The sequence below is a fragment of the Bos indicus x Bos taurus genome, chromosome 13 (genome assembly GCF_003369695.1).
Source record: "Bos indicus x Bos taurus breed Angus x Brahman F1 hybrid chromosome 13, Bos_hybrid_MaternalHap_v2.0, whole genome shotgun sequence".
NCBI lineage: Eukaryota > Metazoa > Chordata > Mammalia > Artiodactyla > Bovidae > Bos > Bos indicus x Bos taurus.
Genome location: NC_040088.1, coordinates 8,344,631 through 8,616,445, shown reverse-complemented (window position 1 = coordinate 8,616,445; position 271,815 = coordinate 8,344,631). Strand labels below are relative to the sequence as shown.

The following is a 271,815-nucleotide window of genomic DNA, read 5'->3' as shown; positions in this document are numbered from 1 at the left end:
ATACTAATTAAGCAGGAGGGCAGGATCAGATCAGGAACCGAGAGCCAGCCGCCTGGCCCGTCCCCCTCCCAGCTGGGAAACCGGGGGTCTAGAGGAGAAATGAATTGTTGTGTGAAGCTAGTTTCAGGCCCACCCCATCCTGGACCTGGGAAAGGTCACTAAGGGAGCGGGGGTTGGGGGACGTGAACTGTTGAGCCTTCCTTTGGCTCTAGGAAGACAGGATTCATGTTTCAGGTGGAGGTGGACGGCAAGAGACCTCAGTCCCACCAGGAGCCGCCGGGACCCAGCTGGCTCCAAGAAGGGTCCCCTTTGCTCCTGAGCTGTCAGGGGCAGAGCAAAAGACTGATGATGTCCACAGTCCTCATGGCAGCCCTCCGGGGTGGCAGGCTCCTTAGCGAAGCCAAGGAACACAGGTTGGGAGAAGGGATGTGGATGATTCATCCCAGATCAGAGCCAGCACGGGCCAGAGCCAGGGTTCAGCCCTCTTTAGCTACCAAGCTTGAGTTCCTAACTGCCAAGAAGGACCCAAACCTCAGACTCCTGACAAATCAAAATGTCCTCAGGGTAGGGTGGGTTGGTAGTAGTCCAGGCATCTTTTTTTTTTAAGAGCTTCCTGGTGATTCTCACATTCTGTTGTTGTTGGTTGTTCAGTCTCTAAGTCATGTCCCACTCTGCGATCCCATAGACTGTAACCCGCCAGGTCCCTCTGTCCACGGGATCTCCCAGGCAAGAATACTGGAGTGGGTTGCCATTGCCTGCTCCAGGGGATCTTCCTGACCCATGGGTCGAACCCACGTCTCTTGCATTCGCAGGCGGATTCTTTACCCTGAGCTACCAGGGAAGCCCTCTAACATTCTACCAGGTCTGAAAACCACTTGTTTGGACCTTAGTTCCCTATGAGTCTCTGTTCTGGGGCAGGGGCGGGGTGGCCTGGGTAGGGAAGTGAAGAAAGAAGACCTGAATGCAGCCCCAGGGAGCTCCATGCTGGGCAACTCCTGCAGGTCAGAGGTGAGGATATGGGGAGATGCAGAAAGGAGAGTGAAGGGGGGTGTGTGTGTGTGAGAGAGATAATGGTAATCCTGCTATCTTATACAGGCACTTCTCACACAGGATCTCATTTGATCCTGACAACAGACGACAGCTCTTTGAGAGGGTATAGTTATCCTTGCAGCTGAAAAAAGTGAGGATCAGAAAGGTTGAGTAAGTGGCCCAAGGAAACACAGCACGGCCAACATCCTGGCTCTCCTGGATTTCAAACCCCATGCTCCTTTCTCTGCTGTGGCTTTGATTCTGCTATTGTGTTTGCGATGTCTTCTCCAGCAGGTGTTAGTGTGGGCGTGCTACTCTTCCGTGTGTGTGCATGCTTGTTAGATGGGTCTATATGAGCATGCCTTTCCTTCCTGAAAGGGGCTGGCTGTTCACAAGCCTCCCAGTCCCGTCCAGCACAAAGCCTCCTGTTGACCAATGAGAAGAAGGGGGAGAGGGCAAAAGCCCCAGCTTCTTGCCCCCTTTTCCCGAAGCCAGCTCCAGTACCCACTCAAGAGGCAGCCTCCCCTCGATGCTGGGGGCTGGCGAGGGGCAGGGGAAGGCAGGTTACCCTTCCAGCCAAGTGCCCGTCAGCCTTGCTTGTAATGAATGTGGAGTGAGACCTCTCTGTAGTCCTAGGGCAGGGAAGTTTTCCCTGCCCCATGAACGCGCTGCCCCTGCTTCGGCCCCCAGCGAGGGTGGCAGGGAGAGATGGATCACCCCCCTCTCTCCACCCTCCCCAAGTGCAAGGGACTTCATGGGGGCTTCACAGCGGGGCAGTAAATTTATGAGCCCAACATAGATTCCCCAATCACCTCGTTGGCTGATCCATCTTCCTGGAGTCAGGGATGACATGAAATTATCGTGAAATACATCTCCAGATGATAGAGGCGCTGGTGGGTTGGGGGCCAGCAAAGGTGCCGGGGCAGAGGAAGTTGGGGCTCAGGTGGGAGGGCCGTTGCCACCCCCTCCTTGGCTGAGACCCAGAAAAGGGGACCCTGCTCACTTCCAGAGTCTTTGGCTGGGGTGGGGCAGCTGTGTTCCATCTCTGCCTCCAACTTCCTTGGAAGCCCCTGCTTAATGATACTCTTAAGCCACCAGGCTGCCTTAGGACCTCAGCTTTGATGGGGCCATGAGGCACTTGTGTTTTCAGACTCCCAGAGTCAGAGAGACGGGCAGGGTGAGCTGAACAGGGCAGCTGGATTGGAGGAAGGGCTGGGTTCTGCATGAGTGGGTAGGGGCAACAGAAACAGGGTCAGGACCACGGTCCTGGGTGATGCTCCACACCTTTGGCTGCCCACCTGTAATCATGGGCAGGGACCAATCAGAAGGTCTCTCAGAGGGATGGGGTCCTTGGAGGCTCGCCTGCTGTATCTGGGATTGAGGAGAGAGTCACGGAAGGGACCAGTGTTGAGGCGGTGCTACTTGGAGAGCTTGGGGTAGCACCTAGTTACTACTATGTTTGGAAGTACAGCTGGCCCTTGAACCACATGGGGGTTGGGAGTGCCCACCCTCTATGCAGTGGAAAATCCACGAGTAGCTACAGTTGGCCCTCCGTATTCACGATTCCTCATTCAAAGATTCAACCAGTTGTGGATTGTGTAGCACCATAGTATGCTTTTATTGAAAAATGCCTGCCCATAGATATTTCATATAAAATATCTGCATAGATATCTGTGCAGTTCAAACCTGTGTTTTTCAAGGGTCAAGTGTAGTTAGTATTTTCCCATGCCCTATAGCAGGATGGGGGGCTTCCCTGGTGCCTGCAATGCCGGAGACCTGGATTCAATCCTTGGGTTGGGAAGACCCCCTGGAGAAGGGCATGGCCACCCACTCCAATATTCTGGTCTGGAGAATCCCATGGACAGAGGAGCCTGGTGGGCTAAAGTCCACAGGGTCGCAAACAGTGGGAGACAGCTAAGTGACTTACACTCACTCACATAGCAGGATGGTGTGTTCCAGCTGAATGCCAGTCTTGGAGCTGGTCCCCAAAGTCCAGTGGTTCCTCCCTCTCCCTTCTGGCTGCAGTGTCTGGGTCCCCTCCCCAAAGACACTGGTCTTGAGGCCACTGAGTCAGAGGATGAGCCCAGGGATGAAGGGCATACAGGGATCTGCGAACCCAGGGCGCCAGAGCCTTCCTGCCTCTCCTCAGCCCCACTTCAGCCAGCTCTCAGGGGACCCCCCCACCCCGCACCCTGAGCACTGAGCTGGAAGTGGATGCAGCCAGCATCTGTGCAGCTGGGATGCGGTCATGTGGCCTCCTGAGCAAGGCCAGCTCTTGCTGTGGGAAACTGTGAGAGTTGAGGCTCTGTGGGGGCCTCCTGGGCAGGACTGGCTGACCCCGCCCACCCTGATCTAGCCCTGGGAGGCCCCCTGGGAAGGGACACAGCAACTCTGGGGGATGATAAAAGTCCAGACAGCCAGACCGGCCACACCTAGTGATGTTTCGGGCTGGGCGGGGGCCCTGGAGTGTGAGTGCAGCCCCGAGGCAGTGGGGTGGGGGGGAGCCAGACACAGCCGACTCTGGAAATGAGATTTGCGTTGTTATCTGTGCTCGCTCAGGCCGAGGGCCTTGGGCATTAGCTAACCTGACTGAGGAGTTAAGAAGCAGGGAGGGGCCCAGAAGCAGAGGGGTGGTGGGAGCTGAAACACAGGCTGGAGTGGAGGGAGCACCTGCTGGAGTGTGTGTGTGGGTCCCTTGGGGGGTTTGTATTTGTGCCTTTTGGTTTTCCCTAAGTGTGTGTGTGTTTCCCTGGTTGATGTGGACGTCTTTTAAAGGGATGCTGGGTGAGCACTTGGCTTCTTGCTCATGTGTTGAGATTTCTCGTGTGTGTGTGTGTGTGTCTGTGTGTACACAACCACACATTCCTGGCAGTTTGGTGTGTACACGCTCTATCATACCCCGCCCCCTCAGCAGCCTGCAGGTCCAAACACAGGTTAAGGAATAGAGCGGGGGTGAGGGGGCAGGGCACCCAGAGGGTGGTCCTGGGAGAGCTGGGCCCTGGAGGTGGCCCTGGCCTGGCAGGGAACAAAGGGCCAATCAGTGGAGAGGCCACGAGAGCGCTGGCTGATTGAGGAAGAGGAATTAGCTAGGAGCCTCTCGGGGCCCCGTGGGGGGCGGTGGCGGGGGGTCTGGTATCCTGATTAGGGAGCAGGTGCAGCTGGGTTCACCTGAGCTGCAGGCAGCCGGGCAGCCTGGGGCAGGGGAGTCTGGGCATGGGCCAGGGATGAGCCACAGCAGGGCCTGGACCAATGACCAGGGATGGCAGGGATGGCTATAAACAACAGATGTCACCATGACCCTAGCAGCTCCCTGATACCCAGGGATCTCAGGGTGCCTGGTGATGGAAGCGGCATCTGCCACTCAGTCCCCTCAATGCAGGTTCATCCATCATTCGGGCTCCTGCATGAGGACATAGAGGCTGATGTTGCTGTTCAGTCCCTCAGTCATGTCCGACTCTCTGCGACCCCAGGGACTCAGGCTTCCCCTGCCCATCACCATCTCCCAGAGCCTGCTCAAACGCATGTCCATTGAGTTGGTGATGCCATCCAACCATCTCATCCTCTGTCATCCCTGTCTCCTCCTGCCCTCAATCTTTCCCAGCATCAGGGTCTTTTCTAATGAGTCGGCTCTTCATATCAGTGAGGGGATGCATAGCTCCTAATCCAGGTTGACTCGACCTCGGAGTCCTCTTTTTACTTTTATGCCACCATCCACGACGGGTCCCAGCCCTCCGCTACGTCACCAGTGGGGAGAAGTTATAGGAGTACAGATTGCAGGGACAGGAAAAGAGGGATTTACCAATCAACCTGACCAGCAAGGGCTTCCCTTGTGGCTCAGCTGGTAAAGAACCTACCTGCAATGTGGGAGAGCTGGGTTCTATCCCTGGGTTGGGAAGATCCCCTGGAGAAGGGAAAGACTACTCACTCCAGTATTCTTGCCTGGAGAATTCCATGGACTAACTCCATGGGGTCACTGAGAGTTGGACATGACTGAGTGACTATCACTTTCTTGATCATCAAAGCAGACTGACTTGGTAGGTGATGAGGCACTCATCACTGGAGGTATGCAAGGAGTGGCCCACTGATGAAGGGCTTCCTTGAGGGATAGGAGGTTGGGTTCCATTTTCTTCCATCACTGTAATATGGTCTTGAATCACAGCCCCTGGGTTGGAATCCTCACTGTGTGACCTTGGGCAACTGGCTTGCCCTCTCTGTTTCAGTTTTCTCATCTGTGAAATAGAGGAGTTTGAGGATTGAATTCAGAGGATAGAATTTTTCCAGTAGTCATGTATGGATGTGAGAGTTTGACTACAAAGCTAAGTGCCGAAGAATTGATGCTTTCGAACTGTGGTGTTGGAGAAGACTCTTGAGAGTCCCTTGGACTGCAAGGAGGTCCAACCAGTCCATGCTAAAGGAGATCAGTCCTGAATATTCATTGGAAGGACTGATGCTGAAGCTCCAATACTTTGGCCACCTGATGCAAAGAACTGAATCCTTGGAAAAGATCCTGATGCTGGGAAAGATTGAAGGCAGGAGGAGAAGGGGTGAAGAGGATGAAATGGCTGGGTGGCATCACCGACTCAATGGACATGAGTTTGAGCAAGCTTCGGGAGTTGGTGATGGACACGGAAGCCTGGCGTGCTGCAGTCCATGGGGTCGCAGAGAGTCGGACACAACTAAGCGACTGAACTGAACTGAAAGCACTCAACATTCTAACACTGTGTGTTAGGTGGGGTCAGAGAGAGCTGGGGGAAGAGAAGGGACTTGGGATGAACAGAAAGTAAAGTGGAAGGAAACGCAGGTGTTGGTTCTGAGGCTTGAGGGGTTAGGCGGGTACTCAGGTCCCCTGAAAAATCCCCAGGCTGCTCTGCTTCAGTCTAGACCTCACCTCCCCTTTCAGGCTATTACTCCTCCTTCCCTCCCTGCATTCCCTGCCCAGTTTTTCCTCCTCTATTTCATTCTTTATCCGCATTAAATTGACCATGTCACCCTCTCATCCATAGGCTTGGGTGATTCCCCTTTGCCCATGGAAGTGATTCTCCAAGTGCGCCAGGAGAACCCAGGGAGGGGGGGATAACCTTAGGTTATCTGGAGTCCCTTACACGACCCTTACAGGATCTGGGGTCCCTTAGGAAATTTCCAGTTCTCTACTAATTCCAAGGAGGACATCTCCATTTAATGGTATTTTGTCCTCTACTTCTTTATCAAAAGGAGGTGAGGCTCAGATTCAGAGCTATCAGCAAGAACTTAATATCACTGATGAGTTCCAGCCATTTCCTTCTTCTCAAAGCACCAATCCTCTTGGCCCCCCAGCTACACGCTTTCTTCTTTGTATCCTCTTCCCTGGCTGCTCCTCCCCAGTCTCTGGGATTGTCCTCTGGGTCTGACCCTCTAAAGCTGGTGTGCCATCGGGCCCCCTCTTGTCTGGACTCTGTCCAGTCCCATGGATTTCAGCACTACCAGTGAGTCCCCAGCACATCTCTCCAGACTCATAGAGGAATGTCCAGCTGCCTTCGTGACATCACCACTTGATGTCCATCTCAACCTGAAAGTCCAAAATGGAGCTTGAGTTACCCCACACCTCTGCCTTCCTTCCCTCTTGCTCACCCTGTTGCGGGAGATGCTTAACCACATAGGGGTTTCCTTGGTTCCTCTCTCTCACCCGCCCCATCCAATCCATCAGCTGTACACGATCACTTTACCCGCAAAACATATCCTGCAGCTACAGACACTTCCCTCTAGTCACTTCGTGCTCTGGCCCAAGCCATCCTCACCCCTCACCTGCATGTTACAGTCCCCTCTGCCCTGGTCCTGTTGCTCCCACCCTGCACCCCTCAGTCCACCACGCAGCAGCTGGAAAGGCTTTTAAAAATGGTGATCAGATAATCTCCCTCCGCTGCTTAAAAGTTTCAAAGGGAATTCCCTTGTGCTTACAAAAATTCAAGCCCTTTGCGCTGGTTTACAAGGACCCGCTTTGGCCTGTTTCTCCCTCTTCATCCCCACGTGACTCACCCCCTTGTCCACTCTGTTCTGGCCCCAGGAAGCTCAGTACCACCTTATTCTGTCTGGGACACTCTCACGCTTGATCTTTGCATGGTCAGTATCTTCTCTTCCTTTTGCTGTCTGCATGAGGGTCACCTCCACAGAGAGGACTTCCCTGGCCATCCAATAACCAAGTCACTTCCAGACATGACCAAATCGGCCTCTTCAGGCACAGCAGAGCATGACACTTGTACTTGTTTCCTTTCTTTGCTTTTTTTCTTTTCCCCATATAGCTATAAATGTCTTCCCTGGTGGTGCAGTGGTAAAGAATCCACCTGGCAATGCAGGAGACGCAAGAGACGTGGGTTCAATCTCTAGGTCGGGAAGATCCCCTGGAGAAGGAAATGGCAACCCACTTTAGTATTCTTGCCTGGGGAATCTCATGGACAGAGGAGCTTGGTGGGCTACAGCCCATGGGGTTGGAAAGAGTCGGACACGACTGAGCACTCATGCATGCATGCACGCACGTGTATAATTATGAACCAAGAACTTGAGTTAGTAAAATGTCCAGGAGGATCATTGGTGCGAACCTGTCTGGTTCACTGCTGTATCCCCAAAGCCAAGAATGGTGCCTGTGTCATTGGAGACAATTATTAATTATTTGTTTCTTGAATTAATAATTATACATATATATATTACAATCACCTTCGATTTATGATGGCTATCACTGTGTTTTTCCACTGTAGATAGAGATTTAAACTTTCCTTTTAAGAATAAAGAGAAAAAAAAAAAGAATAAAGCAAAAGGAGATCTTATAAGAGAATTGTATCCAGAATATTAAAAAACTCTTACAACTCAACAATAAAAAGACAGCACGGTTAAAAATGGGCAAAGGATTTGAATAGACATTTCTCCAAAGCTGAAATGCAACTGGCCCATCAGCACATGAAAACATGCTCAGCATCAACAGTTACTGTGTGTGTTAGTTGCTCACGCGTGTCCGACTCTTAACGATCCCATGGACTGTAGTCCACCAGGCTCCTCTGACAACGGAATTCTCCAGGCAAGAATATTGCAGCGGGTTACTATTCCCTTTTCCAGGGGATCTTCCTAACCCAGGGATTGAACCCGAGTCGCCTACGTCACAGGCAGATTCCTTACTGTCGGGAGTTACCAGGGACGCCCCATTAGTCACTATGGAAATGCAAATCAAACCACAATCAGATGCCATTTTAAACCCATTGGAATTTAGCTACTAGGCTGATTAAAAATGAAAAAAGACAGACAATAGAAAGTGTTAGCAAATGTGGAGAAGTTGGAATGCTCATGTATTGCTGGGGGTATTGTGAAATGGCACAGCCATTTTGGAAACACTTCGGCAGTTCTTCTTCCTCAAAAGGTAAACATGGAGTCATCATATAATCCAGCAATCCCACTCCTAGGTGTATACCTAGGAGAACTGAAAACATACTCCACACAAAAACTTCTGTGTGAGTTGATAGCGACATTATTCAAAATAGCCCCTAAGTAGAAACAACTCAGATGTCCATCAACTGATGAATATGGTATAGCTATCCAATGGAATAGTATTCAGCAATAAAAAGGAATGGAGTGCTGCGATATGCTTCAACACATCTGAGTGGACCCTAACACCAGGTTTCTAATGGAAAAAAGCCAGTCACAGAAGGCCACATCACATACTGTTTGATTCTATTCATCTGAAGGCAATGGCAACCCACTCCAGTACTCTTGCCTGGAAAATCTCACAGATGGAGGAGCCTGGTAGGCTGCAGTCCATGGGGTCTCAAAGAGTCGGACACGACTGAGCGACTTCACTTTCACTTTTCATTTTCATGCACTGGAGAAGGAAATGGCAACCCACTCCAGTGTTCTTGCCTGGAGAATCCCAGGGACGGGGGAGCCTGGTGGGCTGCCGTCTGTAGGGTCGCACAGGGTCGGACATGACTGAAGCGACTTAGCAGCAGCAGCAGCAGCATTCATCTGAAGTGTCCAGAATAGGCAAATCCATAGAAACAGAAAATAGATTAGTGGTTCCCAGGACGTCTGGGATGGTGGTGGGGGGAGAGGGAGGGAAAATTGGAAATGACTGATAATAGTTGATGAAAATGTTCTGAAATTAGATAGTAATGATGATTGTGCAATTATGAATATGCTAAAAAACATGAATTGTACACATTAAAATGGTGGATTTTATATTATGTGAGTTACATCTCAATAAAGCCATTATTGAAAAATAAAGTTGAAAAATGATCACTGAAAGAAAAAAGCCAAGAAAGGCATGAGTCTCCGGCACAGTCATGGAAGAGGAATGTGAGCGATTTGGAGCTACCTTATGGGGACTTCCCAGGTGGTACAGCGGTTAGGACTCTTCACTTCTACTGCTGAGGCACAGGTTTGATTCCTGGTCGTGGAACTAAGATTCCACATGATGCATAGTGCAGCCAGAAAAAAAAAAAGATGTTGGCTTATAGACTTACAAGGATAAAGTCCAGACATCACAGTTTAACATTCAAAGCTTAACTCCAGTTTTGTATGCTGCTCTTCTCTTTAATCTGGTCACTTTGGGCTGCTCCCTGTCTCTGAAACAGGAATCTTTAGCACTGCCTTGTCCTTTTAAATCCTTGCCCCTGACTGGGGTGCTCACTCTCATTTTCTCTATCTGGTTTAATTTGGTCTGGTCAATATCTGCTGAGGCTTCTCAGGTGGCATTGTGGTAAAGAACCCGCCTACCGATGCAGGAGACTGGAGTTCGATCCCTGAGTTGGGAAGATTCCCCCAGAGGCGGGCATAGCAACCCAATCCAGTATTCTTGCCTGGAGAATCCCATGGACAGAGGAGCCTGGTGGGCTGCGGTCCACAGAGTCGCAAAGGGTCGGATGTGACTGAAGTGATTTAGCACGCATGCACACACGCGGTATATGCCAGGCTCTGTGCCAGGTGCTAGTGACACAGTGCAGAGAAGTGAGACGGACACGGTCTGGGCCCTGGGCTGGCTCCCAGGCAGGACGAGGGAGATGAAAGAGTACCCGGCAACAATCAAACTGGAAGGAGAATCTGGGATGCTGGGAGCACTGAGGCTGCAGAGACGCAGAGGAAGAAACTGACAGAGCCTGAGGGATCCGGAAGGGACAGAAGAGGGGCTGTTTCAGCTGCGGAGTTTAGTCAGGCAAGGAACAGAGGGAAGCATATGACAGGCTGAGGGAATGGAGTAGGCTAAAACCTCAGACAGAGCACAGCAGGTTGGAGGAGGCATCAGAAGGCAGACTGACTGGAATGTAGCCTGGGAGGTGCGGAGTGGCAAGAAACGGTCTTAGAGGGAGAGTGATCAGGCGATCGGCGCTCTGGGTCTTTGTTGGTCATGCCAAACATGCTGGATTTTTAATTCCAGAGCTCAGTTCAATTCCACAGAATATTATGCTTATTTTTCTTCAAATCACTGATCACCCCTGGCATTATACATCCATCTGTTTATTGCCTGCCCCCCTACTAGAAAGGACGTGAACTTTGTGTTGTTGACTGCTGTGTACTCAACAGCCAGAACGGCTCATGTAGGCACTCCATAAATACTTATCAAATGCATGGATTTACATGCCTGTCTCCTTTGCTTCACAGTTATTTAAGGTCAGGGAATGGCTGGATTCATCATTATGTCCCCAGGACCCAGCACAGAGCTTGGCACACACATGGTGCTTAATAAATATCCAGAGAATAAGTGAATGAATAATTGTCTCCTTCAATAGGCTACAAATTCCTAAAGGGCAGAGACTGCTTGATATATGTCGTCAGTGGCCCACACATTGTCTGGCAGACAGCAGACACTCAGTAAAGATTTGTTGCACTAGTCGAGAGTCCCCTCTGGATGGGGCCCCTGGCACGCTTGCGTTGGGAGCTAAACCTTGACACCTTCAAGGGTATTAGCTCCCAGGTAGTCAGGAAGAGGAGATCCCCAGTTGTCAAAGAGTCTCCGGACCTGGGGCCACAGGTCTTGCCGACAGGATTAGCCTAGATGTGCCAGGTAGCCAGGGAGACTGGGAGCATCAAGGAGGGTTTCCTGGGGGTCAGAGACCACACCACTGCCCATCAGGCCTCAGCCCTGCCCCTCTCTGGTGATTGGCAGGTGGCTCCACCAATGAGATGTGAGTGCAGCTGTGGGTGGAGGTGGTGGGATGGGACAGATGGTGGGTGGCAAGGAAACCCCCATGTTCTCCTCCATCTGTTACATTTAATTGACTTCCCGCAGAAAGAAAAAAAAAAAAGATAAACCAGTTGCAAGGATGAAATTGCTAATTAAAAGGCCCTCTGATTAGATAGACAAATATTTACCAATTACGCCTGACCCTGTCTCTCTCTCTTATGTCTGCAAACTCCCCCGTCAGCATCATGGCTGCATGACACCCAGCTGGTGGCTCTTCCACCAATGCCTCTCCTGGGGCTCAGACTGGCTCCGGGTGAAGCCGGGTAGGAGAGAGGCAAATACAGCAAATAGTCATTCAACAAACACCATGCCCAGGTCCAGGCTCAATGCTGGGCCCCAGAGAGCCGCATCAGGATTGCCAAGCTCAGTGCTGTGGGTTGTGTGCTGCACGAAGGTTCAGCCCAGGGAGAGTGGGGCTCCACTTGTCAGCCTGAGACTTCTGGTGGCAGAAGAAGATTTTTCTTTTTTTTTTTTGCACAATGGGCCATTAGCTTGCCAACCCATGTTCAGAGGATCATGGCTGTATTTTTTTAAATCCACACAGAATGGGCTAGTGACAGCTGAATAGAGATGACTATGATTCACTTCCTGAGCCATGGGCTCTTGGGAGTGTGGGGGAGAAAAATCTACCTGTGATGAATAAACTGTCATTTAACATTTACTGAGCTCCTGACGTTGTGCCAAGTGCTGGGCTTCCCAGGTGGCACTCATGGTGAAGAACGTGGCTGCCAGTGCAGGAGACATAAGAAACGGGGGTTGATCCCCGGGTGGGAAGATCCCCTGGAGGAGGGCATGGCACCCCACTCCAGTATTCTTGCCTGGAGAATCCCATGGACAGAGGAGCCTGGTAGGCTGTAGTCCATGGGGTTGCACAGTCGGACACGACTAAAGCGACTTCGCATGCATGTGCTAAATGCTGGGGGAGAGAGAGATGAGTAACACATATTTCCTGCCCTCCAGGAGTCCTGTCCACTTGGAAGAGATGGGCACCCATACCTGGGTCTGCCCTTCCTGTCTTCTTTTCCTTCCTGCATTCCAAATAATCTTCAGAAATACCTGTGAGATAAGAGTCATCGCTCTGGACTCATGGGGCCTGCACTCGAATTTTGGCTCTCCTCTGTTCTGGCTGCGTGACCTTGGGCAGCTTACCTCACCTCTCTGTGCCTCAGGTTTCCTAAGTTGGAAATAACAACGGTAGCAGCATCGTGGAGTTATTACAGATGAAATGAGTAAATGCATGTAACTCATGCCTGACACATAGTAAGTGCTCAATAAAAGGCAGCTATTGTTATTTTTTGGGTCTATTATGTGTCCCTTGGGAACACAGAGCTGCACCAGTGTGGTTTCCTCTCCCTTTAGAACCCACAGTGTGGTGCACACACAGAGAAACCCAGTAACATACCCAAGCTCACATACACTCAGGCTGTGCTGAAGAAGTTGTGGTGACAGGGTGCAGTTTTATTTTTTGTTTTCTAGTTTTGACTATACTGGGTCTTCACTGTGATGTGCAGGCTTATTTGTCCCATGGCATGTGGGATCTAGCTCCCTGACCGGGGATCAAACGCGCATCCCTTAACCACTGGACCACCAGGGAAGTCCCAGGGTGTGGCTCTAGAATGAATGAGTTTTAGCTTAGAAGTCAGATGAGTTGAGGTTGTCTTACACCCAGACTGGGGAAAATGGAACGATTGCCTGGTGAGGTCATGAGCTCTCCATCCCTGGAGGTATGCCAAAGAGTGAGGTTGCCACAGAAAGGATCCCAGCTGTGTGGGAGAAAAGCAGGTCAATTCCATCAGGCAGACACTGGTTTGGGGCGTGACAGCCCCCTCCTAGGACAGTGGGATAAGTTTTCCAGGACCAGAGAATTCCCTAGCAACCTGGTGGTTAGGACGCAGTGCTTTCACTGCCAGGACTGGATTTGATTTCTGCTTGGGAAACTAAGATCCTGCAAGCTGTGCGGTACAGCCAAATTAAAAAGAAGAAGAAGAAAAAATGGATGCTAAAGTTCTCCAGGAACAGCTGGGTAGGCGTGGAAGCCTGACATTGGGCGATGCACTGGGAGCCCATTCTACCAGCAAAGGGACAGCCAAGCCTCCCGCCATGTATGTTCATTTCCTGGGGTGAGGCCCTGAATGGCAGGAGTGTTACAGACAGAGACAGGAAGGTGTCAGACTTCAGCCCCGAAGGTGGCCCCAATTGGGGTGGGAGAGAGCTGGGATGATTCAGTCCTGAAGGGGTGACTTGGGAACCCCTCTGCTGTGTGACCACTGTCTACTTACTCCTCATCTCAGTTTCCCCACCTGTAAAATGGGAAGAGAGTGGACCAGATAAATGTCAGTGTTCAGCCCTTGTTTCCCTTCTCCCATTTCCAAATCACTGACAACACATATTAAGTACTCACCACATGCCCAAATCCGTCAGTCCTAAAGGAAATCAATCCCGAATATCCATTAGAAGGACTGATGCTGAAGCTGAAGCTCCAATAGTTTGGCCACCTGATGCAAAGAGCTGATTCATTAGAAAAGACCCTGATGCTGGGAAAGTTTGAAGGCAAGAGGAGAGGGGACGACAGAGGATGAGATGGTTGGATGGTATCACCTACCCAAAGGACATGAGATCGAGCAAACTCCAGGAGATGATAAAGGACAAGGAAGCCTGGTGTGCTGCAATCCATGGGGTCGCAAAGAGTCGAACACGACTGAGCGACTGAACAATAAGAACATGCCATGCACTGGATAAGAACAACTAAGCCTGTTGCATGTAGCATCTTGTTTATTAAAGTTTTATTTTATTTTTTGGCTGTGCTAGGTCTTCATTGTGTCGCGTGGGCTCTTTGTTGCAGCGCACGGGCTTCCTCGAGTTGCGCACAGGCTCAGCAGTTGCAGCATGGGAGCTTCTCTAGTTGTCCTGCAGGATGTGGGATGTTAATTCCCTAACTGGCAATCAAACCCACACCCTCTGCACTGAAAGACGAATTCTTAACCACTGGACCACCAGGGTTCACCCTTAGCATATCATTCAAATTTCACCTCAACCCAGAAGGTAGGTACTCTTACCGCCATGCCCGCTTTACAGATACAGAAGCTGAGAAGTAAAGGAAGCTAAGTTCAGCTAGCACAGAGGTAACAGAGCCAGGTCTCAAATTCAGGCCTGGCTGACACTGAGACGGGGGATGCCAGTACCTCTGTCCTCCTGCCTGCCAGTCCTGCTAGGCTCCCCCACACAGCCCCTGCCCTGCGCCCCGTCCTAGGAGCACGCGTCCCCCCACCGTCCCCTTCCTGGGCTCATACCATGAAAGCCCCATGCAGTGCCTTCGACTCTAGAGGGATATATATTATCTAAATTTGATAAGACAACTTAATTTCACTCCGTGTCTGTTACCGGCGATAAAACCAGGAGACTTTTATGACCCAGCGTCCTCGGCAAGATTGTCAGGAACTTATTATACAAGGTCTAACTGGATTTCTCCCTGCAGATGGCTGGGAGCCACGGGCTGGAACGCAGTTTGGCATCACATTTGGGGGAATAAATGCAAAATGCCTGTTCCAGAGGCTTAGATAAGGCAGCAGGCCTCTGAGCTCCCCAAGAATCGGATCTGCCTTTCCCAGGCCCTGAAGGGTGATTCGGATAGGATTTACTTAAACGCTGTTGGCGGAGGACAAGATGATGGGTTTTCTCTCCCCCTCACCCCTTGATCCTTCTCACCCAGGGAAGGAATGTGGAGGTGCCTGAGACTTGGGGTTCAGAAAAGAGGTTTCTGGAGAGTGAGAAGTTCAGGGCAAAGATGGGGTATGGAAGGAGGGGCATGAGTGGGTGATGGAGGATGAGACAGGAGATGTGAGGACTGTGTGCAGTAACAGAGGGTAAAGGAAGAGCCAAAGGAGGGGAACTAGGTGCGTCTTCACTTGCTGTCTTCACTTGCTGCCTGGGGATGCCCCCAAGACTTCTTCCTTACTGCCCTGAGACGCCTGTCTCCTTCCCCAGCCAAACCCCAGGGCTGGTGTGGACCCTCACACACAGGGCTCCTAAAACAGACGATGTCCCTCAGATGCGGGGTAAACATATTTGGGCTCACAGATGCCACAATATATTCTTTGCTTTCCTGGCATCAACTGAGCTGTTTGCATGATCGGCACTGCCCAGAATGGTATCCACAGACCATTGTGAGAAAAAGCCATCATCTACCGATACCCCAATATTTTTTAAGGTTCGCCATCAGCAAACACCACATTCGAAGCTCACCTCAAAATCTGATAGCTGCTAGGCTTGGGCTGACAGACAGACCTAGGATTCAGCTCAGTCTTAACACCCAGTGCAGATCTATAGCCTCCTAAACCTCACGCCTCCTAAACCAAGATCAGGCCCAAGCTGAGAGTTAGACTCTCCAGACTGACATCCCTCCAGGGGTGGGCTTCTACACATATTTGGCACAACTCCAGATTCAGACATCGTCTGGAACTAGACTCTAACCCTTAGCTTGAGCATCCCCAGCCTTGGGCTGCCCCCAGAATCCGAAGGGTCGCCCTCAGATTCAGGCATCCTCCCCCAAAGAAGCTCGGACCAAGCCTGAGGTCACTGCAGGCTCGGGCTCTCCCAGGACCCATCAGGGGCGATGAAACTGTTCACTGGCGATGACCAAGGAAGCAATGACCTGGGAAGCTTCGGGTCTGCCCTGGCCCTTTCTCCCAGGCCAGGAAGGCAGCGAGCTATTTTCATCTGTCACCCAGCTCCTGGTGCCTCATTTATCTCCCTTTCAATGGACTCGGGACTCACTTAAGGGAAGGCTTGTCTCATCTTTTCACCCCTTTGTTGCTTCCTCTTCCATCTAGAACCCTCCATCTTAGCTGGGCCTTTCCCCCTCCAGGTTTTAGAGAGGAGAGGGTAACATTTATTGCTCATCTTCTGTGTACCATGAGTGTGGTCTCATGGAACTCTCACCATAACTGTTCTTTTTAAAACAATTATTGGTTTTTATTTCTGGCTGTCCTGGGTCCTCGTTGCTGTGTGGGTTTTTCTCCAGTTGCAGCGCTCAGGCTTCTCACTGCGATGACTTCTCTTGTGGCAGAGCATGGGCTCTAGGGTGCTTGGGCTTCAGCAGTTGCAGCATGTGGGCTCAATATCGTGGCTCCCAGGCTCTGGAGCAGACTCAAAAGTTGGGGTGCATGGGCTTAGTTGCTCTGAGGCTTGTGGGACCTTCCCGGATTGGGGGTCAAAGTTGTGTCTCCCACCTTGGCAGGCAGATTTGTTACCACTGAGCCATCAGGGAAGGCCCTCACCATAATCTTTTGAACTAAATTTTTATTATATCCATTTTCTTGATAAAGAACCAGAGGGACAGAGAGGTTAAGTCACTTGTCCAAAGCCACACAGCCCTGAAGTGTGGGAATTTTGTCTCTGCCAAGGTCCTGGTCCTTGTATGGGCTTGGGCATGCCCTCGGGTGGTGCGGCTCCAGGGGGTGCTGTGGCCTTTGGAGAAGGCACAGTGGGAAGGCTGCTGTTGTTGCTGAGCCCAAGTTTGTATTGTTTCCACATCGGCAAAACTCATTATTTCCAGTAGACAGGAGGATGGGGGGAACAGGGGAGTGGAGGACACCGCAGGGAGATCTAGGACACTGGTTACCAGGGCCAGTAGCTGTGGGGGTGGCGGGGGCAGGAGCTGGCCTTTGCCAGAGACAGTGATGAATGGGTCGGGTCCCAACGGCAAGGTGCTGAAGGGCAGAGACCCAGTTCCTGCGTGTGTGTGTGTGTCGGGGGTCAGAAATCACTGCCCCCCTGGGACTACCCCATCTTGAGTGAAGACCAGAGAGTCTATGGGACCTCTGGAAGACTCATAACCCCTGGCAGGCCCGACAGGATGCAGAAGGCAGGCTGGATCCCCGTCTGTGCCCCTCAGCTCTGCAGTTTCCTGCGGGACCCAGTGGGGTTTGAGGCTTGAACCAGGATCTGGGGCTGAATGAGAGAGAGCCTGGCTGCAGCGGGGAGCATGTGACTGTTGGAACCAGGCTGTATCCCTTCCCAGCTGGGTGACCTGGAGCAAATCATTTCACCCCTCTGAGCCTCAGTTACAAGTAAACAGGTGCAGTGAGGCTCATCTGCGGGGCGGTGAGGGTTGGAAGGTACGTGCTAAGTGCTCGTTCAGGAAACGGTGCTTTATATTACAAAGGGGTTACCATGCCAGCACTCTAAATGGCTGGCCCTGAAAATTGCCTCTAAAGGGAATAGGGATGGAACCCAAATCCCTCAGCTGAGAGTGGCTTTTTTTTTTTTAAAGAGAAACAAGTAATATAATCCTCAAAGGATTTTCCCTTTTGGCTCTAAAAAATAAATAAATAAATAAAACAACTAATATCTTCATTTCCATCCTCCCTTTTAAGCTAATTTGTGGAAAATTAAAACAGGGAACTCACGGTGGCTGGCATTTTAATTGGATCTTGACTGGCGTCCTCACTAGGATTCCCTGATTAGTGTCTTCAGTTAAATCCTCTATGCTTCTTTTAGCTGATTTTCTACCCTGGGCAGGACCTGGGATAGGCAGGGCTGCCCAGGGCCCAGGTAACTTCCCATGCCAAGAAGAGGGCTTCAAGCTGGTACCCCAGATGCCCCAGGGGCTTCGGGGACGGAGTGACCCAGGTTGAAATTTTGGCTCTGTTACCTGATTGGGTGGGGTGGGGGGGAGCGGGAATCTGTGCAAAGGATTTGCAGGAGGCACCTGTGTCCTCAGCTGAGCCTGGGACACACCTGAATGAATTTACCTGGCACACGCAGACGAGCAGCACGTGGTGTCTCCTTCAGTCTACCTCCAAGAGAGTCTGGGAGGGGGGCTTTCACAGGGCGGGAAGAATGGCCAGCCCTACCCTGCCCGTATGGCCCAAGGGCAGAGCTCCTACCTGCATCCATCAGCCTCGCAGTTTCTGGTTAAAAAGGCAGTTCAGGGACTTCCCTGGCGGTCCAGGGGTTAAGAGTCTGCCTGCCAATGCAGGGGACACAGGTTCGATCCCCGATCCAGGAAGATCTCACATGCCTTGGAGCCTCCAAGCCACCACTACAGATCCCACGTGCAAATACTGAAGCCAGCACACGAAGCATCGAAAACCTAACGCAGCTGGAAAAAAAAGCTCACTGCTTTTCCCACTTCCAGGATTTCGGAAATGAGACTAAGACATACAAAGACATACTGTGTCTTTGTTTCTTGAGTGCTTACTTCCTTTCAGACCTTCTTTTGTCCTCATGAAACTCCTGGAGGAAGAGACAGTTGTCTTCCCATTTTATGAATGAAAAAACTCAGGCTCAGAGAGGTTGACTTGCCACACAGCTAGGGTAAGTGGCAGAGCCAGAAATAGAATTCAAGTGTTTTGCCCCTCCTCTCCCCATAGCTTCCTCAACCAGCCTCAGTTCCCCAGTTTTGGATTACAGTGTCTTTCCCCAGCCCTAGGTTTCCAGGGGTGTTCCTCCAGGGCCCAGATTTAGACCCCTGGGCTGGCGGGTGGGTGATGGGGTAAATGAGAGGAACCCCCAGCACCGCTGTGCCCCCACTCCCCCAGCCCACACGCCTGGCTGTAGGTGGGGCTCCCTCCTCTGCCCCGTGGGGGGACCTGCAATCAGTGCTAATCAGCCCCGGATAATTACTCAGCCCTGGGGAGGTGAGCACAGTGGCAGTGGGGGGTTCCAGCCCCGGCTTGCTCAGTGGGATGCTGGCACAACACTCTCCTTCCTGGATCTAGGTTTCCCTGGCTACACTTGGATATTGTTTAAGCCAGTAGGTCTTTAACTCTGAAATGCAAGACCTGCCCACTTTCAAGAAAACTAGGGTGGTCACAGAGCTCCTGACCAGCGGTGTGGGCTCAGCCCGGTTGCCAGGTTTATAACCTGGTCCTGTCCTGAGCAGCTGGGATAACTCATTGAACCTGGGCAGCTTTCACTTTCCCCATCCATTAAGTGGGGATAAAATTAAAGCACTGACCTCTGATTTAAGTGACTGTTAGGAGCATGCATGCCCAGTCGCTAAGTCACATCCGAATCTATGTGACCCCATGAACTTCAGCCTGCCAGGCTCCTCTGTCCATGGGATTCTCCAGGCAAGAATACTGGAGTGGGTTGCCATGCCTTCCTCCAAGGGATCTTCCTGACCCAGGGATCAAATCTGTGTCTCCTGCACTGACAGGCGAATTCTTTACCACTGATCCACCATGGAAGCCCAACTATTATGAGAGAGGGGCCCAAATCCAAACGACTAGACCACCAGGAGTAAATGATTGTTAGGATGGGCTGCTGTCTATGGGGTCGCACAGAGTTGGACACGACTGAAGCGACTTAGCAGCAGCAGCAGCAGTAGGATTCAATGTGGTACCTGGGATAGTCCCTGAAATATGAGCGCTCAATTAATGGCAGCTAGGGTTAGAGAGCATTTTGTTTGCATCATCTTTTTTTTGTTTGTTTGTTTGTATCATCTTATTGAATTCTTTGAGCAGCTTGGTGAGTGAGGCATTATTACAGATGAGGCTCAGAGATAAGGTAGCCCTATACTTGGGGGAGCTGACATTCACTCGCTCTGAGCATTCCCTGGGCACTTACCAGGCTCCACACTCACTGCTGAAACAGACCACTCCCACCCTCTTGGGGCTCATATTCCAGCAATTTGAACACCCCCGCCCCCATCCTCGGCTTCCCTGGGAGGGACACCTCCCCACCGTCTTGCAGTAGCTGCGGAGGAATTAAGCCGGAGGGTCCCAACCAATGGATATCCTTGGGGTTTGGGTGCTTAATGACCCCCCTCCTCCTCATAACTATCTCATGTAAATTTCTTTTATAATTACACTGAAAGCTATCAAACTATCTAATTTAATTTCTTTGCGAAAATAAATAGCTAAAGTGGCCCTAGGTGCTGGCATAAATACTTCAAGCAGAACCATCCGGGATAGCTACTTATGCAGGCCTGACTGGCCGCAATACACACTTCATAAGTACATATTTATTGGGCCTGCCCGCCCCCCCCGAAGCCCTCTCCCCTCGAAGAAGAGGCAAAGATTCTGCTGACTCAGCCGGAAGAAGAGGAAAGTGATTGGGGCCATGGTGGTAGCGAGGAAGAGAGGCGAGGGAACGGAGGAAAATATGCTGGGTAATTAATTATCCGTCTTTGTACATCCATAACTTTTTATTAAACAAATATGCAAATACTGCCTCTCCGCTGCCTTCGCCCAGGTCTGCCGTGGGGATGACTGTTAATTGGCGGCGGAGTCCGTGGGGAGGAAGCCTGTTTGAGAAGCAGGCCGGGGCTGGGCCAGCCTCCTTGCTCTCTCATTTGCCCCGTGGCTCCCCTGGTCCACTGGGCCAGCAGCATTACTCAGATATGCTTACACAAGGCCAGCGGATTGTGCCTTCTTATCACCTCTTGGCATTTCTGCCTTTCTTCCCGGCTGCCAAGGCTCAGGGTCAGGTGAAGACCAAGACTCCTCTCTTGTTCTGGCTTCTATCTACTTCCTCAGCCTCATTTCCGGTCCTTCTCGCTTTTGGCTTGTGTATCTCGGCCGCCCTGGCCTCCGACCTAACCTGCTCTCCCTCAGGACCTTTGCACTGGCTATTTCTCTGCCTGGAATGCTGGGTTCTCATGGCCAGCTGTTTCTTTTTTCTTTTTGGGCGGGGGGTGAGGGTTATACACCAAGGCATGTCCAATCTTAGTTCCCTGATTGGTGATAGAACCCACACCGCCTACCGTGGAAGCACAGGGTAGCCACTGTGCTACTGGACTGCCAGGGAAGTTCCTGGCCAGCTCTTTCTTGAATTTCAAGTTTAAGGTCAATGTGACTTATATGGCCACTTTTGTTTTTAAGCTACTTTGCTTTATGATTATTATTTTTCAGCACACCTATCACCTTGGTAATTTTCACTTTTATTTATTAGTTTTGTAAGTTTATTATTTCCTCCTGCCAGAATGTGACTTCCAGTAGAAAAGAGCCTTGTGTTATCGATGGCCAAATCTCCAGTGCCTAGAATGGTATACGTAGTTAGGCGGCCCTTGTTCAATATTCATGACCTGAATGGAAGGAAAAACCTCACTCCTCTCCTTGCCCCCAGGCCCCCTCTTCCGTTCTCCACATCATTCAGGAGAGTCTTTTTAAAACACAAATCTTACCGTGGACAACCTTCCATGGCTCCCTAGTTCTTCGGAATGATATCCCAGTTCCATTACCTGCCCCATTCCAACCTAGTCTCTTTACCTCTCCACGGAGAAGGCAATGGCACCCCACTCCAGTACTCTTGCTTGGAAAATCCCATGGACGGAGGAGCCTGTTAGGCTGCAATCCATGGGGTCGCTAAGAGTCGGATACGACTGAGCGACTTCACTTTCACTTTTCACTTTCATGCATTGGAGAAGGAAATGGCAACCCACTCCAGTGTTCTTGCCTGGAGAATCCCAGGGACGGGGGAGCCTGGTGGGCTGCCTTCTATGGGGTCGCACAGAGTCCGACACGACTGAAGTGACTTAGCATAGTATTACCTCTCCAACTCCTTCTTTATCCTCCAATACACTCACTGGCCTTCACACAAAGCATCATTCTTCCATGTGAGCCTTGGCACAAATGTTTCCAGCTGCCAAATTCTCTTCCATACCTCTGTTAGCTTGGCCAACTCCATCTTTTCTGCGTCTCAGATCAGGCATCACCTCCTCTAGGAAGGCTTTCTGCTTAATCTGCTATCCTCCCTGCCAATGTACCTTTCATCTTACTCTGGCTTTTCTGCTTCTCCCTGTCTAGATGGAGGTCTTTAGGAGGGTGGGGATGCTGTCTCCTTTCTCATCTTTCAGGCAAGGATCGTGAAGCTGGGCGGGGTATTAATCAGGTTTTGGTTTGAGAACATGGATTCTGGTCCAGCCTCCCTGGATTCATACTCCAGCGCCTCGATTTACTGGCTGTGCTGGATAGCCACCAAGATGGTGCCCAGTAGGGTGGTGGCATCTGGTATTTATACCTGTGTGGAGCCCCTTTCTCTTGAGTGTGGGCTGCGACCTAGGGACTTACTTCTAATAGATACGATACAGTAGAAGTGACAGAATGTCACCTCTGCGAGTAGCTTATAAAAGGGTGAGAGCTCACCTCTTGGACACTCTGTCTTGCTCCTTCACTATGAGGGACAGCAGACAGCTGCCCTGTTGCGGACGGCCCTGTGGTCTCTGGAAGGGCACACATGGAAAGAAGCTAATATCTCTAGTCAATAGCAGGGAGGGCCTGGGACGCCAGGGAAACTGTGCTGGAGTCCTGACCTACAGAAACTGTGAGGTAATCAATGTTTCTTGTTTACAGCTGTTACGTTTTCGGCTAATTTGCTACACAGTGATAGGGAACTAAATATTGACTAGGTGCTTGTGGGCAGGACCTTTCTGTGTCTCGGTTTCCATATCTGTAGAGTGGGGACAATAATTACCCCCATCTTGTGGGTTGTTGTGGGGATTAAATGAGTTCCTTAGAACAGTGACTGGCATATAGTGAGAGCTGCATGAGTTTAGCTAGTCTCACATTGTTAGCACTTTGGAGGTGCTTAACAAGCCCTGAGCAGGAACAAACATGGTAAGAATAATAGTCCTTGTCTCTTGCTCTCTGGGCATGAAGTTCTAGATGGCACTCAAGGCCTTTTACGATCCCTCAGACTCCTACCAGCTTCATCGCTGTGGGGCTGGCCACTGTGTTCAACTTACCACCTCTCATCTCATCCTTACAACATCCCTGTAAAGTAGGGACTGTCTTACAAATGTGGAGCTTGGGTTCAGAGAGGTTAAGTAACTTGCCCAAGGTCACACAGCCAGAACAAGATTAAACTAAGTTTTGAATTCAGGAATGTCTGCCTTCGGGTCTGGTTTCTTTGTGTAGTCTCAGTGCCTCCCATGGGCCTGGCATAAAGTAAGAAGCACGTCCATGGTCACTGAACTGCCTGCCTGCCTGCCTGGATGAAGATTACCCCTTCCTCCACCTCCCATTTGTCAGGTGAAAAAGCAACAAAAAGCTCATGCAGCCAAGAGACTTTGGAGAGCAATGCTTAACCCAGAGGACCGACTCACCAATGGGCCCCTGGGGCATCAGCCCAGTGACCCTGCCCAGTGGCTGGCTTTAATAGAGGAGGAGGAGGCAGCGGGAGCCAGCAGGGAGAGCTGCCCATTAGCCCTAATTAGCAGCCCGTCTGGAAAAGAGCTTGGGCTGAAATTAAGATGCTGTCAGTGGGTCCCAGCTGGGTCGTAGCAGAGTGGCAGCTGCAACATTTCCAGAGCCTGAGCTTGAAACACTCAGCTGGGAAGGCCTCTCTGCCTGACTCCACCTGGACCCAGGGCCCTCGGGAGGCAGCCAGACCTCCCCCGCAGCGAGACAGTGATAAACTGAGAACCCCTCGAGTGTCAGAGCTTGAGCCAAGCCCCCACCGCCCTGGTTATCTCCACGGGTCCTCCCATAGCGCCTCTACACCCATTTTTCAGGAGAAACAGAGGCTTAGAGAGCTTTCATGGTGTGCTCAAGGCCACACAGCTAGAAGTGGCAGAGTTCCGGGGGGGCTCCTGAGACAGTGCCCCAAACCCAAGGCTGCGTGGGTGGGTGGGAGGGGGAGATCCTGAGCAGGGCTTGAGTGGCGGGAATGACCGGGGTGCAGGGGGCAATCTCTGGGCTTCAAGTCACCTTCTTTCACTCCATACCTTCCTCCCATTCCCAGGTCAGGACAGAGGTCCCTGTGCTGCCCCCGTTGTAGGGAGAGACAAGTTATGTAGAAGAGGAGGGATGGGTTTGGGGTGAAGTAGGGTGAAATAGCAGAAAAACCAAGTGGCAGGAAGGATCCAGCCTGCCTCCAACTCTCCACTTCCTCTTTTAAGGTGCCAAGAATAAACCAGGATTTAAAATCAAACTTAAAAAAAAATCACAAAATCCCTAAAGCTGCTTTCCCAGAAATCAGTGGCAGTGGTTTGTGCAGCAGATGAGCTTTGGCCAAGCCCTGCTGGACAGTGGGTGGGGCTGCAAGGCAGGAGGTGGGCCAGGAGATGCCCAGGACCTAGGCTGTCCCCACCTTGGTTGTCGATGTTGTTATTCGTAATAATAATGAGCAGCCCGTTGAGGGCTTGGGATGAATGTGTGTGGAATAAATGGTAGGTGGACTGAGCGTTTCCTATCCCAGCATGGCCCTCTGGGAGGTGCGGGGCGGTCTGCCTTGCCAGAGGTCGTGGCTGAGTCTACACAAAGCTGGTGTCCTCAGAGAGGCTGAGCTGAGCCTACCGCAGCCTGCACACTCCTGAGCCTTCCTGCCCACCCTGCCGTCAGGCTGAGTAGATGGTCATTTGCTCCCCAGCCGGCGGGCAGCTATTGATGTTTTTATGGGCAGATTGCAGGTAATGAGCTCTCCCTCCAGGACCTGGGGACAGTCTAGAAAATTGTATTCAGGTTGGAGAGAGGAAGAGGGGAGACGAGGGGCAGGAGGTGAGAGATTCTTCCTGCCTTTGCCATCTGCATTCCCACAGCCAAGGAGGGAATCAGGTGAAGCCATCAGGGAGGGCCCAGACCCACCAGGGGTGGGGCAGCAGGCAGTAATTCCTTCTCTCTTGGGATGACTTTATGCTGAACTCTGATCTTGGTGGCTGTATGTCTGGAATTACAAATGGCAATGACTGTGCTCCCAGGGTCACCCTTTCTTTATTCCATCCATGCACCCATCATCCATCCACCCATATACTATCTACCCACCCACCCATTCATCCATCTATCCATTCATCAACCCCCTGAGTCATCTATCCAACAGGTAGTTACAGAGCTCTCTCCTTGGCTAGGCAGTGGGTAAGGTCCTAAGGATAGGGCAGTAAGGAGGTGAAGAGGAAAAAGACATTGCTCTCCTTCCTAAGAATAGTCACTCACTTATTCATCTATTCAGATGATGATATTGAGTTCCTATGATGTGCCAGGTTCTGTGGTTAGTGGAGATACGTGCATGCATGCCTGCTGAGTCGCTTCAGCCCTGTCCGACTCTTTGTGACCCTGTGGACAGCAGCCCACCAGGCTCCTCTGTCCATGGGATTCTCCAGGCAAGAATACTGGAGTGGGTTGCCATGCCCTCCTCCAGGGGAGCTTCTCCACCTAGGGATCAAACCCATATCTCTTATGCCTCCTGCACTGGCAGGCGGATTCTTTGCCACGAACGAGCACCACCTGGGAAGCCCAGTGGAGACAGAGTGATGAACAAAAACGACACATTCCTAATGCTCGAGGGCATCAACGAGGGTACCAAGCAAGGGCTTCGCGGATGGATACGGATGGGTACTCCTGAGAATACAGGTGATGGATCTGCAAGAGTGCTGCTGGCGAACGTTGATAACGCCACCAAGTCATCGCAGGTGAGCCCTGCTGGCGTCTGCAGGGTGTTGGTGATAAGCAATGCCACCAAGTCATCGCAGGCAAGCCCTGCTGGTGTCTGCAGGGTGTTGGTGATAAGCACTGATGACGTGCTCCCGAGGATATTGGTAACGGACACTGATGGTGCTCCTTTGGCATCCAGGGTGGGCACTGGCGCTGAGCAGTAGTCATGCTCTCAAAGACATCAGTGACGGGCTCTGGGAGGAGCCGATCTTTCCTTCTCCTGCAGATCTCACTCACCCTCCGCGTTCAGTCTCCTTTTCCCCAATCAATTAAAGCTCCTGCAGGCAGAAAGACCTCGGGATGACCCTGCGGCTCCCAGTGTGATGTGATGGTGGCCCTCTCCTGGCCTTTACTGAGCTGCAAAACCCGCCTCCCAACTGGTGGCCTATTGATCCCCTTGCTGGGAATTCTCTCTGTGGTTAGAATGTCATTTTCCACCCCAAACACCTCTTTCTTGCAATTACTGAGAATTACTTATGAGGAGAGAAAGAGAGAGAGGAGTGAATGTGTGTGTATTGATTACCACCCCTGAGAAGCTCACGGATCATTTAGAGTAGATTAACCTAACTTTCTTTTGCCTTTTGGGAAGTTGGACTGCAAGTTATTTAAGGAGATTAATCAGCTCATCAGAGGACCAGACAGTCTTCCTACTTCTTATTTCTCTTTTTAGGCTAGTTGGGACCATGTCATTTTTAACCCTCCTTCAAAATATCTTTTGCCCACCACTCTGCCTGTACGTTCACCATGACTGCCCAGGTCACTTCAGCAGGGGCTCCTGCTGGCTCCTCTTTAGGGGAGAAGTAGGCACATCTCTGGCTGCTGTTCGTTTACTCAGATGGCCTTGTTGCCTGGATCCCAGTCTGGGCACAACCTCAGAAAGGGCTGGACCACCCCAGGCCAGTCTCCCCCATCCAAGCCCTGGCTCAATGCAGCTGTCGCATAGGAAAGACCCAAATATTCCAGCCACCAAAAGGCAGTGACTTTCAGAGACTTTTCTGCGAGCAGGGCTTGCTCATCGGTTCTGCAGATGTCCGTCCCGCCCATCCACTCCCCTGCATCTCCAGGTGCAGCTCCGACCTCCTCTGCCCTGCCAGGAAGCCGTCCCAGACTGTGCCATCCTTCTGGGGACACTCGTTCTGCTTAGAGAGAGGGGATGCAAGAGCAGAGGAAGGAAACAGAGAGAGAGAGAGAGGAAGGGGAGGAGAAAGGAAAAAAGAGACAAGGAGAGGCAGCAAGAGGGCCTGGGGAGGATCCGCCGGCTTCCTGACTCGACGGCACATCTTGCAAGTTCACCACATGCAGTGGGGAAAGAGCAGACAGATTGGGGCTTGAGTCTCCGAACCAGCCTTCCCTGGAAGGCTGTGTGACCTTGGGCAAATCTCATCACTCCCTGAGCTTCGGGTCCTCATCATTCAAATGGGAAGATGACAGTTCGTACCTCACAAGGTTGGTACAGTTGCAAATGAGGTCATGTATGTAATGTGCTTAGAACATGGCCTGGGGCTTTAGTAGGTGCTCCACTGATGGCAGGTAGGTATCGCCAGGTCACTCTTGACGGCAGGACTCCCGGCAGAGCCTCTGTGAAGATGTGCTGGGTGATCCGGAACCTTGTCTCTGCCGTGGGGACCTCTGTTCCTTCTCTCCTTCCCCCTGTCCACAGGTGGGTGCAGAAGCAGCAGCCAGTGGCCTGGGTCTCTGGGAGGAGGGGGCTGTGAGTCAGCCCCAGCCCCTGGTCTGGGCTAGGAAGTAGCCCCTTTCAGAGCATGACAGGCCCTCGCTGCCCCCTTCTCTGCCATTTCTCTCCTCTTCCAGGAAAAAAGTTTGAAGTTGAATGGGTCCCGAGGTGGAATATTTTCCAAATGTCAGTGCAATCTGTGGTACATTACAGCTAAATGCGATCGTCGCCGCGCTGGGCTCTGAATGTCAGCGCACCGGCCGCGATGCAGTGACAGACCACAGGCTGACAGGTGGGGTCCCAGCCCCCCACCTCCTGGGAAGTCAGCCTGGCCGGGGAGGGAGGCAGGCCATCTCTGGGCTCAGCAGACGTGGACCGTGGGCCTCGGAGGGACATGCCATGGGCTCGTGAGGCCGTGTGTGTTGTGTGTGCGTGTGCATGAGTGGGTACACCTGTTCCTGAGTTTCTGTGCTACGTACCTCTCTCTTTTTTTGGCTGCACTGTGTAGCGTGTGGGATCTTAGTTCCCCACTCGGGGATTGAACCCGTGCCTCCTGCAGTGGAAGCGCAGAGTCTTAACCACTGGACCAGCAGGGAAGTCCCTGTGCTGTGCACCTTCTTATTGTCACTGTGTCGCTGTGCACATGCCCAGACCCCAGGAAGGTGTTCACTGAGCCCCATGGAGGTCTGTGTACAGCGCTGTCTACGAGTCCTCCATCTCAAGGTATCCCCGTAGATCAGTGTGTGCACACGCAGTAGTTTAGAGCTCCTGGAAGATGCACACACGTTCACACTGCCCACCAGACTGTGCGTCTGTCCATACAGACATCATCCTTCTCACGGTGCCTTAATACCCACTGCGTCATCTGTCTTCCTGTGGCTCTATCTGCCTCACCCGTGTGTGGTGTGTGCCTGCAACTGTGTATTTCTGTGTATCCACAACTGTGTGTATACAGTCTCAAGACTTCACCAGGTGTGTGCGCGTGCGCGCATGCACGTGTCTAGGTTAGTAAATCTCATCTCATCCACAAAGGAGGACGGGGAAACAGGAGTCAGGAGCCCCTCTCTGCCTCGCTGCCCCCGTGGTGGGGCATTCTGATGGCCATGTGCTCTGTGGAGCCTGTGATTGGCTGGGCAGGAGGGGGCTTCAATCGTCTCCAATTACCGGGGAGTGGATGCTGAGCTGTGAGGCCGGAGGGATGGCGTGTGCGTGCCAGGATTAAAGCGTCCTGTGTATGCAGATGGGCCCCGTGTGTGTGCGTGCCGTCCTGTGTTTTGTGATCTTTATGTGTGGCCACAAGGGCCCGTGAGAATGCCCAGGCAGACCCGCGTCGTGTGGGACTGGAGGCATCGACGTGCCCTGGGCGTCCATCAGCGTTGCCGTCACCGTCCCGGTGTGAGTCTGCTAGCACACGCCTGGGGGTGTGTATGAGTTGTGGTCTCTGTGCATCTGAGCATGTGTGTGTTCTTCTGTGACTCTTTGCGTGTGCAGGTTCTGCCCGACTGCCTTTGTATGTGCCTTCAGGTATACGGGAGGGTCTCTGGGGTTTTCTCTGGGTGGAGTTTGTGAGCGTGTGTTTTTGTTTTAGTCGCTAAGTCGTGTCTGACTGTGTGTGACCCCCTGGACCATAGCTTGCCAAGCTCCTCTGTCTATGGCTGTCTACGAGCCAAAGAGAACGGCCTGGCTCTCACAGAATCCTGGAGAGGGTTGCCGTCTCCTCCTCCAGGGGATCCTCCAGACCCAGGGGTCGAGCTTGTGTCTCCTGCATCGGCGGGTGGATTGTTTACCACTGAGACACCTGGGAAGCCCGAGTGGGTACATTTGTGTGTGCGTCTGTGTATGTTTAAGGTTAAATGTGACGTTCCAAGCGAACTGATCGGCAAGAAGGAAGAGGAAGAGAGAAGACCGTGCCCCATCCTCACCCCGTCCCAGCTGGTGGTCAGGACCCCAAGGTCTTCTCCCTCAGACTGTACAAGCATGCACCCAGGGCGGAGGCCCCGCACACCCCCAGTTAAAGAGCTCGGTGAGCCTGGTGTCTCTGGTGACAGCTGGTGCTGAGCCTGGCCTGGGGGATGAATCGTGTCTTCCTGGAATCCACGTTTTGAGGTCCTAACCCGCAGAACTTCAGCACGTCACCTTATTTGGAAAAAGAGTCATTGCAGATGTGATTTGCTAAGAGGGGGTTATCTTGGAGTCAGGTGGACCCCCTACTCCAGCATGACTGGTGTCCTTAGAGAAAAGGAAGACTTTGGACAGGGACAGACATACACTGCGGGGAGAAGACATCTGTCTACGAGCCAAGGAGAGCGGCCTGGCTGTCACAGACCCTCCTCTCCCAGAGCCTCACATATATAAGCCTTACCTAGGCCCACATACCACACACTAGGAACCAACTCCATGGACACCTGGATGTTTGACATCCGGCCTCTGGCACTGCGAGATAATAAATTTCTGTTGCTTAAACTGCTCAGCTTCTAGCGCTTTGTTACGGCAGCCCTAGCAAACTGTTCTGGGGATGTGAAGGCTTAAAAGTGCTTCTCCGAGCTCCTCTGCTTCCTGCAGACCCATCTCGCAGCCTCCTGTGCTGTGATCAGCAGGCTGCCCACATCTTCGCCCTGCCCTAGGCTCCCCCAGCGCTAAGCACAGTGCCCTCAAGGTCTCAGGCCAGCAGCCCCTCCCCTGGGCTAGACAACCCCACCTCTGCCCCTTCCCCCACCCCTCCCCTGTCCCCAGATCTCAGCTTCCTCCACACTCTCCAGATAAGCCTGGGCTTTATCACCTTTCTGAGCCCAAGCGTATCTTTCTCTACCTACTTCCTGCTCCTCCCATCTGGCTCTGTGTTCTGCATACAGCAGGTGCCCACTGAAAGACTCAGCGAGGGGCCCCAGGCTTTCAGCCTCTTTCTGGGCTTGGACTGAGAAAGAGACATCTGTGCCGCTCCTTCCCCCAGACCAAGCGTCCGCGTCCGGGTCCTGCTCTTGAAAGTGAAGTCGCTCAGTCGTGTCCGACTCTTTGTGACCCCATGGACTGTAGCCTACCAGGCTCCTCTGTCCATGGAATTTTCCAGGCAAGAGTACTGGAGTGGGTTGCCATTTCCTTCTCTAGGGGATCTTCCCAACCCAGGGATCGAACACGGTTCTCCCACATTGCAGGCAGATGCTGTACTTTCTGAGCCACCAGGACAGCTCCTGCTCTTACTGGGGCTGAGCTAGGTGCAGGTCTGGGTCACCAGACCCTCCAAAACCCCACGAGACAGGGACTATTTTAGCCCCATTTTCCAGAAGGAAAACCAAACCCAGGTAGGAGAAATAAGTGGTCTAAGACGACGCCTTAATTCTTGAACGTCAGATCAGGAAGGAACTTTGGTACCAGCTAGATCAACCCTCTCCCCTGCTCCCATTTTACAGCTGGAGAAACTGAGGCTCAAGTGGCTCCTCTCTCTCCACCTACCTCTAATGCTTCCTCACTGTTCACCCTTGACCCTCTGAGCACCCCCCTCTCTCTAGCTCTTGCGACTTGAGCGATTCTGCAGACCAGGGTGACAGCAGAGCTCTTGTCAGCCCCTCCTCTTTCCCGAGCTCCAGTCCGGAATTTCCGTGTCTTGCGCACATGGCCCGCAGGGCTTTCAAACTCAACATGCCTGGAGCCAAACTGACTTTCTGTGATCCTTGATCCAGGGCGTCTCCTGGGTTCCCTGGCTCATTACCAGCTTCTCTGTCCTTGCCGCTCAAGCCTGAAGCCTTTGACCTGCTCTCCCCGCCATGCCCACATCCAGTCAACTGCTGACTCCCACTGGGTCTTCCTCTTAAATATTTCTCAAATCCACTGTTGCTGACCCAGTTTAAGCTTCAGCTTCTCTCTCTCTGAGATTCCTGTATTAACTTTTATTTAAAAAATGCATTTATTTATTTGGCTGTGTTGAGTCTTAGTTGCGGCATGCGGGATCTTTGGACTCTAGCTTTGGTGCACGGACCTCGTAGTTGCAGTGTGTGGGCTTAATTGCTCCTTGGCATATGGCACGTGGGCTTTTGGTTCCCTGACCAGGGATTGAACCCACATCCTCTGCATTGCAAGGTGGATTCTTAACCACTGGACCACCAGAGAAGTCCCTGTATTAATTTCTTGTATTGGCTTAGAATTAAGCTTGGATGCTTGGAACAGAAAACCAAAATAATAGTAACTTCAGCAAGTTGGAAGTTCATTTCTCTCTCATGTAATCAAAGTGTGAATTGGGCAGTTCAGGGCTGGTATGATGGCTCCATGAAGCTGAAAGGAACCAACTTTCTGTCCAGTCCACTGTCTGGCATCCATAGGGTCAGCATTTGTCTTCATGGTCCAAGATGACTGCTTAAGTGCCAGCCATCTCAGCTGTGTTCATCCAGCAGAAAGGAGAAAGGAGCAGGAAAAAGAGGCTAAAGGTATGGGTCAACAGTCTTTTAAGGAAGTGTTCCCAGAAGCTTCTACTTAACAATTCTGCTTAGATTGTTGACGAGGACTCAGTCTGTGTAATACATAGTTATAATGGAGATTGGGAAATGTGGTCCCTGTATTAGGGGGTCAAGTGCCTAGCCAAAAACTGGGGTTTTCTGACTAAAGACGAAGGTAAAAATGGGAGTTCCTCACCTCTTCACTGGTTTCCCTCTCTCTTTTCTCACCCTCTAATCTACCCTGGACACAGCAAGGTAGGGTAATCCTTCTAAAATACAAATCCAGACATAGAGTTGCCATATTTGACAAAGAAAAATATAGGATTCCCAGTTAAAGATGTGAGTTTCAGATAAATAATGATACCTGTTTTAATATAAGTGTGGCCCGTGTAATATTTAGGAGATACTAATGCTAAAACAACAATTTATTCTTTATCTGAAATTCAAATACAACTGGACACCCTGTAGTTTATCTGTCAACTCTTTCCGTACACCTTTCATGACTCTCCATTGTTTTTGAGAAAAGGCTCAAACTCTTTGGAGGGATTTACTGGTACCTTTATAATCTGTCCTCCAACTGACCTGTCCAAGCCCAGTGTTTCCTGGACAAGCCAGGCACTGCCACTGTGTCTCCCAGGCTTCAAGCCTCTGTTTGAGTTGTTTTGTCAGCCTGGAATGCCCTTGTCTATCTGAGAAGCCCCATGCATCCAGGAGGGACCATGGCCTCTGTCCATCTCTATACTCCTGGGACCTGGCTGGGGTGTGAGATTATTTGATGAATGAAATGACAAGTTCAAGGCTACCCAGCAAGTGAAGGGCAAGGTTACAGCGGCCGCCTGGACTCATGACTCTCTCCCTCAGGTGTACCCGGGCATATGAACTCATAGGTCCTCAGAGAGCACTGGCTCTCTGCACCCAGCTGGCTCATGTGGAGCCAGCACTGGGTTCTCTGTCTCCTGGGTCTTCATTCTTTAGGAGCCCACATCAGAGTGCAATGCCCCCAGCACACAGTGGGTTAAGCCAGCCTTGGAGACGGGAGCTGGAGCCCACGGAGTCCTTTCTGACAATAAAGCTAATGAATCCCTCCTTGCCGTTTTCTCTTGCACAATAACATTTAATCATCATTTGCACAGCAGATGAGAAGTTTGAGGCAGATGCGATTCTGCGTGAGTGGCGATTTCTGTGTGTGGGCACTGTTCCTGCTGTCCCCAGCACACCTGACAATCTGGGGCCGGGCCGGGCTGCTTCCCAGAGGGGCTGAGTGTGCACCCGCGTGCCAGAGCTCTGACCCCGCACCCATGTGGGAGGTGGGCTTTGGAGGCACGTGTCTATCTGGGTGCATGCTTGGGTGTGGAGTCAGACGCATGTGGCGTGGCTGTGGGTCAGCCTGATGGTGCACGTGGACAGAGGTGGTTAGGTGCCTGAGGACACGTGGTGCGGAAGTGGAGGCGCACGCGTGTAGGCAGGCATGTGGGGGTAAATGTCATTGCGTGTGAATGTGTCCCTGGTGTTGATCGGAGCGCTTACTAGAGGATGCCTCTAAGTGTTTAGATGCTCCTAAGTGACCGTGTATATTAAGTACACGCAGGCCTATGTGCTCATATGTGCATACACATCTCTGGGCATCACGGAGTTGAATTTAGCTCCATACGTGCACCATGTGCCAGGGCCGACAGTTCCTGAGGCTTTCCTGTGCATGCACACGTATTATATGGACCTATGAGTTCACATGCCCGGGTGCATCTGAGGGGACACACATTCGTGTACCACATACCTGCCTGGGAGTGTCTGGGGACACACAGATGTTCATGAACATGTATGCATGCACGCCTGAATGGGGAAATGTGTTGGTTTCTGAAAGGGCATCAGTGAACACACACATACATGCAAGCAAGAGAACACAGCTATGGAAGGCACACATGTCTTGTGTGCAAATGTGAGTGCACATGTGAGTGTGCCCCTAGTACATGCATGGTGTGTGGGCACATGGCCACATGTGCACACCTGCAGGAGTTATGCTCTGTGTGCATGGCTGGGAGCATCCGTGTGTCTGCACCGTGCACCCAGCCAGGAACATGTCTGAGGGTACACACGTGCCTGCACTGTGCGCTGGCATGGGTGTGTGGGCATGCTGGTAGCCCCCCTGTGCACGCACTGAAGCGTGAACCCTCTTGCTTCCAAGTGAGGGCTGACAGGGTTACATTTTTCAAAGGCTCAGCGGCCAGTGACAGAACTGGTCTGAGCGCACTGGCTGGCAGGAGGTAAGTGGAGCTGCTGATTCGTGACCCAGGGGTGGGCGGTCATGATGGCCAGCTGACGGATGCAGCTCTCAGCTGCCCTCTATGACAGCAGCCGGCTCTCTGAGCTGCCTGAAGCAGGAGGTGGGAGGTTAGTTCCTGACCTGTGCGCTCGGTGTTGGCTGCCCACTTCTCTGGTGAGTGCCCACATCCACGTGCAGACGCACACGCGTTGGGACATCCAGAGACGCAGACCCGGGCTTGGACCGTGGCCGCAGCCCCACCTCCGCCTTGCTGCTCAGCTACGCCATCTGTCTGAAATGCCTCCCCTTCCCACCGACTGCTTTCCTCTCCTCCCCACATCCCCAGAAACTCCACTCAGAATCTGAGCTGTCCTTGTTCTGCCCAGAATCAATGGTGGGGTGCGTGTGAAATGGTCCAGGCCCTTGTAAGCTCTGCATCCCTGATCTAGCACCTCCCCCGCAACTGTGAGCACTGGGTTCCTCATCCGTAAAATGGAGCTAATGAGGTACCTGCTTAAAATAAACAAGGCACTTAAATAAAGCACTAAACACAGTAAGCATTGAGTCCACCCTCCAGGGCTTCTACCTGTACTAGTAATTACGTACAGAGCTTAGAACGGTGTCTGGCATGCGGCAAGAGCCATGTAGGGCACTGTCATCGTCTTTTACCATCATTGTCATTGTCATTAATATCCCTGGTTCTAAAATTCTTAGCCAATTATGCATCAATTCTTGCTCATGACCCTGAATGCTCTTTTATCCCATGCTGCAGATGGTGACAGAGATGATGACAATAAAAGGGATTTTTTTTCCTGTTCATTTTTCCCTGTGCCTTGAAAGGGCGGCAGACATGGGAGAGGGAAGGCTCTTTGTTTTCGGAGCTCCTTGATAGAGTTGGGTGTGCCCAGTTAGAGCCTGGAGCTGGGGTGGCTGTGCTGTCTGCGTAATATAGGGAGGGGAAACGGAGCTTGTGCGGGAAGTTGGTGAGAATCAATGAGGCCGATGGGCAAACACTGTGTCAGCCACAAGACCCTTGTCTGTGACCCCAGACCATCACAGGAGGGTACAAAGCTCACAAAATACACGACGTGATGGGCACCTTGTGGAACCCAGAGGAGGGTCTGGGCTTACGTATTTCACTCCTGAGTTGGCTCAGAGCTCAGTGGAGTAGGCTGGTGAGGGTGCAGGAGCTGGAAGCAGAGGGGATCTAGGGGGGCATTCCCTAGCCCTCCAGCCCCATTCCTAGGATTAGCAGAAATCACAGGGAGGCTTGAGGACTCCCACAGGCTGTAGAATGTGGCGGTGAGCCAAGGAAAAGCTCTCCCAGGGCAAGCTGGTGACATCAGATACATCCAGACCACGTGTCCAGGGCTTCCTGTGGGTCAGGCACTGTACGTGCTGCAGATGGTGTAGGTTCCGGGGGTCAGAGTGCCCCTGTTAAATCTTGGCATCTCCACTTCTTAGGTGTTTGATCTTGGGCAAGTTACTTAGCCTCTCTGTGCTCCATTCTCTGACCAATAAAATGAGGGCTACTTCACTGGGCTGATGAAGGAGTAAAAGAGGTCATTCACATGAAGGGCTTTGAGTAGTGCCTGGGGTGGGAAATACTCAGTGCCAAGGGTTATTTCTGTATTTTATCCTCACCTGCAACCCTATGGAGTAGGTGTTCTAGTGTGTGCAATTTATGGAGAAGAAAATAGGGGCACAGAGAAGGTAAAACACTTGTCCAAAGTCACACAGCTGGAAAACAGAAGAGCCAGAGGCTCAGAAGGTGCATCTGGATGAATAGCGTTTATTTCTGGCAAGCTCTTTAACTTTCCTCAAGAAATCATTCTCCACATATGGGGTTTGGACAAAATGTTCAAGGGTCTTTGTGACTCTGTCCCTCTGGACGTGCAACCTGTCTATAATTTTCTTGGCAGGGACAGAGTCTGACAATGCAAGGTGCACATGTGGAAGGAAAAGAGTCTTGGAATCAGAGGTCTTGAGTTGTTTCAGCTCTGTCCCCACCAGCTGGGTGAACTTGAGCTGGTCACTTTACTTCTCTGGATTTGGATCTCAGTTACCCTCTCTACGATGGTGATGGCCAATACCAACCTGAGAACTGTTGGGATTCTGTATGTGAGAATTGGGCACACAATTGGGTGAGGGAGAGGATCACGTCTTCTCAGGGGTCCGCAAGTTACCAGGGCTTCTACATGGATGAGAGTCCCAATGCCCCACATCCCTCGTGGACTTCAGGAGACATGGTCAAGTTGACCAAAGCATCGTTTCTTGGCTTGGCCTTCAAGGTATTTTCCCAGCTGGCCTCTAACCAGCCTTCCCCGCTCACATCTCACTATTCCTGCACCTGGTGGTCCAGCCCTGGGGACCACACATCACTCCTGAAGCTGCCTCATGCTTCCTGCCACTCCCCCACCCCCAGTCTTTGAGGATGCTCTTCTCCTCTCTGCCTGGAATGCTCTTGCTTGCTCGGCTATCTCATATATCTTAGACTCATTCTTCAAGATCCAGTTGGAGTCACCTCCTCTGGGAACTATTCAATCTTTCTTCAGTGTTTCCAGCAACTTTTTTTCCTGTTAATTGTGCTACAACGCTTATCCAATGCATTGTTACTGGCTGCTTCTGGCCCCCTGCACCCTGACCCACCCCCCAAGTTGGAAGTTACTGGAAGGAAGGAACTACTTATGCTCTGTGTATTAATGGCATGGGTTACTACTCTCTGAGCCTCAGTTTTATCATCTGTGAACTAGGCTGACAGGATCTAACTTAGATGAGATAATACAGGTAGGGCACTCAGGACAGAATGACTATCTCTGGATCTGTCACAGTGGACGTTGGCAAATGTGGAGGGAATTAATGAACGCTCCCTGGGAGGGTAAAAGAAAAAGGCAAGTGAGCATTTATTGAGCGCTTTCAGTGTGGCAGCAAGGCACGGAGATCAGAACTTAACATTCATCGTTTCCTTTAAGTCTCTTAACAATCCCTTAAGGAAGGGACTATCATTAGCCTCATTTTACAGATGAGGAAACTGAGGCTTCAGCAGTTGAGGACCTTGATGAAGGATGCCTACCTAGCAGGAGATGGAATTCACAGCCAATCAATGCAGAACGAACGAATCACTTGGGGACAAGGGTCTGAGGGCAAATTACCTGTATCTTATAATCAAATGGTTTTAGAACTGGAGGCTCTTAGGGATGACTTAGCTCTGGGGTCCTTAACTTGGGGTCCATGGCTGGGGAAACTGCAGGGTCCCAGACCAAATAAATAAGGTCCTCAGGGACTTCCCTGGCAGTTTAGTGGGTTAAGACTCCATGCTGCTGATTGAAAGGGAGTGTGTTTGATCCCTTGTCAGGGAACTAAGATCCCACATGCTGTGCAGTGCAGTCAAAAGTTAAAACTAAAATAAAATAAGGTCCTCATCACACCCAGTGGCTTTCAACTCCTCCATCTCCCAGCAACCCTTCCACTTGATCTAAGTCCTGGAGCTGCCCGCCTTGCCCTCTCTTGGCACCCCTGGCCAGTGTCCTATTCCAGTGTTGCCTGAAACGCCAGTCGCTGGGAATGTCCCTATGTCCCCCCATCCTCCATTCAGAGCAGGAGCACCTTTTCTCTTTCCTTAGAAACGTAGAGAAAGTGGGGAGAGAGCTCAGCCTGGGAGACAGACACGTCTGGCTTCTAATAACGACAAAAAGAATAATAGTATCAAAGGCTAACATTTATTGAACACCTACTATGTGCTAGGCACTGTCCTAACCACTTGACACATATGAAACCTTTTTATCCTCAGGACTCTCGAGGTAGGTTCTGCTAATTTGTCTCGTTTGACACAGGAGGAAACTGAGGCCCAGAGAAGGGAGGTGACCTGCCCAAGGCCAGGTAGCCAGTAAGGGCCGTGGCTCCACTGCACACTGGCCAGGTGTCCTTGGACAGGTCCCAGCCACTGCTCTGGGGGGTCTTTTCCCATCTGTTACCTTCAGGGCTCCACCTCGCGGTTTCCATGACGACTAAGACGGTCTCTGCACAGTCCCAGTACACAGTAGGCGCTTAGTAAATGAACAGCCCTTCTTTCCTCTTAACTCTGATGGGGGGATACCTGGGGAAGGGAGGGCACTTAGGCAGCATTCTCCCTCCGGCTTCTCCCCCAAGCCAGGAGGGAGCCACGCCCCACCCAACCCCTCTCTCTGTGTAACCCCCAGAGCCAAGCGGCGCCCGTTCTCGGGGCAGTTTTCGTGATGTTGATCCTAATTCCCGCACCTCTGGGCGAAAGCTGCCCACTCTCTCGGGGAGGGATGCCGTCGGAGTGTCCGCTCGCGTGGCCCCACTCCTGGCCGCCCTGGGAGGGTGGGAGGTTTGGGAAAGGGGGTGAAGCAGGGGACGGACGTGCTTTGTCCTGGGGGTGCAGTCGGGTCCCGGGCGGCAGGGAGGGCGGGCTAGGAGGCCGGGGCCTCGTCGTCCGGGCGGTGGCCGGCGTAGAGGGCGGCCAGGGGCCGGAAGCGGGGGCCCCAGCCGCTGAGATAGGCGAAGTCCTGCTCGGAGCCCGACGAGCCGCCGCTGTGCAACGAGCTGAGCGAGGCGGCCGGCGAGTCCGCGCCCTCGAAGGCGTAGGTCTGGAAGGCGTCGTAGGGTGGCACCGACGGGTCCCCGTCCGCCAGCGCCACTTTGCGGCTGATGAAGTCCCTGAACACCGAGAAGTCCGGCTCGGGGCTCGGCGGCCCCTGCGGCAGCGAGTGGCGCTCCGAGGGCAGGCGCGCCTGCGGGGGGCTCCCCGCGCTCCCTGCGGAACCCTCGCCCCCGCCGCCGCCGCCGTCGCCGCCGCCGCCGCCGCCCTTGAGCTCCCCGAAGTCGTAGAGGCTCCGCAGCGCCGACATGTCGTAGGCTTCGGTGTCCTGCTCGCCGCCGCCCTCGTCGTTGTACTTGATGACGTTGTCCCGCATGTCCTCGTCCTCGTCCGAGCTCAGGTGGCTCTTGTGGTGGCGCCTGAGGGTGAGGATCAGCAGCACCAGCACTGCCCGGGAGAGAGAAGCAGGTGCCCGTGAGGGCCCAGCCCCACCAGGGCGGTCCAGGGAACCACCCTTCTCCTGATGCCCAGCAGAGCTGGTTCAGCCTAAAAGCTCATGCAGGTTTCCTAGATTTCTGTGCAAAAATACCTTTCTCACAGTCTGGACAGAGCTGGCTATCTGGATAGGTAGTGAGCTGCCCATCTTGGGAGGTGTGCAAATCAAGGCTACACCACCACTGGGGGTGGGGACAGAGAGCTGGAGTTAAGAGATTTCATGTGTGTTTTAGGGCTGGACCCAACCTCTGAGGTCTTCATCCTCAACTCTATGAAGATACATCCCCGTGAGGTCTCTGGGGGCTGGTGGGTGGAAAGAGGGTAGCTAAGGTTTGCGGGAATGAAATGTCCTTGACCCTGACCTCTCTCTCACCCTATCCTTCTCTGTCCACTCCAGAGGCCCCGATCAGCCTGTTAGCCCTTTGGGTCTCAGATCCAGGTATGTCCTGCAGGAGCCCTTGTCTGAGAGCTCCAGGCCGGGCTCAGCACCATTACCTCCAAGCTTCCCCGGTGAGGGTTCCTCTCTATCTCCCTGCTTGGGTCCTTGGATCAGCAGCATCGGCACCTCCTGGGAACTTGTTAGAAATGCACGTTCTTAGGTTGTGCCCTAGATCTACTGAGTCTGTTTCAAAAAGGTTTCAAAGTCATGCCCAGGCAGCTCAGGTCTGAAAGCCACGGCTCCTTCATAGCACAGACCCTGCCATATGTTGGTCTCATCTCACCTCAAATCTACACTCTGAACTGCCCTGGAGGACCCGGGGCATGTTCCCCTGGCGGGGTGCCTGGCACGCACGCAGTAAGCATGAGAAGTATGCTTGTTGAATGAATGACTGAATGAAGAACTAGATGGAGACCTGGGTGTTGCAAGGTTGAGAGAATGAACGAATCGTCCCTTCTTGGCTTTCTTCAACTGTCAGAAAGGACTCTGCATGCCCTTCCTCCTCCCACCTCACTGATAACTTGTCTTCAACCTTCTAAGCAAGCTTCTCTTCTCCTCTACTCTCTGACTTCTTTTATTTAAAAAAAAAAATTTTTTTTTTTTTTTGGCTATGCCTTATGTGGGATCCTAGTTCCCTGACCAGTGATTGAACTCGCACCCTCTGCCTTGGAAGCAGAGTCCCAACCACTGGACCACCAGGGGCAGGAAGTCCCCTCTCTGATTTCTTAACATCAGATGTCCCAGGACTCAGTCCTTGGTCCTTTATCTACATCCTCTTTCTTGACGCTTTCCTTGCCTCGTGGCTTTAAATTCCAATTAGAGGTTGACAGCTCCCATACTGCAGCCTCCAGCCTGGACTTCTCCCTTGAAACCTAGATTGTCCATCCAGTTTCTGCCCCAACAAGTCCCAGGGGGTGACCAGAAGAATCACTAACTTAACCTGTTGAAATTTAAAATAATAATATTTCCTCCTTCCCACCCTCTGTCTCCCCACCTCAGCAACGGCAACCCCAACTTCCCAGTGACTCGAGGCTTTTCACCTCTTTCATTTACTGATGAATCCCAGTGCCTATAATTGAACACATGGGGGTGGGGCTCATGGATGGATACATTGGGAACTGATGAGCAAACAGAGAATTAGATGGATGGCTGGGTAAATGAATGGACAGAGATGCGCTGGGTATCATGTCAGGCACTGGATTTTTTTTGCTGCTCCATACAGCTCGGGCAAGGCCAGGGGCCAGAACCAGCTGCGAGGGCCATGGGGCAGGCTGCTGGCTCACGACCTAACAAGGTGGCCCATGACAGGGAAGGAGGGGGGAACCCGGGGACAGGTCGGGAGGGAGGAAAGGCATCAGGAGAGAAGTGGGAAAGATGGATGGACGGCTTCCGGAGCTGGAAGCCGGAGCTGCGGAGGGCGATGCCCGTGAGAGCAGATGGTGGGGAGCGCGGGCGGCGGGCGACAGATGTGCCAGGCCTGATCAGCTATTCCGCCCGTCACCTTTACAGCACTGATGTGCACTTTCTTCGTTTGTGGGCAATTAGGCAGAAATTTGTTTGCACTGCCTTGGAAAATGAAACCGCTGTAAAGTGCACCCTCTGGAAAAAGGGTTTCTGAGCCATGGGCTGAGGAGGGGAGAGAGAGGGGTGGGGGGGAGCCTCCTAGCTAGGAGGGGCCTGCCCATGGCCTCTGCAGGTCCTGGGGGTGGGCAGCGAGGCGTAGGAAGCAGCTGAATCTCCCAGGGAATCGAGCAAACCTGGGATCTGCCGTCTAGCCCTTCCTTGAGCTCCTCCAGCTTTGGCTATTCTGTGAAGTCCAGAGGTCAGGGCTGAGGTGAAGCCCTTCTGCTTCGACAGCGAGAGGTGGCACTGTGGCCACTGGGTCTAGTTGAGCTCCTGAAACTGGACCTCCTCCTTGGGGACACTTCAGGGGTTCAAGTGGCTACTGGTGCAACTGATACCAGAGTAGATTTTGCCCCCTCCCCGAACACCTTAAGATTTTACCCCAGCTGCCCCAAGATTTTGCCCCCCGTTTAAATTCCTAGCAGTGAAAAAAAAGTCGTGTCTGACTCTTTGCGACCCTGTGAACAGCAGCCCGCCAGGTTCCTCTGTCCATGGGATTCTCCAGGCAAGAATACTGGAGTGAGTAGCCATTCCCTTCTCCAGGGGACTTTCCCGAGCTAGGGATCCAACCCCGGTCTCCTGCATTGCAGGCGGATTCTTTACTTTCTGAGCCATCAGGGAAACCCAGATTTCCCAGCAGGTGGGGGTACTTAAAGGAATAGAAAACACAGGCTGAAAAGACCTGATTTCAAGGAAGACCCAGTTAGAAGACTAGTTGGGTCCCCTTCTGCAAGCCACTTAACGTCTCCAAGCCTCAGTTTTGTCATCTGAAAAATGGGGCTGATACATCTGGCTTCATGGTTGTAAGGTTCGCAAGAGCCCTTTTTACTAAAAGTCCTACATAGAGAATAAAATAGGACAATAGACACGAGAGAACTTTAAAACACAGGCTTGGCTTTTAAAAATTAGGGGAGACTTTGGGCCATGTAGAGCCAGCTGAACTTAGTCTCCACTGGGTGCTGACCCCTTCTGAAGCTGGCAAAGCAGCTGCTCGGTACTTAGGAGATTTCTTAAAAGAGCTGCAGATTAGAGCCTGGGGCTCAGGCAATTGGTTCAAGATGGAGCAGTGGAAAGACACGCCCCTATCTTCTCCTGCCACAGCACCAAAATCGCAGCTAGCTATTGAACAACCATCGACCGGAGGATGCTGAAACCCACTAAAAAAATCCAAAGACAAAGGAGAAGCTGCAGTGAGACGGCAGGAGGGGCCCAATCATGATAAAATCAAATCCCAAACCTGCCAGACGGACACCCCCCAAACTGGAGAACCAAAGAAGTTCTCCGCCTGTTGTGAAGGCTCTGAGTCCCACGTCAGGCTTCCGAGCCCCACGTCAGGCTTCCGAGCCTGGGGAGCCTGGAAAGAACCTGGACCTCCATCAAGCCAGCCCTTCCTTGTGCGGACAGGAAAGTCAGACCCCCGCGGGGGCCGCTGGGGAAGGAAATCCGGGGCCCGAGGACCGGGGCCAATCAGGCAGGAGGGTGGGGCTGGCTCTTGGCGGACTCACCGACCAGGATGAGGACACAGACCAGGAGGGCGATGAGGGCGCCGGGGCTGAGGGAGGCGGCCATGACGAAGGCCGTGGTGTTGCAGGACTGGATGGCGCCCGAGCTGTCGCAGCCGCAGATGCGGATGGTCAGCGTCCCCGTACTGCTCAGCGTGGGCGGCCCGCTGTCCACCACCAGGATGGGCAGGAGGAACACGTCCTGCTCCTGCCGGTTGAAGCCCATGTGCTGCGTGTGCACCGCAGCCGTGTTGTCTGCTCCGGAGAAAGCGAGGGGCGAGTGACTTGGGGTCAGCCGTGCCTGTCCCGGCCCCTCCCGAGTCCACCTTGGGATCTGCCTCACTCTGCCCCCAGCTACCGCCTCCCAGAGGACCTGATCTCCCCCAATTCTGCCCCCCAGCTGCCCGAAGGTCCTGTCCCCAGCCCTCGAGCCTTCACTTTTGTCCTTAGCTGTTCTAAGTTTCTCTTCCCAGCTGTCTCAAAGTTTTGCTTTCAGCTATTTCAAGATTCTGTCCCCAGCTGTGCCAAGGTCCTGTCCCCAGTTATTCCAAGATTCTGTCCCCAGCTGGGCCAAGGTCCTGTCCCTGGCTATGTCAACTTTTTTTTTTTTTTTGCCATGTGTCTCAACAGCCTTTTGTTGTTGTTGTTGTTCCAGATTCTACCACAGCTGTCAAATGCATCCTGACCCTGGGGTCCTGTGGTCTTGGGGTTGTGGCTTTCTGAGCTCTGACAACTTCTGGGTCATCAGAGAAGACTGGGAACTCCGACTGGCACCTGCCTTTGGCTGAGGGAGCTTGCTGTCAGGGGTCTCTTTAAGAGCTGAGCCTGGAGAGCTTGGGACATACCCTTGGGGCCTGATAAAGATGCCTCAGGGCACCAAGGTCTCCTCACCCGCCTCTTTCCTTTGGATGCACGTGGCCAGAGGAGACAGTGAACACACATGAGTCATACTCATCATACTGCTGCAGGCTGGCGCCGGGAGTGCCCATCAGGACTCGGGGGCCGGTGGAGAATGTGTAGACATGCCCACTTCCCCTGGCCTCCTGACTCCTCCACCCCTCCCCTGTGTGGGCCAGGCCATCACGGACTACCCCCTTACCCCGGCCCCCCATCATTTTGGTGGAAGTACTCAGAGCCCACCTGGCTGCTGGCTGTTGCCCCCACCCTTGACAGCCAGCCCCACAATGGGGGCCTCACTTCCTGCGAGGGGCCCAGGCTTCCTTCCTGAGTCCTTCTGTCTGTGTTCACAGGCTTCATGTAGGTCTCTCTGACCTCAGATTTTGGCAGCCCGGGCCCCTTACCCAGCTTTGTGTCCCCAGTTAACTCAGCCTCTTCCGTGGCCCCCATTCAGTGTTCCTGTCCTGGCCTTCCCCATCATGGACATAAAGCAGGAACTAAGAGCCCTCAGAAGGGCCAACTTGTGGTCTTGGGCACATCTGTGAAGTAGCCTGGAGATCCAACTGAAACAAGACTGGTCATGGGTTGAAGCTCATGTGATGGCCACATAGGAGTTCGTTGTGTGATTCTCTCTACTTTTATACATATTGGAAATTTTTCATTAAAATATTAGTAACTAAGGGGAAACTCATTTAGCTTCTCAGGACCTCGGTTTCCTCATCTGAAACTGAGGAAAACAGCATTCCGCAGGTGTGAGGATGAAATGGTGTAGTTCACCCGTGCCCCGGAGAATAGCTCCCGCAAAGCAGAAACTCTCCATGAATGCTGGTTGTAAATTTTTTCTTGCCCCACCCCCACACGCCATACCCCACGCCTGCTCTCTGTTGAGGCTGCCCTGACTTTATTCACCAAGTTCCCGCTAGCTGGAACACCCTCTCCACCTTCTTGCCTGGGCAAATTCCTCATCCGTCATGCTCCAGCTAAATGTCACCTCCTTTCTGTGGCCTCCTTTCTCCGCTTCTCTGGGAAGGAAGGATTTATGGGTTCCCCCGCCCTGCTCTGACTATGCAGGTGCCACGCACACTTCTGTTACAGCACTTGTCATGCTGCGTTAAGGTAGCGTGTGCCCGTCTCTTCCCTGGCAGTGAGCCAGCCTGAAAGAATGATGCTTGAACGAGCCACATCTTTTAGGGGTAGCTGGTGGTTCTGGGTCAGCTCCTCAAGCTCTGGCTTCAACTCCAGCCTCCTGTCAAAGGGCAGTCAAGCCAGCTGTGACAACATCTGCCTTCCCCTGAGGATGAAAGGCTGAAGAGCAAGATGAGGGGTAACGGAATAGCATGGGACTCCTTTGCATTGACTGCATATTTTTTAACACATCAGGGACTGGGTGGAAATGCTTTATCCTCACAAACATCAAGAGTTGTAACATTATTCCCATTTTAAATACGTGGAAGTTGAGGTTCAGAGAGAAGGGATTTGTCTGAATTTATTCTGTTAATTGGTGGCACAAACTATCTTTTCCATCCACCCATCTTATCATCAATCCATCCATCCAACTATCTGTCTTCCATTCATCTGTCCACCCATCCTCCATCCATCCATCCATCCATCTATCCTTCAACCATCCATTCATCTATCCTTCCATCCATGCATCCAATAAATCTTTACTGAGTACCTACTGTGTGCTTGGCACCATGCTAGTCATAGGAGGGAAATAATGAAGACCTAAGTCAACCATAGTCTTGGATCTGATCTTAATGTGATAATATGAGTGACAAATGTTAATCAAATAAACCCACAATTCAGTCTACAATTGCAAACCATGAGGAGTGCTAAGAAGGAAAAGTATAGGAAGAGCATTTAACAGAGGATCTGACCCAGTCTGGGAGGTCAGGGAGAACTCTTTGGGTGAAGACAAGATATTATTGCTGAACCCTGAACAATGAGCTCTAGGAGAGGGAATAGCCTATGCAAAAGTCCTGTGGTTGGAAAAGGCATAGGAACTCAAGCAGCGGAGAGCAGTCTTTTGTGGCTGGAGGGATAGGGTGATGATTAGAGCAAGTCAAGAAGAGGCTGGAGAGGGAGGCAGAGGCTCATTATAGAAAATCTTAGAGGCCATGGTAAGGAATTGCGTTATTTTCCTAAAGGCAATAGGAAGCGACTGATTGGTGGGCAAAGAAGCAACCTAGTGACATATCATCCCTCCATTCAACAGCAAATAAGAATTAAAGACCCTCTTTAGGTCAGGGTAAGCCTTCCCTGGCAGCTCAGTGGTAAAGAATCCGCCTGCCAATGCAGGAGATGCTGGTTTGATCCCTGGGATGGGGAGATCCCCTGGAGAAGGAAATGGCAACCCACTCCAGTATTCTTGCCTGGGAAATCCCATGGACAGAGGAGCCTGGCGGACTACAGTCCATGGGGTTGCAAAAGAGCTGGCCACGACTTAGCAATTAAACAAGAAGAAGAAGTCAGGATTAGTCTAGCCCCTGAGGAGAGAGCAGTGAACAAGACAGACACAGTCCCTGCCTTCTCAGAGCCCACCTTCTAAGCAAGGGTGCCTCTAATCTAAAACACAACCGTGGGTGCAGAAGACCAGTTAGGAAGCTGTTGTATGTTTTAGATGCGAAATAATAGTGGTCGTGGAGGCACTGAGAAGCAGACAGATTTGAAAAATGAGTGGCTGGCTCTGGCTCAGCCTCAAATTCCCAAGTAAGAACAGAGGAGGAGAAAGTGGATATTTGTTTCTCAGGGCTGCTGTCTTTGACCACGGGAGCCATATGTTTCTGGAGCTCTGGTCCCTGCTACTGTTTCATTCCATAAGAGGAAATCCCTGAGCCTCCTTCCCATCCCTCTTCACTCCTCTCCTGGCAGCAGCTGGCTTCATCTGGGGAAGCCGCTGGCCACACCAGACCCCGACCCCACCCTTCTAGGCGGGATCTGCGCCCAGCACTGCATCCATCCATCTGGCCTGACATACATCAGTGTCAATCCCTGGCTGCAAAAGCAATATTTATAAATCACGTTTCCAAACTGGCTACAAATTTGTACAAAGAAACAGATGGGTTGGGGTAGCCGTTTGTCAACTGGGATATTTATACGGTGAGGAGGAGGGGGCTTGGCACACCGTGGGGAGGAGCTGGGGGGCTGGAAGGAGGAGCCCTTGCCTGCCTGTGCTGACCTCAGCATGCTGCTGCTGCCCTGGATCCCAGGGCTCAGACCAGGGGGTCACACCGGATGGGAACCCTGGCGGCCAACCCAGCCCCCACCCCTTGATCACAGAGGGGTAGTTGGGGCATAACCTCAAGCCCCTTGGGTTGGAAAGATTTGTGAACCTGGTGAGGTCAAGGGGTCAAGCCAGGGCTCCTTGTGTCTCCTATGCCCAGCTCAGGGTTCCACAGCAGTGATGAGCAGGCAGGGCAGTACTGGTGGTGAAAGTTGTTAAAATATCGAACTACTTCCAGAAAAGTTTAAATAGCCGTGACTCTGAGTCCCCCGATTCCTGCCCTGTTGCCTCGGCCTCTCCCTCAAGCACACCCCCAACTTTTCTTTTTAAAAAAATTTTTTATTTATTTTGGCTGTGCCTGTCTTTGTTGCCGCACGGGCTTTTCTCTAGTTGCTGGGAGCGGGGGCTACTCTCTAGTTGCAGCGCTCAGGCTTGTCACTGCAGTGGCTTCTCTTATGGCAGAGCACAGGCTCCAGGGCTTCAGCAGTTGCCGCTCATGGGCACAACAGTTGCGGTTCCTGGGCTCTAGAACACAGGTTCGATAGTTGTGGTGCATGGACCCAGTTGCTCCACGGCATGTGGGATCCTTCTGGACCACAGATCAAACCCATATCTCCTAACTTGGCAGGCAGATTCTTTACTGCTGAGCCACCAGCGCACCCCCACTTTAATACTATCAAGTCATTGATGGGTTAAAGCCTGGCTCCGCAGAGGCCCCAGGGTCCTACTCCAGGTTTATGATCAGTGTCCTGATTGGTTATCTGAGCTGCTGCTGCTGCTGCTAAGTCAGTTCAGTCGTGTCCAACTCTGTGCGACCCCACAGACGGCAGCCCACTAGGCTCCTCTGTTCCTGGGATTCTCCAGGCAAGAATACTGGAGTGGGTTGCCATTTCCTTCTCCAATGCATGAAAGTGAAAAGTGAAAGTGAAGTCGCTCAGTCGTGTCGGACTCTAGCGACCCCATGGACTGCAGCCTACCAGGCTCCTCTGTCCATGGGATTTTCCAGGCAAGAGTACTGGAGTGGGGCACTGGTTGTTAAATCCATTTAGGACTCCTGGAAATACACATGGGTCTGGCTCCAGAGGACCCGGAGGCCCTGAGGGAGGGGATGTCAAAGTCTTGGGTTGGTGCGGGGGTGAACCCAGACCCGTTCCAGGTTCAAAAGGAACTCGCACAGTCTGACCTTAGCGCCTCTCTGACTACATGTCCTCCAGTCCTGTCACTCACTCACCCCAACTATGGAGGTCTTGAACATCGCAAGCCTGCTCCTGCCTCAGGGTCTTTGCACTTGCTATCTCCTGGACTTGGATCATTCTTTGTGCAGTTATCTGCATGGCTCAGCCCTGACTTCCTTTAGATCCCTCCTCACTATTGACTCCTTCACAGAGGCCTTCCTAAGCCACCTTATTTAAAGTAGCTTCTGAAACTCTTGTGCTGTGCTATGCTCAGTCGCTTCAGTCATATCTGACTCTTGATGACCCCATGGACTATAGCCCACCAGGCTCCTCTGTCCATGGAATTCTCCAGGCAAGATTACTGGAGTGGGTTGCCATTCCCTCCTCCAGGGGATCTTCCAGACCCAGAGATCGAACCTGGGGCTCCTGCACTGGCAGGCAGGTTCTTTACCACTAGCGCTACCTGGGAAGCCCAGCTGCTACTCTTACCTTGCTTTATTTCCTCCTGTTTTGTCTAACACGTGTATGTGAATACCTACTGTGTGCCAGGCACCGAGGGTCCAGCACTGAATAGAAGTCCAAACTCTTGTGAAGATTGCATTATTTTTCCTTGCTGCCCACTTACCATCCTCATCATATTATTTATTTGTTTAATTTCTGTTTTCCCTCCCTAGAATGTAAACTCCATGAAGGCAGGGATTTTGTCTCATGTGCTGCTGCATTTTTAGGACCTAGAACAGCGCCTGGCATATAGACATATTTTCAATAAATGTTCAAGAAATAGTTGCTGAATGAAGGAGATGCCATGTTCTAGGTACTGACAATACACTTCGGTAGGCCACATTTCACTGGGGCCACCTAGCTGCCTGGCAGGCATTTTCAGTCCCATTTTACAGATGGTGAAACTGAGGCAGACCTCAGGGTTGCACAGGAAGTCATGAACTGAGATTGAACTGAGACCCAGAGGTCCCTCACTCCCAGTGTGTTGATCCCACCCCCTAGTCTACCCCTTAAAGATTCAGACTTCAACTTCTTGATGAAGGTGGACCTGCAGGGGTGGGTTTCACAAAGGGGATCAGCTCAGGCTGGGTGGGGCAGTTTGCTTTCAAGGTAGGGAGAAAGAAGCACAATGGAACTGAGATACGTGTGGGTTTGAATCCAGCCTCACACTGACTCCCTGTATGACCCTGCGTGAGTCCCTTGTCCTCTTAAAGTCTCAGTTTCATCACCTGCAAAACAAGGGGACGGGTAAGAAAAACTGCCTCCCAGGTGACCATGAGGATGCAAAGAGAAACGTGAGGGGGCTAAAGCACTTTCTTTCCAGCTGTGCTAAGCTTCACTGCGGCACGTTGGCTTCCTCCAGCTGCAGTGCAAAAGCTTCTCTAGTCGTGGCCCACAGGCTCAGTCGTTGCAGTGCATGGGCTTAGTTGCCCCTCGGCATGTGGGATTTTGGACATCCGACCAGGGGCAGAACTGCGCCCCCTTAATTGGAAGGTGGATTGTCAACCAGAACCAGGGAAGTCCCAAGGGATAAAGCACTTTTAAAACAAAAGGGTGGGAGTTGTGTGTGTGTGTGTGTGTCAGTTGCTCAGTTGTGTCCGACTCTTTGTGACCCCATGGACTGTAGCTCGCCAGGCTTCTCTGTCCATTGGATTCTCCAGGCAGGAATACTGGAGTGGGGTGCCATTCCTTTCTCCAGGGGATCTTCCTGACCCAAGATCGAACCCAGGTCTCCTGTATTACAGGCAGATTCTTTACCATCTGAGCCACCCTGGATCCCTGGCTTATTCCAATCTTAGATCAGGGGCTCCTCCCACCCTGGAGCCCCACCCGCTCCCATTCTTCAGGTATTCCCTCTCTGTGTCTTTCTATCTACCCGTTACCCTGGAGCTGGCCCCCTCCACTCCACCAACCCACCTCTTGCTTGTTCTTCAGTCTGGCCAGCAGGCTTGGTAAGGGCTCCAGCGTGGCGCAGATGTTCTGTGTGATCTCGGACCCATCACTGGCCCTCTAGGGGCCTCCATAACATGGGAAGGGGGCGGGGAGGCTAGGCTCCTCCCTCCACGAGTCCTGGGATTTGGGGTCCTTCAGAGGTCACTCACCTTGGATGTCGAGCAAGGAGAAATGGGGGTTGCTGGGAGCTTCTGGCACCAGGCGGAAATAGAAGCGATGCCCGCTCTGGGGCTCGTCTCTGTCCACCACGCTAATGGTCTGGATGAGCTGAAGGGTGAGGAGGGGGCAGGGGACCGAGGTGAGGCCGAGCCTACGCCAGGCCTGAACAGAGGTTGCCCCAGCAACCGACTTGGTAGCTACCCCCAGCCCCCAGCCCCTCAGTGGTACCTGGCCTGGCTTGGCATCCTCACACACGGCTGCCTCGTAGGGTGTGGCCAGCTCTGGGGGATTGTCGTTCACATCCAGGATGCGGATCCTTAGGGATGCCCGTGATAGCTGGGCATGATTGTCTGTAACAAGAGCACAGCAGTAAGGTGGGCGGCTTTAAGTGTGAGATCTAGACAGCCCCCCATCTCCTGCTAGAACATTAGGCAGTGGGATCGCATTGAGAGATCTGTGTGTTGATCAAGCTGGACATCGGGCTAAATGGGTCACCATCACCATATCAGTGTTACTATCATCATCACCACCATTTGATTATCGCTGTAACTGTCGCCATAATCACCAGTCCCACCCCATCACCAACGCCATCACCCTCTCCACCGTTACTACTGCTTCCTTCACCATCGCCATTACCCGGAGCACTGCCACCAGAGCACTGCCACCAGCAAAACTATCAGTACCACCGTCACCATCCGCCCCACTCTCGCCATCACCATGCCATCCCACCTCCTCTGTCCCCTCACCATCAGCAGGAGAACGATCACCAGCCTTGTACCCACTAGTACCGCCTCCCTCATCTCCCCCATCACAAACACTAAGGCCGCCACTCACCACCCTTGCCAGCCCCAGCACCCCCCGACACCACAATCACCGATGTCACCACCACCATCATCTCCAGGCATTCGCTTATCCACCATCTCTGCTACAGCCCCGCCAACACTGCCAGGCCCCGGCCCTCATCACCCACATCACTACCACAGCACCACCACCCAACCACACCACACTCAACACTGCCGCTCTACCCCTTCACCTCAGCGTGCACAGAATGCTCCTGGAGCACCCATACCCATCATTTCAGGTCTCCTTGCAGAAATCCGGTAGTTTGGTACAATTTCTATCCCCATATTGCAGAAGAGAAATGAAAACACTGGAGAGTTTAAAGAATCGGTCAGCTGGCAACTGAAGTCCCAAACCTTTGCTCTTTTAAGACTCGACCCTGAGAGGGCAAGACAAGTCCACTGGAGGTGAGTCTTCACCTCCAAAACCATGCAGCCCCCACCCCTCCATCTGTGGTGTATTTGAGGTCAAGGCTTCCGTTGTATTAGTTCCTGGGTCCCCAGCACTGTGGCATGTGGCACGGACTAGGTTCTAACAGATCTGCGGAGTGAATGAGTGAAACTTGGAAACACTCAGACAGAAAGAGGCTTGCATTTCAGGCATGGCTCTGTCCCTGACACGGTGTTTGATCTTGGGTAAGACTTTTCCCTCTCTGACATCAGTTTCCACACCTGGAAAACAGCACAGTGATTAAGAGCAAGGACTCAGGAACCAAGTGGTTCCAATCTCAGTGGTGCCACTCAGTAGCTGTGTGATCCACGCCAGGTCACTTGACCTCTCTATGCCTTGATTTTCTTACCTACAACAAAATGGGTCTGTTAGGAATGGGTTGGCTAGGCGGACAGATTGAGTCAATATCTGCAAAGCACTTAAAACTGTATATATAACACATAACAAGTGTTACATAAGGAGTTGTTAAATAAACAGGCATCCTTGAAGGATCCTCTCAGCAGTGACATTCAGTGACTTGGGGCTCTGGGACACCCCATCCCCTCCTGTCCTTTCTGAGAAGCACCCTGAACATTGGCCCTTTACAGCCCCCAGACCTCTGAGTGCTCATGAGTGCCGTGTCCTTGGCTATCTTAGCCATGAGTTCATTACTGACATGTTCCAGCCAACAGTGCAATCAAGGATAGGCAGCCAGGAACCCCATGAGTTTTTTTGGGGGAAGAGGAGGTGGTTGACTGCTCCTTTCTGTGAACTCAAGGGCCCCAGCGGATGCTGACTGCAGCTGCTCCTGTGTCGATAAAGACAGAAATGGAGATTGGGAGGCAGGTGTGGCCACCGGGTCAGGGAAAGGAAGGGCTGGGGTTGGGGGGCATCCTTAATTAACTCAAACCCCGACTCCTCTCTGGAGCTCCCCTTAGCCAAGGTGCCTTATCTTCTCAGCTCACCCAGATCTGCCGCTTGGGTGATTAGAGGGGGCTTTTCCGGGGGCGAGAGATAGGAGTCGTGACTGGGAATGCCGGGTGAGCTGTTATTTTTAAGAGTGCTTTGCCAGAGAACAGCCAGCCGGTGGGTGCTTTGTGGGGAGAGGAGGAGGGGAGGAGGGGAGGGTGAGGTCCATCACCAGGAACAGGCACCTCTCTTCCCACTGAGGCAGAGGGAAGGTAGGGGGTGAGAGGGCACCTTTCCCTTCAGTGGGCGGGTGGGGGCGGGGAGGGGTGGGGTTCAGGGCTGGAGGCAGGGGTAGGGTCCTGTGGGGCCAAGCAGAAGGGGTCCTCAGAGTCAGATAAGATCCTCAGTGGGCAGACTGGAGGCTTGGGTCCACTGCTGGTGAGACACCCATTATTGTATCATTCCTCTGAGTTCTCCTGGGCCTCTCCTATCTCTTCTGTAATTCTATCTCGATTATCTTGATTTATTGAGATGTAACTGACATATAACACTGTATAAGTTTAAGGTGTAAAATGCAGTGATTCAATACACATAGATATTGCAAAATGCTAGTCACAAAAAGATTAAGTAGTACATCCTTACTTTACAAAGCTACCGTTTCGTTGTTGTCCTAGCTCCTCCTTTCAAATGTTACAGGTCACTTCTTGGGAAAGTCCTGAGTTCTTTGGCAAGAGAGAGCATCTCAGCTCCGAGAGGTGGGGCAGCCAAGAGGTGTGTCTCTATGTTGCCAAAGTTGCCACCTACGTAGCTTATCTCAGAGACCCCCTGCCTGAACTGGCGTCTGGCCTGGGACCCCAGAGTTCGTGGGCCAACCCTAAGCACAATCCCCATGCTTTGGCATCATGACAGTCTCCAGCCTGGCTCATTAGAATCACTTGGGAAGGGACTTTCTTGGTGGTCCAGTGGTTAAGAATCCACCTTGAAATGGGGGACGTGGGTTCAGGGAACTAAGATCCGACATGCCATGGAGAAACTAAGCCTACCTGCCTTAGAGAGGCTGTGCACCAGACTGTAGAGTCCATGAGCCACAGTGAAAGACTGCACGATGCAACGAACTTCCCGTGAGCCGCAGCTTAGACCTGATGCAGCCAAATAAATACAATTGTTTTTAAAAAATCCTGCTTTAAAATGAACTGATGCCCCAAGACTTGGTCATTTTTTTTTTAATAGCTCCAGGTGAATCTATATAATATGTATCCATAGTAAGCTTTGCAAACTCCAGGGGTGACTGGTAGGTGCTGGGGGAAGTCCAACTGGACATCTTGCCTCTGATTGGCTTCCTCCAAACCCCTATGGATCACAACATCATTTGCAATAATTGATAATAATGCATAATTTTACCACCTTAAATGTTTCTGGTATAAAACAAGAGATCCATCAATTAATTTCCTCTTCATGCAGAAAGTTCCAATTTATAACAAACTTTCTTATCTTTCATTGGATCTTCAAAACAACTCATAAAGGAGATCTTAATTAAACCTGTTAAAAAAATTTTTTTTGGCCGTGCCGTGCAATTTGCAGGATCTTAGTTCGCTGACCAGGGATCAAACTCAGGTCCGGGCAGTAAAAGTGCTGAGTCCTAACCAGTGAACCGCCAGAGAATTCCCTAAACCTATTTTGTAGATGGAGAAACTGAGGCCCAGAAAGGGGTAAGACTTTGTCCAAAGCCACAGGAAAGTCAGTGGCAGAACTGGCATTGGGTCCTAGGTCTCCAGACTCTCAGTCCAGTGCTTAGTCCAGATGCAGTGCCTGTGGGCCCTTCCGCTGCCTGAATATTTGTCCATCCAGATGCAGCTACTGCTCGGACCGAGGCCCAGGCTGACCTCGCCCCACACCCAGTGGTAGGCGCCCTCTCCCAGGGCTGGATCCCCCAGGGGTCCCACCCATCCTCCCCTGGCATCTCAGTTCAGCTGACTGACATGCAAATTAGTTTAATTATTTCTTCTTCTAAAATAAATTATATTTTGCAGTAGCTGCAATATGTTGTGTCAGGCAAAATTACATTCAATATTTTTAAACTAATTGATGCAGCCTTGAGGAAGGCTGATTGACAGCCCAGAGCTGAGCAGGCCTGCAGTCTTAACCGATTCCTAAATTAAAATTAAACGTGCTTCGGCCGGGTGCTTCCTCTCTGAGCTGGCTCACCATTAATCCGAGGAGGTGGCAGGTGGAGCCCGGGGGGGCTGAGGGGCTGAGAAGCGTGGGCCGTTCTGTGGGTGCCTTCGGAAGAGAGCAGGCTTGGGCAGGAGAGCCAGTGTGCAGTATTGGCAGGCCCCTTAGCTTCTCTGGGTGTCAGAGTCCCTTTTGTGTAACAGATGGGGGACCAGACTGGGCAATTTGAAACTGAAACTTCTGTTTTTTGCTGACTACTACAGTTTGAGCGCCTCCTTTGTACCAAGGGCACAATACTGAACAAGACCAACATTGCCTCTTGGTCTATGGCAGGGGCAGACAGCATTCCAGACTGTGATAAGAGTTGAGAGAAAAAAAGCCCAGGACTGTGAGAGGAGGAGGCAAGGGCTCCTACCCTGGTGGGGCACAGGAATGTTTACCCTGAAGTAGGGGACGGTGGCGCCAGTGGTAAAGAACCTGCCTGCCAACGCAAGAGATGTAAGAGACGCGGGTTCGATCCCTGGGTTGGGAAGAGCCCCTGGAGGAGGGCATGGCAACCCACTCCAGTATTCTTGCCTGCAGAATCCCATGGACAGAGGAGCCTGGTGGGCTAAAGTCCATAGTGTTGCAAACAGTCAGATATGACTGAAGATACTTGGCACTTAGCAGGGGACCTTTAAGCTGAGATCCAACTAGGAAGTGATCAGGTGAAGGGGATGGGAAGAAAGAGTTCTCCAGACAGTAGGAACAGCATGTGCAAAGGTCCTGGGGTGGGAGGGGAGTCTGCAGATAGTAAAACTCTGGATTCCTTCTAAGGAAGACCCCATCCCCTGGCCGCTCCTAATATAGTGTTTGGACCAAACTGGACTTAGAGGGCTGGAGGCCAGCAGGAAAGACAGAGGGTGTAGGGCCTGGCCTGGTGACCCTGTTAGGGAACTCCTGGGAATGAGTGCCTCCCAGAAGGCCACCAGCAAACACATATAGAGAACCTGCCACGGGCCAGGGTTTGTTCTGCCTCATTTCATCCTGTTAGCCCCTGGGAGATATGGATTTGAATTACTGCCATTTTTTGATGAGGAAACTGGCTGAGAGGTAAAGAACTTGCCCAAAGTTTCACAGGGGGACAATCAATGGAACCTGAGCCTGGTTCAAAACAGGGACTTTCTACCCATCAAATGAGATGGCCTTTCTGACCACCTTTAGGTGCCCAAGGCCAGCTTGCCTTGAGGGCCCAAATGTCTCTGCCTCCTCCAGGAAGCTTTCCTTGACTGCCCTCATTCCTGGGTAATCAGACTATATGTCCAAGACCTACATACCCATAAAGCCTGTGTGATCTTCCTCCCTGGCCTTGTCCCTCGCCCCACTCTCCTTTTTCCTCTGATCCAAGTTTCCTCTTTGCCCTCCTTCAGATATTTGCCCAGATGTCTTCTCAGCGAGACTTCCCCTGATGACTTTATTTTACCTTGCTCCTTGCAATTCCACCAGATACCCCATTCACTGCTCTCTCTCTGCGTGTTTATCCAACATCCCTGTATTTTTGTTGTTGTTGCTGTTCAGTTGCTAAGTTTTGTTTGACTCTTTGCGACCCCATGGACTGTAGCCTGCCAGGCTTCACTGTCCTTCACTGTCTCCAAGTTTGCTCAAACTCATGTCCATTGAGTCAGTGATGCTATCTAACTGTCTCATCCTCTGTCTATATTTTTACTTAAACTCACCCATCATCTATCTCCCCCACTAGAAAGCAAGCAGATTTTTGGTCTCTTGTGTTTGCTGCTGTCTCCCCAGCCCCTCTCTGCATGGCACACAGTAGGTGCTTAATAAAGATTTGTCAAATGAATGGGTTTCACTGTCTGTGGCACCTCTAACCATGCTGGGGGGCTGCAGAGTGACAGGGAGATACCGAGACCTCTGGAGGGACAAATTCTGTGGGGGCCACAGCCGCCCCTGAATCACATCACCGAGGGAGCAGTCTAGTTTTCCGACCCTGTTCCTGTCTCTCTCCCTGGACCAAGGTTTTCCCATCGGTAAAACAAATGGAGCTGGACTCTGAGGTTCTCCTTGGTTGTCACAGAAAAAGAGAAGCCAGGGAGAGAGACAGAAGTGAGGACACAAGAGTGGGCATGGGAAGGAGAGTGAGAAGTGGGGAGAGGGCGGAGGGAGGGGGCCACAGAGGTGGGGGGCTGCTGGAAGGTACCTCCTTCTCCCTCACCTGCAGTGGAGCAAGGGTAGCCCAGACCCTCTGCTCCACAGTCCCTCAGCTCCCTGCCCCACCGCCCCGCCACCTCCCGAGGGAATTAAATTGCATCCAAACACTAGGCTCTGATTAGCGCTGGCCAGCTGGGCAGGAAGATTTATCATCCCAATTACGAGCTGGCCAAGACAAGCAGGCAGGATGGCGAGGGGTGGGGGGACTGGGTGAGCAGGCGGGGGTGCTTCAGGGAAGGGGTGTCAGAGCTGTCAGGGGAGGATGCCTTGCACTCCCTGCCCGGTCCCCACTCACCTCCAGTGGGAGCACGAGGTTAGGGCGCCTTCTCTGCTTTTTGATTATCTGTTTGGCTTCCACATGGAGATTGGAAGTTTGACCTTGTTGAGATGGGGATGTTTCATCCACCAAACGGTAGAGGAGGACTTCTGGGTAAAATAAGGGCCCTGGAATCGGGGGTGGGTGGCAGGAAGTTCTCCTTCCTAGGGCTGAGCTGGTCCTAATACTCTGGGCTTTCCTACAAAGACTCCATGGACCTCACAAAAATCTTTGTTCCTGGTGGGATCAGTTAAGTACCTAGGTGGCTCAGGATCCTGGGAGTTACCCGGTCCAAGTGGAACCCAGGCTTGATTTACACACCTCTGGTGATGGGGAGCTCACTACCTTCTGAAGCAACCCCTTCCATGCAGGGCTGTGCCAAGCCTCTCCCCCAGACCACTACAGCCAGCCTCCCCAGCACTTCCTCCTTCCCTCCCTCGCCCTGCCCTCCACTCTTAGCACATGTCTCAGCTGAGTCTTCCTGATAGCCTCCCATCTGTTCCCCGCTCCAGGCTGCCCCTCTCCCGTCCGCCTTCCCCCACGAACCCAAGTGGCCACAGGGGACTGCACATCTGGCCATCTCCCTCTTCTACCTGAAGACCCGCTCTGGCTCCCTGTCGTCTCCAGGAGATGTCCGGCTGCTCACAGGACATCCGAGGCCCTTCCTGTAGAGGCCCCCAGTGAGCTTCTGCACACTCAGCTCGTCTCACCTGCTCCAGCCACCCTCTGGCCCAGCCTCTAGCCACATCCCGTTTCTCAGAATGGACAGTGGTCTTCCTGCCGGCCAAACCTCCAGGCCTTGGCACACAGGCGTCTTTCTCCTGGGAGCTCCCAACCCCACTCTCCTTAACCTTTGAAACCCAACTCAGACGTCCCCTTCTCTGGGAAAGCTTTCTTTCCTTCTTCCCCTGCCTGCACCTCCTGAGAGCCCACCGCCCCATCCCCTCTACCCTGTGCTGTCCAGAGCAGGGCCAAGCATCCCGAGGTCAGAGGCCAAGACTCTACCCCCAGATTCCAGTGACCAGGCCTGGTGGGTGAGAAGAGGTCCCCAGTAGACACTTTATATAAAGCATTCAGCACAATATCTGGCATATTGTGAGCTTCAAATAAATAGAAGCCACTATGATGAATAGTTATGAACTGAGGTGGCTCAGTGAGTAAAGAATCTGCCTGCAATGCCGGAGACACATGAGAGACAGGTTCGATCCCTGGGTTGGGAAGAAACCCTGGAGGAGGGCTTGGCAACCCACTCCAGTATTATTGCCTGGAGAATTCCATGGACAGAGGAGCGTGGCAGGTTACAGTCCATAGGGTTGCAAAGAGTTGGACACGACTGAGCGACTGAGCGCACATGATTAATAGTCAACAGTAACAGTTATGACCCTCATAGCTGTCCAATAGGGTGCCATTTCATAGGTGAGAAAATCAAGGCAAGAAGAGGGGAAATGACTGTCCATACTCTCAGCTGGGATTCGGACCGCTAGAAGCAGCGTTTCTTTATCATGCTGCCCTGCCTTCCTAACTGGGTGGGCAAGACCATTTACCATCCATTCGGGAAATACTGAGTTGGCCAAAAGGGTTGTTTGGGATTTTCCATATGATGTTACGGAAAATCCCGAATGACCTTTTTGGCCACCCTAATACTTGTACACACCTACTAAGCGCCAGGCCCAGTGTGAATGCTACAGATATGGAAGAGACCCTGCCTTCATGGAAGGTCCTTTTCCCAGGAGACGAGAGATCAACAAAGTCGGCACACAAATGCATATCTAAATCGTAAAGCTTGCTCTGTGATAGAAAGGAAAAATCAGGGGCCTGTGAAATCAGGACTTGGCCTGGGGTGACCCAGATGGGGAAGCTCTGGCTAATCTAGTTAACTCTTTGCTGTCCAGCCAGAGACCACCCCTCCAGACCAGTTTAGGGCCTGGAAGAGGGGGCCGGTTGCAGCCCCCTGGCACACCGCCCCCCTCTACCCCAGTGCCGGCTTCGCCAGCCTGCCCGCCACCCCTCTGTCTCTTTGAAGACTGTCCCTTTACAACTGCCCTTTTTTCCACTGAAGGATTCAGACACAAATTGTACTTTAAATTCAATATCGGTCATTAATATTTCATGATTACAAAACGTTAAAGATAATGTCAGTGGAAGGAGCGTCTGCATGGGCAGAATGGATGACTCAGAAGTTCGGGGGAGAGGGGAGCCCGCATACTAAGTGGCCAGGGAGTCTTTGAGGTAATCTGGTCTGACAGGCTGCGGCTGTGCCTCAGTGCCGCGTTCTCGTTCTCCGAGGTGCTCACAAGGCTCCGCTGCTGTGTGTAAATATTTCCTTCCCCTCTGATTCTTGTCACCTCGCGTTTGTTGCACCCGGAGCAGGTGGGGCACCATGACCCCGCCACTGGACCCCCGCCGTGGTTCCCTGTTTTTGAGAAGCCAAATAGATGCTTTGGCAGAAGGGCACCAGGGTTGGAGGGGGAGTCCCCAGGGCATTGTCCTTGAGGCTCTGGCCTGGCTGTGGGAGCCCTGCCCACCCCCAGCCCCCAGGGACTGGCTTTGTGACTTTGGGGCCATCGCAGTTCCTTCCTGAGCCTCTACTTCCCAGTCTGCAAAGTGGGGATAACAATTTGTCCTCGTCTCACGGAGAGGGCAAGAAGCTGGAGTGGGTGGATCGCTGGTGCCGCTCCTGGCTTCATGCCTGGCACCAAAGACATATGACTCGGGGGCAGCTGGGTGAACGCCGGGCCATGCAGTCAGACTGGCTGGGGCCGGGAATTTGGACAAATGACTTCACCTCCCCGAGTCTTAGTTTCCTCATCCATACGTTGGGGGTGACATCTGATAGGTGGGGAGCTTCCGTGAACACAGCACTGTAAAGCGCCTGGCACAGAGTGAGTGCTTCAGGCAAGTGCACCGAGTCCAGATCGATAGATATCATTAACTGAGCACTAAGTACTGGGCTAAGTTCTTTCTATCCTATTTAATCCTCCCACCAGCACCATGAAGTGGGAACCACTCATTTTCTCATCCATCAATATCCCCGGTGAGACTTGGGCAGGAGTTGTGAATTGCAGCTCCGAGGGGAGGGGTCGCTAGCCCAGTCCTTTCCTTCCCCATGCTCAGTTACTGGGATGGTGTGGGGTCAATAGGGGTGGGGCCCCGAGAACAGAGTACCAGGAAAAGGAAGGCTGTGGAGCAAAGCTGTGGAAGAAACCAGGAAGACTTGGCCCCCAATCCTGGCTCTGCCACTGCACATCCTTGGGCAAAGCTCTTAATAGTCTGAGCCTCAATTTTCCCATCAATAAAATGGGTGCTGATCATTCAATAGAAGTACGTGCTAAAAAGGATCAAGCTCAGTGTCTATTAGGTAAACACTGTAAAAAAAATCTCTGCTGGGGAGAGGCCCCTGACACACTCTCTCTGTGAAATGGTAGCATTAGCGATTCTGTATGCTTCTCTTGCTGCTTCTGGAAGAGATTCACAGGGCAGAAGCACAACGCTTAACCCGAGAAGGGACCAGCTAGTGGTGGGCCATCGGGTGGTGTGACAGCTGGTGGGGAGATGCTCTGTGGGTAGGGAGAGGGGGTGTCTCTGCCCAGCAGCCCGGCCAGGCCCCCTGGCTGCTCAGGAAGCAGGTTCAGGGAGGTGAGGATGGGGAGCTGTCTGCCCACCAGTCCAGCCGCCACTTCTTCTCCAGCCACCTTTGTTATCTCCCTTTCATGCGGTGAAGTGGATTCAAAGGCTCGGGAGCAGCAGGCACTGAGGTTTGAGCCAGCTTTGTATTTTCTTTTAAACCGAAGTTGAAAGAGACGAAGGGAACTTCAGCCTAGGGACTTCCTCGGCTGGAATGGGTTGGTGGGGCCAGGGAAATGGGAGGCACCAGCCAGGGAAGGCGGAGGAGGAGAGCCGCCAGGAGGGCTCGAAGGCACAGGAGGGCCTTGGGGCCCAGCTCTGCAGAGGGGAGTCTGAATGGCGTCCACTCCCACCAAGGTTGAGACTCTGAGTATTCCTGCTGTCATCATCGGTTACTGGAGGCTCTGCTGGCTGCTGAGACCTGGAGAGCTGACAGGGAGGGGAGCTTGCGGAGCCGGTCTAGCATGGGCTCTGGCAGCGTTGCTCTGGTTGAGCAGGAGGCCTGCTGAACTGCCCTTTCCCCACTCCAGGCGTGCCATGAACCCCCATGCTCTTAGCCTCTCACCTCCATGGCCTGACTTGTCTAGACTCCATGTCCCAGGGCCTCCTCTTTCTTTCTCAGCTCACACGCCTCCCCAGCTGCACCACACTGCCTGTGACATGCGAGCACGTGTGCACACACACACACACACACACACACACACACACACACACTCTTCGACACAGGCCAATCACCTTGGAGTCATTCTTGACCCCTCCATCTCTTTCCTCCATCTCACCCCATCAGCAGGTCCAGGGGGCTCTATTTTCAGCCTGCCTTCAAAAGCTACCACTTCTCACCATTTCCATGGCTATCCCCCTGGGCCAGGCCACTATCTCATCTAAGGGCCCTGTTGCATGTAAATTCTAGTTGAGCCCCTGCTCCTTTCCCTCCCCCACCTCCCCCCATCCCCACCCTGCAGCCCCCAAACAACCTATTTTCAATGCAGCAGCCGTAGGTATCATGTCGGGCAACCTCCCTCCTCTGCTCAAACCCTCAATGACTCCCGGCTCATCTGGAGTCAAGTCCAAAGACCCATTGCAGGGTAGACACTCTGCCCCTCGCCAACCACACTGGCCTCCTGCTATTTCTCCAACTATGACCTCAGGGCCTTTGCACTGGCTGTCCTCTCTCCTCGGAACTCTCTTCCCTCCAGTGGCAGCATGACTCCCTCACTTTATCGAGCTCTCTTTTGAAAAGTCTCCTTCGCAGAGAGGCCTACCCTAAGAGAAACAATTCCCCCCCAATCCCTTTCCTCTGCTTTCTTCTTTTCCAGTTTCTTGTTAGCACTTAGCTGACATGCGAACACCCTTTCTCGAAGTTTCCTGAGGGTCTAGCTCTAGCCCATGCAGACAGGAGTTTTTTTTTAACCTTGTTAGGGGCTATATCTCCAACCTCTGTAAAAAGGACTGGTGTATAGTAGGTGCTCAATAAAAGCTGAAGGAACAAAGTCAAACTCAAGCCTGGGCCCTGCCTTTTTGGCTTGGGATCCTTCCCACATCTGTGATCCTGTGGGTCAGCCTTTGCCTACCACGCCCCCACCTCAGCTCTGCCGTCTCTTTTTGCCCTGCCCCCAGCCTTCGGCCCGTCCTCCCTGGGCTTTGCCCCGCCCACAGCCCCACCCTTTGGCCATCGCCCCTCCCTTCCATATTCGCCCCGCCCCCTGGCTCACCCGCCTCCATGGCCAGCACTGTGATGTTGTGCCAGCCGGCCGTCTCTCGGTCCAGCCCCTTGCCGGTGACGATGGCACCCGTGTCCGCATCGATATCAAACACCTGGTCCAAATCTGAGTCGCGGTCGATGGCGTACCTAAGAGGGGCAGGTCAGGGCTGATTGAAGGTGTCCTGGCGCCGATGGAGCCAGTGCCCATATCCCTCCACCCTTCCCCTAAAGAGGAACCACCTGCCTGGGAGACACAGGAAGCAGAGAGACCCTTTCCGACAGAGGAGGATTGAAAATGGATCTGAGTTTGCATCTCAGCTGCACTGGGCTCCTGACGTGTGACCATGGGCAAGGTTCAACCTTTCTGAGCCTCAGCTTCCTCAGCTGGGTAACCGGGCTAATAATTTGCATCTCACGGTCGTTGTGAGGGCGGGAAGAAGGCATAGTGCCCAGCACAGAGTTAGCATTCACGGGCTATTTGATTCTTATCTCTCCATAAGAGGTGACCCTGGAACTGGTCTTGAGAAAGGGACAGGATGGCATTCCAGGCATGGGGAACAGAAACTGCAAAGTGAGAATCATTCTGCAAAAGGTGCAGAAACGGCCAGAACTGGGAAGTGCGGAGGAGGAGGCTTGAAAACAAGCAGAGTGCAGAATTCGGGGCGTTGGGGGTCCTGGGGAGCCTAGAGGGATTTTGAGCAGGAGGGAGGGAGTTGGCTGTGCCGCTCCGAGGCTCTTCCGAGGCTCCAGACCTGGGATGCGGGCTGAGCCAGGAAGGGGTCTGAGGTCTGGCCGCCGGCCCCTCCCCGCCAGCGCAGCGCGCCAGTGCTAATCTGCGGCTTTTCAGTTGCCGCGTGAAAAAGCCCTTTGTTCCGCCTCCTTCCCGGGCCTTTGTGCGGCGGCTCCAGGCCTGAAAGGCCCGTGTCCAACACATGTCTCGGGCGGCGGCGGCCCAGAGAGGCCCCGCCAGCTCTGTCCGCCGCTTCCCCAGGCTGATAACGCGGGCGGGGGCGCCGCAGGCTGCGCGGCCTACAAAGGCCCCCGAATGCCAAGCAAGGGCTCTTTGTGCAGCGGGGACAATGGAGCCTGGTGGGGCGGGGCACCCCTCCCGTTCCTCCAGCTGGAGGAAACAAGCCCTTCCCGCATCTTCCGGAGCCAGAACCGGGACACTGAGGACCACGGAGAGGACGACACCAAAACACCCCCTTCCCTACCCGCACTGAAACTTGAAGCCCTGAGATGACCCTTCAGTGGGCCTTGGCTGCATTACCAAACCGCTCCAGGCCTCAGTTTCCTCATCTGTTGAATGGGGATAATGATATCCAGTGCATGTGGGAGGGGCTTCCCAAGTAGCCGGTGGTAAAGAACATGTCTACCAATGCAGGAGATGCAAGAGACATGGGTTTGATCCCCAGGTGGGGAAGATCCCCTGGAGGAGAAAATGGCAACGCACTCCAGTATTCTTGTCTGGAAAAATCCCTTGGACAGAGCAGCCTGGAGGGCTACAGTCCATGGGGTCACCAGGACTCGCACACTGCTAAGCACAGTAGTACCCAGTGGGACTGTGGAGCTCTGGGAGCAGTTGGAGCTGGCTTTGAATCCTCTGCTTCTTATCCACCTGGGTGACCTTGGGCTAGGCACTGGACCTCATTGGCCTCTGTTTACTTGTCTGCAAAATAGGGTGATTCATACCTCACTGGTGTGGGTTAGAGGAAGTAATCCATGGAACTGGGCAAAAGTGACAGCCCTTGCTGTTTTCATAGTCACTGCTGTAGTGGAGGCGGAAGCTTGTGGCAGACTGCGAAGGGCTGGGCATGAGGGTGTAGAGGGCATTCCAGCTAGTCTCCTGAGGCCCTAGGTTTTTTTCTTTTTCAGCCATGCCACACAGTATGTGGGATCTTAGTTCCTTGACCAGGGATTAAACCCACATCCCCTGCATTGGAAGCAAAGAGTCTTAACGACGGCACCACCAGGAAGGTCCCCTGAATCCCTAGTTTAATGCCGCCTCCTCTCGCTGAGTTGCTAAGCCCACATCCTCTTTGGCCCTGATCAGCCTGGGTCCTCCTGACCTGGGTGAAAGTGTGTGAGTCAGATCCAAGATGACAATTCCTCCCATCAGAACAGCACTTAACAGTCTGTAGGCTTGCTTTTCCGCCAGCCATCCCTCCCTTCGTTCCTTTATGCCTAAACATTAGTTGAATGCCTTCTCCACGCTGCTCTGTGCTAAAGTGAAAGTCGCTCCGTCATGTCCGACTCTTTGCGACCTCGTGGACTATACAGTCCATGGAATTCTCCAGGCCAGAATACTGGAGTGGGTAGCCTTTCCCCTTCTCCAGGGGATCTTCCTAATCCAGGGATCAAACCCAAGTCTCCCGCATTGTGAGCGGATTCTTTACCATCTGAGCCACAGGGGAAGCCCACTCTGTGCTAAGCTCTGGGGGTAAAATGGTAAATGAGACAGATGAGGCCCCGCCCTGCCTGGCATCTTGTGAGGCTGATGTGTGGTCAACCCATTTTGCAGATGAAGACGAGATAGGCAGCTTCCCAAGCTTAGCGCTGCCAAGTATGGTTGTGCAGGCTGTGTCCTGCGCAAAGTTAATAGGCTGAAGAGGGGAAGAGGGGATGAAGACCGGCTGGTGGTGTTCTTGCCCAGCCACAAGTGCTAGCTCAGGAAGCATCTTCTCAAAGGAGGACCTTTTCCTTATTTATGAAATGTGCCACATGGGCTAGTGTAACCCTGCCTAAGGTTGCACAGGGACTGTCAGAGAACTTGAATTTGTACCCCAATTTGGGACTCTATACCCAGAGTTCTTTCTAGTGCATTGAACCATGTGAAGCAGCAGTGCATGGAGTCTTGGGTCACCATGGACTCAAGCCTGAACTGCTGGATGTTTGGGTCCAAAGGAGGTGGACCCAGACTCTTGAGTAGTGTCGGCTCAGCTGGAAGGAACCACGGAGACCTCCTCCTGATTTTACAGGTAGAAGTGAGTCCAAGAGGCAACAGGGGCCCCTGATCGCCTGGTCGGGGCTGGGCATGAGGCAGGGCTGACGGGAGGATGCCCACTGCCTTCTTCTGTCTCCTCCTCCCTCTGCTCAGACCTGTCCTCTCTTCTCTTTCCTCCCAGTTACTCTTTTGTTTCTTCCTGGAGGGGAAGAGGGGGATGGATTCTAAGTGGAGGCAGCTGTTCTCAAGGCCATGGGAAGGGAGGGGGGCGTGGGGAGCCGCCATCAACCAGCTAAAGACTTGGGGCTGCAGGTCTGTGTGGCTGCCTGGCCCAGGTGGCTTTGTTCCAGCTCAGGGAGCCAGCGAGCGAGAGAGAGAGATGGGTGCAGGGCACGGCACGTGGCAAGGAGCGTGGCCTGGCACACGTGGGGGGCAGCGGGGGAGGCTTGAAGCCCTCCCTCAGCGGCACTCGAGTTGTGTGTCTGGTCTGTGTTGCAGGTGGTCAGTGCGTGTGTGTGGTGATGTGTTACGGCTGGAAGGTACAAGAGTTAGGCGCTCAGACTTGGAGCAGGATGCACAATGACCCAAGGCAAGCCACTTCATCTTTGAGCCTTAATTTTAAGGAAAATGGAAAAGTGATTTAACTCCTATTTTGCAAGTGGTTGGGAGGATTATGTGCCTAGCTGGGGACAGGTGCCTAGTTGGGTTCCAGGAAAATGAATCTATGAGTGAGCACTATTGTTATTCTAATGACGATTCAGAAGTGTCTGGTAAGGGGGACACAGGACCCCCCCAAACCCAGCGTGTGGTCTGCGGGCCTGGGGCTGGGAGGTGCCATGCATGGATGTGGGAGCGTTGCCAGGGTCTGAGAAGGACAGGAGGCATCTGTGGTCTAGAAGGTTCTGCTCAAATCTCAGTTCTCATTTGGTCAGCCAGGACCTGGAGGGCAGGAAGGGGAACAGGAGCAGGTGTGAGTGGAAGAGTGCAGTGAGAGTGTAGGTTTGTGTCCACTAGTGTGTGTGTGCACAAGTGCAAAGAAAGCCTGGGAATTGTGGTCAGGAGTGGGATCTGGTGGCCATCTGCCGAGGTTTGAAACCTAGCTCTGTGACCTTGAGTCAGTCACTTAAGCTCTCTGGTCTTTGGTTCCCTCTTAAAAATGGTGCTAATAATAACACCTACCTCAGAGTGGTTGTGAGGATTAGACAAGTACTACCAATAAAACACTAATAAAACACTTTTAACAGCACTGGGCCCCTGCCACATGACGTATGGATTAGCTCATTTTTATTTGCTCAGCAAGACTCTGTGCCAGGCTGGTGTAAGGGCTGCACATGCAGGAGCCCCTCCCAGCCTTGCAGATAACTGTCATCACTGCCGCTGCCATTTTACACATGGGGAAACTGAGGCTCAGAGAAGCCAGGCGCCTTGCCCTGGGGCAGACGGGCTGACGGGTGGCAAAGCCAGATTCCCAAGCCACGTGTGTCTGTGCAGAGTCCCACGTCTAACTAAGAGCAGCCGCCTCAGGGCCAGCCCACTGCACCTACGGGTGCCCCCACACCCTGGGAACAGCACAAAACCCTGCTGTTGTCAAGGTCAGGGTGAGAGAAGTGGCCAGGGTGCGCCTTACTGGCTTGAGGGCCCATGTGGGTTTTCGCCACTTAAATATGTGCATATATAGCTCACGCTGGCATGATAAATATGAAAGTGTGCAGACTCATGCGTGTCCAGGCTGCCCGGTGCTCCTGTATCCAGGCTCGTGTACACACACGTGCACACGCAGCAGGCTAAATGATGCAGTCCCTGCCTGAGCTCCTAGTGGGGGAGACTCTTCACAAGCAAAAGGGGCTGCTCCTCTGACCTGGGGATTCCTCTCTGCTCACTCCATCCTGCCTTTTTACTCTTTCCCCTCCCCCACCCCTTTTAAAGCACACCCTCAAAGCCCACACACAATGCCTAGAAATCTGTATGGGGTTAGTACTGGTTGCAGAATGAAGGGGAGTACTGGGTGTCCAGACCACCAAGAAAAATGGTAAGGTCCATTTCCTGAGGACCTACTATGTTCCAAACACTTAATCCTTCCTCCAACCCTGGGACCACTGATCACAGAACCTGGTCCATAGTAGACATTTAGTACTTTTTTTCTGAATAAATGAATGAGGCAGGAACTACCATGACACCCATTTTGAAGATGGGAAAACTGAGGGTTTGAGTAGGTGCAGTGATTTTCCCATAATTCTGCAACTGAGCTAGGATTCATTCCAGGTTTTCTCTGACTCTAAAAAGAGTACGTCAAGGCTGTATATTGTCACCCTGCTTATTTAACTTATACGCAGAGTACATCATGAGAAACACTGGGCTGGAAGAAGCACAAGCTGGAATCAAGATTGCCAGGAGAAATATCAATAACCTCAGATATGCAGATGATACCACTCTTATGGCAGAAAGTGAAGAGGAACGAAAAAGCCTCTTGATGAAAGTGAAAGAGGAGAGTGAAAAAGTTGGCTTAAAGCTCAACATTCAGAAAACGAAGATCATGGCATCTGGTCCCATCACTTCATGGGAAATAGATGGGGAAACAGTGGAAACAGTGGCAGATTTTATTTTTTCGGGCTCCAAAATCACTGCAGATGGTGATTGCAGCCATGAAATTAAAAGACACTTATTCCTTGGAAGGAAAGTTATGACTAAGCTAGATAACATATTGAAAAGCAGAGAGATTACTTTGCCAACAAAGGTCCGTCTAGTCAAGGTTATGGTTTTTCCAGTGGTCATATATGGATGTGAGAGTTGGACTGTGAAGAAAGCTGAGCACCAAAGAATTGATGCTTTTGAACTGTGGTGTTGGAGAAGACTCTTGAGAGTCCCTTGGACTACAAGGAGGTCCAACCAGTCCATCCTAAAGGAGATCAGTCCTGGGTATTCATTGGAAGGACTGATGCTGAAGCTGAAACTCCAGTACTTTGGCCACCTCATGTGAAGAGTTGACTCATTGGAAAAGACCCTGATGCTGGGAGGGATTGGGGGCAGGAGGAGAAGGGGACGACAGAGGATGAGATGGTTGGATGGTATCACCGACTTGATGGACGTGAGTTTGAGTGAACTCTGGGAGTTGGTGATGGACAGGGAGGCCTGACGTTCTGCGATTCATGGGGTCGCAAAGAGTCAGACATGACTGAGCGACTGAACTGAACTGAAAACCCATATGCTTTCTGTTGCACCCCATTGTGGAATGCTGGGAGGAAATGAAGTGTTCACTCTCTCTCTGGTCCAGCGTGGGCTTTCCTGTTTTTGACACTCAAGGGAGACTCACAAGGGGGCTGGGGCTGGTAGGGCTGGGGATGGGCTGATAAATAGCCAGTCTGTCTTCAAGGCTGCCTGATCCAGAGATGGGCCCATCTGAGCCCTCTCCTCTTTCTCTTCAAAGCCTTCCAAGACTTCGCACTGCCTAAGGATAAAGTCCCACACCTTCACCTGACATTCAAGGTCCTTCTCAGCTTGTCCCCAAGTGCCCCCACCCTGACCTCCTCTCTGGCCCCAACCCCTCTCCCATGAGCTCATTCAGCTGACCTCACTGCTCCTGAACTTGACCTCCTGGCTCCCTGATTCTGTTCCTGCCACCAGGTCCTCAGAGCCCCTCCACCCTGGATGCTGCCCTTCCACTCCAGCCCCATCCTCTTTATCCTTGCTCCATCCCTTCTTGGTGCCCAGAGAATGCGCCCCTCCTTGGAGCTCCTGAGTCCAAGCCCCTGCTCAGCCCACTGAGACTTAGATCTGTCACTCGATTCACTCACATGGGGCCCCAGCCTTCCCCTTGCCCTCGTCTGACTCTCTGTGTCTCACGCAGAGGGGAGGGCACTGCATAAAGTTGGAAGCTGTTCAAACTACAAAGAGAATCAGAAAGAAGAAGTGTTAGTCACTCAGCTGTGCCCAACTCTTTGCAACCCCATGGACTGCAGCCCACCAGGCTCCTCTGTCCTTGGGATTCTCCAGGCAAGGATACTGGAGTGGGTTGCCATTTCCTTCTCCAGGGGATCTTCTTGACCCAGGGATTGAACCCGGGTCTCCTGCACTGCAGGCAGATTCTTTACCAACTGAGCTCTGAGGGAAGCCCTAAGATAATCAGAAGCAGGGGTGAAATGGCAGAAGGCTGGACTCAAGAATCAGACAATCACAGGTTAAATCCCATTCCTTCCCCCTTCAGGCTGAGTGACATTGGGAGGGTCACTTCTCCTCTCTGACCCTCAGTCTTTTCATCTGTAAAATGAGTAAACTACAAGCTGAGGGCCAAATGCCACAGTGTGAGGCATCTTCCTGCAGATTACTCTGCAGTACAGCGACTCAGAAAAGTCACTCTCTACATCTGCATCTCTGGATTTCCCAGGTACCACCATCCTAGGCAGACTCACCTAGGATATCACTTCATTTCCAGGAACACACTAAGCCTGTTCCTGCCTCAGGACCTTTGCACTTGCTATTCCTTCTACCCCTGATAGCTCAGTTGGTAAAGAATCCACCTGCAATGCAGGAGATCCTGGTTCAATTCCTGGGTTGGGAAGATCCGCTGGAGGAGGGATAGGCTACCCACTCCAGTGTCCTTGGGCTTCCCTTATGGCCTAGCTGGTAAAGAATCCGCCTGCAATGCAGGAGACCTGGATTTGATCCCTGGGTTGGGATGATCCCCTGGAGCAGGGAAAGGCTATACCCACTCCAGTATTCTGGCCTGGAGAATTGTCCATGGGGTCGCAAAGAGTCAGACACGATGGAGTGACTTTCACTTTCATTCCTTCTACCCAGAATGCATTTTGCCACATCTTTGTCTAGTTGGCTCTCTCTTGATCATTCTGATGTCAACTCACTTGTCAACTCCTTGATCACTTAATCCGGAGTAGCCCCCTGTGGCCCCAATTGGTCTTATTCTATTACCTTGTTTATTTTCTTCATAGCTCTTATCAGCAATGACCCCTTTTAACCATCTGTTGACTTGTGGCGACAAACATTCAACTACTTATTGGCCGTTTCCCTGCCTCCCCTGCCTCCCCTGCCCCCCAGGAGAAGGCAAACTCCTTGAGCGGAGGGACAGGGTCTTATCACCTCTGTTTCCCCATTGTCTGGAGCAGTGCGGGATATGACATGACTCACACGCCTAGGTGTTGACTGAGTCCAGGACCCTTGGAACTCAGGGAGCTGGAACATAAGCCAGGCTCTGGGCTGCCCAGGTGGTCTGTGAGGATCCCTTCTCTAGCCATCTGTCCCCTTACAGACCGGGTGCTCCTCCCCAGCTCTGTCCTTAGCTGAGCCATCTCGGGCCTGGCTCCAGGCCGGGCAGGAGGAGGAGGAGTTGGGTAAATGTTTGTGGTGTGAAATTGGACCTGTCTCAAGCTCCTCACCGCCTCCACATCTGAGGAGCCCCAGGGAAGGGGCGGCAGAGAGAGATGAAAGGAGGTGAGAAGCAGGTTTCAAAGTTGGTCCTTTCAGTGCAGATGAAAGCAGGGGGGAAGGGAAGTCAACAGAGGGTGGAGGGGGAGGGCTGAGGGGGGAGTGGGGAGAGCAATATTGGAGAGGAGGGGAGAAGGCAGAGGGGTGCGCTGGACCTGGGAGGCAAGGACGAGGCTCCTACTGCTGCCTGGTAACTCTTGTGAGCCCAGGGAACCTCCTCCCCTCCCTGGGTCTCAGTTTCCTGCCAAACAAGGGTGATAATGCCCTCCTGGGAAAGGTCTGGGGCTGAGCCAGAGGCTGACGGGGATGTTTAAAGACTGTATCTATTGTCAGCGGGGATGGAAGGGTGGTGGAGGAGTTCCTAGGCAGTGGAGGGCGGTTTTGGCCATGGGAAGGGTGGAGGCAGCCTAGGAGGCATTCAGGACCTCTGGACTGAGTCTGAGCCCTTCAGCCTATCTTTGAACCCTGTTAGACTTCTCTTGTTGGCTCATTGCTCAGCCTCCTATAGACACCACAGTCTACTCATCTCCAGACCCCCCTGCCACTTCTTGCCTTCCTATGCCTATGCCTGGAATAACCTTCTCCTCATAGCTACACTGACCAGACTCAGGTACACAGCTCAATATAATTCCTGCCTCCTCCAGGAAGTTTTTCTAGACCCCCAAGGGTAGCCTCCAGTCTGGGAGCCCATAGGTAGTTAAGCATCTTTGTGTCCTCACCTTGGGGTTGCCATGTAAGGTTGCACAGGCCATGCACTGGACAAATCGGAGGGAGCCATTCACATGAAGGATGGTGAGAATGCGACCCATATGGAGCTGAATAATGCAGAGATCCTTAAAGTAACTTCCTTTCCCTCCTCCAATGCTCGGCACAGAGCTGGGCACACACTTGGCTCAGGGATCATTCACTATGTACAGGGGTTTCAGGGAATAAACAGGAAGCTCCAGATGCTTAAATTCAGTCAACAGTGGGCATTCACCCCACCCTGACCTCCTCTGGATCACTTTCTTTCTATCTGACATCCTTTCAACTTGGGCCATGGTCAGGGACTCCCCAACTCCTGCAGACTGCAAACCCTTCCAGGGACACCAGCAGCACCACAGCATCCCATGGCCTCCGTGCACTTGCCGCTGCCCCTCTTCCCCCCGCGCCCCGCCCCCCTTGCCTCTGTCTCTGCGACTGGCTTTCTCTCCAAGTCTCCTCTTTCTGTTCCTACAGCGTCAGGTCGGTTCCTCTGTCCTTTAGTTACTCCTGCCCTCTTTCCACTGGTTTTCCTTCTCTGGTCACTTCCTCTCACTGTTGGTCTCACTGCATCTCCAGGAGCCTCTCTCTTTTCTTTCTCTGTTTTTACATTTCATTCATTCACCATGCGTCAGGGAATGTCCACTGAGCGCTAGACAGTGTGAGGCCCTGAGGATACAGCGGTGAACTTACACACGCATCCCTATTCTCCTAAAGTTTATCTTTTAGGGAGAGGGACAAAGTCATCAGGAAAATGGGTAGCAGGTTAGATGGTGATGAAGGACGAAAGAAAATGGATATGAAGTGTGGGGACACGTTGGGGTGGGGTTGACATTTTAAAAAGGGTGGTCAGGGAAGGTTGCACTGAGAAGGTGACTTTTGAGGAAAGTCCTGGAGGAAGTGAGAGGACCAACCCTGGAGATGTTAAGCGGGAGAACATTCCAGGCAGAGGGATCGGGCGGTACAAAGGCCCTGGGGTAGAGGCCGGCTGGGTGTATCCCTGGAGCTGTGAGGAGGTCAACGTGGCCGAGCAGAGTGAACCAGGGAGGAGGTGAGCCAGGGTCTGAGAGGTTACAGTCAGGCCACACCTACAGGGTCTGGGCTTTTATCCTGAGCCCCAGAGGCGCCTTTGGAGGGCTTTCAGCAGAGGAGGGCCAGTGGAGGGAGGTTTGGGCCATGAGAAGGGTGGGGCAGGAGTCAATTGGCTCCTGTGCCCATTCTAGATTGAAGAGGGGTGATGACAGAAGCAGAGACAGGCAGTAATCAGGCAAGAGAAACAGGTGGCCTGGACCAGGGCGGCAGCTGCGGAGGAGGTGAGAAGTGGTCAGGTTCTGGAGATGTTTTTAAAGCAGAGATGACAGGCTTTGCTGATGGATTGGAGGGAGGTGTGAGAGAAAAACATAAGTCGAGGATGTTTGCAACATTTGTGACCTGAAAAGCTGGAAGGATGAAATTATCTTTTTTTTTTTCCTTTTGGTGGAGGACCGAAGCTGAGCCCAGGTCACTGCCGTGTCTGTCACACCTGGTTCTCTCTCGTTATCCTGAGTTCCGTCTCTCTGCCACTGTTCGAGAATCTGATTCCTTTGTCTCTTTGGCTCCCGGTGGCCCGCGTCCATCGCTCTCTCCCCTCCTCCCTCACCATCACCGCCCCCAACCCCTCCCTGTCCCGTCCCCACCCCCTCTGCCCGCCGTCTGTCCGCAGGCGCTGGCGGGGTAGCAGGCAGCAGGCGTCGGCCCCGGGCGGGGGTCTCACCGGACGGGCCGGTTGGCGGCGTCGGGGTCCCGCGCCGTCACCACGCCGACCAGGGAGCCCACCTGCGCGTCCTCCTGTACCTCCAGGAGGCCGGAGGGCGGCCGGAACTCGGGGGGCTCGTCCACGTCGATCACGGCCACGCGCACGATCGCCTGGTCGCGGAACGTGCCTAGGTCAGCGAAGCGGGGGTCCACGAACTTGTTGAGGGCCTCCAGGACCACGGTGTGCACCGGCTGGGACTCGAAGTCCAGGCGCTGGAGGGGTGGGCGGAAGGGAGCAGAGGGCGGTGAGTGGGCTGGGGTCTGCGCCACACCTCCAGGTGAACAGAGCCCAAGTCTGGCGGGGGCTGGCCTCGCCCCGAGGGGGCGGGGCCGGCCCCGAGAGGGTGGGGCTGGCTTAAGGTCACAGTTGACTGAGGCATCACTGACTCAATGGCATCACTGACACAATGGCATCACTGACACACGGTCGGGTTACAGGTAGAGAAAGTCAGGCCCTGCTAGGGACAGTCTTGCTCAGGGACACAGGGTCACATACTGAGTCCCAGACTTCCTGCTACCCGGCACACGAGACTGGCCTTAATGTATTAATTTACAAAGCACTGTGTGCCAGTGTTCTAAATGTAGCGACTCATCTAATTTTACAGCGTCCCAAAGAGGCTTGTATTATTATTATCATCCTGTTTGACACGTGAGGACATCGAGGCCCAGCAGACTCTGTAACTTACCCTAGGTCACTTAGCAGTTAGTCCCTGGCAGAAGTGGGATTCACATCCCCGGCAGTGGGGCTGTCAAGTTACAGCCCTTAACCCCACTGCAGGAAAGGCACTGGATCTGTGGCTGCCCAGCTGTGTATCTGCGGGCAATCTGTTCAACCTCTCTGGGCCTCGGGCAGGAGAGTGAGATGAGACCTTCCTGGTGTATTATTGGTGGCAGCTGCTAATGTGAGTTGAGCCTGATAAGCTGGGTGGCCTTAGAGCTTCCCTCAGAGGCCTGGCTAAAGCTACGCTGTCCTGGTCCTCATCAGGGAATGCTGGTGGGTGACCCTCTGATGGACAAGCTGCATGGCTGAGTGGACTCTGGCCTCCTAAGGATAACGCCTTTAGAGCAAAGAGAAAGGGCAGTGGTGGAACCATGGGCATCACTGTTACATGCTGGGGGAGCCATCTGGGCAGCAAGGGCCACCTTCTTGGAGAACTGTCCTCTGTCTAGGGACCCTCCTTTCCTCTCAGAACCTCCCCTCCACACTCCCCCTTCCCCAACAGAAAAAAAAAAAGAGAGAGAGAAAGAAAAGAAGGGCTACCTCCTCCCTCCATCCTGTTGCCTGGGAAATCAGGATGCAGGGAGGCAGGCTCGGACCTGGCCTGGGAATGAGTGATGGGCTCTGGAGCCAGGTCATCAATCAGGCGGGGGCTCTGCTCCCTAAGCCAGCACTGACTCCACAGAGACACCTCAGGCGCCACTGCTGGAGCAGGCGGGGTGGGGGTGGGGTTATGGGGCAAGAGGCAGGGAGGATGGGGGAGTTACTACAGGGGCATCACCGGGGATGAGAGCAAATGCTGTGCTGGGGTCCCCGGGCTGGGTTTGGGGCCTGATTCTGCTGCTCTGTGATGCTGGGCCTCCCCAGGCCTCCAGTTCCCCCATCTGTGAAATGGGCTCATCTTACAGTGAAGACAAGTGGAGGTCAGAAGACCGAAAGCCATGTAATGTTTAAAAGGGTGGATTCTGGAGACAGACTCCCTGGGGCCTTGTCCCTACAACTTCTCTGTAAGATGCTTGGCCTTGGGTGCAAATGACTGAACTCAGGGCCTCAGATTCTCACCTATAAAATGGGCAATAATAATACTGAGAGGGTTGTTGTAGAGATTAAATGAGTTAATACATGGAAAGCATTGGAAAGGAGGCTGGCACGCTATTCACACTTAATTGAAAGTATTAGCCTCATATCCTTATCCTAGTTGAAAAAACAGAGTTTTCTCTATCCTCAAGCCCTCGTGGCCAGGGAGAGAGTTTGATTATTGAGTGAATGAAGGGCTGTCAGGGCAGATGTTTCTGTAGGTCCCAGGAGGCAGAGCCTGGGCTGACGGGAACAAGATAGATTGTGGCTGAATGGGAGAAGGAGGAGCAGGACACTGGTAGGGAGTGAGTGTCCCATCCCTGGGAGTATACAAAGGGCTTACGACTGTTTGTAGGCCAGGCAGGGGACTCAGACCTCCCGTGGAACAGCAGGGTTGGAGTGGACAGTGTCAAAGGCCTGTGCACCCCTGAGTTGCCAAGCTTGTGACCAAGCCCTTGAAGATGATTTTTGCTTTTTTATCTGACCTCTGTCTCCTTTCCCTAGGGGGTGCTGAGTTTGCTGTTTGAGCTTCTGGTTCCTGGGCTGGTCAGTGGGTAAGGAGGCTGTTAGACTCAGGAAAGAAAGAGCTTTGGGATCACCAGACCCGGGTTCAAATCCTACTCTATCCCTTACAGGTATAATCTTGGGCAAGCCCTTTTACCTTTCTAAATCTCTGTTTTCTTACTTGTAAAAACAGTCATAATATGTTTTCCTTCCGAGGGTAACATCAAGATGAAAGGAAACAGTGAGTGTGAAAGGCCTGGTGTGAACTTGAAGTAGCACAGCGTAGTATGTAAGAGCACAGATTCAAATCTGGATTGACTCCTGGCTCTTGACTGCTACCTGTGCAACCTTGGACAAGTCACTTAACCTCTCTGTGTCTCATGTTCTCATTTGTAAAACGGGAAGGACAGCATTAGCGTTTTCCCAGGTTGGTCCAGCGTCCCTGGAGAGACTTCACCCCTGGAGTGAAGTGGGATGGGGTATTTGGCTGCTCAGTGACCCCCTACCCGACCCTGCTGCCCTGGGGTCTGTCTCCCCCATCACTTCCGGGGCAGCCGCACCTTCTGCACTACGATGATGGCCTCCTGCGTGTCACTGTCTGTGATGACCTTGAACACGTGCCCGCCGCTGCCGCTCTCCTCCCTGAGGTGGTAAGTCATGTCTGTGTTTTCGCCCACGTCTGAGTCCTCGGCCTTCACGCGTCCCACGGCCGTGCCGATGGGGGCCGACTCCTGAATGCTGAACTGGTACATCTCTGTAGGGGATACAGTTGTGAGTGGGGATGGTAAGGCAGCCCCTCCCCCAGCTTCCACCAGCGCTAAGGGAGAGGAGGGGGGCTCTCAGATGGGCTCCTTGGAGCTCCCTGCTTGGCCAGGACTGGTGTTGGGAGAGACACTTCCTCTGCAGAAATGCCGGACGCAGTGCAAAGAGGAGGGTTCTAATTCTGACCTTGGCTTTATTCCCTGATTGATTTGAGAAAGTGTCGGCAGTTCTTTGGGACTCAAGTGTCCTCATCTGCCCAAAAGGGGACAGAGAAGCACAGTGATCAAGGCTACGGCCCTGGAGTCAGTCCTGGCTGTGTAGTTCTGAGCTCTGGTTTTCCTCATCTGTAGAATGGGAATAATAATAGTGCCTTCCTAATAGCACTGTCATTTCCCAATTAACTGAGATGATAATGCATGTCAATTGCTTAGCACAGAGACTAGTATCTGTTCCCTACCCAATAAATGGGACACATTGCATTCAAATAGTCGGGCTGCACACTGATTTTTTTTTGTTGCTGTGGATGTTAATGATACTGGTTCCTTCATTTCCACATATTTATTGAGCATCTATGATGTCCCAGATGCAGCTCTATGCATTGGGGTTCCAGCAACAAGCAAAACAGACCCAAATCCCAGGGCTCACAGTGCTTTTCTCTTAACGGAAGGAGAAAGACACGAAACAATCATATCAGTAAAATATGATGTCAGATGGTACTTGGGAGAAAAATAAAACTGGGAAGGGAAATGGGGAGTGATGATGAAGGTGTGTGTGGAGTTTTAAATAGGGTAATTGGGACTTTCCTGGCGGTCCAGTGGTTAAGACTCTGTGCTTCCAATGCAGGGGGCGAGGGTTCAATCCTTGGTCGGGAAACTAAGATCCCACATCCCATGGGATGCAGCCAAAAAAAACTGTAAATGTGGTAATCGAGGAAAAGACAACATTTCTGCAAAAGTCTGAGGGAGGTGAGGCAGTGAGTCAAGCAGATATTTGGGAAAGACAGAGGGAACAGCAGGTGCAAAGGCCCTGAGGTGGGTGCAGTGCCTGGCATGTTTGAAGACTGGCAAGATGGCCACTGTTACCAGAGTGGGGAAGCAGAGGGGAAACCAGAAGGAGTGAGGGTCAAGTGGAACTCAAATGGCTCCCTGCTGTCCTCCCAGAGTGGAGTTGAAGGTGGGGGTGATTTGCTAAGTGATGGGCCTGCCCAGGGGAAGCAGGGGCTGTGGCACCGGGGATGTGTCTCTTGGAGCCCCCACTGGTCTGAATACCCTTGTGTGGTGTAGCTGTCTCTGATTGACTCTCACAAAAGAGTCTTGGGGGGACTCTTAACACAAGCTGACCATGCCACTCCCCACTCTTTACCATAGCTCCCCACTGCACTTGGAATGAAGTTGTACAAGCCCCTTGGCCCCTGCTGACTTCTGCAGCTTCATGCCTCCAATGCCCCACCTCAACATGAGCCTTAGCCTGGCTGAAGTTCTTGTAATTCCTTCAGGATGACTTGCTCTGTGCCACCTCTAGCCATTCCCTCGCTTTATTCTCCTCTCTGCCTTCGCTTCCCCTGTTTCCTCTCCTTTTTAGTCTCAGTGACTATTACCTCCTGTAATGGGGAAGGTTCCCAGACCTCCAGGCTCTGGTCCCGTGTGTCCAGGGCCCCCAGGCTTATCCTATTGTAAGGATTACTGCATTTCCCTATTATTTTCTGTTTATTCTCCCTCCCTCTGTCTTCTCCCTCCCTCCGGGCTGTGAGCTCCTGCAAGGCAGGGACCACATCTCTTATTCATCCGGCATTCATGGTGCCTGGCAGAACACCAGGCTGTCACATAAATGAAATGTTTGAGTGACTAGTGAGTGAATGAATGAAAAGCAGCATGAGTTACTAGTATACACTCACTAGATTAACACAAATGAAAGAAATCTGACAATACCAAGTATCAGTGAGGATATGGTATGATGGACACATGCATTTCTTCATGGGGGAAAACAATTTGGCTTTATTTAGTAAACTTGAAGATGAGTTTATTCTGCTCCTCTGTAGACTAATGAAATTGCATGCAAAACAGCAGGAGGGACACATACAACCATGTTCAAAGTGGTGTCCTCTATAATAACCTCAGACTGGAAACAACACAAATGTCCATGGGCAGGAGAATAGATAAATCGTGGAATACTATACAGCACTGAAAATGAATGCATTATAGCTAGAAGCAATAACATGTGATTTCACAAACATAATTTGGGGAGATAAAAAAGCAAGATGAATCATTTGTATTGTGAGTTTCAATTTAGATAAGGTTAAAAAACTTATAAAATTAAACTATAATGTTAGGTGATGCCTACATGGGTGAATCGACCCTAAAGGACTGGATAAAGAAGATGTGGTATATATGCATATTTATATATAATGAAATACTACTTAGCCATAAAAAAGTGAAATTTTACCACTTGCAGCAAGATGGACTTGGAGGGCATTATGTAAGTGAAATAAGTCAGACAAACAAAGACAAATATTGTGTGATATCACTTATATATATATTATCTAAAGAATATTAAAAAAAACATATTCACAGATATAGAGAACAAATTAATGGTTGCCAGCGGGAAGAGGGAAGCGGGCAGGGGCAATATAGGAGGAGGAGATTGAGAGGTACAAATTATTAGGTTTAAAAAAGCTACAAGAATATATTGTACAACATGGGGAATATAGCAACTAATTTATAATTAATTATAACTATAAATGGAGTAAACCTTTAAAAATTATGAATCACTGTATTGTACACCTATAATTTACATAATATTATACATCAAAGAAAGTGAAAGTGTTAGTTGCTCAGTTGCATCCAACTCTTTGTGATTCCATGCACAGTAGCCCACCAGGCTCCTCTGTCCATGGAATTTTCCAGGCAAGGATACTGGAGTGGGTTGCCATTCCCTTCTCCAGGGGATCTTCCCCACCCAGGGACTGAATCCGGGTCTCCTGCATTGCAGGCAGATTCTTTACTGTCTGAGCCACCATGGAAGCCCCTATTATCTACTAACTATACTTCGATAAAAAAGAAAAACAAAAGCAAAGAGATGATGGTCATGAAAGTGGATGGTGGTTAACTCTGGAAGAAGAGGTAGGGGGAGAAGTTATAATCAAGAAAGGACTTGTGGCCGCTTCTGGGTCCTGGTCAGCGGTTACAAGAGTGTTTGTTTTGTAATTATGTACTGAACTGGACATTTATATTTTATGCATTTCTGTTTGTGTGCTGTACTTCCCAATAAAGAAATAAAGAAAGAACAGATGAACAACACGGCTATATATTAAAAATGGATGACCAACAGGGTCCTACTGTACAGCACAGGGAACTCTGCTCAATGTTATGTGGCAGCCTGGATAGGAGGGGAGTTGGGGGGAGACCTGATGGGAGGGGAGTTGGGGGGAGAATGGATACATGTATATGTATGGCTGAGTCCCTTTGATGTCTGCCTGAAAGTATCACAACATTGTTAATTGGCTATACTCCAATATAAAATGAAAAGGTTAAAAAAAGAAAGAAAGAATACATGAGTGAATAAATAAGAGTCTTCCAGGGGCTCTGGCCCCTCTGTCTGCCCCCCTCCTTCCAGCTCAGGGCTGGCACACAGCCTGGCACACAGCAAACTGGGTGGCCCCGCCCCTTCACAGGGGCTTTGAAGCTTCCCCATCAAGTGAGTGGGGCTGGGCTGGGGGAGTGGCTGAGGGCGGCTGCTGGACTGGGTTCCCCGGGCAACAGCAAAGACGGGGAGCTGGCTGGCGGGCTCTGCCCACCCCACTTGGCGTCTGGACTGAGGCGCTTAGGCTGCGATGTGCTCTCAGCTAAGGGATTGGATTCCCTTATCTCTCAGGGGTCAGTCCCCTGTGGCCGGGCCTAATGTGAGAGCAGCAGACCTCAAGTAATGACTCGCCCGATAGGGATCAGCCCGGCTCCCCGTGGCATTTAGTCTCTGCCAGCTTCAGCGGCTTCCTGGGCACAGCTTTCTCGTCTAAACCTGGGATGGAGGGGCTGGCTGGGCTGATGGGAGGTGGAGGACAGGACCAGAGAAGACACCCCCACTCTGTTGTGCCTGGGGAGGCAAAGAGTGGAAAGCACCCTCCCCCAGTTCAGAAGCACAGAGTCCTCCAGGCTCGGAGGAGAGGAAAAGCCCTGTCTCTCCAGACCCTGGCATTTCTATGTACAAATGATAGGTGCCCCCGGGCATGGCTGCAGCCTCTGTCTGTATGTCTAAAAGACCCCTGTGTCTGTCCCTCCATCCCCAGCATACCTTTGCAAGCTCAGATCAGTAGCAGATCACACATAATAAGTGTGACAGGGGTGTGTGCAAGGACCAGCTGGAGTGGGTGGACAGACAGGGGCTCACTCTTGGCCAGAAGCAAGGTGCAGGGAGGGGTGGTAAGTGTGTTACATGGATGTATGGAAAGTCAGACAACTTTGGGGCTGTCTCTTGCAAAAAGCAAGATTGGAGGGGGGAGGGGGTTGGGGAGACTTGGATGGATAGACAGCTGGACAGATCGGGGAGGCCCTCTATGGCGAGAAGGCTGCAGGGCAGCTTGGGGTCAGAGGGTGGCTGGGAGGGATGACCAAACAGACACACAGATCCACTCCTCCCTCTGGGAAGGCCTCACTCACTCTGCGGGAAGCGGGGCGGGTTGTCGTTGACATCAGTGACCACGATGGTGACGGTCGTGGAGCCGGAGAGGCCGCCCAGCTGGCCCGCCATGTCTGTGGCCTGGATCACCACCTCGTAGCGCTCCTGGCTCTCGCGGTCAAGGTCGGGCACGGCCGTCCGGATCACACCTGTGGGTGGGGGGTTGAGGCCAGGGATGCCCCTTGCCGGCTGCCAACTGATACAGAGACCCCTCCCCAGGCAGAGGCCAGGCTCATTCAACTTCAGGAGGGGAGTTGCTGATGCAGAAGACACTGATACGACCACCGTGTAGGTGTGGGGCTCAGCATACACACACAGACACACACACACACCTGCATGCTTATACAGATAGGCTCACAGATAACTCACACTCAGCACTCCACACACACACACCCTCACACACACACTCCTCTCTCACACACATCAGATTCACGCACGCGTGTGTCTTCAGTTGCTCAGTTCGCGTCTAACTCTTTGAGACCTCATGGACTGTAGCCCGCCAGGCTCTTCTGTCCATGGGATTTTCCAGGCAAGAATACTGGAGTGGGTTGCCATTTCCTTCTCCAGGGGATCTTCCTAGACCAGGGATCAAACCCACGTCTTCTGCATTGTAGGCAGATTCTTTACCGCTGAGCCACTGGGGAAGCCCAGATACATGCACATATACTCTAAAACACAAACCTTCCCATCCACTTGTACACAAAACACACACATTATATACAGACATATTAACATACATCCACACACTCACACACATACATGCATATTCACACACTCACATGCAACCCAAAAGCAACAGAATATGGACTATTTAGTTTACTAAAAAGAGGCATAAGGCCTAGAATCAGGCACTGTGTGACTCCCCCTTGAGCCTCCGATCCCACTTTCAGAGTCTCAGTTTCCCCATATGAGGGGGAGTCCCGACATTTTCTGGGTGAGCCTGGCCTGTGTCTGATTCATCCTGGGTCGGTGTCACTCAGCCCAGAGCCAGCCCCAGCGTGGCAGCTTGGTGAATGTTTAACTGAGTGAACTGGCCTGACAGTCACCCTCAAACACACGATGGAGTCACACTCGCCCACACATAAACACTGATATGTCTCACACACTTAGACGTACTATTAATACATTAATACACAGGTAACACCTATGAGGTCACATGCACAGGCACACACATAGCTACTAGCACACACTTATTCTCACACACACACATACACCCTCCACGATTAAGTCATCACCCAGCCCTGGGGACCCCAGCCCTTTCCTCTGGGGCCCGGCCCTAGATTCTCTGTCCAGGCACCAGCTAATTGCTGATCAGACAACCCTTCAAACTGTTAATGGAAGCAGGCAGAGGAGCAGCAGGAAGGGGTGGCTGTGAGATGAATTCTGAGCAGGGGAAGGCTGGACTTCTGGTCTCCCAGACACTTGCTTATACGGTGGGAGATCAGGCGGGAAGGGGGAGTTGATGAGCCAGTCAGAGTCCCCCCACCCCTGACCCACTTCAACCTGTGAACGCCAGGTGGTGGCAGGTGGTGCCCAGGGCCTGAACACCAGGTGGAGTCACGCACCAGCAGCCCCACGATGCGCCCCATAAAACCCAATCTCTCCCTCCTGATGTCCCCAGACAGCCCCTAGCCTCCAATAAAGGCAATAGAATGGGAGGAGAGGCTGTAGTGTGTGTGTGTGTGTGTGTGACTGGGGGAGCCAGGGGTGGTGCATCTAGGGGGTGTGCCTGCTTTTGTGGGATCCCATGGAGATACGGAAAGTGCAGTCTGTCTAATCAGGGGTCATGGAGACCCTCTATCAGCAGCCTTCAAGACTCCTCAATAAGCTCCCTCCTGACTGCTCCTTGGCCTGGACTGATCTTTCCAAGGGCAGGGGAGACTTGGAAACAGATGAACTTGGGATACATCCCAGACCTGCTATTTGTTGACCAGGTGATCTTGAGCAAAACCCCTCACTTCTCTGGACCTCAGTTTTGTCATTTATAAAATGGGACCATCACATACCTCCCCAAAGAGCAGGATTTCCCCAACTGGCACCGTGGACATCTCGGGCAGGATAATTCCACCCACGAGATGCTGGTAGCAGCGCCCTCCCCCTCCCAGCTACAGTTCCAGACATTGGCAAATGGTCCCTGGGGGGCAGAATTGGTGCAGAGTTTCAACTCATGAGAACTGCATGTGACAGTAACAATAACTGACATGGATGTGCATTTACCCTGCGCTTGCCATGGTTCCAAGCACCTTAAGGGAACTGCCTCATTGAAATTGCTCATCAGCCCTATGAGGATGGTGCTATGATTATACCCAGTTTGCAGATGAGGACATGGAGGCACAGACAGGTTAAGTACTGGCCCAAGGTCGCACACGGAGAAAGTGCACAGTCAGGATTCCAGCAGGCTCTCTGGGGCCAGAGCCCATGCTGTGGATGGCTCTGCTGGACCTCAGTAAGGATGGTGGGCCCCTGCCCAGCCAGCCTGGTATCCCCCACCCCACCCACCCTCAGGTACAAGGGGAGAGTGCAGGCCTCTGATAGAGTGATGCTGCGCTTCTGTCTCAGCTCCTGAGAGAGCCCTTTCTCATCTCCGTCCTAATCAGGCAAGCCATGCTTCCAATCATGCACTGGGCTCCTTGCCCCATCTCCCTGGTGCTGGACCTCAACACTGGGATTGTTAGAGGAATCCCTTCTGGGGATTAGGGCAGGACCCAAGTCTGGGATGGTAGGGGCCCTACTGGGAAGGTGCCCTTGTGTGTCCTGTACCCTGAGGAGCTGAAGGAGGGAAAGAGCAGGAAGGGAAGAGAGAAGAGAGGGAGGGGGATGAAAGTGAAGGAGAGAGAGACAGAGAGGAATCTGAGAGGTCAGAGCGGAAAGAGACGGAAAGCGCCACATATTCGGAGGCACAGAAGAAGGGAAAGGAGGGGAAGAGAGGGAAAGGGAGACCCACGGAGAGACAGAGGCCTGGAGAGAAACAGAAAAAAGAAGAAAGCAAGGCCAAGAACAGCAAGGGCAGCATGAACAGAGCTCCTCAGGGACGCCAGAGAGGCAGACGGACAGGGAGGGGTGGAGAAAGAAGGTGGGAGGGCCGAAAGGAGAGGGCAGACAGATGGACTGACAGGGGAGTGATCACGGGCCAGAGACGTGGTGGGGGGCTCCCTGCGTGAGCCAGGCAGAGGGGCGGGCGGCGGGGGCAGGCCAGTCAAGCACTTAAGGTGGGCTAAAGAAAAGGGAAAGTGAAGTCACCCAGTCGTGTCCCGACTCTTTGTGACCCCATGCACTGTAGCCCACTAGGCTCCTCCGTCCATGGGATTTTCCGGGCAAGACTACTGGAGTGTCATTGTCAGAAAAATGCAAATCAAAACCACAATGAGGTACCATCTCACGCCAGTCAGAATGGCTGCTATCAAAAAGTCTACAAACAATAAATGCTGGAGAGGATGTGGAGAAAAAGGAACCCTCTTACACTGTTGGTGGGAATGCAAACTAGTACAGCCACTATGGAGAACAGTGTGGAGATTCCTTAAAAAACTGGAAATAGAACTGCCATACGACCCAGCAATCCCACTGCTGGGCATACACACCGAGGAAACCAGAATTGAAAGAGACACATGTACCCCAATGTTCATCTCAGCACTGTTTACAATAGCCAGGACATGGAAGCAACCTAGATGTCCATCGGCAGACAAATGGATAAGAAAGCTGTGGTACATATACACAATGGAGTATTACTCAGCCATTAAAAAGAATACATTTGAATCAGTTCTAATGAGGTGGATGAAACTGGAGCCTATTATTCAGAGTGAAATAAGTCAGAATGAAAAACACCAATACAGTATATTAACGCATATATATGGTATTTAGAAAGATGGTAGCAATGACCCTATATGTGAGACAGCAAAAGAGACACAGATGTAAAGAACAGACTTTTGGACTCTGTGGGAGAAGGTGAGGATGGGATGATTTGAGAAAATAGCATTGAAACATGTATATTATCAGATGTGAAATAGATCACCAGTCCAGGTTCTATGCATGAGACAGGGTGCTCAGGGCTGGTGCACTGGGATGACCCTGAGAGATGGGAGGGGGAGGGAGGTGGGAGGGGGGTTCAGGATGGGGAACACATGTACACCCATGCTGATTCATGTGAATGTATGGCAAAAATCACAATATTGTAAAGTAATTAGCCTCCAATTAAAAAAAAAAAGGATACTGGAGTGGGTTGCCATTTCCTTCTCCAGGAGATCTTCCCAACCCAGGGAATGAACCCAGGTCTCCCACATTGTAGGCAGACGCTTTACCATCTGAGCCACCAAGGAAATCTATGGGCTAAGCTTTGTCGTTTATGTCTAGGATCTCACAGATGTGGAGTCTGGTGATGGGGCCACTGTGCATGGCTGAGCTTGTGGACCAAAAGCTCAGCAGCCCCGGCTCTGAGTGGGGCTGGGAGCAGGGGTCTGACTGAAATCTATGCTGTGGGTGATGTGCCACGCTTGTGTGACTGGCCTCCTTGCTGCCCTGTCACTTGTGACTGCAGAGGAACTGGGGACACTTAAGTCTTCATCCCTAGAAACGGGTCATGAAGCCGTGCTGAGTGTGTGAGCAGGTGTCCTCTCTGGACAACTAGGAGGTGGGTACCCTGAAGCCATGCGGCCTCTGGACCCTGTCCCCCTGGGCCACACCCAATGACAGGTTGCTATGGTGATAGCTCCTGAGGAACCACGCCTGCTGGGATCCATGCCTTGGGTCAGCCTCTCCCATGCTGACTCCAGCCTCGGCCATAGGACTTGCTTTGGCCAACGGGACATCAGCAAGTGTGACAGAAGCAGAGATACTTGATAAACCCTTGTGTGCCAGGGCTTGTCTCCTTGGAACCCTGAGACCACTGCACCGTGAAGAAACCCAAGATGAAAGGCCACAGCTGTCCTAGCTGACCTGCCAGCTGACCGTTGCAATGTGAGTGACCCCAGCAAAATAACTGCCCAGCCAACCCACAGAATCGTGACAAATAATAAATTGTTGCTGTTTTAAGCCACCGTGTTTGGGGACAGTTTGTCACATAGCGGTAGATAGCTAACAGAGAAATCGAGATTCCCCAGCCCGTTCCTCTTCTGGGCTCACTCCTGTAGCTGCATTTCACTGGAGGCCATCTGGCTGGAAGGTCCAAGATGGCCTCATGTATTGATACATGCTGGGCAGTTGATCCTGGCTGTTCACCAGGCCTTCTCTCATCCTCCTGTGGGCTGGGCTGGTTTCCTTAAACCGTGATCTCAGGACCATGTTCCAGGAGAGAAGCATGAAAGCTGCAAGGTCTCTTAAGACCTAACCTAGGAATCTGCAGAACATCACTACATTCCACTGGCCAAGGCAAGTTGTAAGGTGGCCCAGATTCAAGGGGCAGGGAAATAGACTGCTCCTCCCCCCTCGATGGGAAGAGCTGAAGTTACTTTACTAGGAGGCCAATTCAAGGATGGGAGGACTTGATGGTGTATTTTGCCATCTGCTCTCTTCCACACCCCATTCTACCCCCAACGTGGGGAGAAGCATCCTGGAAGCTGGTATCCACCTGAGAGTCTGAAGCAAAATTCTCAAATTAGCTCTTAAACCATCTGGTTCTGGATTTCCTTGGTGGCTTAGTGGTAAGGAATCTGCCTGCCAATGCAGGAGACACGGGTTCGATCCCTGGTGTGGGAAGATCCCACAGGCTGAGGAGCAACTAAGCCTGTGAGTTGCAACTGCTGAAGCCTGTGCGCCCTAGAGTCCGTGCTCCACAGTAAGAGAAAGCACCGCCATGAGAAGCCTGAGCACCACAGTGAGAGTAGCCACCACTCTCTGCAAGCAGAGAAAAGCCCACAGCAATGAAGACCCAGCACAGCCAAAACGAAATGAATAAATAAAATCATTAAAGAAAAATCTGGCTCTGAAAATTCACTCATTGACTCATTTATCAGGGCCTTACTGAGGGGCTATCATGTGCCAGGGCTACAGAGAGTCAGATAAGAAGTAGCACAAAAATGAGGGACTTTAGAGTCAGAGAGATACAGGTTCAAGCCCTCTTTCCACCATTTATATGTTATCTGACCTTGGACCTTAGAAAGCATCACTATGAACAAAGCTAGTGGAGGTGATGGAATTCCAGTTGAGCTATTCCAAATCCTGAAAGATGATGCTGTCAAAGTGCTGCACTCAGTATGCCAGCAAATTTGGAAAACTCAGCAGTGGCCACAGGGCTGGAAAAGGTCAGTTTTCATTCCAATCCCAAAGAAAGGCAATGCCAAAGAATGCTCAAACTACCACACAATTGCACTCATCTCACATGCTAGTAAAGTAATGCTCAAAATTCTCCAAGCCAGGCTTCAGCAATATGTGAACCGTGAACTTCCTGATGTTCAAGCTGGTTTTAGAAAAGGCAGAGGAACCAGAGATCAAATTGCCAACATCCGCTGGATCATGGAAAAAGCAAGAGAATTCCAGAAAAACATCTATTTCTGCTTTATTGACTATGCCAAAGCCTTTGACTGTGTGGATCACAATAAATTGTGGAAAATTCTGAAAGAGATGGGAATACCAGACCACCTGATCTGCCTCTTGAGAAATCTGTATGCAGGTCAGGAAGCAACAGTTAGAACTGGACATGGAAAAACAGACTGGTTCCAAATAGGAAAAGGAGTTTGTCAAGGCTGTATATTGTCACCCTGTTTATTTAACTTATATGCAGAGTACATCATGAGAAACGCTGGACTGGAAGAAACACAAGCTGAAATCAAGATTGCCGGGAGAAATATCAACAACCTCAGATATGCAGATGACACCACCCTTATGGCAGAAAGTGAAGAGGAACTCAAAAGCCTCTTGATGAAAGTGAAAGTGGAGAGTGAAAAAGTTGGCTTAAAGCTCAACATTCAGAAAACGAAGATCATGGCATCCGGTCCCACCACTTCATGGGAAATAGGTGGGGAAACAGTGGAAACAGTGTCAGACTTTATTTTTCTGGGCTCCAAAATCACTACAGATGGTGACTGCAGCCATGAAATTAAAAGACACTTACTCCTTGGAAGGAAAGTTATGACCAACCTAAATAGCATATTCAAAAGCAGAGACATTACTTTGCCAACAAAGGTTCGTCTAGTCAAGGGTATGGTTTTTCCTGTGGTCATGTATGGATGTGAGAGTTGGACTGTGAAGAAGGCAGAGTGCCGAAGAATTGATGCTTTTGAACTGTGGTGTTGGAGAAGACTCTTGAGAGTCTTGGACTGCAAGGAGATCCAACCAGTCCATTCTGAAGGAGATCAGCCCTGGGATTTCTTTGGAAGGAATGATGCTGAAGCTGAAACTCCAGTACTTTGGCCACCTCATGCGAAGAGTTGACTCATTGGAAAAGACCCTGATGCTGGGAGGGATTGGGGGCAGGAGGAGAAGGGGACGACAGAGGATGAGATGGCTGGATGGCATCACTGACTCGATGGACGTGAGTCTGAGTGAACTCTGGGAGTTGGTGATGGACAGGGAGGCCTGGCGTGCTGCGATTCATGGGGTAGCAAAGAGTCAGACACGACTGAGCGACTGATCTGATCTGATCTGATCTGACCTTGGGCAAGTTCTTAACTCTCTTTGAGCCTCAGTTTCCAATTCTGTACAATGGGACTACTCAGTGGAAAGGGCTCTTATGTGGGTTAAATGAGACAAAGCTTCAGCAGCAGGTCCCACATTTTGGAGATGCCTTGAGGATTCCCCCTCCTCAAGTCCTGGGTTGTGGACCCCATAAATCAGTTCCACAAGCACCGAGATCCACAGTGGCCTTGTTCGTCATCTTATCTATACAGTCCAGCACATAGTAGGTGTTTGATAAACATTTTGACTTACGGACCTACAACCATAGACCTTCTGCCTGCCTCTCGCAGCCTGGGTGTAGTTGTCTGTCTGTATCTGGCTTCTCTGTTGGAGCAATAGCCCATGAAGGCAGAAACCAGATCCAGTGCATCATCCTGACCCCCAGGATCTGGCACTTACAAGGGTGAGTTTCATTCCCTCTTCAGGAAGCCAATGTTTCTGGCTCAGCTAAGAACGTTCCGCAGAGATCTGGAAGTCTCTGAGAGCCAGAGGCTTTCTATTCTTGCTGGGATGGTGGCTGGGCGGGGGCTGTTAATGAGAACCTGGCCCTGGCTCCCCACAGCCTCGTCCTCACCCGACGCCCCCAGTTCCAGCTGTTATCCTCCCCGCCCCCGCTGTCCCCTCCAAATGCTGCAGAAGGGGCCCTGGAGCCCAAGTGACGCCTCATTAGCCCCGCAAATGCCATCCCTGTTTTCCCAGTGGGGGGTCTGCTGGCAGGCCTGGCCTTTAAAACACACACGCTAATTTCTCCTCTGGCACGGGCCTCGTGGCGCCCCGCCTCCTCCCTTCTCTCACACCTTCCTCTCAGGCCCCGTTCCGGCTCTGCTCCCTGCTATCTGCACAGCAAGAACAGACTGTACCTCGCCGCGGCTGCTAAATATAGACCTGCATCAGCGGAATATTCCTGGCTGGGGAAATGGAGCTGGGGCTGGAAATGGCACCAGGGCGGCTCCTACCCTGGGGCCGAAGGCTCGGGGAGGAAACATCGAGTCCTTCCTGGGCAATACCTCCCCAAAGACCCTTTCAGACTGTGGAAGCTGAAGGATCCTGAAAACAAGGACCCCGTTTGTGTTTCTCCACTTGCCTTGTCCTGTGCCCACTTTCGAGCTTCTTGAGAAGCGTTCCTGCCCACCCAGGCTCCACGGTCTCCTACTTGCCACCTTCCTCCCGGCTCTCTGCAGCGGGGGATGCTCTTTCTTAGAATCTGGCCATCCTCTTCATTCTCTTGGAGTCTGATGCTTCATCTGCCCACCCCTGTCACCTCCCAGACTCGGTCCTGGCCCTGCCCTTATTTCTCTGGCCTGCCTTTTCCTTCCCACCTTAAAGCTGATGAAGGCATGAAGGTTGCTTCATCATCATCCCCAGGGGTTGCACTGAGCCCATCACACCCTCATTGCTCCCTGGCCTGCATCTTCTGTCCTAGATACCGGGTGGCCGACCCCCTCACTTTCATTCAGGGCTCAGCCCCAGTGTCACCTCCCCAGAAAGGTCTGTCCTGATTTCCTCATCGAAGTCTACTCTCTTATCCTGCTTAGGTGTCTTCCTAGCACTCATTGCTACTCAGTATTATGTTGCATGTTTATGTGCTTGTTTCTGTATTTCCTACTTAAAAGCTCCGTGAGGGTAGGGTCTCGGGTTTGTCTATTGCTGCACTCCTAGGGCCTGGAGACAGCAGGACATGTACAGGCATTCAATAAAGAGCTGGTGAATGAATGAACGAATTCTCCTTCTGGACCCTCCCAGCAATCATGTGAGATGAGTATTATTATCTCTCTTGTGCACACAGGGAAGCCAAAGCTCAAAGAGTCCCAAGCGTTCTTGGAGCTTTACGCCCATATTTCAGATGGCCCATTCTAGACAATTCTTCCCTCCTCGCATCTTAAAGCCAATGGAGTTAAAATCGAATTAAATAGCTCTGCACCAGATCCTGAAGCATACTCAGTAATTCCTCTGCCCCGCGACAGTTTTCTTAAGCCACACCCATCCTTTTGTTTTTGTAGATGGTGCCCCTTTCCATCCCAGGTGCTGATGTTAGGAAACCCCAGATCCCTTCCTTAATCTAGTCCTGTGCATTCACCCAGGTCTCCAAGGTTTGCCCTTTGCAGGATCTCACTGTCACCCCTCATTCTCCCTCTTTAGCATCTCCATGAATCTTCCCTAGCAATCCCGAATCATCTCCGGCCCCCAACAAGAAGAAGCAAGTTAAGGAGTCTGGGTGGGTCCGAGAAAGGGCGCAAGCTTTGACTTTTGTCTTTCGGGGCTCTCTGCTGGCACCCCAGGCTCCTGGGTGTCCCTGAATTCAGTGCTTGCTTCTGAGCCATGCTATACAAGGGCAGCCCGAGGGATCTTGTTAAAATGAAAACCTGAGCATGTCACTTTCCTGCTTTAAAGTCATCAATGAACCCACAAGGTTGGCAAGGGGGAAGGGAAACAAGCTCTCTCCTAGGCGGCTCTTCGCAAGTGTAATCTGGTACATTTGGGCATTATCTATCCTGATTCCAAAAGCACATGCTCTTTGACCCAGCTTTTCCACTTCCCGAAAATTATCCTGCAGATACACTCACACAAGCACAAAATGATATATGTATGAGGTTATTCACTGCAGCATTGTTGGTTGTAGGAAAAGATTGGAAACAGCGTAAGTGTCCATCAAGAGGGGACTGGTGAAATAAATTTCAGTGTATCCACAACAGCTGTTAAATAAAAGAATGAGGAAGCTCTTTATGTGCTGATATGGGATAATCTGCAAGATGTATTGTTAAGCGAAAAAGGCAAGCAGTGTGTATAGTGTGTGTTTATAGCTACCATTTGTGTAAAAAAAAAACCAACAAACAAATACATGTACCTACTTTCTTGTACATGCATAGAATAGCTCTGGAAAGATACACAAGAAAATTACATTGGTTGCTTTGGGGATACAGACCAACTATCTGGGGGACTAGAAGGGGTGAAAAATTTCCATTAAATACAAATTTGGGCTTTTTTGGGGGCTGTGCTGGGTCTTTGTTGCTGTGTGTGGGCTTTCTCTAGTTGCAGTAAGTGGGGGCTACTCTCTAGTGGGATGTGGGCTTAGCATTGCTGTGGCTTCTCTTGTTGCAGAACATGGGCTCTAGCCTCACGGGCTCAGGAGTTGTGGGTTGTGGTACATGGGCTTAGTCCCTCCGTGGCATGTGGGATCAAACCTGTGTCTCCTGCATTGGCAGGCAGATTCTTTACCTCTGAGCCACCAGGGAAGCTCCCAAATTTGGACTTTTTGAATCTTGAAATGTATTATCTATTTAAAAAAAAAAACAATATTTTTCAAGTGAATGAGTTCAAGGTCTCATAGGATATACACACCATGTGGCTCCCTTTGGGGTTGCAGCTTCTGAGGGTGAGAGTGCTTTTCCTTCCTCTCTTTTTAAAAACATTTCTTTCATGTTTGAATGTTTTCTAAAATGTATTAGTTTTGCAAGGAGGAAAAGTAATGCAGATATTATGTGTAAGAGCATGTGATTATAGACTGGAACCCTCCCTCTAAACAAAACAAACTCACATACACACAATATCCCAATCTCAAATCTATCAAACACCCTCCCACCCCACTGCCCTTAGAATAAAATCCAAGTGCTTTGCTTGCCTTGCACGCGATGCAGCCAGGCCCCAGCCAGCCTCTCCACGTCCCCTCTCCACAAGCCTCTTCCCAAGTCCTGAGTTGTTTACAATTCCCCTTATGCCTCAGGCTGTTCTCTTCCTCCCAGTTTTGCCTGCACCATGCCCTCTGCCTGGAATGCCCTTCTCTGCATCTCGGTCTGGCCAGCACTTTATCCTTTGGAGATATCTACCACTGCCTCCGAGAAACTGGCATCCTAATTGCCCAAGCAGACGCCTGTCGCCCTGCCCCCATTGGACTAGGAGCCCCATGGTGACTTTCGATAAGCATTCGGTGGTGTCTGATGTCTCAACCCCTGCCTTCTCCAGTCCCAGGGACAGTGAGAGCACTGCTCTTGGCATTGGCAGCCACAGCCAGCTGTGGGACCTCGAGTGAACCAGTTCGCCTCCTCCTCTGTCCTCTGTGCCACTCCGGCAAGCTGCTGCCCCACCCCGGGATGTACTCAGGTTCTAGCCTCTGAGTGAGTGAAGCAGTGGACAGTGGGAGGGGTACTGCAGCATTGCTTGGTGATGCTGGGGAGAGCAGTGAGCCAAGACCTTCCCTAACGGTCTTGGCTTCTGTCTTCCCATCAGATCCTTAACAACTGTCACTTGAACAGAGGTTTCACAACTGCCAAAAATGTACCTTGCACAGGCCCACTGCTGTCCCCTACTACCTGTCGGCCCCCAGCTACACTTATGACCATGGCCGACTCGTATGGACTGCGGACGCGTCTGCCCAGTTTAGTTCCTAGGCCAAGGTGAGGGGCCACGGAGTTCAGATCTCTGATGTCTTTTCAGGAGGCTCATAGTGGTTGCCTCCCGCCTTTTGGTTTCCGTGCCAGTCTTGCAGGTGCCTCCCACTCCATTTTTCCCCCTACTGCTCTGTCGTCTCTTCCTACCTGGCTGCCCTCCATCTCCGCTACCCTGGGGTCTCCTGGATCCAGTGAGATGTTTCGGTATCCTGTCCTAACCTCAGCGCTGTTGGTTGAGAGTCTGAGAACAGAAGTCCGTCCGCCTCTCTGGCCCCGCCCCACCCCTTATGCCCCACCCCGGCCCCGCTTATGGCCCCGCCCCTTGGACTGGTCCCGCCCCTCACCGGTCTTGGGGTCCACGGTGAAGTGATGCTCGCCATCCAGCACGCTGTACACCAGTCGAGCGCTGCTGCCATACGTGGGGTCATCCGCATCCGAGGCCATCACCTGCATCACCGATGTGCCTGGGGAACAAGCGAAACAGAGGTCAGCTGGCGCCGCTGTGCTCGTTCTCTCCACCTCTCCCCGCCCACGAGGAGCTGGGAAAGGAGACTAAGGCTGGAGGTCACTGAAGCCAATCCTTTCACAGTCCCCTTGTCCACATTAAGCCCCAACCCGCTTCCAGATCTGGGGACCTTCCCAGTAGCACGAGCAGGACCATGGAGCCAGATCTGGATTCAAATCTCCTTTCCCAGCCGCAGGACTCTGGCAAGAGAAGAGAGCCTCTCTGAATCTCAGTTTCCTCACCAGAAAAATGGGGACAATCCTGGTTCTTGTTCATGATGGAACGCATTTTAAACTCCCAGTGTACAATGAACGGGCTCAGAGCCGTCTCTCACTGGTGGTGGAAGTGGTTAATTTCACCAGTGAAGGTCATCACAGTCAGAGTTAGAGCTGAGACTGGAAACCATGCACTTACTCCCAAAGCAGGGCTCTTTCTACCCATCCCAACCCGTCCTGATTTCTCAAGGAAATTCTGCCTTCTTCCTCCCACCCTCTATACTCCCATCCCCACCATGGAGGGGGCATGTGCAGAGGTCAATGCAGAAGGACAACCAAGTTTACTGAGACTCAGCAGCTAGTGTCTCTTGGCCCCCAGCAAAAGAACAGCAGTACCCAGCTCTTGCTTTGGGAAGTAGTTGGCTGTGGTCCTTGGTGCCCTCCTCGCTCCTCCCCCCTGGTGCCCAGACAGTCCCCAGTCCCAACGCACACACTTTTCCTCATGCTTTGCACGTAGGCTGCTGGGGAGAGTATAAATTGGATAAAAGTCCATCAAACAGCGGCAATTAAGTTATTGATTTTCGACGCTGCCTCATTAAACTGGGAGCTTCTCTCGGCCTGTCCCAGAGATGGCTCTAATTTGACATCATGTTCAATTTGACGAAAGCAGAGCTTGGGACGTGAGGCTGGACAGGGTGCAGATGATGGAAGGGGTGGGGGAGGGGTTGGATGGGGGGACGGGCTAAGCTGAGTGGTCCATCGGAACCTTTCCAGAGAGGAGGGGATAAGACCCAAGAGGGAGTCATGAAGGCTTGGGATGTGACCCAAGGGGGATGAGACTCAGGCATCACTTCAAGGAGATGCCCCCTTCTGGGTGCCCTGCTAAGGCTCCAGATAGAGCCCTCCTGGTGGGCTGGGCTCTCTGGGCCAGCGGGGTGGCATGCTGGGGGGTGCAGCCAGTTCACTGCCTGGCTAATGAGTGAGGCTCTGGAAGTGCTACTGCAGCAATTCTGCTGAGCCCAGACTGCCGCCCGCCTCTCCCGCCTCCAGCCTGGGGCCCTCGATCATTCCAGACAGACACATGTATTTATTTTTCACTCTTTTGCATTTCTCATTTCCCTCTCCGTGTCCCCCCCTCCCAGCCTCCTAAACCGGCCCTGCAATGCACCTCTCTCTTTTGGCGGCTCCAGCTCTGCATCAACCATGTCAGAGTTGCCTGGAGAAGCTGAGAGGAAGAGGTTTGGGCAAGCCCCCTCCCTCTTGATGCTAGGTAACCAGGGGTCTTCTATTCAGGGCCAGGGCTTGATCCCAGGCCCCTCCTCTTAAACAGAGAGAAGAGAGAGTAATAGATGTTACTGAGCACTCACGGCATGCCTAGCTTCACCAGCCACTTAAATCCATTATCTCTAATTCTCATAGCATCTCTGAAAGGCAGAGTGGACCTCTCTAAATTACAGTGGTGGTGGGTGGGGGGGGGGAGAGGTCAAACAGAGGAAAAGACCTGAATGGGGACACAGAGTGACGAAGTGGTGGGACTTGAACCCAGGACTCTCTAAGGTCAAAGTCCTCTGGAAGCCAGAGTCAGCACAGACACATGGTGACTCTGGATGGTGGCCCGCTGTAGTGAATCACAGTCAGTGACTCCCCCACTCTTAGCAGTTTGACCTTGGGACTGTCATGAACCCCATTTTTGCCTCAATTTCCTCCTTTGTGAAATGAGGGTGAGAGTACCATCGTACTCCTGGGATCGATTTCAGAATTCAAATAGATTTCCATATTCAGCAGCAAGGAAAGCGCCTACCCCCATGCTAAGAACTCAGTAAAGGCAGGTTGTTGCTGTCTTCTCAGGAGGCGCTGCAGGCCTGTATACAATGGCACAATCAAGCCTCCCTCACAGACATACTGAAATGAGAGACGATACACACAGCATCAGGCTCATGGTGGGCGCTCAATAAATAGTGGCTGCTGTAACTGTTGTGAGAGAGGATCTCCCTGTCACTCTCCTCTGCATGTTGCCCCCACCCCCTGGGCAAGACACAATGCTGGGTTGAGTGATTCCCCAGGGACATGGCTGAGCTCTCTCTCTGTCTCCCTGGCTGTATCCTAGGGACTCCTGCAGTGATGATGGAATCATTTCCCCAATCTGGGGTTCTTTATTGCAGCCATTACAGTTAATGCAGACGCATGGGGATGGTGAAGGGTCAGTGATTCACCCCTGGTTCCCCAGGCCCCACACTCCCTCCCACCTCCTTCACAAGTCAGCATCTCCCCAGAATCAGCAGACAAATGGGTGCCGGGCTTGTGGATGCTGTAGGACCACTTTGTGCCATCCCCCTAAGTTTAGCAGATTGCATTTTACAATGCGCCATCACGCTCTTCTCTCCTTCAGTCCTCATGCCAACTCGATGAGGTGGATGCGGTGACATGCTGGCAAATGTTTAACCATTGGCTCTGGGGGATGGAGGGGTGGGGATAAATGCCCTGCTTTGTAGGGTTTGCTGATTTCTGTGGTGTAAATACTCTCACCATGGCCAATTTCAAACTACCAATGTGATATCAAGTGGCTTATGAAACTCCTGAAAATCAATATTTGGCTCTCATGAGCTGATACAAGCCAACTTCAGTCTACTCCTGCATCATTTCCATTTTACAGATGAGGAAACTGTTATGCACAGCAAAGGGTGGCAAGGTAAATTAATAATGAATAATAATGAAACCCATTATTACATAAATGTCTTCAATGATAATGATAGATTAGGTTTATTAAATAACCACCTTGCACTACATGTTATAATAAGCTTTTTATGCATAGTATCTCATGGAATTCACATAATAGAGTCTTGAAGTAAGCTCTATTAAGATTTCTACTTTGCAGGTAAGGAAATAGAGGCTGAGTGAAGTTTAATAAAGAACCCCTTTTGTCTCAACTTCATCATCTGTGAAATAGGGGTACTCAGGACCATTGTAAGAACTCAAATAGATTTCCTTGTTTAACAGCTGGGACAGTGCCTGGCTAAATTCATCTGGCAAGGAAATAGGAGAGGCAAGATTCAAACCCAGGTCAATCTGATGTCAAAACACACATGTATCTTGCCTTATAAGGTAGTAGGGTGGGGATCAATAGGAGCAGAAGTAGACAGGCAAGTGAGAGAAGAGTCAAAGAAAGGAGAGAAAGAAAGAGCAGGAGGAGAGCAAGGAACTGGATTCAAGATTCTCCCTCCCTGGTATTTAGTTCAAGCCCAGACTTTCAGACAGAGAAAGCAATGGCAACCCACTCCAGTGCTCTTGCCTGGAAAATCTCATGGGCGGAGGAGCCTGGTAGGCTGCAGTCCATGCGGTCTCGGAGAGTCGGACACGACTGACCGACTTCACTTTCACTTTTCACTTTCATGCATTGGAGAAGGAAATGGCAACCCACTCTACTGTTCTTGCCTGGAGAATCCCAGGGACAGGGGAGCCTGGTGGGCTGCCATCTCTGGGGTCGCACAGAGTCGGACACGACTGAAACGATTTAGCAGCAGCAGCAGCAGCAGCAGCAGCAGCAGACTTTCAGAAGCAGGGCTTCAATTGGCTAGGTTGAGCCATTCGCTGTCCGTGGTGCTGCCCCTAGCCCTTCTGCTATATGAGATTAAGGGCCTAATTCCAGACTGACGTAGGAAGGATTGCCCAAAGGATTCTTGCATAAACAGGATCGCAGAACTCCAGGGCTCCATGTAGAATGTTGGATATGGAAAGGCTGCTCCTTGAGGGGCACAGAAACCAGTGGTTCTCAATTTGGCTGCACATTAGAATCTCTTAGGAGCTTTAAAATAAAACTGATGTTGAGCCCCAACCCAGATTAATTTAATAGCACTCCCTTGGGGGTGGAGCACAGGCAAGGGTATTTTAAAAGCCCCAACAGTGATTCTAAAGTGCATCCCAGACTGAGAACTGATGCCCTAGATGCAACCCCGGATTGAACTGATGAGGAAACAGAGTCACAGAGAGACTCAGTGCGTTTCCCCAGGTGAAGTCACTAGTAAGTGGTAGGAAAAGATTCCAACCCACATCTCCGTAGCCAGCATGTCACCCTCCTGGACTCGCTGTGCCTGCACTGAGACCGACAAACAAAAGGAAGCAGCAAGTATGACACAAGCCACCAAATCAGCATGAGAAGTTGGACACTCCTACAAAGAGATGCCCCTCGCAACTTCATGGAGACATGGGACTTCGGCATCAGAGAGTCCTGGGTTCAAATCCCACCACTTCCTCACTCTGTGCCCTCAATCAAGTCTTTCCCTTGTCTGACCTTTTTCCTCACAGTTTTCCTCGAAGTCAGAGGGTCACACTCTGCCTCTCAGAGATGTTATGGGGATTAGAGATGATGGATTTAAGAGGCTGGTAAAGCCAAGCATTTAGTAAGTGCTCAATAAGAGTTTATTCCTTTCTCTTTTCTCTATATGGTCAGAAGATCTCTGGGGCTGTGTCTTTGCTTGTGAGTGGGAGACTCCCAGGCACCAGTATCAGGAGGGAGGGGGCTTGCACACCCTTCATTTCTAGTTTATCTGGGTGGCTCTGACATGGTTTATCATGGGTCCAGAACTAGAATCTATGCTCTGGCTCCCAGATCAGAACACTTTCTCTTCTCCCTTTAACCATTGCTGTTTATGAAATCCAACTGAGGCCCAGACATGGGCCCCAGAACCCCAAGCTGCTCAGGGAGAATGTGGTGCCATGTGGAGTGGAGGTCCGGGGTTGAAGACAAATTCTCATTCCAGCCCTGTCCTTGGCTCTCTGTGTGGCTATGGGACAACTACCCAACCTGACTGGGCCTCAGCTCCCCTTCTGTAAAATGGAGATAACACTTTATGCTTCCGTATCCTGGGTGAGGGAGACCCCTTGATGAGATGAAAGAGATAAAACGCTTTGGAAAAGAACGGAGTCCTCAATCGAGGTGACCAAGTGTCGTTATTGTGAAGATGTTTGTAATTATTATCATCCTGTTTCTTCCCTACCTCCCTCTGCTACCCTGCTGGGCCTGGGGAAACCCTTGGCTCACATTTAGCTTCTCAAACATTTATGAAAAATGAGTCCCACCCCCTGCTGCTGCTAGAACTGCGTGGAATGCTTTCTATTAAAAATTAAAAACCACTTGTCGAGTCTCTGGGAACAATCAGATTACACAGGAAACAAGTCCCTTCTCAAACCCCTCTCTTACCTCCGCACCACCCCCCCGCCCCTATCAACTCCCTCTTTGCTCATCACTTACAATGCCGGCTCACTGCACTGGCCTCAACTCCGCTTCCAGCTGCCCAATCAGGGCAGCCTAATATAGATGAATGATACACAGGAGACGCAGGAAAGTGGTTGCATGGAAAGGGGGGTCAGAAGATAGAGGGGCAGGAAGCAGGTCAAGAGACAAGGGACAGAGAAGGCGGCATACAGACATGGGGTAAGAAAGTGGGTCAGAGGCTGAGAAACAAGACACAGAGATGCAGACAGATGGACAGAGAGAAAGTGACAAAAACAGAGGTACCCAGATACATAGGGAGAAATGAGAATAGAGCTAGAGAGACGAGGGTCAAAGAGGCAGATATACATACATATATATATATATATCGAGAGAGAGACAGAGACGGGGACAGAAAGAGGTTGCCAAGGACTCACCCAGGCAGGCAACACTTGAGTGTGTGTGTGTATCTCATCTATCCCCCTAAGAAAGGGGATTCTTCTTTTGTTTCAAATCGAGTCCCATTGACTCTTCCATCCTCTCCCCACTTAAATGGGACCCTCCGTGAAGTAGTCTGGTCACCTCGTTTACTCGGGGCAGCAACATTCTAAGTTTCTGCAGTAGCATCCCTCGGCCAGTTGCAGAAAGCAAACATTTTTGGCTTATGATTCCGTTCTATTTGGTCACCCAAGATATACAGAGCACCTACTATGTGCTAGACCCCAGAGGGTAGGATGCCACATTTGTTACCTTTGTACTCACTGACACGTGGGCACCGGGCCTGGCAGAGAGGGGCTGCTTGTGTTTGCTGAGGGATTTGTTGATGGAAAAGACAGAGAACAAAGTGAAGCCAGGGCCTGTGCTCCTCTCTGCCACCTCTCTCCACCAGAAACCTCCTGCCCCTTTTCTCCCCATCCTGGGTGGTGAGAGCCAGTGCCGTTGCTAGGCAAGGAGATATTGCACATATAGATCTTCCTGGACTTTAATTAAAAACATCTTTAGAATGTGTCTCTGAAGAGGCCAGCAATTGATTCCTGGCTTGGGCCTGAGGGCTGTTGAGCCACACTCTCTCCAGCAGCAGGTGGGACAGTCAGAGGCTACCAGCCTGCCCTGCCCTCCCCAAACAGGACCTCTGGGAGCACACTGCCCCCTGCCTTCCTCCTGTCCTCTCTGCCACCGTCCTCTCAAGCACGGGCCCTGGCAATCAGATAGTATGTCCTCCCGATTTTATTTCTCCCTCCCCTCTCGGGCCTCAGTTTCCTCAGCTGTAAAATGAAGGTATCTACACTTAACCCAAGAGAGTTCCTGGGAGGATGAAATGAGATTAGGGGTGTGAAAGGGCTTTGTAAGCTCTAAAGTCCTGTGCACACTAAAACTGTTTCTCATGCCCACTGAGGCAAGTAGCTTAGGTTCTGGATCCAGGATCTGGGTCCAGTTCTGGCTCCAGCTCTTACTATGGAACCTCAGGTAAGTTACTTTATCTCTCTCCACATTTATCTCCTCATTGGTAAAATGAGGACAGTAATACCTTCCCTGCTTATTCCCCAGGACTGTGAGAATAAAGGGAAATAGCTTTGTGAAAACAGTGTTGGCTGATAGCTATTATTTAGTAGATGTCCCGAGAAGTGCAGACTGTACTACAAAAGAGTCTTTTTCCATCTATTAAAGATGCTGCTCACAGAGGGATTGCAATACACAGGAAAGCGGCTGTGGCAGGGCCCCTGTCCATTTCCACAGTCTGCTGAGCCCCCATCTCATGGTCCAGCAATGACAATCCTATGGCATATGTGCCTCCATAGTCGCCTTCCTTTGCTCCCAGCAGACATCACTAATCGATTGTGGCATTCTTTTCTGCTAAGCCTGAATGAGACCTCAGACACCTTCTCAACACAGCCCTATGACCAGTTGACCAGAGTTGGCACCAGAGATGAAACTGATCTGCTAACACTTTGAGGACAGTGGCAGTATCTTGCTTATCTTTGCATCCTCACACACCTAGCGAAGGACCACATACATAGTAGGAACTATTATGTATTTACTGAATTAAAGCAACTGCTTATTTTTCTATCCTATTCGGGATATATATATATACATACACACGTATATATATGTATGTATATATATATAAAGTAGGTACTAATAACGGAGAAGGCAATGGCACCCCACTCCCATACTCTTGCCTGGAAAATCCCATGGATGGAGGAGCCTGGTGGGCTGCAGTCCATGGGGTCCCTAAGAGTTGGACACGATTGAGTGACTTCACTTTCACGCACTGGAGAAGGAAATGGCAACCCACTCCAGTGTTCTTGCCTGAAGAATCCCAGGGATGGGGGAGCCTGGTGGGCTGCCGTCTATGGGGTCACACAGAGTCAGACACGACTGAAGTAACTTAGCAGCAGCAGCAGCAGGTACTAATAAATGTTTGCTTAGTTGGGTGACTCATCTTTGAAACCCCTACAGACCCAAGTACACTGAAGGCCTTGTATATAATGGTTGCTAATAAACATTTGTGGATTTAACTCAATTACTTATCTTTACATCCCTAGCAGTGCCCAGAATAAAGTAGTGGGTAATAGATGTGTGCTGGATTGAACTTCTCATTTCTGTATCTTCAATAGTGCCAAGGATTTTGTCTTACACATAGTTGGCATTAAGAAGTAGGTGGAGTTGAACTGGGCATGGGAGCCCTGTGAAATTCCCTTGCTGTCCACTGGTCAGGTTCTGCCAGCCTACATAAGGGATCTGGGCCCCCCAACATCAGGAGATTATCTAGTCTAACTCTTCCATACCAAAACTCACTCCTTTGTTGATTTCACCCAGCCTCAAGCTTTAAATTCTCGCTTTGCTGATGACTTCCAAAGTGGTAACTCTAGCCCTCATCTTGCTTCTGATCTCCTGACTTAGAGATCTAACTGTTCCCTTGACAACTCCACTTGGATTTCTAGTAGACACCTCAATCTAAACATGTCCAATAAAGAACTCTTAATTTTGTGCAAATTTGCTCTTCCTGCAGTATTACCCAGCTCAGCAATAGCAGTTCCATCCATCTACTTGCTCAGGTCAAAAACTTCAGCCTCACCCTTGTCTTCTCTCTCTCTCACTCCCCTCATTCAATCCCTCACAAACCCCGTTGGTCTGCATTCAACATACATCCAGAATCCAAATCACCATTACCTCCTGCCCCAGTTACAGGTGTCTCCTCACTGATTCCCCTACTTTCACCTTTAACCCCTATAGTTTAGTTTCAGCCAACAAATCATCTTTTTAAAATCTATGTTGGATCATAGAATTCCTCTCCTCAGCCCCCCGCCCTGTCTTACTCAAAGCACAACCACAAAGCTTTTAGCAGCTACAAAAGTCCTATGTGGTCCAGCTTCTGGTATCTCTTCTGACCTCCTTGGACCCTCTCCTCTTCCTTTACTCCTCTTTTCAGCCACACTGACTTCCTTGCTATTCCTCAAACATGATAAAACACATCATGCCTCAGGACCTTTGCACTTGCTGTTTCCTCTTCCTGGAACATTCTTTCTCTAGCTTAGTTTTTGCGGATCTTTTGTTGCAGTGCAAGAATTCTTTAGTTGTGGTGCAGGCTTAGTTGGTTCTTCAAGTGTACCCGGAACCAGCAGCATCAGCATCAGCTTTGACAGCATCTTTGTTAAAAATGCCAACATTTCTAACAGCCCAGATGTGCTGGGCTTCCCCAGTGGCTCAGATGGTAAAGAATCTGCCTGTCATGCAGGAGACCCAGGTTCCAACCCTGGGTTGGGAAGGTCCCCTGGAGAAGGGAATGGCAACCCATTCCAGGATTCTTGCCTAGAGAATCCCATGGACAGAGAAGCCTGGCGAGGTACACTCCATGGGGGTTGCAAAGAGGGACACGACTGAGCAACTAACACTGAATCAGAAACCCTGGGGGTAGAGGGGAGCCTTCTGTGCTTTAACAAGTCCTCCAAGTAACTTGGATGTACAACAAACTTTGAAAACCACTGTTTCACATGAACCTCACCAAGATGGTGGAGTAGAAGGACACATGCTCATCTTCTGTGAGAACTCCAAAATTACAAGTCGCTGCTGAACAACCATTGACAGGAGAATGTTGGATCCCACCAAAAAAAAAAAAAGATACACCGCATCCAATGGCAAAGGAGAAGCCCCAGCAAGACGGTAGGAGGGGCAAAATCACATTTAGAATCAAACCCCATATCCACCAGAGACACTGGGAGGGCTCAAACAAACCTTGTGCACACCAGGACCCAGAGACCCCACAGAGACTGAGCCAGAACTGTGTTTGAGTGTCTCCTGCAGAGGTATGGGTCAGCGGTGGCCTGCCGCAGGGGCAGGGGCTCTGGGTGCAGCAGACCTGCGTATGGCATAAGCCCTCTTGGAGGAGGTCATCATTAACCCACCAAAGAGCTGCCAGAACTTACACTGGACTGGGAAACAGACTCTTAGAGGGCACAAACAAAACCTTGTATGCACCAGGACCCAGGAGAAAGCAGCAGTGACCCCACAAGAGACTGACCCAGACTTGCCTGTGAGTGACCGCAAGTCTCCAGTGAAGGTGTGGGTTGGCGGTGGCCTGCTGCAGAATCAGGGGCACTGAGTGCAGCAGTACATGCATGGGACCTTTTGAAGGAGGTCGCCATTATCTTCATTACCTCCACCATAGTTTGGCCTCAGGCCAAACAACAAGGAGGGAACACAGCCCTGCCCATCAACAGAAAGTTGGATTTAAGCTTTACTGAGCATGGTCCCGGCCATCAGAACAAGACCCAGCTTCCCCCTCAGGCAGTCTCTCCCATCAGGAAACTTCCACAAGCCTCTTATACTTATCCATCAGAGGGCAGACAGAATGAAAACCACAATCACAGAAAACTAACCAATCTGGTTGCAAGGACCTTGGCCTTGTCTAGCTCAGTGAAACTATGAGCCATGCCATAGCCACTCAAGACAGACAGGTCATGGAGGTGAGTTCTGACAAAACGTGGTCCACTGGAGAAGGGAATGGCAAATCACTTCAGTATTCTTGCCTTGAGAACCCCATGAACAGTATGAAAAGGCAAAAAGATAGGACACTGAAAGATGAACTCCCCAGGTAGGTAGGTGCCCAATATGCTACTGGAGATCAGTGGAGAAATAACTACAGAAAGTGAAGAAATGGAGCCAAAGCAAAAACAATACCCAGCTGTGGATATGACTGGTGATGGAAATAAAGTCCGATGCTGTAAAGAGCAATATTGCATAGGAACCTGAAATGTTAGGTCCATGAATCAAGGCAAATTGGAAGTGGTCAAACAGGAGATGGAAACATCGACATTTTAGGAATCAGCGAACTAAAATGGACTGGAATGGGTGAATTTAACTCAGATGACCATTATATCTACTACTGTGGGCAAGAATCCCTTAGAAGAAATGGAGTAGCCATCATAGTCAACAAAAGAGTCTGAAATGCAGTACTTGGATGCAATCTCAAAAATGACAGAACTATCTCTGTTCGTTTTCAAGGCAAACCACTGAGTATCACAGTAATCCAAGTCTATGCCCCGACCAGTAATGCTGAAGAAACTGAAGTTGAATGGTTCTATGAAGACCTACAACACCCAAAAAAGATATCCTTTTCATTATAGGGGACTGGAATGCAAAAGTAGGAAGTCAAGAAGCAACAGTTAGAATTGGACATGGAACAACAGACTAGTTTCAAATCGGGAAAGGAGTACGTCAAGGCTGTATATTGTCACCCTGCTTATTTAACTTCTATGCAGAGTACATCATGAGAAATGCTGGGCTGGATGAAGCACAAGCCAGAATCAGGATTGCTGGGAGAAATATCAATAACATCAGATATGCAGATGACACCACCCTTATGGCAGAAAGCGAAGAACTAAAGAGCCTCTTGATGAAAGTGAAAGAGGAGAGTTAAAAAGTTGACTTAAAACTCAACATTCAGAAAACTAAGATCACAGCATCTGGTCCCATCACTTCATGGGAAATAGATGGGGAAACAGTGGAAACAGTGTCAGACTTTATTTTAGGGGGCTCCAAAATCACTGCCGATGGTGACTTCAGCCATGAAATTAAAAGACACTTGCTCCTTGGAAGAAAACCTATGACCAACCTAGACAGCATATTAAAAAGCAGAGACATTACTTTGCCAACAAAGGTCTGTCTAGTCACAGCTATGGTTTTTTCAGTAGTCATGTATGGATGTGAGAGTTGGACTATAAAGAAAGCTGAGCACTGAAGAATGGATGCTTTTTGAACTGTGGAGTTGGAGAGGACTCTTGAGAGTCCCTTGGACTGTAAGGAGATCCAACCAGTCCATCCTAAAGGAAATCAGTCCTGAATAGTCATTGGAAAGACTGATGCTGAAGCTGAAACTCCAAATCTCTGGCCACCTGATGCAAAGAACTGATTCATTGGAAGAGACCCTGATGCTGGGAAAGATTGAAGGCAGGAGAAGAAGGGGAAGGACAGAGGATGAAATGGTTGGATGGCATCATTGACTCAATGGACATGAGTTTGAGCAAGCTCTGGGAGTTGGTGATGGACAGGGAGGCCTGGTGTGCTGCAGTCCATGGGGTCGCAAAGAGCTGGACACGACTGAGCAACTGAACTGAGAACTGAGTTTCACATAGCTCCTTGGTCCTTTCCCTTGGTTCCTTCAAATCTTGTTCAAATGCTCTCTTATAAAAAAGGAAGGCCGGTATGTTCCTACTTCCCTGGTGGTTAAGAATCCGCCTTGCAATGCAGAGGATGTGGATTGAATCCCTGGTAGGGGAACTAAGATCCCACACGCATTGGAGCAACTAAGCCTGCACCACAAAGAAAGAATCCTTGCGCCGCAACACAATATCTGTGTGATACAGCGAAGATGCAGCCAAATAACTGAATAAATACAAAAAAAGAAAGGGCTCTCCTGACCTCTCTGTCTAAAATAGCACTCCCCCGATATAAGTCCCAATTCCCTTGGTCCTCACACTTACACCACAGGGTGTATTTATATCTTGACTTGTTTCTTTCTTTCCTATCTCTCTCCCTGCCCTAAATGTAGGCTTCCTAAGAATCTCCAATGCCTGAAACAGTCTCTGGCACAGAGTAGGCACTCAATAAACGTCTGGGCATGAATGAGCCCGCTCTGTGCTCAGAGGGGAACCTGGGGCCCAGAGATGAGCAGGGACTTTCCTGAGGTCACGTGGGGAGCCAGGCTTCCTGACCATCAGATGTGGGACCCGCTTTGCAGCGTTAGGCTCAGCGTGGCTGGTGTGCCCCTCCTCAGAAGCGTGGCTCATTGGAGTCCCCCGGCACAGTTCCTTTCCCTTTTAAGCTGTGAGTGGTTTAATTTGTGAGCGCTGCTGCCTTTCATGTCCCAAGCTGTGTCCCCGATTCGTCTGATCTCCGAGGCTGCCCAGACCCCGGTGCTGCTTGTCGGCCCCGCCCCCCTCAGCCCAGATCAGGAGGCTCAGTAATTGTGACTGATTTTCAAAGCTGCCTGGAATCTCCGTAAGCACCCAAGTGTCGGATTTGCTTTTCCTTCAAAAAGTTGCTCAAATGCAATAAACTAATTTAATTTCTGCTTCCTCCTCCCACCTCCTGGGTTCCCCCAGCTTGTCCCATTTTTTCCTGAGAGGAACGTCAGAGTCAGTGGACCGGGAGACAGAGGTGGGGCAGGGAGGGGGTTCCTTGTGGCTGGGCTCATCAAGCTGGGGGCTGGCTCAGCCTCCCACTCTCTGGGTGACCTTGAATGAGTCCTTGCCCTTTTCTCGGTCATTTTTCCCATGAGTGACACAAGAACCTTGCCACTCCAAAAGCCTGGGAGCCCAGCACAACGACCTGCTTGGTTATTGACTTGCTATGTGACCGTGGGTCACATCATCTACTCTCTCTGAGCCTTGGTGTTTCCATCTGTTCAGTGGGGATGCTGACATCAGTCCTGCCACCTCTCAAAGTCAAAGTGAGACTGAAGTGCTGATGGGCAAGCCAGCATGGGGGATCTGGGGCTACACCTCCCTCTGGACCCCTCATTCCCATTCACTCTCCACCCGGAGGCAGAGGGAGGCTTCCAAAATGCAAGTCTGCCCACTTACTTCCTTGCTTAAGCTTTTCCCAGACTACCTGCTTCCCTCAAGTCCTTTGCATGAATCCAGTTTCCTCCTCTAGCCTCATCTCTCGCTACCTTTCTGGCTTTTCCATGTGGAAATGTGCAGTTCAGTTTTGGGTGAAGAGAGACAGGGCTACATCTCTTTTGGCCAGAGTTTGAGTCCAGGAGTAAGGGCTGCTGGACTTGGGAAATCAGAGGCTTCATAAGCTACCTCTGACTTGCAGTGTGACCTGGGGCCCGTCACGGCTCTTCTGAGCCTCAGTTTCCCCACTTGCAAAACTGATTTCTAAGTACTCCCTGGGTTTCTGCCATGGACAACCTCCAAATTTATCTCTCTAGCTCAGACCTTGCAGCTGAAACTGGATACTGAACTGCCTTTTTCAAGATCTCTCCTTGGCTTTCTAATAAATACTTCCAACTTAGTTCATCTAACCAAACTCATGATTTCCCTCCATCCCCACAAATCTGTTCCTCCCACTGTTTCTCCCATCTCAGTAAATGGAGATTCCATCTATTTAATTGCCCAGGTCAAAATTTCAGTAGTCATCCTTGAATCTTCTTTCTCTCACACCCCACATCCAATCCATTAGCAAATGCTTTCAGCTCTACTTTCGAAATATATCTAGAAGCCGACCTCTCTTCAGTACTCTTACTGGTACCACCTTGTTCCAAGCTACCATCATTTCCTGCCTAGGTAATTGCAATATCCTTGTCAACAAGCTATCTGTTTCTGCCTTTCCCCCACCTCTCCATCTAATCTTCATGGAACAGCCACAGGATCCTGTTCAAATTAAGTCATATCATGTCAGTCTTCTGAACAAGCCCCTCCACTAACTTCCCAGCTTGCTGAGCATAAAAGGCAAAACCTTGGCTATGATCACATGGCTGCCTGATCTGGTCTCCTCTCTGCTTCCCCTCAGAGGGAATTCAGCCTTGGGACCTTTGCTTATACTGTTCCCACCACCTGGAATGCTGTTCCCTGGGCGCAGGCTCTCACTTCTTTCGAGTCTTTGCTTCAGTGTCTTCTTCCCAGCCCCAGGATTGGTTTGTTAACTTGCTTCCTGCCTGTCTTCCTTGACTAGAATAGCCCTTCCATAAGAGCAGAGAGGCTGGTCTGCCTCCTCCTTGCTATGTCCCCAGTGCCTATGCATATTTGTTAAATGAATGAATGCATTCATTCAGCAGACGCATGACCTGTCAAATGCACGCACGGGTCTTAAAGGCCATGCACATGTGCACATGTGAGAATACAGTATGCACAGCAGACAACGCCAGCACACCAGTGTGTGGTGTGTGAACACGAACCCACACCCACATTCACACCCCCCCATTCCCTGTTCTCCCACCATCCTTTGCGCTCACCATTTTCTCTGGTGGGGAAGGTGGTAGTGGCCAGCTTGCTCCTCAGCCCATGACTCCAGTTTCTATCAGGAGCCCTGGGCTAAGTGATTGTCCAGGACTGTGCCTGGGCACCTGGGCTCACAGCTCTACCCTGACTCCCCTCCCCCCAGAAGGCTCCTCTCTCAACCCGGCTGCTCCCCTTCCCCTCTTGCTGACTCACCCCACCCCCCGGAGCCCACCGCCCACCTGTGGGTGAGAGCTCGGCCACGCTGCCAATGTAGGGGCCATGCAGGAAGCGGGGCTCGCTGTCGTTGATGTCCTGCACCTTGATGATGAACTCTGACTCAGGCTCCAGCAGGCGGTTGGTGGCACGGTCCCGAGCTTGAGCCCTCAGGGTGTAGAAGGTCTTCTGTTCCCGGTCCAGGCGCTCCATGGCGTGGATGTCACCTGTCAGCTCATCAATCAGGAAGATGGTCCCAGCGCCCTCACCCGAGATGGTGTACTTGATGGCCCCATCACCCTCGTCTGAGTCCGAGTGGATCTGGGGAGGCAGGGAGGAAGGCAGGATGGAGGCCAGGGTGGGAGCCCCTTTTGGTGCCCCACTCCCCCAGCAAGTCCCACTGGGAGCCTGTTCCTAAGCACATCTCTTCTTGCCCATTCTTCAGTGAAGACACTGAGGCTGGGGAAACCAAATGTCATCCCAGTCCCAGGCCTCACTGTCTGGTCTGGCATGTTTCACTAGCCCTCCATGGCTCTTCCTGCTCTAGCCCTGCCCCTGTAATCGACCTTCCCCTCTGTGGCCAGAGATGTCAGCCTCAGAGGCAGATCTGAACAGGTTCTCCCCTGCATGCAATCTTCTATGGCTCCCTATCACCCTTACAAAGAAGTCATAGCCCCCTCCACACCTCTCTGCTTCTTCTTTGCGTGTCCTGCCTTATTTCTCTATCTACTGAAAGTCTCCTCATCCTGCAAGGCTTGCCACATCTTGCAAGTTTAAATGCCACCTCTTCTCAAAAGCTTTTTTTGGGGACCCACCCCCACCCCCACCTCCACTCCACCTCCAACTCTGCCATTCCGCTCCAAGATCTTTGCAAGACGTCAAGCCATCGTTATCACGTTTGCTGTAGCCATGCTTCTCAAATCTTACTATGCATGCAAATCACCCAAGATCTTGGTAAAAAGCAGATTCTGACCCAGGGAGTTTGGAGTGGGGCCTCAGAATTTGCATTTTTAGCAGATTTCCAAGCTGCTGTCCATGACCCTTGCTGGAGTGACAGGGATAGGGTCCCTAGGCTCAGAGCCTGCAGAAGTATCTTTCTACATCTCTGGAGAGCAGCCTCAGGGCTTGGCATATGCTGGAGACAGGGACTGGAAGGACAGAGGGGAAAGTGGGGTGCAAACGGGAGGAGCACCCACCATGTGCCCGGCAGTGAGCTGAGCAATTTACATACTTATTTGGTGCAGAGGGCTTTAAAAAGAAAATTGCTATTAGAGTAGGTTTTGCTATCTTTACTTGGCAGATTTTTTTTTTTTTTCATTTTCCTTCTGAGGACTAGAGAGATGGGATGAATTGCTCAAGGTCAGACTGCTGGAGGAACTGGCCTGGTCCACAGTCTGGGCTTTCTCACTCCATCCTCACGCCTCCTGGGAGAAGCCCATGGTGGAGGGAAGAAGCAGTACAGCTTGGTCAAGCCTCAGTGCCAGCATCACCTCCCTGTGAATTCTCGCACAAGTCACTACCTCTCTGGGCCTCAGGTCCCTCCTCTGTAACATGCGGAGCATAATAGCACCTCCTCCTAGAGGTGCTGGAGGGTGGCACGCCTGCATGCTAAGTGACTTCATTCGTGTCCGACTCTTTGTGACCCCATGGACTGTAGCCCGCCAGGCTCCTCTGACCATGGGATTATCCCAGGCAAGAATACGGAGTGGGTTGCCATTTCCTCCTCCAGGGGATCTTCCCAACCCAGGGATCAAACATGTGTCTCTTACATCTCCTGCATCGGCAGAGGGGTTCTTTACAACTAGCACCACCTGGGGAGCCCAAATGGAGGGCTAATTGAGTCTGAAGTCCACATAAGGCCCTTAGCACTTGCCTGGCACCAGACGATGTTAACAATATGTAACAGCCAGCCTGGCAGTGGCACTGCCTATGGAGTGGTGCCACAGCAGAGCCCCTGCTGGTCCAGGTGGGAACACTTTGGATGCTGGATCACAGAGAGGTCCGAGGAGCAGAGGGAGCGAGGGGAGGGAGAGGAAACAGACTATTAACCACAGGTAGGGAGCCTTTTCACTATTTTAGCAACTGGTACAACTATACTGGTAGGTACTAGCTGAAAATCAGTCCTGCCCGAGACATAGTAAGTGTCCCATAAATGGCAGCTATCATTATTATTATATTATTGTTAAATGTTAGCTATATATAACTGAGATTTAATCCAGGCATGCTAAGCTCCAGAACCCAGGCTGTTTTCACTGCACCGAGATCTCCTGGGCAAGGAACCAGCAGAAAGACTGTTCTCCCACCTAGAAACACCCAAGTCCTTATCCTACAACGTCCAAATCTCTCAGGCAGCTCTGAGCAGAAGAAAACGCATCCAAGGAAGCCAGTGACCTTGGGTGGCTCTCTGCTGCTCTCTAAGCTTCCGTCAAGATGGGGCATGAACAAGAGAAGCCCTAAAGGCCCCTTTCAGGCCAGGAGGCCATGTACCCCAGCCCACTCAGCAGGATAACAGGTGCCAATGAAGTCATCACAAAGAGGGATAAAAGCCCACCCCCTGCCATGCAGGAGGAGCCTGGGTATAAATTCTGCTGGTGGAACTTTGTGTCTGAAAGGTGGATTATAGAAGTGCCATTTGGAAGATTGAATGGCCCATAAACATTTTCATATTTCATTAGCCGATTAATGGGCATCTCTCTCTTTTTGGCGAGTCTGCTGATTCTCAGCAGAAATTGCGGGGAGTAAATGGAGGCGTCGGGTGGAACCTTTCCGGGTCCCCGTCCTGTTATAGATTGCCCCAATTAATGCCCGTCCTGGGCTCCACTGAGAAGCCTTCTTCCTGTCCAGTTACTGTTAATAGATTTCTCATAAGTGGCTGGATTGTAAAAACCTCATAACTCAGTTTAATACCCCCAATAAAATTATCTCAAGACATCGGCCCTGAATCATCGGCAGTGCTGGAGATGAGGAGACCTGTCTCTCCTGTTTGCTGTTTACGCTGTTCCTCCACCTCTGCCCGGAGGAGGTGGGGACCAGAGAGGGTGAATGGGTTCCCTTTCTGGATGACTTCACCCACTTCCTAGTCAGATCCGTTGCGGGTTTATTTAATCAGCACACACTCCTCCCTGGAAGTCTGGTGGAATAGATGCCATTTGGGGGAATGCATAACAGCGGTAATCTTATTAGTCTTCATCACCACCCTAATAAGAACGAAATGTCATTCTTAGTTCCATTTATCAGATGAGGAAACTGAGGAACACAGAGGGGAGGTCATTTGTTTGGTCACCCAGCTAAGTGCAGGAAGCCAATCTCCTGAACCCATCACTCATGAATCTTGTGATCACACCATCTGTTATTTTTATCCCTCTGGGTCTGTTTTTCCACCTGAGAAATCAGATCAAGTCCTACCTGGCACAGATGCGGTGAAGACGAAACAGGTTCAACCCCTGGGTCGGGAAGATCCCCTGGGGAAGGAAATGGCAACCCACTCCAGTATCCTTGCCTGGGAAATACCCATGGACTAGGAGGAGCCTAGTGGGCTACAGTCCATGGGGTGGCAAAAAAGTTGGACACAACTCAGCAACTAAACAACAACACACTCTGTAAGTGATTGTCGCCTTCCCTTTCTGTCTCCTAGGTCTCCATCACATCCCTGAAGCCTTTAACATTTTATCTCAGCCTCTGGCCAGGGATCGCCTACCAGTAAGGAATAGAAAGGAGGGAGTGGAACCCAGTGATGACGTCATTGATATTCTTCCATGAAGTGTGACACAGAGCTCATGCTGGGGCCCAGGGGCTGCTCTCTGGGGACAGCAGAGTCGGACAGAGCCGGTCAGCCTGTGGAGGAGCTAAGAGCTCAGAGCTGCAGATTTGGGCTGGGTCGGGGCTGCTTCCCACCCCCCACCCCCCGCCCAGGTCCTGGTTCTGGAATGGAGAGGGAGTGGACAGAAAATCTTGGCGGGCTAGAGTCCACAGGGTCACAGAGTCGGACATGACTGAAGTGACTTAGCACGCGCACACATGCGGATCATTCTATCCCAGGATGATATTTCTCAAGAACCTCAGCTATGAGGCTGGAGGCTGGGACTTTTATTTACTGAGCGCTTACTACATGCCAGATTGCAAGCCTCTGCAGAAGTCTAATTTAACATTGTGGCAGGACTTCCCTGGTAGTCTAAGTGGTTAAGAATCCGCCTGCCAATGCAGGGGACATGGGTTTGTTCCCTGGCCCAGGAAGGTCCCACATGCCATGGGGCAACTGCCATGGCCCATGTGCCATAACTACTGAGCCCACACTCTACAGCCAGTGAGTTGAAACTACTGAGCCCACGTACCCTGGAGCCCGTGCACTACAACAAGAGAAGCCAAGGAGAAGCCCACGCACCGCATCTAGAGAGCAGCTGCCACTTGCTACAACTAGAGAGAGCCTGGTGCATAGTAATGACGACCAAGCGCAGCCAAAGATAAATAAACATAAAAGAAAACATTGTGGCCTATTTAAATGTCTCTCCATTTCCCAGAACAGACTGAGATGGTCCCAGGTCTGTCTGACTCCAAAGCACAGGTTGGTCCCTCTGCAGCCTTTGGAATCTCGTCCACTTACAGGGCTTCCCTGTAGCTCAGTTGGTAAAGAATCTGACTGCAATGCAGGAGACCCTGGTTCAATTCCTGTGTCAGGAGGATCCGCTGGAGAAGGGATAGGCTACCCACTCCAGTATTCTTGGGCTTTCCTGGTGGCTCAGCTGGTAAAGAATCGCCTGCAACGCAGGAGACCTGGATTCGATACCTGGGTTGGAAAGATCCCCTGGAGAAGGGAAAAGCCGAGCAGGTCCCAACTGACCTTCTCAGTCGGACACAACTGAACAACTTTCACTTCACTTCACTTAGTCCGCTTACAACATTTCTGGTTAAGGAAGAGGGAGAAAGGAAGAGGGGGTGGGCTGGAGGGCAGTCATGGGGCTGCTTGGCTTCGACAGAGGCCTGTACCACCCTGGACCCGCAGGCCATGGTCATTGGTGGCCTTTTCAATCTGAGCCTCTATCTCATCATTTGGAAAAGGACTTCAAAATCAGAAGAGGTGATGGGCTTTGGATATAGGAAGAGCCAGGTGCCAGCGTCTGCTTTGTCACCCACTTGTTGCCTGGCCCCGAGTGAGAGGCTACCTTCCTCCAAGCTCGGTTTTGTCAACAGTAAATGAGACTGACCAAGCTTCCTCGGAGTCTAAAGAGGCACTAGACGACATGTGGGAGCCCCTGGCACATACGAAGTGCTCACTGAAGACACCTTTCCTTTCCTCTTCTGGCACCTGGTCTCAAGAGAGATTGAGGGTCACCGAGTGCATCCATTCCCCCAGCTCCTGACATAATAACCATAGACTCAAATCCTGACCCACTGGAGACAGGGGGCCCATTATGCAACATCTTCCTGTCTTTTATTTATTTTTTAAGTATTTGTTTTTTATTATTGTATTATTATTATATTATACTAATTATATTATTATAAGTATTATTTTATTTTATTATTCTTAGTTTATTTATTTTTATTTTCTGACCCTGCCATGTGGTATGTGGGATCTTCGTTCCCTGACCAGGGATCGAACCTGCATCGCCTGCATTGGAAGTGTGCTGTCTTAACCACTGGACCGCCAGGGAAGTCCCTCTTCTTGCCTTTTAGGCTCAGCTCGTTTCCTCCTGCAGGCAGCCCTCCCATTTGCCCTCCGCCACGCACCCTCCCCTCTGCTCCACACTCGCCTATGACACCTCTAGATTGCAGTCCGTCTCCCCAGTTCTCATGGGGCTCAGGGGCAGGGACTAACTTTGGTTCATCTTTGTCTGAATTCCCCATGCCAGGCACACAATAGGTGTCCTGACAAAGTATGCAGAGAAAATACAGGGGGAGTGGGAGAGGTGAGTGTGTGTGTGTATGTGTGTGTGTGTGTGTGTGTGTGAGAGAGAGAGAGAGAGCGCGCAAGTGTGTATGTGAGATGATGAGCTCAGATCAAGCATATGGCTGTTCATTTCCATTTCCCTTGTACCTAGGTTAGGCCACAGCACCAAACATTGAATACATGAATAATGAAATATACAACTGTCATTGTGTGTGTGCGTGCTTAGTCGCTTTAGTTGTGCCTGACTTTTTGAGATCCCATGGACTGTAGCCCACCAGGCTCCTCTGTCCATGGGATTCTCCAGGCAAGAATACTGGAGTAGGGTGCCATGCCTTCCTCCAGGGGATCTCTCCAACCCAGGAATTGAACCCATATCTCTTATGTCTCCTGCATTGGCAGGAGGGTTCTTTACCACTAGCGCTTACCTGGGAAGCCCTGCAACTGTCATTAGAATTTTGCAACTGTCTTCCAGGATTTCTGAAGGATCCAGTCACTCTGTTCAATCCCAGGTACCCGTGAGCTAGACTAGGAAGGACAATCACTAGGCACACTTTTAGACCCTCTACTGTTACCTCCTTGATATTTCATAATGATCTTATGGCTCAGAGTTCATCCTCTCCCCATTGTACAGATTGGCAAACTGAGGCTCACAGAGGGCACACATCCTACCTAAAGCCACACAGCTAACAAGAGGCAGCCCAAGGCCTGTCTGCCTCCACATCTGGGTTCTTTTCTCTGCAGCTATTGGAGACAGCCCCGCAGGGGATTCCCCCTCCCTAAGCCTCAGCCCTGGATCATAAACAACTTGAAAAACACCAGAGTGATGGCTTCTCATCCTTGGGGCGGGGGTGGGGGGGTGGTGGTGCTGAAAAATGGGATTTACGAGGCCATTAATTACTTCCTCCTAATTAAATCAAAATTAAATGCGAGCAGAGGTACGTTTTCCTTATTAAAGACAATTAAACGGACAGTGCGGCTACGCAAATAAAACGAGCCCAGGATTTAAACGGAAAGCAAATCAAATAAAAAGCCTCCCCCAGAATGAGGGATCTGTTCATGCCTGTGCTACTCGTAAACCAGGAGTTCATCAATTTTCTTTAAATATTAGCAACTTAATTAAATCTGCTCTCCTCCCTACTTTAATCCTGCCGTATATCTAAAATAGATCTCACCGCCCACAGGAGTTGGTCATAAGTGCTGACCCCATAATTCTCTTAAAAAAAAAAAAAAAAGAATTAAAAATCCTACAAAACCCACATCCAGCTGACAGAAGCCTCGGGGGAAATTACAGTTCGGAAAAGGGATTAGTCAAAGTACCCAGATTGTATGGAAATGTTGGGAGGGCCGCTCTGAGGGTGGGAGTTGTAAGAAGGTGTAGGGAAGAGGTGAGCCCCCAAGCTGTTGGGGTGGGTGGGGGGCAGGACAGCAGAGGGAATTGTTGGTGTGGGGCCCTGGTGACAACCACGGGGCCCAGTGGCTTCTGCAGGTGCCAACAGGAGCCTGGTGGTGAGTGATGGAGGAGGCGGCTGTAAAATAGGTTACCGTTGGGCGCCTGGGGTTCACTCCACGGATGCTGCTGTTGCTAAGCTACCTTTGGAATTCGACAAGGACGGATGCTCCCAGCAGCTCCCTGGGGCGGGGGACCGGGAAGCAGTGAATTAACTGAAACTGTGAAGTCCTTTCTCCCTGATGAGTGAGAGAGTGTGATATGAATGTGTGCATATGTGTGTGTATGTGTGTGTGCATACACAACCACTTGTACAAATGTGGGACTTGGCTGGAATGGGAACAGGTGGTTTTCAAGAGGACGAGCTCATCTTCCCAGAGTGAGGGGTGGGCTGGCGACCACCTCCCCCTACTTTGTGGAGAGAAATTAGCACATTGGGTTGCAACGAAGGTTTTCGGGATTAGGGGTGTGGGTTAATACCAGTGTATACTCAAGGCAGTGGGAATATCAGGCAAGATCCATCATAATAAAAGCTAATACTTACTGGGCACATAGAACGTGCTCTTCAGGTTCTTGGCATATGCTAACTCATTGAATCCTCACTGCAACTCTGAGTAGGTGCCAGGTACAGCCTCACTCAGCAGATGAAGAAACTTAGGCACAGAGAGGTTAAAAATGTGCCAAGGTCAGAAAAGGAGTCAGCAGCAGAGCTGAGATTTGAGCCCGGGCAGTCTGGCTCTGGTTGAACAGCAAAGTGAATCAGTCATACATATACGTATACATGTACATGTACATATACACGTACATATACATATACACATACACGTACATATACACATACACATACATGTACATATACACGTACATGTACATGTACATATACACATACATGTATATGTATAATAATATAAATACATATACATGTACATGTATATGTATAATAATATAAATACATTTTCCAATAAACTGTGGAAAATTCTGAAAGAGATGGGGATACTAGACCACCTGACCTGCCTCTTGAGAAACCTGTATGCATGTCAGGAAACAACAGTTAGAACTGGACATGGAACAACAGACTGGTTCCAAATAGGAAAAGGAGTACGTCAAGGCTGTATATTGTCATCCTGCTTATTTAACTTATATGCAGAGTACATCATGAGAAACGCAGGGCTGGAAGAAGCACAAGCTGGAATCAAGACTGCCGGGAGAAATATCAATAACCTCAGATATGCTGATGACACCACCCTTATGGCAGAAAGTGAAGAGGAACCAAAAAGCCTCTTGATGAAAGTGAAAGAGGAGAGTGAAAAAGTTGGCTTAAAGCTCAACATTCAGAAAACAAAGATCATGGCATCGGGTCCCATCACTTCATGGGAAATAGATGGGGAAACAGTGGAAACAGTGTCAGACTTTGTATTTTTTGGGCTCCAAAATCACTGCAGATGGTGATTGCAGCTATGAAATTAAAAGACGCTTACTCCTTGGAAAGAAAGTTATGACCAACCTAGATAGCATATTGAAAAGCAGAGACATTCCTTTGCCAACAAAGGTCCGTCTAGTCAAGGTTATGGTTTTTCCAGTGGTCATGTATGGATGTGAGGGTTGGACTATGAAGAACGCTGAGTGCTGAAGAATTGATGCTTTTGAACTGTGGTGTTGGAGAAGACTCTTGAGAGTCCCTTGGCCTGCAAAGAGATCCAACCAGTCCATTCTGAAGGAGATCAGTCCTGGGTGTTCTTTGGAGGGAATGATGCTGAAGCTGAAACTCCAGTACTTTGGCCACTTCATGCGAAGAGTTGACTCATTGGAAAAGACTCTGATGCTGGGAGGGTATGGGGGCAGGAGGAGAAGGGAATGACAGAGGATGAGATGGCTGGATGGCATCACTGACTCGATGGATGTGAGTCTGAGTGAACTCCGGGAGTTGGTGATGGACAGGGAGGCCTGGCGTGCTGCAATTCATGGGGTCGCAAAGAGTCAGACATGACTGAGTGACTGATCTGAACTGAACTGATACATATACATGTACATATACATCCCTGAACCACACACTATACCAACTTTCACAAGAAAGGGTGCTTTGGGCACATGTTTGCAAAGAAATGGAAACTTCTCTCTTCTCCCTGCACAGAGTGCTGTTCTGGAGGTGGCCTTGAGAGTAAGGGAGCAGGGGCTCTGGGTGAAGATGATGGAGGGGGAAGATAACGTAGTCATGACAGCAGTGGGGATGCTGGGAGAGGTTGCTGTGAGAAGAAGGATCCCTGGGGCTGGGCACAGTGCGGGGCTCACAGAAGATGCTTAATGCAGGACAGTTCTGTGCAGCACAGGGAACTCTATTCAGTACTCTATGATGACTTATATGGGAAAAGAATGCAAAAAAGAGTGGGTAGATGTATAACTGATTCACTTTGCTGAACACCTGAAACTATCACAACGTTGTAAATCAACTATACGCCAATAAAAATTTTTTTAAATTGCATTGGAGGAATTCCCTGGCGGCCCGGTGATTACGACTTCGTGCTTCCGCAGCAGGGGGTGTGGGTTCGATTCCCAGTCAGGGAACTAAGATGCCATATGCCTCGTAACCAAAAAGTTAAAATAAATAAATAAATAGGGTCAAGATATTACAAAAAAATACTATTAAAAAATGCTCTGGGGCAAGACCTGGTGTCAGTAGAGCCTCACCTCTTGGGGTTGGTTCTAGCACTGTGCTGGACTCAAGCCATCTCTGCTGATCAAAAGTCCCTGGAAAGCTGAATGGCCTTGGCATGATGCTCATGATGTTCTTCTGGCCTCAGTTTCCCCTTCTTACCAGGAAGGGAGGTACTAGGGACCCCCATCACCTGGAGATGGTGGTTCAAGGAGACAGGGGTGGTGTTTGACTCATGACAATAATTGCTAGGTGGATGCAGATGGGAGGTGGTGAATGAATGAGCAGCTGGTTTCTTTCATCTGTTGGGGATGTGGATGGCTGAGGAGACCTTCTCAGAGCCCCAGCTGGTAAGCAGACAACACGGCCGAGGTGCCTGAGACCACCGCAGGGGACAATCAGGTAGACATGTCAGTCACTCCCTGAGTTTCTGGGCTTTTTCTGGACCCAAATCTCTCTCCCAAGCTTGGAGGTCTTGGAGAGGTTTGGAGAAGCAGCACACGGGTTTCAATCCTGGCTAAGCCACTTGCTCACTCTATGCCTGTCCACTCTGCACCTCGAGTCCATTGTCTACAAAATGGAATGATTTCTACCTTGCAGTTTAAGAGTTAAATGCTTCATACGGGAATAATGAGAAAACAACAATAAACAATCAACCAGGGACTTCTCTGGTGGTCCAGCGGTTAAGAATCTGCCTTGGATCAAGCATATGGCTGTTCATTTCCATTTCCCCTGTACCTAGGTTAGGCCACAGCACCAAACGTTGAATTATGAGTAATGAAATATACAACTGTCATTGCGTGTGTGTGCTAAGTCACTTCAGTTGTGCCCAACCCTTTGCAATCCCATGGACTGTAGCTCACCAGGCTCCTCTGTGCATGGGATTCTCCAGGCAAGAATACTGGAGTGGGTTGCCACGTCCTTCTCCAGGGAATCTTCCTGGCCCAGGGATAGAACCCGCATCTCTTTTGTCTCCTGCATTGGCAGGGGGGTTCTTTACCACTAGTGCTACCTGGGAAGCCCACTTCACTCATGCACCATAAACCTCTCAACTGCTGACAAGACTCTAAATAAGCCAGGTTCTGTCAGGCCGTCAAGTCTTTTTATAGGATATGCCCTCTTCCCATCAGCCAAAACTCCTACTCATACATTAAAACCCAGCTCAGGCATTTAGAAAACACTTCCACAAAGCCAGCCAACAGATACCACTTAATGAATGCCTACTCAGTGCCAGGTGCTGACCTGTGAAGCTTTTTATGCACCAGGGTGTCTCTGCCTCTCCACCATAGCACCCATGAGGGGCTTAGGGATTAAAGGGATGAACAAAAGTCCTTCTCAGTTCCATATACTCTGAAGGCATAGACCTTCAGTCACATTAACCAACACTTACTCAGTTTGAGAAAGTAGCTTTCATTCATTCATTCATTCAATGAACAATTTGTGAGCAATGTCTGTGCTAGGCGCCAGGGATTTTACGGTGAGCAAAACAAACACAATCTAATAGGAAAGACGTGCATTAATTGCATAATCAAACAAAAACACATACATAATGAAGTGTTATGAAAGAAAGATATGGGGACCTCAAGGGGCACATAACAGGGAGGTCCAGCCTCATGCAGAGGGATCCGTCCCAGATGGGTGTGATCAGGGATGGCTTCTCTGAGGAAGTGGCATTTCAGTGGAGACCTGAGCGTGAGATAAAGTCAGCAGCAGAAGGAGCAGGATGGGGACATCCCTGGTGGTCCAGTGGTTGGGAGTCTGCCTGCCAATGCAGGGGATGTGGATTCGATCCCTGGTCCAGGAGGATCCCACATGCTGCCGGGCAACTGGGCCCGTGCGCCACAGCTATTGAGCCTGTGCTCTAGAGCCCAGGAGCTGCAACTACTGAGCCCATGTGCCACAACCACTGAAGCCCACGCACGCTAGACTGCGCTTCACGACCAGAGAAACCGCTGCAACTTGAGAACAGCCCCCACTCTGCAACTAGAGAAAACCCATGCACAGCAAGGAAGACCCAATGCAGTCAAAAATATAAATAAAAAGAAGGAGCAGGATGGAGCAGTTAGGGGAGGCAAGTGATCTAGGTAGGTAAGGGGGTGTGGGGCTGGCAGAAGCCTGTGGGGGCAGCAGAGGGACCAGGGAAAGGCATCAGAAGGGTGTCGTGGCCCAAAACTCAGAGGGAGTGTGGCAGATGAGGTTGGAGGAGTTGGATCTTTGCAAGCAGCGGAGCAGAATTTGAACTTGACCCCGAGTGCATGGGAAGCTATGAACGGATTTTGAGCATAGCAGGGAAACTGTGTGTGACATGATCAGATTTGCAAACTCCTGTCTACATTCTGGCCACCCGCTCCAGTATTCTTGCCTGGAGAATCCCATGGACAGAGGAGCCTGGCTGGCTACAGTCCATGGGGTCTCAAAGAGTCGGACACGACTGAAGAGACTTAGCATAGCATAGCATAGCATTCTGCATTCTAGCTGGGTCCAGCTACAAGAGGGACTGGCTTTCCGCCCTACTAGTCTTCTCTGCTCTAAGATGCGAAAGCAAGAGGGTCCAGAGAAGGATGCAGGGCAGGGATGCGAGCAGAGTGAGGATCCTGTGGTCCGCCCGCCCCATCAGGGCAGCTGGGAGGAGGCAGAAGGGATTTGGGAGGGGGTGGGAGGGAACTGGGATCCCTTGCATCTGCCAGCGGGTGTCTCTGGGGTCCTAGGAGTAGGATGGCGGGTGCTGGGTCCCACTTTACCTTGCCCACGTACAGGGGCTCGGTGCCCGTGTACTCCTCCACCACGAAGAACTGGTTCCACACCCAGCCGCGCTTCACGCGGCCAGCGCCGGGCGCGCCGTCCTGCACCGACGGCGCAGGCGTGCCCGCCGCCCACAGGGCTCCCAGCAGCGGCGGCGGCGGCGGCGGCAGCAACAGCAGCAGCAGCAGCAGCAGCAACGCGGGCGACAGCGCGGCTCCCGCCCGGAGCCCCCGGCCTTCGGGCCGCGGCCTCATGCTTGGCCTGCGAGGGGCCCGGGCCCAGGAGCATGGACGGGAGGCACCAGGGTGTCGCCGCTCGGTGGCCAGGACGGAGCGGCGCCGCAGTCACATGGTGGGCTCAGCGCGGCCGCCGGGGCGCCGCCCCCGACGGGGCACCCGGACAGGCCCGCGGCCCTGATCGCCGCCCAGCCGCGGGGGCGCCCGGCTGGAGGGGAAGGGGGCGCGACCGCACCCGGGGCATGGACGGCCCCCTGAGGTCCCCGCCCGCGCCCCCCTGGCGCCGGCGCGGCTGGGTCACCAGGCAGCGCCACGGCGGCTCCGGAGTCTGGGATGCGCCATGGTTCCTGCGCGAAGGGGTGCTGGCCGGGGCCGGGCTGGTCCTTCGGGGACTAGGGGCCGTCCCGCCCAGGAGCCTGTGAGAGATACAAGAAGACGTCAGAGGAGGCGCTCTGCGGGGACGGGGCGGGTTGGGTCTTTTTGTCGTTTTAGGTACCAATTAAACACCTGCTGTGTGCCTGGCACTGTGCAGGGCGGGACAAACAAGCCAGAGTGGTCCCCGCCTTCTTGGGCCTGCGGTCTAGCAGCCCTGCCCCTGCCCCGCTCGCTTCCCTAGCCCGGGTGCTTCCTTTGAACACCCACCACTCACCTCTCCTCCCCCAGCATCCCTTTTCCTCAGACCCCCTGCTCCAGCCCTTTCTTAGTGGTCCTGGGCCAACCCACGTGCCCACAGGGACAGGGACCTCTTGAGCTGCTTTTCCTGCCCGCCCCCCACCTCCTGACAATCTCCGTATCCCAGCCCCCCTACCCCCCATAACCCCCGGCCCAGAGAAGAAGCCAGCCCTTCTGGAAAAACTCCAGAGCTCCCAGGACCCAGCCTCCTGGGTGCATAGAGTCCAGCAGCCAGCCGGCCACCCCACCAACCCTCCCGCCCTCCCATGGCAGCGCAGAGAGGTCATTCCATCCAAAGCAAGAGCCCGGGGAAGGCCCTCTGTTCTCAGGTGAGTCCCTCCACACCCCCCCTTTCAGGAGTGGGGCACCTGAGTCCCAGAGGGCCTTGCTTGGAGGCACCTTGTGTGGCTTGGGCAGGGTCACACCCACCCTGTGCTTGCCTTTAGTGTCTCCAACCCTTCCCCCCCACCCCACCCCAGAAAACCGTCTTTTCCCGGAGACTGAGAGACAATCCCCCCACTACCCCAGACCAGCGCTGCCTCCCCAGATCAGTCCATCTCTCCTTCCCGCCACCCCCCTCCCCCCATCAGATCCTGCTTTCAGCCAGAAAGGATCTGAGGGACTAACTCCTACTCAAGCCATAATGATGAATAATGGCTTCATGTGGGTGTTTACAGGGGACAGCAAAGCTGCTTCCATGGAGGAGTTTCAGCCACTGAGAAGCGTGAGCAGAGGTGAATCCCCAAGTTCCCTTCCCACCCCCCCACCCCCCCCACCCCCAGCCTAGTTCAATTCAACCATTCCATTCTGCTGAGCTTCCATTCTGGTCCAGGTTTGGGCTGGATGCTAAAACAAAGATGAAATAAGCTCACAGTTTAGTGGGGTGGGAGACAAGACCCCCCAGTAATAACTTAAATGCTGGGTGGCATGTAATCAGGGCTGTAAAAGGGGGTGCTACCTGACACCTGTCTGGAAGGCACAGGTGTGTGGAAGGATATCAGGGCTGCTGCTTGGAGGAGGGGGCATCTGATTGGGTGAGAAGAAAGGGATGGGCATTCTGGTAGCTGAGTGTGCAGCCAGGCTGGGGGTGATCTGGCTAGTTTGGAGAGGCAGGCTGGAAACGTGAGGTGTGTGGAGCTAAGCAGAGAACCTGGGAAAGTGCCTGGCCCCAGCCAGGTCCACCTGTGGGCAAAGGAAGTGGCTGGAATTTGGGGGTGGGGGCAGAAGACATGGGCTTCATGTGACCCAGGACCCCAGTGGGTAATTCTCATGCGTTTTTAGGGGTCCCCAACCTCTGGGATCCAATGTCTGAGGATCTGAGGAGGAGCTGATGTAATAATCATGGAAATAAAGTGCACAATAAATGTCGTGTGCTTGAATCATCCTGAAACTATCCCCCACCCCTGGTTCATGGGAAAATTGTCTTCCCTGAAATTGGCCCCTGGTGCCAAAAAGGTGGGGGCCCGCCGCAGTTTAACTCACTAAGTCACATGAGTCACAGCAGCTGTGAAAGTGGGCGTCTTATACCCATTTCACAGATGCTCAACTCCCCAGTGCTCTTTCCCACTCTCAGCTCCAGAATTTCTTTATGGAAAGGGTTCTGGGGGAGGGAGTCATCTGCTGGGAGGTAGGGGCAGTGGTGAGGGGGTCAAAACTGCATTGATGGCAGTGAGGAGGGGAAAACCCCCACAGTCCGTAAGGAGGAATAGAAGGGAGATGTCCTGAGCCAGCCCTTTCCCTTTAGGACCCACCCTGAACTGATGGTACATTAGGAGGACCTGGGACCCTGATGAGAGCATCCCCAGCCTTGTCCCACACCCTCCTCACCCACTCTGGGGGTCTAGGCTTGAAGATGTTGGGAGACCCTCCCCCACCCGGGTGGTCCCTGAGCTGTGCTGCTGCCTCTGGGCATCCAGCGTCGATTCCCCATGTTATGGTCAGGGCTGGTCCTAATGAGACTGGGGTTATGGGTGAGGAGGAGGCGCCGCTCTGAGGCCTTCATTTCCTGGAGCTTATGACTTCCCTGCGCGTGGCAGGAACTGGTCCCCTGACTCCATCAGGCAGTTTCAGGGCTCATCACAGCCCTGCAGGGATGCAGAGGGGAGGGGCTGGTGGGAGGGAGGGTTTGGGGAGTCGGGGACCATCTCCGGGGAGGGCTGGGGGGGGTGCAGGAAGTGGGAACAAGGGGCAATCCCTCAATGTGTGCAAGCACCCCACTGTGGCTCTTTCTCCTTCCCCCTATCCCCCTCTCTTCTTTATGTCTTTCTTTATAACACCTTTTACAAGACAGGGACATACTAAGATTCAATCATTCATTCATTCATTAAACATTGGTGTCTGCTACTAGTAGGGAGACAGAAATGCATTTCATTTATTCATTCAACACACTTTAAAGATCATTTCTTTGTGTAAGACAGCAAGATGCAATCAGCTCCTCAGCTATGTGACAGGAGAGAGGTGCATTTCTTCTGGTTATTCATAGACTCTTTCTACAAATATTTACCCGTGCCTCCCTGATTCCAGTTCCTGCGCTAGGCACTGGGGACAAAGTAATAAAATAAAGTCCCAGCTCTCATGAAGCTGACCTTCTGGTAACAAAGGAATAAATTCTACAATGCAATTCCAGGGAGTGGTAAGCATTAAGAAGGAATATAAAGCAGGAAAGAGGAAGGAAGAGGGTGATGAAAGAGTTGGGGTGTGTGTTATTATAGACAAAGTATCAGGGAGGACCTCTCAGAGGTGACATTTGGCTGATCTGGAGGAATGAGACGGAGCTGGGGACAGCAGAGGGAACAGTCTGTACAAAGGTCCAGAGGCTTGGAGAAGCTGAGGAACGGGGAGGAGGTCACTGTGGTTGGCACGGAGCAGTCCAGATGAAGATGAAAGAGAGAGGGGTACTGGCTAGACTGAGGAGGACCGGAGGAAGAAACACAGTGTCCATTTTATTCTGAGTGTGCAGAGAAAGGCTTGGAGGGACTTTGTACAGTAAAAAACCATGGTAGAACGAAATGGCACAGGGCCATAAGGGACTTTCCTGATGAAGCCCTTCAATGTGGAGGGCCAGGCATAGTGAATTTCGGGGTAGGGACAGCATCACAGAGAAGGTGGCACTTGGAGTTGAAGCACAGGGGGGATGGGGGCAGGTGGCGTTTGGGGTGTTGGGGAGGAGAGGGTGCGCTATATGGGGAGGGTGCAGAGGTCTAAGGTCAGCTCCCACTTTAGAAAGGGGCGGAGTCCAAGAGTGTCATCCAAGTTTGCACAGGATGCCTGATGATGGGTGGAGCCTCGAACCCAGGACTCAGATTCTCCTTGGCAGAGGGCACCTTTAGGAGGATGGGGAAAGATGCCCCTCCGAGTAGATCAGCCCCAGGTCAGGAGGCTCGCTTGGCAGGACAAGGGTGGCCGCCTCTCAGCCCCACCTGCCCCTGGGCCAGGCGCCCTTGTACAGCACTGATCCTGCACCGTTGTTTGAGGGGCGAGGTCCTCACAACCCCATCTCTTCCTCCCTCCCTGGGCCTTCATACCTCAGCCCACCGGGTCTGCCTTCGGGCGTGTTGGCCAGATGCCCTGGACGCAAGCCAACCCTGCTCGGCACAGACCTGCCAGGGCTGCTGCAGACACTCCAACCTGTTCCCTCCCTTCCTTCCTTTCTTTCCTGTTCCAGCTGCTTGTCCTGAGTGGGTGTCAAGTACAAGGCCCCATCCTGGAATTCCGAGTCCTTCAGGGGAGGTAGCTGTAGTGCCGTGGGGTCACGTTTGGCTCCATTGGGCCTCCTGGTGAGATTTTGGGCGTGTTGGTGGCCTTCTCTGGGCTGCACGTCTCATTCTACTGCGCGGTTGTTGAGTCCCACGTGGGATGAAAAGTTGAGCCCCAGCCTGGCTCAGTTAGTGTTGGCTTCACCCAGTCTGCTCATCAGCCTCACCTCCTCTAATCCATGTGCTCTTGGCTTCTCGGGTAAATGTGTGTAGTTCCTGTACGCCTGTGGCATGGGTCTGCAACTGTGCATGCTGGCATATGTGTGTGTGTATATCTGGTGCATACTCGTTCATTCTAGAGATGTTTGTGAGTTTCCACTCTATGCTGTTCTCGGCACAATGAAAAGAAAGAGTCCTTGCTCTTGCACCTCCAGTGGGGGTCAGAGAATAAACAAACAAACAACATGTCAGACGATGGTAAGCGCTATGGAGAAAAACAAATCTGGGGCACAGGAAGTGTTGGGGGTGGGGATTTTCTCTCTCTCTCTCAATCATGTATTATAAGTAATAGTTTATATACGGTGGTCAGGGAAGGCCCCGCGGTGAAGATGACATCTGAACAGAGATCTGAAGTGAGCGAAGGAGAGAGCTGTGCATGTGCGTGGAAGAAGAGCATTCCAGGCTAAGGGGACAGCAGTGAGGACGTCATGTCCTGAGGTCAGGGCGCGTGTGGTGTGCAGGGGGAACGGCAAGGAGCCCAGTGTTGCTGAACTGGAGTCAGTGCAGCGGGGCAGCAGGAGGTGAAGCCCGTGAGATGAGCTTGGCATCAGAGCCTGTAGGGTCTCCTTTGGGTATTTCTGTGAGTGAGATGGGACCCCATAGGAGGGTTTGAGCAGAGGAATGACACGATCTGACTTGTGTTTTAAAAGATCACTCTGGCTGGTGGATTTAAAACAGAGGGAAGCTGGGATAGGGGAGGTGGGTGGCGAGGGAGCTATTTCAATAATCCAGCTGAGGAGTAAACGTGGCTTGGACCAAGTGGGAGCAGAGGAGGTGCTGAGAAGTAAGGCTCCTCCTGCGTGTATCTCCTCCACAAGATACACTGGTGGGTCAGAAATGGTGTGAGGGAAAGAGAGGGAAGGAGTGTGACCACACCTGCAGCCTAGGCAACAGAAATGATGGGGTGCCCTCCCACAGGCTGCAGGCAAGCATGAGCAGAGCAAACCTGGGGAGGCGATCAGGGACTCATTTGGACATATTACAACCGGATGGATACCCAGCGGAGACATCAAGCAGGCGACTAGCACTTACAGTCAGGAGTTCAGAGGCGGGAGTTCAGAGGTGAGGTCCTGCCTGCAGGTATAATTGTGGGAATTTGGGTGGTATTCAGAGCTGAGGCTGCGTGAGCTTGTGAAGAAGTGAGGGCGGATGAAGAGGTCCAACATCTCAGCACGTAGAGACTGGGGAGATGAGGAAATAGTAAAGGAGCCTGAGAAAGAGGGGAGAGAGGGAAAGGGAGGCGGGGAGAGAGGGAAAGGGAGGCGGGGAAAGAGGGAAAGGGAGGCGGGGAGAGAAGGAAAGGGAGGCGGGGAGAGAAGGGAAGGGAGGCGGGGAGAGAAGGGAAGGGAGGCGGGGAGAGAGGAGGTGTCTTGGAAACCCATAGAAGAAAGGAGGGAGGAGGCATTGACTGGTGACCCTCTGTCCACCTTTGCCTGCGACAGTTCCACTTTACAGCCTCTGTCCTGGCATAACTATGAATAGTGTCTTACCCCCTTTTACTCTCAGCTTGGACGGTAAATTGTATGGTCATCCTACTGATAGGTCAAGTCAGATGCAGACTTTGAATTGACCATTGGATTTAGCAACACAGAGGTCATTGGTGGCCTTGACAAAAGCTATTTCGGTTGGGTGGTGCGTGTGCTGGCGCGACTGGAGTGGGTTCAGGAGAGGCTGGGAAGAGAATATGTGGAGACATGTGTGAGTGGGTGGCAGCCCCCCTAGGGATTTTTGAAGGTCCGTTTTGCCTGCTCCCCCAGCTCCTGCCCCCCTACCTCAGCAGTCTGGCTGGGTTTTATGATGTGTAAACAGAGTGATGGGAAATATAAAAGATGGGCTTGCTGCTAAAGACTAATTCATTCCCCTAACCTTCTTTCTTGTTTCAATTTTGTTTTAATATCCACCCTCCCACAGCTGGGCCATGTGCGCAGCTCCTCCCCTCTGAACAGTGATTAGTCTAAGCCAGTAAGAGCCATTCTCCCGTCTCTACAAGTGACTGGTCTATAAAGTATCATACACACAATTCTGGTCAATGAAATCCAGAAGCCCTGGAGAGCTTCTGGATATATATTTTTTTAGTCTTTAAAAAGAGATGTCTTGAGGAGAAGCCTTTTGTTTTCTGCACATATGAGGTGATGGCCAGAGCACTATCAGCCATTCTGGGACAATGGGACCATGAGGCCAAAGGGCCCTACTAAAAATGATGGAAAAGTTTGTATCCTTGATGGTATTGTTGAACCACCAAAGATATCCATTCTGGGCTTTCATGATCCAGTTCTGGCCCCTACTTCCTCCAGACTCCCCTTTTCTTCTTTCCTCTGAACCCCTTCAGACCTCTATGGCTAGGCCTTCCTCTGAGGTTTTGTGTCAGCTGTGATGACAAGCTTCTAGAGGGCAGAGGTCATGTCTATTCCTTCTTCCACCCTTCCCTGCTCTTTCCTACACCCACCTGCCAGAGCCAAACAAGGAGCTGGGGCCTGGGACTCAGGAGAGTTTTGCCTCGGGTAGATTTTGGGAGCTGCTCAGGCAACATGTCTTTCCCTTTGACTGAGGAGCTGCCAGCCTCAATGATTTCTTGTGGCCCCATCTGTCCTGTGGGCATCACCACAGCTGTCTACAGTGTATACTTTTAAAATCCGGGCTGAGTGACCAGCATGTCCTTTCTTGATTTTTTAGTGCCCTAGTACCATTCCTGCCAAGGCTGCAGCACTGCGAGTTCAGTGGCTCCAGACCCTTCTTTGTCATCTGGCTGTCTTCTTGGGGACAGAGGAAGGGATTCTTATCCAACTCATCCCACATTTGTTTTCTAGCCTCTCACTCTGCCAAGACTAAGAAGAGGGGCAGGGCTCTGTGACCCCACAGGCAGGACAAAGCAGGAGGAACTTCATCATGTAGCCTGGGGCTCCTCACCTGTGCCTCCTCCCCCAAACTTCTGATAATCTTCCTAGCCCCGATCTCTGGGACAGAATTTAACATTCAGGGGACCTGAAACCAAGAGATCCAAAGTCAGAACAGAATTTGAGTCCCAGGTCCATTGCTTTACTGTTTGTATGATCTTGGTAATTTTCTCCTTTTCTCTAGCGTCTTAGTTTTCTCATCTGAAAAATGGAGGTAACAGTGCTTACCTCCCAGAGTCAGTGTAAGGGATAAATGAGATGAGCAAGTGAAGAGATCCACAGTGTTTGGCAATAAATGCAAGCTAATGTAATGATAATGGCCATTGCTACTATTATTTCTAGTCACTTGAAAAACACCAGTGGAGGGACTTCCCTGGCAGTCCAGTGGTTAAGACTCCTCGCTTCCGATGCAGGGGGCATGGGTTTGATCCCTGGTCAGGGAACTAAGATCCACATGCCAAGGAGTGAGGCCAAAAAAAAAAAAAAAACCAAAACTATAAAATTACTAATTAGCCTCCAATTAAAATAAAGTAATTAATTAAAAAATTAAAAATAAAATTATTAATGGACTTCTATTGTGTACAAAAGTATCCTGCCCAGGTAAAGGGGGCTCATAGAAATGTGTCCCCTTGGTCACTCATTTATTCATTCATGCATTTATTTAACAACTGCTAGAAGCCCATGAATGCACCTCTTTGTAAGAAGAGTGAAGTCCTGTACCAGGTTGTGGTGCTTACTCTGGCTCCAGGGCTCTTGCCCTGGAGGGGATGTGTAATGCAGGAAGAGGTAGTTCATTCATTTTCTCATCCATTCATTCCCTCTCTGCCCCACGCTGGCCTGACATGTATATGTCCTCTCTCCATGCCTACCTGGCTCCCAGGTCTGCCAGTGGGAACTGTGCCTGGCAGCCTGGTTCCTGTCTGCCCTGTCTGAGCCCTAAGGGCACTGTGCCCGCTGGATCCTGTGCCCAGAGCTCTCTGTGCTTGGCTGCTGCCTTCCCTCGGGGGAGAAATGATCCCTACCAGCTCAATACTCTCCCTCCAGGCCAGAACAGACCCCAGAGTAATATAGGAACTGTTGAGGTGTGGAGCGGTATGGGGCAGAGTCACCTTGTGTCTGCCCACCTCTCACTGCCCCTTCCCAACCCCCTGCTCCATGGAAGGCACGGCGGAGTCACAAGTGAGAGAGCACACCAGTTACTGCCTCAGCCTGCCTTGACGCGCGTGAGCATGGGTGTGCCTGAGCACATGAGTGCCTTTGCATCAGTAATGATGTGTGTAGGGGCAGCACGCATGCGCACAGTATCCCAGCAACTAGAACAACTTCTGGCACATGACAGGTGCTCAGTAAGTGTGGAGGGTTGACTGCATAGGGGCCTACTCTGTGTGAGTTGAGCCCATGGGCTGTTTCCAGGGCCCTGGGGGGTGATGCAGGTGTCCTGTGAACAGTGCTGTATTTCTAGGTGGGGTGGGGACTATCTCTCTGAGTGTTTGAATGGGGGCTCAGGATATGCCAGAGCTTCTGGGCTTGGTAGCTGGACCGTTATCGAGGGAGGAAAATGTGGGAGATCAGGGGAGAGAGGGGACACGAGGGGTCATATGTAACCCATATAAAGGACTACCCCATCTGCAAAGCTGGTCCAAGGGCCCACAGTCTTGCCCCCAGTCTATGCTGTGCATGCTGCCAGAGGCACCTTCATGCAGCCTAGCTCAGTCTGGAAGGTTCTGTTCAAATCTCTCCCCTGCTCCCTTTCGCCTTCAAGATAAAGTCCAGACTCAGGCCTGACATTCACTAGTTACCATTCAGAGTAGCAGAGTTCTTCATGTTCAGTGACTCTCCCTAGACATAATCCTTTGAGGTGGGGACTGTTATTTGTCCTCATTTATCAAATGAGGAAACTGAGGTACAGAGAGTTCATGAAACTTGCCCCAGACTCATCCAGAGGAGGTGGAGCTGGGATTCAACCTCTGGGCTGTGGGCTCCAAAGCTTGTTCCTTGAGCCACTGCGCACACAGCCACTCGAGGCCTCGGGAGGTCTGGGCCGGCCCACTCCATGTCACTGTCACCACCTTGTTTCCAAAGATACCCTTTACATTCGTTGATGTGGCTGTGTCGGGTTAGTTGCAGTATGCGGGCTCTCTAGTTCTGCCCGTGGGTTCAGTAGTTGCAGCAGGTGGGATCTCAGTTCTCGTGACCAGAGATCGAAGCTAAATCCCCTGTATTGCAAGGCAGATTCTTAACCAGTGGACCACCGGGGAGGTTGCTGTCATGGCGTCTCTCCACGCGCTTATCTCTCTGGGCAGACGGGGTCAACCACTGTTTATTACTTTCATGCCTCGTTCTTTGCTCCTACTGTTGTTCCCTCTGCCAGGAATGCCGTTCTCCCACGTTGCCCCACATCCATCCCTGACCCCCATCATGGGGCCCAGCCCCATTGCCCTCTCCTCCAGGCAGTCTCTCTGCCTCCCCTCCACCACCTCCCCAGTGAGCTCACTCATCTGAGCCATGGCTCAGAACCAGGCTCTCTCTTTTGTCTTCGTCTCAGCATCCGGCCAGCTGGCTCTGGGCACCTCCCTTACCGCTCTCTGCCCTTCAGTTCATACCTGCGTACATGCTCAGACTGGCTGCTGCTGAATGTGTGAGTGAACTGGATGAAATAAGGCATGAATGGATGGAGGCATGGATGGATGGATGAATGGACAGAAGGGCACGCACCGTGGTTGCCTGGTTATTGCCATACCACCTCCCTGCAGACCGCCCTTCTGTGGCATCATTTCCTTCTGTTTGTTCCATTCGTTGACTCATTAAATATTTATTGAGCACCTACTCTATGCCAGGCACTGTGTTAGAGGCTGAGGATGTAGCTGTGGGCAATGCAAAGTCTCTGCCCCCTGGTGTGTGTGTGTGTGTGTGTGTGTGTGTGTGTGTGTGTGTGTGTGTGTGTGTAAGAAGACATTCATTAAGCCGATCATCTCACAAGTAAATACACAATTACCAATGGGGGCAGATTCACAGAGGGAAGGTAACGAGGACTACCACGTTTAACAGGAACCTCATTAGGGCTGGGTGGGCCAGGGAGGGGCAGTTCCCAGAGAAAGGGCTTTTGAGCTAAAAGGTAAAGGATGACCGAGGCATACTGGGGCCCGAGTAATAGAAGGTGCAAAGCCACATTCAGGGCCTGAAAATTCACATAGCACGTGAAGGGGAGAGGCGGCTCACCAAGGGTCTTAGGAAGTTTAGATTTTAGCTCCAGAGCAAATGGGAGGGCATTGAAGGCTTTTTAGCAAGGAGATATGATCAAACTTGTGTTTTGAAGAAGATCATGGGCTTGAGACGTAAAAGACAAACTGTACAGGTACAGGACCAGAAAAGGGGACGCAAGAGGACTCGATGCTGGAATAGATCAGGGAGGCCGTATGGGACGGAGGGAAAGCAACAGATTTGAATTATTTAAGAAATTAAGTGGACCAGGCTTGGTGATGCGTCAGACGTAAGGAATGACGGGGGAGCAATATCGGGCATGACCCCTGGTTTTTAAGTGATGTTTATTGATCATTAGTGTTCCAGCACTTTTTGGGCATTACCTTGCTTACTCCTCACAATAAGGTAAGTTACCACCACCCCCCTTCACAATCCCATTTCACTCTGATCAGAATTGGGGAGGGAGGAGGGGGTGACGGGACACAGTGGGGTTTGTCCCAGGCTGTGTTCCTTTGGGGAAATGGCCTTGGCAGATGAAAGAATAGAGAAGGAAGAAAGGGAGGTAGGGTGCATGTTCTGAGCTGATTCTGAGTCACCGAGAATAATGATAGATAACATTTTTAGCACTTTTACTGTGTGCCAGGCACGGTGCCATTCAATTAGCTAATAATAAGAGGCAACACTTAGTTCCAGGGCATTTTATATCAACGATCTGACTGAAATCTTACAGCAGCTCTCTTTAAAATATCTATTACAGAAGAAGGGAAAGTGGCGAGGAGAGGCTGAGGGACTTGCCCAAGGTCACACAGCTAGCTAGTAGTAGATGTGGAATTCAAATGGGCTGCGCAGAGAGTGGGGAAGGAGAATGAGCAAAGAGGGGCTTAGTGGCTGCTGGGAAGGAAGGAAAGGCCTGCATTTGGCTCTAAGGATGAGCTGTGTCCCTCCCCCAAACGCCTCCTGACACTATTTACCCCAAGCCTGACTGTCTACTTGTAGCCTGACTTCCCGTGAAAGTTACGAACACACACGTGCATACACATTGACACCTACCCACACATGCACACATGCATGCCTTGGCTGCCACTGCTCACCTGCCCTGAAGTGACCACCTGGCCCCTCCATGCCAGGTGCCCGGGGCCTGCACCTGGCTCCCCGCCCTGCCCCCATCCCGCCTGCCTGCTGGTGCCGCAGGCAGAGCCCGCTGTACATCATGTTGACAGTAGAAATTACATCCGAGCTGCTGTTTTACACCTCGCCCTGTCAGAACTCACCGCAGCCCAGTGATCAGGACAAATTGAATACCATCCTGGCCGTGTCAATATTTATTCCATTTTATAAATGCGGCCGGATGGGGGGCAGGGCCCTGCCGTGGGGCCAGCTGAGCAGAGTCCCGGGAGGTCCTTCTCCCTCTCACTCCTGAGTGCCCCCTCGCCTCCTCCTCCTCTTTCTTGACTTTGGTAACCAGTTAAAACTGTGCAATCAACATTCATACTGAAAAGTACAAGAAACATAAATGAGAAATTTAGCAAATAATTAGAAAATGAACCCTGTAGATCGCCCTTTGATCAAAACACTGAATATGGTCCCCTCTTCAGAAGCTCCCTACTGTGTCCCTTTTTGACTATAACCCACTGCTTCCCTTCTCCCAGACTTTTGTTATGACCAGACCCTTGCCTTTTATATAGCTGACCAACTCATTATGCATTCCAACAGTCTTAGGTTTTTTAACTTGAGATTGATGGGCTCATCCTGTATACACTCTTTTGTGTCTTGTTAGCATTGTTTTTACGATTCATTTTTGTTCTGTGTCTTTCCTTTTCACTGCTGCCTAGTACTCCATTGTGTGAATATCCATTCTAGTCATTCCCCCTTTTCCTCTGCTTTCCTCCTTTCCCCTGCCCTTTCTTCTAGTCTGTCTCTTCCTACCCTCCTATCTTCTCCCCATTTTGCCTCCTTGGTTGTCTGTCTCTCACTGTTCTGTCTGCTGTATCTGTTCATATCATGCTTACCTGATCCCAGTTCCTCCATCCTACGAGGGGCCTGGATACTTCTTCTAGGTCTCTGCCTCCCCCTACTCAGTTCTTGGAATATGTGGCTTAGGCCAGAAGGAAGTTCCCACAGACCTGATTCTATTAAAGTTTATCTGTTGTAAAGGATACTCAGGGGCAGACACTGAGACCCACAGCAACATCCTTTGCCCTCTGTACATCAGCTTTTACTCTAGCAAGCTTGGGGGAGAAGTTCTCACCCATCACCTTCACTCAGACAGTAGAACACTGCCATCTGGGCTGGGGTGAGAACTGAGGTGACCCTGAGTGGTCCGGCAAGATGTACTAGTAAGATGCATAAGTGGGTTGAGGGGGGACTGGAACCAGGGGAGTCAAGGGTGAAGCCCCACCCTCAGCTCTGCTCACTCAAGGCCTCTTGGGGCACCCATCCTGTGCCTGGCATCGGGTCCCAACCCAGGCCAAAGCAGAGGAGACCAGCAGGCTCTGGAGGGAGGTGTCCTCCTAGAGTGGAGGGCCCTCCAAGGAGTCATTAAAGAGCCTGCCTGGATACCCCAGAAGTGTGTGACACGTCGCATTTCCATCCCTTCTCTGTCTTGGAGCTGCATTGATGATGCACATATTCAGGGTAGTTAATTTTTACTGCAACCCGAGCAGATGACATTAAGGGATATGTCCCTCTGCGGTATAGGCAGGAGGAAGCTCTCCAGGATGGAAGGCAAGTGGACTGGGTTGGAGGTTGGCTATGATCCCGCCCTGCTGGGTGACCTTGAGCAAGACCCCACCCTCTCTGGGCTTCGGTACAATGGAAGGTCAAAATGTGGTTCCCAGGGCTCGTCCGAGGACCTGCCGGAAGCAGGGTCATGTTGGGAGCATAATAAGAAGGACTCTTTTAAAATCCATATCCCCAGGTCCCCAGGGCATCAGATTCACTAACACTGACAATAATACTAATAGGCAACATTTATAGGGTGCTTTCTATATGCCAGGACGTGGGTATCTGATGAGCTAAAAGTAAGATGCTGTGCTTGTTGACCGCTGTGCTAAGCACTTTACATGAATTACCCTGTTTAATTTGTGCCAGTCTGTTTTAGTCATTATTATTATTTTACAGATGATGACATCAGGGCACAGAAAGGTGAAGTAACTTGCCCAAACTCATAGCCAGGAAGTGGGGATCTAGGGCTTGATGTAAGAACTTCTGGCCCCAGAGTCTGTCCTAGGTCTGGCACAGCCCACTCTCAGATTCTGAAGCTGATCTTGGAGCCCCTGGACCAGGTGGTCAGGATGTTGTGTAACTAAGCATCATGTACCTACTGTGAGCGACATGTTTTCACAGTGGTTCATCAAAATGTGTGTGAAGGACTCATCCAAACACAGCCAGTGCCAGCTCTTATTGTTACTTAAGCGAGCCTCACCCTATCCTCCTGAGACGGGAACTGGTCTTTCTAGTTACTGATGAAAAATAGAAGCACTTAAGAAGGGGTGGTTCTGCTCAAAACCGTGTGGCTAGGATCCAGCTACAAAGCTGTGAGCTTTCACCCTAGCACACTGCCTCCATGCCCCCACTCTCCCCTGTACCTTGTAACTCCCTGGGCCTCAGTCTTCCCATCTATAAAATGGAGGAGTTGGGCTACTGGGCTGGGAGTCTGGTGTCCCAGCTTTTGCCCCTAACACCAAATGTTCTTGAGTAAGTTTCCTGCTTCTTTGGGCCTCAGTCTCCCCATCAGGAAAAGGAGGCTCTGTGATGCTCTTCCAACACTACACGCAAAAGCTGTTTTACAACAAGCCCACTGATGAGGGAAAGCCTTAAGTCTGGTTCCCTGGAAATAGGCTCCAGGGTAGAGATGTGCCTGCGGGAGGTTTACTGGGGAGAGCTGAAGGGAACACAGGAAAGGGGTGAGAGAGGCAAGGCTGAGCAGAGGGAGAGCTTGAATTGTGAGGCTGTCTCAACAGAGGCCACAGCTGCTTCCATGGGCGCTCCAGAGTTGGGATGCTCCAAGTTGAGCCAAGGGGTCCCACCTTTGAATCCATGCACCTATCAGATATTGGACATGAGTTGTGCTCCCCTCCAGTGGGCATGACCTTGAGCTGGACAGCTCCCTTTGGCTGAGGGCAATGCTGGAGAAGGTACTCAGCTGAGTGCTGTTGGCAGCCACTGTCACAGCTGTCCTGGGCGGTACGTTCCGCTACATAAAATTGGCTGAAAAATCGGGGCCTGACCTCAGCTCTGGAGATGACAGCGGACAAGACGTGGCCTGAGCCCCGGGCTTAGCCGGCGCGGCCGGCCCTGCTCAGAGCCCTGTGCCCCCCGGTCTGCCGCCCCGCACTGTGATCACAGCGGGATCAGCGCCCCAGATCTCGCTTAAAGCCTTGGCTGCCACTGCCTGCCTCGCGGCTCATCTCCCGCGGCTCCCTGAGGTCCCAGCGATTATGCCACTGAAAATTCCGCTTTCATCTTGTCAACCTCGCAGTAAATTACAGGCCCGGGGAGGCGTGGGCCTCCTCCTTAAACAAGATTCAATTCCACTTAGCTGCCCCCCTTACCACCCCACACACGGGTTCCCTCCCTCCTACCACCCAGGGCTCAGGATTTATGGCCTCTCCTTGCAGGCAGCTGGTAACCATGGCAAGCTCCTTAGGGAGGCTTCCGGCTGGAGCCTCGTCAGCCCCAGACTCTAGTGCGGCCGCTTCCTCCTAGGATGGGAGACAGGAGAGGCCAAGACAGCAGAATGGGGCTTCTGGAGGCCAAGGCGGAGCGATAACAGGAACCCCAGCAATAAAGGGGCACGTCCATGCTATCCCATCTATCCTCACACTAACTGCGATACGAGACGCAACCATCACTCCCATTTGATAGATGGGCAAACTGGGGCCAGAGAGCATGGGGTCAACTGCCAAGGTCACTTACTGAGGAAGCAGGTGACTCCAGGGCTGCAGCACTTACTTAAGCACTACGGTCACTGCCTCTTCCTGCAACGGCCACTCCTGGTGGGCTGCAGTGTCTGAGAGGGTTTCATGCCCTCTAAGACCTTAGCCCACCCAGAGGGTTTCCTTGGTGGTCCAGTGGCTAAGACTCCTTGATCCCAATGCAGGGGCCCTGGGTTCAATCCCTGGTCAGGGAACTAGATCTCATGTGCCACAACTAAAAGGTTGTGCATGCTGCTGCAATTAAGGCCTTGTGCGGCCAAATAAATAAGTAAAAGAAGAAAACAAGACCTTAGCCCACCATCTAATGTCTGAATCCTCTCTTAGATCTCGACCTCTGCTCGCATTCCCCCGGGGATGGGGAGATCGCTGCCTCTCTGAAGGACCCATTATCTCTTTAATGATTAGACACGGTCTCCAAATTATTGATCAAGCCCTGTCACCTCTTGGAAGCATTGCTTTGGCATTTGAGTTTCTCTGTGATCCAGCCGCTCACTCCCTTCTCGATATTCACCTTTGTGGCTCACCAACACGGTAGGCTTCCTGGGGGAGGGGAGAGGTTTCTCACTGGGTCTTTCTATTCCCCCGGCCCCTTATAATTACTATTCCCCTTTTATTTCTATCCTCGAATATCGGAGCTAGAAATCTACTACTTTCCTAATTTTCCCAATGGAGAGAGGCTCAGAGAGAGTGAATTTCTCCAGTGCACAGTGGGAGCTGATAATGGGCCCAAATCTTCTTTCAATGAAAATAATAAATAGTAATAAAATAGCCGACATCCACTGAGTGCCTGATACCACCATCCTAAGCATCTCGTGTGTAATGCACTTTCTCAAACATCCCTACGAGGCAGGCCCTATTTCTATTGTCATTTTGTGGAGGGGACAGGCACAGAGAGGTCAGGTGATGTCCCCAAGGTCGCACAGGTGGTCTGACATCAGAGCCATGCTTCTCACCAGGTGCTCCCCCTGCCCCACTCCACCTGGCTTGTTTGTGAACAGTTAGCACACAGAAGACGCCAAGAGGAGCCAGCATGCCAAGGAGAAGTACAGGTGGCTGCTTTGTCAGGGAAAGCGACCTGTCACTTGCGCTATCAGGCCTGGGGCCTGAGATCAACACTCCCCCCGCCCCCAGCCTGCCCATTTGGGGGTCGTCACTTCCCACCTCCTCTGCAGTTTTGCATCCACATCCCCAGGGACCTCCAGCCCTGCTGCTTCTTCCTACCAGACTGACAACCCCGAGACCCTGGAAGCAAGGCCATGATATGACGCATCTCTGAGCCTAACCCGCAGACCACACATAGTAGGTGCTCAATAAAGGCTCGCTTTTCTCTAAGGAGGGCTTCCCTGGTGGCTCAGACCGTAAAGAATCTGCCTGCAATGCAGGCGACCCGAGGTTCAATCCCTGGGTGGGATAGATCCCCTGGAGAAGCGAATGGCTACCCATGCCAGTATGCTTACCTGGAGAATCCCCTGGACAGAGGAGCCTGGAGGGCCACAGTCTAATGGGGGTCATAAAGAGTCGGACTTTTCTCTAAGGAAGTCACATGGGACTTTTTGTTGCAGGTGACATTTGAATTGCTCCTTTAAGGATAAGGAGGGGTTCACCATTTAGAACAAAGGAGAAGGGGAGTGCCTGGCAGAATGTCCTAGAGGAAGGAACATTCAGGGTATGGGGCGGGGGTGGGGCTTGTGAGGTGAAGAAGAGGAAAGAAAAGTAAGCTGTGGCCAGGCTGAGCATCTTGGCAAGGGATCGGGTCTTTACAAAAAAATTTTTTTTTTTTTTTTGGCTGGACTGGGTCCTCATCGCTGTGCGTGGGCTTTCTCTAGTTGCGGTAAGCAGGGGCTACTCTCTAATTGCACTGCCTGGCTTCTCTTGCTGCGGAGCACAGGCTGTAGGGTGCGCCAGTTTCAGTGGTTGTGGCACACGGGCTTAGTTACCTCTCAGCACATGGAATCTTCCTGGACCAGGGATCGAACCCATGTCGCCAACACTGACAGGTGGGTTCTTAACCACTGGACCACCAGGGAAGTCCAAGGGGTTGCGTCTTAATTTAGAGGTGGAAACACTCCTTATGACCTCGTTGTACTGGAACAGATGGGAGAAGGGAACCGGGAAAGAATATTTCTCTCGAGTGCTACATCCGCAGGTTGGGACGGCTGGGGCTGCAAGCTGCAAACCAGTTTGGCCAAACCACCCTCCTGACTGTGAGCACGGCCTCCTCTGGGGTGACAGACAGGCAGCACCGGTGCCAGGCCTTGAAGGAGGTTTCACTTTCTTCTTTCTCCTGACAAGTGATGGAGCTGGCAGATAGGGCATCGTCTTCCCTAATCTCCTGTCTCCGGCTGGAACAAGAAAGCAAGCCGAGCTCGGCACCTTGTTCAAAACTTAATCCTCTCTTTCGTGAGCTTAAAGCTGTAGATTCGAGCCATGGATTCCCCAGCCCTTTCTCCAGGGGACACCGCAACCACTGAGGAAAACAGAGCTCCCACACAGGGCTATACTGTAGAGGCTGCATGGGGGAGAGGCGAGACCTAAGTCTGAGTTCGTCTTGGTGGAGAAAGTAGGAGCTGATGTAGGGAGAGTGAATTTGGGGATTGGACCTGGCCTCCCAACTCTGCGGCTGCCAGCTTTGTGACCTCGGGCAGGTTTCTTCACCTCTCTGAGCCTCAGTGTTCTCCTTTGTAGAATAGGGAAAATAAATCCTCCCAGGTTTCACTGTGAGGCTTACATAGATGAATATCCAAGTAATCCTCTGGAAAGAGTAAAGTGCTATAACCAAGTGAGGTTTGATGATTATTATCCATACATGAGAGTGGATCAGAGCTTCGAGAGTGAAAGATAATAATAGTGGCTGCTATCTGTAGAATTTTAACTACCTGCCATTACTACCCCAGGCTGAGCCCATTATAAGCACCCATTCATGGAATCCCCACCCCACTGGCCCCAGAGGTAGGCACTATTATTATCCCCATTTTATAGATGAGGGAACACATCTCTCTCCTCTTTCTTGCTCTTTGCAACAGAGAAAATGTCTCTCTTGTCTGAGGACAGGCCCCTAATCTGGGTTCTAAAGCCCACTCACATCTTCCCAGTATCTGAGAAACCTTACTCGGCAATTCTCCCTTCTCCTGCCTTATCTTTTTCTGTCTCTGATGGACTCCCGGCATTTACACGTGCTCAAGAAGATTCCTTTCTCAGTCGTGTCCAACTCTTTGTGACCCCATGGACTATAGCCTGCCAGGCTCCTCTGTCCATGAAATTCTCCAGACAAGGATACTGGAGTGGTTGGCCATGCCCTTCTCCAGCGGATCTTCCCAACCCAGGGATTGAACCTGGGTCTCCTGTCTTGCAGGCAGATTCTTTACCATCTCAGTCACCAGGGAAGCCCCTTTCAAGAAGATCCCATCTTAAAATAAACAAACAAAAATAGGCACACCCCTCCTGACACCTCTCAGCCCCTTCCCTTAACAGCAGAACTTCTCTGCAGGTGGGGTATCCTCACGATTCCTTTACTCACCTCCCACTCTCCTCTTAAGCCACGGCCATCTGGCTTTCATCCCTGGCACTGCATCGAGACAGCTCACAGAGGTCACTACCGACCTCCATCTTGCTGAATCCAACGCATGTTCTCCACTCCTCATTTTACTTGACCTCGCAGCAGCATTTGCAACTTGAAACTAAACTATTGGGTTCCTTCTCACCTCTCTAACAAAACTTCCTGCATCTCCTTTGCAGGCTTATCATCCTTATGCCACTTTCAAACTCCTCAGACTCTTCCTGGGCTATCTCAGCCATGCCAATGGCTTTAATTACCATCAGTGCTGTGATGACTCCCAAGCTTAGTTCTACCCTCCCTTCTGAAGAAGTCCAGAGATAAAGATACAATTACTTCTCAATACTTCCACTTAGATGCCTCTGAGAGATCTCAAATCTAACATGAAAAGCCAAACATATGTTCTTCTTCCTCCATACTGGCCCGTCTCCTGGGTGCTCCATGTTGGTGAATGGCATCCATATCTGTCAAGTGGTCCAAGCCGGAAGGCCGGAAGTCGTACCTGACAACTCTCATCCCTGCACCCAGTCTATTATTAAGTCTGGTTCACTTTACTCCTTAAATAACTCTCTAGGTTGACACTTTGCATAATCCATCACCACCCTAATTCAAACCAGGGATTCTAGATGATTCTTAGATTCTTGGCCTAAAACTGGATGGTGTGACACCATGATGGAGTAAATGAAGGAAGGTTGGTGGTAGGAAGCAAGAGTTCCTATTTAGGTATGTTATTTTTGAGACATTCACAAGATATGTGAGAGGAGATATGTAGCAGACAGTTGGATGGAACAGTCTGGACTCCGAGGAGAAGGGATATAAATCTGAGGTTTATCAGCATGTAGGTGATATTTAATGCTGAGGAAATGAATGCAATCACCTGGGGTGAGATAGAGAGCAGACCCAGAAATGGTCCCTGAGGCCCACCAACATTAGAGATAAAATAGAGGAGGAAAAGGAAGGAGAAAGACTGAGAAGCTCCCAGTAAGGCTGGAGGCCATTCAACAGACTGGTGTCATGGAAACCAAGAACAGTAACTAGAGGTCAACATGCTGAAAGCTGCTGAGAGGCAAAGTAAATTGAGGAGGAGAAGTGAGTCCAGTCGGCATTGCAGAGGTTGTTAGTGGCCTTGATAAGAGTGTTGGTGTCTGTCTTCCTTGCTGGACTATAAGCCCTGTGAGGCAGGGGGATGGTATTTGTTTGCTCACTCTGTACCTCTAGTGCTTACTTAGCTTACTAGCATTGCTTTCTGGCATGTCTGGTTATCTTTGACTATGTGTTGGCCATTGTACTTGGAAATTTTTTTTTTAGAAGAATTTTTTAAGAGGAATTTTATGCCTCAGATGAAGGCATTTGCTTCTAAAAAGGATTTGCATTTGGCTGCAGTGCTACCATTCTGGGATTGCTTTAAACAAAATTCAGGGTTTGAGGTTCCCTGGAATACCCTGGTAGTGTGGATGAGGCTGCCAATTCATGATTCAAGGCTGCGTTACCTTTCAGTTCAGTTCAGTTCAGTCCCTTAGTTGTGTCCGACTATTTGAGACCCCATGGACTGCAGCACGCCCAGCCTCTCTGTCCATCACCAACTCCTGGAGTTTACTCAAATTCACATTACCTTTGGTTCACCCTTAATGCAAGGGTGAAGCCCCCTGGAGCCCCAGCTTATTTTGGCGAGGGTCTCCTACTTGATTGCCCACTTTGTAGAGGCCGCAGACTTCGGTTTCAATTCCCTTTATGCTGGGAGATGCTCAAAAAACAAATTCAAAATTTTCAAGATCGGCAAACGCCCTCAGGACAAAAGAGATTCTGTGCTCTTGAACTTTTCAGGGTTTCTGTCTTCCCTTCAGTTTTGACCTAATAATTCCTGGTAATTCCTTACAAAGAGCTTGCTTGTCAGCTCTTTGATGATGCTTTAATGCTTTTTCTATTTTATCCAGTATTCTTAGCTCTTTTCAGCTGAAGGGTTGTTCCAAAAAACTAGCCTCCTGTTTCTAAACACAGAAATTGCTTACCGCTAGGACTTGGCAACAGGCATGGGCACATCGTGACGACGTGATGAATATTTGTTGATCGAATGGATGAAGTGAATCCAGGTCTCCAATACCCCCATTCTTTCTAATGTGTTGGACATCACACTCCTGGCCAAGATATTAATATTAACAGAGCGCTGTGGTCAGAGCAGAGGGCTGTGCCGAGAGACAGGGCTGTGAGCTCAGAGGAGGGAAGATCCAAGGGGGATGGGGAGGGACAGTTAGCAGGGGGTAGGGGACAGAGTGATAGGGAGCACAGAGACGGAAGCACAGTTTAGCATGTGAGGCATTGGGCTGGGAAAGGAGGACTCACAGGAAGTGATATTTTAAGTAGAAGCCTGGAATGAAGTCTGGAAGGTGTAAGGGATCCAGGAGTAAGAGTGGGTGGTGGGCAGAGAAGCAAGGACCAGCCAGGGAAAAGTTTTGGAGGCCAAGGGAGACTTCTGGCTCCACTATGAATGTGGAACCTGAGACCCGGCAGAGTCAGCTCCCTGCAGCCGGCAGGAGGAGGAAGGAGAAACAGCTTTTGTTGAAATGCACACACAGTAATTGCTAAGAAGAGTATTTCCCCTAGTTTAAAAGGCTTTCTCCTCTGCATTTTCCTTGGTCTCAGTTTCAAAGGAATTTTAATTGCAAAGAAAATGTTGTCATCTCCCCGGGGGGGAGAGGGCTCTGTGGCTCAGAACAGTCATGTCCCCATGCTGATTCTTCTCCATACTGGGGATTTTCATGGTTTGGCTGCTTGGAAGCTGTCTGGGGATTGGGTGGTGTGGAGGGAGCGGTGGGTATGAGACAGTCCTTCTGGTACCTTTCTGGGCCTGGGAAGGCTGGGTTTGCAGCTGGGGAGGTCTCCTGGCCTGGGTCCTGCATGAGGGTCTTTGGTACCAATTTGGTGACAGTTCTAATTTCTCTCTCCGCAGATACAATGGGTTTATTTACTTACTTATATTCATCAAACAATTGATCTTTCAGCTTCCACCCTTGATTCACTGTAGACTATTCTCCACATAGCAGCCCACATGGAAAACAATTTGAAAGTGAAAAGTGAAAGTGTTAGTCGTTTAGTCTTGTCCAACTCTGTGCCATCCCATGGACTATAACCCGTCAGGTTCTTCTGTCCGTGGAATTCTCCAGGCAAGAATACTGGAGTGGGTGGCCATGCCTTTCTCCAGGGGGAACTTCCCAACCCAGGCCAACCCAGGGATTGAACCCGGGTCTCCTGCATTGCAGGCAAATTCTTTACTGTCTGAACCACAAGAAAACATTTTGGGAGTTTCTCAAAAAGTTAAACATAAATTTGTTATATGATTCAGCAAGTCCACTTCTAGGTATCAACCCAAGAGAAGTGAAAACATATAGCCACACAAAGGAATACTATTAAGCAATAAAAAGGAACACTCTGCTGATATATGCTATCATATGGAACACATCTCAAAAAATATTATGCTCAATGAAAGAAGCCAGATGGAAAAAAACACACACGCACACATACTGTATGGTTTTGTTTATGTGAAATGTCCACAAAAAGCAAATCTCTGGAGACAGAAAACAGATTAGTGGTCGCCTGGGGCTGGCGGTGAGGACGGGGATTGACTGCAGATGGGCACGAAGGATCTTCCTGGGATAAAAAAAAAATGTTCTAAAACTGGGTAGTGATGTGAGTTGCACAAGTCTGTAATTTACTAAAAATCATCGAATTGTATGCTGACAATGAATGAATTTTATAGTATGTAAATTACACCTCAATAAAGCTGTCAAAAAAAAAAAAGGCTCTCATTTCTCTCAGCATAAAAGCCAGAGTTGCTACAAGGCCCTATGTGGTCTGTGATCACGGCCTGGTTGACTTCATTCTCCCTCCCATCCTGTCCCTCCTCTCTGCTCCAGCCCCGCTGGCCTTCTGGGTTTTCCTTGAACACAGCAGACGTGTTCCCATCTGACCGCCTTTGCACTGGCTATTCCCTCTGCCTGGAGTATTTTTCCCCTAAATATCTGTAGGGCTCCCTCCCTTAACATTTTAATCTTTGCTCAAATGTCACTTTTTCAGTGCAAAGCAACCCAACCACTCCATCTGAAATTACAGCCCCTGTCCGAGGCTCTGCCAACCCATTTTCCCTCCTTTTGATTTTTCAAAGAGTTTATCACTTTTTCATATATGACTTACTTATTATGTTTATTGCTTGTTTCTCTCTCGACCCCATCATATGTGCTTCCCTGAGATCAAAATTCATGTTGGTTTGATTCCCTGATGCACCCTTTGGGCAGAGAACAATACCTGACACCAAAGAGTTCAACAGTGATTCACCAAACGTTTTCTGAACGCCCTCTCTGTGTCAGGAGCTGAGCAGACAGCAGTGAATGGGTGAACAGATCTCACACCCCCAGATGGCATGCATTTCAGAAATATAGAAACGCCATAGGCAAGAACAAATTTTAAACTAGGAATGGAGGGCGACCCCGAGTTTCATCACCAAGAAATCATGAGTGTGATAACTTGACAAAAGGCTGGTATGGGTGCGGGATGGGTGGGGGGGGATCTTCCTGGGGAGTGACCCATTGAATAAGTGGGAATTAGCCAGGTGGGGTTGGGGGAAGAGGGTTTCAGGCCCAGGGAACAGCATGTGAGAAGGTCCAGGGCTCAGAGAGGGAAGGTGTTCTGTTTGGAGACACATAAGATGTTTGTTCCTGTCAGACATGAACCTTAAGGGGAGTGGCATGAGAGATGGGGCTGGTGAGGTGTGTGAGAGCCAGACTGTACAAGACCTGGGGCACATCGAAAGATGTAATGGACAGTTCAGCAGGGCACCAACCAATTAGAAAAGACACTGTCCATACACAGATGGGATCCCCTGCTGAATCTCTGCTGTGTGCTAAGCCATGGGAGAGACCATGGAGTTAACACATGTTGGTGATCACGGGAGGCTGTAATCAGGTTTACGGAAGGATCACTTAAGAGCAGAATGGATTGGAGGGGCACGCGTTAATTGGAGGGAGGTTGGACAGGGGGCTTTTAGCCAGCCTGCCTGGGAGAATGGACTGTCGCAGGCGATGGATTGGATGTACATGATCAGGAAAGGAAGGGGTCGTGGATAATATCCATAATCACAGCCAGCATTTCCAGGGCAGGTACTGTGTACCAGGGAAGGCTCTGAGCACCTGGCAGGTCCTAGCTCTTAATCCACACGGCACACCAGGAACCGGAAACACAGGGAGGTTCCATGATGGAAGTGGGGCATCCAGGCTTCAGACGCAGGCTAGAGACGATGTCAGTTTCAAGGGGTGACCTCAGGTAGCTGATTTGGGTGAGTGATGAGGAGATGGGGCCGGGAGTGGGCAGGAAGATGTTAAACACACAAAAAGTGTGAGGTGCTACCCAAGTGGCGATGCCAACTACACAACTGAGTGTGTGGGTCTGGAACCCAGAGAAGAAATGAGAGCTGGCAACAGGTGACTTGGCATCATGCCCCACCACTCCACCCCAAGACACCACCCTGGGTCAAGAATGAGCAATGAGAAAAGGCCCAGGTCAGCCCCAAGATTTAAAGGGTGATAGAAACACAGAACAGGCTGTAAGGATGATCCCTTCAAGGTACATAAAAATAACATAAAGACACAGGCGCTGGAGTATGAACAAAACATTTTTCTAGAAGAATTATGAGACAGGGTGATCAGGGTTTGCCTCTGGAGAGTGGTTGGGGTGGCGGGGGTGGGCGGGTCTCTCTGGACACAGCATATTCCTGGATGTGTGGTTCATGCACCACATCTATTTAAAAAAAAAAAATCAGTAGGGGAAAATAACTGGTGAGATTTCAAGTCATTTTTGTTCATTTTTTCCTCTGTATACTTTTTCGGCATTTTTTAGAAAAATGTCTTTAAACAAATGGAGGGGCAGGTTGGGACAGGAGATGGCAAAGGTGATGGAGAAGGAATGCTCAGAGAGGCAGGAAGGGTCCAGGAGGGAACGGGTCTTGGAGGTCAGTGAAGGGAGATTTGGGAGATGCTGTGGCCACAGGTGTCCAGTGTCCATAAAGGACCAAGGGGATGACTGTGACACAGGAATCGGAGGCGAGGAATGGAAGCATTGCAGTAGGGGAGGCCATGGGGACCCTGAGAGAGTTGTAACCAGGAGGATGGGCAATGCCAGATTGGAGTGGGTGGAGGAGTGAGTGGGAGGGAGTGAAACGGAGGCAACTTGATCAGTGGGGCTGGGAAGGAAAGGGGGAAGAGGGCAGCAGTTGCAGAGGAACCAGGCCAGGAGGGAGGGCCTTTTAAAGGAGAAAGAGTTAAGCAAGTTCATGCTGATGCAGAGGAGCTGGTAAAGCCAGAGGGGCTGAGGAGAAAGAAGGGCTGAGGAGAGAGAAAGAAGGGCTGAGGAGAGAGAATGAAGGGCTGAGGGCAGAGACAGAAGGGCTGAAGGCAGAGACAGAAGGGCTGAAGGCAGAGACAGAGGGGCTGAGGGCAGAGACAGAGGGGCTGAGGAGAGAGAAAGAAGGGCTGAGGAGAGAGGACAGAGGGGCTGAGGGCAGAGACAGAGGGGCTGAGGGCAGAGACAGAAGGGCTGAGGGCAGAGACAGAAGGGCTGAGGGCAGAGACAGAGGGGCTGAGGAGAGAGGACAGAGGGGCTGAGGAGAGAGAAAGAAGGGCTGAGGGCAGAAACAGAGGGGCTGAGGGCAGAGACAGAGGGGCTGAGGAGAGAGACAGAGGGGCTGAGGAGAGAGGACAGAGGGGCTGAGGAGAGAGGACAGAGGGGCTGAGGGCAGAGACAGAGGGGCTGAGGGCAGAGACAGAAGGGCTGAGGGCAGAGACAGAAGGGCTGAAGGCAGAGACAGAGGGGCTGAGGGCAGAGACAGAGGGGCTGAGGAGAGAGAAAGAAGGGCTGAGGGGAAAGACAGAGGGGCTGAGGGGAGAGACAGCGGGGCTGAGGGCAGAGACAGAGGGGCTGAGGAGAGAGACAGAGGGGCTGAGGAGAGAGGACAGAGGGGCTGAGGGCAGAGACAGAGGGGCTGAGGGGAGAAAGAGAGCGGCTGAGGGGAGAGACACAGGGGCTGAGGAGAGAGACGGAGGGGCTGAGGGCAGAGACGGAGGGGCTGAGGGCAGAGACAGAAGGGCTGAGGGCAGAGACAGAGGGGCTGAGGGGAGAGACAGAGGGGCTGAGGGCAGAGACAGAGGGGCTGAGGGGAGAGACAGAGGGGCTGAGGGCAGAGACAGAGGGGCTGAGGGGAGAGACAGAGGGGCTGAGGGCAGAGACAGAAGGCCTGAGGAGAGAGACAGAGGGGCTGAGGGGAGAGAGAGAGGGGCTGTGGGCAGAACAGAGGGGCTGAGGAGAGAGAGAGAGGAGTTGAGGGGAGAGATACAGGGGCTTAGGAGAGAGACAGAGGGCCTGAGGGCAGAGACAGAGGGGCTTAGGGGAGAGACACAAGGGGCTGAGGAGAGAGACAGAGGGGCTGAGGAGAGAGACAGAGGGGCTGAAGGAAGAGACAGAGAGGCTGAAGGCAGTGACAGAGGGGCTGAGGGGAGAGGACAGAGGGGCTGAGGGGAAAGACAGAGGGGATGAGGGGAGAGACAGAGGGGCTGAGGGGAGCGAGCCAGGGGCTGAGTTGAGAGACGGAGGGGCTGAGGGGAGAGCAGAGGGGCTGAGGGGAGAGACAGAGGGGCTCAGGGGAGAGCAGAGGGGCTGAAGGGAGAGACAGAGGGGCTGAATTGAGAGACCAAGGGGCTCAGGGGAGAGCAGAGGGGCTGAGGGGAGAAACAGAGGGGCTGAGGGAAGAAAGAGAGGGGCTGAGGGGAGAGACAGAGGGGCTGAGGAGAGAGATAGGGGCTCAGGAGAGAGAGAGAGGCTGAGGGCAGAACAGAGGGGCTGAGGGGAGAGACAGAGGGGCTGAGGGGAGAGGACAGAGGGACTGAGGGGAGGGACAGAGGGGCTGATGAGAGAGACAGAGGGCTGAGGGGAATGAGAGCGGGGCTGAGGGCAGAGACACAGGGGCTGGGGGCGGAAGCCAGAGAGCAGAAGCTGGAGCGTGGAGCCAGCAGCACAGACAGAGAGGAAGGCTCATCTGACCTAACCAGAGGGGAGAGGGTGAAGGGGGAACAGGGACCGCTCCTCCTCCACTCTCCCCTGTGACTCTGGGCTCCTGGGGCCTCTGCTGACTGTGCACCTGTCCTTGACCCCTAATTCAGGCCCAGGCTTCCAGGGCACTTCTCTAGACTGCTGGGTCCACTGGACAGAGAGAGGGTAGCCTCCTCACCCTGCTCCTCCTCTGGATGGCCGTGTGGCCATCAGTGAGTCCTCCTCACCCCTTCCCCGGGCATCAGTTTCTCCTCCCATGTCCAGCTCCAGGAGTCTACCATTTCATGGTTCAATGTCTCTGCCAGTCCGAGTCTCAGCTGCCTCAGCCCCTGCCTAACGAAAACTCATGGTGGGGAGAATCCTAAAGGAAATCAACCCTGAATACTCATCAGAAGGACTGATGCTGAAGCTGAATCCAGTATTTTAGCCACCTGATGTGAACAGCCGACTCACTGGAAAGGACTCTGATGGCTGGGAAAGATTGAAGGCAGAAGGAGAAGAGACGACAGAGGATGAGATGATTAGATAGCATCACCACTCAATGGACATGAACTTGGGCAAGCTCTAGGAGATGGTGAGGGACAGAGAGGCCTGGCGTGCTGCAGTCCATGGGGTCTCAAAGAGTCAGACACAAATTGGCTATTGAACAATGACAACAAATGGTGGAAGCGGGGAGCTCGTCCTCCCAGCTGACAAGCTGAGCCTCCTGTCCCAGAAATGACCTGGGCACCTTTCTTATCACCAGAGGACACCTGTCACTTGGAATTTTGTGGATTCAGGGCTCTGGGTGCAGACATGTCCAGTTGGTTTTTCCAGATGTTCTTGCTCTAAACCCCCGTGAAGAGGGGGAACACCACAGCTGGCGCAGGTGTGTGCTGGGCTGAGGAAAATCAGGGCCAGCTGTGTGACTAGGAGGAAATTCTGCATGTCTGGGCCTCAGTCTTCTCATCTGAAAACTGGACACGATCTTTGCTCACACATGGCTTTCGGTGAGGGTTAAATGAGATAATGCATGTGACGCTTCTAGAACATGGTGAACACTCAGTACAGGGCAACTATCATTGTTATTCACAAGCCCTGCCTGGATCTATGACCACATCTGTGCTGGAGAAACCTCAGCACATGCTCCAGGAGATGCGCGCATAACATTTACAGAAGCGCTGCTAGTAATAAGGGGAAAAGAGAAAACATTCTACATGTTTATTGGTAAAAGAGGGAACACATAAAATGGGGTATATTCATACCATGGAACACAGCCACTTAAATGGAATGAACCAGATCTATCAACACAGATAGCTTTCAAACACATCGTTGGAGAGAAAAAAGCCAGTTGCTGGGCGATGATATATCTAGTAAGAATCCATTAACATGAAAATAATACAAAACAACGCTCCTTATTTTCTGGAGGTCCATGTCATGTATGCTCAAGTATAAAAACGGTGTGAAATGATACAAATCAAACTCATTACAGGAGTGATTTCTAAGGAAGTGGGGAAGAGACCAGATTAGAGGTGGCGATAAAGGGGGCTTTATTTATCTGGTGGTGCCCTGCGGCTTGTGGGATCTTAGTTTCCTGACCAGGGATGGAACCCATGCCCCTTGCAATGGAAACATGGAGTCCTAACCACTTGACCACCAGGGAATTCCCCCAAGGGGACCTAAGTTTCATCAACAATGTCCTGATTTCTAAGAGAATGGATTCATGCATTTCTTATAAAATTAAATTTTTTTTTAAAAGAAATTAACATAGGGACTTCCCTTGTAGTCCAGTGGCTAAGATTCCATGTTCCCAATGCATTAGGGGACCCAGCATTGATCCCTGGTCAGGGAACTAGATCCCACATGCTGCAACTAAGACCTGACACAGTGGAAAAAAAAAAAAAGAAAGAAAAGAAATTAAATTTTAAAAATTCTTGCCCTGCCCATTTCACGAAATTGTTTGGAGGACTGAATTATATGTGAATGTATAATTCATTTTCTAGTTGACAGAGCATTTTTTACCCACGTGACCTTACTCCATTCTCTCAACGAGCCTTTGAGGGATGAATTGTAATTTCTGTTCTAGTGAGAAGGAAATCAGGGAGTAGAGAGGTGATGTGACTGTTTCCCAGGTCACACGCTGGGCGTGTAGAGACAAAACCGGGATTCCAGCCTGGGGCTGTCTGGCTGCCTAGCTTGGGCCCCTCTTTCTATGGCTTCAGGCTCTGGAATGAAATGCCTTTTACACTCTTTCCCGGTCACTGTTGTCACAGGATAATCTTGGTGGGGGCATCATCCCAACCCTGAGCTCTCTCTCAGGGGGACCTGCAGCCTCTACCCAGAAGGCCCATAGCCCTGCCGAGCTGTCTGGCCCCAACGGCCGTGGACACCTGGCTTGTGAGTCTCCCCCTCTCTCTTCTTATTTTTATAAAAGATTTATTTATTTTTGGTTGTGCTGGGTCTTTGTTGCTGTGCGTGGGTTTTCTCTAGTTGTGGAGAGTGGGGGCTCGTCTTCATTCTGCTGCGTGGCTTTATTGTTGTGGTGGCTTCTTTTGTTGGGGAGCACCGGCTCTAGGCACCCTGGTTTCCGTAGTTGTGGCTTGTGGGCTTAGTTGCTCCACAGCATGAGGACTCTTCCCTGCCAGGGATCGACCCCCATGTCCACTGCATTGGCAGGGGGATTCTTAACCACTGGAGCACCAGGGAAGCCCCACCCTCTCTCTTGAGACCGTCACCCACAAGCTCCTGGGAGGCAGTGGCAAAAAAAAGTGATGGGGAAACATACACATACACACAAGGATTAGACTCAGAGAGACCTGGATTTGAATCCCAGCTCCGACACTTACCAGCCTGCAACCTCAAACAAGCCACTTCCTGGCTCTACACAACGATACCTAGCTTGCAGGTTGCAGTGGGCAAAAGGTGCACAGGAGGTGCTCCGTGAATGTTGGTTCCTGTTCTTTCCCTCTTCTCGCAGCTTCCCTGACTCTTAGCAGAAGCCTGACTTACCCCTGAACCCTGTGCCAGCCACAGCACATGACATAAAGTAGGTCCCCAGGGAAGCTATGGCTTGGTTTCTCATTAGATTACATTATTATTTTTAAAATTGTTTCATGTATTTATTTTTTTGACTGTACCACACAGCATGCGGGGTCTTAGTTCCCCAACCAGAGATGGAACCCGTGCCCCCTGCAGTGGATGTGCGGAGTCTCAATCAATGGGTCACCAGAAAAATCCCCAGGATTAAATTATTGATGACAAAGGAAAAAGTCTCCACCATCTAACTGGGGTGGCAGACCCCAGTCACAAGCAAGGGCCATCCTGAACTCTACTTTGAGGGTAGCGGGAGCCACTGAAAGTTTAATCAAGAGAGTGATGGGGTTGGATAAGCCTCAGAAAGAATGCACAGTGTGGAGTGTGGCTTTGGAAGGGACAAGCCCAGAGGCAAGGAGACCTGTGACAAGGCTCTGGTGAACAGTTCAGGTGACAGGTAGGGCCCAAGGTCCCTTTTAATCCTGATACCTGGTGGACTGGCACAAGCCAGGGGAGAGTGGGATGGCTGGCTGAATTTTGAAAGATGCTAGAATTTTATAGGAGCTTGAGATAAAAACACATGATATAGGAGAACATGTTTCATAAACTTTAAAAAAAAAAAAAAGCGCATATCCCCACCCTGACGCTCTTAATGTCACAATCATAGGCTTTTTGAGGCATACAGCCTCCAGCCCCTTTGTATTCAGAGAGCATTGACAAGGTCTCAAGTAAATTCCCAGCTCCCCTGAATCACTTGGCAGAAACAAGTTTTTATGTCAACCCACAAACCGACCAGTGTAAGCCCTCCGACAAACACAGCACATTATTGGGAAAGCAGGTAGCCCACAAAAAGCAATGGCCTGCTTTTCTCTTCCTTGTTTGTCAGACACATCTGTCGACCTCCACCCGGCATTGAAGATAATATCACAAACACCCGAGACTTCAGACTCAAGGAAGAAGCAGGGAGGGCAGGTGGGAACATGGGCAGCATTGAGAGAGAGAGAGAGATTGCAGTTTATAATAAAAATAGCAGCTGCCAGCTTTTGAATGCTTACTATGTGCTGGGCGTATGCACTAACTCTTGTATCAATCTCTGACGTGGGTGCTATTTTAATATATGCCTTTTACAGATGGGGGAGTGCAGACCTAAGGAACTGAAGTATTTCACCCACATTCACCAGCTGGTAGGTGACAGGGCAGGGGTTTCGAGCTGGTTGAATGCGAGGTCCATGGTGACAGCAAATTCTCATCACCAGACTTGATGAATACCAATACTTTCCATTTTGTCCCCAAAGACAATGATACTGATGATTTTAATGATGTGGATTAATTTATTCAAAAAATAATTATTAGAGGACCTCCTCTAAGCTTGGCAACCAAGAAGGAGGGTAGGACTTCCCTGGTGGTCCAATGGCTAAGACTCATGCTCCCAATGCAGGGGGCCAGGATTTGATCCCTGGTTGGGGAATTAGATTTCATGTGCCACAAGTTAAGAGTTGGCATGCCTCAACTAAAGATCCTGCATGCTGCAACTAAGTTGGCATAGCCAAGAAAAAGAATTTATTATTTTAAAAAAGAAAGATGGTAGGGAAGAGCATGGGCAGAGATCAGGAGACAGAGATGTGTGTATATGTGGGACACATCCAGACACCCTGGACTTGGTGAGTTACATCCAGAGAAGGTTAGGCTGGGTGGGTGAGGAGCGGATCAGGGCAGAGAGGAGGGTCCATAAACAGTGGGTGTAGACGGAAGTGGGGGTAGGAGTGCTTGCAGAGAGGGAATCCCGCTTCCTAATTTATTGCCTCTGAGCTCTCAAATGCATGACTACTAGGCAGAAGTGACAAAATAAAAAGGGAAAGGAAAAAACGCCAGCTACAGCCAGAATAAAATCAGGGCAAATAGAATAAAACCTGACAGCCAAGTATAAATAAATATTCGTAAAAGAGTTAAAGGACAGATTAAAATAAAAACACCAAATGCAATTCTTACCCCTTGACAAATGCAGTGCGAATTGGGTTCTTTTAATCAAATGTTTGGCAGGTGTATGAATTATTTATAATTCAATATCAGGTGGTTAAATGGAAAATGGAAGATGTTCCCGTCATCTTCTCAGCTTATCCGCCTCCCCCAATGAGTTTTCCTGGGAGAGACAGTGGGTGAGGGCCCCTCCCCCACAGCAGGTACCAGGCTGGACGCTGGAGCCCATAATCCCTGGCACGCTGCACTGGGCAGCCCTGTTTGTCTGTCTCCTGCTGCTCAGAGCCTTGTTCCAGAAGGCGGCTCCTCAGTGCTGGGCACAGGAGTGAGGGCAGTTGACCAGGGGCAGGGGAGCTGGGGGTCCAGACCCCTGGGTTTGTCCCCAGCTTCCGCAGACTCCAAGGATGCCCTTGTGTAGTCTTTCCCTCTCCGAGTCCTCTGCCCTCAAATGAGCTTCTCCCCTGCCATCCTCTTCTCAGCTACCTCATGTTTCAGTTCACAGGGCAAGTTCCAGCGTGTGGGTCTCACCACACCTTTCAGTGGTGGGAAGCATGATAACCACTCCCATTTCACAGAGGAGAAAACCGAGGCTTAGAGAGATGCCGGAGGTGCCTCTGGTCATCCCGCTGGCATGAGCTCCAGATAGGGATGGAGCCTAGGTCTTCAGATCCCGTGTTCGCTGGGAGTGTGATTCTGAAGGTCGGACATCCAGATAGAGTGGACAGGGCATGACTCCAGAATCAGACAGCAGTCCCATCTCTGGCTCTGAATTCACTGTGTGACCTAAGGTAGGTCCCTAACCTCTCTGATCCTCCATTTTCTTCTCTGTACACTCCACTAATGACGATAGCTGTCCTTGGGTGGTATGACAAGGCTTAAGAGTGGGCAGAGTTGCCTGTGTGAGCCTGGCCTCCAGGAAAGCTTGACAGAGATGTTTCTGTAGCTACAGGAAATTGCTCTCATTTTACTTTTTTTTTTTTTCTGCTGCTTGTGGGATCTTGGTTCCCCAACTAGGGATCAAACCCAAGCCCTTGACAGTGAAAGCTCAGAGTCCTAACCACTGGAGCATCAGGGAATTCCCTACCTTTATTTTACCAATGAGAAGACAGATGCCCAAAGACACAAAGTGACTTCTCAAAGCCATTCAATGAGTCAGTGGCTGGGAATTATGGTCCCTGGGGAGGCGCTAGTCAAGAACTTGTGTGGCAGGATCCAGCCTTCACCTCCCCCAGGTACCCTCCACCTCCCCCAGGAACCCATCCAACCCCTGATTCTGAATACGGCATCACCCTTACCCCCCATTCCTACCCATGGGGCACTCATTTGTCCCTCTCTCTTATACACACACACACACACACACACACACACGCCCTGTGAGTGAAAGTGGGAGCGGAGAATCCCATTGCAGCCAAATGTTGACGGCCTTCCCTGAGCAGCAGATGAATGAGTCCTTGCTGCTAACAAACGGCTGTCGGAAAGGTGGGAGAATGAAGGTAATTAGTCCCCTTAATGCCGATTTCAGACTAATCTTTCACACTTAAGGAAATTGTTCCAATGATTTTCTTATTTTCAGGGGAGCTCGTTAAGTAAGAATTAGAAAAATAGATATGGTAAGAGATAAGAAAATGGATTTCGTAATGACAAGCTGCCTAAACACACTGTGAGGGGGGCTGGCTGGGCCAGGATGGAGTGACAGCTCCAGGTCCTCCGGGGATGGGTGACGGAGGGTCTCCAGGGCCTTTGGGCAGGATGAAGACCCCTGGGGCAAGGGTCCAGGGCCCACAGTCTTAGCTCACTGGTGGTAGTTGATGTTTCTGGACCCTGAACACCTCTCCAGACCCTGTGCTCCTGAGCCCTGGAGGAGGTGGGCACAGGAGGGCTCGTTAGACATCTTCCTCAACATCTGGAAAGAGAAGTCTTTGCTGGGATTGAGGTCCGCTGCAGGGCATGCAAACCTCAGCACCTTTTGCATCTTCTGGGGAAGTCAAGGGACATTTATTGATTGCCTGCTGTATGCAAGTTGCGGTGCTGGGCGCTCTCCCTCTATTTCATCCCACAGCCCCACAGGGGTAGATATGTTGCTAGTCTACGGAGATGGAGGAGAGGCACAGAGGCAGGCCTGACGGTGTTCAGCCAGTCCTGCTGGCCCTTTTTTCCTTTCCAGGTGTCATCTCTTCTGACTGGTCAGGGCCTGTGCAGTTCCAGTTGTTAACTATTTTGAATGTCAGTCACCCTTGATCATGTGATGCGGCCAAAGCCACCCGGCTGTAAGTTCCACTGCGGCTGCAATTGAAACCCTCGGAGCCCAACATCAAAGCATCCACCTTTCCTGCCCCTCCAGGCCTCCTCTGGGTAATGAGTCCCAGTGGGAGAGAGGCTTGGAGGGAAGGACTTGGAGCCAGGAGGAGCTGTGTCCCCTGGGAAAAGGGGTGGCTTCCCCAGGTAGGACAGTCAGAGGCAGGGTCTGTGGGAGAAGGAAGGATGCCCTCATGTCTAACTTTCTGGAATGGGTACAGGCCATTTTATACAAGCTCACTCCTGCCTCATCTTTGCTGAAGCGGTACTGCCCCCTGATCTGCCTGTGACTCTCTCTTGTCTCTCCAAGTCCTCCAGAGCCTCCCTGGAGACCAGTTCACGTCATTCCTAGCCTTCATCCCCAACAGCCTGAGATCTCTCCTTCACCTCTGAACCTGAGAGGGACCCAGCAGCCCCTGGGTTTCGCTGCAATGCATTCTGGGAAATTCACCTTACACGAAAGGAAGTGACTTTCTGTGCGTGGACCAGGTTAGCATCATCAGCAGAAACTGCCAGGCAATTGCTGTGGCAAGGAGAAGAATTGTCCTCTAACAGGACAAGTGGGGAAAGGTGACTCTGTGAAAATATCAACATGATATTTCTCCTTGGGTCACGGTGGGGTCATGAGTTCAAGTGTCGTTTTCTCCTCAACGCCCGAGACCTCCACAACATAACAGAGCTTGTATGATGTTTCAAGGACGTTCTTAGAATAGTGGTTCTCAACCAGGGGCGATTTTGACCCCCAGGAATATTTGCAGTATCTGGAGACACTTTGCAGGTCCCAGCTGGAGGGGTGCTACTGGCATCTGGTGGGTGGAGGACAGGGACACTGTGAATCATCCTGTAGTGCACAGGACAGCCCCCAACAACAGAGAATTACCCAACCCAAAGTGCCAATAGGCTGAGAAACCACTCGTAGAGTCATCTGATCCAATGTCCCCATTATCTAACTTATCCAGGAGGTGGGGATAGCACCCAGCTCTTATGACTACCCCTGGGATTCAACATGGAAAGGGCAATCTCCAAATCAAAGATTCATGGTTCTGACAGCTTTTGTTTTCAATTCAACAATCATACATTGTACTTCTGTGACAGGCATTGTGCAAAGAGCTGGGTACTCAGTAGTGGACATCCAATCTCTGCCCATCTGGAACTCAAATCATAGTGGACTTTGAGCTGGGTCACCTTAAACTTGTCTCTTTCTCCCTTCAGCCTCAGTTTTCCAACCTCTAAAATGGGCACAATACCCTCTCCCTGTGTTGTTGTGAGGCCTTTAGAAATTTAAATGTCAAATTGCAACCATAGAAGTGGATTGATGCTTCTCCTTCCTGGAGAGAACTGGACAGGCGGTGCAGACAGTTTTCCAAAAAGAAGGGGGGGAAGATGAAGACGTTATTGAGTTTCAGGTGCTTCTGCTGAATGCTCCTAACAACACTGCTATTCAGCGGCAGTTCTTTTACCCAAGGGCTTCCCTGGTGGCTCAGCTGGTAAAGCATCCGCCTGCAATGTGGGACACCTGGGTTCAATCCCTGAGTTGGGAAGATCCTCTGGAGAAGGGAAAGGCTACCCACTCCAGTATTCTGGCCTGGAGAATTCCAGGGACTGTATAGTCCATGCGGTTGCAGAGTCAGACGTGACTGAGCGACTTTCACTTTCTTTTACTCAAAGTGCAGATAAGAAAACTGAGGCTGGAGGGAATGGGATGGGAAACAAGCTTAAGCTGGTCAAGTGTAGGGGCTGTGATTTGAATCCAGCTCTCCTGGCTCTTTCATGTCTTCCTTTTTGCCATCTCCAGGGCCTTTTAAGATGGTGCTGGTCAGGGAGTTGAGGTTTGAGGCTGACCAGGCCTGGCCTTCAAGCCTTATCCCCCCAGCATCCCCCAGGGTCTCGGTCTCACCCCATTAGCGCTGCTTTAAAAAGTACGGACCGGCCGGGGCGCGTTATTGCTCACATAAATCAGGCGGTTCCAAGTACGGAACACCTTTAAACAAACAGCTGATGGGAGTGAAGTTCCAGGATCATTATTAATAGCTTTTCATTTCGGTGGCCGCTGTGCTGTGACATGCCTTCCCAGCAGAAGCCCCGCGCAGCCAGCCCCCGATCGGCTGATCCCCCGAGTCCGCCAGTCAGAATGAATGACTGTACCTTTGTGTTAATTGTGGAGCCCAAGCCGCACGCGGAATGCTAATAGGGCCAAGTGGGAGGGGGCAGGTGCCAGTCTCGCCTGGATGCTGGGCAGGAAAGGACCCTACCTCTGGCTGTCCTCCTCAACAGCCAGCAGCAGGATCTGGCTAACATATTCATCTGAGCTCCACCCTCCTCTGCTCGAGGAAGCCCCATGGTTCCCATGGACCAGGGCCAGGTCTGGACTCCTGTGGCTGCCACACAGGACCTTTCACATCTCGTCCTGTCCATCACTCCAGCCTCCTTGGTTGCATTCCCACACCATGAACCTTGTACCGCTCAAACTCCTATTCACTTATTCATTCATTCCTTCAACATTTACTGAGCCCTCTGAAGGGTGCAGGGGATGAAGCTGTGAACAAGACAGACATGGTCCCTCATCTCATGGCTTTACCATCAAGCAGAAAAGACAGACATTGGCAGGCTCTGGAGCCAGGCTGCCTGGGTCCATATCCCAGTTTGGCACTTTACTATCTGTTTGATCTTTTAAAAAAATGTTTTTTATTGGAGTATAGTTGATTTACAATGTTGTGTTCGTTTCTGCTATGCAGCAAAATGAACCAGTTATACGTACATCTATACCCCCTTTTTTAAAGATATCTGTGTGATCTTACAGCACAAATAACCTCTTCTGGGCCTCAGTTTCCTCCTCTGTAGAATGGGAACAAGAAGAGTAGCTACCTCAGAGGGTTGTTTGAGCAATTAGTTGACTAAAAACATGTGAAAACATGTAATACAGCATCATTTACTACTGAGCATGAAGTTCTCAATAATTGTTAGCTATTATTATCATTTCAACTCAGGATAGCATTACAACAAATGACAATGGGACTTCCCTAGTGGTCCAGCGGTTGAGACTCTGCTCTTCCCCTTCAGGGGGTGGGAGTTCGATCCCTGATTGAGGCCAAAAAAACCCCACCAAAAAATGATGATGATGATGAAATAAAGTTATGGGGGAGCAAGCAGGGCATCAAACGAGGGGACTGGTCCAGTCAGGGGCTGGGGAAGGGTTCCCTGAGGATGTCTGATTTTCTCAGACAGGAGAGCTGAGTGGGTGTTAACTGAAGCAGTGGAGGTGGGGAGGGAGAGGGCAGAGAAGTGGAGGGAACAGCAGGGGTAAAGGCCCTGAGGCTGGATGGAACGCGGAGTCGAAAAATCGGAAAGGCAGCAGGAGGCTGGCATCAGGAGTGATGGGGAAGCAGGGCTGAAAGGAGCCTGGAGAAGCGGGCAGGGGGCCACACCATGCGGGGCCTCGTGGGTCTTGTTAAATTGTAAATTCTGTCCTGAGAGTAAGGAAGGGGAAGTTGTTGAAAGCTTCTGAAACAGAGGATCCCCATGAACCTTATCCTGTTTTTAAACTCACTCAGGCTGCTGCATGTGTAAAGCCGGTAGGACACCCACCCTCCTTCTGCAGGGCCCCTCACGGTGGGCGGAGAGGAGGGAAACAAGGGAGAAGTAACTGCTGTCCTGGTGAATTACAATGGTGAGCTGGTCCCGGGTCAGGGCAGGGAAGCGGAGAGGAGAGGGCTATGTCTAGAGATCTACAGGAGGCTGAACCCTCCGGACACAGCAGGAGTGAGGGTGAGGGACCTGTTGGGAGGACTCCAAGGTGGCCCCAGTGGCGGCTCCCCGAGGGGGAGTGAGCTGCAGGTTTGGAGGGTCAAGAACCAAGGGCTCAGTTTGAATGCCCTGGTGGTTGTAGGACTCTGAGCCTTCGCATGTGCTGTTCCTTCTCCCTGGAATGCTTTTCCCCAGTGTTGTCTGATGGGGGATCTTTACTAATTGCTCAAAGCAAGGCTCCAATGTCACCTCTGATATATGAAGCCTTCCTTTGCTGCCGTAAATTTGGTGTCTCCCTTCATCTAGTATCAACTCCCTTCTCTGTGAGCAACTTCTTTGTGTTAATTCATGACTTCATTAAAAGGTGTGAGAGCAACTGCAACAGAGAGGGAGCCTCGCCACCTGGCGCATTTCACTGTCCCTTTTGCTGTTTCCACCTTGTTCCCCATCCCCTGCTCCCCATATGCTGATGGGGCCCAGGGCCTAGTCCTTGGGCCACTCATCTTTTCTGTGTACACCTACTCACTATGTCACCACATGCAGTTCCACAATTTGAGGCCCCATGGACTTGCTGAGGTGCCCACGTGTATGTGTCCAACTCAGGTTTCTCCCATGACCCCAACTCCTAAATCCACTTACCTGTTCAGCATCTCCACTTGGAAGTCTAAAATGCATTTCAAACTCATCATGTTCAATGCAGAGCTCCTGACTTCTATCTACCCATCACCCCCCTCCACACACAAATAATAATAAAAGAAAATAAATGTAAAGCTGCTCCTCTTCCAGCGTTTCCATTTCAGTAACTGACAACTCCATGATCCCAGCCACTTCTGCCAAAAGCCTTCGAGTCCTTCTTGACATCACTCTATCTCACACCCTACAGCCAATCCATCAGCAAATCCCGCCAGCTCTACCTTAAAATAGATCCAGAATCTGACTATTCTCATTACCTTCACTGTTTACAGCCTGGTCCAAGTCACCAGCATTTCTCACCTGGGTTATTGCAACAGCCTCCTCTCTGGTCTCCCTGTTTCTGCCAGTAACCCCCTACAGACTGCTCTCGGTTTTGGTGTTAAAACATAAATCAGATCATAACACTCCTTCTCTCCAAATTCCTTTCTCTGGGTAAAATGGTTCATAAGACCCAACAGGATACAGCCGCTGGTTTCTTCTGAACACCTCCTCCCATCACCGCCCCTCCCCTACATTCCAGCCACACAGTTCTCTGAATGGAACAGGCACATTCCCACCTCAGGGCCTTTGCATTAGCTGGTCCTCTTGCCGGAACACCTTTGCCCCTATTATCTGCAGTGGTTACTCTCTCCCTTCCTTCAGATGTCTGTTTAAGTGTGAGACTTTCCCTGACAACCTGAGAGGGAACAGCCCCTCCACTCTCAGGAGCCCCCATCCTCTCGCCCCGTTTGCTCCTTGCCCCAGCCCCCACAGAACTCAGCACTATCTGATACAGCGCTGATTTATCATCTGCCTCCTTGCCCTTTAATGGAAGCTCGCTAGGAGCTTTGTCTTTTGTGCTCAAGGCTGTATCGCCAGCACTTAGAAAGGCACTTGCCATATAATAGGTGCTCGGTGGCCATTTCTCCAATGACTCTGGAAATCACTGTTTTGAACTAGCTATCTGCTTGTTTGTCTATTTCTTTCTCTCCCCCAGTAGACAGTAGGCAGCAATGGATTCAATTCTCCACTGTTTTTCTAGTGTCCAATACAAAGCCTGGAGAGTGGATATTCATTAAATGTTTGAATAAACAGATGAATAAATAATAGAATTTCCAGATGGGTTGCCAGGAGTGGTGCGAGGGAGGGGTTATGAGACAGTTGCCTCCTGAAGCCTCTAACTCCGGTAGCCCTTCCTGCCTCTCCTTGGAGACCTGAGGCTACCTTGGAGGGAAGGAGGCTAGAGTTTGACCTAAAAATCTCCAGAGGCCAAAAGGGACAGAGATTAGTATTAGGAGCTGGTGCTTGAAGGATCTGGAAATGTAGATTTCCTATTGGAGCTAACCTGGGATTGACTGACTGATTTCTCTTTCTTTTGAAATCAAAGTATAGCTGATTTACAATGTTGTATTAGTTTCTGGTGTACAGCAAAGTGATTCAGTTGTATATGTGTGTGTGTGTGTGTGCACGCGCATGTGCACGCGTGCACTTGAGTGCTAAGTCACTTCAGTAGTGTCTGACTCTTTGGGACTCTATGTACTATAGCTCACCAGGCTCCTCTGTCCATGGGATTCTTCAGGCAAGAATACTAGAGTGGGTTGCCATGCCTTCCTCTAGTGGATCTTCCCATCTCAGGGATGGAACCAGCATCTCCCATGTCTGCTGAATTGGCAGGTGGGCTCTTTACCACTAGCCCCACCTAGGAAGCCCATATATATATATATACACACCTGTGGATGGATATAGAGGGGTTTCCCTCATGACTCAGATGGTAAAGAATCTGCCTGCAATGAAGGAGACCTGGGTTCAATCTCTGGGTCAGGAAAATCCCTGGAGAAGCAAATAGCAACCCATTCCAGTATTCTTGCCTGGGAAACCCATGGACAGAGGAACCTGGTGGAGGCTAAGAAATCTGAAGTTTTGGAACAGATCAAGGGCTTAAAAATAGGATTTGAATTAAGGTGTTGGGTTTGGGAAACAGATTGAAGTTTTAGATTCAAGGTTAAGATTCAGGGTTTGGGCAAATTCTGGTAAATTTTCTTTTCATTTTTATTCTATTACAAATTTTTTCTAATCTTCCTTGTTATAGCTTTTTAGATATACCCATTATTTAAAAGTGGACATTTAATTACCAAATACATGCGATATTTTAAAGTAAAAAAAAAAAAAAAGATTCGGGGTTAGGGCCGAGAGTCTGGGAGTTGAGGCTGATGCTTGTGGCCAGCTGATTTTGACTCTGGGTCAAAGGATCACAATTTTGGTTGGAAAATGAGACAAAGTTGAGGGTGGCATCAGGGGCCCAATTTGAGGATGTTCATTAGGTCTTAGAAGCATCTCTGACAGGATACTATCAGTATAAGACAGAGACTCACATTTTATAACAAAGTTCTAACAGTGATTCTCCCACCAGGGGACATTCAGCAATGTCTGGGCTCATTTTTGGTGCAACTGGAGGATGGTTTCTATTTAGGCAGAGACTGCTAAACATCCTGCAGTGCACTGAGAGGCCCTCCTTTACCAAGAACAATGCAGCCCCGAATGTCAGTCGTGCTGAGGCTGAGAAACACTGTGCTCAAGAATTTACTCATTCTCTGAAGGCTTAGCCAAGGGCTCGTCCAGGTGCGCCAGGACCCAGGATATGAGTGTTCAGACCTGAGGGGTACTGTGATGGGGCCTGAGTTATAAAGTGAGATGCAGGTACCTCATATCTCCCTCCCCATGGATTCAGCTTCTCACAGCTATCTCTGGCTCTGGCAGACACAACAGGAGAGGAGGAGGGTAAGGGTGGAGATGGGATTCATGAAGCAGAATTCATAGACAAGCAGGGTGGGAGCAATTGAGAGAGAGAGAGCAGCGGCTAAGGTAGGCTTGCGGGGCCCCCAGACTGGGTCCATGGCAGGGGGCGGGGGGCTTGGGTTGGGGGGAGGGACAGACAGAAAGCTATAGAGAGATGGCATCTGGACAGGCCAGTGTCTGAGGCACCTTCTGCAACTTGTGTGAGTGCCTTGCTCCAGAGAGAATTCATATAATAATAAATACAGCAATCACCACCATAACATTAGTAGTTAACATTTGCATAGCACTTACTCTGTGCCATGCTAAGAGCTTTACCTCTGTTAGTTCATTTTTAGCCTTCCCCCCAAGCCTTTTCACTTTCATGCATTGGAGAAGGCAATGGCAACCCACTCCAGTGTTCTTGCCTGGAGAATCCCAGGGACGGGGGAGCCTGGTGGGCTGCCGTCTCTGGGGTCGCAGAGTTGGACACGACTGAAGCGACTTAGCAGCGGCAGCAAGCCTACATGGTAAGTGCTATTGTCATCCCCATTTTACAGGTGAGAAATTGATGCACAGAGTGGTTAAGACGCCTAAGATCCCATAGCTCTGTGTGGCAGAGCTGACTCTGGAGTTGGAGCTAAAAGGCTTAGAGTTTGCATCTGCAGCAGAGGGTTTTGGGGTGCTCCCCTCTGGAGGTGGGCCCCCCAGCTTCCCGTGTTGCCGTCTTCCTCTGCCATCTGCATACATGATCTCATCACACCCTCTCAACAGTTTCCGGAGATAGGTGCTATTATCACTGCCTCTGTTTCACTGATGAAGCGATGGAGGCTCAGAGGGGTTAAGTACTTCTCAACACAGCCAGGTCTGCCCGACATCAAGGCCACTTCGCATTCTCTGCATTGCACCTTGGGGTGCATCTCTGCACGGCACTCGGGGCCTGCCCTGGTGGCCTCACTTGGTCTTCACAAACAAGGCTCAGACTGCAGGGCCTCTCCTTCTTGGCTCTGTTGACATTTTGGTCTGGATCATTCTCTATGGTGGGGGCTGTCTTCCATGTGCAGAGTGCTCAGCAGCATCCCTGGTCTCTACTCGCTAGATGCCAAGGGCACCGCCTGTCAAGCAGGCTGTTTTCAGACACTGCCACTCATCCCCTGGGGGGGGGGGCGGTCCAAATCGTGCCCCATTCCCCCTAGCAATTGAGAACAACTGCCCCAGAGAGAAGGCAAGGAGGAGCTTCCTATGATATAAATGATCGTGGAAACTGAGACCTGGAGAGAAATAACGTCTTGCTCAAGGTCACCCAGAGGGTCGGGGCAGGACTGCAAGTAGGACCAAGCTCACTGCAGCCAAGAGGACCCTCTTGCTTCTGAGCTTTTCTGCTGAAGTTGTGCTCCTCCTGTGCAAGTATTCAGTGCACTGAACAATACGACAGGAGCTGGCCCTGGCTGCCTGTCCCACTCCACACACTGGTCCTCCTGGGGCAGCCAGAACTTGCCCCTGAGAGTGCATTCTGCTCCCAGCTTTGGTTTCATGAAAACAGTTCAGGCTCTGATATCAAACAGACCAGATTTCAAATCCCAGCTCTGCTGCATCCTTACTATACGACCCCAAGCACAGTACCGAACATCCCTGACCCTCTATTTTACCATCTGAAAAATGGGCAGATTGGACTAGAGTCTTTCAAAGACCCAACTAGCTCTGAAATTCTGGTTCTCTGAAAAACTAAGGTATTGTGTTTTAGCCCCAGCTTCAGGTGGCACTGTGGGTAAGTCACTGACCTTTTTCAGAACTCAGTTTCTTCAAAGGCAACCAATACTTGAGCCACACAGTTGTCCTCTAAAACTGTGAATACTCCACTTTCTTTGTTTATGCTGCCCCTCTGAAATGCTATTTATTCCACTCTCCACCTGAAGAACTCCAATTCATCCTTCAAGACTGAGCCCAAGTCATTTCCCTTACGAAGGGTGGGTGTATGTGTGTGTATTCCCCAAAAGACTGAAAGAGTCCTTGAAGGTGGAGAAAACTGGGTATCCCTAGGTCTCATATCCTCGTGGCCTGCATAGTGCCTGGCACAGAGTAGGTGCTCAATAAATGTTGAATAAGTAAGAATGAATGAATGGAGGGAGTAGATGGTTGCCAAGACCCTTAGCGGTTCCAGCACTCCAGAATCCAGGGAAGGAAGCCAACCTCTTGCTGTTCCCCAGTCTCACATTCAGAGAACTGTCCCCACCCCCAGTCCCCGCAAGCGCCTGCCGCCCCAGCCACCCACACAGTCTGCAGCCCCAGCAAGTACCTTGGATAGCGACCAGACACACTTTTTTTCTTTTCTTAAGGCTTTTATCCTTAGTGGAGCTGCCACTATAGGGAGCTGTCTGTGCAGAACTGCATTCCCTACATGTGCACAGAGACATTTACTAATAGAAGAGGCCTTGCTTCTTCTATTTTTCAATCCATCCCAGACCAAGGATTGAACAAGGACCTGCATTCCCCACATTTATGCTTTTGAATACACACTCTCTGACCTGGGGTGGATGGCGGTGGTGGGGGTCGGGGGATTCAGTACTTCAGGAATGTCTCCCATTATCTCCTCCAGGAATCTGTCCGCCTCTTTCTCTAAAGCCACAAGTCCCCGAATCACTCTCAACCCCCTTTTCTAAGAAGTCCTCTGAGTGAGGAAGCTAGATCTTAGTTCCTGGCTTGGGCAGGGGGCAGTGAAGAGAGAGAGAAGTGGTCTGTTCTCTTTGAGATCCACCCATTCAACAAGTATTTTCTGAACAGTTATTTTAAAAAACGCTTGTATTAAACTTAACTTCCCGGGTCCTCAGTTATTCACTTGAAAAATGGGGGTAGATGTGGGTAAAGATTCAGACAAGCTCAAGTCCTTTAAGTTTGTATAAGCTTGACTCCCTCCGTGTAATACATCAAGTTCAATGTCCACCAATGAACCAAACTGCATGTCTCAGTTCACCTGTTTCCTTCCTCTGGGACGCTGATTAAGCCTCCGGTTTCCTCCTCTGCACCTCTGGTTGCAAAAGATGGGGGGCGGGATGTGAATTCTGGTTTCTGAGTTCTAATTCAACTCTAGGGGCCTGGGTTTCCTGGGTTTTATAATAAATCTACATCCTCCCCTTTCCTCCAACCCAAGAAAGGGGCTGGACTCTTGGAGAGGTGGGCAGGGACCAGAGCTTCCTAGGGTGGGCAGGAGGGTATCAGGCAAGAAGGATCTGTCCCAGTCCGGGTGTGAGAGACGGGTGTGAGAGACGAGTTAACAGCTCAATTGTTATTTCAATTACACGGATTATTTGAAAACAATGTTATGAGTTTCATCACTGACAACCCCAGGAAATGGCTGCTATGGCAACCAGGGAAAAGAATAGCCCTGACCAGCCAATCAGAAGTTCCAGTCATGCCCCCAGTTTGTATAAACTCCCTCTCCTCCCTGGGAGCCCCTCCCATCCTCTGCTTAGGGAGGAGCCTTGGGAGGAGGAGAAAAAGAGAGGGGCAAGTGGAGGGACCACTCTGTAAAAAGGAAGAGGACAAATGAGGAAACAGAGACCCCAGGGGAAGAGGGACTCCAGGAATGGGCTGTTTCTCCCAAATTTCCTCAAGAGCCAGGACTGTGCCTGGGTCACTGTTCTTTCCTGGTGCTACAGGGAGCAGCGGGTTCCAGGACTCACCTTCACTCCCTGCTCAGCCAGACTGTGGGAGGGAATTCCCTGAGATGCCCTGACAGATGTCTTGGTCATAGGAACACAGCAATCACCTGTCACGGCAGGGAGAGAACAGTCATGCCAGGGGACTCCACTGGACCAGAGAAAAGGGCAGGTGAGGCCCTCAGGGCTCAGAGGTGCCTCTGAGAAGCCTGGATGCCTTTCCCTGCTGCCCTCTGCAGAGGCAGCCTCTGAGTGCAGTGTGCCTGGGCCCACCCTCCTCTGAACAAAGCACTCCAGCGGTCTCCAGAAAAAGCCCTTTCATTCAGAGAACATCCCATGCTCTCATTATTCAGGAAGAGGCCAGTCTGATGGATAACTGGCTGGACTCTAGCTCTACAAAAGTCCAATTCTGAAAGCCCATTCCCTACCCTGCTTGAGCACCTGTGCTGTCCACGCCCACATCCCTGAATGTTTCATCCGTTTCATTTGACAAACCCTTTTCCAGAGCTCAGTAGGTACCAGGCAGTGTTCTGTTTATCAATATTAGTTCATTTAATCCTCACTACACCCTATGCAAGGAGATCCAACCAGTCCATTCTGAAGGAGATCAGCCCTGGGATTTCTTTGGAAGGAATGATGCTAAAGCTGAAACTCCAATACTTTGGCCACCTCATGCAAGAGTTGACTTATTGAAAAAGACTCTGATGCTGGGAGGGATTGGGGGCAGGAGGAGAAGGGGATGACAGAGGATGAGATGGCTGGATGGCATCACCAACTCGATGGACATGTGTTTGGGTGAATTCCGGGAGTTGGTGATGGACAGGGAGGCCTGGCGTGCTTCGATTCATGGGGTCGCAAAGAGTCGGACACGACTGAGCGACTGAACTGAACTGAACTGAACACCCTATGAAGCAGGTACTGTGCTTATCTTATATTACAAATAATAAGAAAAATAATAAGAAGAAAATTATTTTACAGATGAGGAAACTGAGGCTCAGAAAGTCAAAGAGACTTGCCCAAAGCCACTCAGCCAGTATGTAGCAGATGAGGATGGGTGCCTAGATCCATTTGCCTGTCTGCCTTTAGTAGAAGACATCAGTCCAGTTCTTGTGTGGGTGTGTTCAGTCGCTTCAGTGGTGTCTGACTCTTTGGGACCCTATGGACTGTAGCCTGCCAGACTCCTCTGTGCATGGGATTCTCCAGGCAAGAATACTGGAGTTGGTAGCCATTGCCTTCTCCAGGGGATCTTCCCGTCCCAGGGATCAAACTCGCATTTCCTACATTGCAGGGGGATTCTGTACTGCTGAGCCACCGGGGAAGCCCTCCTGTCCTTGAGGGAACTATCAGAATCAAGATGGGTAACAATGGCTCACAAAAGAGGGCACTCAGGCTGAGTAGGGGGAAGAGATCAGCCCAGGTCCACAAAGGCCTGCAGGTGAGAACGGACCTGGGAGCAACAGCTTAGCTGGGCCAGGTGGGCATTAGCACTCAGCCGGTGACCAGGTCAGATGATGCACTGGGGCCTCAAATGCCAAGCAGATGGTTTGGAGCCTACGGTTGAGGCCACAGGGAGCCAATGCTGGCTTCGGGCTTTTTTCCCTCCGTTCTGAGGCAACCTCCCTCTCCCCCAGCAGAGCAATTTCCCAAAGCATTTTCTCTAATTTGTGGTCGTTTTCCTAACCCAGAAGCAGTCAAGAGTCTCCAGCTTCTCCCAGCCCAGGAATGGAATTGAGCTGAGCTGCCAAAGCTGCTGGTGTCCACCCTGAGTCCGGCCCACTTGAAGGACCCTCCCATCCCCAAACCACCACCCCCCCAACCAGGGTACTGCACAGCTGCGGGGAGGATCTTGTGGGTTGGCTGGGTTGATGCAGAGCTCCAGGGATGGCTATAGAGCTGGAGTCAGTGCCTGCTGGTGGAGAGAACCTGGAGTGTGAGGTCTGGTCCCTGAGATGGGGGTGGCAGGAAGGGCTCCATGAGGGAATGGCGGGGTTGGGGGGCACTCAGAGAGGAGAGGAAGGTTCAGAACAGGGGCAGAGGTGCAGTTAGAGAACAAGGGAAATGCATGCAGAAAGTGGCCCGGAGTCAAGTGAAGTGGTACGTACTCCGCGAGGGACCTGGGTGTCCAGGAGAGGCTGGGGCTCAGCGAGAGGCTTTGGGGCTCCAGGAGGCAGTGGAGGCTCTGCAGGGGGTGGCGAGAGCTCTGCTGGGGAGTCTGGGGGCTCTCTGCCATGAGAGCAGAGGGCTCCCACAAAGAGACAGGGGCTCAGAGAAGAGGTGCAGGCTCTGAGAGTGGGGGTTTTGTGTGGAGATTGGGGGTCTTGGGGGAACAAAGGCTTGAAGAGGGAACAGGGGCTCAGGGATGGGATCAAGGACTAAATGGGGAGCAGGGGCTTTGGGAAGGGGACAGGGCTGTGTAAGAGCTGGGGGGTCAAAGAGAAAAGTTGGCTTGTGAAGGGAAGGAGGCTGAGTCAGGGGCTGTTTTCAGAACTAAAGGGCCCTACTGCGTCCTGGCTCATCCCAGCCACAGGTTTGTCTGCCTCCCCGCAAGTTCCCTTCACCTTGGTCCTCCTCTCTTCTGCTCCCACACCGTTCTTCAAGGCAAGTCCTGAGTCCTTCTCCACCCACGGCTCCATCAATGGCCCAGTCTACGCTCACGCCCTCTAAGTCAACCCTATAGATTTCATTTCCCCTTTAGCCCAAACACATGATCAGGGAGGGACTTCAGATACCTGTAATGATCACTAAGGTAGTCCTCCCTGCAAGCTAACCGCAATCCCTCCAGCTGCAAGTGCAGCCAATGTCCTCTATTCTATCCTGGGAATAGAACACACCTTCTTTCAGGGCATCCCCTATAACTTTAGCGACAGATGGAGGCCTCTCAAATTTCTTTTTTTCAGGTAAAAGAATTCTGGTCCCTTTCATTGGCTTTTCTAATCACTATCTTAATTATCAAGTTAGGAAAATATTTTACCAGAGCCTGGCACATTGTAGGCTCACAAGAAATGTAGCTTGGATGAATGGATAAGTTGGAGGATTATAGATGGATGAGTGTGGACAAATGGGCAGCAGAAGATGGAAAGAATGGCAGTGGAGGTACCTGTGTGATGGATGATGGGCGAATGGATGGAGGGTGGAGGAAGGAGAAGGAAGGGGTGGACCTGGCAGTTGAATGTTTAAATGGAGGCAGGTGGGCAGGAGGAAGATGGATGGGATGGTGGATGGATGGACGGCTTAGATGGGAGGCTGGATGGATGAATAATCTTAGCTGGCATCTCCCCTTTCCCCATATCTCCCAAGTATAGTCTCCTAACATGGTTGACGGCACCCCAGTTCTCCCAGACACCCAGGCCTGAGACCTCGACATTTTCATTCTTCCGTCTCCCTCATCTTCCATAACCAACAGCCCTGTTGATCCTGTTTCCCTGGTACCTTGGCCCCCTGGCCCCTGTTCCCCTCAGCATCATTCAAGCCCCAAACCCCCTTGTCACTGGGACAATTCCAGCTGCCCACCGCTTCCTTTCTCTTTCATTCAAGTCGATCCTAAAACAACGCCATCAGCCTGATCATCCTTAAAGCTCTAGTCAACAGCTCCCTATGGCCTGCGTTCCCCGGCCTAGAGGCCCACCCTTCTGAATTCTGCTAAACTCCCGCCCCCTTTCTCAGCCTCTCTCACGCCTCCCTTTATTGGCTTGGTGCTCTGGTCACAGCAGAAGAGGAGCTGTCACCCAAACATTCCCCCAAGCTTCCCCGCTTCCTTCATGCTGTCCCACCACCATCTCCCTGCCCCATCCTGTGACACTGCCTTCTTGGACCTCAACACACAGCTCCAAGGCTGCCTCCCGAATCCCTTCAACAGCACATAGTCCACGAGCCACGTCAAAACGCATTCACTGAGGACTGCCCTGGTGGCCCAGTGGTGAAGCATCTGTCTGCCAGTGCAGGGGACACCGGTTAGACCCCTTGTCTGGGAGGATCCCACATGCCACCGGACAACTAGGCCTGACTACTGCAGCCGTGGAGCTCTGCAACCAGGAGAAGAGAAGCGAAGCCACCGCACTGAGAAACCCGTGCACTGCAACCAGAGAAAGCCCAAGGGCAGCAGCGGAGATCCAGTGCAACCAAAAATAAATAATCAGCTTTTGAAAGACACCTTTAGTCAGCACCTACTGTGTACGTGCCCAACTGGCTAAGAGGGCCCTGGTGGTGAGAAGCAAAGATGAGAGACAGGATGAGAAAGACAGTCTTTGCTGTCAAGGAGGATACAGTGTGCTTGAGCGGCGCCTGTGAGTGTGCACCCACCCATACAGAAGGCAAAGGAAAATGAAAGGCGAGATAGTGGCATATGAGCAGTTAACATCATGGAGCACTTCCTAAGGGCCAGGCACTCCTGAAGGGCTTCTTTAGTTTTTTTCCCCCCTCTCCAGTCGTGGTGCATGGGCCTCTCTCGTCGCGGAGCACAGGCTCCCGAGTGCCTGAGCTTGGTAGCTGCGGGGTGCAGGCTTAGTTGCCCCCCTCTCTCTGATGTGCAATTTTAGTTCCCTGACCAGGGATCGAACCTGCGCACTCTGCATTGCAAGGCAGACTCTTAACCACCGGACCACCAGGGACGTCCCAGGGCTGCACGTCTATTCACTCGTGTAATCCTTTCAACAAATCTCTGAGGTAGGTACAGGTGGGAAACTGAGGCACAGGTGAGCTGACTCAGAGGTCATCGAGCTAGTGACAGAGCCACGGCAGGAACTTTCCGTCTGGCTCCTGCGTCTGTGCTTTCAGAAGTACGCAGGAGGGTGGCGGAAAGAGAATCGTGGGAGGGGGATAGAAGGACAGATTCACGGCCAGGCTCACTCTGACCTCCCAGTTCCCCTCCCCTTCTGGGTCACAACCTCCCCCTCTGCCAACCTGGCCCTTTTCCTTTCAAGCCCAGGTGAGAGGCTCATTTCAAAGAATGGAAACAAAAAACAAAAAAGGACTAAATTAGAGGCAGAGGAACCAGTCTGCTGCCAAGACCCTGTAGGACCCTCAGCACGTTCCCTCCTCCCCTGGGTCTCAGTTCCCCATCTGTAGAGGAGGCCTGGACCCATCCACACCTAAAGATCCTTTCAACTCTGATGTGCTAAATCCTGAGCAGCCGCTTGGATGCTAGAAGAATTCCTAGGAGCCTCTTGTTCTCGGACCCTGGCTGCATCTCCCAGGAACTCCTTGTTGTCCCTGAATACAGGATTTCAGCTCCTAGCTCCTGTGGGCTCCACTGTGAGGCCGCAGTCCTATGTCTGTGGTCCCCTGGATCTGTCCAGCCCATCACTGCCCATCATCTTGTCTGCCCACTGACCTGGATCCATCTGCCTCAGCTGCTCATCCATCAGCCTGCCCGGGCCCCTCCACCTTGTCTCCCTGCCTGCCTGGTACCTGTCACTCTGCCCATCACACACACACACAGAGTCCACCTCCCCACCCCTGGCACCTTTCTCAGCAAGCACCACAGTGACAACAGAGAGATAGGGTGGGGCTATTTCGCTCCTAGAGAAGCCCAGTGCTAACATCGGAAACTGCTTTCTGGGGATGAAAACATTTCTTGGCCATCCGGCATCCTCTTCCTTCCCCTGGGGACCCCCAGCCCCTCCTTTCTGGGCCCCAGGGCTTATGCTTGAGAAATCTGGTCAGGGCCACGTGCCTCCTGCCAAAAATGTCCGAGTGGTCCCCAGGGAAATCATCGGACAAGAGCGTGAAGGCGTGTGTACAAGGATGTTCATGGCAGAATTGTTTGTAATCGCAAAGGATTGGAAACAACCCAAATGGCCAATAGTGGGGGCTGGTTAAATGAATGATGGTCCAGCCACACAGTGGAGAATCATGCAGCTCTTAAAAAATGATGATGTAGATGTATATTTATCGAAATGGCAAGGCATTCACAATATATTATAAAGAGAAAAAAGCAGGTTACAAAGGCCTATGGATAAAGCAAGATGCCATTTTTATTTTTTAAAAATCCACATAAGTCAGGAAGATATGCACCGAAATGTTAGCCAAATGGTGGTGGGATTATGGCTAACTAAAAATGCCTTCATGTACAAAAAGACACATTTATATACATACATATAAATTTACACACACATACACGCACAAGTTGTTATTGTTTAGTCACTCAGTCTTGTCCAACCCTTTTGTGACCCCGAGGACTGTAGCCCACCAGGCTCCTCTGTCCATGGGATTTCCCAGGCAAGAATACTGGACTGGGTTGCCATTTCCTTCTCCAGGGGATCTTCCTGTCTCAGGGACTGAACCCGGGTCTCCTGCATTGGCAAGAGGATTCTTTACCTCTGAGCCAACTGGGAGGCCACACACATATGTAGTGACTCCATATTGAAGACTTCCAACAAGCCCAGCGCTTGGCTAAGCTCTTTGTCTGTATCACTTCATTTATTCTTCTACAATCCCACAAGGTGGGTTCATTAAAACCACCTTACAGACGAGGAAACAGAGGCTCACGCAGTCAATGGCAAAGCCAGGATTTAAATTTGGCTTTCTCTGACTCCAGAGCCCATGCTCTTAATCAGGAGGCTGTCATGTTTCTCATATTGTTTATCTGTAACTTGCTTGGTTAAAAAAAAATAACATATATTTACTCGGGTGATAAAGAAATGACAGAAGCTAACAAGACAAGGGAAAAATGAGGCTGGCAAAACATCCACAGCAATATGCCCTTAGTCTCTGGGGTTTCTGGCAGCTTTTCAGAGGGTCTGTCCCATCGGTTCATCCTTCCATCCATCCTGAATTGGTGGGCTGGTCTAGCCTTTTGGAGATGGTCCAGGCAACCCTGGGTAAGGCTGGGTTGTAGTTATTGTAGGCTTCACTGCTGAATGAACTAAACCCCCGCACCCCGTGCTCCTCAAACCCAAATTTGATACAGCGGGGGTAGTTAGCTCTATGTCACTTGCTATGCTGGATGCCGGGAGGAAAAAATGAAAAAAACTCAGAGCCTGCCTTCAGGATCTTCTCATCCAGGGCAGGGTTTCTCACTCTTTGTACTATCAACTCTGCAGAGTTCATAGTGTGGAGCCTGTCCTGTGCATCGTAGGATGTTTAGCAGCATCCCTGGCTCCTACCCACTAGATGCCAGGAGCAGTCCCTCACCTACTTGTGACAACCAGAGAAGCCTTCTGTTGTTGTTTAGCCATTAAGTCGTGTGCAGCTCTTTTGCCACTCCATGGACTGTAGCCTGCCAGGCTCCTCTGAGCATGGGATTTTCTAGGCAAGAGTAGTGGCGTGGGTTGCCATTTACTTCTCCAGAGGATCTTACTGACCCAGGGATTGAACTGGCATCTCCTGCACTGGCAGGTGGATTCTTAACTACTGAGCCACCAAGGAAGCCCCAGAAAAGTCTATAGACATTGCCAAATGTCCCCTGAGGTGGGGGGCAAAATCACCCCTGATTAAGAACTGTGGATTCAGTTGATGATACATGCAGATAGGAAAAACAAAACAAAACCTAATTGCTAGGGGGCTCAGTATAGATGAAAGTCATTCCTATGTATCTGGATGGATCAGAGAAACCTTCCTGGGATGTCCCTGTCCTTGAAATTTGAGGGTCCCTCAAGGTTCTTTTCATTCTACACTTATCCTGGGTTATCTCATCCATCCTTGCAGCTTCAAAGATCTATTTCTGGCCTAGAACTCTCAGGGTAGCCCCGTCCTTTCTGTACAACTATCCATCAGGCATCTCCACGGCCTGTCCCAGTAGCACCTCACATAGGCTCTGTCCACTGCTGGTTTCTACCTCTTGAAAGCTTTGCTCCTTGCATTACCCACACAGCTTCCCAAGTTAGAAACAGGGACTCCTCCTGTCCGCCATGTCTGCCCAATCTCCCAACCCTGCCATCCTCCTCCTCCAACCTCACCATCTCCCACTACTCCCCAGACCCAGCCACTGGCAGCACTCAACATCATCTTCCCCCCTAGTCCATCCTCCACCCAGCAGCAAAGTGAGGCTTCTTAAGGCAGTGTAGTCATGTCACTCCCCTGCTGAAAACCCGAGTCGATCCCCACGGCTCTCACGATACAGTCCAAACTGCTCTTCGTGGCTCTCAATACCCACAGGACCAGGCTTCCACCCACCTCGCTGGCCTTGTTTCCTGGACCCCAAGCTCTCTGCATTCCATTTCAGCCAACTAAACTTGCAGTTCCTCCAATATTCTCTCTCACCTCTGGACCTGGGTACCCCTCACTCCCTGGCCTGGAGCCTGTTCCCATCTTTCCTCTGCCCCATCCCTTTTATTTCCTAGACAGCTGCTAATCAACCTGCAGGTCCCTGCTTAACCACTACTTCCTCCTGGAAGCCTCTGCTGAGGCTTGGCTCTTAGCATGGCTTATGAGAATTGTTTAATTGTCTGTCTCCTTCCCAGGACCATCAGATTCCGGTTGGCTGGGATCCTGTCTGCTTGTTCCCTGTTGTATCTCTAGCATTTAGCACAGTGCTTAGCACATAGTAAACATCTGACAAGGATGTGTAAATATATATTTTAAACTGGATAACGAATGGATGGATAGTCAGACAGACGACTGGGTGGGTGCACGGGATGGGTACTATTTAAGTTGGGTCTTTAATGCGCTGAAAGATCTTCAGGGGAAGGGCGTTCAGGTAAAAGGGCAGGTGTGGCTGAACGCGGGAGTGTTGGATTGGAGGAACAGTGGGAGATAAAGGAGGATGCAGACGGATTACAAGGACCTTGAATGTCACGGTGCGGAGTCTGGACTTAATTCAGTAGGCGATGGGGAGCCATGGAAGGGTTTTAATCAAGCAAGTGACACGATCCCACCTGCGTTAGAGAAAGATCGTTCTGGCTGCAGCAGGGATTGCGGTGGGGAGGGGATCAGAGGCTGGGAAGCCAGGAAGGGGGCTGCCACAACGATTTAGGCAAAGCTGGTGAGGTCTGAGCCAGAGCAGAGGACCATGGGACAGATGGGAGGGAGAAAAGAGGTAGAAACTAGGGTGAAATGAACCTGTGGGAATCTCGAATGTGTTCTGATGCCCCAGGCACATGCAGGGACTGGCATGTCCCTTGAAGGAGGTCAGAGACAGATCCCAGTGGTCCTGACTCATCAGGGGTGCAGGCGGTCAAAATCATGTACAAAACTAAACAGAGGAATTGCTGCCTTCAGCCCCGTGGAAACCAAGGGACAGACAGAGGGATAATAGCAGTAACAACAGTCTGCTAAGCACCTTACATGCTCACACACCTGTAATCTTCACAACTCAATAAGGCAGGTAGAACCTTTTCCCTCCCATTTCTCAAGGGAGGCAACTGAGACTCAGAGAGGCAAAGTAACTTTTCCCAAGTCACATAGCTAGCAAGTCACAAATTCAGGCTGGTCTGACTCCAAGGCCCATGTTCTTAATTAGCTGTTTATATTACACAAAAGAGGTTGCTAGTTCCAAATGGATGGCTGAAGGCTCCGGGTCTGATGAGAAACCAAGAAGCTCCTCACTTAGTCTCAATGTGACCACAGACAGGGGCCTGCTGATGGGGTATGGAAGGAGACTTGGGGGGAGGAAGGGAATCCCTCCAGGTCCCTGCACACCATGTGCAGGACCCAGATTCACGTATTCAGGAGGGTGTCCACAAGGGTAAAAAAACTGGGCTAAAGAGTAAGCAGCATGTATATCCCTAACCCCTAAGAGGGCTACTTTTGTGGGAATTAAAGAAACATCTTCCTCTGGGGGCCTGTAGCACTACAGGCCCATGGCCAGAGAGGAAGGACATGGTCTACCATTAGGGCACCTGATTTGCTGAGTGGAGCTTAAGATGGATTTCCGGCCTTAGTCTCCTTTTGTACTGAGCCTCCTTGAACAGTCAACAACCTATCCAACTGTATATGACAGTCATGCCTCCATCCACCTTGTCCTGCCAGCCACTCTGCATCATTCTCAATGAGAAAAACATTCCCTTTGGCAGATACCTAGAGCTCAGACCATCTTTCAGACAAATTTCTTATTAGTACTTGACTCTTCCATGGGAGAAAAGACAAAATTCAATTATGCCCATTGCCCTGATGAAAAAGTTGAGGTCAGAGCCTGTCCTTGGTAGTTTTAGAAAAAAAAGTCTAGACTTTCTCTAGAGAGGCCTATATTGAATCACAAGCTTCTAGGAAGCAAAAGCCTCTAGTCAAGAGCTCCATCTTAAGGGCACTTGGAGGAGTCCAGGGGCAGTGGAGGGTACACCCAACCCTCGCGGGGGCCATGAAAATTTACTCCCTAAGCCTAGCCTGAGGCCTGGGTCTCCTCAAGACTTAGCGAGGTGGACTCTCTGTCCCCAATCCCTAGTGCCCTGTTTGGGTCGCCCCAGGGCAGGATGGGGGAGCTCCCAGGCCTGAGGCCCCAGCCCAAGCCATCTCCTTCGAGTCTCTTCTTTTCCTGGAACCACACTGACTCCATTCTCAGCTCCCACCCCCTCCCAGGCTGAGCCGCACCGGCTGCTGCCGGAGTTATATAAACAGGATCATTCTCTCTCTCTCGAATACCTGAGGCTGCATTTCCGAATGGAGCTTCCTGATGGAAGAAAAAAGGGGAGGAAAAAAAAGAACAGAGAGGCAAGGAAATTTAATTGGCTGACTCCTATCGCCCATGTGGTAAATAAACTGGCTGTTACAAACTTTGCTAACTCAGAGGAGACAGGCCCTCCTGGGGTCCCTGCCCAGCACCCCTCCCCCAGAGGGCCAAGAAGTGCAGTTTTGCCAAGGCCTCAGAGGCCTGGCAGACAGCTGGGGGATTGGAAATCCCGCCTCTAGACACAATTATTCCAGACCAACCAAAACACTGGAGAACACAGCACACACACTTTTCATAGAAGGGCTGGGACTTGCTGGGGATCACATCGAACCTGTAGGGGCTGAACTGCAGCATCCTCAGGGTCTATTATATAGGCTTCTCTGCAAAAGACATTTCAACAGCTTTCCCTGGTACTGACCAAGGTGCTCGGCAGGGGTGGGGGTGGGAGTCTAATTTAAACACTTGCATTTAAGCAGGCGTCTTCTTGTTCTGCTTGCAACGTGAAGGCAAGAAACTGCTTCGTTTCCCCCTAGACCTGCCCAACATGTAAGGAGAATTGATGAGGCCTGGAAGTCAGGACACCTGGGGTCCCAGTCTGTCTGTGGCTATCGCTTATCGTGTGACTTGGGATTCTAAAAGGGGAAGGGGGGACCAGGTGATCTCTAATGTCAGGAACAGGGGAGGGGGTTCTTCATCTCTGGGAGCCAGCAGCCAGCCGGCTGCTCGGGACAGACGGCTGCCCAGGACAGACGGCTGCCCCTAGGCTGAGAGGGATTCAGAGGCTTTTGCAAAGCGCCTGCCCCACAGGCCCTGGCAGGGGTGGTCCCCGGAGGGAACTAGACACCCTTAGGAAGCAGGGTTAAAATGTCAACAACGGCCTTCCTTTCCAAGAAGAAAGGAAGAGGAGCCTCCAAGACAATGGAAGATGGAGAGGAATAGGGGTGGGTGAAGAAGCTGGGCCAGGGAGAAACTGAGGCAGGCAGGATGGGTGATGGGTGGAGGAGAAATGGTCATAGATGGGTCAAGACCAAAGGATGGGTGTAGAGACAAAAAGCCCCCAAAGGACTGTAAATAGGGGCAATTAAGGGGGACAGAGTGGGCACTGATGGACAAGTGTAGGGGGTACTAAAGAGGGAGAAAGGGCCATGGTGGTTAGGGAGGAGCCTGTGGGTTCCCAGGCAATCCTGACGCTGATGTCGAGCAGTGGCGCTGACTAGCGGGACAGGAAGAGGATAAGACCCAGAACCTCGCAGGAGGGGCTCCCTAAGAGGGCTGGCAGCAGGTAAAACCCTCAAATGTGCCGCTGCCCGTGCTGGGGTGGGGGGGGGGGACCTTGGCCAGACCCAGGGACCCGGAGAAAGCTGGAACCAGACCTAGAGAGCAGAGCTGGTTTGCGCAACCTCAGGCCAGGCAGCGAAGGGGCAGCAGAGAAGACAAGAGGGTTCCCCGGAGCGCGAACATGGGAAGCCTCCAGCGGCTTTGAACGGCGGCTTCTCTGCCCGCCACCAGGGGGTGCCCCCTGCAGTTTGAGGAGACCCCGAGGGGCTCCAGATTAGCTCTCCCGCTGCAGCCCCGCCTGGTGGTCTCCTGCCGCGCCCGGGCTGGGGCAGGAGCCTGACAGGGCTCGGCAAGAAGGAGAGGCGAGGTCAAGTCCGGCCCTAGTAAGACGGGTGCCCGAGGGTGCCCTCCGCGGGCTGCCCAGCACCCAGCGCGTCCGTACAACCCACAACACCCCCACCAGCGCCCGGGCCCCCTAGGGTCAGCCCCAGGCGGCGCTCCCTTTGGACGTGAGGCCGTCGGCCCTGTCCTTTTTCCGTTGAAGGGACATTATTGCCGGAGCCGGATGCTAGGGAAGAGGGCAGCGCCGCCCGGTCTGCCACCTGGCCCGACGGCCCCAGGGTAGCGGGGTCGCGCTGGTGGGCCCCGCGGGCCAGCTCTCCCCCTCCCCCCGAGGTGGCCGCAGCCGCGCGTGTCGCCGCGGCTTGAGAGCCTCCGGGTGCCTCCGGACGCGGCACGACCTCGCGCGCACACACACACACACACACACCCGCGCACACGCTCACGCCGTGCGGTATTTCCCGGCTCGGACCCCGCCTCTGGGAGGGGCCCGGGAGTCGAAACCCCATAGCAGGGGGTGGCGGTGGGGGGGCGGTGCGCGCCGGGAACGCCTGGGTCCCGGCCTCCCGGGCTGAGGCTGTGCGCCCCCTCCCCAGCCCCCTTTCGGCGCGCGGGCTCGGCCCCGGGCGCTGCCACCCGGCGACCCGCGGGGGTCCCGGCGGCTTCGCGGCGCGCGGCAGGCGGGGTTGGAGGGGGCTGGGTGGGCGGGCGGGTGGGGGCCGCGGGCTCCGGTCAGAGAGGCGGAGGCTCGGCTCCGCGCCGGGGAAAGTTTGGACGTGGGAAACTCCCTCCCCGCCCGCCCCGCCGAGAGGAGGGGGCACGCGGGGGCCGGGCGCGGGCACCCGGGCTCCCCCTGCGGCGGGAGGCTCGCGCGCCCTCCACCCGCCCTGCGCTGCCTGCCGGGCCACTCCCGCCGGCCAGGGGGGCTCCCTCCCGGCCGGGCAAGCCTCCCTTCGGCGGCGATCCGGCCGCCCCTCACGCGGCACCCCGCGCTCTTACCTCGGGGAGCGGCCCGGGGCTCCCCTAGTCCTGCCGCCTCGGGACGCTGCGTGGGGCGGGAGCCCCGGCGCGGGCTGGCGGGCGAGTCCGGAGCCCGGCGGCCGCCCCGGAGGAGCCGGAGGGAGAGCGGGCGCGAGAGGGGGAGCCGCGGCGGCGTGTGCGCGCGTGTGTGTGAGCGAGAGAGCGAGGGAGAGCGAGGGAGTGAGCGAGCGGGAGCGAGGGAGTGTGCGTGTCTGACTAGGGGGGAAGTGTGCAAGGGACGGATCCCTTCCTTCCTCCCGCAGCCTCTGGTGGAGACTCGGAGAATGCAGCGCCCGCCGGGCAGGAGCGCCGCGCAGCGCCGAGCCGCAGGCGGCCGCCGGGCCGGGACCCCGAAGCCGGGGAGCCCCGGCCCCCGCCCCCGGATCGCGCCCCTCCCCCGCCGCCGGGGGCCGGCCTCTCAGTCCCACCGTCGGCCGCGTCCCAGGAACCCCCGGGGGGCGGTGCCCCTCCTGCTTCCAACCGCAGATGCACGCGAAGGGAGCGCCCCCAGGAGGGGCGCCGTCTCCCTCCCCGCTTGGCAGCTTTCCCCGGAGACCCCGAGTCTGAGATCTGACCCTTCACCACTTGACTTTACCGCGTCCAGGGTTCCACGTTTTCTTCGCGCTACGAGGGGAGCCCGGCTTCAGAGGAGGGGGGCTCAGGAGAGGGTGGGGTTAGGTTTCTCTAGCGGCCGCCCCTGGCTGGCTGCCCAGAAAGCACCTCCCCGCCCCCCGCCCCCACACTGACCCTCTAGCTTCAGAAATAATCGTGGCCTGTTGAGGTGGGTAGAGGCCAGGGCCCAATCTCTTGGGAGGTGCCAGGTCAGTATCCCGGGAGCTTCTCCCCGGGTTGGGGTGGGGTGATGCTGGACAGAGTAAGTAGGCAAGCATCCCTGTCCTCGACTTAGCGCCACTTTGGCCCCCAGAACCTCGCAATAAAATACCCGCCTCCATGTTCGGGTGCATTTTTCCAAGCTCTTTTAAATCCAGCTAGTCCAAAGCCTGAGGTCTTTCTACCTGGCCTGGTTTCTTTCTCCTTGCTGCATGGCTGTCTCTAGTCCCATCTCTCCAGGATGAGGCCTAACGGAGGAGACCCCTGGCCCCACAGTTCTCAGTATGAGGTTGTTGATGGTGGGCTAGGACCTCTGAGTTCCATAGATCCTTTTTTTCCCTTGGGTTGGGTATCCCCTTGGAAGCCTCTCCCCAGAGGGCTGTTGAATAGGGAGTGAAGGATGGCAGGAGACAAGAACCCCATTTCTACCTCTATCCTGTCATGCTGTCACTGATCAGACACATAATGATGTATGAAGTTCAAAGCCAAGAGGAGCAGGGCACCTCAGGGACCCGGGCTCTACCTCAGCACCACCGCCGCCCCCACCCCGCCACTTCCTCCTTTGCCTCCTTCCCTAATTTCTGTCTGTCCCCATGAACTGGTCCTTCTCTCCTTCCAGGTGGTTGGAATTATCTCTCCCCATGGCTGCCCCTCTGGCCCCTCCCACTAAACTCCATCACTCTTTTATTTATTTTGAGATTTATTCTCCATCTCACTGGCCTGTTCCTTCCCCTAAGTCCTTCTCTCAGTTTATTCCCCTTCATTGATCTCTCCCAGCCCTGCCTCTCACCCCCTCCTCTCTCCTCTCTCTCTCCTGCCCTCTTCTCTCTATTCTTAGCCTCCACTCTTTCATGCTTTCAGAGACCAGAGGCCAACCCTTCCAGAGGCATCAGCACGCGGTCTGTTCTCTCCCTTCCCTCCTACTCACTTTGGCTATTTGCTCTCACTGCCCCTCTCTCTCTTTCAGTCCCTCCAGGCCTTGCAGTGCTCTGTTCATCTCATGAGTCACATCTGTTTAATTGTCCACAGGTAGTTCTGGCCCTGGGACACTGTTGCTCGCACCTGCATCCACCCAGTAGGTGCTCCATAAATGTTCATTGAAGGGACTCCCTCTCGCATCTTTTTTTTGATCTCTCATCTCCCTGTGACTCTTGTTAGATCTGCATCTCCTCTTCTGAGGACTCTTCAGACTCCCTTTCATTATTTCTATTTCTTCCAACACACCTCCTTTGAACATCCACTCTGGGCCAGGCACAGCACTAGGCTGTGAACACACACTGAGATCACCCTCAGCCATGATGGAACACTGGCTGTATGCCATGATTTTCCTCTGAAGTCCTCCCAAAAATCAGATGCTAACTGGTATGAGTCCCGATCTTACACATGGGGAAACCAAGGCACACAGGGCTGAAATGTCAAGATAACACGGCTGGCAAGTCGTGATATCAGGCTGGTGCTCAACACTTGGTTCTGATGTTGCCCTCTGGTCCTGGAGAAGGTAAGCCACATGACAGGGTCAACGAGAAGCTGTGACAGAGGACGCACGGAGAGGACCTGGGCTGAGAGCCGGCTGTGTGATATTGGACAAGCCACTTCCCTCAGTGTCCTTGTGCAGATGAAATGACATGCTAATAGCAAGAGTTAGCTTTTAGCAAGCACGTGCCATGTGTCAAGCCCCGGTGCTAATTGCTTTACATAGATCGTTTCATTTGATTCTCGTAAGTGTATCTAACCAACATATACACTGAGAGATGTAGAAAATGAGGCACTGAGAAACTGCCCCAGGTCACACTAGTAGTTTGTGGCAGAGCTGGGATTCAAACCATACCAGAGCTGCATACTGAACTGGTGTGCGATACCCTTCCCGGCAAGCAAGGTGCCTCATGCATCGCAGGCACTCAGTCAGAGGTCCAAACCTGTGTGGGATTACATTAGAGCCTGGTGAGTGTACAAATGAGGGAGATACTGCTCTGCCAGGCACAGGGATGGAATAGGAGGGGTGGGAGAGGGTGGGGCTAGAACGAATCCGGAGAGAGGTGTGTAAAAGTCCTCTTTTCACTTCCATCAGATGCTTCCAACACTGTCCTGAGACAGGGCATGTTTTCCTTTGGAGCCGTCCCTTGGCCCCATGGTATTTCCCTCCCTCTAGCCCAGGGTTTCTCCACCATGGCACTATTAACATTTGGGGTCAGATCATTCTTAGTTGTGCGAGGCTGTCCTGTATCTTGTAGGATATTTAGCAGCATCCCTGGCCTCTACACTGGGTGCCAGCACATTCCCCAATCCCCACCCTCTGTGTGACAACCAAAAATGTATCCAGGCATTGCCAAATGTCTCCTGAGAAACAGAATCACCTCCCCTCCTCGACTGAGAACCACTGCTCCCACTGCTCCCACCTGAGCGCCTTAATGGCAGGGTCTGCTCAAGAGTTTGCACCGGCGTCAAGCAGGCAGGCTGCCCTCAGCTCCAGGCTCTGCTCTTCTCCCTGGCCCTCCTTTTCTGTATTTCTTTACTCCGCAGCCAGAACCCAGGGGGCCTTGCGTCTCTCTGTCCTCACCTGCAGGCCTTCTCTCCCTCTGTCTCCTTGTTCATTTCTCTATGTGTCTGTTGCCTTCTCACCCACTGTCCGACTGTCCCCCCTCCCTGCTCAGTCACCCTCTGTCTTCTGTCCATTGGTGTTTTTGGTGTCCCTGGTCTCCCTGACCCTTTCTCTCTTAGTGTCTGGCCCTTATTTGTTTCTTTCTAGCTGTCCTTCTATTCTTCTCTCTGGCTATTTCCTCTCTCTCTCCCCCTAGCTGTGTCTCTGTGTCTGTCTTTCTCTGTCCACTTTCTACTCTGTCTGTCCACCCTCGCTCATTCATTCTCTCTGCCACCTCTCTGTCTCTCTCCGTGTCCCTTGGTCTCCCACTGCCTTCCCTCCACCGCCTTATTGTGGCTCTCTGTCCCCATCTTCCTCCTCCCGCTGTCTGTCTTCCCTCCTCTCCCGCGCTCAATGCCTCCCTTTCCCCTTTCTACCTTCCTCTCCCCTTCCTTCCTTCTTTCCTTCTCATCCTCTCCTCCCTCCCTCCCTTCCCCCCTTTCCCCCCTCTCCTCCTCTGTCCTCCCTTTATTTTTCCCCTCCTCCCCTCTCCTCCGCCTCCTCCCGTTTTGTCTGTAGGAGCTGGAAGTTAAAAGCTTTTCCGAACTTGCTCTCCAGTCGCTGTTCCCGGCGCCTTTCATCTCCGCAGCACATTTGTAAAACTGCGCAGACTGAAGGGCCGTGACATGAACAACCAAAGAAATGTCAGCGCGGGGACTGGGGCCTCCAGCGCGCCGGGGGGCGTCGCGGGGGCAGTCAGGGAGCACCCCAGCCCCTCCCAGGAAGGGACCTGGGACCCGGACGAGGATGGAAAGCCCCCCACGAGGAGCTCGAAGCGCTCTGGGCCTCTACAGACCCCAGGCTTCCTCCACCCTGGCGACCCAGAGCGCAGGGGCGGGGCGGGGCGGAGGTCAGGTGGGGCGAGGCCACCCGGGAGGGACCAGGCGCGCTGCGGGGAGCCCCTGGCGCCCAACGCCCGCTGCGCACTTAAACACCACCCCACCGTGTTCATCCTGGGGCCAGACTGTCTAGGTTCAAAACCCATCACCCCACTTACCTGCAGTGTCATCCTCGGCAAGTGACTTCATCTCTCCACGTCTCCGTTGCCTCATAGGTAAAACAGGCACGATGCTAACAGTGCCTACGCCAAAGGACTGGGTGAATGAGCGAATCCATGTCAACACTTAGAATAAATGTTTGCTGTAATTAATAAAGAGAACAACAACCTGGAAAGGGGGGGTTATCAGCCCTATGCTCCAGAAGGGGAAGGTGTAGAGGGGTGAAAGCGATGAGCCTGAGACTCAGAGAAAGTCAAGGACAGAAAAGGACTTAAAGCCAGGCTCCTTCCTCCTCTCTCCCCTTCTCCTCAAAGGAGGGAGTACAGGGACGGAAGACAAGCTCCCAGGAGTTAAAAGACTGAGTCTGTTTTGTGGACTGCTGAATCCCGTGGATACTGCCTAGTAGATGCTCAATAAATATTGGTTGAAAGAATGAGTGAAAGAAGAGAGGAAGGAAAATGGCTGAAAAGCTAGAACATGGAAAGCCTGCTCTGTTTGGGGATGTGGGTGGGCTGGGTTGATGTGTAAGAAGGAGCTCAGTGCCTGGGGAACTTCTGAGCAGGAGGAACTTGTGTGGGTCTCGGATGGCCACTGGGGTCCAGGCTGTGGCAGCACCAGGGACAGCAGATACACCTCCAGGCCTCTGAGAAGCTCTCTCCCTTCTCTGCTTGCATCCCAATCCCCGACCCAGCCCTTGGACCCTCAGGCTGAGACTAGACCCCAGCCTTCTACCTCCCTCCACCCCCAGACACACACTCTGTCCCTTCTCTTTGGATCCACATCCAAGCAGCCCACCGCCTCTCCCTTCTTCCCCTCCTTTCCCTTCAGCCTGACACAGTGTCTGCAGCCTTGAGGTCCCACACTGCAGGTGGCTGCCTGGAGATGGGAAGAGGGCTCCCCTGGGCTTTCCTGAAAGGCCCTAAAGACACAGCAAGAGCAGAACAGCACCAGCAGAGCACCTGGACCATCCCTCCCAGACCCCTTCCCTGGGGCGGGAGAGTGAGACAGCCCTGCCACACACTGCCCCCTCCCCAACACTTCAAACACTCCACTCTCCCTGAATTATTCACCTGCCTCTCCCCAGGCTGCTGCAGGGCGCCCAGCCCAGGTGCTGAGGAAAAAGGCAGGAGGGCCCATTAAATTTAAACACCGCTGAGGATTGTCAGATGTGAGGTTCTATTCCTGGCCTGGAGAAGAGCAGCCAGCGGGAGTGGGGTGGGGGGGAGAAGAATCAGCAGGGGGCTGGGGGGAGAGACCCACCATGGGGTGACTTGCTGAGCTCCAGTAGTCATTGGGGAAGCTGGGTTTTCCCTCCCTGGAGGCCCTCAATCACAAGGAAGTGGCCCTTGCTGTACCACCTCACTCACCTGGCTCTGATAAGGCAGGAGGACCCATCTGAAAATAGCTTCTCTGCAGTGGCCTGAAAGCCCTGAAATGCTCCAGCATCAGCACCTCTCCAGCTCTATCTCTTGCTACTTCCTTCTCATCCCTTACATCCTGGGAATGCCAAATACTTTTAGTGTATATATATATATATATATATATATATATATATATATATATATATGTTTTTTTTTTTTAATTGCACTCTGAGCTTTTATAAAGCCACTCCTGCCCGCTTTGGATATCTCTGTCTTCTTTTGTCTCTCTGGAAACTCCTATCGAGCCTTCAAAACCCAGCTTCAGTGCTACCACACCAGATGTCACGAAGCTCACCCACCTCTGCCCTCCATTGGACCTGGAATACACATCCCCTGTTTCTTCCCTCTTGGTGCCCCACATGAGTATCCTTGACTGTCAGGCTGAGGAGGACATCATGAATCATGGTCCACTAAGAAAGAGCAGAAAAAGAGAAAGAAACAGCAGAGAGGGAGTTAGCCACCCCAGGAAGTCTGAGATCTCCCAGTCCTGGCTCTGGCCCCAATTCTCTGTGTGTTTTGGGACAAATCCCTGGCTCTCTCTTTTTCCCTTTGGCTGTGCTGGGTCTCTGTTGCTGTGCGGGCTTCCTCTAGCTGCAGTGAGCGGAGGCTAATCTCTAGCTGTGGTGTGCTGGTTTCTCGTAGCGGTGGCTTCTCTGGTTGCAGTGCACAGGCTCAGTAGCTGTGTTGCTCTGGCCTACTTACCCTGCAGTATGTGGGATCTTCCCAGACCAGGGGTCGAACCCATGTCCCCCGCACTGGCAGGCGGATTCTTTACCACTGGACCACCAGGGAAGTCTGAGGCAGGGATCTTATCTGTCTGGGTCACTGCTTCTGAATCAGTGCCTATTTCTACAGCAGATACACAGTCATTTCACTAAATAAACAGCTGGGGCCTTGGGTAAGTCATGCTGCCTCCTTGAGTTTCCGTTTCTCCACACCCAGTCTGGAAGAATTATCATGAGGCATATATGCTAAGGGGGTCTGAGCTGCCTTAGAGGGGAGCTCAGGCCTGAGATCCTAGTCCTTGTTCCAGCAACAGCCCACAGTACCACCTTGGGCAAGTTAACCCCCGTCCCCATGCCTTGGTCTTGCCAGGGCACCTGAGTGAGACAACAAGCCAGACAGAGAAATCATTTCAGTCTTTGGGCCTCCTCTGCTTCTCCCGCCCCTCCCTTTGCCACCTCATTCATTCATTCAACAAATAATGAACATCTACGATGTCCCAAGGCACGGAAGATACAGCAGTGAGCGTGGGGTTGCCCTTCAAGGACTCCCATTCCAGCTGGGGAAGACAATACATGGACCAATCTGATCACGTGGACCGCAGCCTTGTCTAACTCAATGAAACTATGAGCCATGCTGTGTAGGGCCACCCAAGATGGACGGGTCATGGTGGAGAGCTCTGACAAATCGTGGTCCACTGGAGAAGGGAATGGCAAACCACTTCAGAATTCTTGCCTTGAGAACCCCATGAACAATAAATGGGGTAAGTAGTATAATACTTGGTATGTCAGACAGTGCTAAGGGGCGATTTAAAGCAGGACAGGGCACCAAGAGAGTCAAAGTGGGGTGGCGTTTCTGTTTTGGGAAGGGGGGTCTGGGAAATATCCCACTGCTAGATGAGATATATGAAGAAAGACAAGACACAAAGGAGGTGGCTCTTGAGGGGAAACAGCCTTCTGGGCAAGTGCAAAAGCCAGGAGCAGAGGCTGGCTGGGTGTGTTTGAGGAAGAGCCAGGAGGCCCGTGTGTCTGAAGCCCATCGAGCTGGGGTCAGTGATGTAAGGACAGAGGGTAATGATGGGTGATTTGCTCGCTCCCTCCGTGGGGAGATGGCCTCTAAGTTTGTGGCACAGGAGGCTGGGGCTCCCCTCCTTCCATCCCTCTCCCTCCCTGCCTGCCTGCCGAGGTCTCTCCTGGGCTGGTGGGGAGCCCAGCCTTGCTGCAGGTGCCCACGCTTCTGGATCGGTCATTTATCTCTCTGTGCCACGGGTTTCCTGGAGCTGGGCACTTCCTCCCCTCTCAGCTCTGCTCCCCTGAGTGGCAGAGACAGGTGTGAGGAATTAGCTGGGGGGACTAATGCCGTGACAGGAACCGGCACAAAAGAAGAGGACGGAGTGTAATGTTTATTATGTTTGAAGCAAAGCAAACACGCGGCCTATTTATGTATCTATAGAGAATTAATTGGCAAGCGGCAGCAAGAAGCAGATTATAAATTAGAATCATTTTCACCAACTGAAACCCATTCATCTTGCTTCAGAATGGGCCTGTCACCTTCTCCTGACTAATTCCTTTTAAATTCGTTGCCTTTCCTCACTGGGTCCCCCACAGCTCTCACCTTGACACCCGCCCAAACCCTAGGAGGTTGCAGGGGACTGGGGGGCTCAGCCTCTGTGCTTCTCGCAGGCCCGCGCTCCCTCCTCACTCCAGCCTCCTGGACCCCCACCTGCAATCCCCCCATGCTGGGTCTGAGTCCCTAGTGCCCTGGCTTTACATTGTTGTCCCTTCTCCTCTGTGTCCCAGTGCCTGCTTCAGCCTGCATCCTGCTCTGCCTGGTCCCCGAGCATCTGGCATGAGGGGAGCCCTAGCGGCGGCCCAGGCCAAGCAGGTAGAAGGGGATCCCGAGGCCGCCATGCTGGGGGCCCCGAGGCCCTGGCCACTGCTGCCTGCTTTTGATTCTGGGCTTGGAGCAGGCAGCCTCCCAGGGAATCAAAGGGAAACCACGCTGTCACGTCCCCGTCAGGCCAGGCTTCAGCTTCTCTCACCTGGAGCCCATAGAGATGAAAGTCTAGGGTAGGTGCCAGGCCTTAGGGGCATGCCATGACCACCAGTTGCCGTGACCACCACTAGTTAACCCTTCTCTGTCTCCTGCTTAAGCTGCCATCCTTCAAACTGGAGGTTGCAGCCTGAAGCCTCCGTCAAGGCCCTTTGGGGAAAGAGAAAACAGCCAGAATGAGGAAGCTAGGCACTTCATGATAAAAGGGATGAGCCCTGGACTTGGCCAGGTGGATGTCTGAATTCAGGAGCACCTCCCGCCTACAGGTGCAAGGCCCCACACTTCTCCAAGCCTAGTTCCTTGACTGTAAAGTGGAGATGATGATAAAATATCCATAACCTGAACTGATATTCAGCGCGGCTTGTTCAAATATTGCAATGCTTCCAGACTGGTCAGTAAACAGCCAATGGACCCAGTGCTCTTCCCTGCTACCACCCGAGTCCCACCTAGGACCCCTCTCCTGCCCACGATCCAGGTCAGCTCCTTTGGGTAGCTCAAGGACTTGCTCCAGCATCAATGGTGGATGTTCTGATGGATCCACGCATGCTGTGCTGGGTTGCCCTGCCTGCATCCCACAGATATCAAGAGAATGAACTAAAATGACGGGAGGCCAGCGCCTGACCCCCAGAATGTGCCTAATAGATCCTGATTGACACTATTATTAATCTGGACCAGGGCTCTAGGCTTGGAATCCTGGCATTCCAGATCTCCACTCTTCTCTCTTCCTCTCTACCTTAAAAAAAAGCCTTCCAGAGACTTCCCTGGTGGTCCAGTAGCTAAGAATCCACCGTCCAATGCAGGGGATGCGGGTTTCATCCCTGGTCAGGGAACTAAGATCCCACGTGCCAAGAGGAAACTAAGCCCACGTACGGCAACTACTGAGCCTGTGCCCGAAAAAATGATCCTGTGTGCCACAACTCAGATCCAATGCAGCCAAATAAATACATGTTTTTCTAAAAGCCTGCCAGTGTCTTCCATTCTCCACCAGGAATCCCCCACCCTCACCCCAACTGCTAGCTTCAGAGAATCTCTGTGTTCACTCCCTGTTGTTCAGTTGCTAAGCCGTGTCCGACTCCTTGCAACCCCATGGACTGCTGCACACCAGGCTTCTCTGTCCTTCACTATCTCCCAGAGATTGCTCAAACTCATGTCCATTAACTTGGTGATGTCATCCAGCCATCTCATCCTCTGTCGCCCCATCTCCTCCTGCCCTCAATCTTTCTTAGCATCAGGGTCTTTTCCAACGAGTCGGCTCTTTGCATCAGGTGGCCAAAGTATTGGCGTTTCGGCATCAGTCCTTCCAGTGAATATTCAGGGTTGATTTCCTTTGGGATTGACTGGTTTGATCTCTCTGTTGTCCAAGGAACTCTCAAGAGTCTTCTCCAACACCACAGTTTGAAAGCATCATTTCTTCAGTGATCAGCCTTCTTTATGGTCCAACTCTCACATCCATACATGACTAATGGGAAAACCATAGCTTTGAGTAGACGGACCTTTATTGGCAAAGTGATGTCTCTGCTTCTTAATACACTGACTCCCTTCAGACACCCTGAGCACCCTCCTGGGACTAGAGAGCCTTTGCCTTTGGGAATGTTGAGTTTCAGAGGCAGAATTGGGGCCCATTGAGGGAATGACCCCAGCTTGACTGAATTCTATGCCCCTTCATCCCCCAGACCACCTGAAGCCTGGTTATCTACCAAGGGCCCATCATTGAGACCAGGACAGACCTGGGCCCAGTTTCCCACAGGACTCAGAACCACAGGTGATCATTCAGGCATTCAGAAGAGCCCTTGATCTTCTTGTCGAGGGCCTACAGAAAAGTTAGAGACGTGAAAGGAAAAAAGGAGAAAAAAGATTAGCTCCAAAACACAAAATGAAAACTGCAAAATCGAAATTAATGAGTGTTTAATTAAATGTCTACAAAACCTAGCATTGTGCCAACTCTTCGACAGCAATTCAACTCACCTCTCCCATACTCATGCGTAAGAGATGCATGAGGTGGGGGTGGGTAAGTTTTACTGTATCTGATGTGGAGTGGGGACCCCTCAGAGGAGGACTGTAATGGGCCCTATCTCCATCTGCAAACTCCCTTGGGTCCCGACTCTGCTCCTTATCACTGTGTGACCATGGGCAAGTCACTCCCACTTTCTGGGCCTCAGTTTCTTCATCTGTCAAATGGGGAGAACCACTCCCTGGCTCTCAGGGTGGCTGTGGGGATGTTGCAAACATGTTTAGGGAGGCCACGGCCATCCCTAAAGTGCTGATCTTGTGCTCCAGTAAGGGGAGGGGGCTTCCAGAGACTGGCTGGGGAGGACTTGAGCTTCAAGCCCTAGGGCCCTGCTCAGGCTCTTTCTCCGACATAGGATTATGGACAAGGATAAGATTCAAAATATATAACAGCTGTGAATGGACATTGGGAACTAGAATAAGACCCTGGAGGCCTTTTCTGGGTGAGGTGTAACCCATTACTTGCTAGATCCTGGGGGAAGTCAGGGGCTCTGAGAGGAGCTGGAGGTCAAGGTGGGCTGAGCCCTTGGGAGACTTATAAGACAGGGAGGCAGCTGTTAGCCACTAGGGTGGAAGGGTGTCAACTTTTAACACCTGGAATAGCCGTGTCTGTGCATCCTGGCTCTCCATGGCCTGCTGTTTAGAGATCCTTGTTTATACGGTGACCTATGACCCAGGGATTCCACTCCAGGTATACATCCCAGGGAAGTTCTCAGCATGTCCACGAGGGACAAATTTGGAGGGTGCTCATCTCAAATGCATCTGTGGTGAAGGAGGGAGGTGAGGTGACCTGGATGACCTCCCTGGGGCAGGGGTCAGGCACATGCCAGGATACAGAGTATGGAGATCTAGGCAGCTCTTCGTGCAACAGACTGTACACAGTGATAGACATGGATGGGTCTTTACAACATGAAATGAAAGGATTAAGAAGCCAGTGGGGATCTGAAGATAATACCATTTGTGTGAATTCAAAGTACATTCAATTGGTGGTCACATGAATCTATGTGTGTTGCAATGTATAAAGCCGAACACCAAAAGAGAGTCAATGTTCCAGCATGATAAATAAAATAAAATAGGACAAGAGACCCTTTTAGAGGTTTCGGTCTGGGGAGACATGCTTAAAAAATTGCATTCATGCAAAATTGTTCTCATTTGCAAAAACATACAAACAGACGGATCTCTTGTCACCTCGCCCCTCCAGGAACTCCCAGGCTAATGCAGCAGACAGAGGGGGAGATGCCAGTTCACTCGAATATCAGCAGGGCTATGCAAGCCTACAAGGCACTCTGGCACCACAGATGAGGGAACAATTTATTCTGCCTGAGGGAACCCCAGAAAGCAGCCCCTGCAAAAAAGATGATGTGTGCTTTGTCTACAATGCTGTGTAAGAGGAGTTCAAGGCGTAATACCATCTCCCCATCAGAGAGCATGCAATGCTCTAACTCAAGAGAATCAAGCTCGAACGGTGGGAGTCAAGGTGCCGGAGGAGGAGACGTTAGTTGGCTGGGGGATCTTTCAGGCTTGGGCACTTTTCTGCTTTATCAGCTGCTGGCGGCTGGGCCCCCCTACAGCCCAAGCTGGGCTGAAATCAGCCGGCTGTGCCCCCTCCCTGAGAGGCCTGGCAGGGCTCCCCTGTACCAGGGTGGAAGAACGGTGTTCTCCTCCTGTCTGCCTGGAATCTGTGGGTCCCACCTCCCTGACTCTCCCTCTCTTTTATCCTCCCTCCGGCTTGCAACCCTTTGCTCACTCTGCCCTCTTTTACCTCCAGATCACTTACTGAATGTGTTTCCTCCTCCCCAGTCCCCGGCCAGCCCTTTCCTGGCCCATCACCAGTCTCCCTACCATCTCCCTTCGTCCTATAGCCAGAAGGGGCTTCCTGACGTCAGCTCTTCTCTGCTGCTCTCTCTGCGTGGCTTCCTATCGCCCTTGGCATAGCGTCTGGAGCCTCCAGTCCCCCCCGCTTGGTTTCCTACAGTTCCCCACCTCACTCCTTATCCTGAAACATCACTCGACCACTTGAATCCTGCCCTTTCTTATTTCCATGCTTTGCTCATGATGCCCTCACCTTTTGGAATTCCTTTCCACCTCCAGTTCCCCTAGTGAACTCCCACGCACCCCTCGAGGCTCTCTCAGACCTCACCTCCTCCTGGAAGCCTTCATTGATTACCCAAGACTGCATGGCATGCTTCCTCCATGCTCCTGCAACCCCAAATGGACCCTGTTCTAGTGCGGCTCATGCTGAATCAAAACTCTTTTATGTCCCCGTTAGAGGTTTTGTGGTTAAAACAGGTTGACTTTGGACCCAGACTCCCTGAATCCACTACTGGTTCTGCCTTATCATGACTGTGGATAAATTACTTGATCTTTCTGCGTCTCAGGTTTCTCATCTGTAAAATGGAGATAAAAGGAGTGTCTATCAAAAAAACAACAAAAAATCAAACCCCAGCCCAAAAAACTACCTACCTCAGGGGGTTGTTGGGAGGAATCAATGAATTTGCATACGTTCTTAGCACAGTGACTGGCACATAGTAAAACTCCATAAATGTTGGCTGTTATTATCCGTCTCCCACGCCAAGCTATGAGTTCCTGGAGATCTGCTCATTGAGTGGTTATCTCCTGGAGACCCAGCTGCTGGTGTTAAAAGTTGCCCCAGGTCTCAGAATTGATTCCTTTTTTTTTTTTTTAATTGGGGTATAGTTGCTTTACAATGCTGTGTTGATCCTTTTTTAAAATTTTAAAATTTATTTTGGAATATAGTTAATTAACAATGTTGTGTTAGTTTCAGGTCCGACAGCAAAGTGATTCAGTTGTACGTATAAATGCATCTATTCTTTTTCAAAGTCTTTCTCATTTAGGTTATTACAGAATATTGAGCAGAGTTGCCCATGCTATTCAGGAGATTTTTGTTGGTTATCTGTTTTAAATATAGCAGTGTGTATATGTCAATCCCAAACGCCCACTCTAATTCTCCCCCTCTCGTCCCCCAGGTAATGCAATTGACTCTTAAACGCTTTTGACTCGGGGCCCTGAAGTGCCTGTGGCTGTGGTAAAGGGATCATTGCTTGCCAGATCTCTCTCTCGGCCTCCTGGCTGGGTCTCAGCCCCTCCTCAAGCCATCACCCCTGAAGGATGAAGCTGATGGAGCAGAGGATGGGGTCTTCTAGAGCAGGAGCTGTCTCTGGCCAGACCACCCTCGGTCGAGCGGGCTGACCCTCCTCAGGGCCCTACCCCTTGCCTGGGTCCCCAGCATAGCTTCAACATTCCCCAAGGCTGCCCCAACTTAGGCTCTCCTACCTGGGTGGTCCTCCAGCTGGGTCACAAAGAAGTTTCTCTTGGTGGTGTTACTAATTAGCAGTGAAAGATGATTAGTGTCATTAACGGCCTCAAAACATTTGTTTTCCGAGCTCCTTGCTGGCTTGCAGGGAAGACCTGGACAGAGGTGGGGTGGGAGCCTTGGCGAGATCAGGTCTGCGAGGGAGCTGGCGGGAGAGGCAGGGCGGAAAGACATTGGCAAGAAGAAACGAAATTTAAAGTGGATGAATTATTTACTGCAGGAAACAATCCCGAACTCACTTACTCTCACTCGGAACATCCCAAACTGTAATCCGTGGCATTTTTCACTTCTCCCTAGCGTGCTGAGTGATTTTCTTTATGACTAGATATCAGAGGCCAGGGTAATCTTGTGGGAGATTGGCTTAGTATTGATCATGTGTGTCTTCCTGGGCTCCAGGTTCTCATCCAGGCTTGATGCTTGCGAGCCCGGCTTGGGTCACACCCCGAGGCTGGACGGGGCTGAGGTAAGCCCCAGGTGGGAGCTGATGAGGTGGTCATCTCTGCAGCGAGGACCTGGGGCCACCCGGATGGACCCCTCTTGTCCACAAATGAGCTGAACACCCTTGCCTGAGTCACCGCTGCCGTCAGTTTTGGTCTTGCCCCAGGACGGTCCTAAATGAGCACCTGATATTTTGCCATATGCTTTAGATCCATCATGTCATTACCTCCTCTCAAGAACCTTCAGGTAGATGTTATTAATCCCATTTTTCAGATAACAATAGCCGCAACTTTTTATTGACCTCCCCCTATGTCCTAGGTACTGGGCTAATACCTATCATTTATTCTCCCAATGTTTCCCTGTGACAGCTCCATTTACTGAAAAGCTCAGAGAGGTTACAAGGCTCGCCTAGAGTCACACAGGAAGTGGCAGACTCTGGGCCCCAAGCCCTGATCTGCTCACTGCCAGCCCTGGGCACACACTGACTCGGTTTGAGAGTGATGGAAGAGGAGTCATTAAGATAAAGGATATTAAGCACACAATGGAGCAGAGCAGGTGTTCGGTAGGACTTCGGTGCCCCTTTGGGGACTTCCTGAAGCAGGCAATGCTTAACCTGAAGGGCCATGCAGCTCCCAGCGAGAGACAGTGTAGAGAGCATCACTCACTCAGGGTCAGGGGTTGTCTTCAGAGCAGAGACAGAGGGAGTCTGGCTGGCTGGGTGGACATGGCTGGCCTGACACCCGACACGCCTCTTCTTCTGCAAGGATGCTTATGGTCCTGGGGAAGGGATCTCTATGGAGTCAAGGAGGAGGAGAGAGCAGCTGGGAGAGGAGGGCAGTGAGCCACAGAACTCAGGCTCTGCAGCCGTCTCTGGCCTCTGCATCCCTTTCAGGGAGAAAGAGGAGGAATCCAAGGACCGGGGTTCTAGTCCTAACTGGAAGGCTGGGAGACTTTGCCTGAGTCCCTGCTCTTCTCTGGGCCTCTGACTTTCCATCTGTAAAATGACATCTCTGACCTAAGCCACGTAAAAGGACTCCTTGAGTTCCAGGTGATTCAGTCAGCATATGCCCTTCTGCATGGGGTGGTCGGGGTAGGGGTGGGGGGACAGGGAAGATGGTTGGTGCCAAATCCCCCCCTGCCACTCCTCCCTCCAAATGTTGGCTCATCAGCCTTAGAGTTACCTCTGATATCATTGGTGCCAACCCACCCATTTTACAGATAGGAAAACTGATGTCCAGAGGTGGGAGCCAAGATCACACAGTCAGGGAGGGGCAGGGCTGGGCATCCTGATTCCCCAGCCAAGCTCTTCCTGGGTCTGCCCCGTCCAAGTTGCAGAGGCAACTTGACTTTAAGGCCACTTTACTTGGGACTGAGGGACCACAGGCACAGGGCTAGGGGTGGGAGAGGAGCAGGGAGTGGGTCCCACCACAGGGGTCATAGCTCTAGCATTTGGCCAGCTTCTCCTATGATTATAACTGTAAATAAGACAGCTGGGAGGACTCCTAGCAGGTTAACAGGTTTAACAAGCAGTAATGTGCGACCCACACTACAAATGGATCTTTTAATAATGAATAAGCATTTATTTAACAAGTTGTAACAGTTTTACCACTCTCGGGATCCTCAGAAGTCCAAAGCTCTGGCATCGACTCCTTAGACTGGCTTCCCCTGCTCATATCTTTTGTCCTTTTTTTTTTCCTTATTATCTTTCCCTTATTGATTAGTAAGTGTTCTTTGTATATTAAGGCTATTAACCCTTAACCTGCCGTGTGCAGTTTCTCCTAAGTCTGTACATTTTTATTCCTTAGATTGTACAGAAATTTAAACATTTTATGTAGTAAAACCTGTTTTCTGTTAACGTTGAGGCTTCTGAGTTTTGAGAATTGCTTATGATGGATCCTCTGTTGGGGAATTGCAGGGTAAGACCAAGACACAGGTCAGGGTGAAGGTGGGGAGTACGGGGCAGGGTGAAGGTTGATGCTCAGCCAAATTCAAAGACAAGAGCCCTGGCTCTGGGTTACAACCTTGAGTGAATCCCTGTCTCTCTTGGTCTTCAGATGTCTGGTCCATAAAACGAAAGTGCTGAAATAGACAAACTCTCCGCTGCCTCCCACCACAAATGCCCCAAGATTCTATCAGAAGAAGACCTTGTAGGGAAGATGCTGCCGAGCATTCTGGGAGGGGTCCCAGCCGTACTGTCTTCTATCTATGCATCTATCTCCCCCACCAGATCGCCAGCCCCTTTGAGAGCAGGAAATCTTTTTATTTGTATCTTTTTATTATGATGTCAAGGCTATGGTTTTTCCTGTGGTCATGTATGGATGTGAGAGTTGGACTGTGAAGAAGGCTGAGCGCCGAAGAATTGATGCTTTTGGACTGTGGTGTTGGAGAAGACTCTTGAGAGTCCCTTGGACTGCAAGGAGATCCAACCAGTCCATTCTGAAGGAGATCAGTCCTGGGATTTCTTTGGAAGGAATGATGCTAAAGCTGAAACTCCAGTACTTTGGCCACCTCATGTGAAGAGTTGACTCATTGGAAAAGACTCTGATGCTGGGAGGGATTGGGGGCAGGAGGAGAAGGGGACAACAGAGGATGAGATGGCTGGATGGCATCACTGACTCGATGGACGTGAGTTTGAGTGAACTCTGGGAGTTGGTGATGGACAGGGAGGCCTGGCGTGCTGCGATTCATGGGGTCACAAAGAGTCGGACACGACTGAGCGACTGAACTGAACTGACTGATTATGATGTCTTCAGCACCTTGCAGGAGGCTGCCTGCCCCACCCCTGGGAAAATTTCTCCCAACTGAGTTGTTGATCACACAGACCCTGGCTCCTTTTCATGTCTCTCTCTAGTGAGTAAGAGAGTGGGCTGCCTGAGTTTGGATACTGACTCTCATTTGCTGGCTCTGTGACCTTAGGCAAGTGACTTCACCTCTCTGAGCATCTGTTTCCTCATCTGTAAAATTGAGACAGAGCTTTCCAGAGATGTCATTCAGTTAGCATCAAAGATTGATCCAGGAGTAAGAAACACACAGTCCCTGCACATAGTAGGCATTCAATAAATGTCAGACTTCTCCTATATCTCCATTGCTAACTACAGTGCTTCACATCTTGAGCTGCTAAGAAAGGTTTCATGAGCATCTTAGTTTGGGTTCCTGTGGAAAGAGACCCGAAGAAAAGGATTCAAGGTCAAGTAGTTGACTGGGGTAGGTCATCCCAGGAAGCAGGAGCAGGAGGGTGGGAAGTGACAGGGGAGAAGGGAAAGAGCCAATGAGGGGGTGATGACCAAGCCTTTTACCACTGCGGGCAACTGGAGCTTACCTCCATTAGGGAATTCTGGGAGCCAGCAGGTGGACACTTGAGTATCCATCCCCACAAAGAGCGAGAGAGCTGAGGTACCTAAACTCCAGCTCCAAAGAGTCAGTAATTCAGAGCTACTCTGTGGACGTTATCCCATAGCTCTTCCAGTCTGCCATCTGGGCAGCAAACTAGCTCTGAAGGCCTGAAAAAAGGGGATTTCCCTGGTGGTCCAGTGGCTAAGACTCCTCCCTCTCAATGCAGGGGGCCCGGATTTGATCCCTGTTCAGGGAACTAGGTCCCACATTCCGCAACCAAGAGTTCGCAGCCCACAGACAAATATCTCGCATGCCCCAAGACTTGGTGCAGCCAGATAAATAAATATTAAAAATATGAACAAAACACATATCTTTAAAAAAAAAAAAAAGAGGTTCAGGTGTTGGCAGTTGAAAGTCAGGCAGGTGAGCATGGAATTGCTGACAGCCAGGCAATAGTGGTGGGGTCCCAGTACTTCTTCTGGAAGGGTAGGTGACAATGCCTCAGGTGGGCTGGCCCCATGGGGGTTTAAGGAAAGGATGGGGTGGCTGAAGGCGGTTTAGCAGAACCTGGTTCTTCATCTCTCTCCACTCTGGGCGCCGCCTGAAATTGATAGCTGGTACCAAAGGGCAGAAGTGTCACCTCTCAATAAGATGAAATCTATGTCTCAGGTGGGTGGAGGCGACAGGAAGATTTATCAAGGCCCTGGCAAAATTAACATTTGGATGGGGACGCGGCAAGAGCAGCTTCCAGAGGGGGGTCTCTTTGCATTTATTTAGGCAGGTTCCTGCCAGCTGCTGGAAAAAAGAGGGCTGCCAGGGTCAGCCTTCCAGCTGGCCTCCTTCTGGAGGGAGGCCTGGATGGACAGAAGCAGACACACAGGGCGAAAGGAGACCGGAAAGAGAACCGTCACCCTGGCCAGAGCAGGGAGGCCTCCAGGAGCCCCGGGGCTGTGTCCCGGCCCTGCCTCCCGGGTCTCAGTTTCCCCACCTGAAACATGAGGGCCTTGCACATGATGCTTTCAGAACTGACAGTCTTGAGACCGTGGAGCAGGCATATGCTACCCCAATAGTTTTGGGAGGCTGGTGTGTGTTCATCCACAAGGATGGCTGCCTTTGCTCAGCACTATGTGCCGGGCACTGCTTTTCTAAATAGCTCTGCAATACACTCGCTTATTAAAGGTAGGCTCTATTATTATCTCCATTTTGCCATTGAACTCAGAGAAGTAAAGTATCGCACAGTGAATCTGGGGCCAAGTGGAGATGTCAGCCCAGGTCCCCTGGTTCCCAGCCCAGGGCTCCTTCCACTGGTTCCAGTGACTGGTTCCAGGGCCTCCTTCACTGGAATTTCTGTGTCCTGACGTTCCCCTGGCTGGGAAAGGCTGCTATTAAGAGTTCAGGGTCTGGGACTTCCCTGGTGGTTCTGCGGCTAGGACTTCACGCTCCCAATGCAGGGGGGCCGGGTTCGATCCCTGGTCAGGGAACTAGATGCCACAAGCCACAACTACAAGTTTGCATGCTGCTGCTAAAGATCCCACGTGCTGTGACTAAAGATCCTGCATGCTGCAAAGAAGAGTGAAGATCTCGCATGCTGCACCCAAATGCTGGCACAGCCAAATAAATATAATTTTTAAAAAGCTCAGGTTCTAGATTCAGACCAACTTGGGTTTGAATCTCAGCTCAACCAAGTCCTTACTGGGAGGCCTTGCACAAAGTGCTTCACAAGAGCCTCCTTTTTTTTGTCTGTGAAATGAGCATGCGAGTGGCATGGCTTATCTGTTGTTGTTCGGTCACTCACTCGTGTCCGACTCTTTGCACCCCTGTGGACTACAGCACAACAGGCATCCCTGTCCTTCACTATCTCCCGGACCTTGCTCAAACTCAGGTCCATTAAGTCGGTGATGCCATCCAATCATCAGGTCCTCTGTCGTCCCCTTCTCCTCCTGCCTTCAATCTTTCCCAGCATCAGGGTCTTCGAATAGGTGGCCAGGGTATTGGAGCTTCAGCATCAGTCCTTCTAATGAATATTCAGGATTGATTTCCTTTAGGATGGACTGGTTTTATCTCCTTGCAGTCCAAGGGACTCTCAAGAGTCCTCTTATGGCTTATGGGGCTGGCTTATAGAGGAGATAAGGTAACTTATGCAAAGGACCTCATCCCAGGGTCTCTAGGAACAGGATCCAGTACAGGTCAGGATCTTGAGCACCTCTGTGCTTAGGAGGTGAGGCCCGCCCTCCAGCTTAGCCCTTGTACGAGACGAGGGACCTCAGCAGGCCCAGAGGATATTAGGTTTGAGGTCTGAGCCCAAGCATGGAGGAAGGGCAGGTATTGGGCACATGGACCCCTGCCCCACCTCAGACACTAGCATCAAATACACCCTCTGAAAACCCAGTCGTCTGCCTTGGAAATGCCAGCCCGCAACCCCGACAAGGAATAAAACGGAGCTTTCATGGGAGTGACATAATCCTTAAGTTGAAAGTAGGTATGGACTAGGCCTCCATTTCCCCATCTGAAAAACGGGCATAGGGAGTGCCACCCTGACTCTGGCTTTAATTACATGTAACTGGCTTCCCGGTGGCTCCAGTGGTAAAGAACCTGCCTGTCAATGCAGGAGATGTAAGAGACGCAGGTTCGATCCCTGGGTAGGGAAGAAACCCTGGATCTCTCTTGCCTGGAGAATCCCATGGACAGAGGAATCTGGCGGGCTACAGTCCATGGGGTCGCAAAGAGTTGGACAGGACTGAAGCGACTTAGCACGGACACGTGAGCTTTTAAACCCGGGACTCCAGACATGTGAGAAACATAAAATATTCATTGTGGGTGCCATCCAGACTCTGAACAGATTATTGAATGCCTCCGTGCCTCAGTTTACTCATCTGTACAATGGAATATACTTAGCACATTGGGTTGTTGTTGAAATTAGAGGTGTGCTGTCATAGAGCACTTTGAACAGAACCTGGTACCTAGGAAGTGCTGTGTAAGAGATGCTTGTTTTTGTTGTCATCTTCATCATCATCTAAGATGAGGGGTGCGAGGGTCCAGAGAGGGACAGAGGCTTGCTCAAGGCCACACAGCAGTCAGGATATAACCAGGGGTCTGGACTCCGAGGTCACAGCCATCCATACTGAGCCCAGGCCCAGCCCAGGTCCCCAGCATGCCTCCCCTAGCTGGGGCTGCCCCACCCCCACCTACCCCCTCTTGCCCAGGAGTGAGAGGAGGCCCAAATCCAATTAGCCTGGGAGCCTCCTGCCGAGCATCGCCTCTTTAATATAGCTGGAAAAGCTGCAGAGATAAATGGGAAATTAGAATTCTGCTGGGGTCCCTGAGACCCGCAGCCTGCCCTGAGCTGGGGCTGCAGCGTGTTTCCTAGGGACCAACGGGCTTCCTGAGTCTTCACGGAGGGGCTGCCCCCAGAGGTGCTGCTGAGGGGCTGGTTTGGCATCTCAGCTGGCCTGCCAGCATCTCCCGCCTCTGCCTTCCCATGGACCATCCCCCTTTCCTACTGCCATTACCCCACTCCCTTCCCATCCCCCAGGCCTAGAAATCACCACTGCCCTCCCGATCGCCCCTCCCCTTTTCCTAGTCAGCCCCCTCCCTTCTCAGGACCTAAGGGCAGTGTCTGGTGGGGAGCTGGGGAGGGCATCAGGCCAGGGTCTGCCCCTCAGTTCCTGAGGTGCCCTTCCCCTTCTCCCACTTCCTCAGCCCTAACCAAGCCCTTCCTTCCCTCCTTTCCAGGACGTGGACCCCTGGAGGGAGGAGCTGGGGCCTGGGCCTCCACTGACTCTGGGGCTGAGGCCTCTGCTGGGCTGGGGGGTTCAGCCACCTGTGGGGCTGGGGTCAGGCCTGCAGGGAGCGGGGATGACTCTAGCTGCCTTCAAAATGGGTGGTCTGCTGCAGGGGCTCCCCTGAAGGTCCCACAAATGGGAGACCTGCAGCCTCCCTCTCTAGAGGAGTGTGGGTTGTCACAAGAAGTCCCTGGTCATCACCGCTGTCTTCCCATGGGCTTCTACAGCTCCCAGCCCCATGCAGGCTTCAGTTTCCCCTTCTGTCCAGTGGGAAGGGGTTGATATCCCATGGAGACCTAGGATCGGCCACTGGAGGCCCAGATCCTGGGCAGCAAGCGACCCCCCACCATCAACCCAGCTCTGCCCCTGCCTCCCCCACTCCCTCCCCCTAGGGACACATTTGCTGCTGGGAAAGTTAATCCATTACAGTTTAAAGGCTCCGTTCCTCGCTGGCAGTAAATTACCTACTTTGCATTTTGCAGCAACAACTTAACGGTATTAATTTATTGTGCTCTGTCTTTAACAAACATCATTATCATATTGCCAGCCAGGATTATGTAAATGGGAGGGACAAGGGAGAAAGAGGCCGGTTCTCATCCCCAAAGTCACCTTGATTTATTAACTCTGGGGCCCGGCAATTGGCCAGACCCGGGAGGCCCAGGTGAACAGGGAGGCTAGGAGGGCCAGTGGGGGCACCCAGAGGAGGTCCCCCTGCGAGGGAGGGACTGGCTGGGATTAGAGGGATTTGCTTGCCATGTGACTCTGGACAAGTCTACTCCCTCTCTGGGCCTTGGTTTTCCCACCTGTAAGATGGGGCTTGGATTAAGAGGGGGTGGGAGTTGATACTACGTAAACATGAGATCCAACAACACATTCTGAATGACCCTAAAGATGGGTGTGTGTGTGTGTGTGTGTGTGTGTGTGTGTGTGTGTGTATGTGCGCTTGGTGGGGGGATGGGCTGGATGGGGAAAGGTCAAGGACCATGTAATCCTGGACTGGGGTCCTCCCGCTACTGCGTTCCCTGGCTCCTCACCAGACCAGTGATGGATGGATACCTGGTGGAAGGGAAGATGGGTGAGCTGAGGTGAGAGGGATGTGAGGGAGACACAGCTGGGAAGGGGGAGCCAGGACGCACCAGCTCAGCTGCGGGGCAGCAGCATTGAGCTTCTGGCTTGCCCTCGGGCCTGGGGGCTGGGCTGGTCTGTACCATGGGGGCTCTAGAGGGTTATGTACCGGGTCTCAGACACTCCTCCTGCCCAGACACCTGGAGTTCCTCCTGAGTTTCCTGGGCTCTGAGCTCCCATGGGATGCTCCAGGTCGGCCTGTCTGGGGAGCTGGAGGCGGCTGGGGTCTCACTCTGCTTGCCTCACCTCCTGCCCGGGGTGAGTGCCGCCTGATTACACAGCTGGCTGCCCCTGGCTGCCCGCCACCCATTCCCCACCACCTGCAGCCAGGCTCTGCCAGGAACACACTTGGGCTGCTTCCAAGCACCCATGGGCTCCAGCCCAGGGTTCTGCCCCGGCCACCATGGCCCTGCCCTGGACCCTACGGAGGCACCAAGGTGGGGGCTGGGAGGGGGCCAGCAGGAAGAAGAAGGCCCCAACCCACCCGCTGGGTGCAGAGGCAGGTGCAGAAACAGCAGGGAGGGGGGCGCCCTCCTGTGAGCTGAGGTCACAGGTCACCCCCGTCTTCTCTGTCTCTTCCTTGTTCCAACCTCTGCTGCATGGCCCCCAGGGGTGTGGGGTCCCTGCCTGCCCCACTCTCATGTCTCTTGGTCTCTCCCAACAGGGCTTTCAGAGATGGGGGTTGGGGTGGGGAGGGAACTAGGAGCCAAGGGAGGGGAGGCAGGAGAGGGAGGAGGCAATTCAATTTCCAGAGTTGGTCCTGTCAATTCAGGTCATGGCGTGATAAGAAAGTCATTTCTGTGATAGGTTTCTAATCCACACCCTCCTGCCTCTGCATCCTGGCATCCTGAGGCTCCCTCCTCCCTCTGCCAGAGCCAGAGGATGGAAAGGACCCCTGTTGCCCAACAGAGAGGGGCCGTACTTGCTGCAAACAAACCAGGCTGAGGAGTGTCCGCATAGCTGGGGTGAACGCCTGGGATGCCCCTGTGGGCAAAAGAAGCAAACCCAGAAGGCTCTGTGATTCCCAGCCACCTGGGATGAGCAGCCCCTCAGCTCCCTGTGATTCACAAGGGTGTACACAGTTGTGACATATAAGCTTCTCAACATCAGCCCTTGAGTTAAGGAGGGATCATGCCCATTCTGCAGATGGGGAGACTGAGGCTTGGAGAGAGTTGATGATCTGAACAGTGAGATGGGTGGAGAGAAGTGCAAGTTGAAGTGTACAGGGTAGGAGCTGAGCTGCTGAGGTGGTGGGGGACATGAGGGAAAGAGAGGGAGTGGGGTGGGCAGGGAGTGGGAGCCTGCCCCTCCAGGCAAGGAGAAGAGCCCCTCCCTCACCCTAAGCCCTCTTCCAACCCACCTGGACCTGGGCTGGCTAGATAGATGAGGTGGGGGGAGGATGTGCCAGGGACATGCCTTCTGCAGCCAGCAGGTGCCAACCTCAGACCTTAAAAGGAGCAGCCCAATGGCGCCCAGCCAGCCCCAGGGCAGCTCAGGGCCATGGGAGTGGCCTCAGGATGGAGTCACTGCTGGCTGGGCGGGTAGCCCGAGGGCTGGAGAACAGGGAAAGATGGGGACAGGGAGGAAGAGGGTTCCTGGGAGTGTGGTCAGGAAGCCACTGCAGCTGGCAGCAGGAGCCCTGGGCAGGGCGGGCCCGGCCACACCCCTAACCCCTTCCTGAGACACCCACCTGAGTCCTGACACAAAAAGCATCTCTCAAAATAAAAGTTTAACTGCTAAAAAAAAAAAAGCATCTCTCACCTCTCCCAGGGTCCTGCTGAGGGACCCAGTTTTTCCCTGATTTCCTTTACAGACCCCCTTTGCAAACTTCCTGGGGACTGGGGACAGGGACTCCAGCTGGGCTTGGGGCTGGATCAGACCTTCTTGTTGCTTGATTCCTAGTGGCCCCGGGGGAGTGGAGGTAGATGGAGTGCAGCTGGGTGGTCCTCAGTCTGCTCGCTCCCCACTCCTGGCCCCCTTGATCCACCCCACTCAGGGGTTTAAAGGGAGGAGAAGGGGCAGGGTGCACCTCCTGTTTGCTCCCCCTAGGAGGTTTGCTGGAGAACTGGAGAGGGATACAGAGCAAGGAAGGATCTTTAATCCTGTTTGTCTCCCTCTGCCTGCCCCCCTCCCCCGGCTGACTCCAAAAGGGCTGGTGAGAGGGAGGAGGAGGCATGGCGATGAAGCTGGGCAGCATCCCTCATCCCCTCTGACCTGGCCCAGGCTGGCCCTGAGTTTGATGGGGGTGGGGGATGGGGTGGCAGAAACCAGGCTGGGCCCAGCAGGCCGGGGGAGGCTCCCCAGAACAGCTGGGGCTGCGCAGGGCTGGGGGTGGTGGCGGTGAGTGGGGACTTGCTTTTGCAGGCAAGCTAATCTCATTTGGCTGCTGCAGCCTGCAGACCGGGGCCTGCATGCTAAGTGGCCAGAGGCAGCAGAGGGACTCAAGACAGGCCGGGGAGAGGGGACTGGACACCAGGCACACCCACGGGGATCCGGAGGGCAGCACTGTCTCTGATGAGGTGCCAGGCTGGGCAGTGGCCAAGGGGCAGTGAGCAGGACCATGCGTCCTACGCTGTCAGAGGCTCCTCACTACAGGGGGGACCCGAGTGAAGATGGGGGAGCACCCGGGTCATCCGGCTCCTCTCTCAGTTCCGTCCTCCCCGCACCTAGCCCTCCTCCTGGCGGTCCCAGGCGTGGAGTTCGACCGATCTGTGAGTGCGCAGCACCATCCGGGTAGCAGACATCTGGAGAGCGAGCTGGTCCTGCTCGCCAGGAAACTGAGTGGATGGAGGGACCTGCGGGCGCAGACGTGAGGGAAAGAAAGGGGAGGCGGGGGCTGGGGAAGCCTGCTGCAAGTGAAGAGGAGGGGGGAGAAGACTGGGGTGGGCGAGAAGCCTTGAACTCAGCGCCCTGCTCAGTCGCCCCGTGCTCTGCTCCTCCAGCAGCTTGTTTGGAGGAAGGGTCAGCGAGTCCAGAAAGAACTCTGGCAGCTAAAAGATGATGAGAACTCTGGTGAAATGCTCTGCACCGGTCTTTAGCTCAGACGGGGAGGGATGGAAATCCCAGGAGTGTGGGGACCTGGGTTGGTGCTAGGCTGGGAGGCAGGGTCTCCTGACTGCAGCACACACTCCGGAGCCTCGTCACCACCCCTTAGGCTACCAGTACCTTCAGGCCCCTGAGAGAGCCCGGGAGGCACACAGGGATCTGTGGTGCACTGACTGCATCTCTGCAAGAGACGGAGAGCTGTTGATGAGCACCCGGATGCTCACCATCTGAAAGTCTGGGGGGCCCTTCCAGGAGTGCTCTGTGACTCAGTTTCTCCATGTGGGCCCGAGGGGCTGCTGATGAAACAAGACGACGCATGTCCAGCGTCTGGACCCCGTGTCCAGGGTAAAAAGGAAGCCTTGTTATCACTTTGCGGCATCACAACCAGCATCTGGGAGACACCCCTCACGGTACTCAGAGCACCACAATGCCCCGCCACGGGAGTCGGATGGGCCGTAAGAAAGTGGCTCTGGGGCGCCCTGGTGGCTCAGTGGTAAAGAATCTTCCTGCCAGTGCAGGAGACACAGGTTTGATTCCTGATCTGGGAAGATTCCACATGCCACGAAGCAGCTAACCCTTTGTGCCACAACTATTGAGCCTGTGCTCTAGTGCCCCGGAGCTGCAGCTACTGAGTCCACGAGCTGCCACTACTGAAGCCCTCGCATCCTAGAGCCCGCGCTCCGCAACCAGAGAAGCCACCGCAGTGAGAAGCTCATGTACCGCACCTAGAAAGTGGCCCTCGCAGCAACCAAGATCCGGTACAGCCCCAAATAATACAATAATTTAAAAAAAAAAAAAAAGAAAGAAAATGGATTTGCCCTCCCTTGCTCTGTGGCTGTGGGCAAATATCTTTACGTCCCTGAAGCCCAGATTTTCTATTTGTAAAGAGGGAAAAGATTACTCACCTCACAGAAACGCTGTGCTTAGTGGCTCAGTTGTGTCTGACTCTTTGCGACCCCAAGGACTGCAGCCCTCCAGGCTCTTCTGTCTATAGGATTCTCCAAGCAAGAATACTGGAGTGGGTTGCTATGCTCTCCAGGGGCTCTTCCCAACCCAGGGATCAAACCCAGGTCTCTCGTATTGCACGGGGATTCTTTACCATCTGAGCCACCAGGGAAGCCTGAAATGTTGCAAAGAGCTAAATAAGGCTATAAAGATAAACATGAATAAGGGACAAATATAGACAGAGACAATGTCTGGTATGCCTCAGGTGCTTGAAATGTCTGTTCCTTCCTATATGAGTTCCAGGTCCAATGCTAACTCTCACGGGGTACAGGGAGGTCCAGATGAGGGTAAAGGCTCACTCAGAACCCAGGGCTGGAACAAAGATCTCTGACACCTGTGGGAAGAACACAAGAAACAGAATCTCTGGACTTCAGATCTGCAGCTGTAAGAAGAGAGGGTTGGATTGATCTCTGGTTTCCAGCTTGTCTCTGGGCTCTTAGGGGCCACAGTTGGGGTCCATGTCAGGTTCATAGGTCTCCAGGCTCGTCTTTCCTAATTCACCCAGACCACCTCCCTTTCACTGCCTGAGGGTTAACAGAAGACTCTTTGAAAGAGTTGTAAGGGCTGCTAAGCCCCAAATGTGTGAAAGCCTCTGACTTGTTCATCTTCAAAGGTCCTAGCAGCTCGGGCCCTCTGGGACGGACATTCCTTGCCACACCCCTGCCCGGCAAACCCTCTTTATCCCTGCCTGGCTCCAGGTTGGCTCACCTGCAGGGCAGGAGATGAGTGATCCCACCCCAACCCCAGCCAGCTGGAGCCCGGGGCCTTGGACGCTGGCTCCGCTGGCAGTTTAAAGTCCCCCTGGTTGTCTAATTTAATCACAGCTGTGTGCACGGTGACTCTATAAATAATTTTTAGTGCGACATAACCATTATTTCACTAATTGCTTCACGCACACCCATGGCCTGTGAGATAAATTAAAGTTTGCTGAGTCAGCACCTTTGGCCAATGCCTCTTTGGGGCTTGGGTAGCTCAGCCCAATAATGGCTGTTCCCGTATCAGCTTCAGCTCACACCCTAAGGGGAGAGTGCAGCTCTCATGAAGGGGACAAGGGTGGAAGGAAAGAAGGGGAAGGAGGAGAAAAAGGCTAGTAAGGGTTGCCATGTACAGTTGCACAGTTTGTAACCTGTACAAGGATACTTGGCCAAGGAAGCTAGTGGGGGCTAAAATTCAGCCCATGCGATGCTTTATCCATCTGTGTGCCATCATATGGAATTTTGTGGATTCAAGAGAAAGAGGCACCTTTCTGTAATCTATGTAAAAGCACTTGCTTAGACTGCTGCTGCTGCTGCTGCTGCTAAGTCACTTCAGTCATGTCCGACTCTGTGCGACCCCATAGATGGCAGCCTACTAGGCTCCTCCGTCCCTGGGATTCTCCAGGCAAGAACACTGGAGTGGGTTGCCATTTCCTTCTCCAATGTGTGAAAGTGAAAAGTGAAAGTGAAGTCACTCAGTTGTGTCCAACTCTTAGCGACCCCATGGACTGTAGCCCACCAGGTTCCTCCATCCATGGGATTTCCCAGGCAAGAGTACTGGAGTGGGGTGCCATTGCCTTCTCCGTTGCTTAGACTAGTAGACTCCAACTATACCCACCAGCAAGTTGTCAGAGCCACCCCTGTCAGAGGGGAAGCAAAGTAACATATGCCCTAAGGACACCTCTCACATTATCAATAGAGTAGAAACCTGGATTCAAGGTCTGGTGCTGAGTGACCTTGGGCAAGTCACTTCCCCTCTTCTGGGTTATAATGTTTCCACAGTTTACCAAGCACTAATCACATCTAAGGCTGGGCTTCAGACCAAGTCACTGGCTCCAAAACCCCCATGCTCTTTCCCACTGCCTGCATATTCCCAAAATAGTGGGTATGGGTTAAAAAAAAAAAAGCCATTCACGTGGTTAAGCATGTCTGGTTAGCATCAAGTTAAATAGGGTTCTTTTCTGCAGGATTTTTCAGGGACGTGGAGTACATACGATACAGAGCAGGGTGACTCAGAAAGGGTGAGAGATGTGCAGCTTTTCCCGAAGGCCTCTGGCCACGAAACCCTTTATTTTAGGACTCATGTCGATGCTAAGATCCTGGTGCAAATCTCTGGGCTTGTTAACAAGTGAATTTCAACCCTGAGGGCAGAGAAGACTTCCATTCCTGCTCACTGCCCAAGGTTGGCACACAAAGCTGTGACTCTGGACTCAGAGGGCTTCCCCATCTGTCATCCGTGAGCAGACCCGGGTCTTCCCTGGGATTGGTGCAGCCTCGGAAGAGATCTCTGTGTCCTTTGCCACCAGGGTCCAAGTTCCTCGAGGGCGGAAGTCCTATCTGTTCCTTTATCTTTGGGTCTTAGCTCAGGGACTCTCCGTTGAACGGATGAATACCTAAGCAGCTGAGCGGGAAAGAGACGCAGGCTGAGATACCTGGCTTCGTGTCCGTCCCGAAGTCTCACCGGCTGTGCGACCTTTGAGCAGATTGTTTCCCTGAGTCCATCTCCACGTGAGCTCTTGTGCCCCTGTTTGTCAAATGAGCATCAAACTCTCAGTCCTGCTCCTCGTGAAGAGCGGAAGTGAAGCTCCAGTGAAATCATGGGGATGAAAGAGTGCTTTAGAAAGTGTAGACCTCTGGACAGAAGCGGGGGATTATTCCTCTTGTTTCTCCCCATCCTTGCCTAGCACGGGGCTGGGGCTGTGATCATGTATTCATAGGCTCTGCTGCGACATCATTTGTATCCAGCACTCCTCACTGCACTAGGAAGGTTCCAGCCTTGTTTTCTGATGAGAACAGTGATGTTCAGTGGATTTGAACCCAGATCTGCCTAACTCCAGAACTTGCTTTTTCTCTCCACCAAGGACTTGTTTCCTCTGGTGCCTGCCTTCCCTCATCCAGCCCCCCATTTATGGGCTGGATGATAAAGTGGCTCGTTCAGGAAAGCGAGGAGTGAGGGACTAGGGTCCATCGTCCGGCACTGCTACGTGTTAACAGTGACAGTGGTCTGTTGAGTGTCAGTCACACACCTGGCATGGAGCTGGCTGCTTTAGATCCATCACTTTCCCTGCTGACTCCTCAACCGTCCCTCCCCATTTTCAAGCTGCAGAGACAGAGGTGTAGAACGTTTATGTGACCTGTTCAGCTGCATGCAATTAAGGAGCAAGAGGCTGAAGGAGGGCTGATTCCAGAAGTTTGTCCTTTCCCGGGATTCTCAAGTTGCTACAAAACCCCTGGTTCCGAATAGCCAGCTGCTGTCTGTGAAGTGGCTGCTGACATTCACCGCTGGTGCCAAGTGGCTGATGCCGGCGCCTCTCTCCCATGCCTTCCTCGGGAAGGCAGCCTGGGCCATCTCTCATCTCCCCAGTCTGCATCCTTCCTTCCAGGGTGAGTCCATCACCACCGGTCACAGCCATGCCCCTGAGTGTGGTGTTCAAGGTCCCTCAGCTCTGCCTCCAGCATCCCCGTCTCTCTAGCCTCATCCCTTGCTTGTTTTATTTATTTAAAAATACATAGGTATTGATCCCTTATGTGCCTGGCAGTGCTCTAAGTCCTGGAGATACAGCAGTAGAACAGATAAAACCCCTGCCCTCCTGGACAGACCTGACAGTCAGCAAGTTATTAATAAATAAATATGTAGTGTCAACAGAGAGAGGGGCTTTCAAGAAAACCAAAATCAAAACAAACCAGACTCCTCCGAGGGAGCTACAGACAGAATTCAGGGGGTCAGTGAAATCAAAAGGGGGAGATTTATATTTTTATTTCACTCGTTTCATGAAATATAGCATTTCTCCTCGATTATAAATGTGGGCAACACACCGTGTAGTACTGGCAATGCTGTGACTTTGTCACCAGCAGAAATCAGATTATTTCCTATCACATTACAGCGGTTGCAGACATTTTAAAATATCATTGACACTCATCAGAGCTTCAAAATTGTGGGAGTTAATAGAGGTGTCGCTAGATCTTGTTATCTAGTGCGTTAATAGAGAAGCACCTATAGGGCTGTATCACACATTTGTTTTGTAAATATTTTGAAAACTCGATTTCACTATGCTAAGTCACTTCAGTTGTGTTTGACTCTGCACCCCATGGACTGTAGCCCACCAGGTTCCTCTGTCCATGGGATTCTCCAGGCAAGAATACTGGAGTGGGTTGCCATGCCCTCCTTCAAGGGATCTCTCCAACCGAGGGGTTGAACCTGCACCTCTTCTGTCTCCTGCATTTGCAGGCGGGTTCTTTACCACTAGCGCCTCCCTATTTCAGTATAATTGGCTTCTTTTGTAATTCTATGTATCTTCTATGTATTTAAAAAGGCTATTTGGGGAAGGAGTCCATAGGCTTCACCAGAGGCCCAGGGGTCTGTGGCCCTAAATGGGTGAAATCCTGGAGTGGAGAGTGATGGAAAGGAAAGTGCCTCCTCTCTGTTCGTTTTTCCCAACTCTGGTATCATTGAGGGTTGAACCCCTATCAAACTCGTCAAGAAAAAGAAAACCTTTATGGACTCAAGCCATTGTCATTAGATCTCTGTTATTAGCAGTGAAATAAGACGCCACAACCCAACTACCTATTAAATGTCTCCATCTGAAGAACACAGGCCAATGGGTCTGATGCTGGGTCTCCATGTTTCTCTCAAGGAACTCCTGGTCGGGGAACTCAGACACCTGGGGGAAAAGGGAGCTAACAGTACAAGAGCTACACCCACCCATCCAACCATCCATCCATCCATCCATCCACCCACCCATCCATCCAGCTACCCATCAGTCCATCCCTCTATCCATCCATCCATCCCTCTGTCCATCCAGTCATCCATCCATCCACCCACCCATCCATCCAATTACCCATCAGTCTATCCCTCTATCCATCCATCCATCCCTCTGTCCATCCAGTCATCCATCTATCCACCCACCCATCCATCCTCCAACCATCCACCCATGCATGCAATACCCAACCCTCCATCCATCCATCCCTCTGTTTGTATGTCCAGCTATTTGACAAACTTTTATCAAGCATCTATGTATTCTGGGCCTTGTGCTAGACACAGGAGCTAGAGATGTGACTGATATATTTTGTGTGATGCCCATTTGCCTCTATATGAGTAGGACCTCTCTGGAAGGAAACATCAGAAGAAAACCATGGCTGTCCCCATAGAGGGAGACACGGCAGCAGTAGACATGGGTACTCATTCCTTTTGAACTTTGAATTTTGCATCGTATGTATGTATTCACCATCTAAACAGTTTTAATTAAAAATATATGTTTGTCTCATCTAAATTGTCAGAATTTGCCTTGCTCCTGAAAGGATTTGAGGCAGCTTACAAGAATACACAGAGATGAATAGATGCGCCTCTGCTGTCAGGGAGTTGACAGTCTCATGGGGAAGAGAGACGCGTAAACAATTCCAAAACAGTGTCACTCAAAGGGTAGAGGGGCACAGGGCTACACTCAGCCCCGGCTCCTGAGCAATGACCTGGCACAAGAGTCACCTTGGTCTTGCCCAGGCTGGGCCTGAGGACCGAGATGCCCACCTCTGGGTTATATGGCCGGGACTCCTCCCGCCCCTACTCCACCAAGTTCAGGCACTTCTGTGAGCTGACTTCTAAGTCACGGAGCCAAACTCATGTCCATATCCCAGGTCGGGTGGCTGACAAAGCAGCCCGTGGAGTGGGGGAGCAGGGATCCTCCTTGCTGGCCTGTTACTCGTGTGTTTATTCCACACAAGGCCCCTGGGCCGGGGGGTGAACACACAGAACAGGAGGGAATTATCTCCCAGGTCCTGATGTTCAGCACGGCCAGGACCCCTCCCACAGCCCCCGATTGGGAAGACGGGGCTGGGGGCTGACGGAAGACAGGAGCCAGGATTGCATGGCTGGCCGGGCCAGGGGAGAGAGAGGAAGAAAGAGAGGGAGAGAGGACCGACCTGGCTGCTTGGACGATTCGGGTCTTTTCAGAACAACCCTTTGAAATTGAGCAAGAATAACTTTAAACAATAAGATGCTTCTCTCTCCCCCTCGGCTGTTGCCCAGGCAACGCCAGAGTGCTCAACAACTGTTTAGTTTTTTAAGAAACCAAATCTCCCTCCCTTTGGTCAGCTACCGCCAGGAAGATGAAGAGGCGGTGAAGGCGGCCCTCGTGGCCCATTGTGTGGGGACCTGGGTCAGCCGCCCGCAGCAGTGACATTTAAATCTAACGCCACATATTATAGATGAACCTGGAGCCGCACTCCTCAAGCTCCTGCCGGGACTTCTTGCCCCTGTGTGTGGCTCTGGCAGTTTGGAGGTGGGGTCACTGAAGAGAGGCTGACCTTCGCCTGCAAGGCAATTCGTGGCCTGAGTGGGTTTCAGGAGGCCACCTGTCCCCAACCCTCTGCATCACTTGTCCCAGGAGAATCCTCATCAGGCCAGGGGACAGAGCATCTGTGGGGTTTTAACCTCGAGTATTTAACCTCGGCACGCATGCTCAGGCCTCAGTCCTGCCTAACTCTTTGTGACCTCCTGGACTGTAGCCTGCCAGTTTCCTCTGTCTGTGGAATTTTTCAGGCAAGCCTACTGGAATGGGTTGCCATTTTCTCCCCCAGGGGTCTTCCTAATACAGGGATCAAGCCCGCATCTCCTGTGTCTCCTGCAATGGCAGGCAGATTCTTTACCACTTAGATACCTGGGAAGCCTGTTTAACCTCGGAGGCTCTCCAAAAATCTCCACCGTTGAGCAGAGAACACCAGCAGCTCGGTTCTTTCACAATTTCCTGCTTGAAGGCAGTTGGATGCCATCATCTCCGTGGGGGCCTCCAACAACCCAGGGAGGGAGGGGTTTTGTGAGTCCAGGTGCAGGGAGCTCTCGGAGAAGGCTAAGGGGTGTCAGGCGCTTTCAAGCATAAATCCTTATGATCGTGCAAGGAGGTAGGTGCTACCAGGAGCCTATTTTGCCCAAAATGGAAGCTGGGGCAGCAGGGATGCACGTGACAGCTAGTGGGTGTGGTGGGATTTGAACCCAGGCCAGCCCAGCAACAGCGTCTGCGCTCCTGTGTCTCAGCCTGGGCTGCCTCGGCAGGGCTCTGCATCAAGGCAGGGACACATCTTCCCTGGCTGCTGGGACTTGGCCAGTGTGCCTTTCTGGAGGAGAGACTGGCGCCTGGCTTTGGCTCCACAGAAGGGAAGTGATGAGTGCTGGCCACATGAAGTTCTGGGTCCAGCATCCTCCAAGAAGTCAAAACAAAGATTTAAAACCTCACTTTGCTCATCTGTAAAATGGCCGTGCAGTTGTAGAAATAATAATAGTAGATGCCCCTTAGAGAGAACTTACTATGTATTCAGCAGGATTCGAAGTATGTCACATCTATTACTTCACTTAATCGTCACGGTAACTCCAGAAGCAGGTAGTATTATGATCTTCATTTTCACGTGAAGAAATGGAAACCCAGGGAGGCACAGTCACTGACCCAAAGGCACAGCTGAACCTGAGAACCAATCGACATAAACCCCGGCCGGGGCGGGGCGGGGGTGGGGGGTGTCGGAGGGGGTGCGGGGACACTCCTGGCACGTAGTAGATTCAAAGCAGAGGCTTGCTTTCATTTCCCAGGAAGATAAACAGAGGGGCTTCTGTCTCTGGGGTAACAAAACATGGGAGAAAGTTAAATTTAGAAAAGCTAAACCAGGTTAGCACAAGCCCCTTCTTCAGCTCAGCCGCAAAATCAGGATGGGAAATTGGCTTCAGCCACAACAAAAACCTAGCCGGGGAAGCCTGACACCGCTGAGAAGAGAAAGACGGCGTTGGGGAGGGAGCCCGCGGCGGGAGCGCCGGGACCCGCTCCTCCCGGCCTGGGACAGGGGGCCCTGCCCCGGACAGGAGTCCCTGGGGGCCCGCGCCGAGTCCCGGGAAGTGACAAGGACACAGGCCGATGACAACCGCCAGGGCATCACATCCCCAGGCCGACAGGTCTCGCCACACCCAGCTCAGGCCCTTCCACTTAGGAAACTGGAGTATGTTCATCCGCCGCTTCCCACCTCCACCCAGGGAAGGTCCCCTCCTCCGCCCACCCCGTCGTTTAGCGCCGCTAAATGGCCAGCCAGGGGGTGCGGCGACAGAGGGGGTAATGAACTCCCATTGGCTTCTTTCACGAGATCGCTGCCTTAATTTACGAGGCCTGAGTGAGCCTCATTTCCCCAGTGCGCACTGAGTAATTAACTATTAATAAAAGCATTACTGAGTTAACCACGGGGGCATGTTTAATTCATGGGGCAGCCCTGGAACAGGACGGAGGCTTTGGCTCAGTGGGGGATTCCTCCCAGAGCAAAACATGGCCAGCGGGATGCGGTTGCCCCAGGCCCTTGGTCCCCCTGCGGCCGGCAATTCTTCCGGTCGCTAACCAGAAGGGCGGAATCCCAGGAGGTGGGTGAGGCTCCTGGCATCCTAGTAGAGGGCTGCAGAGCAGAGAAGTGGAAAAGAGAGCGCTGGGAGGTGTCAGATCTGCTGTGAGGGCTCCTGGCTATGCTTGGGGGCGAGGGAGGTGAGTGACCTTGGGCGAGTCACCTGGCTCCTGGAGCCTGTTTCTCCTCTGCAAAGTGGGGCGACCGGTACCACCGACCTCCCAGGGATGGACTGCAAAGGCAAAAGACAGGTAAGGACGTGGTAAATGACCAGATGCCCTTCGCTTGGGTGGTGTTATCTTTAGGACTTCCCCCACCCTCCCACCTGGAGGTAAAGTGTTGGTGGCGTGGAGAAGAGATACCTACCTGTTCAAGAACAACATGAGTAATTCCTATCAAGACACCTCCTGGGAACCTGGGAGCTTTCTAAAGGAGAAGACCCCCCCCCCCCCACGTTACCTGTGTGCACCTGTGACCTGCCATGGTGAGCTAATTCCCGTGGGGGTGAAACGCACTGTCCCCACGTTCGCTCACAACTGCGCCTGCATCTGCCCTTGCCCCTGCCTGGTATGCCTGTCTCCTTCCATCTGCCTGGCAACTCCTATCCAGTCTTCAAGGCTCACTTCAAAAGGGACAGCTGCTACTGGGAATCTTTGCTTTCCTCCTGCCCCAGGCAGAGTTGGTCGCTCCTTTTTCTCTGCCTTCCACACTGTCTTGTTTTGGCATCTATCCATCCGCCCATTTATCCATCCACCCATCCTTCATCCATCCGCTGGTATTCACTGAGCACTAATACTGTGCATCTCTGATCATGTTCTGAAGTTTTGGATAAGTCTCACTTTCCTTGGGCTAGTGGTTCTTAATCTCTGGAAGGGGGGTCAAGAGACCCTCCCCTAGGAAAATGCTCATACGTGTCAGATGTTGCTTTCCTCCTCAGGGATCTCTGGTCATCTGCAGAGCAGACAAGCAGAAGGCGGGCACTGGGAGGTGTGAGCCCCACCATGAGGGCTCCCGGGTGCACTTGGGGGCGAGGGAGGTGAGTGACCTTGGGCCAGACTGTGGACGCTGTGTGTGGTGGATGCTGTGATGGGCTGCAGGTCGCCCTTTGGGAATGAAAGACTTACTCCATGAGCCCCTGGGAGTGTGGCTGGAGGGATGGTCAGCCCTCTTTGGAGAGCTGTCTTGATTGGAAGAAAACTGTCTCACCCAAGGCTGTGCCTCCTTCCAGGGTAGACTCAATTCCAATGACAGACCAGTGTGGAAGCGTGAAGGCCTGAACCTCTCTCACCTTGGCTTTTGACAGCTCTGCAGGGTCATCCCAGCTCCAAAGCTCCCCATGGGGTTGACTGAGGCCTTTGTCGCACCTGCCTTGAAGCTTGACTCCTCCCTCTGCTGAAACCTGCCTCTGTTGCCTCCCTTCTGCAGGTGTTTTTCCAAACCCCCTCTCTAAATAACATCATGGACTTTAATCTTTACCTCTGGGTATACTTCTTCCCAGGAAACCCATTAGATTTAAAAGCCCTGCAGAAGCTTCTTGAGGACAGCAACAGCATCTATAATGCCTTGTGTATCTCCAGCAGCTCTCGCTGGGCAGGGCATCGGGGGACTTGCTCCAGAAACAGTTATTGAATGCATTTGAGTGCATTTCCTCCTGCTTCTCTGTTCTGTCCCTCTGTTGGCCCAGCAGGAGAGTTCTCATCAGATATCCAGGAGAAAAAGATGAACCCGTTGGCAGGACGCCAGCCGGACTAGGGCTTGTGGGCGTTTCTGGGGAAATGTACTAGTTGCCAACGAAACTGTATAACCATGGGAACAGAAGTCAGGCTAACTGGTTACTATGAAACAAGGTCAAAGGGGCCCGGCTGATGTCAAGGCTGTGTGGTTAGGATGGAGGCTCAAGGGGATGGCTGGGAGGCCGGCAGGGATGGGTGGTGGTGAGGGGACAGCCTTTTCTTGTTCGGCAGATCATTTAGAAGTTAGACTAGTCCTCGGAACCCGGGGAAAACCTCACTTCACTTGCCACTGTTGGAAATTCCTTCATGAAACAAGTGTCTGTCAAGTGTCTCCACTGTTCCAGGCATGGCAGCAGGGACGGTGACCTCAAAGGCCAGGACCTCAGTGTTGACTCTGCCTCTCACTTGCTTTGTCATCCAGGCAATTTATGTCGCATCCCCACGGCTGACGTTTGCTGAATGGTTATTACTGTGTGTCCCGTATGTGTTAACTGCTTTACATACACTAGTTCATCTTCACAACAGCTTCGCTAAAAGATATATATTATCATTTCATCTTTACAGAAAAGGACATGGGCTCAGAGGGGATCAGCGGCATGCCCGAGACACACAGCTGATCCCAGGGCCAAGGAGGGATGTGAACCCAGGTCTGGTGGAATCCCGAGGCTGTGTTCTTAGGCATTATCATGCTCAATGTCTCTGAGCTCAGTTTCCACAGCAATGAAAATAGGTACAATCAATTTTGACTGTATTGGGCTTGTTAGAGATTAAATGACTGACGTGAGAGGCTTAGAAGGTGCCTGGTGAATGTCCACTGTGGTCTCCTCCCCACACCCTTCGTCCCGTGCCTCAGTGCTTCCCTGCTCGGGAGGAATGATGGCCCTGTCTGCCGTCTCTCCAAGGACACAGTCTCTGTCCCAGGTCCAGCAGTGTCTGGCACACGGCCCGCGCTCACCGAATGCTGTCGGCCCCGGTGGATGATCTGGGGTCCCCACCCTCAGCTCTCTGGATTGCAAATCAGCAATCGCACTCAGTCTGTTAGTATGTGATGCAGCAAGCTGTGGCAAGTTTCACAAAGACAGTTCTCTTGGTGCTGTGGAACTCTACTGTCCACTCTACTGTCCAGAAGCCACTGGAACTTCTAGGTTTTTCTCAGCAGAATGGAGTGTTAACAGGTAAGATGTGATCCCCTAAGCACTCCTGGCAGAGAGGGTACCAGAAGGAAGATGAGGGTATTCCCGGTCCAGCCTGATGTCTCAGCTTTCTCCCACAGGCAAACTCCAGCTTGTTCTCATCCTCACCACGCCCCCAACTGCAGACATGCTCATATATTGGGGGCATTAACCTTCTTCCCACTGTAGGCCCCTGGAGAGGTGGTGGGCATGTAAGCACTTAAAACTCGAACCTGTGGGTCAGCCCTCCTCCCCGGCCCCCTCCTCAGCAGAAGCGCTGGAGCTGGAGGCTTCGTGGGGACAGACGCCACAGCCTTGGAGACAAGTCACATCCTCAGCTTCCTTCAACCTGTGTGCGCAATGGAGTTGCCATGGCGACACTGCAGCCCTGAGATGCAATGGCTGCAGACAGCATAGGTGCTCCCAGGGCTCAAAGCTGAGGGTGACGCTGTTTGACCTGGGAGGCCAGGCGATTGGGTGGGCCCGATGGGGGGAGGAGGAGAGGGAAGCCCTCCTCTAGGCTTGGCTGGTAATTGGTGCTAAGTGAGGGGCCGCCACTGAACCCAGCGTTCTGGTAGTGGGGTCCCCTGCTCTGCACCCTGTAATTACTGAACCGGACAGCACTTGTTCCCTGTGTGGGGAGAGGGAGATGGAGTGGGGAGCAGACAGGAAGCTCTCATCCACCTGAGCCAGCGGGGCTCTGGCAGCTTCTCCCCACCGCCCAAGCATTCTGCATCCCAAGCAGGTTCTCTGGCAGAGGTGGAGGCCCTGGCCCCTCCTGTCTGCTGGCTCTCCCCACATCAGCGGTGTGGAGCACAAGCTTCCTTTAATCCTACCCTCTGAGCCTACAGAATCTGAGGGCGGGGTGGAGGTGCAAGAACCAGATAAGACACCACCTCGGGGGAGTCCTGGGTGTCACACCTCCATTTGTGGGAGAAGTCTGCGTTGTGAAGCTGAGCTGGCGGCAGGAGACCTGGATTCTAATTCCTCCTGGGCCCAGAAGCCCTGGGGGCCTCAGGCTACTCACTGCCCCCTCCTGGGCCTCAGTTTTCCTAGTCCTAAGACAGCATGGGACTCAAAGTTGTTCTTAAGGCTTCTTTTACAGCAGGGGTTGGCAAACTCCAGCACGCAGGTGGAACCCTGGTTTTGCAGGAAGCGTTCCCTGGAACACGGCCCCGCCCTTTTGCTTCTGTATCTCTGTCTGTGGCCGCTTTCCCGCCACAAAGCAGACTTGAGGAGCTGCCACAGGGACCATATGGCCCCCGAACGGAAAATATTTACTATCTGGTCCTTCACGGAGAAAGTCTGTCAACCTGTTTCTAAAACATTAACGTTCTCCTGGGCTTGATGGGCTGGGCTGTCCTGGCTCTGATCTGATTAGACCAACTCATAAGTCCCTCTACCTGGAGGCACCAGGGCGGGTCCTCCTCCCAGGACTCTGCCTGGGTTTGGCCGGTGCCCAGCTACAGGCGGTTTCCGGAGCCAAAGCCTGGTGCGGTGGCGCCACCTGCTGTGAGTGCTGGGAGCACTGGGGCCCAGAAGGACCACCTGCCTGCCCGCTTCCAGGCAGGGCAGCCACGTAGAGAGGGGCATCTCATCTCCTTTCTCTCCATTTTATGAAGAGGACTGCAGACTAGTGGGCAGGTGGCAGAAGCCCCAGGTCCCAGAGGCCCATAACCCCTCCATACATGTCCCGTAGACACACATGTAGACACACGGAGCCGGCCGTGAACTTAGGGTCTTGGCTCCATGGTTGTCAAAGGACTTTAAGAATATGTGCGAAAATAATGTTTGATCTGCTACCAACATTGACTTGGTCCTCAGAACAACTCTGAGATAACCATTATCCCCATTCCACAGATGAAAAGACTGCGGTTCAGAGAGGTTAGGTAATTTGCTTAAGGTCACACAGTGAATGACGGGAGTCAATATTCAAATCAGGCTGTGAAAACACTGGAGTCCCCAGAATATGAAACTCAGTACCTGTTCTTGCCGCCTGCAGGTGTGGCGGGGCCCCAGGAGAGGGCCCTGGGGCTCCGACGGGAGACGAGAGACACAGGCGGCCGGGAGAAGAGACACAGGCGAGTCCACTGAAGGAGGCGGAAGGGGAGGGGCTGGGCCCCCGCCCCCACACCTCCAGGCAGCACAAGGTGGCCAGTGGGCCGGAAATCCTTTATTTCCAAGCTATAAATAGGTCTGCTTTCGGAGAAAGGACAGTCTCCAGGTGACAGGGGCCCCAGCGTCCCCACCTCCCGTCCCTAACTGCACTGCAGTCCAAGCCCAGCCCCCCGGAAACCTGTCTTCTCTCTAAAATCACCATCCTGGCTCTCAGAGCCAGGCGAGCGGCTGCAACAGCCCGCTCCCTGCTCCTGCTGCGACACCAGTGCGCTGGGCCCCTGCTCCGGCCAGGCCAGAGGCTGGCCTGGCGCCCACCCAGCACACCAGCTCTCTGCCCTGGCCCCAGCACCGGTCGCATGCCCTTCCGAGGCCTGGCCCGGGAGATGCTGGGCCCACTGCTGCCCGGCGGCCGGGAGGAACCACCCGGGTCCCCAAGCCGCTGACTGGTCCCCCGGCTGCTCACTGCTGCCCCTGGGCCACAAAGTATTCCTCCTCCTCGTTGTCCTCATCCTCTGGCTGGCTGCTCCGGAGCAGCAGCTCCAGGTCGGGGTTGGAGCCCAGCCCCTTCAGGGGCTTAGGGGCGCCATCACCTGGGGACAGAGACAGCAGCATCACACATCCAGCAAGGATCTGCCTGCCCCAGCCTGACAGGAGAGCGTGCCGAGGGACCCAGGCCCCCGCCCACTCCCTGGAGATGACCCCCACAACTTCTTGGAGGAGTGGAGGTGGTCGAATCACCAGGCGAACTCCCTTAATTAGAGGAACAGCCAGGGCAGGGGCAGCTGAACTGAGCAGACTGGACTGCAAATGGCCTGGGGGGTTGAGAGCCACCTGCCTCCTGGCAGGGATGGGCAGAGGGGAGATCCAGGGGGAGAGCGTCACCAGGAGACAGGCTTCCGAAAGGGGGCTCTGGGTACCTCTGGCATGCAGGGCTTTGAGGGCGATGTGCAGAGATATTCCTGAGAGGCAGAGGGCAAAGCCCAGCCAGTTCAGGAGGCTGATCTGGTCACCCAGAAGATGCGCGGCCAACAGCAAAGTGCAGACTTCCTGCGGGAAGAGAGGCAGGGAGGGGGCGTGCTCAGGGCCAAGGCGGGGGACGCTCCTTGCAAAGGAAGGTGGGGCTTGGGGCCGCCGTCAGCCGTCACACCGCAGGGGAGAGGCAGACCTGCCCAAACTCCCTGCAATGCAAAGGGGTAGGCCTCTCTGAGTTTGGGGACCAGCGTGAGGCCTCCCCTGCTCTGTGTTACTGTGGACAGAGGGGAGGTGCTTTTCACAGAATTCTGTCCGGACTGGAAGAGACAGACCGAATCCAGGCTGGGGACACAGGGTAGCAAGTCCGCAGCCACGTCCACAGGCAGGAAGGACAGCTGCCCTTCCAGAAGCACCTGTGCACGGAGCGCCTCTGCTGCCGTGGGTGGGGGTGGGTGCAGTCACACTGGGCTCTACGGGACACACTGGTCACAGGGCTGTTCGTAAGCACGGGCTGCAAAGGGGACTGATCAGATGACATTTTGAGAAACACGGCTCACGTGTCATCACTGGGTGGGCGAGACCCTCAGGGAGCCCTGTTCGGCTGGTTTCAGGGAACACTGCTCCAGGATCAGGATCTGCCTGTCCACAGCCCAGAGCAGGAAGCAGTGAGTGATGATGGGGGGAAGAAGGGGAGAAGTGATGCAAGGAGACGGCTAGGGGCTCCTAGACAGCGGTAAAGGCAGGATCAGCAGCCGCAGGGCCCTCGTGATAGAACCACCCCTCACTGTGCTCCTGGCAGACACTGTCAATCAATCACTGCCAAGCACAGGACCCTATGCTGATGAGTCTGACTGGGGACTTCTCAATCCTGACTCCAGGCCACTGCCTAATGACTAGAGTTGGCTTTCTTGGTAAGATGTAAACACGTCCCAGGCCTAGTGGAGTCAGCTCGGCCACCTGCTAGCTGTATATCCCTGGGTAAGGGCAGCTCTTCATGTCTGTTTCCCCATCTGTGAAGCAGGGCTGCCCCCCCCCCCCCCACCACCCCCCCACCCCCACTCTGGGCCGTGATGATGATGGACTGACTGCCAGATGAGACAGGCACTTCCGTTTCTTCCCCGCAGGGCTCTGGGAAGCAGGAGTTGGGACACCCGCCGGAGAGGGGCTCCCCTCTAAGACAGGACGGGGGTCGCCTCCAAGACTGTACCTTAAAAATGCCAGCAATGGAGAGAGTGAGGCTGGAGGTCCTGGAGACCAGGAGGAACTCAGAGAAGCCCAAACCAAAGGCGAGAATCCCGCCAAGGAAGAGGCTCCCGAGCACCCGCAGGAGCAGCCCTGTGTCCTGGAAACGGAAGATTTTCTCAGATGTGGACAAATGGAGACCTGGAAGCAATGGGGGGAGAGAGCGGGGGGGCCACGTCCTGGGTGTGCCTGCCTGGGCGGCCTCACCCCACCACAGCTGTGGTGTGATTTGCCACAGCTGCACCCCACCCTCCCTGCAACCGCCACCTGTCTGAGGCCCAGAGTCCCGGGACGGGAGGTGTCAGAGAATCTCAGGCAGATGGCCGGGGACTTGGGGAAACCAGAAAGCAGGGCCGGCTGCCAGGGAGCCCAGGGGCGATACAAGCCAAGGATCCTAACAGGGCCTGATGGAGGCTTCTGAGCCTCTGGACTAGAGCGGGGGACTGGCACACAGGGGGCATCAGGTGGAAGTGCCTTGCTCCTTCACACCCTGTGTACCACCCGTCTTTGGGGAGGAGGCGGCGGGGTGGGCTGTGACTTCCTGTGGCCTTGGCAGCTGTGAGACCCCATGGCCCAAAGAAGATGGGGCACCTGCTACATGAGGACTGTCAGTGCCCTGGGCCGCTGGAGGAGGCCCTTCACTCCAGGTGGGCCCAGGGACAAAACTCCATCCACACACACCTCATCTAACTACAGAGCTGTGGGGTGCAGCCAAGACATGCGCCCTTCCTGGACCACCGTTTCCCCACTGACAAAACAAAAGGGACCAGGCTGGACAGTATAGTTTGATGAACAGTTCTCAAAAAGTAAACACACACACGTTCAAAGACACGACAAAACCATGGCCCCTTGTTCCAGAGACAGCCACACAGGCCTCCACACACCAAGTTGTGCCCAGACTTTCAGAGGACTCTTGGCTCTCCAGCACTGCCCATCTGAGAGAACAGGAAAGGATCCTGGGGGTAGAAGTTGGTGGGAAGGTAAGCCCTAGATCAGCAAATGGACACTCGTGGGAGCGGGAGGCTGGCCGAGCCCTGTGAGGCTTTTGGAGGGAAGCACCGAGGAGAAGCAGAATGCGGAGCCCCCTGGGCACACAGCCTTCTGACGCAGGACATCTCGTCTGGTGCTGGGCTCGGCAGCACTGCAAAGGCGTCGGCAAATTGAAGGGAATTCGGGGAAGAGCAACATAAGTAATGAAGGCGCTTCGGGGATTAATTTACCAGAAAAGATTAAAGAAGCTAAATCCATGCAGCTTTGCTAAGTGATGACTACCAGGGGCTCTCGGGTGAGGGTTTGCTGAGATGGGGAAATGGTGTAAACGTCCAGGAAGGGAGGGAGAGTGTGGGGCTTGGTGAGGGGCATAAGGAGGGGATGGAGAGAGATTTTAAAACAGGGGAAAAAAAAATGAGGCTGCAGAACACAAGTTTCCTGGACAACGGAGCTGCAGAATAATCTTCTCCGAGAGGTTTGAGACGCTTCACTGCTTGAAACTTAAATGGATGTGGGACAGAATTCTCTGTAATGACCCTGAGGACAGAAGGGACTCTGGAAGGAAGGATTAACAGACGGGACGAAGACCAATTCCAAAACGTCAGGGAGGGGAACATGGTGGCCCCCCCGACCCGGGCTAGACACATCCTTCTAACTCTTCCATGGGAGGGGAGGAGGGAAGGGGGGAAGGAACTGCCCACCCGCCCCTTCCTCACTCCTTCGCTGCCTGACTGAGAAACAGCCAAGGCCAATCCCACACACCTCTCCACGTCTGAACCTCCTGTTCCCACTTTCTGAGGCGCCCGCCCCCATCAGGGGGTCAAAATCCCATTCATTCTCCAAAAATGCACTGTTTGGGAAGCCTCAGCTTGCCTTTCTGGCCACCAACCTGGAGTCATTCATGACTCTACTCCAAGTAAGAGGGGGCATCGCGGTTAAGAGAGGGACTCCAGAGCCAGGGGCTGGCTTGTATATGACCTATGGGACCTTGAGCAAGGCTATCTTGACTTCTCTCTGCCGCAGTTTATCTGCAAGATGAGGCAGTCCTAGTACTGGCACGTGGGGTTTTGGGGGAGTATTAAAGGAGTCGATATGTTTGGAACAATCAGAACAGCCCTGGTATACCTTGAGGGCTGTGTGCATTTACCATCATTACCGCCTGGTGTGTTTTACATGGGATTTCTCAGTAGCATTTATCCTGCGAGATTCTAGCCCCTTGGTTTAAGTGTCTGTCCAGCCCCCAAACCAGGCACTGCCAGGGTCGGGACCACCATCACTAATCTCTGGAACCTCTGCAGCTACCATAGCGCTGGGCTCCGAGCAGAGATCAGAGCTCTGTGCTGAGGTCCCCCCTCGGTGGATGACCCCACATACCTTCAAACACAGCAAAGAGAGGGAAGAGCCCCAGGAACATGAGTGGCTGCAGGTGGAACATGGTGTCGATGGGATTCTGGAGTCCTGCACAAAGTGACTCGTGTGAGCCGTCCCACCCGGCCCGCCCGCCTGCACCCTGCCTGCCTCCACCTGCCCAGTGCCCCGGGCTCTCGCTCACCAAGTTCCGCCTTCTGCAGGAGCATCTGGGTGAGGGTCCAGCGAATGCCGCCGATGAAAGAGGCACCCAGCACCAAGGCGAAGCCCTCGATGTTGAACTGCGTCGACTTGTAGGTGAACATGAAGAGGCCCCCGGCGATGAGCAGGACCACCAAGACTAGCGCCGCGCGCTGAAAGCAGAGGGCGGGGGAGCAACTGCAATCAACTTGGGTTCATCACGCCTGGGAGACTGGGGGCCAGTGACCATCTTGGCTGCCCCTGGGGCAAGGCCTCCTTCTTCTTGCCCCACCCTGGGGTCCTGGCTGGTCCCTTCCACTCGATGTTACCAGGGCTGACACCTGGTTGGCATGGACCCCAGACCCTGAAACAGGGCAGTAGGGCTGTCCTACAACGGCCCTATGGCCCCACGTGGCCCCACCGCCCCCTTGGACCCAGCACATGAAGGGCCCCAGCTGCACAGCAGGGAGCCCCCAGGACCCACTGCCCCAGTCCCACGTCCTTGAACCCCATCTCCTGTGGTCACCGCTCCTGCCACACCAGTCCCTAAATCTTCTCCAGCAGCGCCCCGGGTCTGTCCCCAGGGATGGAGTGCCACTGAGCTGGGCTTGCCTCCTTGGTCACAGGCAGGGACAAGACACTGAGCAGCTCCCGCTTTCTATTCTTAGCATCGGTGGGGGCTGGCGGGACTCGAGGAAAGCTGGGGCCTCACCAGCTCCTCCAGCTTGAAGATCAGAGAGAAGATGAGGATGAAGAGGACGGCTGAGGACTTGGTCATCGTGTACCTGCAAGGGAAACGTCCCCATGATGCACTGCTGGAGCCAGCGACGCGGACTTACTGCCAGGAAAGGAGCCCACTTGGTGCCCCCAGGGGGCGGGAGGAGGCCAGGGGAGACCCCTGACCTCCCTGTGGGCCGCAGGCCCCGCGGGACACAAAAGACCAAAGAAGGGAAGCCGAGTCGTCTGGGTTGACACGCGACCTTTAATCGGAAGGAATCTCTGACTCAGAGGCCTCTGATTATCACCAGAAAATAAAAAAAAACTGAGCTTCCTGAGTCCTGTGATTTACCTGCTCTTTAGCGGAGATCAGGATTAAGGAGGGAAGAGAGAAATGGAGAAAGAGGGGGCAGCCACACATGGCTCGCTGAAGCCCAGAATCTGAGATAAGCAATAGCTGCTCCCTCTGCCCTCCATGCCCCCTTCCCTGCTGCCTGGCAGGGACCTGGCAGGAAGGTGCAGCCCCCCCGCCCCAGCCTGCTGGACAGACGGCCAAAGGGCTCAGTACTCACAGCGAGACGGTGATGTAGAGGAAGCTCCAGTTGGACAAGCCCACATCCAGCGCTGTGGCCAGTGCTGTGGAGACACAGGGCACCCGTGGGACACCCCGCCCGGGTAGGAGCCCTCCTGGAGCTTTCTTTTCCACCCAGCAACTGAAGGGTTAACTCCTGGCCCCACGCCCCTAAAGTGGAGGGGGCTGCTCCAGCATTAGGGCAACAGTCCACTGTCTAACCGCTTCCCACTTGTTGGATATTAGGAATGCCACGCCCCCACCCCCATGAGGGAGGGGTGTTCACTTGATCCTGAGGACCCCCCACCGGAAACTCTGCAGACTGGCTCCCTCCCTCGGGATGAAACACACCGTCCCCCACCCCCAGGACTTGGTCCTCCAGGATCTGAGCCAGCTGCCTTCTCAGTTCTGTTTCCTCTCCTGACAGCTGAGTCCTCAGCTTCCGGAGACACTTTCAGTTCCCTGGCAGACCTGCCCACGCACCAAGCCTCTCCCGAGGGCATGGGGGCCTCCCCTCCGAGGGGACCCGCGCCCCCCCAGGTCTCAGCCCACAGTCCCCGCTCCCGGAAGCCCTCCCGCGCGGCCGCCAGCTGGTCCCTCCCCTGGGCTCCCGCACCCCGTCTCAGGGCCGGCTGTGATGCACCCTCTGACCAGCGTCTCCAGGCCGTGATGCACGTGTTCAAGGGTGTAGGCCAAGCCACCACACCCCCCCATCCCTGCCCACCCCCCATGAGGCAGTGGGGGTAGGGAGGACACAGAGAGGAATGACCCTGGATGGGCTCAGCTTCATGCCTTCCTTTCCCTCTGAGCTGCCCCCCACTCCGGCCCGCAGGCAGGCACGTACCGGTGGGAGCCACTCTCCTGAGGTAGTCCGGCCAGCTCAGCACCACGCGGGCCCTGTGGCTGGAGCACTGAGCCAGGGCCCTGGACAGGGCGGAGAACAGGAAGATCACGGCCAAGTGCAGCATTGTCATGAAGAGGGGGAAGTGGAAGCTCTGGGGAGCCCAAGCACACAGTGGAGCGCCTCCATGACCGCCTACCCCTGGCCCCCAGCGCCCCCACTCCTGCTGGCCTGGCTGCGGGTTCAGGGGCCTCTGCAGTGTTTGAGGGGCCCTCTGACCCCCCGCGTTTGCTCTGGCTCACTCCCCAGTCTCCCCCTTTCCTGATGCCCCTCCATCCCGGTATTTCTGGGGACTCCCCAGCGAGGCCCTGTCCCCCCACTGGTGTGGACTGGCTCCCAGGCTGGCTGGCTGAAGCCCTGGCTGAAGCCAGGCTGCTAAATATTAGGGGGCGCCGCAGCCCCCCGTGTACCTTGGTCAGCCACTTGTTGTAGAAGGTGATGCCGATGGAGAAGCAGTAGTACAGCAGCACGAGCCCCAGGGTCAGCACCGCCCTCCACACGAAGGCCACGTCGGGGGCACACCTCCCCATCCGCAGACGCTGGCCGGCAGGGGCAGCAACCACCTCTCGGGAAGACGCCCCTCAGGAAGGGCCGGTCGGGCTGGGCCTGCGACTTTCAGCAAGCACGCCTCCTGGCTGCCGCTTCCATGATCTGGAATCGTCCAGGGAGCCCCAGGTGCCGTCCTCACCTTCGGGGCTGGTGGACCGAGCTGACCCTCTCCATGATCACGGTGGACGCGGCTCGCTGGACCCCAGAGCTGAGACTAGAAAGAGGAAAAGGGCCACGCCGGTTGGCTGGGGCAGGGAGCGGGTGACCCAACACGGCCACCCCGGCCCTGGCCTGCAGGGAGCAGGGGCTGCCCAGGCCACGGGACTCCCCACAACCTGTCACCTCCACTCTCCTGTCACCTCGAGCTCTTCTCCGTGAATTCGCACCAAAGTGACCTTTTAAAAATGCAAATGTGATCATGTCAGAGCAGCTGCAGCCCTTCAGCAGCTGCCAGGGCTCTTACAGCAAGACCAAGACCCTCCCCTGGCTAAGGAGGCCTGCCCGTCTCACCCAGGGCCTGCTTTTCCCTAGGCACATCAGGCTCTTCCCTGCTGCCACAGGGAGCCGAATGCTCTGCATGCCCTGCATTCCCTCCTCTGCGGTTCTACTGATCATCAGCTCGGATGGCTCTTCCTGGGGGAGCGCTGCCCCCACAGGCCCCGAGACATGGCTGCTCCCCCACTCCTCCGTCATCACACGTGTGCCAGGCCTGAGAGCCGGCTGTGTGCCCCATCGTTGGGCGGTGAGCCTCAGGCACACAGGAGGCGTGGTGTTCATGACAGCTTATAGCTGCCTGGCACTCTGTGTTCCCTATGTGGTTCGATGAGAGAGGGCACGTAATTTTCAGGGGACAATCTGGTCTTCGAGGCATTGAAAATGAACCAGAAAACTAATGCCTCCTGTGCCTTAGCCTCTAACAACTACTTCCAAAGAGGCGATGCCTGCCTTCAAGTCTCAGCCAAAGAAAACCAATGAAACCAAGCCCTGCCGCCTTATCAATCCAGCCAAGTCTAATGAGCGTCCAGAGCTGGCAGGTTGGGGAGGGGGAAGACCAGGTGGACCCGGGTCAAGTGTGACCCACCTGCAGCCCCATCTGTGTGTCTCTCCTTCCCCACGCTCCTCTCTGCTGAAATGCCACCTCCTTCTGGAAGCCTTCCGATCTGACATATCTTACCTCCCCCACCCCCAGTCCTTTCCAAAAGGAAAGCACTCAGTTCTGTACTCTGGAGCCTGGCTTACTGTGTCCCCTGCCCCTTGTGGGAACTGGTGCAAGGCCCGAAGGACATCAGAGGCTGTGGTTCTCTTCGGGAAATTCTGGAAACCTGTGCTCCCCGCGTCAGACTCCTTCACGTGGCCAGAGTGGAGCATGTGGGCACCAAACCCACCTCTGACAGAACTCCAGGCCCACGCTCCTTCCTCTGTACCAAGGCTGCCCAACTGTGGCGTTAGTGCTATTTGGGGCTAGATAATCCTTGGCTGGGAGAAACCCTGTCTGTGCACGGGAGGATGTTTAGCTGCATCCCTGGTCGTTATGCACAAGAGGCCTGGAGCATCCCTTTCCCGCAAGTTGGGACGACCAATAATGTCTCCAGATGTTGCCAACTGTTAACGTGGGGCGGGGGCGGGGGGGCTGCTGGTACTAGGCGAGCTATCTCTTGGCACTCCCTCTCCATGGTTTGCCCTGGGCTCCCACATGAGGACGGTCAGCACCCTGCTGGGAATTGTCTTCTTACATCTTCTGGCTTCTGGAGTGGTTCCGGCTCCAACACTGCCATGTACGCGCTCCCTCCACTATTCAAATCCTGCCCTTCTTTCAAGGAGCCAGCCCAGGCCCGCCACCTTCGGGAAGTCCCCGTGAGGATCCCAGCCCACAGGGAGCACCTTTTCGAAAGTTAACGAGGCCCCTCACTGGTGTTCCTGCTTCCAATTCCTCCTACAGCCTGGAGGCAGCCATCCAGCCGCAGAGGTGGCCTGAGCACAGAAAGCAGACCAGGCCCTCATAGGGTTAATCCCAACTCCTCAGCAGACCCGAGGGGAAGGCCTCCCAGCCTCCGGCCTCTGCCAGCTTCTGCAACCTCATCTTCTCCTCCCCACCCCGCACCCGCCACGCTGGCCCCTGGCCATTTGTCCAACACATCAGGTCCGTGTCCTTCTTTGTATTCGCGGCCGCGGATCTTTGCTTGGCTGAACATCTCGGGGCCTGGGGCGGGGTAGGGGTGTGGGGAGCGGGGCCTCTAATCCTGGTGGCACCTCCCACTACCTGACGTTTCCTTGTTTGTCCACGTGTTTACCACCCACCCATGACTCCCACCCCACGGCGGGATGCGGCCTCTCCAAGTGCTGGGCCGGGTCAGCGCGATGCCCGCCTGGGTCCCGGCGCGGGGAAAGAGCGCGGAGGCCCAGGCCCCTCCACGATCGCGATACCGAGGCCCGGGAAGAGCAGGACCCCGATGGGCCCCGCGGCAGCGGCGCGCGGCGCCGAGCCTGGACCCCGCTTGCAGCCCCGCCCGGGTCCCCCTCCAACCCCGGGAGCGCGCGGAAGGCCCGCCGCGCGCCCACTCACCTCGCCCTGACGGCGCTGCAGGCCCGGATCCTCCTGCCGGAAATGCGAGGCCCACCGCCGCCGCTAGGGGGCGCTTCTGCCGGAAGCCGCTGGGGGTGGGGCCGGGGCTAGGGGCGGAGCGTGTCGGGGGCGGGGTCGTGTTGGGCGGGGCTGGGCGGTATCGGGGGCCGGTCCTCTCGTGCGGTCTGCGAAATCGCGTGCTGTGCGCCTTGGCTCCCCAGGGACCCGGCCTGAGCATTCCCCTTGGTTGTGTCTCCTGTGATCAACCGAGGTCCTGGTCAACCAAGGTGCGTGCGGAGAAGGCAATGGCACCCCACTCCAGTACTTTTGCCTAGAAAATCCCATGGGCGGAGGAGCCTGGTAGGCTGCAGTCCATGGGGTCGCTAGAGTCGGACACGACTGAGCGACTTCACTTTGACTTTTCACTTTCATGCACTGGAGAAGGAAATGGCAACCCACTCCAGTGTTCTTGCCTGGAGAATCCCAGGGACGGGGGAGGCTGGTGGGCTGCTGTCTATGGGGTCGCACAGAGTCGGACACGACTGAAGCGACTTAGCAGCAGCTGCAACCCAGTGCTGGGCAACCATGGAAACACTTGGATCTCTCCTGGGCTTTTTCCTATGGGAAAAAGCTAGCTAGGGAGTGATGTCGGAGGCATCAGGTTTCAGGACTTAGAAGATCCGTTCAGTTCAGTTCAGTTCAGTCACTCAGTCGTGTCCGACTCTTTGCAACCCCATGAATTGCAGCATGCCAGGCCTCCCTGTCCATCACCAACTCCTGGAGTTCACTCAGACTCACGTCCATCGAGTCAGTGATGCCATCCAGCCATCTCATCCTCTGTCGTCTCCTTTTCCTCCTGCCCCCAATCCCTCCCAGCCTCAGAGTCTTTTCAATGAGTCAACTCTTCACATGAGGTGGCCAAAGTACTGGAGTTTCAGCTTTAGCATCACTCCTTCCAAAGAAATCCCAGGGCTGATCTACTTCAGAATGGACTGGTTGGATCTCCTTGCAGTCCAAGGGACTCTCAAGAGTCCTCTCCAACACCACAGTTCAAAAGCATCAATTCTTCGGTGCTCAGCCTTCTTCACAGTCCAACTCTCATATCCATACATGACCACTGGAAAAACCATAGCCTTGACTAGACGGACCTTGGTTGGCAAAGTAATGTCTCTGCTTTTGAATATGCTATCTAGGTTGGTCATAACTTCCCTTCCAAGGAGTAAATGTCTTTTAATTTCATGGCTGCAATCACCATCTACAGTGATTTTGGAGCCCCCCAAAATAAAGTCTGACACTGTTTCCACTGTTTCCCCATCTATTTCCCATGAAGTGATGGCACCAGATGCCATGATCTTCGTTTTCTGAATGTTGAGCTTTAAGCCAACTTTTTCACTCCCCTCTTTCACTTTAATTAAGAGGCTTTTTAGTTCCTCTTCAGTTTCTGCCATAAGGGTAGTGTCATCTGCATATCTGAGGTTATTGATATTTCTCCCGGCAACCTTGATTCCAGCTTGTGCTTCTTCCAGCTCAGCGTTTCTCATGATGTATTCTGCATGTTTTAAATAAGCAAGGTGACAATATACAGCCTTGACGTACTCCTTTTCCTATTTGGAACCAGTCTGTTGTTCCATGTCCAGTTCTAACTGTTGCTTCCTGATCTGCATATAGGTTTCTCAAGAAGCAGGTCAGGTGGTCCATCTTGGGAGGGAACAAATAGTAAACATTGGTGAGACATTTTGAGTGCCTGAAAATTTTATGAGCATGGTCTCAACTTCAGGAAGTTGAGTAAGTGAGAACATCCCAGGCAGGAGAAACAGGCGAGGAGAAGGCTGGAATCTGGCTTGGGACCCACTTGTTTACAAGAAGTTGACAAAAACTATGCGTTAGAAAAGTAGGCAAAAGGCAGGTTGCAGTAGGCCCCAAAACGCCAACTGAGGAGTTGAAATCTTATCCACTTTTCAGGATTCAGGAAAAGCGTTAAGACCATGCCGAGAGAGGACCATTTGGAGACCAGAACCAGCTAGGGTGCATAGTGGGGTTGTTTGGAACTTTTTGCTCTCCCTCTCCAGCCACTCCTGGATGGCTCACAGGCTGGCTGCAAACAGGAGTCCTTATAAGTGACTCAGCTGGGCTCCTTGGCCTCTCTGAACAGAAGGCTCAAGGCCAGAGTGTAAGCAGTTCTTTATGCAAACCACTGCGGCCCTGCCCCCGCCAGCTGGCATCACCAGGCATTCGTTCATTCAGCACTTACACCAACACCTACAATAACACCAAGGCTCTTGGCTTTATTCAGTCAAGGCTGTATACACGTTCTGTGCCTTTTGAAATCACTTGTCCTCACCCACTTCTTCCGCAGAAGCAAGATGAAGTATCTGTTTCATCACGGCCTCATTCAAGCCTCCGGGCTACCAAGGCTGAGGTTTGGAGGACAGTATGGAACCCCAGCTGGCAGGCTGGGCGCTGAGCACCGGCAACACACAGGGTGAAGAACATGTCTTCCTTGTAAGGCACAAGTACTCGAGCTGTTTCCTGGCTGTGTCCCTGGCAGGGAGAAGAGGAAGGTCATGTCCTCAGGGGTGTACAGGATGCCTTTCCTGCTGTAACTGGCAGGCCTGAGCAGAAAGCACTTTGTCCTGGCGGGAGAGTCAGTGAGCGTCCTCAGCCAACAGGCAGGTCTGTGTGTGAGTGTGTGTGCAGTCCCGCGTGTGGTGGGGCAGAGTGGCTGAAGAGGCGGCGGCTCTGGGAAGGTGGCTGAGGGCTCCAGCTGGACCTCTCCAGCGTCTCCCAGACACAATGAAATGAAGGCTTGTCAAGGTGAAAGTTCCCCGGGGCAGGGAGCAAGTACAGAGAAACAGCTGTTAATGGGAACCGGTGTGTACATGAAAGAGTATTTATTGAAAACATGGTTACTGACAGGAAGCTCCTGGCCACTCTCAGGTTACAATCTTGGCTTGCAACTGCAAGTGTTGACTTTTGGTTTGTTTTGTTTTTTTGGCCTCCCATTTTATTTTCCCTCCAACATTCCACCCTAGGATAGGTAGATCTTATATAAATATATATACATGTCTGTAGAAGTATGGCCTATAGTAAAGAAAATATACAGTACACTCTTCATTGGGCAGTCCCCACCATGCTAGGCTACCAATACTGAATGCCACGGTGCCCGTGCGTGTGGTTTACGAGTGCTGCAGCACCAGGGAAGCCTCATGGGCACAGCGGGGGCCTCCGAGGGCCCCGGCCAGCTCCCTGAAATCATGGCCAATGGCAGAGACCACAGCGCTGGCGGAGGCGGGACAGGGAAGGCAAACCTCCCGAGGTCTGGAAGGCTGAAGGAGCACAAACGGGAAGGGCAGCTGTTCAGGTTAGGTGGGAGTTTTCTCTCCAAGCAAGGACGTGATATAAATGTGGAGGGGAGAGCAGCGGACTCTAGTGACCGCACCACAGTCTGGGCCCAGGCCTCCTCTCGGCAGAGGGTGGGACTCGGCCTGCGTGTCTCTGACTTGCCAGGATGAGAGACTGTGAGCTTGCAGGGAGCCACGACCCTCTGCCCAGGCAAATGCGTGGGCAAGAGGACCTAGTGGCCTTGGAGACCAGAGGTGTCAGAGCAGCAGCAGCAGCAGATCGGCCCCAGGCAAGGCCGCGTGAGCCCTCATGAAGACGGCAAAAGCAAGGGCAAGGCATCTACTGAGCAAAGGCCGAGGCTTCCACTTAGATCTGAGACACAGGCCCGGGTCACTTGAGGCTCTCAACATGCCCAGCACATCTGTCCTCTGCAGGCAGCCTTTCCTGGGCCAGCTCTTGCCCCCTTGGGGGATCCAGGTGACCGGTGAGCAGGCTCAGGGAGAAAAGGTGAGTGGCTGTGGTTGACTGCGGCTCCAGGAGCAGTTTCTTGGCCTGGAAGGCAAGGGTGTCTGCTTTCGTCCCTCATGGCCCGTCCTCAGGCTCCATGGTGATGGCGAGGGCAGAACACCCTGCCTTCACGCCTCGAAGTGGATGGGGACCAAAAGGAAGCTCGGGGTGGTCCGAGGTGAGTCTGAGGTGTGACTGGCACTGACTGGCCCCCATGGTCACTACGGATTCTGTACAAGCAAAGACAAGGCACCAGACTGTGAGCGTTCCTCCTGGGCCCCAAGTCCCTTGCGGGGTACCGTCCGCTCCGGCTCTGGGCTCAGCCGTAGTGGTAGACGAAGTCGTAGCTGCTGGGCTCCTTGGGCACTGGTGGCGGGGCCTCGGGGATCTGGATGTTCTCCAGGTCCAGCAGCCGCAGCTTCATCTCCATGCTCAGCAGGGTGTCCAGGTCACTCTTGGTCAGCTCGCTGGACATGTCCTTCCCCAGGAGGGCGCTGAGGCCGTCGATCCAGATGCAGTACTGTGGGAAGCAAGTTGCAAATGTCACCCGGGGTCCCCTGGTCAGTGGGAGGGCCTGCTGAGGTCCCTCTGCTGAGAGGGCTCACAGAGTCTCTTTGGGCCCCCTGCAGGACACGCAGCACTGATCCGAGATAACGGCAAAGGTAAGCTGGGAGGTGATCAGTCATTTGCCCAAAAGACCTTTTGATTTTTATAAGGGATTTACGTTTAAACTCCCTAAGATAATATGAAGTGTGATTTAAAAAAAAAAATACTATTAAGGAAAACAGCAAAACGGGATCTAAGAACAGGGACATCAACTACCTGAGATTGCCCCCAAATTTGTAATGGTGGGGAGGAAATACATATTCGGTGAAAAAGGCAGCAAAGGAATCCCGGTAAAAATCAACTTTGTTTCAGGAAAAGTCAATTTAAAAAAGTCAATAAGTGTTAAAAATAAGTACTAGAAAAGCTGAACTTGAGGGCTTCAGGATAAGAGGGAACAGAGAATTCTCAATCCATTCCTCCCTAACTCCTCTTGTTCCACCTTTTTCATACCTTTGCTCACCTGTCTCCCACCTGCAAGTTCTTCATTTCTTCCCAATAAACTCCACTGGCAGCTCAGGCCCCCTGCCTTAGGGTCTCCTCTTCCAGAAGCCCCACCTCCAGTTCCCTCCAGTGGCTCCCAGAGCTCACAAGACATGTGTGCTCTTAACCACAGTTGCTCTTTAATATCTAGCATTTTCCAGTGTTACAGATGAAACTGCAGGCCCCGTGTCAGGAGCGCCAGATCCACCTGGCTTCAAAGCCCAGGTCAGATCCATTACAACATGCGGCCCAGAAACCCAAGGAGGAGGATCCTTCAGGTTCTCTTGGGCGGGTGGCCGGCCATGCAGAAACTACAAAGAGGAGACCTCCTAGTTCCAGGCAAATAGGTTACCCCTAGGGTACCTTGTCCTTCTAAGACAACTACTGCTGCTGGAAGGACCCCCGGCATGGCAGATCTTTGGTGTCACAGTCTTCGAGACACTCTGGAGGCCCCTGCCTTTAGAAAGACGTGCCTGTTCTGCCCACTCCTCCCCTCCAGCTGTAGAGTCACAGAGAAGGCTCAGCTGTCCAAGGCAGTGCCACACCGCTCACCTCGTACTTATTAGGTGCAATGAAGTTTAAGGTCTCATCGGGGTCGTACAGGATGGAGAAAGCCAACTCCAGCACCTCCTAGAGGAGAAAGGGTTCCAATCATCTGGAGCAATGGAACGGCCTTAGCTCTACACACCGGAATCCTGGCCCGAGTCCTAGCAATTTGGCACCACTGCCAAATGTGCCGATTCAGATGTGACGGCATCAGGCCCTAGGGCTCACGCACAAGTGGGGCTGTAGATGAGGCCAGCGGTCATCAACCTTCACCTGCCCACTCCCCACCCAAGTCAGGCCTGGGACGTGATGATACTTTTAAGGTTATAGAGAACTCATCTCTCAATGCTCTGAACCTTTGAATGTCAGAGTCCATGACTGTATTATCTCAAATACATATATATATGGATAATTAAACTGAAAGTCTTTAACAGTTTAAAAAAAAACCACCACAACAAAAACAAATTGTGGCCACAGATGGGACTTGAGCATCAACAACACAACTGTAATGAAAGAAATATAACAGGCTTAAATCCATGAGTTTATAATACTAAAAAACAAAACGCATGCACAAAATAGGTCACTGTTGGACGATACCAGAGACCTAACTCCTTGTTTTAAAAGTAGGTATATAAAAGGAAAGAATCAAGCATTTATCCTCCCTTCTTATATAAACCGTACCACTGGGGAACCACAGTCAATGACGGCAAGTTTCTCTTTAGAGAAGTAGTTCAGTTAATACATGGAAAGGGATGACTACACCGGAATACCACTAGTTTGCAAACCTTAATTTACTAATGAAACAAGGCACTGAGTGTCCAGAGTCTGCTAACATCAGAGAGACAAGCAGACATTATGTGCCTGATAGAATATAATACCATCTAGGAAGGAGTCTGGCCACAATAAGAAAGGTCAGGCCTGGGCTGGATCAAGCCTCAAGGTCTCACTACCAATTACAGATCTGGGACAGAGGAGTGGACTCAACTACACCATGGGGAGACAATCAGCAGATTTTAGACTCTGGAAAACTACCAAACAAGCAACCTGGTTTCCTCAACTAATGAACTGCAAAGAGAGGGGGAGAAAAAGATGGAGGGGGAACTTATGAATTAAGAAATTAAAAGAGGGAATTATCTGGCAGGCAGTCCAGTGGTCAGGACTCTTGTGTTTTCCCTGCTGAGGGCTTGGGTTCAATCCCTGGTCAGGGAACTAAGATCCCACAAATAATAAACAAAATTCTTTAAATTAAAAACATTTTTTTAAAGAATTAAAAAAAAAAAAACTTAGAAGACTAATCACAATGTGTGTCTCTGTCTCTTGCACACTCAGTCGTGTCTTACTCTCTGCGACCCCATGGATGGTAGCCCGCCAGGTTCCTCTGTCCATGGAATTTTCCAGGCAAGAATATTGGCCTTTGTTGCCATTTACTCCTCCAGGGGATCTTCCCGATCCAGGGATCAAACCCGCATCTTCTCCATCTCCTGCATCGCAGGAACATTCTTTACTGCTGAGCCACCAGGGAAGCCCCATCACAGTGTGTAGACCCTATTTGGATCCTGATTTGGCAAACAAACTGGGTGTGAGTGTGTGTGTATGTGCGTGCAAATGCTTATAAACATTTATATATTTTTATGTAGAGAAACTGGGATGTTTTTAAGACAGTGGAAAAATCAACTATCAGTGGAATATTTGATTCTAAATAACAACTTTTTATTTCCTTTTAGATGTGAAAACGGTATTATAATTATGTTAAATAGAGTCCTTATAATTCAGAGATACAATCTAAATGTTTACAGGTAAGATGAAATAACACTTGAGATTTTCTTCAAAGTAGTAAGTGAAGAGGGACAAGTGGATGTGGACACTGCCATGGTGGATGAGGCTGGGCAAGGCCTATATGAGGGTTCTATCTACTTTGGTGTCTGTTCAGATTGTTCTTAATGAAACATTCAGGGTCAGTTTAAAGAGACAGAGAATGGGAGGCCATGCATCCAGAAAGCAGCCACCACTGACTACGCCCAGGATCACTGGAACAGCAGCTCGGACTCAGGGCCGCCTCTCCACTCACCTTGTTCTGTTTTAGAGCACTTTTCTCTTTCATGTGGGGACAATCCTTCCCAGTGACAATGGCCTTAATGTCTGCAACAGGAACTGAAAAATGAAGAGAATTAGTTTCCGGAAGCTTTATGCTGTAGGTTGGTCCCTGCATCCAACCTGGTGCTGAAAGGGACGCCCTAGCCCCCCACCCCATGGGGCTGTACGAGCTCAGGGAGGGTGGCCTACGTCATTCCCTCCTCTGTGGCCACTTGGCCAGGACCCTGGCCTGCTGGACTGTGTCAAACCTAACTGGGGTCAGTGCAGGACCTCTGCATGGTCTCCCTAAGGAATGGGGCCTCAGACACCTCGCTTCCACTTCACGGTAGTAAGATGACAACGTTGGCCATAGCAACCAGCAGCTAATAATGACTCTTCCTCCCTGCCAGCCACTGTTCTAAGTGCTTTACAGATAGGACTCATTCAATCCTCTGAAGGGGGCAATGTGTCTATTATTCCCATTTTATAGATGAATCTTTAAAGCAGAGAGGAGAAGTAATTTGTAATTCATTAGAATTAACATCAAAGCCAGGATCTGAATCCGGGCAGTCAGGCTTCAGAGCTTCTGCTCTTAACCACTGCTTTTCAACGCAGTATTGCATCATCTTTTCCAATCTGCAAAACCCATTCCTATCTGTGATCTTACTGAATCTCCAAACAGTTCCTTGACGTCGGCCAGGTAGAGACGACCACTGATCACCAGGGAAACAGGTTCAGATGAAATAACTGACCTGAGGCCAGATAATCGGTTTGGAGCAGCCAGGACCAGAACTCAGATCTGCTGACAGGGAGTCCGGCTACACGACAGCCCAACAGGGACCTGAACTTACTCTTCTCCTGCAGGGATTCGAACGTCACCTCCCCTTGAGGGTTGTCATCCAAGTCCCCGTAGTGCAGGACTTTGTGGTTCAGGGCCAAGCGGCAGTACCAGAAACGCTCTGGAACACACGGGAAGCCAGGCAGGTGAACGAGGACAGTTCTAGGAAAGGCCCGGGCACACACGGGGCCAAGAGAGGACTCGCTCCCTGCCCGCTCCCCCCAGGGATGCTGCAGCCCCGCGTGCAGCAGGAGGGACAGACAGCCTGGAGACCACAGACTGGGGACCGCGCCCTCAGGTCACCTTGCCTCCGGCGGTTCCCAATCTTCCGGAAGCTGCTCCCCTCACAGAGCCGGTTCAGCCGCTGCTGCTTGATCAGCTCCAGGATCTCGGGCTGGATCTTCTCCCTCAGCTCCCTGGGGTGGATAAGCACAGGAGTAAGGGGAGGTCACGGGGATGGTAGGGGGAGGGCTTCGGAAGGGAGGCGGCGCTGGCCCTCCTGTTTGGGCACTTACACTATCGGTGGGGACTGGAAGTCATCCTGACTCATTCTCTCCGACTGGCGCAGCCGCAGGATCTCGGAATAGCTCAGGCTCCGCAGTTTGCTCTTGAACTGGTCCAGAGAGTTGGGTTTGGAGGGCAAAGCTCGAGTGATCTGCTCTCGGACCACCTGCATGACCTGAGAGAGGAGGAGGCGCGGCCTCAGCGCTGCCCCGTGAAACGGACACCGGGCTCTGCCCTCTGGGTCCTGGGCAGAGCAGGCACCATGGGCATCCGCTGGGCCCAGAGCACTGGCTCTCGAGGCACACTGGCTTAGACGGTTACGGAGGACTGCGATGCTGACAAACACTTCATTTCTCGTACCTCTCAACAGGTCAACGGTGGGGGAGAAAGAGAGGAGATGGCTGGGCCAGACAGGGGTTCAGGGCTTGACTCTGCACCTTAATCTGTTCCTCGAGCAACTCACTCAGCACCCTCAGGCCCTACCTACTCGTCTTTAAAGCGAGAGAATGGAAGACACATCTTTGATGGAGGCTGCCACGAGGAATGGGAGACCCCCAGTCTCTGGATGCACCGTGCCCGGCCCACTGGTGTGTGCAAAATACGTTAATTCCCCCAGAACGACGGCTAAAGTGAAAAGCAGGACACCACCTGCACATCCCATCAGCTCCCCACCAATGAAGGAAAAACACATGAAAAAAAAATACTAGAGGGAAACATAAACAGGGTCGTGATTGCTGGGTAGGGGAATTACAGATATTCCCCTTCTTTGTATTTTACAAAGTTTTTACAATGAGATGAGCAGCTTCAATAGAGCCAGCTCCTAGATTATCAGCTTTTGAGGGCCCAGCAGTGCCGTCAGAGAGGTAGGTACTCAGAAAGCATCGAGGAGTGGCTGCTACTGCTAAGTACCCCGGCATGAATTCTTGCGGGTCCACTCGGACCTCTAACACCTGTAGTTCATGCAATTGCCTCGGTGCCTGCATGGTTTAAGTGCTCAGTAACCCACGCTGTCACTGCCACGCTTTCCTCCTGTCCCCAAAGGAAAGTGGGAGGGGCTGGTACTGGTCCACCGGGCAAAACAGGGGTCCAGTGGGGAGACACCTGCTCAAGGTTCTGGGAGGGCTGACACGCTCAACGCCTCTGTCCTGTGACTCAGCGCTGCCAACCATGCTGTGTTCCCGCTCAGGGGTCGCCAAGCTCGGGCCAGCTGCCCCGGGCTGCCCTGGGGTTGCCTTGCCCGGGCCTCAGAGCTCTGCGACCCTGACCTTGTTGAAGTCCTCGGCCGTCGCCCTCATCTCCTTCCAGGTCTTGTTCAGCAGCTGGATGCAAATGCCAAAGAGCTCCTCGAACGCACGGTCGTGGGTGAAGAACATCGGGTGGTAGTCGTTGCGTCCCTCGTTTGCTGTGGAAGGAGAAGCGGGCAAACGATGACGCTGGGAGGCCACGTCTGGAAACCTGGGCTCCTCTGCAGTCCGGAGGAACAGAAGCAGACTGAGGACCGGGAGGGAAGTGGGTAGGGGCGGAGCTCTGAACACGCTCAAATCACCAGCTCAAACAAGCCACGGCCACGACTCCCATAAACAAGGGTAGACGGATTACAGCCCACTCAGTGACTGAAAAAAAAAAGCCCAAGAAGGCTGTCCAGTCGCAGAGACACCTAACGTTGCACTCTTAGGTCTCACCGGCCCCGAGCACAGGGAGCGGGCGTGCAGGGGAGCCGCGTACTCACGCAGTTCCCCGACCTGCAGGATCTCGCACAGCATCTTGGTGAGCTCGATCGCACTGCGGCCAAAGGGGCACTCGTGTTTGTCTTCTCGGCTGCTGTTCTCCAGGACGATCTGCGGGCGAGGAGAGGGCGTGAGGGAGGGAGCGGGCAGGCGGGCGGAGGGGCATCCGCGGGGGCAGCTGCCCCAGCCTTTACCCGGATGTAGGTGTCCTGGTGGACTTTCGCCAAGTACAGCATGTTGTCCAAGGCCAGCATCCCAGGCGGAGTCTGGGTGAAGTCCATCGCGGGGTTGATGTGGTTCTGGGCAAAGAAAGACACCCGACTTGAGACCCGACGGCCTCCAGTGCGGGGGCTCACTTGAGGGGAAGTCCGATCGCCCCTCCACCTCGTGCTGCCTGCCGGCACACCACACCTGCCCGCCGAAGCTCTGGTCATGTGCCATCTCTATGACGGCTTGGGCTCCTGGCCACTGGACTGTGGCTGACTTGTCTGGCATCCCCAAGGCCTAGAATACTGCTGGTTGCTGAGTAGATGCCCAGTAAGTGTTTAATTAACTCTATCCTCAAGCTGTCTCCTATTACAATACCCACTCCAGCTTCTCGTGGAACCAGCTGCTTTGATGAGTGGTCCCCCCGCCACTCATCTGGCCCACTTCCTGGGTCCCCCTACAGATGGGTTTCTTTCAAGGGGCCAAATGTTGCACATAAACTTGTGGACCAAGCGTCGAGGGCCCTCCAGCCGCTCAGTGTCTCCAGTTCCGGGGCTCCCATGACGATACGTGTTACGAGGGAGGGCTGTCAGGGTTCTGTCTGGGGGGGCCCGCTCACTCCGTCGGGGGAGAAGGTCTACAGTGTTAGTGTCTGGCAAACTCACAGTGAACCCCAGCATTTTGTAGTCCTTGGTGTACATGGCTTTGCGTTTCTCAGTCCCACTCCCGGGGGTGTTGCTGGGGTCAGAATCTGCATCAAATGCAATCCTCCTCAGTTCAAATATAATGTCTCTTTGAGCCTGGGAGGTGAAACAGACTGTCAGCAGATGAGTCAGCTGATCAAAGGAAGCAAGGAAAAGAAAGGAGTGGGTCGAGCTTTTCCAGGCAGAACCCTGGCCCCGATCAACCCGAGGAGGCATCACACAGGACACAGATGGAAGGGATCACGGCGAGGCACAGAGCTGACAAAACCGTTTCTGTAGACACAAGGAAGCTCGGCTCCCGGCACCCAGCAGGCGCTCCAAACACAGGGCACAGCGCGCCGCATCACACGGCACACGACGCCAGCCGGGGGAGCCTGGTCCCACTGAGAGCCCACCTGGTCATTGGGGTCCATCTTGGTCATCATCCTCTCTTCCAGAAGGTTAAAGGTCAGGACTTGCAGGACATACAGCTGATGGGCCATCTCGGTTTTGATGGGGCGGTTCCCTCGGATCACGTGCTGGAAAGAGCAAGGGCAGAGGGTTGAAGTGGTTTCTGCTGGAGGGTTGTGACATAGATGCGCAAAAGACAAAGCACTGGGCAGGGGACAGGGTTCTCTCCCCACATAGCGCCGGCATGCTCCAGAAGTGGAGGGAGCGTGAACGGGCCTGACTCAGGCAGGGCTGACGCACTGCAAGCCCCAAGGGCACCATCTTTTTTTCTGCCCGGTCCTGGGGAGGGAAGTGGGACGAAGGGTAAGGTTATGACGTGGGAGGTAGGTGGCGGGGCCTCATTCCAGTCGATCCCCACAACAGAGTGTGTGTGTCAAGAGTCACTGGCAGAACTGGACGGCACGCTTTTGTCTCAGGAAAAACGTTCAGGATGGCCTCATGGAGGAGACAGGTTTCAAAACGATCATTTTCTTTCAGTCATCTCTAGACACGTACACCAAGGCGGGGGGGCATCTAATGCTCCCTGTAGGCCCCCCACTCACCCCTTCTCTCTCCCCTTCCCCCTGATCACTCTACGCCCCCTCCCTGTGTCCCCACCCCAGTCCTTCTTCTCTGATGACTATCCCCGCCTGCCCCGAGCTCACCGCTCCTCCCGATGCCTGCTCGCCCCAGCTCCTCAGGCCTCCTTCGCCGCCCATGCTGCATCTCTGCCCTGCCCTACATCGCCCCGCTGTCCTCCCAGCTGACCACGCTGGTCCGCCCCGTCTCCCACCCGTGGTGGCCTCCTTCCCTTTCCTGCCTGCTCCCTGCATCCCTCACTCCCTCCGTCTCACCCGCCATCCTGAGGCCCCGGTCGCTCTTGCTCTTTTCTCATCAAATGGAACTCTTGCCCGGTCCCCACACGTGCCGCCACCTGTGCCTTTCGCGTTCTCTTCCTCCATCTAGCTCATCTCGAGAGCTGTGCTGTCCAGTATGCGAGCCCCTAGCCTATGTGTCCACGTGCCTCTCAATCAGTTAAAATTAATTCAAGTTACAAGGCCTCATTTTAAGCTGAGGCACTAGCCTCACTTTCAGCTCAGCAGGCACCTGTGGCTGGTGACTACCGTCCAGCAAGAGAGCTGGTGTGGAACATGTCCATTCACAGAAAGTTCTGCTGTATCTAGAGCTCTCTCACTCTAGATCAGTCCTTCTCCAGAGCTTGCACACTCTCTTCAGATCTGTGCAGCCTGATCTGGTAGCCACTGGCCACCCGCGTCTGCTGCACACTGGAAATGTGGCTGGTCTAAACCGAGATGTGCTGTGAATGTAAACAGAGTCTTGGCATGGAAAAAAATGTAAAGTATCTCCTTAATCACTTTTCTATTGATTACATGGTGATATCACAGGGTTTCAGACATACTGGGTTAAGTGTACTATGCTATCAAAAAAACTAATTTTCCTCCTTCGTTTGTTTGATGCCGCTGCTGGAACACTGACGATGAAACCGTGGCTCACGTCGTGTTCCCGCTGGCCGGCACTGCCCTCGGCGTCCTCTCCCCACCTGCGACTCCAGAACTCTTCCCTTCCCTGGACTGCAAGGCCCCAACACAGGATCCACAAGTCACAGGTGGTGCTGAAATTTAAACTGAAACTGTCAAGGACGACAAGCTCAGTTCTCCAGGCGCACCGGGCACATCCCAAGTGCCCACGGCCATCCGGGGCGTGAGCCACTGCTCTGCGCTGCCCCTGCTTGGCCCGCGGTGAGCACGCTCTGCCCTCATCTCCCACCCCAGCCCTCTTCAGCTGCCTCCACTGTGTCCGTCTGTCTCTCGAGCTTCCTTTTCACGGTCCGCCCCGACCCAGTCTCTCTCCTCCACCTTGGCTGCTTCGGCCCTCTCCGCTTCGCCCAGAGTCTCTTCCTTTCTCCGGGTCCTGCTGCCACTCTGGTTTCTCCCTACCTGTCTGTCCCTGTGCCTCCCTCCTTGCCTCGCTCCATAATGCATAAAGCCACTCTGAAGAGAGCCTGGTTTTCATTCAACACAATCTCCCTTCCTCAAACTGAGAGAGGTTGGAGCCGGGGGAGGGTGGTTACTCCAGCCCCCAGTGGCTAAAGGAGGTACAGCTCCAGTCTGATGGAGTCTCATTCGACTGCCAAGCACCTCGAGGCCTCTGCTCTCTGATTCAACCCCACTAAATGCAGACTGAAGTGAGCATGAATTAACCTTTTCCGAGTGGACACTTTGGATCCTGAGTCCTGACACTGGACAGAAGCCTTGCTTGTTCTCCACGTTTGTCCAGGAATGAGCTGAACTTTTAAACCCATTCAGGTAAAGGACGAGCCCCAGAATTCATTCAAGGTCTCTGGGAAGGGCACCCACTCCCACACAGGCAGAGGACGGTGCCCGACACGGCTGCCCGCGCACGTGGACGGGCCCTGGTGCGGCAGGCGGGGGCAGCAGTGTCTGCTCCTGTCCGTCCTGCCGCACTGTCATGGGGCTCTGAGCGGGGAGACAGCCCCAAGGCGGGGCTGGTTCTGCAGGGTGACGTCCGGCTCTGCCCGTTCAGAGCAGCTGATCCACTTCTCAGGCGCCCACGGGGATGTCTCGAATTGTGGCCCCCGTACGTCTTGTTCAGGTGAAGGAACTGCCCGTGAGCAGAGCACTCAACGAGCGCCAGGCCCCCCGCTAAGCCCTGTGTGTGTGCAGTAGCTCATTCGGTCCTCACATCCGGGTGAGCAAATCGAAGCCCACAGACGGTAAGTAGATTGCTCAAGATCAAAGACCGGTTAACAGTGGGGGGGCGGGGGTGCCGACTCCAAAGTTCATGTTCAGATTTCTGAAGGCTTTCACACTCGACTCTGACTTCTCGTTTTGTTTCTTTCACTGCAGTCTCCCAGTTCCACCTTGTTTTTGACAACCGATACGATGGCCGTCTTTTAACTGAGCTCCTTGGTGCTCTTCCTCTGCCCTCACCTCCCGCCTCAGCTCTCTCCCCACCACCGCTCCGCAGGCAACACAGACCGTGCACTGTGATCTTTCTAAAAGGGCAGCCTGGTTATTTCACGATCCTGATTAAAGCTCAACTGCTTTTCGAAAAAAAAAAAAAGAAAACAAACAAGGTCCTCTTTGCTACCTCTCCAGCTGGTCACAGGCTTCCCTGGTGGCTCAGATGATAAATAATCCACCTGCAATGCGGAAGACCTGAGTTTGATCCCTGGGTCAGGAAGATTCCCTGGAGGAGGGCATGGCAACCCATCCCAGTATTCTTGCCTGGAGAATCCCATGGACAGAGAAGCCTGGAAAGCTACAGTCTATGGGGTCGCAAAGAGTCGGACACGACTGAGTGACTAAGCATAGCACACCAGCCGATCACACATCCTTGCTCCACCCTTTACAGGACCACTCACTCCTCCTGGGTGTCCCCCTTCCCCACGCAGGAATTCCTTTTCTGACTGCCCGCTTACCCTCAGCCTCACCTACAGCCTCCTACAGCCCTCCTTCATGGCGGGACTGCTGGGTCCTCCCCTGGAACCCACAGGCCGGGCATCCCTCCCAGGGCCCCACACAACTTGGGAGTTACGGCTGGTGTCAGTCAAATGAATTGCTCTTTCTGTGTCTATTTTAACACAGTCCTTCTGGATAAATTTTTTTTGGAATTGTGGGGCAACAAACAGTATTAGCTGGCTAAGGACCTCTCTGGAGGCTCTGCAGTTCCTGGTGGGCCAGCCTCCTCGAGACAACCCTGCTTAAAAGGATCACAAAACACAGCTTTCCAACTGAGGAAGGGTTAAGTACCTACCAGTAAGTTTCCTGAGTGCCCACCTTGCTTCATAGCAATTTCGCTAATAGTAGTACAACTATAAGAATCGTAGGGGCTTCCCTGGTGGCTCAGTGGTAAAGAATCCACCTGCCAATGCAGGAGACACAGGTTCGTTCCCGGATCTGGGAGGATCCCACGTGCTGTGCTCTAGAGCCCGGGAACCACAAGTACTGAGCCCACCTGCTGCAGCTACTGAAGCCCGTACACCCTAGAGCTGTGCGCCAAGACCAGAGAAGCCACTGCAGGACGCATCTGCGCACCCCAACTAGAGAGAAGGCCCCGCTCGCCACAAGCCAGTGCCGCAAAGACCCATCACAGCCAAAAATGAATAAAATTATTAAAGAAAAACAAAAAACAGTAACAGCTGCACTGAACCGTAACAAAACAATAACAATAACAAAATACAGCTTGTCTAGGAACTTACATTGAGGATTATGGACCGAAGGTGCTTCTGTGCAAATGCATTGGCCATGTCCTGTTGAGAAGAAGAGGCAAATGTGAGCCGGGTGGCAGGCACGGAGCTGTGACAACGATCCAAAGGAAGGGATGTCACAGCTCTCGGGCTTTTCCCCTTGATTTTTTTCTTCTTTTCAAATGAAAGGTGGGCACGTGGGGTAAAAATTCACAGACCTTCAACTATGTATTTTATACTCTGAAAAATTCCCGCACATTTTCTTTCCAGAGTACAAGTGAAGGTAAACAGGGCTTCCTTTCTCAATGGCACAATCAACTGAGTCATCTTCAGAGAGGGACAAAGACTACTTTAGGACGAGACATTACAAGGACGCTGGGCAACAGACAATGAGCACAGGGCACAGAGCAGCGTGATGGTTCCCAGGCCACATGCACTGTCCCCGGCTGGAACCACTGCCAAGGCTGCAAGGGGCTCTGATGAAACGCTGACTCCAAACCAGGGATAGGGCTTGGCCCCAGCATCTCCCCAGCCCCCAGCACCATGCCAGCAGGAGCTCGGGCGGGATGCTTATGACTCACTTCTGACCGGTTTTAGAGAAGAATCTGTTGTGTGGTTTGGGGTACTTTTTCACGACAGGGTCGCCTTTTTTATTATATTGGGTTCAGATTTTGACAGTAACTATTTAGCACACTCAGGAAATAGTGTCCTAAGTTAAGTGAATCTCCCAGGGAATGAAGCCTTAAGGGTCCTCTCAGAACCATTATTTTGACCATTCTTGTGCTAATCTTCTCAAAATATATACACTTCTTTATTTTTGAAGAGACTGTAATGATTATAATTTAATCACTGCCAAGGATTTGGTCCCATCAGTAAAACCCACATCAGTTACTATCCTATGTTGTGACACTGTTCTGAAAAGTTCTGACATAGCTTCTGAAATGTGAAGCTATTTTCCCCTAAACAAAATGCGCCTAGATTACTATGCTTTTAATTTTCTGGACAGCTTTTCATAATTCATCGTCTCTTCCTTCCAGTGTCAGCCATCACTTCTTATAATGTTAATTCGTATGACTTCACTTTCTCAACTGCCTCCATTTAATTCCACAGATAATCATCTTTCTCAGAGCTGGAAGGCCTCTCTTGCTTCTAGATTTCTGGCCACATTCCCAACGGCTGAAGCTGCCAGGAACATTAAGTTTTACTTTGTGTCCCCCGAGCACACACTGGCTGGCAGAGGAAGAAGGTGGACTAGAAACTTCTTCAGTAGCTATGGGAGGCTGGTTATGGAGCTTAAACCTTGCTGTCGTCAGTGGGTAATTGCCAGTGATCTGCTACTGGAGTATAAAGGCCTTCGACCAAAGATTTCTCTGCGGTGCTGGCAGGGGGGAGAGCGGAGAAAGCACTCACTGTCTTTCATATCCTTGTAGAGCTGACCTCTCCGAGCTCCCTCTAACCAAGAAATGAGCATTCAAACTCCCTCTGTGAACCGTCTAAAGCTTCTCCAATTGCTATGGTCTAGTAAGCATCCAGAAGGGCACACATTTCCCTTTACTACTGCTACCGCAAGCAGGAAGGCGATGCATCTGGGATCATCCAGATGAAAGTCATAGGCTATTCCTGAATCTGATCTTCTCCAGCTGAACGACAGACCCACATGAAGGCAGGTTACAAAGAACAGACTGGGCCATGTTCCCCGGGGCAGGCAGCCCCTTCCTTAATCCTTGAGGTGACTCTGATCTGCAGTGCTTCCCTCCCTGCCCTGTCAAATGAGATTTATAGCACACAACCTTTTCCTGTGTCTTGGAGCTCCGTGAACCGCCTGATCAGATCAGGAGATTTTTGCCTGGCTTTGACCTCCCCACCTGGAAGACAGCGGGGCCCTTTCCACACGGCAGTGCTACTTACAGTGACAGGCAGGTCTAGCGGATTAAGGTGCTTGTCCTGCCGGCAGAAAGCAAAAAGCACAGAGAGAAGCAGATGGAAGAATGAGCTTTCGGCTTACATTCACAACAGGACTAGGGAGGAAGAGATGAACAGAGCAAGCCATCCAAGAAAGACAAGGACAGACAGAACCACAGATGCTCCAGGTCCTCCCACCAGAACCTTCCAAGAACTCAGTGCATGATCCCACGGGAATTACGACTTACTGAGCCCAGGGGGTTGACCGAAAATGACAAAGCCTTTCTTATGTACCTCTCTTGGGCTTTGACCAGAGAAATCAAGAACGGCAGTGTTGGAAGGGCCCTTACAGATCCTTTAACCTGGCCCTTGCATTTTACAGAAAGAGAAGTGGAGACCCGGAGGGGTCAGAGCACTTGCCCAGAAGTGGTGAAAAAAACACTCGGCCTTGGGGCTCTGGCCTCTGAGGTCAGCGTTTGCCCCACTGGCCCGCTCATCCCTCGTTTCCTCCCTGGGAAAACAGCCTTTTTCTCATGACATCCTTATGAATGAATCGGGCAGATGCTGCTCCCACGTTATAGGTGAGGAAACCGGGGCTCAGAGAAATAGAGCAATTTGCATCATGTCACATAGCTAACTAATAGGGAAAAATTTAGAATCTGGATGAGAGGATCTTCAGACATGAAACTTTGAGCTAAGTCTCTCCACTGTTGCTTCCTTCCTTCAGCAAGGATAGGACCTGGCAGGGCTGCCAGGAGAGTCTCTTCTCCCTGCTTCTTGATCCTCTAACCCAGGGGTAGCCACACTAAGGCCAAATGAGATGTCAAGGTCTTATGAACAGTCACCACACCCCCCTGCTGTCTACTGTCTGAGGCTTCCTTGGCTATAGCGGGAAAGCTGAAGAGTTGCCACGTAGACCATAAGGCCCACCAAAGAAAAAAATATTTATTCGGCCTTGAGAGGAAAAAGTCTGCAGGCCCCTGCCCTGACCTAGGACCCAGCTGGTCTCCCTCCTTGGTCTTCCCGGGGTCTTCCTTATTAGCAAAGCCACTCCGATGGGCTCTGGCTACAGAGGGACAGGACGAAGGACTCTCCCAAGAGTCCCTGACTGGCTGGGTGAGAAGTCTTCTCTCGGAAAAGCCCAAATGAAAAGCTTGAAAAGGCTGCCACAGACCTGTCGCTTGTCCTCAGGGGCCTTCAGAAAAAGTGCGTTAATCAGTGCAATGGCGTAGGTCTGAATCTCCTGGTTGGAGCTGTGTTAACAGAGAAAGAAGGCAGAGGGAGATTAGCAGACTGAACAGCAAGAGATGGTTTACAACAATCACTCGCAGACTGTCATAAAATAATCGGAGGCCAAGGATCAAAAGCCTTAAAACAGGGCACAGCCCCTGACCCAGCAATTCAAGCAGGAAGAATTTATCCAAAGACAGCCATTAGAGAGCTGTGTGCAAGTTACTGGCAAAGTGTTTTATCAAAGTACTATTAAAAAGAAGAATAGGAAATAATGTGAATGTCCACAGGAGCAGCTCTGTTCATGTATATGAAAATCCTAAGCAGTCACTGTTTTAGCACAAAGGTTCTTCATTTGGGGTTAGGGATGGGCTTAGGGTATCCATACACCCTAGAAACGGTATAGCCATTATTCCATTTATCTGGTTGACTATGTGACAGTTTTTCCAGGGAGGTGAGAGTCCATAACCATTACTGGATTTTCAAAGGCATCTGGGATGCAAAAAGATTAAGAACTACCCTTTTAGAAGGTTCTTTGACATGGGACATGTTCAAGACCTATTACTCTGTTAAAAAAAAAATCAAGGCACACAAAGTATGTGTAGTAAGATTCCAACTTTTTTACAAGTATGCATAGAAAAGACAAGACCAGTGAGACAGTCAATTTAATGTTAGGGACTTCCCTGACAGTCAAGTTGTTAAGACTCTGCACTTCCAATGCAGGGGGCGTGGGTTTGATCCCTGGTCAGGGAACTAAGATCTCACATGCCTCGAGGGTGGGGTGGTAAAAAAAATGTTAACAGTGGTTATGTCTGGCGGTGGGATAATGGGCAAACGGTTCCCTTATTGTGCTTCTCTGTTTTTTTGAAGTCTTCAACTGTGAACATATTTTATTTTAAATCAACAGTAGCTACCACTTTTCTCTGGAATCTCATACTCCCAGCAATTGATGAGAACTCTCCACCTGCTGTGTCACAGCTGCATTCTGAGGCTCTTTCCAGAGGGGCTGCTGGGCTCCCAGGTCAGGCGGGGGCGTCTTGGAAGTCTGATTGAGGGCACGAGGCGTCCCTCAGCCCAGCAGCAGCGGACATGACTTCCAGGGACAGCAATGGGTTGAAAATATTCACAGACTGACCCCTAAGAAACGCCTAGCTCCTCTCTCCTCCCTAAGGAGGTGATTGGGTCATTCCAATTCAGAAACAAAGAAACAGAGGTAACTCTGAGGTCAGGAAAATCAGAACTCTCCATCTGGGGTTGATCATGTCCCCTCACTTCAATCAACCTTTTTGGCTTTTGGGGCATGAAAACAGAGGCTGAAGAATCCCCTAGAGAAGTGACAAGGAGAAAGAAATCAGAGTTGCAAATTTTCTTGTGCTTTTTTTTTTCACTTGGGCTCGTGGGAAGGTTTGGGCTGAGAGCATAGCTGAGTGAAGAAAAGGCTGCTAAAAACAACCGAGTCTGGGAATTCTCGCTTCCCCGGGAACCGGAAGGGTATTCAGTCAACAACCCACATGCTGGAAGGGGGCAGCAGGTAGGAAGGTGTCAGCAGTATCAGCATCCTTGCTTTTGGCAAGTCCAGGCCCCTTAAATTATGTGGAATGGCAGAAAGGGAAGAAAAAAGAAGGGGGAAGGGAGAACAGCCTCCTAAGGGTTCATCTGTCTTTAGATCTTGTTTACTATCCGTTAAATGTCTTAGGATGGGATAAACTTAAAAAACAAACAAAACCAAAAAAACAATGACCAACAACAAAAAAACCTCTCCTGAATGAATACCTATCCTGTGAGGTCTCTACACTAGACTTTTTCTCTCCTTTGATCCTCCCAAGCCTGAGAGGTGGGAGGGATTAACCCCAGCGCAGAGGTGCGGAAACTGAAGCCAGAAGAGTTAGCTTGCCGAGGGCAGAGACCTCGTCTGCAGTAGAGCCTGAATTGGAACACATGCTCTGCAAGACACTTCTGGCTACCCTCAACTGCACGCTGCTAGTTCAGCAAGAGTTCATTCGACAAATACTAACAGAGCTTCTACTTAAAACAAGGGATACAAAACTGGTCCCTGTTCCCAACTCAACGTTTAAAACGGGAGACAGATAATAAAAAATACAGTATTTCATGTAAATATGATCGTCATAGATACAAACAGGGACTCCTGCGCTCATAGAAGAGAAAGCATCTAATTCTGTCTGGCACCATAGTGATACAGAGAGGGACTGGGACAGTTTCATGCTATCCTAAGAGGTGAAGAGAGTTACAGAGGGTGTCAGGCAGGAGCGTGACGTGACCAGCTCTGAATTATGGGAGGAATTCTGGCAGTGAGTAGCAGGGAAGAGGTGACGAGTGACAAGCGGCCCAGCACCTGGGAATACAGGTGCGGCGGGAGGAGGGCAGAGGGCTGGGGGGCGGGCTGGGCAGGAGGCGTGGCAGGGCCACACTTACACCTGGAGGTGCGAGATGAGCTGCCCCACGGTGATCTCCTCCGCGATCTTCTGGTACAGGCTCTGACTGTTCAAGACCATGCTCTCCAGGATGGCCAGGGACCTCTGCAGGATGGACACGTCCACCATGGGCTGGCTCACGTACCCCGCGATCTAGAGCCAGAGAGGGCGAGGCGGTGAGGAAGCCCGCGAGGGCTGAAGGCTTAGGTTTCAGATGCCCGGCCCCCGCCCAGGACTCTCCCTGCTTAGGTGTGCTGCCCACTTCTGGACAGCCGCCCCCAGGTGACAGTGGTGTCTGCTGTGTTGGCCAGGGTGCCAGGGAGTCCCGGGCATGGATAATGCATAACTCGATTTCAAATGACAGCATCCACTCAACTGTGTTTCCTTAAACCTAAGAACTTAAATCCCTTGTTTTTAGAAACAAGGATTTCGGCATGGAAGGGCTGTGTGAGGAGCAGAGGGTCTTCCTGATCCTGGGACCTCGTGTGCTCGCCATGTGCTGTTCCCCTGACGTACACTTTGTCCCTGTACACACGCAGAGACTCAGGGACATGGAAAGGACCTCCAAGTCTCGTAATTTAATCTCTCTGCTCAGTCCCCATGAGAATATCCTTGACACATGGTCACTGCACTCCTGCCTAAGTGTCTCCAGCCATCAGGAAGTTCTCAATGTCCCAAGCCAATGACAGGTACAATCTAGATCAGCTGAGATATCATTTATTGGTTTTCAGTTCAGTTTCTGGAAGTGACACTGCCTCTTCTTCTAGAAGGACAAAACTAGAAGTCTCTCCTCTCCACACTGAGTTCATCTGACAAATAGGCTCGCCTGCAGATTTGTAAACAGAAGGCACACTAGTAAATGTAAGAGAATATAAGGCAAATGAAATGAACATTTTTTTTTTTAAATCCCAAGAAGAGGGAGGGCTCAAGAAGCAGTCAAGAGACTTAGGGATGGGGCTGGCGGGCTGGCTGGCGCTACCGCAGGTCTCACTGACAATCCAATCCCACTTTGGCCACAATGGATTCTGGGAGCCCAGTCCCACCTTCTCAGCACAGGCCCTGTGAGTATAACAAAGTCTCGGTACATCTTCCAGGAGCCACAGGAAGGCCAGACCCTGAGGATGAAAAACCTGGCTTGGGGCTAGAAGGCCGACCCTCCCTGGAGCAGCTGTGTGGCCTGCATCTCCCCTCGAGCCTAGAGGACACCTGGTGACTGAGGGAGGAAGGTTGGAAGCCTCACCTGCTTAATAAAGGTGATTGAAACCATGTCCCAGGAGACAATGCCATGGTCCATGAGCTCTAAGAAGGCAGTCAGGGTGAATGCCAGCATCTCACTGTAGCTGAGACATGTGCAAAACACACACAAAACGATACGAAGATTCAGAACCGGGGAACACGGGAGTGAAGGGAGCTGCAGCAGGCACGGGTTCAGCGTAAGCACCACACGAGAAATCTGCAGACACCACCGGCCCTGTGCCTGGCCGACGCCGATGCCTACACGGATTCCTCCCCGGATCTCTAGTATCACCAAGGGGAAGGCGGCTGGGCGACCAGGCTTCCTCATCTCAGGGAAACAGTCCCTCGGCCACCTCCCGTCCAGCAAATGCCCATCAAACCACAACACCGGGTGGGGTGCCCAAGGGAGCTTGCGTCCCAGCCCGCCTTCAGGCCAGGAGGCAGCAGGATGCAGGAGAAAGAGCGTGAACTTTGGCCCATGGTTTCAGCTCCTGTCTGACCACTTCCTAGCTGGGCAAATTTTAGACTTCTAAAATTTTCAGACTTCTATTTCTCTCTCTGTAAAATGGAATTCTTCTCACAGTGTTAACCTCACAGGGTTGCAGTGAGGACAGGATAAGGCATGAGAAACCTGACCAGAGTGCTGACGGACAGGAAGGCTTGAAATGTTTTTTCCCCTTCTCTGCTCTGTATACACTGTATCTGTTATGCACCCATACCTGCATGTGCGGGCCCAGTCCCTTCATGTGTCCGACTCTGCTACGCCTTGGACTATGGCGTGCTAGCGCTCTGATTTACAGACCAAGTTTGCGTTTACAAAACATGTTCTGACCCATCTCACCCACGATCCTCCTCAGGACAGGACAGCCAGGTGGGTAGCACCTCCATTTTAAAGAGGAGGGAACCACGGCCAGTCAAACCCTGCACTCCTGGGAGACTGGGAACGCCCGGGTAGGTGCTGACGGCAGCCACAGGCTTCAGGATTTTCGTGCAGCCGGAGAATCCACAGCTTAAAACAAATACCTGAGATGAGCTGCTCAGTTTGGCTAAGAAACTTCAACAGCTGACCCATCAGCTGAAAGAAGACTTCTGACTCCCTCTCTGCTGGCTTAGGTTCCATGGGCTTAGAAGACAAACTAAACATGTTTATCCACTGCTGATATCAACAGGGCAGTTTCCCGCCACGTTCCCCTTAGCACTGGAGGATCACAAAGTACGCACCCACCGTGAAAACGGGTGACAGGCAGACAGCGAAGGGGCGAGGGAGAGCTATTACAGAGGAGGGCCACACACGTCTGTGTATAAGGAGCCTGTGTATGGGGGCTGGTGCCTGGAGAGGGAGGGACGTGGGATGTGGTTAAGAACAGACAGACAGAGATCTATTCTAGTTGATAACGGACAGCCTGCTGATTAACCTCCATCACGTCACATCGACTTTCCAGGAACGATTGCAGCTGCGAGCTGACCTCTCTTCCCAACATCCTCAGCCCTGAGTTTACTTCTCACTTAGCACAGGGCTGCTCTGTCCCGACTCTGAATTTGTGAGAGCCCAGCTAGACTAGGAGACTCAGGGCCACAAGTTATACCCGTGTGGACCGTAGCGCTTGGCATGCTGCTCCGCACGCAGACGGAGCCCAACAAGCGCGTCTGACTCAATGGAAGAGACTGGGACGCCCCGCAGTGTCGTAGATCTGAGACTCCCCTATCGAGACCTCGGAAACACTCACTGGGATAAGAGCTTGGTTCCGCTTTCCACGAGCCGCGTCAGCACAACGATGCCATCCATGTTGATGAACTCGGTGGCGAAGGTCACGTCGGCAGAGAGCTTGGCCAGCTCCTTCATGGCGTCCAGCCGGGTCTCCATGCTGGAGGACTGGGTCCTCTCCATCAGCTGGCGTGCAGCCCGGGACTATGGGACCAAGGACAAGACACAGGACATCAGCTCCCCGTGGTGGGTCACTGCTCTGTGAATAGCTCCCAGGGGCCCCTGTGGACTCTCAAGCCCAAGGCAGAAAGAGCTTTTCACACTGCTTAATATTTGCCAAATAAATGTTTATTGGATCCATCAGGGAATCACCAGTAGGTCAAGACAGATCTGTAGCCAAGTGTATCCTTTCTGTATCACTCTGGTCTATGTATTAAAAAGAGTTCCACAGATGGAACATAAGAGATCTGAGAGATGACAATCCACTACCGACGGCAAGTCATAGAGAGACAGACGAATGCTGCTGTTAAGTTGCTAAGTCGTGTCCACCTCTGCGACCCCATGAACTGCAGCACGCCGGGCTTCCTTGTCCTTCACTATCTCTCGGAATTTACTCAAATTCATGTCCATCAAGCCAGTGATGCTATCGAACCATCTCATCTTCTGCCATCCCCTTCTCCTTTTGCCTTCATTCTTTCCCAGCATCAGGGTTTTTCCAATGAATCAACAGATAATGGTTCAATCAATACTGGAGAGTTTTTCTTTTTTTAAATTGACTTTCAGTTGATTTAGAATGTTGTGTTAGTTTCTAGTGTGTACCGAAGTGTCACATGTTTTCTACACATACATTCTTTTTCGTGTTCTTTCCCTTTATGGTTTATTATAGGATACTGAAGCTAGTTCCCTGTGCTATGCGGTAGGACCTTGTAGTTTATACCTGCTAATCCCAGATTCCTGATTTACCCCTCCCCCACCCCCTTCCCCATTTGGTACCCGTAAGAGTTCTCTATTAACTAAAGCCATCAGACAGCGGAAGAGGTTGTCTCTTGAAGTACTGGGCTCTTGGTCACTGGAAGCAATCAAGGAAAATCTAGATGACATGTGTCAAAAGTGCTATCGGAGGAATTCCTGCATTGGATGGAGAATTCAATCTGATGACCTCTAAGGTCTCTTTTTCAATCTGAAACTGGTAAGCCCAATACATATATATATATATATATATACACACACACACACACACACACACACACATATATATATATATACACTTTCTCTCAAAAGTCCAAATCATTGTTCCTCAAAGTGCTAGCCCTGGAGAAACTTTAAGAATGCCAAGCAGCAGCTAATTTCGAGACAGCTTTTAGAAAAGGACCAGCGGCGCCCTGAGCAGGCGGCCCCTTCCCTCCTGGAGCGCCTGCCTCCTCTTGCAAACACGACTGCGACCCCTCCTCCCGTGTTCACGGGTCCTTCCTGTTGCTGAACTTCTTAACTGTACAGCCAGTGCCTCACATCTTACTGGTTCATCACTCTATTTTCTGTGTGTTAATTTCATGGTCTCGGTTTGAATGGAAGAGTCTGGAGAGCAAAAACGCTCCCGGGGTCTTAATTTTTCTTACAGTGCTAAAGCAAGTGACCGGAGCCCCCGTTCTCCGCTGTCAAGGAGTTAGGCTGCCCGCATCTCTCCCAAGCGACCGGAGCCCCCGTTCTCCACTGGCGAGGAGTCAGGCTGCCCGTGTCTCTCCCTGCCAACCATGCACAGCTCTTGAGGACACAGTGGAGAACATGAGCGCAGAAGAAAGGGCCACGGGACAGAACGATTCGAAGAGCACTGGCCTGTACCACACTCAGAACCTTCCAACCCCAAATGTCACTTTCCTCCTGAGACGGCGTTTCTGGGTGGCCGCCTCCCGCAGCTCCTGTTCCAGGGAAAGTCACCTGGTCTGCGCAGGGGCCTGGAAAACGCTTGGGCACGTCTGTGAAGGACACAGCTCCCAGGCTGTCATGTTAAACTGGCAGAGCATCTGGGGCAGAGATGGGGTCCTTAGAACGAGAAGAACGAGAGGGAGGGAAGTGGGAGGCAGAGATGCCGTGAACACTGGCTCTGCGGCTCCCAGACCTGGGTCTGAGATGCGGCTCTGACCTGTCCTGAGTGTCGATAACTGGCAAGTTGTTGAACCTGAGTCTCAGTTTCCTGATCTGAAAAATGGGGCTATAGAGAGTACTCATCTCATGATACCCTATGTGAAAGGATTCAGCTAAACCCAGGCATTCAGCAAAAAGCAGCTGCAGGTACTGTGTAGATGGAGCAGGCTCTCACGTTACCAAGGGAACAGGGGCCAGGAACGCCCTCCATTACATGTCCGTAACAGGACACACGAAAAGCTGCAAGAGAAGCTGCAGACGCGCTGAGGCCACCCCCATGTCACCGGTCCTGCTCTGGCCGAGCAGTCAGGGCGAACCCCTCGCTGGGCAGTGGGCCCCTCCTGTCCTGTGGGCACCAAGGTCCCGCCTGTCCGGTCACTCGCCCCCTCTTTCCCGCACTGGCAACCTCTGTCTCTTCCATCTGAAAACATTCTCAAGGACACAGAAAAACCACCAGAGAAGGTAACAACCCTGACGGGTCGGAGGAGGTGGGGAGCTAGGCAGAGGAGACGAGAGTGGGAGGGAGACCTTTCGCTGGCTCTCTGTCAAACCTTTTTGATTTTAAAATACACGAATGTTTCCCCTCTTTTTAAGAAAGTGTATCTTTTCAACTCCATATCCCCGAGCTGGAACCTTCTCTATCTACTTCCTTTTAAACCCTTTTATACTCCTGATAATGCGGTGAGCGGAAGGTCCTTGCCTCGGAAAGTCGACGCACTGCCGCCTGGCTGCCACCGGCCGGGGACCAGTCTCCCAGACCCACAGACGGCTCTTCTGTCCTCAGCTTCCCTTCTCTCTGCTCACTGCGGACCACGCCGCCCTCCATCCTGACGCTGCCCCTGCCCTCGGCTCCTAAGCCGCTTCAAGCTCCTGTTTCCTTCCCACCTTCTGGATGCCTCCTCAGCTACCTGGAAGGGCTGCCCTGGCAGAAACCAGGGGGCCAGTGTGGACTGTCTCGCTCCTTCCAGCTTCTTCGCCAAGCTCACCTCCACTTTTCCCGCCCACCCTTCCATCTCCATGGCCACTGCCTTCACGGGCTGTTAACACTGCTCATCAGCTTCTTGAAGATGCCTTCTGCCATCTTCCATACTGTCACTTTCTAAAGTCATCTTTCTAAAATATAAATTTAAATAAAATATTGCTTCCCGCTTAAAGTCTTTCAGTGTCCCCACACCCCCTTCTGGATAAAGTCCAACCTGCAAGAAGGCCACTGAGGAACCTTCTGCTGGCTTCCGACTGATTGCTACGGGCCCCGGCCACCCACTCCCGCACCACCTAACAAGGCACGTCTCTGGGCATGGAATACCTTTCCTTCTCCTCTTTCTTCAGCTGACTCCTGCTTACCCTTCAACACCGGAACCACATGTCCCCTCCTCTGGAAGGGCTTTCTGGGACTCCTCAGGCTGAGTCAGGCGGGCCCTTTTCTGAGTTCCCACAGCTCCCTGAGCAACTTTCTCTCCAGACCCCAGAAGGCCTTATACTGTATTTGTTTACTCCCCATTAGGCTGTGAGAGCAAAGACGGGCATTTTTCACCTCCAAGTCTTACTTTCTAGAACAGAGTCTGGCCCACGGCAGGGACTCACGTACACTTGACAGATAAAAGAATTCCTAAGGAAAGCAGAATACCTACCGGCGAGATAGCCAGCTGTAAGATTGTCCCGTTCTTAATGTCGCTGCGAGTCTGGGTGGCAAAGAGAAACAAAGAGCAGCTAAGATAAAATATTAAAATTGGGCAAGTGAGCTGAATCAACAAGAACCTTCTGTCATTTTTAAAGGAGTTGTAACTGACACTCCTCAGTCAGGCCCTCTCCTCCTGCTTGTTTCTTGGCCACGAATTTCTAGGATGCTTTTCGAGCACCTCTCAGGAAGCAGAAGCCACATTTTCCAGCCACTAGAGGAGAGTAAGGGCTGACTCGCCCTGACCTGCCCAGGGAGCGGCTCTCACCCCAGTAAGAGGAAGCCCCCTGAGGGCCATCGGCGCCACTGCCTAGGGCTGCTCACTTGAGAGCGAGTCCCTGTACTAACCTGTTCGGTGATGTAGAGCTGGGGACCATCTGCGTAACGGAGGGTGTAATACTCCGGGTTTGGCAATGACCACCTACGTAAGAGAAAAACAGCAGCCTCTTTGGCCATACATACCTGGGGGCCTGTCTAGAAGCTGCAAATAAAGAACTTTCAGTAGAGCTGCTGAAGGGATTGGGTGGCCGGTGTGATGTACGGGAGGGAAAAAACAAAGCTTTGGGTTGAGATATTCAACAGTAACCCCCTCTGCCTTCTACAGAGACTGGCACCACAAAGGTGGCACGTGCAATTCGGCATGGGTCTCAGACCCCACCAGGACCTCAGGTGGGGCACTCCTACAGACTGACAGCAGGTCTTGGGGACATCCCCGCCAGCGATCCTTCCGTCGTGGGAGCCCCGGACTGGGGACCCACCTAACTGCAGGTCCTCGGGCAGGATTCCTCTCAAGGTCTGGCAGTGCCCCTCTGTCTTTAGCCTGTCACTGTCTGCAACAGGGGGCAATTTCAACTCACCCATCACAAACTTCCTTGATGATGGACGCCAGGGGCCGTTTCTGAAAGAGAGGAGGGTGGTGGGGATGGGGGCAGAGATCCTTCACCAGCTGCCACACCCTGCTAGTGCCAGGGTCCTGGTGAGAGGGTCCGCCAGGCAAGCTCAGCCTGGCGCCTGAGCACGGACTTCTTCTCTGAGAGCTGTTCTCGAAGAGGAAGCCTCTTGCAGGCCATGGTGACCAGCCTTCCAGAGCGGGCACAGGCCTTGGCTGACTCCTACTCCTGATGCCAGTGGTCCCCGCCCCGAAAGACACCCCTACCCCGCACTCCCTGACTCCTCACTTCCAGAGCTTACCTGGTCAATTTCAAGGAGCTGCGCATTAGCACCTGGCCACTCGATGGCCACTTTGACGATGTCTGATGGTGGCGGCATCGTTCCCAATAGGGCCTGCCTCTTCAAGACAGACACACAGACACAGCTGCCTGGGGAGAAAGAATCAGAAAGAACGGGTTTGCCTTCGGTTTTCACTTTTGTTACATATTTTGAAAAATCGGAAGGTAGTGTCCAAAGAAACACATAGGACTACTTGCTTTGAGCTTTTCGAGATCACACCACAACCTTTCCTTGGGCCTTTTGTCTCTTTAGATTAAATCGGCTAGTAGAAAAGGGACAAACCTATCTATCCACTGCAGATAAGCCAGCAGCAAGATCTGCAATGTGACGCTTCAGCTGGAGGGCCAGGAGGGCCCTGTGGTAAATGAGCATATTGACTGCAAAGCCCAGTCCTGGGACCTTGGGAGAAACATATGCCCGAAGACCAATAAGAACAGACACACGCTGTTCCTGGCTGGGTGGTTAAAGGAGCCCCGCCAGCTCTGCGGTCAGCCCTGATCCCAGAGTCAGCAGGGCCCGGCCACAGCTCCCTTGCTTCCTCCCTGCTTATTGCTGCCACTCCTTCCCCCTCAAGCCTCCCCCGTGTGGGATGACACAGGGTTCAGAAAATGGGGAAGAGAAGCAGGACAGGAAATGCTATCTTCATCCCAACTGCCCAGGGCAAGGGCTACCGAAAGAGAAGTGGAGGGAGGTGAGGACACTCCCACAAAGGCCCCACTATCGGAGGACAAGGCTTCAGAAGTACCTCTGACCCCACTCCCCTGCTGCCCTACAACATAAAGGAAAATAAATCATTTTGAACAAGCCTGGAAGATGGGCCACGTGACCAGTCTCCTAGGCAACCGACAGCTTAGTGGCGTTCCGGGCAGCAGCTAAAGCGTTCTCTCTCCAGGGTCTGATGCGGGAAGTTGCCCCACTGATGGATGATTTCAATGTGTGTTTATACTCCGTGCCCGCAGCTTCGAGAGAGGCCTCACTCTTCATCAAAAAGACCTTTCTCCTGTATCCTCCAAGTTTAACCATGCACCCGCAATTTCTGCTTCTGAATGGAGACTGCCTGCCTCTCCTGGAACATGCAACACAGCTGTTGCTACGCTGGTATTCATGGATGCCAGCACTTTTGCAGCCCAAGCACAGATGTCAGTTCTCACAGTACTTCTAAGTACAAACCTCTTTGGTGACAGGGTACAAGTCCCTTGGACTTCCCAGGTCGTGACACTAGTGGTAAAGAACCCACCTACCAATGCATGAGACTTAAAGAGACCTGAGTTCGATCCCTGGTTTGGGAAGATGCCCTGGAGGAGGGCATGGCAACCCACTCCAGCATTCCTGCCTGGAGAATCCTATGGGCAAAGGAGCCTAGCAGGCTACAGTCCATGGAGTCGAAAAGAGTCAGATACGACTGAAGGGACTTGGCATGTACAAGTCCCTTACCTACCATCCCACAGGTCTGACAGAGGGAAGCTTTCCTGACCATTTCCTGACCAGGGTGGGCTGCTTCAGAAGTCGACTGTCAAAAATACCAGCACTTGGACTTCCCTGGTGGCCCAGGGGTTAAGAATCTGCCTGCTGATGCAGGGGACACGTTTGATCCCTGGCCCGGGCAGATTCCACATGCCACGGGCAACCAAGCCTGAGAGCTGCAAGTACTGAAGCCCACGCACCCAAGAACCCCAGAACCTGTGCTCTACCACAAGAGAAGCCCAGGCTCCACGACAGGCGCAGCCTCTGCTCGCCACAACTAGAGAAGACCTAGCACGGCCTCACACACACACACACACACACATTCCGTGTGTTTATACTACCAGCACTGTCAGAACACACACACACGGTGTATTCCTGTTACCAGCACCGTCAGAACACGGCAGCACAGAAGAGATGGTTTTTGACGTGCTATCACGTACTTCGCTGAGTTCTGCCAGCAGCCTTGTGAAGTAGGCACAACAGGATTATTTGAAGACATCTCCATTTGAAGGTGACAGAAGTGCAGCTCAGTGCGCTAAGCTACCCGAGCTCACCCAGCATAAAAGCGGTGAAGGGGACAGACGTGGAGCTGACTTTGGCCAGCGCGCCCCCTGCGCCCCCACCCCCCACTGAGCTGGCTTGAATTTCTGCTCGCTGCAACTGAATTAGGCCTAAAGGTGAAGTGGGCTGGCCTCATGGCTCTGAGAGCTTTCACAGCTTCTGCAGCTCCAGGCGGAACTTCTCACATGTGATTTCTATGTGCCTAGACACACAACAAACCTCTGAAAAGAAACGGGCCCAAGTCCTGGTGGAGATGCTCTGCTCAGGTGACAGAGCAAAGCAGGCATGGTACCATGAATCTCTGGATCCCCAGGACACCCTTATCCTTCTCTAAGGGTATCCTTGTCATACCATTTTAATTTAGATACAAATTACATAAAATACAATGCAGAGCTTATGTATATATGTGTGTATACATATGTAAATACACACATATATATACATACACAAAAAACAGAAACACACACACACACCTTCCTGTAACCACCCACCTAAAACAAGACACCAAACATTTCACACCCCCCAAATTTCCCTCCTACCTCTTTCTGGTCAGCCCCTCACCCACCAGCCCTCCAAGAGGCAACTTCTTTCTGACTTGTATCACCATGGATTGTCCTGCAGCTTTTTGTATTAATATAAATACTTCATACATGTGGAAATGCACAACATGGCCTCTAAGACCATTTGTTATTTAATTTAGTTTCTTCTTCTTTTTTTTAACTTTTTGGCCAGAGTGAGGCATATGGGATCTTAGTTCCCGGACCAGGGATCGAACTCACGTCACCTTCAGTGGAAGCACGGAGTCTAAACCACTGGACCTCCAGGGAAGCCCCTGGTTTCTTCTTTTTAAAATCAGCAGGCCGTGTAGGTGCAAGAGGAAGAGTGCTGGGCTGAGATGCCGGTCCCTGCTGAAGAAAGCACCTGGGTTCAGAGCCAGAGGACTCGGGACCTGGTCACAGCTCCGTCGCTGAGTGTCTGGGTGATGACGTGTCCCTTTCACCCAAGTCTCGGTTTTCCTCTCACCTGCGAGGCGAGACTGTGGAACTAAAGCACGTGTAATGTGCCTTAGATTCTAAACTAGAGCTTAGAATTCCAAATGAAGACTGCCCATTTCAAAGTTTTATGCGTAAGAATCTTCACCTTTACTTCAGTGGTACTGCTAAGAAACCAATCATATATTTTGGAACTCCTAAACAAAGCTGACACTCATCACTGTATTTTACAGTTACACTTCACTTTGATCCATATGGCATATCCTAGGCTGATTATCTCTTTATTAAAGTCAGCCATGAGTGATTCTTGTCTGTTCCAAAAATTCACATCCCTGTGAAAGCACGGGGATTTGCAATCGCTGGGACTATTCCAGAGACACTGCAAGCCCCTGTTCTCTGCGATTCTGCCCTTTCCCCAAATGCCCAGGCAGCCCACGTGTGTTGGCACTCTCTCCACCCGCACCACAGCCTATGGGACCAAGGTGAACACCCACTCTCCGCAGACTAATCCAATCCGCTCTCTTGAGCTTAGAAGACACAGGATAAGGGAGATGGATGTTGACGGGCTCTGAGCAGGCCAGTCAGCTTCAGAGTGGGGACCACGGCAGGCCAAAGATACAGGAGACGCAAAAACCACGGGCCTTACAGAGGAAGGAGATGAATGGCAGCCTAATGCGCACAGGGCACGGAGCAGGCCCTTAAGGAACACTGGCCGGAACACTGAAGAGCAAAGCCCACTTAGACAAGTCTAGCTTGTTAACAACAGTTCAGTTACTCGGTGGCTTCGTGGCAGTCATCCTGTGTATAACAGTAATGTGCAGACGACCTCTTTACACTTCATCACACATGGCTGTGGTGTTACTACTGCTGAAGCTCACCTGAACCCTGAACACCATCCCCATTAGACAGATGAGGCAACCGAAGTTCACACGGGATGAGAATGGGTCTTCCACATGCCTCCTTCCCATCTCTTCTCCACAAAAAAAAAAAAAAAAAAAAACCAAAGAAACCACATCAGACTGGATCTCAAGATCGGCTCTTAGGGGGACCTTCCCTGGTGGTCCAGTGGTTAGGAGTTCACCTTCCAATGTAGGGGATGTGGGTTCGATCCTTAGTCGAGAAACTAAGATCCTACATGCCTTGGGGCAACTAAGTTTTCGAGCCACAGTGGAGACCCAGAGCAGCCAAAAAAAAAAAAAAAGACTGGGCTTTGGGCCTTCACAGCTGGTTCTCTTCTGTAGCAGCCCTGTGCGATGTTACTCCATTTTACGGACAAGAAACAGAGGCACAGATAAATTAAGCTCCGTGCTCAGCGTCATGCAGCTAGTAAGCAGCACCACCAGAATGTGACCCCAGCCAGTCTGGCTGTTTGAAAGCCACATGAAAGCAGGGGGCACTGTACCCACAGCAGGTCCTCCGGGGAGGATGTGGGCGTGCTGGACCTGAAGCTGAAGCACACAGAGGCTGCACCAACAAGAGCTCACCACAGTGACAGAAAACGGAGTCCACTGTCTAAAGAAGGTGACCTCCACTCTCCTGCACGGGGCTCCGTCCGTCATGGTCCAGCCAGACCTTCCTGGACTACTTGTTATTTCCACGAGGCAGGGCACATTCCTCCTCCTCCTCTGTGTCTTTGCACATTTCCTTCCTTCCTTGGACTGTCAGGAGAGCTTGTATGCAACCTTCAGAGCCCTGCTCAAATGTCATTTCCGCTCTGCACCAGTCTTGGCGATGTGAAATAGGACAGACCCCGTGTTCTCATGGCCTTCTGTCCACAGCTCTGCGAAGGCTCCCAGGCTACCCCATTACAGCTTTAGATTCAGACAGCTCTCTTCTCCACTCTCTCATCCTGGGGACAGGTCCAACCCTGCAGCTTCGTCACCTAGCACAGCATTATGAGCACCTGTATCTGCTCAAATCCAACAGCTCCGACTTCTTCAACTCCTACAAGCCAGGGCCGGTGGCACACGGAAGGGGGCGGGCACCGAGCACTCCAGCTGTGTGTTCCCTCCATGACCCAGCACCTTCTAACTCCACAGAATTTCCAGTGTTTTCACATCTAACATCAGATGTGTCTCACTGGAGAATCAGATGTAGCACATCTGACTCCAGTTAAAAGATGGAGGGAAAACATCCTTCTGCTTTTCTCCCTTGGAAACATTAGGCGACAGGAGACTAGAAGAGTGATATTCTCCAGGTAACAGCCCCATGGACAGAGGAGCCTGGAGGGGTACAGTCTGAGGGGTCAGAGTCGGATGTGACTTAGTGACTCAACAACAATAACAAACAGCCTGAGGATAAAGGATCTCCTTGTGGGGAACCCTTTCAGCGCTCCTTTGCTTACTCTTTTCATTTTCACTGTAGAAAGGAAGTGAAAATTAGGTCGAAGCAATTCAGTAACATTGTAAAATTCTCAGGGTTATAAATAGCCTCTTGCTCTACCTCGGCAGTCCCACAGAGTTCAACAGCAAATGGCTAGGATGAGGGAGCTTTGGGTCCACATCCAGGACCAGAGGGCAAAGAAGTCATCAACCCCTTTCCATTAAATGACTCTCCACCCCACCCCACCCCGCCCCCTTTCAAGTACTATAGACACAAAGATGACTGGGGGAACTCTGCTGCTGCTGCTAAGGCCACCAAACAAGAGAGAGATGCACAGCGATGTGGGGAAGATAATTCTACTCTAAGGCTTGAGAATGAAAGCCCAGGTTTTCAAAGGCGAAGCTGGGGAAAACAAGAGGAAAACAAGGACCTTCGTGTCTCCAGTGAGCCTTCTTTAAGTGGCTGCTGGAAGGTGTGCTTATAAAGTCAGCACAGTTACAAAAGGCCCCACTGAGCTCCATCAATTAACCACGCCTGCGTGGGGGGGGGTGGGGTGGGGTGGGGGGGGGGTGGGGTGGGAGGACTACTCCTGGGAGCGGGATGCTGAGAGCCCAGCAGAAAGGAAGTGAAAGCCGATCCTTGACCATTAGTAAGGAATTCAGAATGAAGAAGGAAGGCCAGAAGGTTCCAGCTCTCCACCTCCCCCCTCATTCCTAAGGACCAGGGCTGACTGTACTTTTTTGTTTCATTCTTTTGCTTTTGATTCAGTGGGGGAGGCTGAGGCTCCGGGGAGGTTGGTTTCTGTTTCCTGAGATAGAACCCACGGCATCAGAAAGGGGACCAGAGGTCACACCCTCTTTCTAATCAACAGCACAATCTCCACAGAGGCTTCTCCCTTGGCCAGCTTCTCAAGTGAGAAGTGACTCAACTTCCCTTGGGTCAGACCCCCGAGTGAAGGCGAGACTCGGGTGTACAGGGAGGGAAGCTGGGTTTGCAGGCTCGGATTCTGCCAATCACTGCTAGAAACACCTAGAAGGACCATCGCATCAGTGGCAGCTGAGGTTTCTCCCCAGTTTTTCTGTCGGACACAAAACTCACCCAAACACTTCGTTAAAAGCCACTGACTTAGAGCCACAAGCGTGGTGAGGAAGGGTGTGGGAAGACGGGAACTGTCTGGGTTTATTCTCACGAAACACCCGCTCTAAGAACCACCCAGGTCTCTGGCTTAGAAAACTTCTGCAGCGCCCCGTGCTTATAGAATTGCGCTTAGACTCCTCAGCAGGGCACCCGGCTCCTTCCAGTCCCACCACAGACCCTCCTTGTGTCTCCAAATGTCCCAGTGGACCACCCTGTTCCCCCGACTGCCAGACGCTTCCAAGTCGTACTTCGGTCTCAGCCGTTACTGCCTCCATCTGGTCTGGCTGCCAAACTTCTCCTCGAGCTCCGAGGCCCAACAGTCCCTCTTCTGTGCGGCCTTCCTGGTGCTCTGACCTCAGGCAAAGAGAACTGTGCTCTGGTTTGCATTCGCATCTTTTACACTTGGTCAAGATCCAGCTAATTCACAACTGTATATGCAGCCTTTTCTCTTGCTCTTCAGACTGTGACCTGCCTTCCAGCACCACCGACGCTGCCGGGGAGCCCGGGAGCCCCAGGTAACGCAGAATCACCCACTCCAGCCCTGACCTGCTGAACCAGAAGCTGCCTTCAAACAAGATTCCCAGCTGGTTGGCACGCACGTGACAGTCTGAGGAGCCAGACTCGAGACTGGTGGTTCTCCGCTCTGGTTGTGCCTCGTCCAGGCCCACCCCCCTGCAACACCCACCTCCCCACCCCCAGCAGGTGACTGTGATGGGCAGCCAGGGCTGGGAGCCACAGGTCCAGGCTGCCAGCTGAGGCCAGGGACTCATCAAGTCCGTATCTACTCCCCTGCCCACCTTTCCCCAAGGCTGGCGGCACAGGGCCTGGCACACAGCTGTGCCCACGGAATTCCACACCAAAAATACCCTCGAGGATGCCCCTGAACCTGACTGCCTTTAAAAGAGAAACAAAAACTCTAATGACAGAGGACTAGCTGTTGCCTAGAACTCTGCAAATCCCTATAGTCATCGAGGTGGACGTAGGAGTCAGTGCTTCCAGATCACTTGCCTCAGTTTCCGGAAATGAAACAGACCCTGGAGTGGAAAAGAAGGATGAATCAGAAGTCCTGCCGGCCTTCATGGGGCTGTGGTGCTGCAGCAGGGAGGCAGAGACTCTGTAGGGAGCAGGTATGCTGACCTGAGAAGCCCTGGGGGATGACTGAAATCCCAGGCTGGGGGCCCGACTCCTTCAATCCTGACCCCAACAGCACAGCATTGCTCTTGCTGGAAAGCTGGGCCAAGCCTCTTGTTTTATGAATACGGGAAGTGAGGTCCAGAGAAGCTGGCAAGGCCCCACCACCAGTCAGGGACAAGGGAAGGCCTCGCCCCTCGCTTCAGGGTCAGTCCTCCCCGAGCACAGGAGGCCTGGCCGACAGCTCTGCCACAAGCCCGAGCCTCGCTGGGCCTTAGGTCCTGATCGACATGAGGAGGCTGGACTAGGTGTAGTGAGGTCCCTTCTAAGCTTGACGTTCTAGCACAGCAGAGTAACTTACTGAGGTTAGGAGCTCGTGTTCTGGGGTGGGACAGACCTGGATTTGGATCCCAGCTCTAAGAATTTCTTTACCTGTAAAATGGGGATTTCAATCAACCGACCCTACCCTATAAAGTTGTTGTGAACGATAATACGCGTAATTCATTTAAGCATAGTACCTGACCCACAGTAAGCGGAGTTCCAACCCTGTGAACTTGACGAAGTTGCAAAGCACGGTCACTGTGTTTCCCTGGCATGACAAAGCCCTATCTACTGGGCTTTACCACACTGATGACAGAATGAGAGAACATACGTTAAGGCAATCAGAGAGGGGAAATATAATAATGATAATAAATATAATAATCAGATAATAAATATTGTAACAATTGTATAATATAATGATGATATGATATATAATACTTAACATTCCTTTCCTAGCAGAACCTTGGAGAGCTTCAGAGTTCCAGAGCAGTGGCCACTACAACGCCTAGCACAAAGCAGGTGCTCAACAAACTTTTCTCCTGGCTCAGTTAAAACTACTGTGCCTAATGGGTTCACAAATTCCAGCTGCTTAAGTCAGGAAGCACCTACGTGGGAACTGTAGGAAACTGCGAAGGACCCCTTGCCACAGCCTAGAGGATTTCAAACCCAGCACTTGACACATGTTATGCAGCTGCTGCAGCCTCCGCACACCAGTCCCTGGTCCTCCACTACCCTGCAGAGTATCCAGCCGCTCATCTAATCCTTCCGTGATCTGGCCTTGTCTTTCCGCATACCCAGTTGGCGTCCTGAAGATGAGGGCTGGGACCACACTCCCCAGTCTCCCCAGATCCTGGTCTCACAGTGATGGGGACCTCACTCAGCCAGCTGCTGTTGAACTGAACAGCCAGACTGTTAATTGGCACCTTGTACGAGATGCTGCGGGCTGGGTACATTTTTCGACCCAAGGGCCAGGCTGAGTTGGTGTAGGCGCTGAGCTGCGGTGACTGGACCCAGAAGCACTGGTTTTGCAGGTTTTTCCTCAACTGCATCAAACGCGCTTGTTCCTGAGCCACCTACATAGGTGGTACACGTGCACCCGGACACACTGACTCTGCAAGGACACGGCAGAGTAAGTACGACCCACAGGGGCCGTTTTGGGGGGAGAAGTTTAGCCTCCACTTCTGGCACCCCCGGACTCCCCTGGCGCCTCCCGGAAGCAGCACAGGGTACAGAAGGACCAAACTCCAGATGAAGAGATTGGGGTCCTGGGTCCCATCTTGCTTCCTCCGCTCACAAACTTTAGGATGACTGCTGGCAGGCAACATGACTTCTAGGAGCTTCATTATGTTTATTAGTGAAATGCACGTAACAATAATTACCTCATACGGTTTAAGGCAATTAAATGCTGCCGGTATATACAGCTTCTAGCACTGCACACCCCTATGAGTGGCTATTGAGCAGCTGATATGTGGTTATCACAAGCTGAGATGGGCCCTAGGTATAAAACACGCATCAGATTTCAAAGGCTTATTGTTGTTTAGTCTCTAAGTTATGTCCAGTTCTTTTGCAACTCCATGGACTGTAGCCCACCAGGCTCCTCTGTCCATGGGATTTGCCAGAAAGAATACTGGAGCGGTTGCCATTTCCTTCTCCAGGGGATCCTCCTGACCCAAGGATTGAACCCATGTCTCCTGCATTAGTTGGTGGATTCTTTACCAGTGAGCCACCAGGGAAGCCCTTCACAGGCTTAATAACACACAAAAATGTTAATACCTCACTAGTAATGTTTTTCTATTGATTATATGTCAAAAGAATATTCTTTGAAAATCTACTAGGTTCAGTAAAATGACAAGAAGTAATTTCACTTTTTCCCCTTTTTCTTTTTTTGGCTGCTCCGGGACTTAGATGCAGCAGGCAGGATCTAATTCCCTGACCAGGGATCCAACTCAGGCGCCCCCTACACTGGGAGTGCAGAACCTCAGCCACTGAATCACCACGGAAGTCATTTGCTTTTTTAGTGTGGCTATCAAAACTTTTTTAACCACAAATATTGCATTATATTTCCACTGGACAGCAATGCTTGAGCACAGAGCCTGGCACAGTTTGTGAAGGACATTAGAGCTGCGACTCACACCCTGTACCTCTGGCCAAAGCCAAGTCCTCCATTCATATGTTTAACACACATTCACAGTGCCTGGCCCTGGGCAAGATGCAGGAAATACAAGGAGCAACGACGGACCCTTTCTTTTCCCCTGTGGACCTTACTACCTGGGGATGGGGGGACAGACAGACACGAATACGTTCATAAATATATGTCAAACTGCTGTTCAAGTGGCGTGAAGGAGAAGTACAGAGGGTGATGAAAGCGGGGAATTCACTTGCTGGGACCAGGGATGCCTCTAGAGGAACTGATACTTGAGTGGAGATTTGAAAGATAAAGAGGACTTGACTGGAAGAAGGCAGGAGGGGAAGGTACTTCCTGGGGAGTAGGAAAGAAGGTTAAGGGTGCAGACTCTGATCTGGCCCAGGGCTCGGTATGTAGCAGGAACAAGAAAAGGCCAGTGTGACAAGAGTACTGAGCAAGAAGGGTTAGTAGATGGAGACTAGAGAGGAGAGGTGGGTGGCATCCCATCTCCAGAGCTTGGGTGAGGATCTGAGAGTGGTCCTGCAAAGAGGTGGAAGCCGGTCAGTTACAAAGTAAGCCAGGGAACGGATCTGGATGGAATTTTGAAAAGATCCCTCGGGCCACGGTGCGAGGCCCACAGGAGAGCGGCCCCAGCGCCTGCGTGGGCAGATGGGTTAGAACACTGCATCAGTCCAGGTAAGAGGCGAGAGAGGTCTGCACTGAGGGGGAAGCGGCAGAGATGCCAGTAAATCAACGGTCTGGGGGACTCCAGGGCCGGCCCGGTAGCCGGGGCGGGGTGATGAGCAGGGTCTGTTTGTGCAGGAGAGGGCGGCGATGTAAAGGGAGACTCCCCAGGCTTCCGACGGGTGCCACCCAGCCCCACACACTCCCGGGCTCCAATCGAGTCCTCAGCCAGCCGCTCCCCCTCCGGTCACCCCCTCCCTGCCCCCAGCATCTCGTTTCGCCCCCGGGTTCCATCCTCCCACCCTTCTCCTTTCCGACCCCGCGTCCCCTACCCGGCCTAGCTGCCGCTCCTCAAGGCCTGTTCCGCCCTCTTCCCCACCAGCCGGCCCTTCTGGCTTGGGGACCCGGTGCCCTCCGGTCCCGGCGGGCCCACCTGGGGCCTGCTGACCTCTTCGGGGGCCCAGGCCCGCCCTCTCCAGCCCCCAGGCCCCTGGGCAGAAGCAGGCCTCAGCCCTCCGCCCGTTCCCCGGCCCGGCCCGGCCCCTCTGCCCTCCGCCCCTCGGGCCAGGTCCTACTCCGCTGCCCGGCGCGCCCCGGCCCCAGGAGCGCCCCACACTCACCAGGGCGCCGACCAAGGCCCAGCTCCCGCGCCGAGGTCCCCCAGCCGCCGCTCCGCAAAGCCTCCCGCCTGCCCGGCCCTCTCGGGACCCCGCCCCGCGCACGCCGACCCAGGCTCCTATTGCTCCGTTTCGCCGTCACGCTGAGCCCTCTTTCTTCAATTGGGCGGATTGCCTGTCACTCAAAACAGGGAGGGCCCAACTGCCCGGGCGGGGAAGAGGGAGCCGCCGGTCTCCGCCCGGCTGCCCGAGGCCTCTTAAAGGCGCAGCCTGTTTCTCCCGCCTCGGGTTATTGATTTTGGAGAAATGGGATCCCCTCCACGCCCCCCGGCAAATGCAAGAAGCAGCCTTTCCTCCCCACATTCCCCTGCTCCCCGAAACTTTTCTTTTGGCACAGCCTGGGTCCCAGGTGATAAATCAGAGGTTTTGAGGGCTCAGATGTCCTCCAATGGCACTCGGCCGGGTGCCCAGCAGGCATGGAACGCACACAGCAGTGGGATAACTGTGGTTTGGAGAACTGAGTGGGAGGTGACAGTCGTGTCAGAGGCTGTGAGCAGCCGCGGCTGCTC

At 52.3% G+C, this 271,815-nt stretch overlaps 4 protein-coding genes and 1 non-coding gene across 12 annotated transcripts; 1 reads left to right on the top strand and 4 right to left on the bottom strand.

Annotated features, from left to right (window-relative positions):
* Positions 1-15,326: 15,326 nt before the first annotated feature.
* Positions 15,327-15,413, bottom strand: LOC113903799. The gene has a single exon (XR_003514331.1). It is a non-coding gene; the product is annotated as a small nucleolar RNA SNORD35 (small nucleolar RNA).
* Positions 15,414-37,658: 22,245 nt separating this feature from the next.
* CDH22 (cadherin 22) lies at positions 37,659-180,314 on the bottom strand. Of its 2 annotated transcripts, XM_027558382.1 has the most exons (12): positions 179,979-180,313; positions 121,133-121,785; positions 108,437-108,731; positions 93,167-93,286; positions 80,814-80,981; positions 75,960-76,153; positions 73,060-73,313; positions 62,196-62,332; positions 50,217-50,338; positions 49,979-50,096; positions 42,585-42,836; positions 37,659-38,969 (listed from the first exon to the last, which is right to left on the bottom strand). In XM_027558382.1, the coding sequence occupies exons 2-12, from the start codon at positions 121,385-121,387 to the stop codon at positions 38,395-38,397; spliced, it is 2,490 nt and encodes an 829-aa protein (XP_027414183.1). In that variant the 5' UTR covers positions 121,388-121,785; positions 179,979-180,313; the 3' UTR covers positions 37,659-38,394. The 2 variants fall into 2 exon arrangements, with proteins under 2 accessions (XP_027414183.1, XP_027414184.1); XM_027558383.1 differs by lacking the exon at positions 80,814-80,981 and having other exon boundaries at positions 179,979-180,314.
* On the top strand, positions 171,048-180,573 carry LOC113902861 (collagen alpha-1(III) chain-like). The gene is made up of 5 exons (XM_027558205.1): positions 171,048-171,102; positions 171,244-171,300; positions 179,185-179,261; positions 179,576-180,203; positions 180,263-180,573. Exons 1-5 carry the CDS (start codon positions 171,048-171,050, stop codon positions 180,571-180,573), a joined length of 1,128 nt encoding a protein of 375 aa, XP_027414006.1.
* Positions 180,574-220,125: 39,552 nt separating this feature from the next.
* SLC35C2 (solute carrier family 35 member C2) lies at positions 220,126-230,243 on the bottom strand. 3 transcript variants are annotated; one of them, XM_027558379.1, is made up of 10 exons: positions 230,144-230,242; positions 227,442-227,794; positions 226,975-227,125; positions 226,132-226,195; positions 225,555-225,627; positions 224,847-225,015; positions 224,669-224,752; positions 222,270-222,445; positions 221,008-221,137; positions 220,126-220,680 (listed from the first exon to the last, which is right to left on the bottom strand). In XM_027558379.1, the coding sequence occupies exons 2-10, from the start codon at positions 227,559-227,561 to the stop codon at positions 220,550-220,552; spliced, it is 1,098 nt and encodes a 365-aa protein (XP_027414180.1). In that variant the 5' UTR covers positions 227,562-227,794; positions 230,144-230,242; the 3' UTR covers positions 220,126-220,549. The 3 variants fall into 3 exon arrangements, with proteins under 3 accessions (XP_027414180.1, XP_027414182.1, XP_027414181.1); XM_027558381.1 differs by lacking the exon at positions 226,975-227,125; XM_027558380.1 differs by lacking the exon at positions 224,669-224,752 and having other exon boundaries at positions 220,128-220,680; positions 230,144-230,243.
* A 2,767-nt stretch (positions 230,244-233,010) lies between these two features.
* ELMO2 (engulfment and cell motility 2) lies at positions 233,011-271,352 on the bottom strand. Of its 5 annotated transcripts, XM_027558374.1 has the most exons (23): positions 271,250-271,352; positions 259,854-259,981; positions 259,520-259,560; positions 259,011-259,083; positions 258,616-258,666; positions 254,865-255,046; positions 253,142-253,241; positions 252,945-253,016; positions 251,903-252,054; positions 249,414-249,492; positions 248,246-248,281; positions 246,350-246,400; positions 242,073-242,195; positions 241,639-241,773; positions 240,961-241,065; positions 240,769-240,877; positions 240,305-240,441; positions 239,051-239,214; positions 238,839-238,951; positions 238,549-238,656; positions 237,693-237,775; positions 235,631-235,708; positions 233,011-234,512 (listed from the first exon to the last, which is right to left on the bottom strand). In XM_027558374.1, exons 2-23 carry the CDS (start codon positions 259,929-259,931, stop codon positions 234,312-234,314), a joined length of 2,271 nt encoding a protein of 756 aa, XP_027414175.1. In that variant the 5' UTR covers positions 259,932-259,981; positions 271,250-271,352; the 3' UTR covers positions 233,011-234,311. The 5 variants fall into 5 exon arrangements, with proteins under 5 accessions (XP_027414175.1, XP_027414176.1, XP_027414177.1 ...); XM_027558375.1 differs by lacking the exon at positions 248,246-248,281; XM_027558376.1 differs by lacking the exon at positions 252,945-253,016.
* Between the last annotated feature and the right edge of the window lie 463 nt (positions 271,353-271,815).

Excerpts from the sequence above, each read along its gene's own strand:
- CDH22 (XM_027558382.1), bottom strand. The coding sequence starts at position 121,387 with ATGAGGCCGCGGCCCGAAGGCCGGGGGCTCCGGGCGGGAGCCGCGCTG. Across the intron at positions 108,732-121,132 it reads AGCCCCTGTACGTGGGCAAG|ATCCACTCGGACTCAGACGA; the intron begins GTAAAGTGGGAC and ends CTGCCTCCCCAG. Across the intron at positions 38,970-42,584 it reads CTGTGTCCTCATCCTGGTCG|TGCTGGTGCTGCTGATCCTC; the intron begins GTGAGTCCGCCA and ends TCTCCCGGGCAG.
- SLC35C2 (XM_027558379.1), bottom strand. The coding sequence starts at position 227,561 with ATGGGGAGGTGTGCCCCCGACGTGGCCTTCGTGTGGAGGGCGGTGCTG. Across the intron at positions 227,126-227,441 it reads ACAACAAGTGGCTGACCAAG|AGCTTCCACTTCCCCCTCTT; the intron begins GTACACGGGGGG and ends TGGGCTCCCCAG. Across the intron at positions 225,628-226,131 it reads CTCTACATCACCGTCTCGCT|GTACACGATGACCAAGTCCT; the intron begins GTGAGTACTGAG and ends TTTCCCTTGCAG.
- ELMO2 (XM_027558374.1), bottom strand. The coding sequence starts at position 259,931 with ATGCCGCCACCATCAGACATCGTCAAAGTGGCCATCGAGTGGCCAGGT. Across the intron at positions 259,561-259,853 it reads AGCTCCTTGAAATTGACCAG|AAACGGCCCCTGGCGTCCAT; the intron begins GTAAGCTCTGGA and ends CCTCTCTTTCAG. Across the intron at positions 253,017-253,141 it reads CAATCACCTTTATTAAGCAG|GGTCTGGCCTTCCTGTGGCT; the intron begins GTGAGGCTTCCA and ends TTTCATCCTCAG.
- LOC113902861 (XM_027558205.1), top strand. The coding sequence starts at position 171,048 with ATGAGAAAGACAGTCTTTGCTGTCAAGGAGGATACAGTGTGCTTGAGC. Across the intron at positions 171,103-171,243 it reads AGTGTGCTTGAGCGGCGCCT|TCGTGGTGCATGGGCCTCTC; the intron begins GTGAGTGTGCAC and ends CCCCCTCTCCAG. Across the intron at positions 171,301-179,184 it reads CTCCCGAGTGCCTGAGCTTG|GGACATTATTGCCGGAGCCG; the intron begins GTAGCTGCGGGG and ends TTTCCGTTGAAG.